The 288,358-nt window shown below is 36.6% G+C and overlaps 4 protein-coding genes, 2 long non-coding RNA genes and 3 pseudogenes across 34 annotated transcripts; 2 read left to right on the plus strand and 7 right to left on the minus strand.

Annotated features, from left to right (window-relative positions):
• The first annotated feature begins 8,744 nt into the window (after window positions 1-8,744).
• LOC138333957 (uncharacterized) lies at window positions 8,745-147,374 on the plus strand. Of its 29 annotated transcripts, none has more exons than XM_069282655.1 (38): window positions 8,745-8,886; window positions 15,456-15,874; window positions 77,619-77,773; window positions 78,454-78,712; window positions 80,203-80,384; window positions 80,784-80,928; window positions 81,777-81,902; window positions 82,713-82,838; window positions 85,578-85,745; window positions 86,547-86,672; window positions 87,132-87,299; window positions 88,456-88,488; window positions 90,724-90,738; window positions 94,536-94,607; window positions 94,729-94,794; window positions 95,308-95,469; window positions 95,955-96,034; window positions 97,165-97,261; window positions 102,702-102,787; window positions 103,427-103,490; window positions 103,849-103,983; window positions 110,213-110,278; window positions 111,772-111,839; window positions 118,736-118,863; window positions 119,639-119,816; window positions 120,323-120,358; window positions 122,885-123,005; window positions 126,380-126,421; window positions 127,917-128,059; window positions 128,439-128,522; window positions 129,103-129,144; window positions 130,394-130,419; window positions 131,538-131,566; window positions 131,809-131,926; window positions 134,864-135,389; window positions 136,969-137,052; window positions 141,095-141,289; window positions 145,686-147,374. In XM_069282655.1, the coding sequence occupies exons 2-37, from the start codon at window positions 15,515-15,517 to the stop codon at window positions 141,252-141,254; spliced, it is 4,476 nt and encodes a 1,491-aa protein (XP_069138756.1). In that variant the 5' UTR covers window positions 8,745-8,886; window positions 15,456-15,514; the 3' UTR covers window positions 141,255-141,289; window positions 145,686-147,374. The 29 variants fall into 29 exon arrangements, with proteins under 29 accessions (XP_069138756.1, XP_069138767.1, XP_069138758.1 ...); XM_069282666.1 differs by having other exon boundaries at window positions 141,095-141,147; XM_069282657.1 differs by having other exon boundaries at window positions 126,380-126,412.
• On the minus strand, window positions 66,861-72,328 carry LOC138334004 (piggyBac transposable element-derived protein 4-like; annotated as a pseudogene).
• A 3,195-nt stretch (window positions 147,375-150,569) lies between the features above and the next one.
• On the minus strand, window positions 150,570-151,993 carry LOC138333961 (uncharacterized; annotated as a pseudogene).
• Window positions 151,994-156,251: 4,258 nt separating this feature from the next.
• Window positions 156,252-160,687, plus strand: LOC138333962 (uncharacterized; annotated as a pseudogene).
• Window positions 160,688-162,165: 1,478 nt separating this feature from the next.
• Window positions 162,166-162,915, minus strand: LOC138332715 (uncharacterized). Its single transcript, XM_069280706.1, has one exon. It carries the CDS (start codon window positions 162,913-162,915, stop codon window positions 162,166-162,168), a length of 750 nt encoding a protein of 249 aa, XP_069136807.1.
• Window positions 162,916-162,960: 45 nt separating this feature from the next.
• Window positions 162,961-164,414, minus strand: LOC138332716 (uncharacterized). Its single transcript, XM_069280707.1, has 2 exons — window positions 164,334-164,414; window positions 162,961-164,013 (listed from the first exon to the last, which is right to left on the minus strand). Exons 1-2 carry the CDS (start codon window positions 164,412-164,414, stop codon window positions 162,961-162,963), a joined length of 1,134 nt encoding a protein of 377 aa, XP_069136808.1.
• Window positions 164,415-191,336: 26,922 nt separating this feature from the next.
• On the minus strand, window positions 191,337-198,165 carry LOC138333966 (uncharacterized). Its single transcript, XR_011210056.1, has 3 exons — window positions 197,988-198,165; window positions 192,879-192,980; window positions 191,337-191,472 (listed from the first exon to the last, which is right to left on the minus strand). It is a non-coding gene; the product is annotated as an uncharacterized lncRNA (long non-coding RNA).
• A 22,357-nt stretch (window positions 198,166-220,522) lies between these two features.
• Window positions 220,523-228,039, minus strand: LOC138333965 (uncharacterized). Its single transcript, XR_011210055.1, has 4 exons — window positions 227,680-228,039; window positions 221,703-221,977; window positions 221,365-221,454; window positions 220,523-221,156 (listed from the first exon to the last, which is right to left on the minus strand). It is a non-coding gene; the product is annotated as an uncharacterized lncRNA (long non-coding RNA).
• Window positions 228,040-242,834: 14,795 nt separating this feature from the next.
• LOC138333963 (protein misato homolog 1-like) lies at window positions 242,835-279,856 on the minus strand. The gene is made up of 3 exons (XM_069282690.1): window positions 279,730-279,856; window positions 244,933-245,050; window positions 242,835-243,207 (listed from the first exon to the last, which is right to left on the minus strand). The coding sequence occupies exons 2-3, from the start codon at window positions 245,005-245,007 to the stop codon at window positions 243,037-243,039; spliced, it is 246 nt and encodes an 81-aa protein (XP_069138791.1). The 5' UTR covers window positions 245,008-245,050; window positions 279,730-279,856; the 3' UTR covers window positions 242,835-243,036.
• Window positions 279,857-288,358: the final 8,502 nt, after the last annotated feature.

Raw genomic sequence — 288,358 nt, forward strand, 5'->3', positions numbered from 1 at the left:
AAACAGATATATCTAGATTTAACTGATCCCATTTTAATGAAAAGTTACATATATACAGACCACGATCGAGAGCATCGTGGGTAGCGTATAGGCCAAGGTCGTCTCCTTGCAGGCAGTGTATGGGATTCGCAAATTATTTAGTCTAGATGAAATAAATGATTATTCTAATTACTGGTTTATGTAAATAATGAATGTACTTGCAATATTTCCCCCCCCCATTTTCGACACCAAAATAAAAACTTGTATTGTAAGATAGTGACTGTGTACAGGCGGCGTAGGAAGCGGGGACAGGAGGGGCAATTGCTCCCCCCTCCCGTTTCCCAGGGGACGGAGGGGGGGGGCAAACATGTATTCCCCCCCCCCCCATTTTCGCCGACTGAAATTTTCCAAAAATGCTTATTTGAAAGAAAAAAGGGTCCTCCTGCACATTTTTCGTACTTCATTCTAGAAAATTTTCCGCTGCGCGGCGCATTTCCTAAAACGTTCAAGCACATAATGTCAAACCTTAAATAGTAAAAATTCAATACACACGAACTAGACTAAAAATGTCCATCAAGGGATTCTATGTACTATTTAAAAAAATGTCTCTTAAAAGATCAATCTGTTTATGTCTTAGCGAGACAATTTATTCATTTTTTTATGTTACACAACAATGTGCCGATGGTGTGAAGCCGGTGTATTCAGATCGAGTAGGGTTGCATAATGTGATGACGACACAATTATCATTTCTAAATGCAGGTAGCTTTAAATCGAAAAATTTCAATGTTAAGAACGCTTTATAATCATTAAAATACATCGTAAAACTCATCTCAGCCATTCTAAATCGTATTTTTTTCCCCGGTGGAGACCCTCGGACCCCGTAACACCAAATTATCGCGCCTTTGGGCGGTCGCAAACTCATCAAAACTCATTTAAGCTATTCTAAATGGTATTATTTTCCCGGGGGAGGCCCCGGCCCCCCAAACACCAAAATCTCGCGCTTTCGGGCCCTCGCAAAATCATCAAAATTCATTGTAAAACTCATCTCAGCCCTTCTAAATTACAATAATTTGGGTTACAAAATATTGAGGACCTTTGCCTCCCATTACGTTTCATCTTCCTACGCCACTGGTGTATTCTGTTTATCCTACAACTTTTTCATTATATATACAGAAGATGGTATTCAAAACGAAGCAATTTGCCTGTTATTTACACGATTTCGCTTAAAGCGAAACGCTTCTTTGATGATCAAGAAAATATGCATTCACTAAACCGAATGAGTGTGTACTCCTTTTCACTACCGTGGGAAATATGTAAGCGACGTCATTCCGGTGATTGTGACGTCACTGTTTGGCGGGACTGACTGCCGTTTCATTCACCGCTACTAAAAGTGACGTCACTGGAATGTTCGGGATCTAGTCATCAAATTCAGAAATTAAATCAAACGAAAGAAATTAAACATTTATTTACTGACATCGTAATATTTTCCTATTACAACCATTACAGAAAATTCTTATAATCCGGTATCGAGTTCTGTGCCCGACTAATGTCGATATTAGTGCTGAAAATGCATTGTTTCTTGATATTGTGCCGCTTCATTTGTTGACTTTAAATTCGTAAGATGAACTTAACCCGCGAAGGGCGTCAGAACGCTTTTTTTCAATGGGAATAAATACCGTAGTGATAAAGACCTTCCAAGTATGGCAAAAGTGAATATTTGCATCAGGGAAATAGGGACACAAAAAATCGATTTTCCCCAAAAGTAAGTAAGTTACACTACATTTATATTGCTGGAACACTTAAAAAATCGTTCTGATTTCAGAACAATTGGAATTATGAAGAAACCTCTTACAGTATTACTTACATTATATATATATCATTGGCTTCTTATGTAAAATATATGTTTTCGTTAAATATCACATACAGTGTATATAACAATAATAACAATAAAAGAGCTAACCTAGTTTTATAATTTCCGTGCCCCTGTGTTTTGGCTGAGGTGACCAAGATTTCATTTTACGGTCTCGGAATAGCAGTTCAGACTACTTGTTTTATAAGTGTTCATAGAAATTTAACTGTTGAAAACAGATAAATCTAGATTTAATATCCCATGAAAAGTTACATAAGACCACGATCGAGAGCATCGTGGGTAGCGATAGGCCAAGGACATCTCCTTGCAGGCGGTGTATGGGATTTGCAAATTATTTAGTCTAAATGAAATAAATGTTTATTCTTATTACTGGTTTATGTAAATAATGAATGTTCTTGCAATATTTCCAACGTTGGACATTTTTATGTTGCTAAAATTAATATCGATGCTGCTATCGTTTATGCGAGGAGATGAGATGAAGAGGTTTTACCGAGTCATCTCGGTTTTTCCCTGTCGACACCAACATAAAACTTGTATTGTAAGATAGTGACTGTGTATTCTGTTTATCCTGCAACTTTTTCATTATATATACAGAAGATGGTATTCAAAACGAAAGCAAATTGCCTGTTATTTACACGATTTCACTCAAAGCGAAACGCTTCAATGATGATCAAGAAAAGATACATTCACTAAACCGAATGAGTGTGTACTCCTTTTCACTACCGTGGGAAATATGTAAGCGACGTCATTCCGGTGATTGTGACGTCACTGTTTGGCGGGACTGACTGCCGTTTCATTCACTCCTACTAAAAGTGACGTCACTGGAATGTTCGTGATCAAATCATCAAATTTAGAAATTGAATCAAACGAAAGAAATTAAACATTTATTTACTGACATCGTAATATTTTCCTATTGCAACTATTACAGGAAATTCCTATTATCCGGTATCGAGTTCTGTGCCCGACTAATGTCGATATTAGTGCTGAAAATGCATTGTTTCTTGATATTGTTCCGCTTCTTTTGTTGACTTTAAATTCGTAAGATGAACTTAACCCGCGAAGGGCGTCAGAACGCTTGTTTTCAATGGGAATAAACACCGTAGTGATAAAGACCTTCCAGGTAAGGCAAAAGTGAATATTTGCATCAGGGAAATAGGGACACAAAAAATCGATTTTCCCCAAAAGTAAGTAAGTTACACTACATTTATATTGCTGGAACACTTAAAAAATCGTTCTGATTTCAGAACAATTGGAATTATGAAGAAACCTCTTACAGTATTTTAATTATTATTATTATATATAATGTAAGTTAATTATACACTTTTTTGTGTCCAAAAGATCTTCAAAATGGTAAGAGGTATGCCAATGGCTTTATTGTTATATTGTTTGGCATGAGTTGAAGGGGTGACCGCAACATTTTTAAGTAGGTCAAAAATCCAAGATGGCCGCCATGACGTCATACCTAAAAAGTTTAAAACAGCCATAACTCAAAAATCGTTTAAAATAAAGCAAATATTTTTGATGTTTTATGTAGATCGTATAAAAGACTAACTTTTAGCAATTAGGTCAAAGGTCAAACAAAAAAGTTCGCTATGTGGTCAAAGTTCACGATTTTTTTTATTTTTTTTGATTTTGCGAAATTTCTTTTTACATATCGATGCAGAATGTCATTCTGATGAATTTGGTGTCTTTTATTTTTCGGTAGCACTTCCGGTTAATGCTGTATGCCATTTTGAACAATCCTTTGATCTTTGCTAAATTCCCGCCAAAATGTTTAACATTATATATTGTCGAACTGAATGACTAACGTAGTCTGCAATTGCTATAGAAAACACCCCTCTAATGTTCTCTAACGTTTGATATGATTTTCATCTTCATAAAAAAAAAGGCCGCTATGACGTCATATCTTAAAATTTATAAATGCTTATAACTCACTAACAGTTCTTTTCACAGATTTCATCCGATAATATTTTTTGCAGATAATCTTAAGCGTAAACTTTTTTTCTCTGCATGTTATTACAAAAAATAGCAACTTCCGGTTTTCGGTAAGGGTCAAATGTTAAAGGTCCTGCTTTTAACAATAAAACTTTTCTCCTGAAGTTCTGTAAGGTCTAGGATCTTCATATTTCATATATAAGATGTCCAGGGGATTGGCTATAAAGTCAGATTACTAGGAATGACCTTGACCCATATTCAAGGTCACATGAGTCAAATATGCTCAATTTTTTAAATGACTCACAATAACCAAAAAGACAATAGTCTTCATACGTTCAAGGTCACAGGGGTCCAGAGTTTAAATATACATACCGGGGTATATATACTTAACAACATCGCAAGTTATATGACGTTTAAGGCGCATTCGATCTGGTGTTCATTTGCTCGAACGAATTTGGAAATATGAATTGGATTAAGATGAGAGTTCTCTTCGGCTGATCAAACTTCATGCAGATTTTCACTAAAACACTTTTATTCAGGGCTGAAGGTCAAGGTCATTTATTGGTTACAACTTCAAAACCCATGCATTACCTAGTTCTTAACTTACCTGGCAATGACGGTATTGTAAACTTAATATAGTGAAAAGCCCGCCAAATTGTCTATGACAATTTCTAGTTTATTTTCTTTTTATTCACCATTCGTGTTTAATGCGTTATTTCTATTGTTCTGTTCAATTATACATTTACATATACGGTAGTGTTAACAAAAATAAAACCATCTAAATGTTGATAAAAAAAATAATCATACCAGACTGGTCAATTTTACCGAGAGCTATGTGTCAGTGATGGTCATATCATACGTCAGCAGTCGGTACAATTGACCAGTCCCCGCACTGAAACCAAACATCATTCAAACCATTGTATGAATGCGTTTAGCATTCTCGATTTCTGTTCTTTTCGAATTCATGTTTTTTTCAGTTCGAATTTGTATTACTGACGTACCTTTTTTTCCTCATCATTGTGCTTCACAATAATTTATTTTCTTTTTATTCACATTCATGTTTAATATGTTATTGTTATAGTTCTTTTCAATTATACCCTTACCTGTATGGAAGTATTAAAGAAACTGAAAACAATTCAATGTTGATAAAATAAATCATACCAGTTACCGATATACTGTCAATTATACCAAGAGCTAAGTGTCAGTGTTGGTCATATCAACTCTATCCACATCGTACTTGCAGTCGGTACAATTGAGCACTGAACCAAAAGATCATTCAGATTTTGTATGAATGCGTTTAGCATTCTGGATTTATGCTTTTTCGATTTCATGTATTTAAGTTCGAATTTGAATACTGACATAACATTTACTATCTTAGTTTTCTGTTCACTCATGTGATATACTTTATAAATCGTATAACCTATTATAATTAAAATAATATTTATATCATAACAATTTCTTTGGTTAATTTTATAACCATATATAATGTGTTTGAGTTTTCTCATATTGATACTATAACCAAATATTTTAAATATGCTTAGAGCTAAATTCCACAATTTATTGAAATATTTACATTCAATAAAATAATGTGTATAATTCTCAACATCTTTGCACACTTTACACAAATTACTTTCCCGTAACCTCCATTGCTTCAATAAAACATTGCAAGGTAGGATGTAATGAAACAGTTTCCATTTGAATTCTTTATATCGGTTATCAATTATGTTTTCAAATAAGAAATTAAATAAATATATACGCATGTTCAAGTCTGATATAAGCCTGTATAACCTTTGGTTTGTTTAGTTTTATGTCCTATTAACAGCCAGGGTCATGTAAGGACGTGCCAGGTTTGTTGGTGGAGGAAAGCTGGAGTACCCGGAGAAAAACCACCGGCCAGCGGTCAGTACCTGGCAATTGCCTCACATGGGATTCGAACCCGCATCCCAGAGGTGGAGGGTTTGTGGTAATATGTCGGGACATCTTAACCACTCGGCCACCGCGGCCCCCTGTATAACCTAATTAATACAGTACAGTAAAGTCTACCCCAGTCTACCTGACCCCATGTGGTTTTGTTTCAAATAAGAATAAAAAAAAATCCTTTTTTTTATCAAAATGCGCTTATTATTTTAATTAAAAATGACTGTTATAATATAAATTTTCCCCTGAAAATGAAAATAATGTATACACATTGTTTTGTATCTTTTTATTATTTTTTTAGGAGAGGAAGAGGACCGCGTTTATTAAACTATAGGTATCATAGTTAAATTTATAGTATGTCCCTGTATGTACATGTATAGGCCTACATGAACAGTATGTGTATTCCAAACATGCTTCAAGACAATGGCAAATTTTCAAGTCAAGAGTTGAGTTGAGAGGATTAACGTACCATCACGTAATTCGTTTCCGGGTACGAGCATAGTCAAGAGTTCCATTATGCCACAGGAGTGTTCTCTGAACGCCAACATATTTATCAACAATATGTAGGTCTTGTTTTAGGAAACAATGGGAAGGCAATTATATACTGTTTCATATAAGCTGTCTTTATTTTCGTCCGTAAAGTCACCTGAGATTTACCTGTATTTCAGTATCATAGATAACATTGATGGGGTTTGAAAAAATAATTCATTCAATATATTCCTTACAATTTACATGTAATGTAGAAGGTACTACATAATTTGTATTTAGCCATATTTTCATCATTACAATTCTAGTTTGTATGTAATTCGAAGTTTCTACACGTACATGTTAATAGCATAGAACTATGGAAGAATTAATATTGCAATGCCCGGGTGGTGGTAAAACTACGGCGGCACAGAAGTGACACGAAAAATATTTTTTTAATGTAGGACTTTTTTTTAAGTGACGCCGTAGTTTTACGTGCTCACGTAAAAAAATTTTCACCCTTCATTAAAAAATAAATATATTTTTCGTGTCACTTCTGTGCCGCTGTAGGTATTGGATAAATTCATGGTAGGGATTGTATATTGGGCAGTCTGACGGATTGAGTTCCTTTGTGCTACCATCTCTTCTATTAGGTAAATATGGATAGGTTGAATAATTTATCAACGGGTAGGGATGGGACATTTCTTAGGCAATTAGATATGGGACTGAGGGGCTGGTTATATATGTACTCCGCCATCGCTTATCCTCGTTCAAATCTCAGTCATGACGGAGGTAAAGTCAATGTTACTTTTTTACTATCAAGCACGTATTTTTACCATATATATTATTATCACACAATATCTTCATTAATTCTAATTTTGAGATATATCTATATTATTGAAGTTTGTACGATTACGAGTTCCAATTGTAACCAAGAGTTGTCGTTCCTTACTCACTTCATGCATATTCCTGACTCGACTTTGACTTTCAAGCAAAATCACATGCGCGTTTTATTTTGTCTTTCTTTTATGAAACCTGGTCAGTGGATAATGAAGTCCTACTTTTAGGATATTTTTTTCGGTATCATAACCAAATTTACGCCATATATTATAGAATACAAATCCCGACGAGGATATATTTATTTACATTAATCTTGTTTTTTTTTTTTTTTATATTTTGGAAGTTTTTTCACAAAACAACCGAAATGCAGATGATCTATTCTTGATTGACACAGCTTTCCATATTGGATTATATAAGCAAATAATTAGTCGTCTACATCATAGAGTCTTCGAATTGTTAGATCATTCATTTCCAGTGCGTGGATTAACTTGAAGGTAATTATATAATCTTAGTATGTTTTAACAGAGATAAAATAAATATCTACATAACTGGTTGCACAGATTGGTCGACAAAAAATCTCCAACTTATACAGTTTTAGTTATTATATAATAATGACAAGATTCAATTAGTAAAAGAATAATAATCGAACAATTACTGTTCGTTTCTCATAGTACAGCTATAAACCACGGGACTATTATGATGTCACACGGTTTAGAGCTAGAAAATATGCATAATCGGGTGGTCAGAAAAAAAAATTGACCTCGATATCGACGGCTTACAGGTTATTCCGGTCGTGCGCGGCACGGAGAGGTTTCTACACGTGGTAATATTATATTTTATAATTTAAAGGGACAATTCACTCAGGCTAATTCTTTTACATAACCAAGAAGCAAAATGTGGCATAAATGTGTTGTTCAACAATTCTTATGAAACATATAACATAACATACTGACAAATTCCAAGTCATTGTTTAGTATTTTAATTGATACCTTGTAATTAATTGCTTAGTGATTTTTTTTAAAAGTTATTAGAAAGTAATTTTTCTGAAACATCATCTTTTCTACAAACACATATATTTTACACAAATTAAAAGCATCCCCCAACACTCACACACATACACGCCATCAAATCACAATAAATCCAAACTGTGATCATGATCGAGAAGGTAGACTTCTGACGTCCTGCATGGACATTACTTTCAGGTTTTGTCTTGTCATATCTTATATAATATGATGAGATTACTAAACAGATATATTTCGTGTATAATATAAAATGGAATCATTCATCTATTGTAAATAATTGAATAGTTTATTATAACATCACATGGTAATCCATACATCCGACTGCATTACTTCACATGGTAATCTATGTGCTGAAAGCTTTGTTAGCTTACTGTCAGTTAAACACAAAACTTAAGACATTCTCGCTCTAATATATCGCAATATAGATTTTTCCTTTTATACAGAATCTATATTCATGTAGTTTTTGTTGAAATATATGATGTTATATCATGAGTTACACAGTTAATATCAAAACAGGAATTTCAAATTTGTTTTTATTGCATTTTCCATTAAGCTGACAGACCATACTAAACCAATAACAGGCATATCGTATACATGTATTTCCATATAATTTTCATGATACGTAACAAGAATAGGGAGATTTAAATATTCCATTAAATACACGAATTTAAATGACACGAATGAATAGTGATAAAATTTCTCTTCTGTCCTGTCGGAACGTGTTGGTAGTGTTCAGACACTCTAATAGGGATATATAGACGTTTAAAACACTGACCACCGGTCAGAAGGCTATGTACATATTTAAGTGCTCGGTGTAGTTTTCACCTGTGTGAATGGCGAAGTGTCTAGAAATCAAAGGTAATTTGGTTGAATTTTCCACACCCGTTTGTTTTTTCCCTTCTCCACACAACCCAGATCCATAAGCCTAACATACCTCTTGTATTTATCTCTATATTAACACATTTTTTAGCTGTGTGCTGCACATGATGTTCACCTTCCGTTATGAACATGCGTGGCCATTACACAAAGTACACACTTATACATAACCAATATTATCATATACAAGCTTGCCTCAAATATTGATCAACAAGAATGTGAAATATCACAAATTAAGCATGTATGTAATGTTGTTTTGGGGGTTTGGCGGGGTAAATTTGACTCGTCGGAACCCGTATAAATATGACCGACACACCTATACATAGCGTATTGAGATTATACCCTAAATGTGTATTCGATTTTGAATGAACTTCTTTTCATTTTAAGAGTGTGAACTCCAATACCATTAGTGTGTATTACATGTCGTGGTTAGTTCCTACCCATAGGGTATATATGGTTTATTGTTTACTGGACTTCTGACCTATCCAGAACAGACATGATATAGGCTAGGTCTATTTACATCATCACATTAAGAAATCTATGGCTATGCATATGTACGAATATATTTCATTCCTATATATAGAGAGAAAACGAAAGGTGGTTCTCCGAAATAACAAGAAAATAATATAGAAATGTATTTGGAAAATATTAATAAAATAAGAATTTCTTCAAAGAATTGAAAACAATTACTCTAAGTGTTACTTAAATAGTTGTTTTACGAGATAGCGGAAAAACTATGTCGTTATTACGACACTGCTCGCATTAGGCCTATGGTTTACAGCGACCTAACTGTGAAAACTCTGTCGTTACCAATTTATGTAAATCTGTATAGATCGACATCTGGCAGACTTGCCATTTGTACATTAGGCAGATATACACAATCTGTATGTCCCTAGGGGTATAAGATACTTTAACAGTTTTAATAGAAATATGAAATCACCGCAGAATCGTCGTTTAAATCTGTTATTGTAAAAGTTAATTCAGTCTCAGGAAACATTAAAATTTACGATTATTTGGAAAAAAACATGAATGGATTCATTAAGAATTCAGGTCGGTTTTTTACTGGAGATATGGCCAGAATGCACTTCATGGTGGTGAATGCCGGTGTTTCGAAAAACTCAGGTAAAAATTGCTCATTTTTTGTCAAAAAAGACGTGTTATGCCGTGAACCTGTGCCCCTTGCTCGTAGGGTAACGGGGGGGGCAACCTTTTGTCTGAGAACTGCTGCAAATCGCTCTTACAGTAGTGTGTTTTCCTGTATTTTTAGGTGATAGTGTCTTGTCTAAGAAAAGTTCATTTTATTCACCTCCTCTCAGTGGTTTTTGTAGTTCATTTATTTAACGTGCGTGACTGTGGGAACTCGGGGAATTAGGTACGTGGCGTAAATTCTAGTACCTGCTTAATATACGTATTGATTAAAATTTATTCTCTTATCTGATAAACAAGGACGCAGTGACGATTAAGTACTTTATTCTTCAGTTACAAAAAGTGTTACCTTACTTGTATACCCATTTCACTACCAGTTGGTAAATGAGTCTGTTTGAAAAGCTTCTAATTTTAATTCATTCGTTGTAACATATGTCTGCTGTAAAAATAATTAATTGCTATCGTCGAAAAAAAAATTCCGTGAGCACTATTATCTCTTATTGGAATGAAACTACTGAGCTTGCGCATGCAACGCCAATCGCTCGATAAAACTAATAGTTTTATTTTTATTTTGTGTTAATTTGGCATATGCCTTATATCACGATTAAACACCTCGCCTTTTTGTGTGTTGTGTCAAATTTGATGTGGAACTGGTTCATGTTTACGTAGTGGCGTAGGAAGATGATATGTAATGGGGGGGGCGGGTTGGGGGGGGGCAAAGGTACACTCACTTAATTTTTAACACCCCGCTCCCCCCACGCCAGTCCCCCCCACACCCCACCCCGAACGATGCACCTACAGGAGAGTGATCTAATTCCTAATCCCAAACCATATATGTGTTTATGTATGTACAATTTTTCCATATATCATCAGTAAATTTTAATCCTTGTACACATTTATAGACAGATGGGGTCGCTATATGAGGATATTAACGAATTACGCAAATTGGACCAGATTAGCGTTATGGAGCGCAGAAGGCAGCGAGATTTTAGTGTTTTAGGTGTCTTGAAGGGTGACCCCCGGAAAAAATATAGTAATTTAGGAAATGGGCGGAGATGAGTTTTTACAATGTATTTTGAGTGGATTTTGCGAGCGCCCGAAAAGAGCGGGATTTTTGGTGTTATGGAGGGGTTCCGCGGGCCTCCTCTAGGAAAAAAAATATTACGATTTAGAATAGGCATTAAATGAGTCGTTGATGAATTTGCGAGCGCACAGAAAAGCGCGAGATTTTGGTGTTTGGGGGGTCCGGGTTGTCTACTCCCAAGGAAAAAAAAATACGGTTTAGAATGGGCTGAGATGAGTTTGTACGATGTATTTTAAATGATTTATTTAGCGTTCTTTAAACATTGGTAATTTTTCTATTTAAAAGCTGCATTGCATTCCTAAATTTTGATTAATTGTGTCGTCAAAACATTATGCCAACCCTACTCTGATCTGAATACACGGCTCACCTCCATACGGCACAATGGTTGTGGTAACATAATATAATGAATTAATTTATTGTCTCGCTAAGTCATAAAACAATTGATCTTTTAAGAGAAATTGTTTTTTAGGTTGTACATAATATCATGGTGAGGAGACATTTTTAGGTTTAGTTCTGGGTATTGAATTTCTGACTAGGCTTATCTAAGGTTTGGACATTATGTGCTTGAACGTTTTTAGGAAAATCCGCCGCGCAGCATGGAAAATTTTCTAGATTGAAGTAGCGGAAATAATAGTGCAGGAGAGACCTTTTCTCTGTCAAATACAACTATTTTAGTAAAATTTTCAGGCGGGCGAAAAATGGAGGGGGCGACAAAAAGGACATGTCCCCCCCCCCCACTTCCTACGCCCCTGAATTATGCTCTGTCGGCGGTGGAGCATTCTTTAACGATTTGTAGTCTCAACGGTATCAAACTTAATAATATACTTAACCAATGACAGTGGAATTTGGTCTAGAATTTTGTGTTATATGTTTCATAAGTAAAATAGAACAGAATACATTTGTGCCATATTTTTGCTTCTTGAGTTATGTAAAAGAATTAGTCCTGAGTGAATTGTCCTTTTAATGACTACTATGAATCGTAATATAAAAAGACGCCCAAAAATGTTACATATGTCAAAATCTTAGATTGGTATGGTTCTGTAATATTTTACTTACACTCATGTTTACAGGAGCTTTACATGCGCTTTTGATTGCTAAAATTTTTTTTTTTTTACATTGCTTTGTTATAAAAGGGGGCTAAGACACTTCATGTTTTTTCTTAATATTTTGAAATTACCCCGCTTTGTGACTTTATCTCCGTATCCGGAACCATTATTAGCCTCCACATTCAGTCGCGCTGCAGCAAAAAAAACGCAATTGAACGAAAACAACGGATTGTTACAGATGGCGAACGACGATAACGATGGTAATTAAGCAGACCAACTCGTTGAAAAAGGAAGAAAAGACAATATACAATAATATATACATGTAGGCTTATATGACTAATATGTAATTTTAAGAGTTCCACAGGGTGATGTCCTAAGGCCTGCACTATAATAAGCATGCACATATAATCATTAATATGTCTGAAGGCAAGGCCTTAAAGGGCGCAGCCAGATGTTTTGATATGAATCATGCACGGCATAGGAAGAGCGAAGCTCTACTTGTTTATTTTATTTTCTATTTCATGTAGAAGACATAATTTAGAAATAAAAGGACACACTTTAAACTGTAGAAGTATGTGATGTAGTAATTGTCTAGCATTAACTCATAGAAATGAACTCAAAGATTCGGATTTCTCTGTGTCCATTCAAGGCCTGGAGTGCAGCGTATGCGAATCCTATGGTTTCGCGTCATTTGTTGAAGTTATGCGACGTCATGATTCCTTGTGCTCATCTTCGCCTTGGTGGATATTTTGACTGCATTCTAAAGCTTTTAATTTTTAAAGTGTTATTATTATTATTTTAAAAAATAATAAAAAATATTTAATTACTTCTGTTATGCATTTGCATTAATTAAATATATATCTACTGGGGAGAGCAGTACCGGAGCAACGCACAACCTCCCCATATGTAGGAAAAAATGGCGACCGTAATCTGAAGCTGTCAGTGTATAGGATTGAATTTTGAAGATAATGTTTTTTCTTATATTTTCGTGTACCTATTACCTTAGAAGTGCTTCGCACTTCGTGCCCTTTGGGCATAAAGGGCTGCGCCCTTATCAAACGATTATATTTATATTTTTAATTCAAGTTCATATATGAAAAAAAGGAACACCTTTGATTCATGAATATGGTGTTACACCCTATTGATTTTAATTAACTTCTGTAATTGATATACATATAAATTCTATATATCGATGTGTTTATCAATAAATTACGGTCCCATTACTTGGTAGAAATGATACTGAAAGTTGATATGGTACATGCATTTTGATTTTAATAGTTTTGTAGCTATATATTGTGAAAAAAGGCCTCCAAATTGATCTTTCGTGTCCCGAGATTAATCCGTCAAAACTGGTTACACGGCACATTGCATACGACTTGCTAGCGAGAATATATGTGTTGTAAAAATATTACACGCATATATTGTATGAAATTAATCTTGCACAGATAACTCCAGGCCATGTCAAATCAGTAATTAGGTCATGGTTATGTTCATTGCTGAAAAAATCTACTATTGTATCAAAACGAAATTTCCGATTGCATTTGAAAGCCCCACCCAAACATCAAAAAATAAAACAAACTCAAATCACAGAAATATATTGACACAATTAGTTCTTAAATAGAGCAGGGAAATAGGTATATAAATATCCAATAGCAGGTCTGTTTTGCATTAATATACTTCTGTTTTATTTACTGACTCGCTTGTTGGCACAAAAGCCCGAACCTGTCTATAGTGACCGTTCTGTCTCCCCTTCATTGGTCGTTATAGGCAGGTTTGACTGTATATGTGTTTGATAATTGGTCTGATACAATAAGACAAAAAAAATATGTCTGTTAAGGGTTACATTGGCAAAAAAAATAGGGTTGGTTGGTCGGGAGTTATTATTTTTTTTTTAGTGTCTTTCACGCTAAAATGATGGCCGGAGCCGGAATCTGAGATCGAAATCCCGACTTTTTAATCTTTCAGGTAGCCTAGGCGAAATGCTACAGGCCTCGTTACAGGTCTAGTTTAGGTGTAATGCTAATAATTTAATATAGCTGGTCTACTCGGGTCTTCCTGATCTGATGTTATACTGTATGTAAGGCTTATTAGTATATAACTAGTCTATAAGTAGCATTATGCATGTGTATAATGCTAAAGCCAAAGTATATAGGTAGCCAATATTACAACTAGCTAGATATTAATCTAAGGTCACCTATGTAGAAAGTCTTAGCCTATGTGCATGCAATGAATACTTACAAATTAATGTGTAAGTTTTAATGTGTTGATATGAATTCCAGGTAGCTTAATATACATTTGTATAGCCTTAATATGTAATATTTTGTAGGTGCGAGCCTATGTGTACTGTGGCACTAGCCTTTATAATGCATATTAAGCTTTCCAATAGCCTATTTCAGCCCATTTGTATTATACAGAAAGAACAGTTGATTATCTGTATATCTGCTATATATTACAACATTATCTGTTAAATCTGTAATGGCCTCCCTATCAAATGACATGAATGTACCCGCTAACACACCTGAACAGTTATAATTGATTTTGTTTTGTCATTAGAGCTGCCATTGTCAGCCTCACGGCCTGAATTATTCAGTTACTACAATGTTGTTTCTCTCAATAGACGCTTGAATGACCCGACAGCTTGACATACAAAATGTCAGTTTTATGAGATTGTGAACTGGCTGGAAAAAAAATTGTCGGATTTTTTAACAGCTAATTTTTGACAGGTATGGATATGATATTTAAGGCTTCAAATCAATATTTTCTCTAATTCATTTTATGAAAGGGAAAATTTGGCACTTCAATATGTACACCGCAGACTACAAACATGGCGGACTTTACACGGTTTATGGTTCAATGTTTAATGATTCTATTATTGTTGTATTGTAAACCGGCGATATATTTTTGTAGGGCATGAGTTTATTTTTGTATGGTGTTATATTGTGTACATTTGTTAAAGGCCATTGACAGACAGTATAACTGTGGCCTCTTGTCATCCTAGATAATTCTGATACCCACTATTCATCTACTTGTCACATCAAAATTTTTGAAGATCTATTATCTAAATATGTGCATAGTAGGGTTTACTCACGAGCTACTGTACTGAATAGTTTGATTAAATTCTTGTCCAATATATTGATATCTAAGCACACTAACCTACAGATGTTCAGTGATATCACCCACGGTCGTGTACGTAGTTGTATGAAATTTCTGATTGACATTATGTTTAAATTGGTATCAAAAGAACAGATAAGTAATTTAATTGTTTTTATTAACAGAATGTGTCATGGATGAATAAGCTGCCATTGCTTTGTGTACACATCACTAGAGACCAAAAATGTACAGTGTTAGCAATCAGCGACCCATGAACCGGCCCGGCCTACACACTCCCCACCAAAACACACCCGGAGTCTCCACACTAAAATCAACAGTTGGACAAATTTCCAGCAAGGCAAGGCCAGTAAATCTTGTGAGAGAGTCCCTTCGGAGTAACATCAGTGCTATCCGAGAGTCCATCCGGAGCTCCGCAAGTTCTCAGGGACTTAAAACACCAGTAGACATATCGGCCCTCCCTGGTGGGAAAACTTCGAGTCTTAAGGATCCGTGTGAGGATGTGGTAAGGACAGAGGATTTCGATCTGCAGGATGACGTAGTGAGCTGTGCATCAAATTCCACCATCAAAGATCCATATCAAGATGTAAGACAATTTTATTTATCTTATACTGTAAATGTGCTAATTCATGGTATGCTGAAATTTTAGAGCATTTCCAGAATTGCGTACATTGATTAGTGGGCATGCATTTCCATATTCCGTGGCACACATTTATTATAATGAAATATAATGAAAGCATGCATGTAGTCAAAATTAGGGAAAGGAATGTAAACCGAACATAGTATAAGAGTATATACCTCTATGAATTGTGCATTTAAAATACATTATTTGTATCTATTGCATTCACTAATCAGGTCAATTGCAACATGCCGTATTCGCTGTAATTAATTCCCTTCCCCATCTAAGCGCCTCACCCCTTCTATTGACAGAGTGGAAGTCATAAAATTGACCCTCATCCAATGCCTTAAACAATGCTTTAAATCTAAATATTTACAGTCAGTGGTTGAATTGATAGTATAAACCCATTGATTGCAACCAAAGGCGACTCAACTTTATTTCTCGATAGATTGAGTATGTCACGCGCAATTTGGAGCTGCGCGGGATGGATTTATGATGGTCCAAATCAGAAACTTTGGTGTTTTCAGTACCGAACGTACGTTTTTCTCTCAATAAATGCATCAGGTTTTATAAAATAAACAAAATAAACCACATATACATGTATGTGTGTAAATACAATGTTGAAAAAGTTACATTGTTTACTGTTTTAACTACACGTACCGCTTTGAGCATTGCTTCCGTGCTAAATAACTCAAGTTGTACAAATGATACAGTTTTGAACATTCCGAACATTGTTTAACCGGTGGAGTCTGTGTTGTTCGCTACAACATGTAGATCTACTCTAGGGTACTATTTGTATTTTGTAACACCCATGGTTGTACCAAAGGATAAGATGCATGTAATCCAGTCTTTGTGTTGGATAAGATTTACCAAAACGACCTAGCACGACAAGCATTTTTGGTACACCTCGGGGGACAGACAAGTCCCTGCACGGTATCTACTATGCATTTGCCCTTACATACATCAATGTAGTTTGGGTTGTTCGCTAAATAGCATGAAAGGAATCTACATCACGGAAATTGTAGCTTTATTAATACTCTGTATAACTAGCTTCGCCGGTCCAACAAATATCTGATTGCTTTAAATCGTTGGATAAGATTTACCAAAACGACCTAGACACGACAAAGCATTTTTGTTGATTACCTAATCCTTAATTGTTAAGCACCATGGGCGCTAATTACGGCAAATACGGTACTTGTTTATTTTGCAAAACAATCCTTTACTACAACTAAGCTGAATGTATTCTTTCATACCCACAATGTTAGGTTTTATGTAAATCAATAACACGAAATTGCTCCATGAATATATCTACAGGTATATAAGTCTGTAACCACATAGAAAGAAAGGGCTGACCTTGGTATTTTGAAAAAAACATGTATGATACAGAATTTACATTTATATTATGGAATGAAATTTGCTAATGACATGGGTAATACATGTAACATGTTGCAGACCTGTGTAATAATTGGCTGTTCGCTAATATTGCTTTCACTTTGACATCAAAACTCCAAACGATAGCATGATCAGTGTCTTTGATATTCATTGCATGCAATTGCTTCAAAACACCATCAAAGCAAAGTGCTTTGACTCTTTCAGTCAATCAAAGTTTGCATACATGTATTTGATGTCCATACAATACAGAGGTATATAAAATGACTGTTTTTTCATTATAGAAGCAAAATCTTTTGGGATTTTATTATAACATTTTTATCAAATGCAAAAATAAGCATTGAACTGCATTCTGTTGGCAATTATGGAAATATGAATATCAACTGGACATCGGCAAATTCAACATGAAGCATGCTTCATTAAATTAAGCTGCTGTCCAGTGTGCATTAATTCCTACTCTTATAATTACTATCTGAATGAAGTTCAATTTTGAAATATTTGTAAAAAGTCTGTATAATCATTCTACAATTATAAATTGTTTCTGAAATCTGTGGCCGAGATTTGCCCAGATAGTGCATTGTTAATGTGATATTCTCTGCAAAATTTCAAAAATATTGTATATTGAGATATTTCTTGACTAGAACAATTTTTCTGAAGGTATACTGTACAAATAACCTTTATCCATAGACGGTGTAGAAATACAAGTATGAAGAAGGATGGAGCATCAACACCAAAGATTCCGTGAATTTGTGGGTATTTATTAGTTTACATGTTTCGGATGGCTAGGCCAACCGTCATCAGAACAAATTTACAACAGCATTTTCAGAGCTAAAGTGCAAATTACGGTTCACGAAATGACGTCACATTAATTGTTTCCAAATCACGTGATCTACACAATGGACGGAGCAAAACAAGTGGACTTTAGTTAGAACAACATATAAAAGTAATAAATTACATATAAATCAAAGTGGAAAAATAATCAATAAAAGTTTCGGCACAGTTTGTGATTGAAGGTACAGTTTATCAGGATGAAATATTTCTGGAAGATGGATTTGGTAGCGTTATGTAGGCTTCAGTTCGTGGGTGGACATATTGTCAATACTCATTGTCTTTCAGACACCCGTGTACTGACTTCCGTACATTGCATGCTTTGAACAATGCCGTATATATATTTAGTTGTGATAAACGATTGTCACTCAGCCATTACCTATCTGTATTCGTGCGGTGGTACTACCTATACAACGATGATTTATTCTTATTAGGACCCATCAGCAGCGAGACACTACTCTCCATTTTGGGACACCTCAACGATATCCATTTCTTGATTATGTCCACCCACGAACTGAAGCCTACATAACGCTACCAAATCCATCTTCCAGAAATATTTCATCCTGATAAACTGTACCTTCAATCACAAACTGTGCCGAAACTTTTATTGATTATTTTTCCACTTTGATTTATATGTAATTTATTACTTTTATATGTTGTTCTAACTAAAGTCCACTTGTTTTGCTCCGTCCATTGTGTAGATCACGTGATTTGGAAACAATTAATGTGACGTCATTTCGTGAACCGTAATTTGCACTTTAGCTCTGAAAATGCTGTTGTAAATTTGTTCTGATGACGGTTGGCCTGGCCATCCGAAACATGTAAACTAATAAATACCCACAAATTCACGGAATCTTTGGTGTTGATGCTCCATCCTTCTTTATTAATATGATTTGCACAACTTGAGCAAGTTCTGAAATGGCTAGGGCCCTTTCTACTTAAAACCATACTCTGGATGAACTGGACCACTAACTTTGTCGGCCACTGACTTAATTTGCAGACCTCTGATTTCATCGACCAAAGTTCAGTGATTCAAAGCGAATAAATCAGTCAGCTAGTAATTAGACTTGATTGGTTTAGAATCAGGAAGTGACAATAGCTGTGTATGCATGTTCATCACACACAATTATATTGTTGCTATCTTCATACTGGGGTAATACCAGAAGAAACACAGTCAGTTCTGGCCACCACTTGAATTGCCCTTCATTGGAGTTGATATGTTTACAAAAACTGAATAAATTGTTAAAAAGACCTTTGCAGGTTATACTCAGGTGCAACTTGTAGTCTGCAAAACACAGGCTGTTTTCGATTATATGGTTTGACTGGTTGGACCTAGTAGTTTGTTCAGATAATATCACATATTTCTTTCATACCTACGGGTGTAATACTGGCTGGTCTAGGGCAATACACTCATGCCGCCTGAGGCTGTATTGCATGGCTACCCATGCAATAAAGCCTCGTGACGTCACGGCGTCAACAAAATCTCTATTTCCTCGGTAAAATTTTAACATTTTTTTCACAAAATTGACTGGTTTTACTATAAAAGAGGCAAGCAACAGAATTTGTGTTGAAAATATCACGTTATACTTCATGTATGGAAAATTGACTTCCAGTCGTGGATTTCTTTGAATTTATTTCAAAATGGCGTGATATTATAGTCGTAAAATTGCAATAAAACGTCGATGTATGAAAGAAAAATACTCTTTCATAAGTGAATATGAAGGATAGGGATACTCTACCCTCGAGATCACAAAATGTTGCAAAACCCTCGGGTTTTACTACATTTTGTGACCCTCGGGTAGAATATCCCTATCCTTCATATTCACTTATGAAAGAGTCTTATAATATTACCACCCAGCAATCAAAGATGGACCTGGTGGTCTTATTTTGTTTTCAGACGAGCCTTGACGAAGCCCTCACAGGCTCGTATCAAAAACTGCAGGTCCATCAGGATTTATACTTGAAATAATGACTTTAACGGTCGAACCGGTTGTTCCGAATAAACGAAAATGGTCTAAGTATTACTCCGGTAAATTTATTGACTTCTGACTTTATCAGCAACTGTCTGAATTGACTACTGTCTTATTAACAAGTTGGCGAATGACTTAACTTTGTTCTGTAACACCTAAAAGTGCCCAAGAGAATAGTACTATGCTCTATTGTCATTTCATGTTGGCACTGCATGACTTACTTCTTTCACCCCTGCAGATAAATTTGAACTCTTCTGGTTCAAAGGCAGGGATTGTTTATTATGAATTTTCAGAGGTGATTGAGTTAATACACTGTACTAGAATTACTGAATTTATCATCCAAGCCGTCTAACACTATCTCTTTGACCAAATGTATCTAGTACCATTACCATTCTGACAAAGTATACAGATAATTATCATATCACATAAAATTCAGTCCCGTATAAATGTCATAAAATCAAAATGTCTGTCTCAATAACTTTGGAGGTGTGACATCCTGTAGTAGAATTCCTGTAGTGTTCTTTATGGCTTAGGAGGATAGTGTTTGGCAGGTACTAGATTCGATAGTGTCTAAATGGATCGTGTTTAGTAGGTAAATGTAGATAGTACATAATTTAAAGGGATTGTCTTAGTCCTTTCTAAACGTCGACTATGACGCAGGTCCCACTGTCAGTGGTCACTTGAAGCTGTTGACCCGAAACCATAAGCTCTGTGTCAATATCACTTGACCATTCCTGTAAGTTCCCGGTCAATATTTGGACAAACAGCTTTCTTGGAGATGATTCTACTCAGGTAGACAAAAGTACATAACACTTAATCTTAAGTTTACAAGTTCAGTGGTTCTAAAGTGTTTTTTATTAGCTTATGTCATGGCGCGGCGTCCGTCGTCCGTCCGTCCGTCCGTCCGTCCGTCCGTCCGTCCGTCAACATTTCCTTTAAATCGCTACTAGTCATAGAGTTCTGCATGGATTGTAACCAAATTTGGCCACAAACATCCTTGGGGGAGGGGGAACAGAACTTGTATAAATTTTGGCTCTGTCCCCCCCGGGGCAGGAGGGGCGGGGCCCAATAGGGGAAATAGAGGTAAATCCTATAAATCGCTACTTGTCCTAGAGTTCTGCATGGATTGTAACCAAATTTGACCACAAACATCCTTGGGGGAGGGGAAACAGAACTTGTATAAATTTTGGCTCTGGTCCCCCAGGGGCAGGAGGGGCGGGGCCCAATAGGGGTAATAGAGGTAAATCCTTTAAATCGCTACTTGTCCTAGAGTTCTGCATGGATTGTAACCAAAATTAGCCACAAACATCCTTGGGGGAAGGGGAACAGAACTTGTATAAATTTTGGCTCTGACCCCCCGGGGGCAGGAGGGGCGGGGCCCAATAGGGGAAATAGAGGTAAATCCTTTAAATCTCTACTTGTCCTAGAGCTCTACATGAATTGTAACCAAATTTGGCCACAAACATCCTTGGGGGAAGGGGAACAGAACTTGTATAAATTTTGGCTCTGATCCCCCAGGGGCAGGAGGGGCGGGGCCCAATAGGGGAAATAGAGGTAAATCCTTTAAATCGCTACTTGTCATAGAGTTCTGAATGGAATGTAACCAAATTTGGCCACAAACATCCTTTGGGGAAGGGGAACAGAACTTGTATAAATTTTGGCTCTGGTCCCCCAGGGGCAGGAGGGGCGGGGCCCAATAGGGGTAATAGAGGTAAATCCTTTAAATCGCTACTTGTCCTAGAGTTCTGCATGGATTGTAACCAAAATTAGCCACAAACATCCTTGGGGGAAGGGGAACAGAACTTGTATAAATTTTGGCTCTGATCCCCCAGGGGCAGGAGGGGCGGGGCCCAATAGGGGAAATAGAGGTAAATCCTTTAAATCGCTACTTGTCATAGAGTTATGAATGGAATGTAACCAAATTTGGCCACAGACATCCTTTGGGGAAGGGGAACAGAACTTGTATAAATTTTGGCTCTGTGCCCCCCGGGGCAGGAGGGGCGGGGCCCAATAGGGGAAATAGAGGTAAATCCTATAAATCGCTACTTGTCCTAGAGTTCTGCATGGATTGTAACCAAATTTGGCCACAAACATCCTTGGGGGAAGGGGAACAGAACTTGTATAAATTTTGGCTCTGATCCCCCAGGGGCAGGAGGGGCGGGGCCCAATAGGGGAAATAGAGGTAAATCCTTTAAATCGCTACTTGTCATAGAGTTCTGAATGGAATGTAAACAAATTTGGCCACAGATATCCTTTGGGGAAGGGGAACAGAACTTGTATAAATTTTGGCTCTGTCCCCCCCCCCGGGGCAGGAGGGGCGGGGCCCAATAGGGGAAATAGAGGTAAATCCTATAAATCGCTACTTGTCCTAGAGTTCTGCATGGATTGTAACCAAATTTGACCACAAACATCCTTGGGGGAGGGGGAACAGAACTTGTATAAATTTTGGCTCTGACCCCCCAGGGGCAGGAGGGGCGGGGCCCAATAGGGGAAATAGAGGTAAATCCTTTAAATCGCTACTAGTCATAGAGTTCGGCATGGATTGTAACCAAATTTGGCCACAAACATCCTTGGGGGAAGGGGAACAGAACTTGTATAAATTTTGACTCTGGCCCACCGAGGGCAGGACAGGTGGGGCCCAATAGGGGAAATAGAGGTAAATCCTATAAATCACTTCTTGTCCTAGAGTTTTGCTTGGATTGTGACCAAATTTGGCCATAAACATCCTTGGGGGAAGGGGAACAGAACTTGTAAAAATTTTGGCTCTGACCCCCTGGGGGTGGGTGGGGTGGGGCCCAATAGGGGATTTAGAGGTTAATATTAAAATTCCTTCAGAAAAGAAACAATGAACCTGTATTCAGTGGTTCTAAAGTGTTTTTTATTGCCACCTCAGTAATGGAAACCAAAATGTAGAGCAAGACACTGCGGGATAGTTTTAGCGGTGTTTGTAGATATTAAAACCCGTAAGTGTATTTGAGAGGAAGTCTGCTTTGTGTATATATGACTCTGTATATTTCCATAATTTATGAATATGTCCTGATTGAGTTTAATGAAGGACAGTGTAATAAAAAAAAAGCTTAGCTGGTAAGAAGTTTATCATATTTAAATGTATAAGTCCATTCCATGCTGTTTTTTCCAGTATATGTTTAAATTACACTAATGTCTCAAAAATTGTTTTACTCTGTTGAATTGGGACACAAAGTTCTCCTATTTTACTCTAGTTATTCAAAGCTTGTTGTACATACTTTTAACAAATTTTGAAACTTTGAAAAATCTTAAGATTTATGGAATACCTAAGGAAACATATGCAATGTACTAAAAATCAAAGCTTCCACAAGAATTCGATTTATTAGATAGTTCTTATTTTGATCAAAATTTTAATTGATTTTAAACTACATTCAGACATTTTCTTTATCTAATAAGTGCAGTTTTAATTCAATTAATATTTTAGTTTGTTCACTTCATATCAAATTTGACTTTTCAAAAAAAATTTCTTTGCTGTTCAACCTTTACTGGACTCTGAAATTAAATTTGATCTTTATGTTAATTGTGTCGGTTAGCACTCCAGATTTCCTTTGTGTATTTTCCAACATTTATCCTTAACGTACTTGTTACATATTGATTCTAACCTTGGTCGAGAAGTAGATATAGGTCTGTGTACATATTTTCATTAACAGGTTTCTAATTATAAGATTAAATTGATTTTTACCCCCTTAAAACTGTTATGAATCAATAGGGTTTGGTATACTGTACTCATTGACCTTGAGGAAGTACAGTTGATTTAAAACTGGCACAACATTCTATTTTGTGTTTGACAATGGCTTTGTTGACGAAAAATTATAAATATATTTACAAGTCATTGGAATGGCAAAAAACAGAGTTTTGAAAGAGTTTCCTGAAGTGTGTTGCTGTAGCTGATGAGTGGTCAAGAGGTTTTCTGATATTCTACATTACTAGAGCTGGAGTCGAACATCTTAGCCGTTTAAAAGACAGTTCAAATTGTTGCACTGTTACATGGAGCATTGTTGGATCGTCGCACTCTCACATGATAGGGTCGCCAATGTGACAGTGCAACATGGCCTATATAAGCCACCATACTCTCTACATCTTGGTTGTTTAAAAGTTTAAAACCTATGTGGAACATGAAAAATAAACACCCATATATCAAGGAAGCATGTACATGTAATCCAAAAATCACCATCCAAGAATGCAAGGCATTGAGAATTATATGAAAATGGCATTGATCTCCTTGGTAATTTTAAAGTAGCATGCATGTACAATATAAATACTGACATACAATTTATTAAGGAAGATTGATTCTGTTTGCTTCAACAGCTATTTTCCTAAAATGGTGTTGCCAGCTTCTAAATTTTAAAATTAATTTATTCCGCTAGATAATCAATAATTATTAAGTTATTAATCAAAACAAGTATATTTATAAATGCATGCTTTTTTCATCCTAAATAAGATTTAAAAAAAAAAAAAAAAAAAAAATATTAATGTTTATGTGGATAGACGTCAACAATTAGAATAAATGTAGGGGGGATTTCTTGAATATTAGAAAAAAATTAAAATTTATAATTGATAAGCTGTCGAACATGTGGTTGCATGTTCAATACTTTGATTATACAGGACTGTCAAACATTCACAAATACAATGGTATATTGGTTTTTCTATAGAAATCCAAAGTGATTGACCTTTGAAACCTAGTTCTAAAACTTCTTTTCATGTACATAAAATGTTCTAGTTTATTGGTGAGTAATTTCAATTCCATTGCATGATGCCCTTAAATTATTGAGGAAAAATCTCGAAATGGTCTTGATGATAAATGAGCAAGACATCAGTGGTCATTTAATTTATTGAGGTGCGAAACTTTTCAGTTAATAATGTCCTATAAAAATCCTAATAACTGCGGACCGTCAAAATGATCAAGACATTTTAATTCATGAATAAAAGAAAAACGATTTCAAGTTTAAATTGAATTTCCGATATAACTATATGCTTCATTTAATTAAATTTGTCAACTCAATCAATTATGTACTGTATAAGTGAAAGAAAAATTGATGTATTGCAAATTTTTGCAGACATAGAAAGGGGAGCAGAATGATTTAAATGTATGATGATAATGCTTTTGTACACACGATGAAAATGTAATCAGTTATGTATTATAGCTTGGGTATTTATAAAAGCTGGTTAGATTATCGGGACCAGAATATGGGGTGGGACTGGTTCATATAGAAAATGTGTGCGTGTATTTACCGTAGATAAAATTGAAAGCAATGAGCATGTTTAGAAATTGATAAGTATAGCAGTGGTTCTTATTTCTATGTAAACGTTGACATAATGCAAGCACACTTGTAATCTGAGATAACATGGAGACGCTGTCGACAACTGGGCTTCTGTAATAGCGTTCCATGATAGGGCAGAAACGTTATGATGGAAGCATTTTAAATGTAACCTGTCATGTGACTTTTGTTGATGTCTTCACCGATAATTAATTCTATACAACGAAATTGAATGAAATATGCAAATGAGGTGTATCAGTGTGCATACAATACTGTAGAGGTCATGTGTTGAAGTGTTAGAGGTCAGCTTTGTTCTACCTATACTGGCATTTACCCAATATTAATAGGCTTATGCCATAAACCTTTTACAGCTCTTGAGCACTAGTCGATACAAGGAATTTCGTCAAAGATTTTATTTTACGATAAGTCACCTCGAACTGGATTTCGTTTCGAGTGAGGTTATGCCACAAAATACACTTCAAGTTTAATTTCGAATTTATGGATGTGAAGGAGATAACTTTGTATTTATGGAAGTGAAAGTGAACGGTGGGAGTTATACACTGTGGAAAGATTGTGCATATTGTTTTTTACGTGGATTTCTGAATAATGATCCTTCGAGTCCATGTGAACATTCCAAGGTAAGATAGCTAGGTTACTGGTAATATACATCTGGTAGGATGTATTACACAAGTTCAGGTATAGATTTCTTACATCAGGTAGATATTAAATCAAATATTGTTTTCTTTTTTATGACTCGGACTCAAAATATTGTTCATATATTACACTTATGATTTTAATTCTGTTTGTTCAGAGTGTACAGTCTATTTAACATTTGTACTCCTTGATGCAATATTTCATATGATGTACCTTAGTATAATTAGAAGATCAATATTTCTTTCAAATAATATTATTGTATTTGTAAACCTGCTGGAAATAAAAATTATAAATTGTAAATGTGCATACTTTAGCAGTAATCCTTTTTAATTTACTTCAGTTTTTCATTTAGTTCATAATTTTCATGAACTAAAATTTGCTTGAGATAATTTTCATAGGAGAAATTTATGTACAAAAATTAGATTGTGTTACATGAATTTCCTGTTCCTGTACAAAGTCTCTATATCACTTTTTAAGTCATAATCAATTTTGTGCTGGAATTTAATTGTGCCAAACTTAAAGCACATTTACAATGTTGTTTTGGAGTACATTATGTTGTATGAGAAGTGTCCTACATACTCACCTCGTTAGAGTACTGATGAACTCATGAACTTACAAATCAATAATATAAACTCTAAGAACAACAATAACTACATTATTTACATCTGATGTATTGCTTTAAATTTACTACAAAACTTGTTTTGTAATTTGATTATTTACTCTTGCAAGAAACATGATTATTTTTATTTGAATTTTGATAAGGGATTTATTTGCCTTAAAGTTTATGCAAACATGGTGATTTAACTATTTCATTATAAGGAGAGTTTCGTAATTAAATTGCTACAGTGTTACAATACATTGGTTAAGTCTGTTTGTTTAATGGTAAATACCCGATGCGACGAATCAATTACACTAGGAAACTGGCACCATTTCCTGACAAGCACAATGTTTATTTGACAATGGATTTACTCCAAATTATGCTTGAATACTGAATACATTTTAATTACCTCTATAATTACTTCAGGTCAGCAGTTTACTGAACATGTAAAATGGTTACCTTTAGGAGTACAAAATCTATAATTTTTAGCTCACCTGGGTCCGAAGGGCATCGGTGAGTTACTTGGGGGCATCCCCACACCCGGAGGGGAACAGGACTTGTTATTTTATGCTCTGACGCCCCCCGGGGACAGGGGCGGGCCCAATAGGGGAAATTTGAAATATAAAATTTTGGCTCTGACCCCACCAAGGGACAAAGGAGGGGCGCGGGACATATTGGGGAAATTGAGGTAAAATAAAAATGGGGGAAACGGGGAACAGAACATTGTATTAATTTTGCCTCTGACCCCTCGGGGACAGGAGGGGCGGGGCCCAATAAGGGAAAATTTAGATAAATCCTATAACATCGCTACTTGTCCTAGAGTTCTGCATGGATTGTAACCAAATTTGGCCAGAAACATCATTGGGGGAAGGGAATACAGAACTTGTATAAATTTTGGCTCTGACCCCCCGCAGGGACAGGAGGGGCAGGGGCCCAATAGGGGAAATTTGAGGTAAATCCTATAAATCGCTACTTGTCCTAGAGTTCAGCATGGATTGAAACCAAATTTGGCCAGAAACATCCTTGGGGGAAGGGGAATAGAAATAGAACTTGTATAAATTTTGGCTCTGAACCCCCGGGGACAGGCAAGGGGCGGAGCCCAATAGGGGAAATACGAGGTAAATCCTATAAATAACTCACTACTTGTACCCTAGTAGGGTTCTGCATTGGATTGTAACCAAATTTGGCCAGAAACATCCTTGGGGGAATGGGAACAGAACTTGTATAAATTTTGGCTCTGACCCCCACAGGGACAGGAGGGGCGGGGCCCAATAAGGGGGAAATTTAGGTAAATCCTATAAATCGCTACTTGTCCTAGAGTTCTGCATGGATTGTAACCAAATTTTTGGCCAGAAACATCCTTGGGGGAAGGGGAACAGAACTTGTATAAATTTTGGCTCTGACCCCCCGGGGGACAGTAGGGCAGGGCCCAAATAGGGGAAATATGAGCGGTAAATCCTATAAATCGCTACTTGTCATCCTAGAGTTCTGCATAGATTGTAACCAAATTTGGCCAGAAACATCCTTGGGGGAAGGGGAATAGAACTTGTATAAATTTTGGCTCTGACCCCCCGGGGACAGGAGGGGCGGTGGCCCAATAGGGTTAGTTTAGCAGATAATATCCTAATAAATTAGCTACTTCTCGTTCTAGAGTTCTGCATACGGATTGTAACCAAATCATGGTCCAGGACCATACCTAGGGTGGAAGGGGACACAGAGACACTTGCGTTTAAATTTTTTGCGCTCTGACGCCCCCTGGGGACAGGAGGGGCGGGCCCAATAGGGGAAATAGAGTAAATCCTATAAATCGCTACTTGTTCCTAGAGTTCTGCATGGATGTAACCAAATTTGGCCAGAAACTTTCTGTAGGGGAATAGGGGAACAGAACTTATATAAAATTTTGGCTCTGACCCCCCGGGGCACAGGAGGGGCGGGCCCAATAGGGGAAATAGAGGTAAATCCTCATAAATCGCTTCTTGTAGTTCTCATGGATTGTAACCAAATGGCCAGAAACATTCTTAGCAACTTGATTGGCTCCAGTTCGCAATTATCAAGCACCAATATGTACAAGTCTTTCCTCACTGATAAGCCCATATCTGCAAATAAGCCGCAATTCACAATAAGCCTAAGTGTGTTCATAAATAAGATCATGTCTACGTATAAGTTTTTTTTCCACAAAATAGTTAATAAGCTCTTGCCTATAGATTAAAGCCCTATAGGTGAACAATAGGTCCCTTTCCAAGCAAAGTTTTCCAGTGTTCTTGATTAAATTCCCTTTTCAAAATTTAGTATAATCCTTATAAAAAAAATCACAAGTTCAACAATATAAGTCAGGTTCAAAGTATTGTAGAGGCATTAGCTTTTTAGGTCACCTGAGACGAAGTCTCATGGTGACCTATTCTAATCGCCTTTAGTCGTCCGTCGTCACCGTCTACCATCGGTACACCGGGCTCGAAGCGACAGCTCAAAAATACAGCATGACAGGGGATGTTTCAGTCATTGTTTTTAATTATACAGCACAAGTATGCAGACTGTATCCTGGTCTGGTCGTTTCAGAAAACATTCGAATTAAATTAAATGTAAAACTTGTGGAATTTTAATGCGTCTTTATTGAATAATCTGTGAAGATATATGGTGTGTACCTGCTAAAAATTTAGGTTACTCACATATTTTCGTTTATTTTGAAATTATTATATGGTTTTAAACCAAATCACTTTTCTTACATTAAAGGATATACATATATATTCATTAATACAAAATGTTGGTAACCTGGGTTTTTTCCATGATTTGTAGATATTCGTTTTATAAGGAGACATCAGTGTACGGAGTATAGCTCGCGAGGTGTACGGAGTATAGTTAAAATTCTTATTGTGGTGTATGGAGTATAGCGTAATAGTATCAATGATTTAATGTATATTTACCTCATTCAATTGATTATTTCGGTTTGTTTGCTTCATATTGACAATCCTGTTTACACATGTGTCCGCTAGCCAAGGGTATTTAGTCTGATTCTCTTCCTACAAATGAGAATCGGCTAAATACCCTAATTGGCTAGCGAAGTTGATGTGTCCGGTAAAACGACAAAATCAGTCAGTAACTATAGAATAGTAGTCAAAACTGTTAATACGGCATCCGTAATAGAAAATGAATTTAAAACAGAGTTTAAGTTCTTGGTTATCATTTAAATATAAAACTTTTTTTTTAAATTAAATTCCAATAGTTTTTGAACTATGATATGCAGAAGTGAAATGAATGAATTTGGTACATTTGTATAACGTATTTACTTACGCGATCTTGTAATTCCCCAGTACATATATGTGTTACAGTGGATGTATTTTCTGATAATGATAGTACAGTGGAAATGTTATTTTCTTATTAAAAGAGGTGTGAAGGAACCAGTCATGTGATGCTGTACTTTTTGTTCTGGCGATAGTATTGTGTTTCCTCTGCTTTACTTTTAACATTATCATGAACGTTTGTCGTTTCAACACAAGACGAACAAGCAAATTTCCTTCATTCTCTTTGCTGACAGCAGAACGACCATCGAGTTATAGGCTTAGTTTCCCTTAGCTAACTATTTTTTAGTGTATTTGTGCATAAATATAAAGTTTAAACATTATACCATGGTCTTATATGACTAGTTTTTCAAATTTATATGTTTTAATATGATTTTTGAAAGCATGAAAATAAGTTATTTTTCCTGGTTTGTCCAAAACCTGACATTCAAAACCGACAGTGTATTTTCTTTTATTGGTGTATTGATGTATAAGTTAACATAATTTTATTATCCTACTGCATCTAAATATTTAGGAGTGTATTTAAAAACCCCAGGAGACATACAGATGTACATCTGCCGATCGATCGTAAAAATGGCGAAGTTGCCAAGCTCTCTAATATCATACATCTATATATATATATGTTTCTGGTATGGGGCAATGTATACGACGGGTGGACTAATCCCCGTGTGCCTGAGGGGTGCCATGACAGGAGCGATTTGGTTATATTGCTATAAACGACTATGAAAGTTATACATGGATATTGGTATTTTTTGTATGTTTGTTTGTTGAATTATTTTAACGTCCTTTCAACAGCTATGGTCATGTAAGGATGGCCTCCCGTGTATGCAGTGCGTATATCGTGTGTGAATTGCGAGGTGCGTGTTTTGGGAGACTGCGCTATGTTCGTGTATCTATATTTATATTTTGTAAATATCAAAGAAACACAATTTAACAAAGCATGACAATTTATTGACTCGTGCCCTATCCGGGCCTCGAACTCACGATCTACGGCACCCAATCGCCTAGCCAAACATACTTGCGCCTTCTACCACTGCGCCACATCCACGGGGTGCCGTAGATCGTGAGTTCGAGGCCCGGATAGGGCAAGAGTCAATAAATTGTCATGCTTTGTTAAATTGTGTTTCTTTGATACTTTTTCATAATGAGGAAAAACGGTATAAAGCTAGTATATTAATAATCCGAAATAAAAGGCCAAAATAAATTCAAAGTAAAATCAAAATTATTTTTATGGAATATATATTCAGCCACTATAGGGCCTTCTTCAGTCCGAAATAACACTAACACAACGTGTTCGTCTACATGTTTGTTTACATCTATTGTGTGCAGGTACAAAATGTCTCGGCCCGTTTGATGTATACGGCGGGTTATTTCGACCCAACATGCTATGTGCACTTAATCAACTTGATGCTTTTTATTTATATTTTGTATGTATTCTTATACGGAAGGGAACTTAAAATTTCCCATGTGGTTATTGGAATACATGACACTGTTGTGCCTAATTATACGTCAGATAAATGTTGAATAAACCGTAGGAGCAAAACAGGTAATCTTGGAGAGCGGATTTAAGAAAATGTAACAGACAAATGGACGGAGAAATTAAAATTGCATGCAATATCCCCTGTTTCGGTGAAATCGGGGATAATTAAAAGTTAAAAACTTTGTAAATGTCTTATATTGTTTCGAAAGACTGTCTAAAGTGTTTGTATAACATCACTATTACCATTATGTCATTAATAGTTTCCATTTTAGCTCTAGAAAAGAGGGGATTTGTGGAATCACTTTGGCGTCAGCGTTCGAAATCCCAGGTTAAGGTTTTGGTGCAAGTGTTGTCATACTGCTATCCGTCACAATTGGCATTAATTTCTACAGTCATTTTGTAATTGTTGTTATGGGTATGAAAAATCATTTAAATAATCAAAATGCTGGATTTTGAGAATTTCAAGAGGCTCAATGGACCGAAATGTTATGTTATGTAATGATATTGCTATATTTTGTAATACTGGTAAATTACAAAGATCCTTATTAAATCAACAAATCAATGCTTTATTTGTGATTGTAAATCCAACTATGATTAATTTTTAGCTCACCTGGCCCGAAGCGCCGGTGAGCTTATGTCATGGCGCGGCGTCCATCGTCCGTCGTCAGTTGTCCGTCGTCCGTTGTCCGTCGTCCGTCGTCCGTCCGTCCGTCCGTCCGTCCGTCCGTCCGTCCGTCCGTCAACATTTCCTTTTAATCGCTACTAGTCATAGAGTTCTGCATGGATTGTAACCAAATTTGGCCACAAGCATCATTGGGGGAGGGGGAACAGAACTTGTATAAATTTTGGCTCTGGTCCCCCGGTGGCAGGAGGGGCGGGGCCCAATAGGAGAAATAGAGGTAAATGCTTTAAAACGCTACTTGTCATAGAGTTCTGCATGGATTGTAACCAAAATTAGCCACAAACATCCTTGGGGGAAGGGGAACAGAACTTGTATAAATTTTGGCTCTGATCCCCCAGGGGCAAGAGGGGCGGGGCCCAATAGGGGAAATAGAGATAAATCCTTTAAATCGCTACTAGTCATAGAGTTCTGAATGGAATGTAACCAAATTTGGCCACAACCATCCTTGGGGGAAGGAGAACAGAAATTGTATAAATTTTGGCTCTGGTCCCCCGGGGGCGGGGCCCAATAGGGGAAATAGAGGTAAATCCTTTAAATCGCTACTAGTCATAGAGTTCTGAATGGAATGTAACCAAATTTGGCTACAAACATCCTTGGAGGAAGGGGAACAGAACTTGTATAAATTTTGGCTCTGACCCCCTGGGGCTGGAGGGTTGGGGCCCAATAGGGGAAATAGAGGTAAATCCTTTAAATCGCTACTAGTCATAGAGTTCTGCATGGATTGTAACCAAAATTAGCCACAAACATCCTTGGGGGAAGGGGAACAGAACTTGTATAAATTTTGGCTCTGATTCCCCAGGGGCAAGAGGGGCGGGGTCCAATAGGGGAAATAGAGATAAATCCTTTAAATCGCTACTAGTCATAGAGTTCTGAATGGAATGTAACCAAATTTGGCTACAAACATCCTTGGAGGAAGGGGAACAGAACTTGTATAAATTTTGGCTCTGACCCCCTGGGGCTGGAGGGTTGGGGCCCAATAAGGGAAATAGAGGTAAATCCTTTAAATCGCTACTAGTCATAGAGTTCTACATGGATTGTAATCAAATTTGGCCACAACCATCCTTGGGGGAAGGGGAACAGAACTTGTATAAATTTTGGCTCTGGCCCCTCGGGGGCTGGAGGGATGGGGCCCAATAGGGGAAATAGAGGTAAATCCTTTAAATCGCTACTAGTCATAAAGTTCTGCATGGAATGTAACCAAATTTGGCCAGAAATATCCTTGGGAGAATAAGAACTGAGTTTGTAGGGGATTCAGAGGTTAATATTATGGGATTAAGAGGTTAATATTAAAATTCCTTCAGAAAAGAAACAATGAACCTGTATTCAGAACATTACTTGGCATTACAAACCAGGTGAGCGATACAGGCCCTCTGGGCCTCTTGTTTAAAGATAGCAAATTCTCAAAAGAACACGTTTTAAAATGTTTTAAACTTGCTATACTCTGTACACCTTCCCTGCTATACTCCGTACACATGTTATTTTGAAATGGCTATACTCCGTACACAAGACGACTAAATTACGTATTGAAAATGGCATTTATAGTACAAATTATGTTGTTATATCGGTCTAATTACAATATTATAGCAATTATCCATATTGCTAATATACAATAAAGATCATCCAGGCTGAATATTTGCAATAAAATGAAAATATTTTCAGATTTCAACATCTCGCCGAAAGTACACGCCATGTACACCATACATATTGTCAAATAATTTTATAGTGACTCCTTCAATTATAAAGTGTTTACCTTTAACGAATCTAGAATAGTTTGTGAAACACCTAAACCAGGAAATGACAAGCAATATTAATTTAATATAGCTAAAAACATTAAATTAATTATCGGTGTTTTGAGCTGTCGCTTCGAGTGTAGCTATTTCCGGTGTACCGATGATAGACGGTGGTCGTGCGACGATAAACTTTTTACATTTTCGTCTTCTTCTCCAAAACCGCTGAAGCAATTTCAATGAAATTTTGTATAAACCTTCTAAGGCATACGACCAATCAAACTTGTGAATAATATGGTCCCCACCTCCCAGGGGACCGTGGGAGGGGCCAAAAGGGATAAAATTGACTAAAATTTCAAAAACCTTCCTCTCTACTCACAGATGTGGTAGAATCAAATACTCTTGACATAGATTAATAGAATCTTACATGGGTCTGTGAAGTGGACAGGAATATCTCAACCCGAGTGAAAGATTTTGGCTGGTCAACCCGAGGCTGGTTGATGGCCAAAATCTTTCACGAGGGTTGGGATATCCCTGTCCACTTCACAGACCCATGTAAGATTCTTTTTCTCCCATACTTAGTAGAAAAAAATGATGAAATTCCACTTGGTTTCCAGCTTTTTCATCGCGCCATGATCGCAGGAACGTCGTTATGTGTCAAAATTGATGACGTCATCTACAATGCATGCCACAGTTACGCCGCATGTATTGATGATGTCACGTTATTGTCTAGCGCGCGTGAGCTGTCTTACACCCCCCTGTGTAAGATAGAGATATCTTTTCCCTAGCAACCATGGGATATCCCTGTGAAGTATGGGAGAAAGAAAGGTCTAAATGTCCTTTAAAAAAAATTGTGAATTATATGACCCTGGGGTCTCTAGTTTCCCTCTGGGGAGGGGGTTAAATTTACCAATATATATATATATTTACATAATAATAGTTTATATACGGAAAACACATTTTTGAGCATTATTCGATCATTTGTTATTGCAAATGAGTGAAATTTTGTCAGAATTATCAGTATGAGATGGCCATTGGATCCTATAAACAAATTGTCCATGACTGACCCCCAGGCGTGGGGTCAAAAATGGTCAAATAGGCTAAAATTTCAAAAATCTTCTTTTAAAATTCTGGAATTGGTAGAATCAAATACTCTTTGTAGATGGAAAGGTTTTTAAGTTGTTTTATAAAATTGTGAATTATATCACCCTGGGTCTCGCATTACCCCCTGGAGAGGGGTCAATTAAGTTTTCTTTAGTTTATATAGGAAAAACACATTTATGAACATTTTTTGCTCAATTTTATAAAGTGTTTATATGTCTTTGTTTCATTCTATATCTGTACTCAGGTGACTGTTAAGGCCCATGGGCCTCTTGTTGTGTTGTGAGTTATTGGTTTTCTTCTTTTTATACCCTCTGTAAGAAAGTTAAGTCTACTGGAATTGGGCTGTCTGTCTGTCCGGCTTTTCGTCTGTCTGTCTGTCTGTAGACACAACTTTGTCCAGAGAACTCCTAAACTTGACAGGTTTTGATAAAATTTAGTAAACAGAACTCTGATATAAAGGGGAGTTGAGTAAACTATATAGAGTTCTGTGATGTCCCCTATTAATGGAGTTATTACTAAATTTGTGCAGCGAGGGGTATTAGTCGAACGATCTGGTGACAGCTCTAGTCAATGTTGATTCTTCTGTATTTTCCATGAACAAAAAATGGGGAAAAATGGTTTGGTTTCTTTATTTCAAGCCAGGGCTCGGAATGTGAAGTAACTACATCCCCAGCCAGTCCAGTGTATGGTCAGACTTATGGTCAACCCTACGGTCAGTCCAAGGATATGTTAATGGTATGTTGGCCTATTAGTGCTACAGAGGTTATATTTAGAAAGGCAAGTTGATGGGTGCAAAGTTTTTTAAATTTAGATACACATATGTTTGAATGGTGAGACTCTATATCGGCTCTAATTGTGTGGCCAGGCTCTTAAAATTGTGTGGCCAGGCTCTTAAAATTGTGTGGCCAGTCTAAAGCTTTCTAGGCTAGCCATGTTATCAGATGTATATTCAAACAGACAATCGTAATTAATTTAATAACAATTAGACTTCAGAAGAATTGGTATTTCTGATTTGAAACAAATGATATTGCTGATTACATGTACATCCTTGGAAATATTAACCTTCAAATCTTAAATCATCACCATGAATATGCTTTACTTTTATATCTAAGCATGAAAATGAAAAAAGGTGTTTACTTATCAAATAATTTCAATGTCAAATTACTACATATTTTCTGAATATACATGTTCTCGATTTTCAAACTCTATTAAAATTTGTCTGATCTGAGTATTAGAACTCTTTAAAATGTTTGTCCCCACTCCTTATAATATATTAATCCTGCCCTCTGCTGTTTATAGATTGTTAGACCTGATGGAATAATTGGCTAGCATTGAAAAGAATGAATTGATCATTAAGATAGGTACTAGTTTATCAATTAAACATCACTGGAAAACAGAAAAATGTTAATAATACTTTTTGTTATTGGCGAATCTATGAACGAAAGGGTCAATGTAAATAAGGTAGATTTATTGACTTGACAACAAATATGTAAATAAGATAAATGACAGAGTGATGTACATACAGATACAATTATTGGTGGATCAGCAGAGTGATGTGCATATAGATACAATTATTGGTGGATCAGCAGAGTGATGTACATATAGATACAATTATTGGTGGATCAGCAGAGTGATGTACATATAGATACAATTATTGGTGGATCAGCAGAGTGATGTACATATAGATACAATTATTGGTGGATCAGCAGAGTGATGTACATATAGATACAATTATTGGTGGAATCAGCAGATGAGTGATGTACATATAGATACAATTATTGGTGGATCAGCAGAGTGATGTACATATAGATACAATTATTGGTGGATCAGCAGAGTGATGTACATATAGATACAATTATTGGTGGATCAGCAGAGTGATGTACATATAGATACAATTATTGGTGGATCAGCAGAGTGATGTACATATAGATACAATTATTGGTGGATCAGCAGAGTGATGTACATATAGATACAATTATTGGTGGATCAGCAGAGTGATGTACATATAGATACAATTATTGATGGATCAGCAGATGAGTGATGTACATATAGATACAATTATTGGTGGATCAGCAGAGTGATGTACATATAGATACAATTATTGATGGATCAGCAGATGAGTGATGTACATATAGATACAATTATTGGTGGATCAGCAGAGTGATGTACATATAGATACAATTATTGGTGGATCAGCAGAGTGATGTACATATAGATACAATTATTGGTGGATCAGCAGAGTGATGTACATATAGATACAATTATTGGTGGATCAGCAGAGTGATGTACATATAGATACAATTATTGGTGGATCAGCAGAGTGATGTACATATAGATACAATTATTGGTGGATCAGCAGAGTGATGTACATATAGATACAATTATTGGTGGATCAGCAGAGTGATGTACATATAGATACAATTATTGGTGGATCAGCAGAGTGATGTACATATAGATACAATTATTGGTGGATCAGCAGAGTGATGTACATATAGATACAATTATTGGTGGATCAGCAGATGAGTGATGTACATATAGATACAATTATTGGTGGATCAGCAGAGTGATGTACATATAGATACAATTATTGGTGGATCAGCAGTGTGATGTACATAATAGATACAATAGATACAATTATTGGTGGATCAGCAGAGTGATGTACATATAGATACAATTATTGGTGGATCAGCAGAGTGATGTACATATAGATACAATTATTGGTGGATCAGCGAGAGTGATGTACATATAGATACAATTATTGGTGGATCAGCAGAGTGATGTACATATAGATACAATTATTGGTGGATCAGCAGAGTGATGTACATATAGATACAATTATTGGTGGATCAGCAGAGTGATGTACATATAGATACAATTATTGGTGGATCAGCAGAGTGATGTACATATAGATACAATTATTGGTGGATCAGCAGAGTGATGTACATATAGATACAATTATTGGTGGATCAGCAGAGTGGATGATATAGATACAATTATGGTGGATCAGCAGAGTGATGTACATATAGATAGATACAATTATTATGTTATAGATCACAATTATTGGTGGATCAGCAGAGTGATGTACATATAGATACAATTATTGGTGGATAGCATGTACATTATAGATACAATTATTGGTAGTTGTACATATAGTGGATCAGCAGAGTGATGTACATATAGATACAATTATTGGTGGATCAGCAGAGTGATGTTACATATAGATAAATTTTTGGTGGATCAGCAGAGTGATGTACATATAGATACAATTATTGGTGGATCAGCAGAGTGATGTACATATAGATACAATTATTGGTGGATCAGCAGAGTGATGTACATATACATATAGATACAATTATTGGTGGATCAGCAGAGTGATGTTACATATAGATACAATTATTGGTGGATCAGCAGAGTGATGTACATATAGATACAATTATTGGTGGATCAGCAGAGTGATGTACATATAGATACAATTATTGGTGGATCAGCAGAAATCACCAGTTGCTTCATTAGGTCTGTGTGACAAGACTGCTATCTATGTTTTATACCCCTCATTCTGTATTGATTTTTTTCAGTTGGATTGTTTATCTGTAAACAATATAAACAACAAACAAATACTTCTGGGTTATGTGTTTGAATCCCATGTTGGCCACTGGCCAGTTGCCTGGCACGGACTGTTGTTAGATTGTTTTTTCTCTGGATACTCCAGTTTCCTCCATTATCTGGTACATGACTCTGGATGTTGGTAGGATGCTAAATTAATCTAAATTTGTCAATTTGTGAGGTTCTGAGTTCAAGTCCTATCTTTAAATTGCATTAAAATTGATAATACCCATATAGGTGAAATAGAAAGTGTACATGCTTCTAGGGGTCAAAGATGTTTAAAATTAATTTACCACAACTGGATTTTGCTGTACTCCACCTTCCATGTAGAAAATTTATAGATCAACATTACAGAATTGTTCAAAGGTTAGAAGTTCTGGGTTTGAGTCTGTGTCTAATTGTTGCAGTTTTTAGTATTAAGCAGGATTTGTTATCTCCCTTTAATTTATATTCAGCAAGTTGAGTATTCATAACACTATACCTTGGTACCATATTGGCAGGTATCTTACTGATGTAATGTTTTAACTCTCTGCTATCAGATTTTACCCTTTGTTTAATGCTAATGATAAACAACACAAATAGGACAACAATTATTATTGTGTATTGTTCGCATATTGTTGTCTTTGGTAACTTGATATTGTTGATCGTTAACCTAATGTTAAGACAATAATGAGTTCTGGTATTAATCTAACCTTGACAATTAGGTGTCATATTCCTGATGTCTATATATCATATATACATGTAGTACTGGTAAAACACATTGTACTTACTGAACCACTTAAACAGTACTATTTAAATCTAAAATTCAGGTTATATGCCATTATACACCCAAGCTTAAGGATGATTTGGAACTTAACTGTTCATTTTCAAAATTAATGAGAATCTACAATTTCCTGGCCAATTTTTAATTTTATTTTAATTATAAGAGATATATCTATCACCAGGATATAGATCTAGCATGACTTGGAATAAGACTATAACCACTATCAGACCAGTCGCTACCTCGGGGCAGGAATTTTTAACTCTGTGCGGGTAATTGCTTACATGCCTGTACAGGTTTTCCCCTATACTAGTTTATTTTAGCTCACTGATATTATTTGACAGATATCATCAATCACATACAGTGATTTTTCAATTTTAGGTTGCTTATAACTAAACAACATTCTATTCTATGTTATAAGTCAGGTTAGAAGTATGATACCGTTCCTTTTTGTCTAGTCTGGGATCAGACAATTTAGTCTGGGACCGTTCAGATCAGACAATTTATTTTTTTGATCACTTGTGTCTATTGTGGATTTAAAGTCAATGATTTGCTGTATAAGCAGTTTTATAAGCTGTTGGCTCTACCATGCATGAAATATTAATTTTCATTCATTGCTTTTTCAACTTGAGATTAACCTGCCATCCTGATTAAGGTATTTTTTTACCTGCCAGGTATATAATATTGTAGCCTTGCAAAGATTGACATGTAAATAAGTTTTCACCTGGATCATTATGTTTTGTAAATTAATCTGTCGATATGTAAAATGTAGGCTATATAAATATGTAGATTAACATAGTTTTACTACAGTACTACAGGGCTTAAAGCATGTTAATGATACATGTACCAGGGTATGTGGTAATAGGAGTGATATACTATATTAAAGATGCTTCACCGCTGACATGGGGTATTTTTTCTCTATCATATACAGGAGCAGGCGATTTACTATTTTTCTTCAGATACAAAAGTTACTTACTTTAAACCATTAACACCATTTAAAAGTTTGAGCCTCTATTATCATTTCAAGATAAAAATACCAAAAATAATTATTTCCATCCCGAAAAAATTCCGTAACACTATGTCCTATATGGAATGAAGTACTGATTGCGCATGCTCTAAAGGCAAAATGAATTATTTCGTGTTATCCTTTGTGTTTATCGATTAAACACAAATTATAGTTCAAATGATGAGTATCGTTGGCGGTGGAGCATCTTTAAGCGAAATTCAATTATGTTTTAGAAGTAGATTTCTGAAAATGATTAAAGAAGCTTTTATTCTTGGTCATTTTTTGCTTTCCTAGCATACTTTTCTTATTTCATTTTTCCTTAAGATCAAATTACCTAAGTAGTAAGTTTATGACAACAGAACAGCTTTCTTTTTTCATTCCCATTTTATAATGCATCCACAGTTATATCTACTCTTGTCGTTACCATTTAATGATGTTATACAATTTAAAGCCTCATTACATCTGTACATTTTCTGAATGCAAAAAGTCAAAATATATATGGGATATTTTACCTGGAAGAACAAAAGTACATGCATGTGCATGTATATATTAATGGTATGTGCATGTGCATACGTAATATTTATCATTGTAGATTGCTGAGCAGAATTTAAATGCAGTTGGTCAGTACACATTTTTCAGGAATACACATATAATGATAGTTCTTACACCAAACCTATCATTTATAAAGATATATACCTTTGTTTATTGTTTGAAATATCGATCAACTTGCGAAAGCAAGTCTATTTCAATTGTCGTTTAATCAATAAACGGCCAATTTCAATTCAATCAAACTTGTCTGGTTTTTTGTCCTTTGGTACAACTAGCTCGCCCTGTCTGAAGTCATGTATAAAGATATTTCTTTACAGCAGACCAGTTATTTTCTAGCACCTTGATCATAATGCTAATTGATCATGATTGAAACGTAGGCAAACAGAGGTTAGAGTTGACTTTTGAAAATTTCGAGTACTCAAACAGATATCTTAATCCATTTAATCGACACAAATAACGATCAAATGTATGTGAAATGATTAAGTAAATTTGTCACTTACTGATTCAACACTGGGCACAACCACTTCAATGTTTGAAGTATTTGCTGACGGGTATGTCTGAAATAATTTCTCAGTAGTCCATATATTTTTAATTTTATAATGTATGCTTCCTTATTTGTTTGTTGGAAGGAAATTCAACATCACATATAAAGCTACCCCCTAGTGATTTTCTACCAATGTCCATATACTTATATACTACTAAAGCTTTTTTATTATAACCATTTTCCCTTTGGAACCATTTCATTAAAGTATAACAAGCAATTGAGGACCATTTATTGTGTCGCCTGCAACGCAAGGGCGACACTTAGGTATCACTATGTCGGCGTCGGCATCGTCGGTGTAGTCGGCGTCGGTGTCCAGGTATCGGTTTCCGTGCGATAACTGAAGTATTTATAGTCCGATTTCAACCAAATTTGGTATATAGCTTTATATCAATGAGATCTCGGATAAGTTTGATAATGGTCAAAATCCGTCAATATTTGCAAGAGTTACGGGACTTTAAAATCGTCAAAACAGAAAAATCCATGGTTTTTGCTCAATAACTTAAATATTTATCGTCCAATTTCATCCAAATTTCATAAATTGTTTTATATCAATGAGATCTTGGACGAGTTTAATAATGGTCAAAATCCGTGAATATTTTCAAGAGTTACGGGACTTTAAAATCATCAAAACAGAAAAATCCATGGTTTCCGCTCGATAACTTAAATATTTATTGTCCAATTTCAACCAAATTTGGTATGTTGCTTTATATTAATAAGATCTTAGATGGGTTCGATACCGGTCAAAATCTGTCAATATTTGCAAGAGTAACGGGACCTTAAAATAGTCGAAACATGGCTTCCGCTTGAAAATATTAGTATTTATTGTCCGATTCCAACCAAATTTGGTATATTGCTTTAGATCAATGAGATCTTAGATGGGTTCGATACTTTTCAAAATCCATCAATATTTGCAAGAGTTATGGAACTTGATTTCTTCACCTTAATTATTAACAATATTTTCAACTGTAAATAACTATTTTTTGTGATGCTGTGCAGGCGACACATCCACTTCCGTGGAATTCTTGTACTTCAGTTATCTATCGAAAACCATCAGACTTGAGAAAAATGCTGTGAAAATTATTCAAATGGAGAGACAAATATGTATGATGCCTTACAAATATTAGGTACAACACATAAATTATGGACCGTAAATTCTTTTATGCCTTATATATGTTTAGACGGAAACATACCTGCAGAAACAACTTTACTATTACCATGCAATGACACTGTAAAATATGTAATGAAATTATAGACCTCTGCAGGTAGATTAGCTGCAATATTGTAGCTCAAAAGACTTTTTGACAGAAAATGGTGTCGTCTTTAGAGCTACAATTGGTGCCTATTATTGCTAATGGAGCAAAGTAATGATTCTGCAAACCATTATAAAACGTTTGTTTGCATTTTTATCGTACTTGTTTGATATTGCTTACCTACTAGGCAATAAACCTGAACCACATAAAATATCAAATTCTCATCGAGGCATAATTTTTTTTACATAATACATATGAAGGTCTTTCTGAAGGGAATGCGTAACGACAAGTCTACAAATTGTGAATTTGACGTCTTGTGAGCGTTACGATAGATATTAAGATTGGTAGTTATGTTTGTTTTGGACAAAAATAATATGTAAATGCATGTATATGCATAAAATAATTGGAAACCTACAAAAAAGTATAGAAAACTTTGCCCGCTTGATTTTCGGAGTCAGTGCTCCACTACAACACATAGAGACCAATTCGTACCCGGCCGAAAGGTATAGTAGGCCGGGTACGTATATTCGTTCTACAGGTAGATGTATCGGACTGAATGCCCTTGGCTAGCGAAGTCGGACTAACATATTAAAAGCTGTTCTTGAATCATGAGTATGAAAAATACGGCACATATGATTTGCCTTTATATTTTTTCCCTTTTTATGACGTCTTTTATCCCGTACAATATAAGCAATCTAAACTCAGCCATGTAACTGGATAACAGTTCAACAAGGACGGTCCAAATAATCACCCTGATATATGTTGGTATATTGCTTTAGATCAATGAGATCTTAGATGGGTTCGATACTTTTCAAAATCCATCAATACTTGCAAGAGTTATGGAACTTAATTTCTTCACCTAAATTATTAACAATATTTTCAACTGTAAATAATTATTTTTCGTGATGCTGTGTAGGCGACATATCCACTTCCGTGGAATTCTTGTAGAGATTTGTCAGCTTCAAGCCTTAAAAATCGAAATGAATTCTAATAAGGGCAAATTTCATTTGATATAATGTCCATTACGGTTACCTCAATCTTGTGATTTTTGCCAAAAATGGCATTGAAAAATAAAAATTTGAAAGAAAATTTTAATTCAAATGTTGATTTTGATCAACTTAAACCAATTAGGCTGAGAGCTCTAACGGTACCTGAAGTTTGTAAACATTTAGTTTGGGACCTTCGTTATTTAAATGGATAATATTTGTTAGAACTACTTGATAGTGTTTGGCCTAATCACTCGTTGCGTAATAGTGCCTGGTGGTCCATTACTGTCAGAATGTCACGGCAGTTAAACGTAAAAGAGCCCCAGTGGACGGCAACAATAATATCTAGAGAGCGCCAGTCGATTCATTTATTCCTGTTTGACAGTCCGTGCGGAGCGGCATTTAAGCCATGAGATATGTGTGAAAGGTAAAAAGTTTAAGGAAAACTTTGGTTTGAAGTATGTGATGTATAGACATAGTTACGTGTGTTGAGAGGTGTTACAAAATACTTTATCAGATTAAATAGGAAGTTTATAGAAACCCTTTAGACTTTTCTAGATATCTGTGTATTAGCTTAAATCAAGATCAGACTGGAGGTGATATAACATTATGTCAACCATTGTTCAATCTACCTGTAATTAGTGGACTAAAAGGAATATTTAAAGGACGTATACAGGTTCAGGTAAATCCCATTTATATCTTTGTATAAGTCAAGCTCGGTCATGTAATAACAGTTTGAGTTGTTTGTAAACAACTACTGATCACTTTCAGTGGGTTGCACCAGGTTTTGATGGTGGTGAAAATCCAGAGTTTCAAGGAAAAATCACTCACCAATGCATGTCAATTAATACCTTGCAACTGTCCCATTTTGATTTCAAACATGTGAAAGGCAGTGCCAGATGGCAATGGTAACAGAAAATCTGAAACAGCAAATGGAAATGAAACAACAGTTTTTTTTAAGTTGTCATATATAAAATAATTCAGCTTTATTGCATTCTTGGGAATTCACCTGAAATATACATAAGTATTGATTTGGGCAGTTGTAAAATTCCTAAAGTGTTTATTAAACTGGTGATGTGTATGGGTTAAGGGTATATACTACTATACAATGTATGCATGAGTTACTGTTCTTTGTGTATCACAAATCATACCTGTGAATTTTATGAGGTGGTTGAGAGTTAGATTTGTTACCTTTGATTTGATAATCAGTTTATGATCTTGTTTATTACCTGCGATGACGTAACAATTGTAACAGTTAAGGCTGTATGTTACCTTTGCTCTATGGTCAGGTTTATTTCAAAATAGCTTTTGTAAGTTTTCTTTAACTCGCTGTATCATTGCTTTTAGATGTAAAAAAAGCTAGGACAATTTGTTAGTAAAAAACTTTGATTCAGGTACTTCACTGAATCGAGTATAGAGAAAGAATTTTTGGTAAAAATTGATAAGTGATGTCTTTATAAAGGATTATACACAAATGTAGCCTGTGTTAGTCAGTACAGATAGCTCTGTATAGGCCTGTCTTAGATGTCATAAATCACCAGGATAAGTGGATGTTTAGCCAGATTTCAAGGAGTTCACAATATAAATCTGGAAATCTTGGAGATTGATAATATGATTGAGCCTTAAATAGTGTACCTGTAGATAAATCCATGGCTCACTTACATCATACATTACAGTGACCCTCAATAATCCAGGAAATAGTCTGGATAATTTATAATCTAGATGTAAATATCAAAGAATGAATGTATTTGATTATTCAAGGCTTAGTAGATGGCATTCGGCAATTCTGAAAATTTGGAATCAGGATGGTTTTGACCTTGGGACCCAATTTTCAGATTATTTAAATTCAAAACTCAGTGTGTATCAGTCACTCTAGCAACCCTGTATTCATATTTCTGGATTTGAACTTGTATGACTATAATGTCACATCTCTAATGTCACAGCTAGTGTCAAACCATTAAATTTGATAAAGACAGATGTCTACTGTAATCGTGTTTTAATTAAATTTCACTATACAGGCCGGGACGTGATCAGTTTTTCCATGTGATCAATCTCAGTGACTTCTGTTTGTATACAAAGGACAATTGACCACTATATCTACACTGTCAAAGATTCTAGTGATTTTACAATAGTGATTGATTACAAAGGCAGATTATTGTTGGAGTCGTTCACATGGCTTAATTGTTGTGATTTTTAAAAAGACAAACCAAATTTTGGATAAGTAAGATTTCCTGGAGAGCAAAAGCCTGACCTAAAGACTGTAACTTCACTTCCCAGAGACCAAGGGCTACTGAAAAAATGCCAGACACTTTAACCACTTTGCCATCACACACAGCCTCTCTTTCTCCCTTTCTTTATGACATCCATTGTATGAAAGCATAAAAATGATATACTTAAATGTGTAGCTGAACTGGACTGTGTTGATCTGTGGCCTAGTGTTTGGAGGTCCTAGGTTTGAGCCCTGGTCTAACTGCTACATTTTCTCTACTCCACCAATGAGCTTGTGTCAAAACAAGGAAGGGAAGAAATGTAAGTAGTTCTGGTGGGGTTATCACCGGATACCAGGAAGCTCAAGTGGTAAATTTAGCTTAGTGTTAACACTGGGCTCAGGTTTGAATTCTGTCTTGTGTATTCCTGATACTACTGCATATATTGTTCCATAAAAGTAAAATTTGTATATGAAAATATTATAATATTGTCTTCTTGGATTTTTAACAAATATGTTTTTACTCATTTATAGATTAATTTATATTTTATAAATTTAAGTGTATGTCCTCGAACAAACCGTTCAATCTGAAATGGCAACAATAGCAAGATGATTTTATTTGTGGAAGCTATCATGAGCCAATAAAAAACAGCTGTCCTTTTGAGTGTCAGGGCTATAACAATAGTTCTACTTATGTAACAGGTATTGGCAAGCAATGGGAATACCTGTGCCAACTATTTGTACTCACAAATCACATTAATGTAACATAGACACTTGTCCACAGTCGTAGTGAAATGTACTGTAGATTATAGAGAGGGGACATCAATATGTCAGTCCGCCTTAAGTATACGTAAACCGATTAGCTGTGGATTTATGTGGTTAATATTTGATTGAAAAAGTGGATGGTTTGCATTTTGATGATTTATGAAGGCTTTGGTCTACAATCTCTCTCTAAGTTTATTTATATCAGTGTTGGTTTGATACCAAAGGGCCAAGACGGTGAAGCGGTTAAGGTGACAAATTTGGTTGGCAGATTTGAATGTAGGTCAGTGGTTTTTCTCTAGGTATTCTGGTTTCTGTCTACCTCCAAAACCTTTTCACATCCTTAAATGGTTCCACATGAATACTGAATTAGCATGGGTGATATTGAGATCAGGTCTTTCTTCATCTTGTTACCAAACTTAACAATATCTAACATCAAAAGGGGAAGAATAATATAATTTAATAATATAATATAAATACAGGTAATTCACAAACAATTACCAGGTAGCCTCATTGTCTTCAAATTAAGTTATTATCAATATCATTTCAGAAAAAAATGTTGACAGTGCAAGACAATAGGCTTGCAACATTCTTGTGGATATTAAAATTATCATTGGAATTAGGTTTATAACTTGTCTTTACGATGTGTCTGATTATAGAGATGACAGTTTCAAACTAGGGGGAGATAATCCAGTAGTAGAATTTCTTTATCAAAATCCTAGCTAACCATATATATATCCAATCTACTGTAGCAAGGAAAGATAATAGTGTACAGATAAAGTTTAAGATTGTTAGGTCACCTGAGACGAAGTCTCAAGTGACCTATTCTAAACGCCTTTTGTCCGTCGTTGTGCGTCGTCCGTCGTGTGTTCGTAAACAATTTACATTTTCATCTTCTTCTCAAAAATCGCTCAAGCAATTTCAATGAAATTTTGCACAAACCTTCTAAGGCATAAGGCCAATCAAAACTGTGAATTATATGACCCCCACCCCCCAGGGGGCTGTGGGAGGGGCTAAAAGGGGTAAAATTGACTAAAATTTCAAAAATCTTCTTCTCCACTCACAGATGTGGTAGAATTAAATACTCTTCATAGATAGAAAGGTCTCAATGCCCTCTACAAAACTTGTGAATTATATGACCATGGGTCAGGTTTCCCCCTGGGGAGGGGGTTAAGTTTACTATAGTTTATATAGTGAAAACACATTTTGGAGCATTATTTGGTCATCTGTAATAGGAAATTAGTCAAATGTTGTCAGAATTATCCCTATGAGATAGCCAGTGAACCCTATTAACAAATTTTCTATGACTGACCCCCAGGGGCCTAATGGAAGGGACCAAAGGGGTCAAATAGGCTAAAACTTCAAAAATCTTCTTCTGAAATTCTGGAACTGGTTGAATCAAATACTCTTCATAGATGGAAAGGTCTTAAGGTCTTTTACAGAAATTGTGAATTATATGACCCTGGGGTCTCATGTTTCCCCCCTGGGGAGGTGGTCAAGTTTACTATAGTTTATAAAGGAAAATCACATTTATGAACATTGCTTATTTTTCATAGGAAATTAATCAAACTGGGTTAGAATTATTAGCCTGAGATAGAAACTTCAAAAAATTTTCTTCTGAATTCACAGATTTGATGGAACCAGATACTCTTCATAGATTGGAAGGTCTTAAAGGCCCTTTTCAAAAATTGTAAACTTTGTGGCCCTGTAGGGATCTCAGATTTTTCCCTGGGGAGCCCGGGTTCAAATTTACTAAAGCTTATATAGGAAAAACCAATTTATGAATGTTATTTGCTTTGTTTTCATTGGAAATTAGTCAAACTGGATTATAATTATTAGCCTGAGAAAGCATTTTAACATCATATCCATATTGGTCCTGGCCGACCCCCAGGGGCCAGAGGGGCGGGGCTAAAAGAGGTGAAATTGGCTAACTTATCAAAAATCTTTCTTCTGAATTCACAGATTTGATGGAACTAAACACTCTTCATAGATTGAAAGATCTTAAGGCCCTTTACAAAATGTGTGAATTTCATGGCCCTGGGATAAAAAAATTTCCCCTGGGGATGGAGTCACGTTTACTGTAGTTTATATAGGAAAAACACATGTATGATCATTATTTGCTTAGTTTTAATAGATAATGAGTCAAACTGGATTAGAATTATTAGCTTGAAATAGCATTTTAACACCATATCCATATTGGTCCTGGCTTACCTCCAAGGACCAGAGGAACGGGGCCAAAAGGGGTCAAAATAGCTAAAATTTGAAAATCTTCTTCTGAATTGACAGGTTTGATGGAACCAAATAATCTTCATAGATTAAAAAGTGAAATTTATAAAATCACTGACACTGACTGACTTCTAGTTTGGTTTTCTTGTTTAATGTTGGCAAAGCAAATTGGAATTTTAAGCAAAGGTTTGGTAACATAATACAATAACTATCAAAATGAAAAACAAAAAATAAAAATTCTAATACGAAGGTTCAACTTTAAAATTTATTCTAATTCATAAATACTTTTTACAGATTTGAACCAGCTTTGCATTGCTCTTTCTGTATCAGCACTCAGGTGACCGTCAAGGCCTCTTGGGCCTCTTGTTTACCCAAAGTCTTCATTATAGTATCAGTGGTTCTAATATCTTGTTTAGGAATGGCGATCCATTAGGCACACTTAAAGTTATATGTGCCATATTTTTCATACTCACGAATCAAGATGAGCTTTTGATATGTTTTTATTACCAAAAGTTACCAAGGTTTTGAGAATTACAGTATTTTCAATGCTAACGTTTTAATTTTACGAGTACATATAAGAGCTGAAAATAATTTTTGGCAGTACTGCCAAAAATCATTATATGTACATCTATAGTGAAGTGAAATGAGTACAAATGGTCGGACCATAAAGCCAAATTGTGGTCTACAATTTCATTTAGCATTTTTACAATGTTATTAGTCATTGTAAAGTGATTTCTGCATTTATGTTTCCATATAAACATACATAAGGCATAAAAACCGACAATTTTACAGTACTTAAATTCTGTGTTGCAACTAACGTTTGTCAGGCATCTGGAACCATTTGAATGATTTTCACGGCTGAATTCATCAAACCTTACGGTTTTCAATAGATTAATGAAGAAAAATTAACATGTCAAAATTTTCGGCCAGTTACGGCACATATAACTTTAAGTGATCCTTACTCTACTGATACCCTATAAAACCTCCAATACACACAAATACTAGCTAATCTGATAGCTTATACTGATATATATACACTGTATACTGATATATATACACTGTATACTGATATATATACACTGTATACTGATATATATACACTGGAACATTGCGATCCTATTACACCCCTTATTTTACATTATTCAATTTCATTCTAATATCCATAATGTCATTTTCTCAATACGCTTTTGTCCAGGTCAAGGGGATAATTGAAATAAGAAATCTATTTGATGGTTTCAAATTTCTGTCAAGTATTTTAGAATCGTCTTATCAAGAGCTAGGGCGGTTTGAGATTTACTGATTTTGAATTACTGAAATGATGGTATTAGCATTATAGAATGTGAATTATCCGTAGAGGTGATTAGGGACAGCTGATTTCTGTAATCTGATAGCTAATTAATGGCTGATGTACTCAAAATGTTGTAATTATTTATCATATAGGTGAAATGGTTTACTAATTTAAGACTTAATAGTGTTAAACAAGAAATAGTACAGATTAATGTAATGGCACTTGGTGCACTGCCTTGAAGAATTTGGGTCAATTAGATAAAGTTCCTTTAATGATTCAAGTTAATTCTGAAGGCAAGAAAAAAAACAAATTTTATAATCCATTTTTTATTTCATTTTCATGTGCAATACACTACATAATAACTAAATACTTTCATTCTTATTCACATTCAATATCACTATCACACTCATTCTCAAACATCTCACACATATCATCATCATCATCGATCATCATCATCATCACAACCGTAATCTATATCATCATCATCATCATCATCATATCAACATCATCTTCATCATCAATATCATCATCACCACCATCATCTTTATCATCATCAGCATCATTAGTATCATCATCATCTTCCTCTTCACCATCAACATTCATCATCACATCATCTTCATTATCTCATCATACTGTTATTTATCACATTTCATACTCTCATCTTATATTAATCATTCAAGAACAATCACACTATTCCATCCACACATAAAAAGAAGCATACATAATCATATATTCTCTTCTCTCATACTATCTTTCACTAATGAAGGCAGTTATTAGTAAGGTGATAATAGTAAATTAGATGTAAGTTAAGCCATATAGTATATATATATTGATAGAGGTATATTACACTTATAAGTAGAGCAGAAAGAAAAGGAAAGGAAAGTATAACAAGGGGTTAAAATAAAGATTAAGAAAGGAGGAAGGTAGGCTAGCAGAAATGTGGTATACGGCCATGTCAAAAACAATCTTAAATACTTACATAATATATATGTCTTTTAAAAATTATAACTTGCCAGGTATTTCAAAATGTTTGAATTAATATGTTGATAAGTTGAGACATTTGACAGAGAAATTATTGAGATGTGACCTTATAAAATTTCATTTTCAGCAGTATACAGAATATAAAGTACTTATGTTGTAATCCTAATGAAAAGGGGAGGTAATAAAATGTCATTTGATGTGACACAAGAGTACTCAAGATCAACAGCTACCATCTATGCACTTTAAGTGCAGGCTAGGGGGCCCTTCATTTTCAGACAGGCAAACTATTTTGAGTACTTTAAAGTTATATTTTATTGCGAGTCCATGTGATAAACATTATACTTCAGGTTAAAATATTTGTGCTATAAATTTAAAGAATATATTGATATTAAAACTTTGAAGGAAGTTTGAATCTAGTTTTCATATCACATGGTATTGTACACTCAGATCTGTAACACACATCCATCTCTGTGTGAAGTTTGGCAAACATAAATTTTATCCAAAATGAACTTGAGCCAGAGAAATTGAGGGTTTAATTCAGAAATTTTATACATGTATAAGTAATCTATGAAAGCCAGTTTTTCCATTACTGGTGCATTTATTGGCCGTTTCACCTTTGGTCATGGAACTAATGAGATCCCGTAAAAAAGATATATCAATATTTTTTCCTTTGAAAGTGTAAACTGAATACAGAATTAATTTTTGGCCTATATTGTACCTGTGAATTCAGATAAGCTCTTGTGACCTTGTCAACTTGAATCTTTTGATTAAGGATTGTATCTGTACAAGGAATAAGTTGGTATGGGCTCTATTGAATATATAATATATACATGTAGTTGTTAAATTCTATGAAATGTTACGATTCACTGTTTGGAACTTGTACATTAAGGGGTTTATATTCAGTAATAAGTTCCATAGCCTTTGAAAACATCATTCACATGACAGTATGTAAACCATGATTTAAAAAAAAAAGTGAGATATTAAATTTTACAGATTTAGGTGAATCGATGAATTTTGTAAAATTAAAACCCCTGTCAATATCAGCAACTCATAATACAGTGGTAGACGGACTCTATATAGTATCAGGGCTTACTGCATTGGAGACCTGGGTTCAATTGCTATCAGGAACTCATTAGAAATCAATTTTGCTGAAATTTCGTGCATAGTACTGTCATCTTTTCTTTGATTGTTTTTGCTCTGTGTCTTAATTATTAACAGATATTTGATATTTGAGAAGGTATTTCAGTGGTATATTTAATCAGAAAAACCAGCAACCTACAGTATACTCATACTAGGCCTTATTAAGGATGTATTCTTCTGAGGTTTCAGTCCTGTTGAAATCTCGTTTTGACAAAGATCAAAAAAGTTATGAGATTTTCAAATATATTTTATCAATATCTGTAGCAAGTTGCCAGATGCAAATTTTGTCAAAAAATTACATTTCTACGATTTTAAAAAATGTCCCATTTGGCGGCCATTTTGAAATTGTGTCTTTTTCCTCTTTGAGTAGAGCCATATATAGTTTAACCATTTTTTACTGAAATTGTTTTTACTTAAATCATCACTGCACCAGCATTTTTAGCTGTATCAAGCTAATTTTTGCTGTTAATCTTTACTAGGTTCGTGGTTATTAAAAAATTGAGCATTATTGCGTGAAGTGATACGCTTTTGTCACTTTATTTTTACATTTAATGGTAATTTGAGCACATATATATTTTTTACTCTAAAATACTGAAAAATAACACATATTCAAATGGGACAAAAAAGTAAGCAGACTGACCCCCCATTTTTCTGCCTCATTTAGAAAGAACAACCCATGCCCTATTGATATGGAAAATATTAACAAAAGTTTAATACCACAACTGTTTCTATAAAGGGTTAATTTGGCAAAAATGGCTGAAAATGGTGTATTTTGTAGCTCAAAATTAAGGTGTAGGGGTAGCATATGTTGTTATTCTGAGAAAAAATATGAGTCTTATTAATCAAAACTTGTATATTTTTAAAGAAGACTACAGGAAAATAAATTCTTCAAACTTCCATACATATCAAACATCTCATTAGGAAATTATAGCTTTAAACTCTTGTGTATATGGTCAAAATGGCAAAAATCCCAAAAAATCTAAGATTTTGTCAACTTGGTTTCTTTGAGTGACAATAGCTCTAAAACAAGCACACCAACATATGTTTTTTCTTCCATTTTCTTGTATGGTATGAACTCCTATTTCCAAAAATCTATATGAGAAAAAAAGTTTAATACAAGAAAATTTTGACTTCTCAGAGGTGTACATCCTTAACAAGCCACTAGAGATGAAGGTTTTAAGGAGATTGACAAACTTATTGACCAGTTTTGGGCTCTGCAACTGTGACAATGGATATAACTTATTGACCAGTGAGTTTTGAGCTCTGTGACTGTGATGTTGGATGTAACTTATTGACCAGTTTTGGGCTCTGTGACTATGAAGTTGGATGTAACTTATCGACCAGTTTTTGGCTCCGTGACTGTGACGTTGGATGTAACTTATTGACCAGTTTTGGGCCCTGTGACTGATGTTGGATGTGACTTATCGTCCAGTTTTGGGCTCTGTGACTGTGACGTTGGATGTAACTTATCGTCCAGTTTTGGGCTCTGTGACTGTGACGTTGGATGTAACTTATTGACCAGTTTTGGGCTCTGTGACTGTGACGTTGGATGTAACTTATTGACCAGTTTTGGGCTCTGTGACTGTGACGTTGGATGTAACTTATTGACCAGTTTTGGGCTCTGTGACTGATGTTGGATGTAACTTATTGACCAGTTTTGGGCTCTGTGACTGATGTTGGATGTAACTTATTGACCAGTTTTGGGCTCTGTGACTGATGTTGGATGTAACTTATTGACCAGTTTTGGGCTCTGTGACTGATGTTGGATGTAACTTATTGACCAGTTTTGGGCTCTGTGACTGTGACGTTGGATGTGACTTATCGTCCAGTTTTGGGCTCTGTGACTGTGACGTTGGATGTAACTTATTGACCAGTTTTGGGCTCTGTGACTGTGATGTTGGATGTATCTTATTGACCAGTTTTGGGCTCTGTGACTGTGACGTTGGATGTATCTTATCGTCCAGTTTTGGGCTCTGTGACTGTGACGTTGGATGTAACTTATTTGACTAGTTTTGGGCTCTGTGACTGTGACGTTGGATGTAACTTATTGACCAGTTTTGGGCTCTGTGACTGTGACGTTGGATGTATCTTATTGACCAGTTTTGGGCTCTGTGACTGTGACGTTAGATGTATCTTATTGACCAGTTTTGGGCTCTGTGACTGTGACGTTGGATGTATCTTATTGACCAGTTTTGGGCTCTGTGACTGTGACGTTGGATGTAACTTATTGACCAGTTTTGGGCTCTGTGACTGTGACGTTGGATGTATCTTATTGTCCAGTTTTGGGCTCTGTGACTGTGACGTTGGATGTATCTTATCGTCCAGTTTTGGGCTCTGTGACTGTGACGTTGGATGTAACTTATCGTCCAGTTTTGGGCTCTGTGACTGTGACGTTGGATGTAACTTATCGTCCAGTTTTGGGCTCTGTGACTGTGACGTTAGTTGTATCTTATTGACCAGTTTTGGGCTCTGTGACTGTAACGTTGGATGTATCTTATCGTCCAGTTTTGGGCTCTGTGACTGTGACGTTGGATGTAACTTATTGACTAGTTTTGGGCTCTGTGACTGTGACGTTAGTTGTATCTTATTGACCAGTTTTGGGCTCTGTGACTGTAACGTTGGATGTATCTTATCGTCCAGTTTTGGGCTCTGTGACTGTGACGTTGGATGTAACTTATTGACCAGTTTTGGGCTCTGTGACTGTGACGTTGGATGTATCTTATCGTCCAGTTTTGGGCTCTGTGACTGTGACGTTGGATGTAACTTATTGACCAGTTTTGGGCTCTGTGACTGTAACGTTGGATGTATCTTATCGTCCAGTTTTGGGCTCTGTGACTGTGATGTTGGATGTAACTTATTGACCAGTTTTGGGCTCTGTGACTGTAACGTTAGATGTAACTTATTGACCAGTTTTGGGCTCTGTGACTGTGATGTTGGATCAGTAACTTATTGACCAGTTTTGGGCTCTGTGACTGTGACGTTGGATGTAACTTATTGACCAGTTTGGGGCTCTGTGACTGACGTTGGATGTATACTTATTGATGTATCTTTGACCAGTTTTGGGCTCTGTGACTGTAACGTTAGATGTAACTTATTGACCAGTTTTGGGCTCTGTGACTGTAACGTTAGATGTAACTTATTGACCAGTTTTGGGCTCTGTGACTGTGATTTCGGATCAGTAACTTATTGACCAGTTTTGGGCTCTGTGACTGTGATTTTGGATCAGTAACTTATTAATCAGTTTTGGGCTCTGACTGTGATTTTGGATCAGTAACTTATTGACCAGTTTTGGGCTCTGTGTCTGTGGAATCAAAAAATGCACTGCGACATACAAAGGTTCAAATTTAGAAGGCTTTAAATTATTACCATTTGAATCACTTGGCTGCTTACAAATGACTTGATCCATTTTCTCTACCTGTAAATAAAAATTCCAAATACTTTTGTACACTCTTACGTCATATGATGAAGCATAAATACGTACTATTAAGCTGTCTTAGCATTCCAATATTGTTTACTAATCATTCAATTTAGTGGATGATTTATTACAAAAATCTTTTACATTAACATACAGTAAAAGAACAGTCTTATTCCATAGACATTACTTTAAAAGAACATTGATTTTCTATAAGTTTTTGTCAGTAATCAATAGAATTTTCTTAATTCAGAGACATAAATCTTGTTGGCTTTTCACTGTATATGTGACCTCGTGTTTCTCCGTGGGGGACTTCAGGTTATCATACACACGAAAGACATTCTCCTCAAATAGCATTCCTGTATTGTTCGCTACTGTTTAGGGTTTGTATGGGATATCAATATAGACTCTTAACGTTCTATGTATGTTTTCAAAGTACTGTAAATATAATATATGATTTACTTAATTTCTTTTGACATAGAATGCAATGACTCTATGGCCAGAAAAAATCTTTGAAGCATTGTTAGCTTTATGTTTAATTAAATTTTGTTTCATTTTTTAAATCAATATTTTCTGGTTATTTGATATTTAAACAAATTATTTTAATAAATATTTATAAAATATGATACAAATATTTTGATTTTACCTTCAGAAAAAACTAGAAAACAAAACAGAGTTAAAGATAAATTGCCAAATATAAATTTTTTTCAAATATGTCAAGCCCACCAATCATTATATATTAGGTCAAGCTTTTTGTGTATATGATATTCTCCATATATATAATTTAATAATACGTAAATATCCCTATGATACTATATTGATCACCATGTCCACAAATCATGTATTTCTACGAGAGGGTGTGTCGGCCAGGAGACATGGATCATAATGTATAATGTCGCTCTCCACCAAACCCAAGATCTGTTAAAATATTCACGTAAAATGTAATTATCTGTATTTATATCTTATTAAAATTCTTTGCATTTCATTTTAAATTGTGAAATAAATCTAAAGCAGAATGTATACAAGCTAGGTCATATTTATTTGCATGTTGAAGTCACCAACGTGTTTCATGAAGTGCCCAAATAGATTTTATCATCTAAGGTTGCCATTGATTTTTAGCCCACCATCATCAGATAGTGGGCTAGCTATTCAAATCGCTTTTCGTACGTGGTCCATCGTCCGTCCGTCTGTCCTTCTGTCCGTTAACAATTCTTGTTACCGCTATTTCTCAAAAAGGACTGAAGGGATCTTTCTCAAATTTCATATGTAGGTTCCCCTAGGGCCCTAGTTGTGCATATTGCATTTTGGTACCAATCGGTCAACAAAATGGTCGCCAGGCAGCCATCTTGGATTGTGACAGTTAAAGTTTGTTACCGCTATTTCTCAGAAAGTGCTGAAGGGATTCTTCACAAACTTCACCTGTAGGTTCCCCTAGGGCCCTAGTTGTGCATATTGCATTTTGGGACCAATCGGTCAACAAGATGGCCGACAGGCCGCCATCTTGGATTTTGACAATTGAAGTTTGTTACCGCTATTTCTCGGAAAGTGCTGAAGGAATTCTTCTCAAATTTCACATATAGGTTCCCCTAGGGCCCTAGTTGTGCATTTTGCATTTTGGGACCAATCGGTCAACAAGATGGCCGACAGGCCGCCATCTTGGATTTTGACAATTGTTACCGCTATTTCTCAAAAATCACTGAAGGGATCTGTCTCAAATTGCATGTGCAGGTTCCCCTAGGGGTCTAGTTGTGCATATCTCATTTTCGGACCGAAAGGTGAACAAGATGGCCGACACTTCGCCATCTTGGATTTTGATAGTTGAAGCTTAATTTAAAATTGTTACCATTTTTTCTCAGAAAAGTACTGAAATGATCCGTCTAAAATTTTATATATAAGTTCCCCTAGGACCTTAGTTGTGCATATTGCATATTCAGATCGGTCAAAAAGATGGCCGACAGGTAGCCATCTTGTTTTTAGCTCACCTGGCCCGAAGGGCCGGTGAGCTTATGTCATGGCGCGGCGTCCGTCGTCCGTCGTCCGTCGTCCGTCCGTCCGTCCGTCGTCCGTCCGTCCGTCTGTCCATCAACATTTCCTTTAAATCGCTACTAGTCATAGAGTTCTGCATGGATTTGTAACCAAATTTGGCCACAAACATCCTTGGGGGAGGGGGAACAGAACTTGTATAAATTTTGGCTCTGACACACCGGGGCAGGAGGGGCGGGGCCCAATAGGGGAAATATAGGTAAATCCTTTAAATCACTACTTGTCATAGAGTTCTACATGGATTGTAACCAAATTTGGCCACAAACATCCTTGGGGGAAGGGGAACAGAACTTGTATAAATTTTGGCTCTGACACACCGGGGGCAGGAGGGGCGGGGCCCAATAGGGGAAATATAGGTAAATCCTTTAAATCGCTACTTGTCATAGAGTTCTGAATGGAATGTAAAAAATTTGGCCACTAACATCCTTGGGGGAAGGGGAACAGAACTTGTATAAATTTTGGCTCTGGCCCCCCGGGGGCTGGAGGGGTGGGGCCCAATAGGGGAAATAGAGGTAAATCCTATAAATTGCTACTAGTCGTAGAGTTCTGCATGGATTGTAACCAAATTTGGCCAGAAACATCCTTGGGGAAGGGGAACAGAACGTGTATAAATTTTGGCTCTGGCCCCCCGGGGGCTGGAGGGGTGGGGCCCAATAGGGGAAATAGAGGTAAATTCTATCAATCGCTACTTAATTGTCCTAGAGTTCTGCATGGATTGTAACCAAATTTGGCCACAAACATCCTTGGGGGAAGAGGAACAGAACTTGTATAAATTTTGGCTCTGATCCCCTGGGGGGTAGGAGAGGTGGGGCCCAATAGGGGAAATAGAGGTAAATTCTTTAAATAGCTACTTCTCATAGAGTTCTGCATGGATTGTAACCAAATTTGGCCAGAAACATCCTTTGTGGAAGGGGAACAGAACTTGTATAAATTTTGGCTCTGACTCCCAGGGGGCAGGAGGGGGATGGGCCCAATAGGGGATTTAGAGGTTTATATTAAAATTCCTTCAGAAAAGAAACAATGAACCTGTATTCAGAAATTATTTGGCATTACAAACCAGGTGAGCGATACAGGCCCTCTGGGCCTCTTGTTTTGATAATTGAAGTTTGTTACTGTTATATATCTCAGAAAGTACTTAAAGGATCATTCTCAAATTCCATATGTAGTAATATGTAGTAAAAGTTTGAAAAGCAGAGAAAAGATCCCTCTTTCCTTTGTCAGACATAGATCATTCTTTGGTGGGCGCCAACGAAGATCCCTCTGGGATCTCTTGTCAATATACCACATCATCCAGAAACTATTAATTTACATTTTAAAAATTCTGAAGAATCATTCCCCGAATTTCTACCAGATGCAACAGTATTGTGTTGCTAATATATTATATATATGTTATTGATCTATCTTTACTAGCTGGTTTTAGATATCGCACTAAAATATGTAGAAGTGTTTTTGATAAAATGTGAAATCATGACTTTATCCCATCACCAGTAGTTACACAGTGAGGGTGTCAGGTCAGGGTAACCATTTGTATAAATTCATCACGAAGATGAGGAAATCTGGAGCCATTAGAAATGTCCATGCAGGGTTTGGATTATTTCCTTGCCCCATAATGTCCATGAGAAATATATGTAATACGTACTTGATTGAAAGTTCGGTCACAAGTATAAAGTTTTGTATTTGCAGACCGCTCTGTCTTTCTAAGTGGTTATTCCAGTTTGACCAATGACACCATTGTTTTTTTAGAGGAAGTGTCACCAAGCATGCTGGGCAAGAACTAATTAGATTGTAGTCATGATATACCTCTACCTTAAAGACTTACATAAAATTGAACCAGCAATGTCATCTTGGCACTGATCTGGTAGATATTTGTGTATCAATAATGTATAGAAATAGTGACAGAACACTGACTGTGGTCCGTGAGACTATAATAATAGGCAAAGTCATGTAGGGGTTAAAACCAGTAACAGTCGTTTTTTGGGCTAAATCTACAAGAAACAGGGCTTTTACTTGGGTATGTGTATATTGTACTAAATCAACTTTATACTGATATATTTAATACTAGGTCATAATTTCTTTGTCAGATGACAGTTACTGGCTGTTGGTCTGTTGTTTATTTCTTGAAACTCCAAACTTTCTTGATTATATATACCGAAATCATGGTATGGCTTTTGTTGGTTATTGTTGTTCATTAAAATAATACTAATTTTTGTTCTCCCACCCTTCTCCATGTATCCATGCAAGTACAGAGAAAATTATCCTCAGAGTTAATTGAACACAAACTGAATTGGCTCTGTTACCTAAATCCACAAAAACAAACCAATTTATATATTGTCACACTTCAGTTTGTATCCACAGAAAAAATGATTTATAATTGTCATGTACTTTTATTGGAAATCGGTCAGATTACCTGTAATGTACTAGAAATAGTATGTCTATAGCATGACTGGACTGCATGGGTCAATTGTCGGTACCCTGACCTGGTTGTTAGGATAGAAGAGCGTCCAGCAGGGTGTGTGGAACACTGGGTTTCGAACCCCCATCATGCCATGCATTTGTAAAATTTAAAATTGTTGCCACTAAAAAAAAAAAATCAATAATCGTATTATCGATAGTTTTATATTCATTGTATTATCATTGTTTTATAAACGGAAACAGCCTTCTTTGTTATTTACTACATCCTACTTGTAAACATTGTATTCAAACAGAAGCCGTCTATAGCACCACGCACAGCATGCTGAAAGTCAATAATGTTAGAAATGTTCGTGTATGCTCATAGTGGGATCTATAGGAAATGGTCGGGGATATTGGAATTTTCTCTGATCCAAACACAATGTCATTTTATTAGCTTACAACAGGTAGTGCTTGTTTATAAATCGACTAGTCTGGGGTTACTGTTGCGAGTGTTTCTGACTGTCAGGTGTAAGTTATACGGAGATCTGTAGGAGTATCGGGAAACAATGTCTTGATCTGTAACTAATGTATAAGGTGAGTGGTACATTATAGATACAATTGTAATTTAATGTGATTGGGTCGTAATCAGCAACCAGATAATTGAGTTGGTTTATATATAGTGTCTCATTGGTTCGTTGTCCAGAGGCTCCTGGTTCAAACCCACTACAGTAAAACATGGTTATAACGAACCTCTAGAGACCCACAGAATCACTTCTTTTTAACATAGTTATACACACGTTATTGTAAACTGGACATGGAATGAAAATCACTACGTTATAACAGTAATTTCTCTGTAAGCGTGTTTATTATAAACATGTTTTATTATAGTCTGCTGGATACAATTCCTTTCTTGGTGTGATAAAGGTTTTGAGGAATTTCTCAACTTAGCATCTCTTTAAGTAAGCAAATGGGAGCTTTGAATGAAATTTTGATTAGCTGAATGATGTATCATGTAGCATTTGTAATGATCTTTTACTATATCTGAAATCTGTTTAGAGATATTGAGCAAGAGGCTTCCTCCCATACAAACTAGTGGTTGAGTTTTGATGATAAATGATTTATATTTGTTCAAGAGGGTCTAATTAGAACAAAGGAAAGAGGGACATAGGAACAGTTTTGTAAAGTAGATATGGACACAATGGTTTAGTACTATACAAATCACTAGATGGTTTAAAAGGTTGAAGTGCGTTTGAAATATGTGACAAGTGTCACAGTTTATCTGACTTAAATTATCAAATTGTTAACAAATCATCAAGGACACTGAGTGGTCCATAAACAGTTCTGATAATTTGAGAAAGTGTTGAGTCATTAATTCTTATTTCTATGTAAACTTACTTAAATGTTCAGAATGCCTTAGTGATAATTGAACAGATGTTACGCTGTATTAACTTTTTTCATGCACTCAGACATTTAAACTTGTCTAATTGAACTTTGAGTGAAATTATATTGATAATTGACTATATTTTCCTGGAGATTTAACGATAAACTTGCTAACATGACATTTGACTGGCTTTCATATTCATGTATATCATATTTCCGCCATTTACATATAACTGTAATTGGCATGTATGACATTATCATTGGTAATATTTGTTTCAATAATTAATGATTATCTAAAAATGATTGGGAGAATGACTGTTCTAGAAATAGAAATGATTGGGAGAATTCAATGTAAGGATACAAAAAGCTAGATGGTTTAACCACAGTAAGGGAGGGGTCAGTGTCTGCTCAAAATGATATTTCCTCCATTTGGTATAAAAACCATCTGCTTATTAAGACCAATAAATGGTAGAGTCCCAATCTGTAATTTATAACACAACTGTGTATCAAGACCACTTGGCTACAGAGATAACTTTTCCCTTGGGTGGTCTGTATTGATACTAGGTTATAAAAGTTAGTACTAAAAATAGTACTTTCATCGGAAAAATAGACTTAGATTTTTAGGGTGGAAAAGTAGACCTTTAAGAGTGCCACTCTTACAAACTATCTAGATAATTTATGATATCACTATTAAAACAGTACATTTCATCGTGATATTTATATACCTAGACTGGTGAACAACAGCAGGAAATGGAGGCTTGACTACTCACTACCTATCAGAATATGTGGTAAGGTATATACTTTTTCCTGACTGATCGAAGTTTGACCTCCACGACCTTGATCTATTGATTCCTATGCCTCCATACATAGAACCACTTAAGGGATTTTATCTCTGATTGTTCTAAGCCTTAAAAACATCGACTGGGATCCAATAGGGTATTGTTGTTCTGGGATCATCATTAGGGGATATTATTTCTGATTTTGAACAGTATTAATTGGACATGTCTACTTTTGCTAGCAGGCACTGGCTAAAAACGATCATGATTCATGGACATCGTTATGCACGACTGAATAGAGTAATTGCTACAATTTCACACCTTTATTAAAGTTTGTGTACGCAGGTTTCTAGCTGCTGCCTCCCAGAACCCGTGCGTGGTGACCTTTAGGGGACTTCTGGTGACTGTTTTTGCTTGTTTTTAGTGTGTACTGTTTGTTATAATCGTGAAAACGGCATCAAACCAAAATCTAGATGCAAACTGCTTTCATTGATGGCATTTGTTATAACCTACTATCAAAATTGAGTAAAGTTCGAATTCTGCCAGCCGTCGAAAGGATATGTACTTACGTTGTATTATGTGCATATAATGTAGAAAGATTGCATGTAGCATGCCATTTTGTAATATAAAATGGCGATACTGCCGAAGTTTGAAAATACGTGTATCATTTCAAAAATATTGACTGTGTCAGACCAACACAAAATTAACAGCACTTTGTTACGACCAAATCAATGTCACTCTATAGGCATTTTTCGGCTCTTGAAATATCAAGGATAGAACATATTTAGAAAAAGTCTATAAAATGGAACGAAATTTCCGATCGCTGGATGCTGATGGACAAAGCACGATAATTACATGTAAAGATTATACTGGACATTTGAGTGATGGTCAGATGACCTAATAAGGACAGACTTATTTCGAAAATGTTTAGCTCCACGATTCGGATGCCTATATTTATTTCGCGATAAATATCACCATTAAATTTAGTTTCATTTAAGCATTGATATAACGTCAGGTTTTCGCGCCATTTTTTTCATTTCATTATAGTATATGAAGAAAAAGAATCTGCTACTCAGAAAGTCAGATTTAGTATGAAAACAAATAAAAATGAAGTATATAAAAAATATTACGGGCGCGGGAAATTTTCACACTTATGTCTATGTTATAAGCGTAAATTCCACGTTTACGTAGTTATTTTTCCTTATACGTATCCAAATTTACTTACAGTAGTAAAAGTGCTTCGTAATTTTGCTTACATTGTCTGAATTTAAATAACAAAATGGCCGTTTATATAAGCCAAACACATTAGCAACTATAGTTGACTTGGTAAGAGATTCTGAGAAATAATTGAACTAAAAAGTGAAACGTGTATCTCTAAAAACTCTTTCCCGCGAAATGTCCTCATTTTCTCCGTCACAAATGATAAAATAACAAAGGATATAGAAAATGTACTCGCTACGTGTAAGTTTACGTCTACTCCCTGGCACCCGTAGATTTTTACATAAATGTAGACGTAAACGTAAGCTACGACTTCAAGTAAAACGCAAAAAATGTTGTAAGTTGCGTGTACGTCTATATTTTTGTCTAAGTATACGTTTACGACCTTTAGTAAAACTCGCTCCAGACTGGTATTTGAACCCGGGAGCTCCGAACACTAGCTGAATGCTCTACCACAGAGCTACCTGGTCACTGATGATTAACACAGTCAAATACCTCTACAGCTTTAGGTCTGTTCACCTGCTGACCAAATCAAAGAGATTGCCATGAACTGCAATATATTCAACATTTTTGAAACTCTTTTGAAGTTCATTTTTGAAAATATAAAAGGAGCAACAAAGAAGATGACCTCAATTACATTATTTCTAATTAAGAAGTAGGCCATGTTTTTGTGAATTTGATGTTTTTCTTACAACTTAAAAAAAAACATTCAAATGTCTTCATCAAGGCTTTATTACATTCAATGACAAGAAATAGCTTTTTAAGCAATGATCTTTGAAACTCCCTATAGAAATTCATGAAAATTAACGTCATAATAGAGACCTTAGGCTCGTTTCAATCTGACTGTGTATACTTGGTATCAAATATTTGGTGTATTCAATTGTCATACCTGAGGATTGAATCAAAGTCCTGTCGGTAATGGATTTGTATATACTTCAGCATTATGTGCTTTTACCTATGGTTGTATGGGTGGGTGGCTTATATTTCCAGAAATCCTTGGAAGATCAACACCGATCGACAATAGATTATACATCTTAGTGGTCTCAGGTTTCACCATTAAATGTAATTGTCAATAACTGAGTGTAATAAATGACTTTGTGTCTGCTCATCTGCATGGTATATACTTGAAAGATTTACTCTAAATTTAGTTAAAAATATATCACCATTATATTTATTGTTCTTAATAGAACAATTAAGACTTGCCAAATTATATAAGCCTCATAAAAATATATATTCACAGAATTCCCACTCTGACTTTACATCAGGGCCATTAGCTGGGTGATTTCTAACCTTTTACTTCACGGTGGGTTATAGTTGAAGGCCCCTCTAGGGTAGTAGTTAAAATAGTGGTAGACTTGGTAATCAGACTTACCATTACCATCCAAACTTTAAAAGGATGCATTAAAGATCAAGGTATATTTTTTCACTCATTTTTTTTTAATTAGCTCAAAAGTCATATGTATATAACAACAAAAGGCCATTTGGGCCTGTAGATTCAAGTGACTTCAACCTGCTGCTAACTGTTTTGCACCTGTGCCTTTATATATCTTCGCTTAACTAGCAGAATGTCTCAATCTTATTTCCTTTGACATAATCAGTAGCTTTTAAAAAACCCATTATTACTTATTTGACCAAATGGCCCTTCATGCCATTGATAATATTTAGTAATATGAGTCTTAACCATACTAGCATGAGGTTAACGAGAAGAAATTGTCTATGAACTTTAAAGTAAAGATATTGGAGTTTTCTGAACAGGTTGAAATTTTGATCCCAAGTTATAGACTCCTCGAAGAATATCAACAGGTTAATAAGTTGATTTAGAACAGAAGACCCTAATAATGGAATTTAAATCACCGCCATTTACCGACAGTTACCATACCTGTGTTTCTCACCTGTACCTAGTGCTACCTGTAGTATACAACTGGACCTGGCACCTATATACACACTTTTGACAGTCCGACGTTTAGTGTTTAACTAGCCTCGGCGGTCCCTCCTACTACAACGGCAGGCCCCAACACATCCTGTAAGAGAATCAATCGAGCCTACGTATTAACCCATTCACTACTGTTTACCGGTGTGCCTTCCATACGTGTTTTATGTGCTGTAAGTTACAATGTAGCTGTTTAAAAGGTGTCCCTCATATTTGGATAAGGTTCTTTACGTCCCAGCAAGCTCTTTCATTAGAACCGGAACCCCACTGCCAGGAATAGATTGCTGCTCGTCGGAATCACAGGCATTCTTTGACACGATATTCAAAGGAATTTTGTGTACATATCATAGTTGGATTATATAAAGCAGGTGGATGGTATACGTTTCGCTCTTGAATCGACTTTAAGTTCCAAAAAGTTTGTGTTGCAGTGGAATATGTCCTTGCTGCCAAAAGACTCCAGGATTAATGGCATTTGGAATTATTGAGTGACTCTTTGTAAGTTTTCAAGAGTATCTTTGATTTCTTAAGTAAGGCATTTGCTTGCAATCTTTAGAATTTCTTAATTTTGATTGAAATTTAATTTGAAAAGAGGTATTTGAATCTTTCTCTGTGCATTATGAGGTATTGGTAAATGCAGTTAAAATTTGTCTCCGAAGACCATTATTATGTTGAAGGCAGTGCCATACTTTAGAAGTCAACAAAGATAAATACCAATGGTAAATTAATATGTCTTGACGAGAAATTCATATTCAACAAGTTTTACACTGTTGATCCATTTAGATAGTGTTTGGTAGTACAAAGATGGTCTTAACCCCTTACTGCACAAGATTTTTACAAAAAAAGCAACACCATATATGTATGCATTGTTCATAAGGTGATGTATCTAATTATCCATAAATATTTACTATATTTCAGTTGCTATTGTTACCCTATACGCTATAAATAGAACATATAGCATTTAGTGATAATCGTCATATAGATAGTGATGTCTGTTGTGTCTAGATAAGATTAAGAAACCTTGTGTATTCAGTGATAGATGATATAAAATGCAATTTGAATTTGAATTACTATACAAAATACTAAAAAAGTATAATTTCAGATTTATTTTTTTACTAGGTACTAATTAGGAAATTTCCTATAGAATAATAACAACTAAATCATTACTAAACGTGATCAGCAAACTCTTACATTTGTTTGTATTTGTCTGTTTACACATTTTCTAAGGTTTACAGAAATATCAGTTTTTCACATATGATTTGAACATTTTACATGTACTTCATATTGACTGTTTTTGTACATTTGATTCACCACTTCAAAATATAATAAAAGAACAGAAACTGTAGTTACTGAGATCCAGTTGTAATAAAATTCAAGTACACTTGTAGTTATCGCATGAAAGTTACTGTGTAGCTACCATTACCGGTATTTACTAATCACTTGATCACAGGACTCTGAGACTTTTAGGAATGAAAAAGTAAACATGTACATGTATGGAAATGGTTTATAATAAAATGGTTATGGCAGGACACAATTCTACATGAATTCATTGAAAAATGAAATTGAACACAAGAGTTTAGTCATTGTATTTGCAGCTACTGAATATCATGGTAGAATTGGAAACAGGCACCTTCACAGAGGTGAACCTGACACACAGAACATCCATACACAGTTTCCTTCCTCCTCTTTTCCCCATGTTTGGTACACCATTTACACGTGGATCGTTTCCTGTCCATCCTGACACTCTGGTGTGCAGTGATATTGCCAATCGCAGGTACACCAAGTCTTGATACAACCCGTGCTCTCTTACGTGAGGAAAATCCTCCAATGAGCTGTTGAGCCAAATCCATCCGGAAGTCCAGAAGAGAGTACCTCGCACTTGGTAGCTGTACACCTGGTGTGTTCTTGTAAATCAGAAACGCATTGATGACCGAAACTTCCAACATGAAATTGACCAAGTACTTCCAGTACTTCTTTGAAGGTCTACCAACTGGATACTTGGCACGATGCTGCATATGCCTGTCCACTCCGTGGTATGCTGTCACCGGAGGGGGTCTCACGAATTCCGCCATTGCTCCACCACGCAACCTTCTCACCACTGGATCATCACCAACAGGGTCTGATGTTGTGCTCATAAGATGGACCTGAATCAGAAATAACTATTATTTCAAATGATCAAATTCTTCACTTATGATTATAACTTGGTCGAATTTAGAGCCTAAAGAATATGATGATCTACAATAAGTTTGAAAAAATGAAACAGTGTTTGCTATAGAGTGAATAACAAAGATAAAACACTAAATGTTTATTATAATAAATGTATGGTAGCCACTTAGAATACCCTGTTGGTGGCTTGATAATCGCGCCACCAAACAAGATAAGGACATAAGATGAATGCACATTATGTTTTCAAACCAGTTGTACATACATTTTTTTACCAGTTATAGCATACATTTTTTTACCAGTTATAGCTACATAAATCATCTGCTACAACTATATGTTCTTGGATAAATAGAATTCATTATATTAGCAATTCTATATTTATTATAAATAATATCATAACCCAGTAGTCCATGTGATTATCCATCTTCTTTCACTAGGACATTCTGGAATATATGACAAAAACAGATATGTACCAATTTCTTGTCTTTCCATACAGTTGCTACCAAGTTGTCATGTTGGAGCTGCTGGGTTTCTCCTCTCCTAAGATTAGGTGCTTTCAGCTCATCAGGGAATCCAGTCGCATCTTTCTTGATGGTACCACAACTGTAAATTCCGTTCTGTTCAAGTGTACGCACTAGCTTTACAGATGTGAAGAACCTAAATAATTAAAACCAAACTTCTATTAGTTTACTATTTTGAATATGTATAATATCTATGCATAATTCAAACCTGTTGCAAAGTAGGATCATGGTTTAATTTCTATAATGACAATATAAAATGAGTAGAGTAATAAAACCCACAAAACCGAAATCCGAATCTTATATTTCAAATTCTAAAATGCCTCAATGTAAACATACTGATGGCAAGGTCCATATTTATATTGGCAATGAACATCCTTGAGTAGCAAACAATTCAAAGTCACTTACACACTAAACTTATTGAAATATTAAGCACAGGATCATGTTAGAACAATACAATTTAGTGCTGTTTTTTCTCTTTTTAATTTGTTAAATGTCTTACCGATCAAAGAATACATAATGAGATTTCCACCTCAAGGCCCGACACAAGTGCATCACTACTCTCTCTCCAAGATCTCGTCCTCTGAAAATGTCATGCTTGCCCATGTAAGGTCGGAGGTCATGGCAATATCTGTTTGGGTCACATCACATCCATACCTACAGTTGTACAATCATATACACTACATTGTATGAATTATGTTAAAAAATATAATTCATGCATCCACGTATAACTACATGATAGTCATTAGTAAAATGTGTAGAAAATAAGACTGGCAAGTATATTGGTGTATCCATTATATAGATAGTGACCTTAAACTCATAACCAGAAATCAGTTTGTTCCTTGATGACAATGAAAAATATCCCGACCGGGGCGACGTGCTTTCATTTTTGTTTAAAATGATGGGTGTCAAATTATAGTTTTCTTTGAGTATTTAATCATGTGTATTATAAACCATGAATATGGCCTCAATGTAAACATACTGATGGCAAGGTCCATATTTATATTGGCAATGAACATCCTTGAGTAGCAAACAATTCAAAGTCACTTACACACTAAACTTATTGAAATATTAAGCACAGGATCATGTTAGAACAATACAATTTAGTGCTGTTTTTTCTCTTTTTAATTTGTTAAATGTCTTACCGATCAAAGAATACATAATGAGATTTCTACCTCAAGGCCTGACACAAGTGCATCACTACTCTCTCTCCAAGATCTCGTCCTCTGAAAATGTCATGCTTGCCCATGTAAGGTCGGAGGTCATGGCAATATCTGTTTGGGTCACATCACATCCATACCTACAGTTGTACAATCATATACACTACATTGTATGAATTATGTTAAAAAATATAATTCATGCATCCACGTATAACTACATGATAGTCATTAGTAAAATGTGTAGAAAATAAGACTGGCAAGTATATTGGTGTATCCATTATATAGATAGTGACCTTGAACTCATAACCAGAAATCAGTTTGTTCCTTGATGACAATGTTATAGTTTTATGGGTGTAAAACATACCTTTGTGGGCAAACACATAGCATCATAACAATTGACACAATATTATTGCTAAATACAATAATATGATAATGGTTTTACCTTTAGTCCCCGCTTGACAGGTTTTGCTGGCATATACTGTTTCGCATAATGTCGGCCCTTGTATCGTACCATGCCTTCGTCTATTGCCTGGTGTTTTTGTGGTTTCATGCAACTTCTAAAATTACCCCGAAGATGCTCTAGCATGGGACGAACTTTGTGAAGCCTAAGAGAGCAGAAATCAAGTAATAATTATAATCCAAAATATATATTCATATCAAAATCATTGTTCTTATAAAACAAATCTTGAAAATAGTGTAAATATATGCTGAATATTGCTGTTATGTGGGAATATTTCTTTATTCTTACACATACACAGCTCATGTGTTTATGATGATTGTATAGCTTATATCATTTACAAAGGAAATGAACCTTTCTCAAAACGACGGACAGGGTGGGAGGTGGGTGGTGCAAGTTACACCAAAAAGTCATTTAATATTTGTATCAATTACAGATGTATCACATGTACTTTTATAATCACCTATCATATTGTGGTGTTCCAGGTTGCCCTTGTGTGGTGTTGTCATTGATATGAAAATATTGTGATAGCTTGCTGTACCTTCCGCATGTCATAGTATCCTTCACACCCGTGTCGTGTAACTTCCTGATTTTTATTGCCAAAATGCAACGTTATTTGACGACGTCACGAATAACGACCGCGCGACGTCATTAATCAATTTTGTGGTTGTAACGAAGGTGATACGTTTTTATTGCAAAATACAAAAATTTCCAGTACTTGGACATGAAAATGAGAAGAATAAAACTTGATCCTTATTATTTCTACTTTCTAAAGATATTTTATTCGCAATGATAAACCATCACATTACCGAACAATTGATGTTTTCCTATTACGATCGCGCAGATGCGTAGAAATGCGTATCTGTGCAGTAAGGGGTTAACAGTTGTTAAAAGTGTAATCAACTCAATGTACAATATTATGATTATAAATTTGTCTTTGTAGACAGGTTTATTTCACTACATACAAAGGTACATTAAATAGAGGCTTATCCTTTTGCATAGAAATGTCTTTACAATGAATATGGTACATGTATACATGAGCACCTTGAATATGTGGAATACATTTTATTAATGTCAATTGAAATTTTAATTATGAGGTGTATATATTTTATTTTTTGTTTTCATGTTTGTAATTATCCGTATGGAATGATAACCATTTGCCATCGGTAAGTTGTAGATTTCTGCCATGTATGCTGCTGTAATGATTCTAGATCGGGTTGATAATCTGAACAACGTAGCCCATGATGCAATTGGTAGAACATTGGGTTAGTGTTCAGATATCAAATGTTTGAATTATGTTTTGGCCGTGCATTTTCTCACTCCTCTTACAATACCCTATAGCCTACAACTTCCGTGTTTGAAAATTATCACTGGAGTGTAGAGATTTGTAACATGTCTGATCCCTGGTATCAACCAGCAGGTCTAAAGTGAAATGTGGTGTCTCTTGAGAGTTGTCTAGTATTGGTGTGTTGTGGTGGGATATCAACAGCTCCACTGATAACATTGCCACCTCTGTGTGTGTGCTGTGTGCACAGGGACAGACACACGGGATTACCAGAGTACCTTGGGTAGAAGATCAGGGAGATTGGGGAGTTCCCAGAAGTAATTTTCTGGGCTTAAGAACTTTGAAATGTACAACTTTGGAAAACAGATGTAAATATATCATCATAATTAAGGTATGAAGTCATCTTTTATATTTAATTTCCAAGAATATTTCAATTCTTAGAACTCCCAATAAGGAACTTGTCAATGTTTTGTTCTAAAACTGTTATTAGCAGTGATGCCTTTGTATGGAATCTGAGGTTAGACATCATTGATTCTTTTTGCTTAATTGACTTTTGTAATTTGAATCTCATTTAAGTCAACACATTTTGGATAAAGTCCTTCTTGGGGCCGTATATACATACTGGACATTTTGGCAGGTAAATACACTTATGTTGAAAGTTTTCACAGCTATATTTGTCAAGGTAAATTTTGATTTTGATTTTTTGACCCTTCAACATATAAGTAAATAAAAACTGAAGTGTTAATTAGGCTATAGGTGATAGGTAATGGTATATCGAAGGTACATACGCTCTTCATTAGCATTTGTGTTTTAGTTTGATTTAGTTTTACATTCTCTTGCCATGATCGTTATATTAGGATATAAGGAATGTATGGCTAAACCAGAATTTGTCTCTAGAACCATCCGAACACTTGCCATAATGCTCTACCTGGTCACTGGTGATTGACCCAATTCAGAACGCTGCAGTTATGGTTATTAACATTGGAAACAGTTTTAGACTGTGGTGATGGAGGAAAGCCAGAGTACCTGGAGAAAAACTACCAACCCTGTTCAGTAGCTTAAATCTACGCTATGTGGACTGTAAACTTTTCAGTTGAGCAGCAGGTGGAAATAGCATGGTAGTATGCTGGACATGTTAGCTTGGTTTGTTTTAGTTTTACGTCCTATTAACAGCCAGGTTCATTTAAGGACATGACAGGTTTGATGTTGGAGGAAATCCAGACTACCTGGAGAAAAACCATAACTAGTGGTCTTATAAGTACCTGGCAACTGCCCTACATGAGATTCTAATGACCAGAGATGAGGGGGCTTGTGGTAGTATGTCGGACAGGTTAACCACTTGGTCACTGTGGCCCCAATCACTTGATTAGCTACCATTACTTGTTCTTCGTAACTCCTGAGGGAGTAAAAGTCTGAGGTATAGCTAGTGCAAAGCTCTATTCAGGTGTTTCTGTGAGAAAACCTTGCTTTTAATTAGTACAACTTATCTGATCCTTATCTTGAGGTAAATGTCTTTCAACTTGTGGCAATTGTAATTTCTCCAAGGCTGTGAAGTATAATATCCATGTAAAAATATAAAAATGTATCGCTGACATGCTATACCTGTCATCCCCTTAAATCTAACATGGACTGACCCATAACAATGGTAGTTTCACATCCTAAAGTACCAAAGAGGGGGAAACAGGTTAATTAAACATTTTACATAAAAAAAGTCAATTAAAGACATTTTATAGCCATGCTACATTACATATACCGTTAAATGAAATCGCGTGTGTGAACATTTTCACCTGTTTTTATATTAATGTGATTTAAAATTTTTGTCTAGCTTTGAGTCTGTATTATATTTCGTTAATAGGCAGCAACTGACTCATTATCATTAGATATTCATTTCTTGTGAATTACATTTTAAATTGAAATATCAATTTAAGTTTTATTTATTTTTTTTTCTTTGCAGTAAAAATCTTTTGATTTCTATATGTCTACAACTTGTTATAAGGATATCAGTTTTACAGTACATATTGTCTATATCGAAGTGCTTTTCAGAATTGAAAGAAACTGGCAATACATGTAATACACTATGGATTATACATATACGTGTCTCATGTTACTCTGACTTAGACAACTATATAGAGACCAGAGAATATCCATTCTTTGTTGGAATATATTGCTTATCAACCAATACATACTGATATAGTAAAGTTGAGAAAGTGTCGTGTTCATTGGAAGTTGAGAAATCTCAAGAAGCTGGAGTGCATTTATCAAAAAATGAATTTTTAAAAAGTGTTAAAAACAATATTAGTATGGAATATCTTGACAAGATTGAGAAGCATGAAAGACAAACAAGTGAATACACTCACTGAGAAATATCAAAATGTTTGAAAAGGTTTAAAGCAGTGTTTTTGTAAGTCCTTGAGAAATACTTGAAGTTGGTGAAAGAATGGTCACTTTCAAATAAAGAACTATCAATAAAAAGGACTCAATTTTTGCATGTGTATTGAAAAGATCCAGACTTGAATATTCTACAGATATATTTGTCTATAGGAATAGAATGTTTCAAAAGTTAATGAAAATCTCCATCAATTAGAGCATACAGCTGAGAAATATTCTATCTGCAGTAATTGATTTATTGTTTTGCACTCGAGATTTTAAACTTACCTCAAAATATTTCTTAAATCATTGCCAGTGTTGTTCAATCCCTTTTCAATTTAATTGAAATGAAATTTTGTTGAAATTGAAATCATTGCTAGTCATTCCCATTACAATTTAAAGTACTGTTTAATTAAAATTGATGTCAGAATTCTTATCATATTCCCGTAGATGTTTTGAATGGTGGTATATTTTTTTGCATGAAGATTATCACCGTGAATGTTTTTATTCAGCTAGTGCCATTGATATATAATCACCAGTAAGATTACTTATAGATTCTTTATAGTCAATATTAATGAAAGATGAATAATTTAGGATGGTTTCATATAAAAATGTATTTGGACATGATCATAAAGTTTGGATTATTTTCAAATAAATCAAATTTTATTCGTGTTAATAGATTTTAAGAAAGCTGATTACTTCCTGTTAAAACTTTTTTGAACGTTATAAGGTGCTTTGGTTAGGATTCAATGAATTTTGAAATCAGATTGTAATTTGATTAATGTTGAACATGTTTAAACTTGTGGAGGTTGTTAATGTGTTTTACCATATGATAAAACAAGCACTGTTTTGTCCACTAATTAGCAATAAAAGTTGAAAAAGAAAAATCTGATAGCCTATAGGATGCATAAATTTAATTTTCGACTGAAAGGTGTTCTAACATATTGACTTATATAAGATATCAATATGCTCTAGATCATGGACACTTGTATCTTTATTATTCAAAATGAGTTATTTATTGTTATTTTGTCTGAAGTGGGGGATACTGGCACCTCTCTATCAGAAGGAATACGTCCTGTCTTGTCCAACAATATACAGAGTTGGTGATAGACATTTAGGTATACCAATTATTTTAAGTCATGAAATTCTGAAATTTTATAATGGACTGATCAAGTCTTTAATTTAGAAGAGCCTAAATGTATCTTCAGGGGTGAATGAATTAATAAGGTCATTGTAAAGTATGTGTCACAAAATAAGTGCTGAGTTCTCACCCAAGTATGCTTGAAACAAATATATACCGGTAGCTATTGTTTATTTGAATGAAAATCTTTGAATGGTTAGCTATAAACAATGTACTTTTATACTATATTTACACTTGCTAGGCTTGTTCACTATACGCAAGTACTAGCCGATTTTGTTTACCATAACTGCATGGTAACATTGAACTTTGAACTTGCGTATGAAAATGTTCTATGCAACGTAAAGGGGCTACTTTTTTTTTAAAGAAACACATGGCTTTGTTTACATTTTGACGCAACATTACGTGTATATTGTTGTTTTTCATAGATATTTGGAAAAATATGAACAATACATATATGTTTTATATTTATACATGATACAAACATTTTTTAAATTAACAATTGTAACAAGAAACGGGAAAATATCCCGACCGGGGCGACGTGCAGTGCTTTCACATTTGTTAAAAATGATGGATGTCAAATGTAAACATTACCTCTGTGTCTGTGTTCGTCCTACGATCAAGTCTTTGGGGTGGACGGGCGTGAGACCCTCTGACAGAGGTCAGTTATATACATATCCTTAATCGTGTGTATTATAAAACATGCACCGCTAGTAATCCGCGTGTTGACAGTTACGCGTCAACACAGCTACATTGTATCCATCGAACACAAGTGAAGTTATTCAATCTATCGATGGCGATGGATCTAAGCGTAGATTATATAATCACATGGCTCCCAAGGATGTAATATCGTCAAGTCACACATTGAGCTACTTGAAAATCGGTTTTTGACAACTTCGGCAAACTCCAGTGTGTAAGCGTGCGTCAGCTTCGCCTCGCTGCACAACGGTCACCGAGTTCACACATGTGGCTGAGTACAAATACTTTATGTTTTTACGCTATATATTAACTTTTAGCAAAATTGAATATATATTTAAAAATCTGATCTGATTAAATAAAATTATCTCATAAATTTACTTTTTTTGTCATGTTTATTTAACACTAAAATATTGAACTTTTTTGTTGTCGCGGATGAATAATTCTATCTTACGTGAAGCGTCATAATTCGCTGTTCAATTGAGTAAGCTCCTCCCACTTTTGACCGACTTTTATTGAATAATTACGTCACTTTCAAATGACAATTTTATTGCATAAAGTATAAATAAAAAGTCGTGTGAGTGTAAATATAGGGATTGGATTGCGCTTTTATGTTAACCATGCTTGTATGGAGCAATTCCTCTAAGAATATATTCTATGGGGCGCGTAGGGATTAGATTGCGCTTTTATGTTAACCATGCTTGTATGGAGCAATTCCTCTAAGAATATATTCAATATTGGGCGCTAACGCGCCCCATAGAATATATTCTTAGAGGAATTGCTCCATACAAGCATGGTTAACATAAAAGCGCAATCCAATCCCTATATGATTAAGCATAAGCTCTGATTCGATGTTGAAATTTTCCAAATTATGTCTTTGGATACGTCAGATCTAAGATCTTAATTATAACTAAGTAAATTGAATTATAGATATTGACAATTTTGATATTATATGACAAAACTCTGTAGTCAGTAGGGCACCTTGACCTCTAGCTACTGTTGTAGCGGAAAAGATATCACCTTCTGACTGACTTTTCCGAAGGTGATATCTTTTCCGCTACAACAGTAGCTACTTGACCTCATACCTTTGCATGTCTGTTTGGGAATCGAACCTTGGCCTCTTAATTGAAAAACAAGAATGTTATACACCTCGACCACCCAAGATTGGGTTGTAAAAAGGAGGAATGGTTCATCGTTTATCGCTCAATCATGCATCTTTTTATTCTCCAGATCATATGACATCATTTATTATTGACAATTTTAAATTCAGTTAAATTTAATTACGATTATGATCCGAAGGTTGGCCCACCTTTTGCCCTATAACGTTATTACTAGATGAAAGGTGTCAATAATATAATATATACACAATACTTTCACACTAAATAAGAATTCACAATCCTTTATCAAAATACATGTACGTCAGACATGATGTTAAAATTTGATTTAATTCAAATTTCATTTGAATTCCTTGTGTGCCATGCACAATTACACAATGCTGTGAGGTTTTTTTACGGGCGCCGTTTAATCTTTTTTATAAATAGGTGTAGTGTCATTGAATTAAGATTTAAACATGTATCTGGTACACCAATGGGCTTTTAATTTATATAAATGAAAAATCTCTATCAATAATATTTTTGTGGTGTAATGGTTTAAGTATGTGTTTGAAATGCTATAGAATTAATTTATAACATATAGAACACATTGAAAGGTGAACTTTTGGCAAACCTAAATAATTGGTTCTTAACCGTCTTACATATTACATGCACAAATAGGTTATTTTTACAGTGTCTGCAACATAAATGTATTAAATGTGATATTTACTTTACTCTTTTTAACAGTGATCCTGTGTTCAGCAGCAAAATTTACAAATGCTGCACAATTTTGCTGTTGAATTAAATAACCAATGCATGGTTAAATTTCCTTTTCCTGCATTAATTCATTCACCTCTGTAGACATATTTCAACTCTTCTTATTCAAAGTTTGGAACAGTTTATTACAAATTTTCAGGGGTGAATAAGCTAATAATTTTTAATTCACCAAGAGGTCTTAAGACTATATGTTTCCTCCACTTTATACCTTCACTTGATGAAACAGGGGCAATGTATGATGACACATTTGTCCAATCCTGTCCTGTTCCCAGGGCCATTACAGAGGCAGACATTTTATGCCCTCTCCCTTAGACTACTCCTTCTAAACTACACGAGTGATTTCAATGAAACTTAGTAGCAGTAATCCTTTTACAGATTATATGAGGGAGGGGTATACCCCTGGATGACAGCTTTGGTGAGTCCTGGTTGTTCTTGTTTAAGCTTATTGAGGTATATATGGTGGTTCTCTGTACTGCTTATACTTCAGATATCTCCACCTGAGTGTTGCCATGGCTCCAATGATAGTAAGATAAAGATGAATTTTATTACAACAATATTCAAATATTGATGTTTATGTCTTGTGTTGTTTTTTCCTCAGCAGGTAGACATAGTCCCCGTGAGGGACAAGCCCGACGTAGACATGCAGGGCTATTTCAACAGCAACCCTCTCATAGTCCCTCGCCATTCTCCGATGCGAGCGTCATGGCAGGATTCAAAGATCACAGTCTTCCCAGACAATGACAGTGGTTTCAGGTAAATGTTTGTTATTTAGAACAGGGAATGTTATTGTGTTGAGTAAGCCACCATCTGCTACAGTTCAAAGATATGTCATATGTTTTCAATGGAATATATGTTAAGGGGAAAAAATGTGGCCACTTTGTGCCGGATTCATAGTTGAGTCTAGAGATACAAGTCAAAAAGACAACTTTTTTTTTGTACTTTTGGGCTTTAACGTTTCCACAGCTGTTTTAACATCATTATATTCACCTTATATTATATTGCCCACAGTAAAGACATTTTGGTGATTATCTGTTGAATGAGTAAGTCATAGTTATTGGTTTATCACATATTTTGTCTTTGCATATTAAAGAGTTATCTGCCCTTACAGGTAGTTATTGAGTGTGACATCGCATGTTTGTTAGCTAAACATCATATTTTTCAGAACTAGGTGAGTGTCGCTCTCCATATAATGATGTCACAATGAATACCTATCCGCAAGGGAGGTTACTCTGTAAAATGCAAAGACCTGATATGACTCCATTTCTAGGTTTACTGTCTCTGTCTACAATCAGTGGTCTGTAAGCATTATCCATTGATGGGTCTTCGAATGCCTCTTCAGATAATTATAAAAGGTCTTATACTTGTAGATTTTACAGCAAAATCACTGTTTGAGGAAATGTATTATTACATGAAAATGTCTCTTTGTTGAACAGCTCTATGAAGAGATCTTTTAATTCTGGGGACGATATGGCACTCACGCCACGACTCGGTTCCGGTCCAATGGTGCGGTCACAGTCCATGAACAGACTAAACGGGTCGTTCATGTCCCAGGACTTATCCCCCCTGAATTCTAGTCACTACAACCCTAACCTAGACCGGTCCCTCCAGTGCATGAGTAACTCTCTTGAGGATAGTGAGAATCGACGATGTGTACTAATGCATAAACTCAAAGAAGCCCAGGACACACTTGAGGTAAGATACATGAAATATTAAATTATCTAAACACAAGTACAGCTAGTCTTTCATGTAAAACCTTGTCAACCATCTCTATTTAAAAAAAAATTGTACTCCAAATTTATTCATACAATACATATTTGTAGTTCCTTTCTTGCATCTTTCATACAATGAATAAATTTATTCACCTTGGTACAGAAACCATCTTTCTTTCTCAGTTACTAAATATTTGTGAATTCCAATTGAAAACAGTGTCACCAGGATCAACATATGCGGATTTAAAAATGTAATGGAAATTCCTTTCAAAATAAATGCTGTAGCATTGATTTGTGGAGATAAACTTTCACAAAATCATTTGGATTGCGAAATTAGCTAAAGTAAATTGCACGGGAAATACAGTTGGTTTGCAGTATCATGATGAAATGGGGAGGAGATTGAGTGTTATAGCTTTACATCCCGTCCCATTGTGCCCCACCCCTTTTGTCCCGTCCCATTGTGCCTCACCCCTTTTGTCCCGTCCCATTGTGCCCCACCCCTTTTGTCCCGTCCCATTGTGCCCCACCCCTTTTGTCCCGTCCCATTGTGCCTCACCCCTTTTGTCCCGTCCCATTGTGCCCCACCCCTTTTGTCCCGTCCCATTGTGCCCCACCCCTTTTGTCCCATCCCATTGTGCCCCACCCCTTTTGTCCTGTCCCATTGTGCCCCACCCCTTTTGTCCCGTCCCATTGTGCCCCACCCCTTTTGTCCCGTCCCATTGTGCCCCACCCCTTTTGTCCCATCCCATTGTGCCTCACCCCTTTTGTCCCATCCCATTGTGCCCCACCCCTTTTGTCCCGTCCCATTGTGCCCCACCCCTTTTGTCCCATCCCATTGTGCCCCACCCCTTTTGTCCCATCCCATTGTGCCCCACCCCTTTTGTCCCGTCCCATTGTGCCCCACCCCTTTTGTCCGTCCCATTGTGCCCCACCCCTTTTGTCCTGTCCCATTGTGCCCCACCCCTTTTGTCCCGTCCCATTGTGCCCCACCCCTTTTGTCCCGTCCCATTGTGCCCCACCCCTTTTGTCCCATCCCATTGTGCCCCACCCCTTTTGTCCCATCCCATTGTGCCCCACCCCTTTTGTCCCCTCCCCATTGTGCCCCACCCCCTTTTGTCCCATCCCATTGTGCCTCACCCCTTTTGTCCCGTCCCATTGTGCCCCACCCCTTTTGTCCTGTCCCATTGTGCCCCACCCCTTTTGTCCCGTCCCATTGTGCCTCACCCCTTTTGTCCCGTCCCATTGTGCCCCACCCCTTTTGTCCCGTCCCATTGTGCCCCACCCCTTTTGTCCCATCCCATTGTGCCCCACCCCTTTTGTCCCGTCCCATTGTGCCCCACCCATTTGTCCCGTCCCATTGTGCCCCACCCCTTTTGTCCCGTCCCATTGTGCCCCACCCCTTTTGTCCCGTCCCATCCTGTCCAGTTTCCATATGGTGGTGTTGCGATATTTGATGAATGATTTTTCTTTCAGCTCCAAAGTGAAAGGCTAGGAAAAATAGAGAACTCTGCCAAAGGAAACACAATCTTAGTAGAGGACCTTAAGTTTAAAGAAATGGAATATAGAAAGAAAATAAAAATGTTAGAAGAAGCTGAACAAGATAAAGATGTACTCAAAATGGAAAATATCCGACTCAGGCAAGAAATGCAAGATAGGTAAGAATGCATTTATGTTTTAATGTATTTAATAAGTCTTAGGCAACATTAAAAGCTTCTTTTTTTTTTGGAAATATTTAATTTTCATCAGCTAAGCAAAAATATTCACCTCTAATTTACTCCATAATATTCCATCTTTGCATATTACCGAAGTTATCTCCCTTGTGGGAAGGTGTGAATATTGTGACATTGTTACCATAGTGAGCAAAAAATATGTCATTACACTCATAAAACCTAACGTTACATTTGTGATATATGCAGAATAGACAACATGAGTTTTAGAAGAAATGAATTGCACCTCAATGTTATTGTGTTAAGCTTTTAACAGAATTCTTAAAATGTAAATTGTGTGTATAAAGATACAATTTATTTAGACAAGATGTGTTTTGTCCATTACAGAATAGATAAGTTAGATTTTGCCCTCCGGTCATTACAAGCCCAGCACATGGTGGCGGAGACTGATAACCAAAAGAGGATTAACCTCCTGGACCAGTCCACGAAAGCACTGACGATGTTAGAGGCAGAGAACCAGAAGCTACAACAGGTACAGACAAAATATCCTGCATACTGAGACTTTTCTTAACTAGAGTTATCTGCCCTTGTAATAATACCTGATGTACTGAGAATACCCTATGCATTGAGAATCTCTTTATCTGTAGTTATCTGCCCATGTAATAATATCCTGTGTACTGAGAATTTCTTTATCCAGAGTTATCTGCCCATGTAATAATACCCTGTGTACTGAGAATTTCTTTATCTGTAGTTATCTGCCCATGTAATAATACCCTATGCATTGAGAATCTCTTTATCCAGAATTATCTGCCCATGTAATAATACCCTGTGTACTGAGAATTTCTTTATCTGTAGTTATCTGCCCATGTAATAATACCCTATGTATTGAGAATCTCTTTATCCAGAATTATCTGCCCATGTAATAATATCCTGCATACTGAGAATTTGTTTATCCAGAGTTATCTGCCCTTATAATAATACCTTATGTTCTGAGACCTCTCTTTATCCAGAGTTATCTGGCCTTGATGTGACTGCTTTGTCCATTGTGGGTATAATGTGACAAGGTGGGGTATACTGTTCAGTATCTCTGGTGTAATGCTTCAATGAGATAGCTTTAACAAAGGACATCAGAAATGAACTGCAGCCTCCCAAAACCTACTGTAACACACAACACATTCTATATATTGGAGGCCATCCTAAACGACTAAAAGTGTTAATTGGACATTAAACCTAATTAACCAATTGTTCTATCACAACTTTATGATCTAATTGTCACAAAAATGGATTACTAGTAACAGAAGCATATACGGTACTATAGGTATGCAGTTGTCCTACTGCAACTCAAATCTTGTGAATAACAATTTTGGTTTTTCTTTGTAGGACAAAGAAACACTTTCACGAGAGGTAGGAGTTTCTAAAGAGAGCATGAGGCTAGCCAAAGAGAGGTTTGAACCAATGGAGGAGGAAAACAAAAACCTAAGGATGGAAGTCCTCAGACTCAAAGAGGTAAATAACATTTAATTACCCCTACAATTTTAGTATGGGCTAATTTAGTCTGAATGTATATTAGGACAAGTGGGCTTCATATGAGCTCAATAACTTGTGCCAAGTTCTATGCATTAATAGAACACATTTAAGACAAGTAGCAAAAGAGCAAAATTGTAAAGTGTTAATGAACTTTCACTTCCTTTTGATATTCCATGCTTAAAATCATGTAATCCTTACATATACTTAACAGTACTTAATGCATCTGACATTCCCTCAAACGCGTTCTACATTCGATTGCGTTTCTTTCGTTTAGTTTTGTTTGTCGAGCTTTTTTCGTTTGCGTTTTCGTTGGTTTGCGTTTTGATTCAATTTCGTTTGTGTTCGTTTGCGATGTGATTCGTTTGGGCTTTCATTCATTTGCGTTTGCAATTCGTTTACCGGATGTTATTCATTGATATTTGATAAGGAATATCGAAATACCGGAGTCCCGATCGACATTTATGATCGCATTCTGGCCTTCCGGTCACGTTTTTCGTTTTTCATTTGAGTTTTTCGTTTTGCGTTTAGCGCTTGATGAAATGGTTTTTTCGTTTTACGGTATTCGTTTTTCGTTTGCATTTAACAAATAAAAAACGTTTGCGTTTCGTGCTCGTTTCGAGGGAACGTTACATGCTTCAAGTACAATATCTTGTCTCTCCCACTATTGTAAACAAAGAATTAAAAAAGTGATCACAAGTATGATTCAACCCCTGAAATGTAATTGAAATTCTTTTTCTCTAATTTTCAAATGAGGAATTGTTATATGATTAAGTTATTTTCGTTAAATAGGAGAATGCTGATCTCACAAGAAAACTCGCTGAGTTAACAGGCCAGTTGTCAGAACTCCGAGCACTGACCAATTCAATGAAGGAAGAAAATGAGAAACTGGCTTCGTCCTGGAAGTCTATAGCCGATGTGAGTAAAGGATATGTGATTGAATAACATAGTTACAAACTCAAGCAGGATACACTTGAGTATGCATAAAGTTATGCTGCTTTATTTTGAATATCTACTACATCTATGAAAAGTTTTGATTCATATCTGTTACTTAAAAAATAAACTTTCTGATGATGAATCCAAAATAATGAATAGTTTAACTCATTCATCCCTAAGGACACATTTGGGCTTTGCTAAATCAAAGACTAGACCAGTCCATCATGAAATTCAGGGGTGAATGGGTTACTTTGCTCTGTAAGTCTTTTACTTAATAAACACATTTAATGTGTCATTGTGCCGTAATTATCAGAAAAGTTCTTGTGATATCCATGTCAATGTTATAGATACTTGAATTTGGAAAAATTTTCTTCCTCTTTAAAGTAATTTGCAGGAAAACATTTATCCTGGCTTCAGGATCATGAAAGTCAGGTCGACTGAATTACCATATATGGATTATGGAACAAACAAAATTACCATGCGAGTTTTTTCCCTTGTGAAAGTGTGATTTATGAATGGAATTTGCTTACTACGCATAGCAACGCGTAGTATTTTCAGGGGTCACGCTGTCTTTAATTTCCCCTGCGAACCACAATTTTGATGATATAATTTGTAAATGAAATCCATTTGCAAGGCCTTAAAGGGTGCAGCCAGATGTTTCAGTAAACCATTAATTATGCAATGTTAAAAAGTCCAATTTATGGGAATAATGGTGCCAAATTTTCTGTTTATTTTTTTTATTCATATATTCACACTCTGTCCTTGTCCCCAAAACCCCTATTTGAGAAGGAAATCCACATTTTATTTCCGTAACAGATATTCCGTTTTTAGTCAGCTGATTATATTGAAAGTGGTCTATCACTTGAACGCTTGCAATCAAAGAGCAATAGTACCGATCTTCTGCCGGATGAAGATTATGTTTATCGGATCATAAAAGTGTTTGAACCGCTTGATTATATAATGAGCTGACTTCAAAGCATCGCATTCATGCTGATGGGATTTTTTACAGTGGGTATAACAATGGTGGCCGCAAACTGAAGCTGTCAGTGTGTTGGATTGAATTCGAAAGATTGTGTTTTTTCTTATATTTTCATGTGTGTGTTACCTTAGAAGTGCTTTGCACTTCGTGCCCGAATGAAGGGCACGGCCCTTATAATACAGCTAACAAAACAATACGTGTTTAATTTAGCAATTTTAACCGTGATTAAAGATCATTTATCTATTATACTTCATGTATCTGTTCGACTACAACATATACTTAATATGCATTATATCGAAATGTCCAAATATTTAGTTATATACATAATATGCATAACAAAATCTCTCAAATCATTTAAAATTTCCTTCTAAATTTTCTTTTCTTGTATTTTTTAAGTTTCACATCACATATTTTATGTCGCACATGAAAGTTATTCAATCTCTTTCTATAAAACCAAATTCTACCATGTGACGTTCTGAATACACAAAGAGTTGCAGTAATTTATATGCTTATGTGTTACATGAAAATATGTTGTCAAAAGATAGATATATAAATCTAGAGCTCATCTTAGATTGATCTGTTTCATTACTATCGTCTTATGCACAAGTCGTACACTCCCACCAGTAGTCGAGACATCTTCATAAGCCTCTTCCTCTATGAAGAAGGTATTTTAGAGAGTAATAAATTCTGCTCATTTGAACCTTTCTTCGTATAGTCTTATATACACCAATATTATTACAACACAGAACCCTGAAGTAGACCCTACTACTTTTTTTCTGGAAAACGATATGCGTTGACTGTATTGTAAAAATGAAACAATATACCATAAAAGTAAACGAACAGCAAATCCAAAATAATTTGTGACAAATAAATTTTGTTATGTATTTTGTATATTACTTAAGCATTTGGTCATGGAGTTTGTTGACAGTTACAATGAAATGTCTGATAACGTACTGATTTGCATTAGCTGTAATATAAAACAGTAGATTTAAATCATTATTGTTAAAAAATGCTGAATTTCCCGGAATCGAAGTGCGGTGAAAATGTTTATATTTTATTAATACACACGATGAATTTCATTTAAAAATTAAATCATCAAAATTTTGGTTTGCAGGGGAAATTAAAGACAGTGACCCCTGAAAATACTACACGTTGCTATGCGTATTAAACAAATCCCATTCATAAATCACACTTTCCATTGATCAATATCTGTACAAATCACGTGCATGACTACAAGGGGAATAACTCTCACAGGGATTTTGTCTGTTCCATATATGGTAATTCAGTTGACCTGAAAGTATCTTCTTTAGACTTGATTTTTGACTTAGCCAATAATAATGATTTAATAAAGTTTTGTAAAGTCATCTTTGATTTGCCAAGTCTAAAATTAAGAGAGATTAGGACTTTTTCATGATCCTGATGAAGGATTCATAACACTTCATTAAATATATATTAAAAAACCCTACACAATCAAACCTGTCTATAAAGACCATCCAAGGGACAATGGAAAATTGGTCTCTTTAGCCAGGTGGTCTTTATACACAGGTGTAATTGTTTGGTAAATGGCCATTTGAGATCATAAGAAAGTGCATGGTCTAAATAAGGTGGTCTTTAAACTGAGGTTGGCGCTAAGGGAGCTAGGTTTCACTGTAGTAATTTTTGTGACCATCAAAAAATATTGAAGGTAAAATAATTTCATTCTGATGTGGTCTTTATATCTGCTTGTATTTCACTCCCTTTAGGAGAAGCAAACTTTGGCAAAGAAGCTGGACAATCACAAGGTAAAGGCTACAGACATGCAGGCCAAGGCCTCTAGTGCTATTGTGGAAAAAGACAGACTATTCCAGGAAAAGATGGACCTCAACAACAAATTCCAACAACTCCTCGTCAACAAAGAACAACTAGATCGGGTCAGTATCAATTCCATCGTTGTGTATTACAGAGTTATCTCCCTTGAGGGTATGTATCATAACCTTTTGAGTAAAATTCATGTTGTTTTTCCTGAAATTTTTTACGTTACAATCAATACCAACCAACAATGACAGGCAACTCTGTAATATGCAAATACAGAAAAGGTAATCATTTGTTGAACAGAAAACCTGCAAGTAGCAACACAAGGTTATAGAACGTCATTGTTGATGAATACCTTGGGAAAGTTTTGCAGACAGCAGTGTATTCTTGAAAAATGTTCTATTGATATTTGTACTTTGAAGTTAAAGTTGTTCAATGTTCGTTTTGTTTGATTGTTGGCAATTTTAACATCAAGTGAAGAATAGAGGAACTGTTATACAGTATCTCACCACTCTCTTCACATTGATCAATGTTATTTCTGTGAAGTTGAGAAATGTATTGGTCGGTGCTGTCTTTCTTATGTGACATTTCCTCCTGATGACATTTTACTAGTCTATCATAGTTATATGACAAAGCTACAGCTACTACAGGGATTTCTCACTTGAAAATGACTTATTCAGTCCAACAAGCAATTTTACTCATTCACCCCTGAAATTTCATAATGGACTGCACTAGTCTTTGATTTAGAAGAGTCTATATGTGTCTTCAGGGGTGAATGAGTTAACATAATTATTGTTATTCTTGTTTGGTGAATGCTATGCTGCCTAGATTTAGCTTTGTTTTGTATAAATTCTGTTCTTGATGAAACGAAATAACAACTGCAGAACATCAAATGAATAGATATTATTTTAATGTTTCAGGCCAACAGTGTAATGCAAGAACAAATAAACGACCTTCAGGACGAGGTCGACAAGGTCAAGAAAACAGCAAAGAAGAAAGATAATGAGAAAAATGCACTGGATGAAGCTCTCCAAGAAATGAAACAGGTAAAATATTCACAGTCTAATATCAGTGCAACATTATTACTGGTGAAACATTTAACTGTATGTGAAATGAAAATTTAAGAAATACCAACAAGGTCAAATGCTTTTTCACCTTAAATTACTACAATTTAAAAGAATTTCTGTCTTGATGATTATTATTCACATCAGGCCTCATTTTCTCAAAACAAAAAGCACAAATTTAATTCACCCCCTTAATAACTAAAGGTAAACATTCTTAGTTTAGTCCGTTTATGACTGAATTTTGTTTTTTAAAAATCTAAACCAGGAAAATAATTTTAAAAAAGTGAATTAAGGAGGTTGCTAAAATTCTGCAATGCTTTTTTATGGGGAGTTTTAAGTTTACAATTTTCTTTAATTTAAGGAATGTTCGTGAAACTGGGTTTAGGTCTGTAAAACTTATTTACAGTCCAATATTATTATCACACTAATGTTATTCTGCAGGTGAACCAGGAAATTTCATCAGATCTAGCCTCTGTTAAAGCCTACTATGAGCGGGCGCTGGAACAAATCAGTGTGCTAGAGAACAGTAAGAAACTGTCGTCACAGCAACAGGACTTCGCTAAACAGGAGAAGGACAGATTGAGAATGGAGGTCGAGAGACTCAGCAAGGTATACAAACTTATCCTGACCTTGAAATACTCTATATTTAGTGTTTTCTGTCTGTGAAATACAGAGTTATCTGCCCTTGTGGTATTGACTAGCCACTATTCCGTCATTTCTATGTGACAGTAGCATAATCATTTACCAGGTATTTGTGTGAGAAGGACATAATAATGATCAATACCTATTTCAAATGGGTAGATAACTCTAAATAAGGAAAAAAGCTGATTATGGAATAATCATGAACTTAGAAAAATTATAGGTACCAGTATTATTTTTCAGAAAAAAAAAAAAAAAAAAAATTGAAGAAAATAAGAGAAATTATAAATTGTAGTTATTATTTTTCAGAAAGAAAAAAAAAAAGAAAAACAAAAAATAATAATAATCACATTGTAAATATGTTCTTTCTGCAGAAAATGACAAAATAAAATTCAGAGATACATTTACATTTTGAAAAAAAGATAACTACACCGATTATCGATAGTTCAACCTCCAATTTCACAAACACTGTTCTCCAGCGGAGACTCACAAAATATCTTCTTAATGGCTAACCCCGAAACTCAATACAGGAAGCTCCCACTCTTTTCCGGCCTACCAACGGCTCTCAAGAGTGAAGACTATTAATCACTATCGAAACCCGTCCAATAGCAAGACATGCCAAACCCGTCCAAAAGCAAGACATGCCAAGTCCAACATTGCACAATTTCACAAATATTTCAAACTCAAAAATATAGAAAAATATTGACTGACAGCGAAAAATACACACACAGCAATGTTAACGCATTTCCATACTACAGGATAACAGCAAATTAGGGAAAGGATGGGCAACAGATATAAACCTCACCTCTCAAGGACCGGTAGAAAACTGAAAGTCTCGGCGCGGTCTGGAGATCTTGTGCCCAGAAAAGTCTCGTCGAAGTCTCTGTTAATACAATTTTTGGAAAAATTAACAACGAAGCGTACAGCTTCATTACAAAATCATTGAAAAAATAATTAAGAACATAAAAAATAGCAGCTGCAGAGTAAGAAAGATTTTTACCTGATATCTAATATAAAAATATTAATGAAATAACAATATTAAAAAAGAAAAACAAATTAATTTTATAATTACTGTACATTATTTCCTATCCAGCGAGTACTTTACTATATTTTATTTCCTATACAGCGAGTACTATCCATGGAATACTACAATAAAATGGCAAGTCTTTATTTTTGGTTGCATGTTAATTGCTTTTAATTGTCCTATTTTGCCCCTCCCCTTGGTGTCCAATTTTGCCCCTGACCCTGGTGTCCTATTTTACCCTGCCCTTGGTGTCCTATTTTGCCCCTGCCCTTGGTGTCCTATTTTGCCCTTGCCCTTGGTGTCCTATTTTGCCCCTGCCCTTGGTGTCCTATTTTCTCCCTGCCTTTGGTGTCCTATTTTGCCCCTGCCCTTGGTGTCCTATTTTACCCTTGCCCTTGGTGTCTTATTTTGCCCCTGCCCTTGATGTCCTATTTTGCCCTTGCCCTTGGTGTCCTATTTTACCCTTGCCCTTGGTGTCTTATTTTGCCCCTGACCCTGGTGTCCTATTTTACCCTGCCCTTGGTGTCCTATTTTGCCCCTGCCCTTGGTGTCCTATTTTGCCCTTGCCCTTGGTGTCCTATTTTACCCTTGCCCTTGGTGTCTTATTTTGCCCCTGACCCTGGTGTCCTATTTTACCCCTGCCCTTGTTGTCCTATTTTGCCCCTGCCCTTGGTGTCCTATTTTCTCCCTGCCCTTGATGTCCTATTTTGCCCCTGCCCTTGGTGTCCTATTTTACCCCTGCCCTTGGTGTCCTGTTTTGCCCCTGCCCTTGGTGTCCTATTTTACCCCTGCCCATGGTGTCCTATTTTGCCCCTGACCCTGGTGTCCTATTTTGCCCCTGACCCTGGTGTCCTATTTTTCCCCCGCCCTTGATGTCCTATTTTGCCCCTGACCCTGGTGTCCTATTTTGCCCCTGCCCTTGGTGTCCTATTTTGCCCCTGCCCTTGGTGTCCTATTTTCTCCCTGCCTTTGGTGTCCTATTTTGCCCCTGCCCTTGGTGTCCTATTTTACCCCTGCCCCTGGTGTCCTATTTTGCCTCTGGCCTTGGTGTCCTATTTTGCCCCTGGCCTTGGTGTCCTATTTTGCCCCTGCCCTTGGTGTCCTATATTGCTCCTCCCCTGGTGTCCTATTTTGCCCCAGCCCTTGGTGTCCTATTTTCCCCCCTCCCTCTGGTGTCCTATTTTGCCCCTGCCCTTGGTGTCCTATTTTCCCCCTGCCCCTGGTATGGTCCTTTCCTTGTAGCCCATGTCCTGGTTTGCCCTGTAACGACATTTGAACACCCCTGATTTTTTTCCTGAGAGGACAAAAGTGTTAATTTCTGTGCTCCTAAAGTTTGTCCTAATGTTTTTTCCAAGGCTCTTTGATTACTTTCTTTAAGAGTGTCCCCTTTACCTACACAATCATCCAGCTCCCTCCTTCCCGGTTACAGAATATGACAGTTATGTTTGCTCTTCACCTCTCGGTCATGGGTTTGAGGCCAATTTTAAACACAGTTCCTATGCTGCTGTGATGGTTGATATGTGTGTTTTCTCTTGAATTTTTGGCCTCTCATCTCTCCAATCCTAGCATATTTATCAATGTTAAAAACAAAATCAACCCAAACCACACTGAAAGGGAGAGATAAATAGTATATTAGTTGCTTTGGAAGGGAAGATTTTGTTAAAGAGCTGGGAAAGATTATTTGTGAAGCTCAGGTCACAAATTGGGAATTAAATTTAGCTTATAGAAAGAAAAAGAATTTATGGTCAAGCTCATTTTCTCATTGAAAATGATATGGGGATATAATTCCTTTTACATATACATGCCTTTTATTATTGTTCTCCCATATTTTCACATAAAAATTCACCTGTGAGATTGCAATCCAGTGGGGCCTCTATATTTGTATCCATAAAGTTCTCTACAAAGTCTGGATCCTTCTATTTATATTTTTAACACAATATTTTAAAATTCTTTTGTTCTAAAAAAAGTATCATAAAAATGTAGTAGATTTATCTGAACACTAGGGGGCAGGGACAGTGGAGGCACGGCGTCATAGAATTCGGAAAATAGGTGAAAATCCTGATCTTTACAGCTTTGTTTACCTGAGTTATCTCCCCTTGTCAGTAAATTTTTCCCAATGTGACCTGAACTAACTGCATGGAATGAGTCAGTGTTATGTTTTTCTTTCAGGCATTATCATCTTTAAAATGATTTTTTTTTAGATTTTTGATTTGGATATATAGCACAAACTTTTTCTATAAACAACTTTGAAGTTGGAATGAAGATATGGTATTTTTTTTTTTTTTTTTTTTTTTTTTCCAAAATTTGAATTTTAGATTAGCATTTACATTCCAAATTTTGTTTCTAATAAACAATTTTCTTTATACACAGTTGATCCATGATGTGGTAACTAATTTAGTTTATGAGGTTTTTAGTTGGAGTTGACTTTTTGTGGAATCAATTTTTTAACAATTTGCCATTTACTGTAGTAATATGCTGAATGTTGAGTATGTGTGTTGATTCTGATATGTTTACCATAGTGTGTTCAGAAACCTGATCAGTTAGTAAGTATATTGTGGTGGGAAAAATATGTAATGGTTTGTCATTAAAATATTTATATACATATGCTTGGTTTATCATTATGTATTTCCATTCTACTTTCAGTTTTACGTTTGGTCTATGTTAAACCAGATTATTAATATCAGGCTATGAACTCCAATCTGGTCAAGCGTATGAATATTTGACATCTGCCGCGTCATGGACAATGTATACAATTTATACTTACGCCTATACATAACGGTCAAATGATCTAAAACGTGGTTTTAAAGTTATGCGGTCTTTGAAATCATATAGTATTTTCATGTTGACAAAATAGCATGTATTGAAAAATATCATCGCATAGTTTTCATTTGAGATTTCAAAAGATATACGTGTAAAGTTTTGAATTTGAATGATCGTAATGGAAATATAAGTAATAAACTGTTACCAGATTGGACATACAGTTGATATAAAGCCATCCGTCAGAAAGATAATAGCACCCTAACCATTCTATTTATCTTCCTTCCAGATGGGCTTCATATCAGCTGTATGTCCAATCTGGTAACAGTTTATTGCTTAATTGTGATAATACCTTGATATTTGAATATCCCTCAGTAATAGAGGGGTTTCCAGATCCCAAAATGGTGTGGGTAAAATCACATAAAAATAATGACACATAGTTTTTGTATCTCAAAATCAACATATTAACTTATTTTGGTATAGTATATACATGTATACTCACTAAATAAATGTTAATTGACATTACATGGGTATATCCCTCCCCATGTATACTGTGAATATTCACCATTTAGTGGATGGCTTATTTTATAGATCTTTGATTCATCCTGTTTGTTGAGTATTAATGGCGATACATTATTATGTATATCATATAATTCATTTTTAGAATGACTAACATATGAATATGCCGACAAAGTTACTATGACAGTATATTTAGCTATTCTTAAGGAATATCATTTCTTGGAAAATAAATATGACATTTTGAATTGTTGAAACCTTTTGAATCGTATTTGGGCTAAAAATGTTTACCTGGGTAGTAACAATATGTCTGGATAATATTTTGTTTACTTTGTTTCCAATTATTTGTAAAGCTACCTAGACATGAATTTTTAGGTCATCTGACCCGAAGGGTCAGGATGACCTATAGTCATCATGTTTCGTCCGTCGTCGTCCGCCGTCCGCCGTGCGTTAACTTTTCACATTTTGAACTTCTTCTCAAGTTCTACCGGTGCGATTTGGCTGAAACTTGCATGAAATGATCCTGACATGGTCCCAACAAAGTGTTGTTATTTTTCGGGTCGATCCGAAATCCAACATGGCCGCCACAGCTGCCATCTTGAAAACACATTTTGAACTTCTTCTCAAGTTCTACCGGTGCGATTTGACTGAAACTTGCATGAAATGATCCTGACATTGTCCCGACAAAGTGTTGTTATTTTTCAGGTAGATCCGAAATCCAAGATGGCCGCCACAGCCGCCATCTTGAAAACACATTTTGAACTTCTTCTCAAGTTCTACCAGTGCGATTTGACTGAAACTTGCATGAAATGATCCTGACATGGTCCTGACAAAGTGTTGTTATTTTTCGGGTCGATCCGAAATCCAAGATGGCCGCCACAGCCGCCATCTTGAAAACACATTTTGAACTTCTTCTCAAGTTCTACCGGTGTGATTTGGCTGAAACTTGCATGAAATGATCCTGACATGGTCCCGACAAAGTGTTGTTATTTTTCGGGTCGATCCGAAATCCAAGATGGCCGCCACAGCCGCCATCTTGAAAACACATTTTGAACTTCTTCTCAAGTTCTACTGGTGCGATTTGACTGAAACTTGCATGAAATGATCCTGACATGGTCCCGACAAAGTGTTGTTATTTTTCGGGTCGATCCGAAATGCAAGATGGCCGCCACAGCCGCCATCTTGAAAACAAATTTTGAACTTCTTCTCAAGTTCTACTGGTGCGATTTGACTGAAACTTGCATGAAATGATCCTGACATGGTCCCGACAAAGTGTTGTTATTTTTCGGGTCGATCCATAATCCAAGATGGCCGCCACAGCCGCCATCTTGAAAACACATTTTGAACTTCTTCTCAAGTTCTACCGGTGCGATTTGACTGAAACTTGCATGAAATGACCCTGACATGGTCCCGACAAAGTGTTGTTATTTTTCGGGTCGATCTGAAATGCAAGATGGCCGCCACAGCCGCCATCATGAAAACAAATTTTGAACTTCTTCTCAAGTTCTACTGGTGCGATTTGACTGAAACTTGCATGAAATGATCCTGACATGGTCCAAACAAAGTGTTGTTATTTTTCGGGTCGATCCATAATCCAAGATGGCCGCCACAGCCGCCATCTTGAAAACACATTTTGAACTTCTTCTCAAGTTGTACCGGTGTGATTTGACTGAAACTTGCATGAAATGATCCTGACATGGTCCTGACAAAGTGTTGTTATTTTTTAGGTTGATCCGAAACCCAAGATGGCCGCCACAGCCGCCATCTTGAAAACACATTTTGAACTTCTTCTCAAGTTCTACCGTTGTGATTTGGCTGAAGCTTGCATGAAATGATCCTGATATGGTCCTAACAAAGTGTTTATATTTTTCGGGTTGATGCGAAATCCAAGATGGCCACCACAGCCGCCATCTTGAAAACACATTTTTCTCAAGTTCTACCGGTGCAATTTGGCTGAAACTTGCATGAAATGATCCTGACATGGTCCGGACAAAGTATTGTTACATCTCTGGTTGATCACAAATCGAAGATGGCTACCATGACACTATATCTAATTAATTTCCTATATGTTAAGGCCCTTGGGCTTCTTGTTTGAAATAAAATTTGTTGAAAGAAATTGAAAATGATCCTGACATGGTCCTGACAAAGTGACACCATATATAATTAGTTTTACTATTGCCAAGGTAGTCAGATGACCGTTAAGGCCCTTTGGGCCTCTTGTTAAATCCATGATTTCTAAAATTTTGGTTCAAATATTGCTGATGACCTGCTTTGTGTGAATTCAAATATCGAGAAAAGCAATATCTAATGCTTCCACAAATTATTATGAGTTGTTGAATTTAAATTTAAAATGCTGTGCTTTAATATTCAAGATTGTTAACTAATGATAGACTGGGCGGAGCCTAACTGTTTGATGTGTGAAGTGAATTGATTGATTCTTCCAATTTATATTTCAATTTGAACAAATAAAACAACATGGAACATGGAAGCAGTCTTTCTATGGTTTTGATTGTATAATGGAATCAATCTGTCCATATTTCAAGAAAAATGTAAAATTATCCTGTCTTTACCGACACCTGCATAAAGTGAAACTTGTCTTTACTTGATTACAATGACATCCCATAGAACAAAGAAAGCCCAACTTTACTGAAATCAGACTTTTTAAATTTGGACTCAAGAATACACAAACAGTCTAATAGTATAATATTTGGTGTATCCAATATCTCTGTTTTAACTCCAGGTCATTCATCCCTGAAGTCACATTTAGACTTTTCTACTTCAAGACCTGAGACAACCCATTATAAATTTTCAGGGGTGAATGGTTTGATGAACAATAATCCACTTTATACTCAATTTCAGTGTACAGTTTTTATGTGGTTCAACTGTTCATATATTTCATCTGTTTACAGATGGCTGATGGAAAATCAAAAGACATGAGGCGTGAAAGAGAAGAATTTGATGAAACTCTTCAAGCTCTGAAGGTAAAACAGAAATTTATCTCTCTAATACTGAAATCAAAATATTGAAGATGAAAACAATTGATGTATTGAAATTGTAATTCATTTATACTGAGTATTAATTCCTATTTTCTTTCTGTTTCAGAATGAATTGAGAGAACTCCGCCATGAAAATTCCCATTACCATAATAAGAACCAAGAGTTAGAAACAGTATGTATATGTTTTAAAATATTTTGGAGTTATTTCAGATCCTCTTGATGCTTTACTGCAAGGCTGATTTCCTAATGGTACTATGTTAAGCTGTATTTCATGTTTCAAACAAAATACCTACGCCCAGAAATTAGATAAACTCAGTTGTCTCCCTTTTCATATCTAGACTGAAAGATAGATTTGTTGTCTTATGCAGCTTTTTAAACAGATTATGATTTTGATTGGTTTTCATTCATTTTAAACTATTCAGATATATATCTGAAGAATTAAAGTAAAGCTCCAACGAAGGAATGAAATTTTCAGATACTACACTATCAGGTTATTGGCCTGATCATTATTACAAAACTAGAAAGTTTCTTAATAATAAGAGCAATGTAGAAATTGATTTTGATCAGTTTTCATGTTTAAATATGTGTGGATAAAAACCTGTATACTTACTGAAATTTTTAATGTATCTTTGTGATATTTTTTTTTTCACATACCAGATATTTATGAATTTGATTTCTTTTCAAGAAATTGCGAAAAGCGAACGAAGATATCCGGTCGTCCACCATGGCAACACAAGAAGAACTGGACACATGGAAGGATACATGTGACCGCTTAACTGCCTCTGTCCATAAAAAAGAGTCCGAAATACAGGCCCTAATGGACCGCTGTGAAGAGTTAGAAGCAATTGTAAGTATATATGTCTTCACCTCAAATAGTCCTTGTTGTTGTAGTTCTGTGTGTACAGTTGTTTGATGTTCATGTTTTTTGTGTTTTCAGAGTTTTAACTATTGAGAATAAAAAATTTGTATGATTTCAGGGTAGATTTATTTCAGGGAAAAAAAGTTTTTTAGTTTTGGAAACAATAACCAGTCCTGCATCGGGACAAAAAAGGAATATTTTCTAATGAGGGTACATTTTTCAGAATGGGAGAAATAATGTCGAATATTCATTACATTTGTTATTTAAAAGATTTCCAATTCCATCAAAGAACTTTGCTAATTTAGTTTTAAGAGGGATTGTTCGTTAGAATCAACCAAGTTAGCGTTATATCCCCTGTAGAGGTTTAGTTAGTGTGCTATGTGGAGTGAGATTAGCTAGATTGTAGCATTGATTGCTAATGTGTGTTTTGCTAATGGTGTGATGCGATGGCCTTGCTAATCTTTACCCCACAGGGTGCAAAGGTCAAGACAGAAAACAGAGCATTGAAGGAGGAGTGTGAGACATTATCAGAACAGCAGGAGGATGTCATAAAGTAAGGACGCTTAATCATAATAGTGAATCATGAAATGGGAATAACTCATGTAACATGTGATATGTGATAAGGTTTGTGCTGGACTAGTTTAGAGCTTAGCATAACAGGAGTAGGATGACTGGTTCGTCTGTTGTCAGTATAATGTGACCAGGTGGGGTGTGTTGCTAATTGTCTTCAATGGTCTGCTTCAGTGAGCACTATAAAAAGGGCAACAGTTCCGCTATACATGAAGACACAATATGAATTTACAGCAGTCTCCCAAAACACACACCTGCACTTCATACACACAACATACCTCCATACATGGAAAGCCATTTTAAATTACCCTGGCTATTAATAGGACGTTAGATAATCAAACATACAAAAAAACAACCTATTGGTGATGGAATGGTGCTAAAAGATGGTATCCTGCGCTGGTATCCTAGCTGTTCTATCACCACTGGAGACACTAGTACCGCAGACTCTGTTACGTTCTATCACCACTGGAAATACTAGTACCGCGGACTCTGTTACGTTCTATCACCACTGGAGATACTAGTACCGCGGACTCTGTTACGTTCTATCACCACTACTCTGTTACGTTCTATCACCACTAGAGATACTAGTACTGCGGACTCTGTTACGTTCTATCACCACTGGAGATACTAGTACCACGGACTCTGTTACGTTCTATCACCACTGGAGATACTAGTACCGCAGACTCTGTTACGTTCTATCACCACTGGAGATACTAGTACCGCCCTTTCGTTATCCTGTATTATGTGTTACATGAATTATTCCCATTGAAAATGTCATTTGTTGTCTCCCTTCTCCCCAATTCTAAAAACAGATTGATGTTTTCATTTTGTTCCTTACCGGTAATTTCCTTTATGACTTATTAAAATTTAAGCACATGAGTTTGAAACCCTGTGAAACATGAAATTTGATATTTGTTTATGTTTTTAATGAAAATAACTTTGTTTCCTATAATTAAAAGCTATAAATGGTAAAATTCATGCTGTCATAATTTAGTTTCCTGAATGATTTGCAAACAATAAAGTTTGATTTCTTAGGATTTATTTAAAAAAGAAAAAAATGGAAGGTTGCAATTCTTTTCTATTTAATCTTAATAAAATCATTTTTCCTTGCAGATTAAAAGCAGAAAACAGAAAATTGATACAAGAAACAGCAGAGAACGAACAGATGATAAAACTTTTGGAAACTCAGAAGGAAGTCCTGACAAAGAGTGTAAGAGACTACAGCTCTGCCTTGTCACCCCTCTAGCCAACAGTAGCACAATCCAAAACAATCACAGAGAGTCCATTCATTTTCTATGGGTGAATGGGTCACATTTTCTGTCATCACAGCTTTTCTCTTGCATTTTCGCTGTGTGTATTGCGTGTGGTGATGTTCTAATAAATGATGATTTTTTTCTAACTATAAATTGCCATATGAGGTGACATTTATAATAACCTTTGACCTTTAAATTTGTCCTTGAACAGTTCATCTCAATATCTTGACCTTGAAATTTTGCCAAAGGTTGAAAATTTAAATTGGATTACCCCTATAAAAAATACCAAAATTACATTTCATTTGGCTCCAAAAAGAAAATTCATTTGGACATAAATGTATTATGCATAAATGGTGTCTAAAATTGACCTTGTGTAGACCTTCATCAGAAATTTTTGCTGTTGTTCATTATTTCTTTGCACCGCATATTCTTCTACTTCTGATGAAATAAACCTCACATTATTGTTGTCACTGCAACTGTTTTGTTTTAGAAATATTTCATGTGTATAATGACATTTTTTTGGGAGGGAAGGGGGGGGGGGGGAGACTGTTTTGTTGAATAATTTTAATGAAAGTACTTATTGCCTATTCTACTACCAGCAGGAATATTTTCTGACTTAATTGGTAGATTTTTTAAAACTTTTATTGATAATTAGAAATGTAGGTTTGGACGTTTCTGGGAGAAATATCATGAAGTAAATAACTGCACAAATGCAAACCGATTATCAGAGGCCTCCAGGTGTGAAACAAATTCCCATGTGGAATTTTCTAGGATTGGTTATACAACATAAACTTTCGAGGATTGGTCTTCCTAGATTGTTACAGGCCACAGTGATAATGTGGGGGAGATGGATGTGATAGTAATCTGTTTAGGTGACATTTCCTTACAAAGTCTTTAACTGAATATTGGTCACAAATCACAAATTATGATATTGGTCAGAAGCCGAATATCAGTTACAAACCCAATATTGGTCACAATTAAACCAAATATTAGACAAAAACTAAATATCTGTTACAAATCAAATATCGTTAACAAACCAAATATCTTTCACAAACCAAATATCAGTCACAAACCAAATACTGTACATGAGTCAAAAACCAATTATCTGATACAAACTGAACATTGGTTACAAATACTAAGGATAAAAATTATACTGTTACATTTAACAGACATGTATTCAGATGTTTTTTGTTAACCTAAAAAGAAATCTATTACTTTAAGAAACATAAATTTAACATTTTGACCTGTAAATTTAAGAAGTAATCTTAAAAGGGAAAAAACCCCAAAAGAAATTAGACTTGTAAGTTTTATATTACGTTAAATTTAAAGAATATGCTTAAAAATTTAGATAGCAGGAACTGAAACTATTAATGCATGTTAATTGATAGCAAAGTTCTGTTGATGCAATTCATTAGCACATACCCCGTAGCTTATGTTAAGTAACTGTCCTGATACAGGTATTATACGGTGGAAATTATGAAGATTGTAAGCGTACATCGTTTAATGTCAACATCTGGTGATTATGACGTTATGACTCCACAACCACAGGATATTGTTGGACTATTTGTATTCTTATTCTATCATCATACTTAAATCGCTGTATTTGTTTGATAATAAGATGATATCTTAAATCGCTGTATTTGTTTGATAATAAGATGATATCTTAAATCGCTGTATTTGTTTGATAATAAGATGATATCTTAAATCGCTGTATTTGTTTGATAATAAGATGATATCTTAAATCGCTGTATTTGTTTGATAATAAGATGATATCTTAAATCGCTGTATTTGTTTGATAATAAGATGATATCTTAAATCGCTGTATTTGTTTGATAATAAGATGATATCAAACTGTTGAATACAGTGAAGTTAAAAATTCATACAGGTGGTGTGTCATCATGAACCAATGAGAATTATGTCCCAGTCCAGAAAAAAAGCCTTATCTATCTATGCTACATACAGTACAGTTTACATATTCTAAACTTATTTAGGAGTAACTATTTAGTAGATGTGTAAATACTGGTGGGCAGATATCTCCCCTTGTTAACAGGAAATTATATAGATATCTTTTCTGTTTAAAGGTATATGGCACTAGGAAAATTAATAATATATTGATTATAAATAATGCATTAGAAATTATTTATTAATGTTAATATAGATATACATTTATTGATATACTCCGACTTCAAAATTCTAGCAATATATAGGAGTGTTGCATGCAACTGTAGTTTAAGTTATATGTATATACCAATATAAAATGTGTTTTTGAAGAAAACAGCCTTATATACCCAGATTTACTTAGTGTTTATATCAACCTAACAGTTAAATTATGTACTGTGACGCCACATTTTGATATCAAATAAATATTTCATCTTATCTAAAATCTTGTTTTTTTTCTTCAATAAGTCACCAATAATTTTCTTTTTTGATCCTCATCATAAACCTATCTCTTTCTTGTCAGACAAACTCTGAATTTCTCAGTTTACATATTATCATCAATTTGTGGCCTTCGTTTTCATTTAAGATAATTATTTCCTATTACCTGTATAGTCATCGTCAGAGGATCATTCTGTGGTAATTCTGCTCTCAAGCTCTTTCATTTCAACCAATTACAAAATCATTTTGTGCTACAGAATTCTGATTTTCTTACCATATTCTCTTCATTTGGTTCAGTTTACAATCACATCTTTTGATCTTAGCAAAACCTTTTCAGATATTGTGCCATTCCGAAATTTTGGACTACATATAATTTTTGTAGTCATTTTATGTCATTTCTGCATTTTATGTTGCTTTCAACCAATTTCCACAGCTGTTATTGTTGTAGAACTATTTTTGACTTCTCACAGTACCATCACTCCTTATTTCTTCACTCAGGTCAACTTCCTGCTGTTACATTAATTCACCTGCCGTTTCGTTTATCAGCCATTTTGTTAATCTGTCAGGTAGTCATTTCCTGTTATTCTGGACTATATTCACTTCCTTGGCAACAAAAAGTTTTCACTTGTTATTTACTCTATACCTCAACTCAATCACCCCTGAAATTTCATAAAGAAATGGTCTAGTCTTTGAATCAGAAGAATCTAAATGTGTCTTCATGGGTAAAGAAGTTAATTTGAGGTGAGGAATCTTTTGATTGCGTAAGAATTTCTTATTATCTAAGTCTTGCCAAGAGGTAACCAGTTTCTTCCAGTTTTGCCACTTCCTGTTGAATAGAATTAATTACACAGAAAATTAAATATCTATAGATGTGAAGAAAAAGTTTGAAAAAATACAAAAAAAAATAAACAAAATTTCCAATTTCTACAATGTCTATGGCAGTAGCTAGGATACAGTAAAAATATGACAAGAATGCTAGCAATGTCATTTAATTAGTAGAATCCCCCTTTGCCATATCAAGGTGTCATGAATTTGAGGCTCCACACAGTGATTTTGTAGATTTAATTCTGTAGTAAGAAATTATTCTGTATTACGGTCTTGACATATTGATACCTTGAATATTTCTATTATAAAAGGATGATATATTGGGTATTTTCATTTATTTGAATAATTTTAGCAGATATTCATCTATTTAATTTTGAGATATTAAGATAAATGCAAATTTTTATTTTTGTAATTCTACAGATTTTATTTCTAAACAAATCCAGAAATTACCCCTTCTGGTGCCCATATCACTTTTCATTATTGATACAGAATGACTGATGCCTAAATGGTATTTTGAGAAGATTACATGGACTTTTAAACAGCCATTAATTCTGCTTTGATAAACCCAATATTGGTAACATTGATACCCTTGGCTCCTCTTCACAGTAGTATGAGGGGCTAGAGAGGGAGGTATATGATTATCCAGTATTATAATACTCACAATCAATTACTGAGCCATGTAACCAACTGTACTTATGTATCTGTACCATGTAATTTTGTGTATTTTGTAAAGGCTACAGATTTTTTTTTGATGAATATATATATGGACATTTAAATGCTGATTTATGACATTTTTCTGTGTAACATATGTTTAATGTATCCTGTTTTGTTCTTTATAAACAGTTACAAGTAATCTGTTACCTCAAGGTTAAAATCAACCTTTTAATTTACCTTTAAACAAATTTAATTGGGGAGAAATCATTTAGATAAATATTAAAATTACTAAAAAGGTTTGATTACTACTTTTTTTTTGACAAGTAAATTGTCATATGCAATAAATCTCAATACATTTCATATACATAGGCTAGATATTTTGGTGTGATTAAGAATTTTAAGAAAAAATAATTTAAAACCGAACAACTGAAATGTAGATCAAAAGCTATCTATGAGTATTCAAAATATGATTTGTTTTCACACGAATATTTGAAATGCGCATGAATTACACATTTTTTTCCCCAGAAATTGTAATTGAACTAAAATGAAATTCAAAATACCCAATGAATATTTTGAAATAGTGTTTGTTTTTTCCTCAGCCAAATTAAACGGCCTTCAACATTTGTTTTTGAAAACCTTTTGAAGTAAATCTTTTTGTAAATCAAGATCTATATCTGAGGTACCTTTGCAGAAAATCACATTTCATTTTCAGGTCCCTATGAGCACTTTTTAGTCTGATACACTTAAATTCTGTTCTGTGTCTCTCCCAGCTTGAGCCTCGTTGACTATTGAATATTTACTTAAGGGTTTGATCCCTCTTTCTTAAGACTTAATGAAAACAATAAATCACAGTTTCATTAGGGTAGTGACTACCTCTGGTCAGTGTGTTACTGGCAGTGGAAATCTGTTGGCAGTATACAGTATATTGGCAGTTTATAGATACATATGTTTACGGTCTTTGTTTGAATAGGTGACCAGTAGTGTAGAGATTTTGAAGTGAAATTGTCAGTTTCCTTAATCTTTCCTATATGAACCTCTGAATCAGCTTTGGAAGTTATATAGATTTCTGTAGTTTTCTTTACTAATTCACTTCAAAATAAAAAAACTTTCATCAAATTATTCAAAACCAAAAATTATTTTTGATATCAAAATTTCAAGGAAAATTAAAATACATGTACCTTGTTACGGTAAATGTTCTTAAATTTTGTCATTAATTAGATTTACCCGATAGTAAATATCCTTAAAACTTGTTCATCATTATATCTCATTCTAATGTTTCAGTTCCAAAAATTAGATGAATTAATCAAAATGTTAGAATTCATAACTTATATATGTTCATGAAGTCTAAAAGACTTTTGTATTGAACTTTTGGTTAATTTTTAACATATTTTGAGAAAATACTTGAAGAATTAGGAATGCATGCAAGTATTATCAGTAATTTGGTGGTATATTATGTTGAAAAAAATGTTTAATTTCACTTTGATTTTTTTTGTCATTAACTATATTGTTAAGTTTCATGAATGATTTGATTGTATATTTCAGTCAGAAAATAGTTTGGCCAAACTACACGATATTGATCAACTCACAGGAAAAGTGGAACAGTTAAGAAACGAAAATGAACATTTCAGGTACTATATTCTTTACATTATATATATATATATATATAATATATGCAAAATAATTTGTTGGTTGAGAAAATTCCATGATTTATGACTGTGGAACATTCAGCATCTTAATGTATTGTGTCCATTGTTGAATTTAGTATCAGCTAGAGTACAGATGTACTATGAAAAGATATACTGATTAGGTTAAGCATCAGAACTGTTTGATCTGATTTGTTATGTAATGAAAAGTGTGATAAGAAGGCAGCATCTCGAAGGACTGAAAATGTAGACTGAAAGTGTTATCAACTTGGAGGTAGGAACAACAGGGGATTTTTACTATTGTGTAACAAGGTATTTAAGTACCTGGATATCACCAAAAATATGACATATAATTTTCATTTTTTTTTAAGTTACCTATAAAGGAATTCTAGCTGTTCATAGGACCAAAATATGAATGTATATTGAGTAACTTGAAAGTTGATTATAAAGAATTTGAGCATGCTATGTACTATTCTACTTTTGAATATACAGAGTTATTACTCTCTCTTTATTTTTCTAATTGCCTTCACACATATATATAGTGTTTCCAGACTTATTAAAATAAATCCAACTAATATTGTAAAAAAAATAGTCATAAATATGATTTTCTATTTTCAATTTTAGGGATAGGGTCTTGGAACTTGAAAAAGTACGAGATAATCTAATAAGCCAAAAGGAAGGGCTACTGGTATGTTGTTGTAGAGGCTGCAGCTTTGTAGAGGAGTTTATGTTCACCTATGAAAAAGTAGTATATTACCTATCCTCTCTCAACTCTTAATTTGCTAGATGTGTACTAGAATCTCTTATTTTGCAATTTTATTACAGATAATTTAAATTCTTGAATCAATATTATATTGATGTGATTCTTAAAATTATATCAGTTTTAAGAGATTTCACTGACAACTGTTATCTTTAATTGTTCTTTGATGTAAATTGTTTCAAATTTTGTTTTTGGCAAAAAATTCCTGTTTTATGCCACATAAATGATAAAAAATGTAACTCGTGATAATTTATTTAGACAAATCACTTTCTTTGAAACAAAAAAGGCAAGTACTGAGTTGATATACAAAAAGCCTCGACTGGAAGACCTTGAGAATAAAGTAGAGGAACTACAACAGGCTAACAAGCAGTTAAGGGATATGAACGAGTCCATGAACAATCAGTTTGAAAACCTAGAACAGGTAAAGCATTGTTAGCATGATTTATACTTGTGAACTAAATGTAAATGTGGTGAATTTAGATGTTTTATCCGCTTTACACCCAGTGGGGAAACTATTTAGTAGTTTTATGTAAAACTAGCAGATTTGGTCATTAAAACAGGATTATAAACAGTATGCTGAAAGGAGCTTAAGTTGGATTTTCCTTTTACGCCCATTGAAAATTTGATTGTTTCATAAGTATCCAATTCTATTTATATCATATTTTGACCAAGGTCACATCAGATATGGTATAAGAAAATATTAGAAAACCAGGATAACTAGCAATTTTTAGCTCACCTGGCCCGAAGGGCCGGTGAGCTTATGTCATGGCACGGCGTCCGTCGTCCGTCCGTCAACATTTCCTTTAAATCGCTACTAGTCATAGAGTTCTGCATGGATTGTAACCAAATTTGGCCACAAACATCCTTGGGGGAAGGGGAACAGAACTTGTATAAATTTTGGCTCTGACCCCCCGGGGGCAGGAGGGGCGGGGCCCAATAGGGAAAATAGAGGTAAATCCTATAAATCGCTACTTGTCCTAGAGTTCTGCATGGATTGTAACCAAATTTGGCCACAAACATCCTTGGGGGAAGGGGAACAGAACTTGTATAAATTTTGGCTCTGACCCCCCGGGGGCAGGAGGGGCGGGGCCCAATAGGGGAAATAGAGGTAAATCCTATAAATCGCTACTTGTCCTAGAGTTCTGCATGGATTGTAACCAAATTTGGCCACAAACATCGTTGGGGGAAGGGGAACAGAACTTGTATAAATTTTGGCTCTGACCCCCCGGGGGCAGGAGGGGCGGGGCCCAATAGGGGAAATAGAGGTAAATCCTATAAATCGCTACTTGTCCTAGAGTTCTGCATGGATTGTAACCAAATTTGGCCACAAACATCCTTGGGGGAAGGGGAACAGAACTTGTATAAATTTTGGCTCTGACCCCCTGGGGCAGGAGGGGCGGGGCCCAATAGGGGAAATAGAGGTAAATCCTATAAATCGCTACTTGTCCTAGAGTTCTGCATGGATTGTAACCAAATTTGGCCACAAACATCCTTGGGGGAAGGGGAACAGAACTTGTATAAATTTTGGCTCTGACCCCCCTGGGGCAGGAGGGGCGGGGCCCAATAGGGGAAATAGAGGTAAATCCTATAAAACGCTACTTGTCCTAGAGTTCTGCATGGATTGTAACCAAATTTGGCCACAAACATCCTTGGGGAAGAGGGAAAGAACTTGTATAAATTTTGGCTCTGACCCCCTGAGGGGCAGAGGGGCGGGGCCCAATAGGGGAAATAGAGGTAAATCCTATAAAAACGCTACTTGTCCTAGAGTTCTGAATGGATTGTAACCAAATTTGGCCACAAACATCCTTGGGGGAAGGGGAAAGAACTTGTATAAATTTTGGCTCTGACCCCCTGGGGGCAGGAGGGGCGGGGCCCAATAGGGGAAATAGAGGTAAATCCTATAAATCGCTACTTGTCCTAGAGTTCTGCATGGATTGTAACCAAATTTGGCCAGAAACATCCTTGAGGGAAGGGGAACAGAACTTGTATAAATTTTGGTTCTGACCCCCCCAGGGGCAGGACGGGCGGGGCCCAATAGGGGAAATAGAGGTAAATCCTATAAATCGCTACTTGTCCTAGAGTTCTGCATGGATTGTAACCAAATTTGGCCACAAACATCCTTGGGGGAAGGGGAACAGAACTTGTATAAATTTTGGCTCTGACCCCCCGGGGGCAGGAGGGGCGGGGCCCAATAGGGGAAATAGAGGTAAATCCTTTAAATCGCTACTTGTCATAGAGATCTGCACGTATTGTAACTAAATTTGGCCACAAACACCCTGGGTGGAAGGGGAACAGACCTTGTATAAATTTTTTGCTCTGACACACTGGGGCAGGAGAGGTGGGCCCAATAGAGGAAATAGAGGTAAATCCTTTGAATCGCTACTAGTCATAGATTTCTGCATGGAATGTAACCAAATTTTGCCTCAAACATCCTTGGGGGAAGGGGAACAGAACTTGTATAAATTTTGGCTCTAGCCCCCGGGGGCAGGACGGGTGTGGCCCAATAGGGGAAATAAAGGTAAATCCTATAAATCGCTACTTGTCCTAGAGTTTTGCTTGGATTGTGACCAAATTTGGCCATAAACATCCTTGGGGGAAGGAGAACAGAACTTTGGCTCTGACCCCCTGGGGGCAGGAGGGGTGGGGCCCAATAGGGGACTTAGAGGTTGATATTAACATTCCTTCAGAAAAGAAACAATGAACCTGTATTCAGAACATTACTTGGCATTACAAACCAGGTGAGCGATACAGGCCCTCTGGGCCTCTTGTTAATATAAATATTTCAATTTTTGGAAATTCATAACATTAAAGAACCAATGTACATTGTTACACCAAATATCAGTCTAGTTCTACCAGTTTGTTTGTTACACAATTCAGTCTAGTTCACTGTTTGTGTTACACCAAATATCAGTCTAGTTCTACTAGTTTGTACATTGTTACACCAAATATCAGTCTAGTTCTACTAGGTTGTACATTGTAATACCAAATATCAGTCTAGTTCTACTAGTTTGTACATTGTTACACCAAATATCAGTCTAGTTCTACTAGGTTGTACATTGTTACACCAAATATCAGTCTAGTTCTACTAGGTTGTACATTGTTACACCAAATATCAGTCTAGTTCTACTAGGTTGTACATTGTTACACCAAAATATCAGTCTAGTTCTACTAGGTTGTACATTGTTATACCAAATATCAGTCTAGTTCTACTAGGTTGTACATTGTTACACCAAATATCAGTCTAGTTCTCCTAATTTGTAAATTGTTACACCAAATATCAGTCTAGTTCTACTAGGTTGTACATTGTTATACCAAATATCAGTCTAGTTCTACTAGGTTGTAGATTGTTACACCAAATATCAGTCTAGTTCTCCTAGTTTGTACATTGTTACACCAAATATCAGTCTAGTTCTACTAGGTTGTAAATTGTTAAACCAAATATCAGTCTAGTTCTACTAGGTTGTACATTGTTACACCAAATATCAGTCTAGTTCTACTAGGTTGTACATTGTTACACCAAATATCAGTCTAGTTCTACTAGTTTGTACATTGTTACACCAAATATCAGTCTAGTTCTACTAGTTTGTACATTGTTACACCAAATATCAGTCTAGTTCTACTAGGTTGTACATTGTAATACCAAATATCAGTCTAGTTCTACTAGTTTGTACATTTTGTTACACCAAATATCAGTCTAGTTCTACTAGGTATGTACAATTGTTACACCAAATATCAGTCTAGTTCTACTAGGTTGTACATTGTTACACCAAATATCAGTCTAGTTCTACTAGGTTGTACATTGTTACACCAAATATCAGTCTAGTTCTACTAGGTTGTACATTGTTATACCAAATATCAGTCTAGTTCTACTAGGTTGTACATTGTTACACCAAATATCAGTCTAGTTCTCCTATTTGTAAATTGTTACACCAAATATCAGTCTAGTTCTACTAGGTTGTACATTGTTATACCAAATATCAGTCTAGTTCTACTAGGTTGTAGATTGTTACACCAAATATCAGTCTAGTTCTCCTAGTTTGTACATTGTTACTAGATCCACCAAATATCAGTCTAGTTCTACTAGGTTGTAAATTGTTAAAATCAAATAGTTCTCAGTTGTAATTGTTCTACAAATATAGGTTGTACATTGTAATACCAAATATCAGTCTAGTTCTACTAGTTTGTACATTGTTACACCAAATATCAGTCTAGTTCTACTAGGTTGTACATTGTTACACCAAATATCAGTCTAGTTCTACTAGGTTGTACATTGTTACACCAAATATCAGTAGTTCTTACTAGGTTGTACATTGTTACACCAAATATCAGTCTAGTTCTCCTAATTTGTAAATTGTTACACCAAATATCAGTCTAGTTCTACTAGGTTGTACATTGTTATACCAAATATCAGTCTAGTTCTACTAGGTTGTGCATTGTTATACCAAATATCAGTGTAGTTCTACTAGGTTGTACATTGTTACACCAAATATCAGTCTAGTTCTCCTAATTTGTAAATTTGTTACACCAAATATCAGTCTAGTTCTACTAGGTTGTACATTGTTATACCAAATATCAGTCTAGTTCTACTAGGTTGTACATTGTTACACCAAATATCAGTCTAGTTCTACTAGGTTGTACATTGTTATACCAAATATCAGTCTAGTTCTACTAGGTTGTACATTGTTACACCAAATATCAGTCTAGTTCTACTAGGTTGTACATTGTTACACCAAATATCAGTCTAGTTCTACTAGGTTGTACATTGTTATACCAAATATCAGTCTAGTTCTACTAGGTTGTAGATTGTTACACCAAATATCAGTCTAGTTCTCCTAGTTTGTACATTATTACACCAAATATCAGTCTAGTTCTACTAGGTTGTACATTGTTAAACCAAATATCAGTCTAGTTCTACTAGGTTGTACATTGTAATACCAAATATCAGTCTAGTTCTACTAGTTTGTACATTGTTACACCAAATATCAGTCTAGTTCTACTAGGTTGTACATTGTTACACCAAATATCAGTCTAGTTCTACTAGGTTGTACATTGTTATACCAAATATCAGTCTAGTTCTACTAGGTTGTACATTGTTACACCAAATATCAGTCTAGTTCTACTAGGTTGTACATTGTTACACCAAATATCAGTCTAGTTCTACTAGGTTGTACATTGTTACACCAAATATCAGTCTAGTTCTACTAGGTTGTACATTGTTATACCAAATATCAGTCTAGTTCTACTAGGTTGTACATTGTTACACCAAATATCAGTCTAGTTCTACTAGGTTGTACATTGTTACACAAAATATCAGTCTAGTTCTACTAGGTTGTACATTGTTATACCAAATATCAGTCTAGAGTTCTACTAGGTTGTACATTGTTACACCAAATATCAGTCTAGTTCTACTAGGTTGTACATTGTTACACCAAATATCAGTCTAGTTCTACTAGGTTGTACATTGTTACACCAAATATCAGTCTAGTTCTACTAGGTTGTACATTGTTATACCAAATATCAGTCTAGTTCTACTAGGTTGTACATTGTTATACCAAATATCAGTCTAGTTCTACTAGGTTGTACATTGTTACACTAAATATCAGTCCAGTTCTTCTAGTTTGGATGTGGTTTCATATGGTGTCGAATAAATGTTAACCTTTTAAGTTATAATGTGGTGAAAATTAAATTAAGAGAAAAAACTATAGCTTTTTGACATTTGTAATTTACTTGTACAATGTCTCATGTCTTGTACTGTAGATAATTATGTTTGTCTTTCAACACAATTTGTGATGTTGATTTTACACGTTTGTCTCTTGTTTTTCTATCTGTTGATGTTTTGTGTGTTGTTTGTGTGTTTTGTTTCTTACAGACAACTGTAGCCAATAATATGGGTTGTGTAAATCATTCACCATACTCTACATCCCCTTCACAGGGGATTGAGTTACCTGCCCCTACCAGAATGGGGCCAGAGTTGTCTGCCCCTACCAGGGGTACAGTGTTATCTGCCCCTACCTTACCCTTTGGCTCCATATCTGAGGATATCATTATACCTGTAAGAAACTGCACAAAAAATGTAGTTAGGAAATATAGTTAGTGTAACATATGCCATCCCGTACTTGAGTAGCATAATTAAATTAGATCATTCATTGATTTTATAGGCATCCTGCTGTATCATTTATATCAAACTCAAATTATAGTATTATATATGGATTTTAAATGTTATTTTCATTTTAATAAATGCCTATTTTAGATGAATTATGGAATATTGTTTGTACTTTTGCTTTTGTATGGTCATTCCCCCACCCTACCACCACCACCTGTATTGATTTAGTCTGTGTTTATTTATTGTATATGTCTCTTGTTTATCATGCTTTTGTAGTAGTAAATAAGCATGTTGTGTAAGCAAAGTTGTCAAAAGTTGAAATACTAGCCACCTCCTTTACGTACTAAATATAATATGTTAAGTTTGATTTTATATTCTCTACGAATTGAAAGAAATCTATAATGAATTTAAAGTTCATGTGGTGAGAAAATTTAGGAGTTTGTCATATAATCTGCACATTAAATCTTTGTCTATTGAATTTCTAGAATTTTTCTTTTTGGATAAGATTTTTATTTTGTTAGCTCACATAGATTATACCTTATCACAGATTCCAATTACACATACTGTGTTGTCTCCCTTGTCACTCGCACCTGTGATGCACATGCACTGTGACGTGAGTAGCCAGTGAGATATGACAGCAATCTTTGTCGTATATATACCAGAAACTCTGTCATTTATATCATCATTTGATCTCTGATATATCCATATATATCTGTGAACTTAGAACTTCTCAATATGTATCCAGATTATCTCCCCTATTAAATCCTCCAACATATTGGTCAAGTACATGGTCATTGTTAAAATATCCAATTTTTGTTTCAAATATTAGCATAATGTTGTATTGAAAATTTAAATTTTGATATGATACACATTTTTGGGAACCTTGGAATATTTTTATGAAAGTGAAAAATGGATCTTCAATAGTGACCTTGGCTTATATTCCTTGTAGATTTCCAATTAGATTCATATTCTAAATATCTTATATATCCCCTCCAAACATCCCCTGAAGACACATTTAGACTCTTCTAAAACAAAGAATAGACCAGTCCATTACAAAATGTCAGGGGGTAATGAGGTAAGGCAGGTACATTGTTGATAATTTATGTTGGAAAATGACATTTGTTCAATCGCAGCTCTGAAAAAAACCCAATATTTTAAGGGTTTACAGTTCGAAAAAAATGTGGTAATTGCATTCATTGTAATTAAAGAAAAACATTTAAGTATTTTTGGTTTAAATTTAGCAATTTTCTACCCATGTGATGCTATTCTTATTGGTGATCCAGAAGGCTTTCTCTTTCTTTTTCTTAATTATAATAATTAAAGTCTTCATGATTAGTCCAATATAAAATTCTAAGATAAGGTGCCTACCCTTTCAATTTGAGCTTCTTAAGACCTCCCCCGACCCTTTCTCTATATGTTAACTTCAATAATGGTGCTGGATTATTTCTGTTATATCAATAGATTTATATACTGTATTCTACTTGCACTAAATTTCACAACTTAATTGACTTTTAAAGAGAAAAACAACAGCAATGTTAGGCCTTCATCCTGTGCCATGAGTTTCAGACTAATACTTTGGTCACATCATTGTGACCTAAGCATAAGTAAGAAATGTATTATATCCACAATTCTTTCTAGTGAAAATTGTCCATCAAATGAATTAACCTTTTTTCACGAACAATGAGATACAAAATTTGTATAACATCTTTATTATTAGCAAAATAAAGTATTGCTTTATATCTAGTTAGTCAAATCTTGAATTTCAGGAACATCCTTGCCATTTTGCGAAGAATATCTGCAGTTCTCTGAAATATTCTTTATGTGCATGTCTATACTGGTATTCCAGTTTCTCTTTTCTTCATTTCTTACAATATATGGTTGCTGCATACAAAATATTTGAAAAAGAAATTGAATTAAATAATTAGATTGTTGGCCTAGAAACACATTATGTGAACTCTTATTAAATATATTTCTCCCCTGATTTTTAATTGTCTTGACAAACAATCTTGCTTGAAATTTTTGACACATTTTGTTCATGCAAGCAAGGAGACATTGATTTTATCCTTGGATTGCAAACATTAAAACCTTTTTTTTCTGGAATTTCAGGAAAATATAGAACTGAAAGAAGCTGTTGGAGGGGATGGATCTCTTGTGCCAAAAGTGGAAATGGAAAGGTAATTTATTAACCCCTGAACACACATTTAGGCTCTTCTAAATCAGAGACGAGACCAGTCCATTATGAAAGTTTAGGGGTAAATGAGTTTAAGAGATTGAATTGCATTGGTCAGTCTGTGTCTCATTGAGTCATCTACAACCATTGTAAACTACCATATTTGTCCTCAAATAAGACACCCTCAATACCTCCACCTATTTTTTCCATTCACTGGAAACAGGATTGATGTGTGGAATAATAGAATTTCTTATTATATAACTGGGGGGGGGGGGGGTTTACTCATGAATGAATTTCAATTCCCAAGTGATCTTCTGTAATTCAAAAAGTTTAAATTCTTGAGGAATAGAATGATAGCATTTAGAACTATTGTTACATTAACGAATAACAGAAAGGAGAAACCAGCAGCTAAATTCAAAACACAATTTAATTATATATACAATATTATACAGAGATGGTTTACAATATCTAAAGTAATTGGTGGTGGTACAAGAGTAATACGATGATTTAAAGTGTAACTTATCTGTATGCGAATGTCCTGTTATAATCCTTGATCCTTCCAGGTTTCAAATTCACAATAATCACAAATCCACAAGGAAATTGAATGTCCACCGATGATTTGTAAAGTTCCAGGCAATGTGAATAAATCCACACAAAGTGTTGTAATAATCCACAGATAAAGTCACAATAGCTCTCCCATTAGAATCTTATATGGCGCTGTACAATTCTTGATATGTCTTATTACAGGTCTCATTACAGTTCTGATTAGCCTTGGACAGCTGGAGTATATATAGCTAAACCGTAATTCAAGAATATTGGAGAACCTTCTACTTCTAGAAATATCTAACTAAAAACAGTAAACAAGTAAACACACATAACTTTCTGGAAATAGATCATTCTAGATCTCTACTTAAAATCAACATGTTTACAAACATATTTGTTTATACATGATTATATTCTAGAAAGTTCTATAACCTAAATCAATGATATGACCTTCATAGGATGTATTGATAAAAAAAACTATAGGAGTTATCTCCCTTATCTCATAACTACATGTATTTAGTGTCATACATAACACACCCCTCCTTAAAGAAAAGAAAGTTTTCTTGAAAAGGAAACTTTCTTGACATATCAAGTAATATTTAAATCCTTGATAAAGCATCAGCTAGAATATTGTCTTTCCCTTTGATATGTTTGATGTCAAGATTGTATTCTTGCAAAGTCAAACTCCACCTGAGAATTCTTTGGTTTTTGTTTTTCATTTTCCCGATGAATGTCAAAGGGTTGTGGTCGGTGAAGACCAACACAGGCACAACTGTAGTGCAGAGATACACATCAAATTGGTTCAAGGCCAAAATCAACGCTAAACATTCTTTCTCAATGGTGGAATAATTTCTCTGGTGTTTGTCAAACTTTTTCGAGAAATAACAAATTGGATGGTCAATTTGTTCTGTACCTTCTTGCATCAAAACAGCACCAACACCTACATCACTGGCGTCAACAAACAGTTTTAACTGTTTATTAAAATCTGGAGCAGTCAGAACTGGTGAGTTTGATAGTATGGCTTTCAATTTCTCAAATGCAGACTTACATTCGTCTGACCAAACAAATTTGACATTTTTCTTTAACAAAGCAGTAAGTGGAGCTGCTATAACAGAGAAATTTTGACAAAATTTTCTGTAGTATCCAGCCATACCAAGAAACCTCATCAGCTCTCTCTTGCCTCCAGGAGCTGGAAAATCTATAATTGATTCTACTTTGGCCTGAACAGGTTTAACCTGCCCCTGTCCTACAACATGGCCTAAAAATTCAACAGTTGCATGACAAAATTCACATTTCAATAAGTTTACAGTCAATTTCATGGTAGTGAGTCTTTCGAAGAATTCACGAATCCCGCGTAGATGGTCTTCCCACGTGTCGTGGTAGTTGATGACGTCATCAATGTATCCGTCACAGCCTTCCAGGTCTGATATCACGCTGTTAAGAAGACGTTGAAATGTTGCAGGGGGCATTCTTCATACCAAATGGCATAACTTTGTACTGGTACAAACCTTGCGAGGTTACAAATGCCGACACTTCTTTAGCTCTTTCTGTTAATGGCACCTGCCAATATCCTTTCAACAGGTCAAACTTGCTTACGTACTTGGCTTTGCCAACTTTGTCAAAACACGAGTCAATCCTTGGAATTGGATAAGAGTCTGTTTTACTGTCAGAGTTTACTTTTCTGAAGTCAGTACAGAACCGGTATGTCTTGTCTGGCTTTGGTACCAGAACACATGGAGAGCTCCATTCACTTTTGCTTGGTTCAATAATATCATTGTCCAACATGTATTGAATTTCTTTCTTTAAGTGTTCTTCTTTCAAAGGATTGACACGGTAAGGATGTTGCTAGACAGGTGGCGCATCGCCTACATCCACGTCGTGATAGATAGCATCTGTTTTGCCTGGTGTATCCGGAAACAAATGTTTATACTCAAGTATCAAATCTTTAAGTTCATTGCGTTCTTTTTCCGATAGATGACTTAGTTTCTTGTCCAAGTTCGCGAGCACATCTGAGTTCCGTAACTTAAGACCACAGTCTAAACCTACATCTTGTACACCACCATCTAAGTCTAATTTACAAATATCAGCTGTACTTTCACTTTGTGATGGTACAGAGGCCAAAGTAGCAATAGGTTGAGAGGTCTTGCTCTCTTCTCTATCTACATATTTCTTAAGCATATTAACATGACATAATTGAGTTTTCTTGCGCCTCCCTGGAGTTTGTACAACGTAGTTAACATCATCGACCTTTTTCTCAACAATATAAGGTCCAAAATATCTAGCTTGCAAAGGCTGACCCGGTATTGGTAATAGAGCCAAAATTTTGTCACCTGGATCAAAACTTCTTGCACGGGCATCTTTATCATACCATGTTTTCATTTTGGTTTGAGTAACGGCCAAATTTTCTTTTGCCAGTTCACATGCCCTTGTCAACCTTTGCTTAAAGTTAGACACATACTCTAAGAGATTCACTTTAGAATCTTCGTCCAAAATTTTGTCTTTCAAAATTTTCAAAGGACCACGTACAGTATGTCCAAACACAAGTTCAAAGGGACTGAAGCCAAGAGATTCTTGTACAGATTCTCTAACGCCAAACAACAACATGTGTATACCTTCGTCCCAATCTCTTTTGTTTTCAAAACAATAAGATCTCATCATATTCTTCAATGTCTGATGGAAACGTTCTAAAGCACCCTGAGACTCTGGATGATAAGCACTAGACTTATACTGCTTGATCTGGAGCTGGTACATGACTTGTTGAAAAATACCAGACATGAAATTTGAACCTTGGTCCGATTGGACAGCTTTTGGAAGACCAACCAATGTAAGGAATTTAACCAAAGCCTTGACTATGTTAGGGGCTTTAATATTCCTGAGTGGAATGGCTTCAGGAAAGCGTGTGGAAGCACACATAACAGTTAAAAGATACTCATTCCCAGACTTAGTTTTGGGTAGAGGACCTACACAGTCTATAATGACTCTACTAAATGGTTCCTCAAATGCTGGAATGGGGTGCAAAGGTGCAACAGGGATTTTCTGATTAGGTTTCCCTACCACCTGACAAGTATGACAAGACCTACAAAAATCAGCCACATCCCGTTTCAACTTGGGCCAAAAGAAGTGATCTAAGATCCTGTTATAAGTCTTGGTCACACCTAAATGCCCTGCCATAGGTACATCATGAGACAAACTTAGAATATCTTGCCTATACCTCGGTGGGACAACTATTTGATTGACAACCTTCCAGTCTTCCTCGGGAGACACATCAGGGGGGCGCCACTTGCGCATCAACACACCTGACTGACGGAAGTAACAAAACCGGGACTTTCTCAGCCTCTTCCTCACTCAAAGCCCGATTACACAATAAGGAGATTTCAGGATCTTTCTCCTGTTCTACTATAAGCTCCTCTCTAGACAAAGATGATTTACTCATCATGTCAGACAAAGAAGTACCCTTGTTAGGAACAACTCTATCACTATCAAAGTCTACAGGATTGCTCAAAAGATCACACTTGCTCCCGACATCCTCTATATCATGAGCCAAGAAAGTGTCACCTAACCCTGGACTATAATGATCCTCAACTACTGCAACATCAGAAACCTTCTTACTCATTGAACAAGTTACAGCACAAGAAGGGAAAATACCAGGAAATTCCTGTTGAATAGCCTCAGCATCATCTGTTTTATCAGGGATACTGGACACTAAGGGATCTACCCTAACTTTCTCTCCAGCCAAGTCATTGCCTTAAATGAGCGACACGCCCTCTATGGGAAGTTCTGGTCTAACACCAATGGTGACAGGCCCAGTAACCAAGTCTGACTTTAAATAAACAGAATGGAGAGGCACATTAACAAAACCTAACTCTACACCTTGAAGCAAAACACTACTACCACATGAGGTCTCCTCGGACAAAGGCACTACGCCATCTAATATCAAAGAATGAGAAGCCCCAGTATCTCGCAAAATCTTCACAGGTTTCAAGTTGGTAATATCACTAGTAAATGAAACAAAACCTTCAGAAATGAAGGGAGAGTACTTCTCCAAGACACTATCAGACTCTGAGCTCTTAATCTCAACAGACACTTTAGAATCTTCCACAATATCACTAAGTTTCTGACTAGGCTTTGACATAGCTAACACACAGAAGGAACTGACTGTTTACGCCTTTGCTCCTTACGCTGGAGAGAATAACATTCAGACATAATATGTCCTACTTTCTTGCAGTAATTACAAACAGGACCAGAAGGAGACCCCACACCTGCCCTATGATCTGTTTTAGAATCAGACTTAGTCTTATCACCTAATTTAGGTTTGTCGTTAGAAGGGCCACTAAAGGTTGGGTTCCTAGGCTGACCAAATTTACTAGTACCTGTGGTACTGTTTTTGTCTTGAGAACTGTTTTTAACAAATGAGCCTTTGTGGGTGAGAGCGTAATCATCAGCCATTGTAGCTGCTTCACTAAGTGTTTCAACTTTTCTCTCATCTAAATGAGTTTTTATGTTTATGTGGACACAACGTTTAAACTCCTCTATCAACAATAATTGCCTCAATTTACCGAAATCCTCATCAATTTCTTTAGAATCACACCACCTATTAAATAATTGTTCTTTTTCTCTGGCAAATTCTACATGAGTTTGTTCATCTCTCTTTCTCGAGTTTCGAAATTTCTGGCGGTAAGCCTCAGGAACTAACTCATAAGCTTTCAAAATAGCTTTCTTGACTACTTGGTAATTTGAAATATCATCTAGAGATAAAGAAGAATAAATGTCTCTAGCTTTACCTATCAAGACACTTTGAAGAAGCATTGTAAGCTTATCTTCAGGCCATTTCATACTATCAGCTATTTTCTCAAAATGCAGAAAATACTTGTCAACTTCTTTCTCTTGAAAAGGAGGAACTAACCTAATGTTTCTACTGACATCAAAACCTCTGTTTCCTTGCAAACCCCTAAAAGTTAGATTACTTGAACTGTCTTGAGAAGCTAGCTCTAATTCTTTCATTCTAAGTTCTGTTTCAGCTTGAATTTTCTGCTTCTCTAGCTCTAACATCTGATCTCTCTCAATTTCTTTTTCTCTTAACTCTCTTTCTTTGTCTATTTCTTTTTCTCTTAACTCTCTTTCTTTGTCTATTTCTTTTTCTCTTAACTCCTTTTCTATTTCTCTTTCTCTCATTTCTTTCTCTATTTGTTTCATTTTCATTTCATGTTCAAGTTCCATTTGTCTAATTTGGATTTCTGAAGTGACTGTTTCCTCTATACTATCTAATGCACTAGAGTCAAATTTGCCATTGTCAACAAAATATCTTATAATTACATTCCTAATTTCAGCTTTCCTCAAATTAGTTTTGATAGTAAGGCCTAAATGTTTACCCAATAACAGTAAATCCTTCTTACTAACTTGCAAAAGAACTTCCAGGGATGGCGCTTTAACAAACTGTTCTACCTGCATAGTAGTCATATTTATCTAGCTGTTGGTTTCAAATGTAAACTCAAAGTTTGTACACAAATTTTGAAAATTTCTTAATTAATTTTTTCAAAGTTAGATTCCACAAATAAAATATCGATCTCGGACACGAGCCCCCAATTCTGTTACATTAACGAATGACAGAAAGGAGAAACCAGCAGCTAAATTCAAAACACAATTTAATTATATATACAATATTATACAGAGATGGTTTACAATATCTAAAGTAATTGGTGGTGGTACAAGAGTAATACGATGATTTAAAGTGTAACTTATCTGTATGCGAATGTCCTGGTATAATCCTTGATCCTTCCAGGTTTCAAATTCACAATAATCACAAATCCACAAGGAAATTGAATGTCCACCGATGATTTGTAAAGTTCCAGGCAATGTGAATAAATCCACACAAAGTGTTGTAATAATCCACAGATAAAGTCACAATAGCTCTCCCAATAGAATCTTATATGGCGCTGTACAATTCTTGATATGTCTTATTACAGGTCTCATTACAGTTCTGATTAGCCTTGGACAGCTGGAGTATATATAGCTAAACCGTAATTCAAGAATATTGGAGAACCTTCTACTTCTAGAAATATCTAACTAAAAACAGTAAACAAGTAAACACACATAACTTTCTGGAAATAGATCATTCTAGATCTCTACTTAAACTCAACATGTTTACAAACATATTTGTTTATACATGATTATATTCTAGAAAGTTCTATAACCTAAATCAATGATATGACCTTCATAGGATGTATTGATAAAAAAAAACTATAGGAGTTATCTCCCTTATCTCATAACTACATGTATTTAGTGTCATACATAACACTATGCTTGTATCTAGGGTTATATATAGAGAGAAAGGATTTAGAATTTGGCTTATATTGATAGGGTCGAGGAAGAAAAGGAAAATCTCCACAGGGAACTAGACAGGATGATTAGAGAGAACCAAGGCTTGCAGGAAAGACATGAACAGTATGTTAGTGACTATGGCCCAGACGGCCAGATTGTCCAGGAAGGTAAGACTTTTAGTTCTGTTTTGATTCTTAGAAATAAATGCTTATGAATACCTTTATTTATTACTGTGTTACTGTCAATAATGTTTCTTCATTATAGATCTATTTTATAGTATTCCAGCTTTGCTGTTCCTATACAATCAAACCTGTTTATAAAACCACTCAAGGAGGGAAATGGTCTTTATAGCCAGGTGGTGTTTATACAGAGGTTGAATACGTTGGTTTTAATGTCGATTAGTCCCACCTTCCGGTGATTATGACGTCATAAAAATCACGCCAAATGATAACGTCATAATCACCTGAAAGTAGAACTAATCTACTGTAAATTGTTCTTACCAACCTCGTTTTGGGATCTCGAAACGGACATATTGTGTTGAAATTGATCATTTGATACTGTAGAAAATTAATCTTACGAAGCGGTAAATGATCTTTATACTGGGGTAGCTGCTAAGGCAGGCTTTACTATATGCATGTGAATAATAGTCTTATTATTATTAATAGAGATTCATAGTCATCTTATGTTTGAAAGGACAAGCTAGCTATCTAAAAAGTTTTGATATTTTGACAGTTTGGTTATGTCTGAGATAGCTCAGCAGTAATAATATCAGACTTACATGTACATATCCTTATATTGAGATATATTATCGTGCTTGTTGTCAGTTCGGTAATTAATGCAATTTACTCATTCATATGTTTATAAATTGGTTGATAGAAAGTAGAGATTTTGATGAATTAATTAAATGGCATCATTTCATCATCGGCAATATATCGTTTTCAGAGAAGGATAAGGTTCGTAAGTTAGAGCGAGAGAAGGAAGGTCTGGAGAAACAGGTTGCGCTTATCAACGGGTCCCTACTTCTTGTCGAGGGTAGTAAGAAACGACTGGATGAGGTTGTGGAGGATCTTCAACATGAAATCGTCCACCTGAGGAAGGAGCTAGAGGAGGCAGAGAAACAGTAAGTATAAAGGGAGGTCACTCCATGTTATGACAAGGGAGATCACTCCGGATCATTTTATTTTTAAATAGCGAGGGAGAAAATTCTTTTTGTGGATTATCAAACTGCCAATGTTTGTTGAAGAGAATGATTCACAAGCTGGTGATGTTAAATATTTGATCTTCTGAATAGAGGGAATATATCTGTCAGCCTACTTCTGTGTATAATGATATTAAAAGTTACAAGGGGAGATTACTCATATTATCTATAAATAATATGGCATTCTAATGTATGATCCAAGGTTTACTCTTTCTTCATTATTCTTTCTTTTAAAATTAATAAATGCAAAAAAGTCCTTATTATAAAGATTAAGTAACAAGGGAGGTGACTCTATCTCCGGAATGATTTTCATGAATCGTAAGTAATCATTTGTGAAATTTTGTTTGCTAAACAAGTGGATAAAGCTATCCAAAAAAAGGAATTGTGTGCAATTTATGTAAAAGATTTATGAATAAATTTCTCAACAGAATAATAATGCTAGAAAGTGAAAAGGCTATGATACGGTGAGAGAAAGTTTTAGAACTGGTGCATGTTTTACTCCTGGAGTAGCATACAAAACATTAATGTGTTACTGGCATGGTTCAGTTTGGATGTTTTAAAACTAGCTTCCATCTAATATGGCTTGGGTATAGCACTTAACATGCAAAAACGGTTTCAGGGTCGATCAACATTTAAACTTATCTCCCCTGAAATTTCATCATGGACTGTTCCGGTCTGGAAGCATCCATGTGCTTTCAGGTGTGAATCAGTCCCTGTGTTCACTTATTAAGGATTTAAGACTGTTAGATGACAACCAGACTGGAAAATTTTAATTCAAAGTTTATTTGTCAAAAAAGGGAAAAAGTGTAACAGGGTGAGAGTAGTGTGCTGCCAGTCGGGCTCGAACCCGTAACCCCAGACTTACTGGTCCGCCACTCTACCGACTGAGCTAAAGGGAAATACCCCCTAGCGAGAAGCTAGAAGGCGACCGTATCACTATTTACATGTAACACTGTATGACCAGAAAGATGACATTTAACAGGCACAATATTTCTGAAGGCTTATCTTTAAAGGATGGGGGAAGAAACACTTTTACCTTGCAAACTTTTACAGAGACTCACTTCAGAGAGGTTTTAAAAAAAATCCCTGTAACCTGGCAAAACTTTCCTGAGACACAGTTAAGGAAAAAAATTTAAGGAAAGACAACTCTTAGAGGGATAAGGCTTAGCATGGTGAAGGATACCAGGTTGTGGTTAATGACAGCTTTGAGTAATCGGCACAAGTTTGTAACCAAAAATAACACTAGTCAGGATTTTATGTTGTTTTCAGCTGACATCATCAATTAACTGATTCACCCCTGAAAATTCATAATGGACTGTTCTTGTCCTTGATTTAAAAGAGTGTAAATGTGTCTTCAGGAGTGAATGATTAAACGGATGATGACAGTGTTCAATTAGCATCTAATATATTAATAAGGATATATTAATTATGAATTATGTTTATTTATTTATAATATTGACGTCTGTTGGAGTGGCTGTGGATATATATAGGCACGTGTTACTATTTATATGCAGTGTGTTATGGAATATGCATTTTATATTTATTATAATATGCTGTGTTGTGCATAATGTGTATTGTGTGAAATGCAAGACAGTCATGCTATTGAATTTCATTACAGTAATCCACAGTAAGTCAGAAGTGTTGATTTCCTAGTTGGCTAAATCATGCAAGCCTAGCTTATCTAAAAAAAAAAAAAATAATAAAGAATAGGATTATGATTTGTAAATTAAGACAAAAATTATTCCACTAAAGTTGAAATAGTTTAGCTGCTTAATCCATGTGGTCTATACTTCAAAGAGAGAGAGATGTTAGTATCCCACGAATCTGATTTGAAATACAACACATGTTTGATTCTACCCCATTAAGCCGTTTGGAGGTGAGATTGTACACTAAAATCATCTCTGGCAACACAAATTAGATCACCCTGGTATCAGAGGACATTTTCATAATGGTTAGATTGATCACAGAGCAAAAGACAAACACTTGGCACATCCTAAAATTACCCTGGTAGTCAATAGAATATCAAAAAAAATATTTTCTTATGAAAAAATGTTTGAATCTTACAATTTCTGCAACAATGACGGTATAACTTTCAATGTATTGGAGATTAATTAACACGTGTGCACACTATTGAGGGTTTTGATAAACCTTTTTTCTTTAGATCTTGTGTGTTTACACAAAGAATAAACAATGCATAAGTGAAATAAATAAAGAATCAGTTAATTTTTCTGTATACATTTCAAATTTGTAATTTATAAAGTAAGAAGAAAATATACACATACATTATGTATACATGTATCAAGAAATAGACGAAACAAAAAATAATAATTTAAAGTTGTTAAGAAAATGTTTTGTTTTATTTACACCTTCAAGGGAGATGCTGAGAGTCTGTCATAGCAGGTATAATGTTTGAAATACACCAATAAGTTTTTTCTATTCCACAATGATGTGAACATCTCCGTCTTCTTTTTAGTATTAATATTTTCTGTAATATTCTGAATTATCTCCCTTCAGCAATTCTAGTTGGAATAGCACTGACTGTTTGTTTAACATGTGTGTGGTAAGTGTGTGCACACTGACTTGTTTGTATGTGTTTTCCTCGTTGGTGAAATAAATTACATGTATTATTAATTCTATTGTGCTGCACACCTTTATTTGTAAGAAAATCTGGTATTTAGTTCATTATACAATGATGATATTAATATCTCAGTATTGTCTATAGAAGTTCCAGTTAAAGCAATTAATGTTTAAGATTTTGCAGGGTTTTTTTCCTCTCATTTTGGTGACATTTAATGATAGTACATGATATTATTTTTCTCAGCATGGACTGATTTATTAAATTTTCTAATGACCCTGCTGTGAAATGTTATCAATATTTGATCCTTTGTGGTCTTTTGCATTCTGAATTCTTCATATGGAGCGTATTTATCTTTAATGCATTTGTAGGAAATTTTCTTTTTTTGTCAGCATTACATGTTTTCGATTTTCAGACCAGTCGGTAGTGCTGAAATGGAACAACTCCAGAGTGAAATCGACAATTTGAGGGATGTTCTGTCTAAAACGCAGGCTGACAAACTGAAACAGGAGAGGATCATCAAAGGACTTAAAGAGGTAATGTGCTTTCTGAAATTCAGAATTATATCCCTAGTGTCATATATACTGTATCCAATCATCTTCTCATCAGAACTATCACCATCATCAGGAAAAATGTTGACCCTTCATAGTGTGCATGGTAGCTATTCCTTGAACCTGATACCAAATTTTGAGAATTTTGTCAAAATTTAATATTGAATTCATTTTCTGCAGTTAGAAATACATACAGAATTTGGATGTGTGACAGATTTTTGTTTTGTTTTGTTTTTTCAAATTCTATTATATTTTTGCCCCAAATAAAGAATGAAATCTTGCTATTAGTTCACCTGCCTATAAACTATTTTATTAAAGTCCCTCCTGAATTTTGTCAGCATTGTCTGAAAATAGAACTTAGATGCTGATTTACGGATATACACTTATATTTACATTTGCTTGTCACTTCTACTATATAAACTAACCAAGGCAAAGTGAAGGATATGGCGGTATAACTGACACCCAAAACATGACCATGGTGATGTCAACTGATCACCGTCAAAATGGCTGTTCCATCTTGTGGATTAAATCGTCGTTGGTAAATTGTTTTCCTGGTCTAGCTTAAACAATGTTAATACAGATACCCTAAAGTGAGTTGATAATGAAATATAAGCATTAAATTATCTTCCTATGGCATCTATGGTCTATATAGATGCCAGAGCTTTGCAGACAATCATCTCATAATGCGCTAGCGCACATTATGAAGATTGTCTGCAAAGCTCTGGCATCTAGACCATAGATGCCATAGGAAGATAGTTTAATGCTTAAATAACTACTAAAAAACCAATTGCTAAGTACAATGTGTAAATCTAATCCTTAAAAAAATGATTTTTTAACACATACCCCCCCACAATTTTGGAGAGGAAGTGAAAGATTAGTTGTGAAATACAAGGCACCACCGTCATCTCCCTCACATATTTAAGCTGTGATAAACTGTAATACACGAACATCCTTTCTTTAAAAACTCTTCAAATCAATATTATACGAGTTACAAATGTCAAAAAATATTAAAAGTACATTTCTACTAATATTATACAAGCTACAAATGTTTGAAAATATTGAAGCTCATTCCTACCATTTATTTTTGGAAACAAATTAAATTGTTTCTGAATAAAAGTATTATTTTCTTAATGCGAAAAAATGGTAAAAACAATGAATTATAGTGATTAGAAAAATACCATGTTGTTGGCAACAAAATCTAAACTTCGAAAAAAATATTGAAACACATTAATTGAAAATGATATAAGATTACATTAATAAATCAATTTTATTTAAAAATATTAATAATTAAATTGAAATAACATATTTTGTACTTGCATGTAGATATTTATTGTGACATTATAAGTTTGCGTGACATTACACTTTCATAAAAAGCAACTCGAGTTTTCCTCACAAAACAATTACATATATACCTCCTTACAAGGGAGATAAGTCAAAGGGAGATAACTGCAATATGCTAAAACAGAATATACATATGTAGTAACAGAGGCTATGTAGTACCAGAGGAAGGGAGAGGGACATTGGATGGGTTAAATAAACATTTTTAACAGGGGTGTCTTTTATACAATGCGATTTTAAAACATTGTAAAAACACATAAAAATGACACAGGTTTGTTTGATTCATAGATTTAAACAAAACTGTTGGTACATCTCTCACCGAGTCGATACTGCTGCTGGGCAGCTTGCTGGGGTTTTCGGTGAGCTCCCTTGTACTACACCATAATTACCTCTATTGAGTAACATGTGACATGTGGTCAATTAGAGGATTTAAGTAAAGATAACAATATAAGGGTAACAATAAAAGGATAAATCTGTTAGAAAAGCCTACAATAAAAGTGTCCATAAGACTTCCTACTACATCAAAAGAATCTTAAACTAGATTATTCCTAGTTTTGTACTGATCTACTTAATTACTTCTAAACTTTCTAAATACAACAAATTCCAGACATTTTTACTGGTGAAACATTTATGCAATTGACCATGCACTGCAATATGACACATGTTTGTGACAGGTTTAAACAACCTGCAAAAATGTCAAACATATTTATGTGCCACTGACTTTAATCTAGGCCAGGATCATCTAATATCCTCACATTGATGCATGTTGATTTTCATATTTGTGGAACTCCTAAATAATCTTGAAACATTGAATAATCTGTGCATTGTTATGTTAAATAAAACACGTGTATTCATTTATTCACTACATAATCATACACATGAAATCATGATTCCAGTTTGTACTAGTATTCATTAAAAGAAATTTGATTGCAAAATCACAAAGAAAGTGTATGATAGATCAGACTCCAGTTTCTTCAACATTCCTTAACTTAGGAATGTCCATAACCTAAGGAAAACAGTAGAGATGTTAAGGAATATTTCTTAACTTAAGATTTTTTCTGTAATTTCTCTAATGTATAGGAAATTTTAAGTTAAGAAATTCCTTTAAGTAAATTAGTATTGATGTTACTGGACCCTGTCTGACTTAAAGAGACCAGACACATTAACACTTGCTCAGAATGATGATTATATAATATATACACCTATGATTACTTACCGATATGTCAAAAGTGTATGGGGATGGAGCATGCCATATTTTTTCTTTGGAAGTATTTGGGAAATTGTCCAAACCTTGTAATAAGCTCTTGGACTTTAATTGACTTGTTTTTGAGGGCAGATTTATCTCTTTGCTTTAGATCTATTTCTCTCTGCTTTCTGAACCTTGAGTGTTTATTCCTATTAATAAGGTTCACTTTGCTTATAGAAAAAATATTTAAATAGCTTACCAAAGTTTCCTATAAGCCCACCATTAAGCTCCTTTGCTTTTCAGGCATGATTTCATCCACCCCTGAAGACACATTTAAACTCTCCTAAATCAAGTAATAGAGTAGTCCATTAGGGAATTTGAGGGATGAATAAGTTTGTATTACTTCTGAACTCCCAGAGAATCAAATGCATTATATATAGCTAAGTGTCTTTGTTCATAATTGGCAAAGCAAAGTCATGGCAGAATAAAGATCATTTCTGCTTCCCCTGCCTCCTCTTTCAATAACAAATATCATGAAACTGACCCATCAAAGTGTCTCCACACCAAATTGGACAAAATACACACAAGATATCAGTGTTCTTGCCAAATCCTAGTAATTGTCATGGACAAGTGGTTATGACTGAAAATTAACCAAAATATATGTAACGGTTCTTGATCGGGTTGATCGCAAGTGACCAGGTAGCTCAATTGGAAGAGCACTCTGGCTTGTGTTAAAGGGTCCCAGGTTCACATTCCAGACTGACCTACTTCATTTAGAATGTTTAGAAGCATTGTGCGCCATCAGTCACCTTGAGTAAATTCTTTGTTACTATAGGAACTTGATGATGAAAAGTCAAAGGGCCCCCAGGTAATACGTGTAAGTAAGGTGGCCAATTAAACACTGCCAACTTAATGTCACCCCAAATAGCTTGTCTACAGCATATTCTAGCCGTTTAGCAATGTATCAAAGGTTTTGGCAAAGATCCCTCAGCAATTGACATGTTTTTGTCATGAATCAAAAGCACATTTTCATATTCAAAAATCTTGTCAAGTCATGTCAGGAATGAATAGTTTTGAAATTTATTTTTCATTGCTTCAATTTTTGTTATAGAACATCTAAAATCAAGAACATTGCTCACTATATAGTTATAGTTGTCACTAACTACTGTGTAGCATTTATTGATACAAGTCATGTTTGTAAATATTACATAAATTAGTAGCAATCATTTTGGCTTGAAAAAAATACCTTAACCTGGTAACTTTTTTTTACTTATGATCCATTTTCACTTAATATTAGATCTTTTTATGATAGTTTGGATAGTAATATAGTTTTTTATATTCATGTCTCATATCATATTGGTGTTCTTGTTTAGGTATTTCATCACCATAATTATGTTCGTGTTGCTTTCATTCATCATCTTATCATTGTCATTCATGTAGAAAATGTGTGGTTTTACTTTAAAACTTTGATGCGTTGCTAAACAAACATGCTGACTTTGCCTATTTAAACGTTTTGGATTAGTGTAGATTTTTTTTTTCTTCTAGGGAAAGGGTTTTTGCATGCCTGTTACTAACCTATGTTTGAAGAAAGAATCAAAGTACTGAAATTACTTTAAGTATTGATTTGTTGTGTAATTAATCAAAGTACTGAAGGTACTGGTTTGTTGGTCTACAAACTGTAAATCATAAGTACAAAAATTACAAAGTGTTTAATCTTACTGAGATGTATGAGTTGCCAAATAAATATCATCTATATGTCCTTCATTGTAATATTAATCTTACTTCTTTACAAATTTGTAATGTGAATACTTGCTTATGAATTCTGAATAACAACATATTGGAACTTAAAACAAATCTAAAATGATCGTTCTTGAATTTCATATGATTGTTATTGCAAATAACCACTAACGTTGAAGTTATATAAACTTTGGCCTAATTTGATATCTGAATATACTTATGTCCCATATTAACATTATTTGTAAAGCTTGGTGTTGGACTTTTGGATCTCTTGTTTCATTCATTTAATAATCATACATACATTATACATACCTCATCTGTGTTTTCATTGATCCCATGTATGAAATATAATAAAACCCCAAAACTTCATTGCATATTCCATCATAGATTAATAAAATCGTAAAAAGAAATTATCTAAGTTAACTAAAAATTATGGGTGTTACATTAATAGTTGTTAAGGTTTAAGAATGATGGGCTCTGTGGCGGTTCATTGCAAATAATGTTGTTAGTTTGTAAGATTTCCTGATTTTGTTTTAATGCATAAATATATTCTAGCTTATTTTAGCAAATTTCATTGCAAACAGAAGCAATACAAAGTTCAAGACAATATGAACATGTTTGATTTAAATCTATAGGAATCTCTGGAAGACGTTGGTACAGATCTAAATGACATGCGCGGTGAACTCCATAAACTGATGGGAGTGATCGAGACTAAGGACCAGGCTATCGAAACACTGGAGGGACAACTAAAACACTCCAAAGTGGAAATCGAAAACAGGTGGGTAATAAATTTTACAAAGAACAGTTAGATCATTACAGATCGTATCAAAAATATTGAACAAAACAATTTGATGTTTTACATGAATATTGTTAACTTGTTGCGTTGGGAACTGATTTCAGGAGTTACAACTTTACAACAGGGTATACAACAAAACTATTCGAAAAATCGAGCTTAAATGAAAGTTTTTAAAAAGTTCATACCCATTGCTGATCTTGCTTTACTTACTTATTGATCACTAAAGATACCATCATTGATGTCGTCGACAAAAGAAAGTTTCATTGATTAGTTATATCAATTATTTACCGTGTTGCTAGAATTTAGAAAATATAGAAATAATAAATTGTATCTGTATTGCTATTGTAATTATATTCTCTAGAGAAAAAGCTATGAATCAACTTCAAAACCTAATGTCACACGTTGACGAAAAACGCAGTCTGGAAAATGGAAGTCCTTCTCCAGGGTATGTAGTTTACAGACACAAATACGCATTTACATCGTGTATCGTTTATGCAGAATATGTATGATTTAAAAAAATAACTTGCTTAATGTAACTCGCATACATGTATATTAACAGCGGACAGTTAACAGAAAACTTCTTTGTGGTTTTGAATCAATAAGGTGAACGCTCTAAGAGGCCGTTTAAAAAATAATATGGTATACATATTTTGTTAAAAAATGATGTAAAAGTTGTATATCTATAATATACTCGTTCATAAGCCGAGAAGTGAATATATACGATCATAGCGACAAGTGACTGTGTATTCATTATCAGTAGTAACACATTTCAAAACCAAAATTGTGAATGCTGAGTTTCGTTGATATGATTTCCACGCGCATAAATAATCTCGCTGTTGTTAAGCATGGCATAACTTAAAATGATTGGCTTGTCATCACAATAGTGCAAAAACTGAATTGTGTTTGCCCTTGCATGTGTATGCAATTCTTATATGAATTTTCATTTGATGCACTTGTTTTGTTTTAGTTGTAACTCTCAGTATTTGACAAATCAATAATATTCTGTTACATTTTGCCTGTTCTAGGAGGAAATCTAGATCACCTAACAGATCGTCAAAAATCCCGAGGTCAAACAAAAATCCACGTTCATTTTACTCTCTATCCCTTCCCAATGTCGTCCTCGATGTCTGCTGACAGTTGTCGTCACGATTCTTTTATTTTTAACAAACAACAACAGATTCACATTTATTATACTTAATATGTAGACATTGAGTCAATATAACACCGTAATTGTTTTGTCTACACATTTATTTTTGTTATTCTTTGAAATTCATTTTGATTAGCTAGTCCATTTTTCACTTTTTAGTAAACTTGCCTTAAAAAGACCTCGCCTAAATTTGTTACACCGACACTTTCACCTAGTAAAATTTATTTTGATATATTAACTCAAACAGATAAAAAGTGTCAGCGATTAACCCATAATATTTAAGTATATATGCTTTAGTTAGTAAAATATTAGAGTATGTAATTTGCTTCTAATACTATTCCAAAAATGACAAAGACACAAGATAGTGGCCAAATATTTTGTCAGTGTATGGTTGACATAAGGATGACCTTTACCCTTGAATACTGGTGTAGGAGTTTTCTGTCACAACACATTTCTGTCTGATCAGCAACCACACGATGATGTCCTCTGCATACTTTCGGTTACTATTTGCCAACACTGTACATGCACACTCGAATCTTTAATAACTGCAATTGCTTTTGTTTTGTTCTTGTGTGCTGCTGGTTGACGATGACGCATCTTTGCGGTTGACATCTGGTTTTATTTCAGCTAGAAAGAAATGCATGTGGCACGTCCAAGTTTGCATTGGCATGCATGTCTAATAAAATATCTGATTTAACATATCATTAAGCATGGCTTAATTGCATCGTTTAGCATACATCAAAATAAAACCACATTTCTTCCATGACGATGTATCTGTTTAATTAACAAAGTAGATTCAACATTCCTTTTATATTTTTAAAAATAAAATTTAACTTAAATTTTATTGTTATTTAATGCATGAACTTAAATCTTCACTGACTTTTCCCTAGCAGAATATCACCTTAGTTTCAATATATTTTGAGCAAACTGCTTCGCTTTTTAGCTAGAAATTTAATCAAGTTTTGGTTGAGACGCTAATAAAGATAGAACAAATATGAAAGTCATTACAAAATTGTTGTCATTGGCAGGTGAATCTGTTCTCAGATACTTTATAAAGAATAATGAATCTTTTTAATGTGTAACTTATTTTAGAAATTTCTATAATCAGCTCCATTTTAAAGTGTTATGTTTTAGACTTGCTATTTAACACTTTCTTTTTCTGTCTACAGGAAAACAGATGAAGGTAAAATTCCAGGTAGTAATTTCAATTTTCAAATCTTCAACATAACATTAATTAAGTTTCACATGGATAGAAAATAATTATTATGATCGTCGCGTAATAAATATAAAATGTAATACTGTTCATTTATGAAATTTACTTAACCTGTAGTATATTCTGTTAATGAATTCGTTTACGTTTTAATTAATTTTATACATTCATTGTAACCGGTTTATATATATATCGGTATACATAGATATTTCCTTATCAATTATATAAGTATACAATGGTCATATTGTCTTTAATAGACCAGACACTGATCGCATATGTGTAAAAATGATATTAATATCAGGTTGCCTCTTATATCCTGTGTAACGTAATTACCTTTATCCTCGTGTGAACTACTGGTTTTCTCCCCCAAAACACCATGCAATGTCCCTAAATTCTATCCACTGAATCATACCATTATCTCGGAACTCTATCCACTTAAGTTATGCTTTGTAAGTATACCACTTGTAAACGTCGGAGAAAGGTGCTATTTTGAGTTGAAGTCCGTTATAATTTATTAATCAACTTTCCTCTCATAAAAGTATACTTATCGTTTCAATTAATGATATACTGTATCTGTATTCCTCAAAATAATGCGTACATGGAGACTTCATCTTTGCTGGGTTGATTAATTCTCCTACTTGCAAACCACATTAACAGCACGTAATTTGTAAATAAATTAAATGGCACCTCTTCCTCTTGTACTTGCTAATGGACATAATTATTAGACGAATACACTTGTGAACGTATATCTGTACCTAATTTTCCTCTTTCCTAGATTTCATTTTTCAAAAATGTATATCAACTGTAAATGTTTTATTTGAAGGCTTTTTCTATCGTAAAGATTACATTCGAAGTGTTGGTATGGAAAGAAATGAGTGTAAACCTTTTGGATATAATTTTACATCTTCATTAAACATTGACATCATTGTGTTTCATGATGCTTTTTATTGGTGTTCAAATTGGGTGCGGTATCAAATCGCTGCTTTCAAATTGCTTTTGCTCTCTTTTCATTCTCAATCATACCTCACATTTTTTGCTGGAGTAGAAAACACATTTTCTCAGATTATTTATATAAACATGTATTTATTATCGTGTTTTATTAGACGGAGAACGGACGCCTCGTAGTCCTAAGGTAAATAGTGTAGAACAAAATCTCATTTCATGCCAAATAAAATTTGCCAAAATTTTGTGTTGTTTCATTTAACGTTTTATTATCATTTAATATATTCAAGCAATCAATTATTTAAGACTTCAAACTCATTATTGAAATGTTTTAGAGTGACGGCCAATAATTATTTTAAAGAAGCACTTTTCACGTTGAAACAAGTTATTAAGATATTTAATGATATACATATTCTCGAAATCCTGTTGCAGCTACGTTTTAATTCTCCAGATTCTTTTACCAAATTATTGTCCACGTCTGATAAAGATGCTAAGGACTCAGGTATATCTGTGACACCTGGGCAATATGGCACACAGTTCCTAGGAACTAGTAAGTACCAGCTAACCTATCATTGGCATCAGTTTTGGCCAGGTGTGTCTGAATGCTACCGGTTGAAAAGTGCCTGTAGTTTGAAGTGCAGCTTAATCAAAAATTATAATTATTAAAATGCATCCAGCTGCTAAAAAATAAAACTCTTCACTTGAAAAGTGGTGATGTAAAAGTTTGTAATTGTGAAAAATTTAACTTCGCTATGGAAAAAAGATGACAATGTTATATAATGCTGTCCATTTATTAAAGTTTACCAAGTTATTAATATCCAATAAATGAAGGAAAACGATACTTATTCCACATTTTCATTAGCTATAGCTTTCACTTTAAAAGACTTTCATATGTTATGATTTCCACGTATTATCAATATAAATGTAAATGCAATATTTCCTATTTCAAAATTCAAAGAATCTCATTTTTTCATGGAATCCACTTCCATGTCATGCTAAATGAGTTCATCGCTTTTGTGCATGTTTCATATTTCGAGATATAACGTGCATCATGGCTGCGTCTGCTGTGAACTTTGGCCTTTCGGCAATTTTTTTGTCCTAATGATGAATACCCTCATGCTCATCTTAATCAAAATGACGTTCTATCATGTTCATGATTAATAACAATACTGATTTATTACAGTGTAATTGACGTGGTATGTAATACGTTTGAGGTTGATATCGGTTTAGTTTTGCGTTTGATTAATTTTTGTTTTATTTTTGTAGTTTGCTACCATCATTTGTGAAGTATTCATTTGTCAATATTTCTTACATCATATACGACATGGATTTATTCTTTCAATTTTATCTGAATTCATATTTATCAGATTAGACAACGGTTTTAAATGATAACTCCATTAGAAAAACGAAATTCTCAAACCAAGGATATTAATATAAGTAAACATATTTACTCGCAAATTTGTGAAATTTATTCTATAATTATTAGCCACCCACTCAAGGCACATATTGCACTAATGATGACAGGGATATTGACAAATATGTACTGACTATCATTGTCACAGATCGCTATTCATTTGTAATAGAGTTCATTGTTTGAGACTACATTGTACTTCAATACAAAAAGGACAGAATTTAATTTAATTCCATGGCTACCTTGTTATGTAGGAAAGCGGGTGTTTTCATAAGAAAGAAATTAATCTGTATCAAAGCATATTTAAATTATTTTATTAGTTGAAGTCCCTATTACTTATCCCGAATATGAGCGTTTACGGAACAATGCTTTGTTTCTTTATTTGACTTTTCCTCCGAATATATTGAGCAGAATCAAAATTCAAGTTAATTCACTACAAAAGTTTGTTTTATATGTAAAAAGTCTGAACATCATAACCGCATATCACTTAAATTAATTCATTATTCAAATATATAATCCTAGTTTTCCGCCGCTTCGAAATATATCGTTTGAGGACACCGGTTTCGTTTTAGAGTATTTCTATTGTAAAAAATAATTGCATTGTAACGGTTTTATTTTTGCATTGTTTGTTTGGCAATGACGTAAGCAATATAAAGCATGTAATTTCTAGATATTGTTTTAATTACAAGATTACAAATAATAATTTGTAAATTATTCATATAAACTAATTTTTACTGAGTAGTTCAAGTGTGATATTTTGCCACCAGCATTTTTTCATTGGGTTGCATGTCTTAAGCCCTAACTATTGCAATGATTGCAAACACTGGTAGTAGATATAAAACAAACCTACTGTTTTGAGCAAGGCTTCATGATACAACTGATGTTGTTTTTGTCTTTTTGTGACTACTATGTTGTTCTTAATGTATCAATGCAAAGCATAACTTAAGTGGATAGAGGCTGGTTCATATCTAGAAATCTGCTTCCAGTTAATCTTACCCAACTTCTGATCTGATACAGTGGAACCTCCCAAAACCGAACCTTCTCAAAACCGATCACCTCTAGAAACCGAACATGGATGTCATGTACGGAATGCATTCCTCTTTATTAATAGTATATAAAACTTCCCAAAACCGATCCCACCCAATTCCGAATACCGGACCGATTTTGAGATCGGAATAGTCAAATGTAACTAAAATACACTTCTGAAAACCGGCCTTACCTGAGCGACACCGATAGATTGCATTGAGGTCTGATCAACCGACCGTGAAATACACACATACCTGTACCATAGTTGTTGCATGCCATGTCCTTGGGCATGTATACCGATGGGAAGGCTATAGGTACACATTAATTATACCCGAGATGGTGGTGTAATTATTTAATCATGCCTATTGTTTAGATATCTAACGAAGGTCTACCATGTGCACGCGGTTTGTTTACTGTAGGAAAACAAGCAGAGCTAGTAATAAAGAGAAAGTTTCGTATTCAAATCACAGTTTTTTTTATTTACATATGTAGTTGTCGGATAACGTAAATTATCTGTATGAAGAAGCCAAAGCCATGTATTGTTTTTGAAAATGCCTATGTCATATAATGACTGGCATCGACTGATCATCGTGTAATTAGACCATATAATTTGATTCTTGACGTAACCGGAAGCGATCGGCCGTATGTAGGTTAGTGCAGACGAGAACATCCCAAAGAACATTCACGCAACTAACTAACTAAACTACGTTTATAAGCGGTAACAAAGTCAAGTTTGCTATAATCCATTCCTTTTAAACGTATGATTCTCTCTTTTGTGATAACATTCACATTAACAATCAATATCGGTCGGTTTTAACGAACACAAGGCATACATGCGCTGCACTAATGTAAAAAACGACTTCCGATCGATTAAATCCGGATCATGATGATCGGTATTCGGTTCACTTCTCCAAACCGAACCCTCTCTAAACCGGCCAAAATTATATGCACGTTTCCACGTTCATTTCTAAATTATTTTATTTCCCTATCAATATCAGTGTTAAGATAGTTTTGTTCTGGAAATGATGTTTTTTAATATTTTTAATCTAGAGCCACAAAGGAGTTCCAGTACAGGACCAGGAGATAAGGGAGGCGACCGTCTTCAATCTCTAATATCCAAATACCGCAGCCATAGTGAAAGTCCATTTCCAGAGAGAAAAATCAAACCCTTGTCATTATCGCCAAGCAGCAAAATGGGACTTGTAACAAGGGGTCGTAGCTTTGGACCTGCTGCGCCCAAATCCTCAGATGAGGTGAGTCGCTCTCCTGATTCTACCAAGAATGTGGCCAGTTCTCCTGGCATTGGTTTTGCAACCTCCCCAACACTTCCCAGCTTCACGGTCGAACCCCCGCAAGGGCATGAACCTGTATCTCCAAGTAATTCTGTCAGTGTATCCACTGACCTTGATCAAAGTGAACACAAAGATCAAGGTCAAAGTCTCAAGAAAAAGAAAAAACGGAGGGACCGACAGAGCGAGGGTGATGTGGACGATTTGTTACCAGAAGGCGACATGCCCATTGACGAAGATGATCTCGACACCCAAGAACAAGACGACATCAACGCTCTAATAAAAAAGTAAGTGTGACAATATATCAGAACATTTGTTTCATTATGAAAGGGATGAAGCAAATAATGTCAAGTATTGAGGTATATATTATGTGTGTGTGTTTATATATATATGTATAATCACTGCACACGTCTGTCATCATATCACCCTTACTTGTAATACATTGTAACTATCAGTGACCACTTTTTTCCAACGGTGAATCCATCCCTTCCACATAGTACAAGGCTCGTAACAAATTATTTTGCCACGAACTAGTATATCTGCCGTAATTTTACATTTTTCTCCTTTTTATATCCTTGTCTAGTCCTACCTGTGTGGTTGTAGATATTATGATTGCAATAAATATTTTTAAGTTTAGTCTCCCGTTTTGTCTAGAAGAATTAGATTTGCTATTTTAATGACGTTTTTAGATATTTTATGTTGCCATATTTTAAATATCTGTTATGTATACTGCATGGTGTGGAAATTTGTATATGTATTGCTAGGGTTTGTTATTATGTAGTTGTAGTGGTTTTCATTTGAATTTCATTTAGTTTTCAATATTTCCTTTATTAAAAAGATAAATATATAGTAAATTATCTAATTAGCAAACTAAATATTTTATGATGTCATTTGATATCTTGTATCTAAATAATTTCACGAAAAAAACTTCAAACTCAAGGTAAGTGATAGGTAAAACAGTTTGCTCTTGACTTTCAATATAAACTTCACAAATATTTTTATTTAAAATGCTTATATATATAAATATATATATATATACGTATTTTTGAAAAATCTATATACTTTTTGCAAACATGGTTTTGGTCTGTTATCCAACCTGTGCCCTTTACAAACATATGCTATTCAACAGCGACGACTTTTCTGTAACAATGCATCCTCTTCATTAATTAACTAATAAACATATGCCCTTTCTGGGAAAAAGAGAACCATGCACCCAATTTTGATATTTACCTCGAAATATGACCAAACATCAGTATATATAATCAAAATATTCACCCAGTAATTTGCAATACAGCTAAATTAATGCGCCAAAATTAGTATCACGGCAAATGTCCCGAATATATACACAATATAACTTCTATTACGATTTACAATAACGAAAATCCACTATATTTGTTATCAATTAAATGATACACTGTTGCGCCGTAGATCTAACATTCTAACCACATAGTACATTGATATAATGTAATACCAAAGTATCAAAATAAGCTGCACTTTCTTCATATACGTATGTATTTACTTTCTTTATATTAATACATAAATTATTTACATCGCATATTGTCAGTAATTTTAGCTACTGTGTTACATGTAAAAATGTTATAATTTACGTCCATTATGTTCATGCTACCAACGCTTTCACTTTAGATACCATTTTTCTGATAAAATGTGTAAATTTATTTTTAAAGCAAAAGTGATGAAAACAGTTGAACATTCTGATTTAAAGTGGTGAAATTATCTTAAGATCTGTAAAGGGTGCATGGTTGTAATGTTTTAGCCGCGTGTGTTCCCATGCCCCCCGTGAGATATTTGCCCCGGCTTCCCTGTTGAGTTAACCCTCTAACTATGGTCTGTGTTCGTTCTCTACAGTTGCTATAGATCACATTTGTTATTCCTTGTGACACTACGCAGACAGCGCGGAGCTTCTGGGCAGGTTCGCCCGGGAGGTAAGATGTAGGTATCTCACAACCTCCTCCTCCTTATGTATATTATATATAACAATCAAGAACTTCTCCTTTCTCTCTCTCCTCCCAGATCTAGGCCTGAGTTACTGTGTTTCGATCTACAATATGAGAAAGCACTTTTCATATTGTTTGTAAATTCCCGCTGAAGTACTTTCGCAATTAGGTATACATAGTTCAAGATTAACAAAACCCTTGTTGAAATAACCTCTAAAAATCGGTAAATGGTAATTTAGCATTCTAATGTCCGGGCGAGGATTAGGAATTGTTGTTTTCAGTAAATATATATAAGCAAACAATTGGTTGAAATAATCTTGTTTATTTTTTTCATGGCAACCTCATCGCGATTAACAGGGGTAAACCTGCACTTATGATTGATTTTTCGAACAAATCAAGATACAATGACACAACATAGAAAACGTATTGTCTATCACATGATTTAATACTAAAACTTATCTCTGTATCATATAATGAAAAATTACAGCGAATATTATCGTAGATTATGTAGAAACACAGTAAACTGTAAAAGTGATCCCGAAATTATAATCTAAGTCATGTTAATCACTTCAGTAGACCCCGTAGTACCTGTCCAAAACTGTCACGCAAAGAATTGGAAAGACCAATAAAACAATCTTATGATATTTAACTAACGTTTCCCTTCCACAAACTGACCAATGCTTACTCCCCTTCCGTAACAGTCCCATATGTACAAATACACGATATATATTCAATTTACTCAGCAGCTTAAATAGCACAAACTTATCGGTTTTCTTCATAAGTAAATTTATTTAATATTTATTATAATTTTAATTAAATGCGCTGTAGTATATAGTAAAACTTTGCAAGGCTTATTTCTTCTATACATTGGCGTTCGGTAATATGCAGTTGTATTGTTTTTACAAATATCAGCAGTGGCTGTAGTTAAAAATATCTTTCGTTCTATTTTATAATACGAGGTTTACAAGGTATGTAACTTGTGACATGTAATTACAAAGTATTTCATAATTTCATTGTATTATCTGTATATTCCGGTCATCAGTTTTGGGAAACGTTTAGGGTACATTTAGCTAAACCTGTTGCAAGAAGTCTTCAACAATCAATGTCCAAAGGCCTGTAAGGTACAAATTTATAAATACCAGAAAGGAGGTTTCTTGATATTGTGTTTTTGAGATAATACTTTGAGAGTCTGTTTTTGTGCTGCGATTTTTCCATAAAATGCTGACAACTTTGATGTTATGGCTTAGCTAAGGAGTGTTCACTAATACGATAGTATGCATGGTGATTGCCGCTGCCCAGTTGGGATTTTAGCCTTGGTGGATTAAGATAAACATTTTTTTTAACTTTTACTTTTGAATCACAAATGAAGTTTTTTTGAACAATGAAATTAACTGAAATGAACACTTTTTTGACAAAAAATTAGCTGAAAATATTTGCATACCTTATTAAAGTTAATGGTTAAATAGGTCCGTTTTAATAATGATGAGTATAATGATCATAGTGATATCCAGATTATACGACTCAGTTTGGTTTCGGGAACTTTAGGTACCAACGTCTTTTTGATCGATTTTCTCTATTAGAGTTGATCAATTTAACATGCAGTAAGAGTCAGTTACAATGCAGATAGAATTGCCTATATTTTACCGTGAACGAAAAAAATGCCTAACGCTAATACCAAACTAATGATTTTTGTTTTCAGCTTAAATGAAGAATACTCTCTCCTTTCCCTTCTATATCCATTGTATATATATATATATACATAAAAAGAAAACACAGCTATAAAACAGTTTTTTCCTCCCTAGCGCTTTCTCGGCTCATGCCGGTCTTCAGGGGTTTGAATTCTTTTATTTGTAAAACATGACGTCATAGTACTATGACGTCATGTTTTACAAATACGTAATCTTACTATGACGTCATTGTACTATGACGTCATGTTGTACAAATAAAAGAATTCAAACCCCTGAAGACCGGCATGAGCCGAGAAAGCGCTAAGGAGGAAAAAACTGTTTTATAGTTGTGTTTTCTTTTTATGTATATGGAAACCATCACATGGACATGGTTCTTTTTTACTTATATATATATATATATATATATATGCTACAATTCACTGTTTTGCGTTAGTAGTCCTTGCTATATCTTTACTGAATAGTATAATTATAAATACGCTTGTCCCTTTTCCTTAAGCTTGCTTCTGTCTAGCATATGGGGTATGGATTTACACTGGAACAAATCTCCTCCTATCTATGTCTCTCAAAAATATTTAATTCTGATGTATAAAAATCTATATCAAAGATTTGAAAAAATGACAAAATTTCTTAAATACTTGGGATATGGATCTACATCTCAAAGTTTTTTTACAGAGTTTTTTGAAGCCTCGTGGTTTTCTGTAATCACGGATTATTGCATGTTCTAGCGTGTGATATTGTTTTATTAATTAGTATCAATTTGTAGTTATCCCCCGCCCAACGAAATTGGCGGGGGATATACAAATGGGTTCCGTCCGTCCATCCGTCCGTCTGTCTGTACGTCCGTCCGTCCGTCCGTACGAATGGTTTTCGGAGCATAACTCTAAAACCAGAAGAGATATTTCCACGAAACTTCATAGACACATTGGTCTTATGGTCTAGTAGCGCCTTTTGCTATTTTTAGGTTTTCATTTTTTGCATTTTTTCCGTAACCATGGAAACATTGCTGAAAATATCATATTTTTGTACCAGGTTCGTTTCTGGAGCATAACTCTAAAACCAGAAGAGATATTTCCACGAAACTTCATAGACACATTGGTCTTATGGTCTAGTAGTGCCTTTTGCTATTTTAAGGTTTTCACTTTTTGCACTTTTTTCTGTAACCATGGAAACATTGCTGAAAATGGCAGATTTTTGTGTAAGAATCGTTTCCGGAGCACAACTCTAAAACCAGCGAGATATTTCCATGAAACTTCATAGACACATTGGTCTTATGGTCTAGTAGTGCCTTTTGCTATTTTTAGGTTTTCATTTTTTGCACTTTTATCCGTAACCATGGAAACATTGCTGAAAAATATCATGGTAAATGGTAAATGTTACTTTGCAAAACTGCACCCATCTTTGTGTATATAGTCTAATATAAATGTCAAGGCTGTATACCTGATTCAACAATTGCAGCCCGGCTCTACTTGAATTATACTCCGTCTCTCTGTAGCTCAACTTCCTTTTTCCGTTTTTTTTTCATACACATAAGTCTCCACTATCAAACTTACTTCAGCTTTGATATCTCCATTGGCGGGGGATCTGAATGACTATGTCCTTGTTAATGTTTGGATGTGATCTAACGATTGCTTTCATCAGAACTAGAAAACATACTTTGGCAATCAGTTGCATGCATGAAATATCTAACGATGATGTTTTATATAATTTTGATTGATTGATTAGATAGTATTTATAATCAGTGCATGGAGTTTGGACGACATTGTGCTTATCTACTTATAATAAGCGTTTGATTTCTTTTTTCATTCTAAGAAATATCAAAATTTATATATGAAAGTTATTTTATATATTATATACATAGTGTAACCTGTTGCATGAGCATGGTTATAATCTATTCATAGGAAACAGATGCATGATGAATATTTTATTAACAATATAATCTGGGTGTCTTTCTACTCTATATATAATAACTGGTAAAATATGATTAGCGATGTTGTCAGTATATATGGACTTGGCAACTAAAACATTTGTCAAAACATGATGAACCGTTGTATTTTTTTCTTTGTGTACTCTTGCATGACATTTTTTGTGATCTTTCGGCTAAAAGAAAGTATATGGATATAATGATTCAAATTTTGAGGTTATTTTAGTAATGAGTACAGTCTTGTGCATTTGGTGTTCTTCAAATCTCAAATGTTTTAATGGTTATTTTACATTACATTATTGGGGGCTTATATAAGTAACTATTATCAAATTATTAACAAACAAATGGCCGAGAGATCATAAAGTCTTTTAACCTTACTTTTACTTCTCTTTCTACATTAAATAATGTTCTCTTCTCTCCATTTTCAGACGTACCACACACCCTAAATCGCTTCTGTCGGTCAACCCACCGAAATTAACAAGTAAGATCATAGCTGACCTTCTGAAGACTGGTCCTCCCGGTTCCACTGCCTCCAAGACTCCAGCCAAATCAGTTTCATTAGAGCGGGGCAAAAAACTGGGGGAATAACTTAAGGGTTGCTTTAAATTGGGGAATCATCATTTGTAAGTCTCTGCTTCTTTTTGCAAATATAACCCATTTATTATTGCTTGCATTGGATATAGCAGACTATGTTGTCTTTGTTCATTTATGTGTAAACATTTCCTCCTCCGCGTCTGTTATGCACAATCAAATCCAAGTGTTTTTTCTATGTGATTGTACTGTTATCAAAACGTTTGATCATCACATCTCCTCACTTTCATTTCATTATTCCTAATTTACATCTCGCATTCATCTCATTATTACCAAAACTTCCAACGCATCCCGTAATATTTCTTTCGGGCTTGAAGGACACGACCATAGAATGATTTATTGTATAACGTTTCGATGACTATTACGACGTGTACACTGTCGATTTCATCATCATGGTAACAGTAATTTTACTAGTATTCACAATGTACTTGTCGTCAGATCACTTTGTCAAGACAATGCATTTAGCAATACTCACATCATTAGAAACGTCCTGATGATGCATTTAGCAATACTCACATCATTAGAAACGTAATGTAAGAAATGTCCACCGGTTATGTAACAAATATCATTACGTTTAACTCACTATCGAAATTCAGATATATTTTCCAATTGTTAAATATGATACCTGTATATCCATACCCTTATAATTCTAATAAATGGGCATCGTCACTAAATAAGGATTTAATTTTCCCACTACCGCCATATTAAATTGACTAACATTCCTAATAGATTTAATAAAATAATACTAAATGTCAGTAGTGCGAGATCACGTTCCTTTTCATCCATAAATCGTCATATCATCGTTTTCTCATGATAGTGTTAATGATAGTGGCTAACTAATCTACCTCAACACTTTCATACTTCTACATATGTATTAGCTTTTGTCAAATTGCTCTTCACAACTTTTTCAATTTTTGAAAGTCTATAAAAGTTGTAGTTTCTGCTCCTGTTTAGCGTTCAGCATACAGGGAGTAGGACAACTGGTTCGTCCGTTTTATTGGAATGTGTTGCTTGGTGTCTTGAGCAGCAGGCTTCAGTGATATAGCACTTTAAAAGGAAAGAAGTTTCATTATACAAGAAGACACAACACTAACATATCGCAGTCTCCCATAACACACGCCTCGCACTTCACACACGCTACACACAGCATACATGGGAGACCGTCATTATATGACAGGCTGTTAATAGGACGTTAAGATAATTAAACAAATAACAATTCATAAAGTATATCTAATTATATCTTTCGGTATATGGCTATACTTATTTCAACAAATTCTTACAGTTATGTAAGCACTAAGGTAACACTCACGATTGAAACGCGAAAGTATGATTTATTTCTATAGACGAATTTTGAGTGTCGCGAAACATGCATACAACGCCTATAGTTGCACTGCTTTTGATTTTACCTTGTAATGGTATGCGAGTATACAAGTGTGTGAGTGTTTCCACGCACATTATGTGCCATTTTTATGTATCATCAATCTAAAAATATTTTTCATTGTCATTTTAACTTTGCATGATCATTCATTCTCACATCACCTATTCATTTGATCATTCACCTTGCACTTTTCTGTTGTCAAATGAACAAAGACCTCATCGACTGCTATATCCAAGGTTTATTTAATAATAACAGCGAAAATAGAATAACCTCATTATTCATATTCTAGACGTTTGCTTGTTCAAACTAAATCAAACATGACGTCACGGATGTATGGATGACGTCATAGGTTTAATGACTGGTGGTAACGTTGGAGGCATGTAACTAAACACAGTTCTTATATGGCATGGGCATGCATATCATTTTCAATTTATTTTCGAAGCAATTAGCACGTATTCTCCTTGACCTTCACTCACCTCCATATTTCACCTTCACCTCCAAACTGAACTTGTTGTTTGTTCACGAATGTAACATGAATGCGTCGGTTTTACGATACCAAAATGACGTTCGTGCAGTACGATTTCCGTCAATTAGTCCCGTCTAAATCTGACGTCACAGTCACCGGAAGGTGAGACTAGTGTTACTTTACACACGTCATTTTAGTATATCAGACCCCCCGTATAGTATTGTTCAATTGGAATATAAATACCTTAAGAACATATTTAAGAAGGTGAATATCTCATGATTATATGTGATACAACAAAACTATATAAATGATATGAACAACAAATTCACCAATAAAGATAATCTGTAAAACAAAATCCGAAATCTCTTCTTATATCATGCCTTACATTTCCCTCTTTAAGTCATTAATATGGTTTTATCCAAGTAATAGAGACTAGCTAGGTTATTATGAATGTTGTTACCTTTTGTATGCATAAACAGAGATATGTATGCTAGATTCTAGGTAAAACAAAAATATTCTACACGTAAGCTATGTCACCAATATATATAACAGGTAAATATAAATATCATTCATTCAGTATTCCGTCTTTGCATATTAAGTTATCTCCCTTGCGGGAAAGCATCAATTGTGACGTCATTATTTTGTGAGTAAAATTTGTTTCGTTTTCTCCCTAAAAATGACGTTACGATCACTATCGCATTACGTCATAATTAATAATTCCTCATAATGGCAGATGATTCTTTAATATGAAAAGACAATTTCTGATTTTTACTGGTTTCAAAAAACATCCCGAACCTTATTGTTGATTCCCCCAGATAGATTTGGTGTTCGGATTGTGGTTTGCTGTTTATTAACCCGTTGGTGTGGTGTTTAACTATTTTTAACTTTAAAAAAAAATCCACTTTAAATATGGCTTGGTTTTTGTGATAAGGACACTTTGTTGAATTTCTGTCAGGGAATAGTAGGTTTGGTTTAGAAACAGTATTACATTTTATCTGTTAATCACATAGAGACGATATATTCTTTGAAGTTGACTTAAAATACATGTATTATGAATATAGTTATCATCTTACTTATTCATTGCAAACTTTCATATTATTTAAATGTCATTGTATTATGTTTTATATGTTCATGTTATGCGACTTTTCCGCATACCAATAATGAACTGTGAATGTTGAGTTCTTAAATTATTCCTCGCGGCTAATTTTATGTTCCAATGCCCTTCTTCGTTCAAGCTATATTCATATTTTGAATAAGCTTCCTTATTCAATGCTTAGTCTGTTGCCTTTAATCATGCCAGATTTTATCGGTCCTACATGCCAGTTATTAAAGCACATGCCTATTGTTATCATGGTACTTGGCTGCTTGATCACTTACTTTGTCCACAATTCGTGTTGTCTTTGGCCAGTATCATTCAGTCGATTAAAAACAGCTATCTAATAATAATATGTTGTCTAATAGAAGATTTGATGCTTCTGCTGGGCAGGCAGGTTAATAGTAGATAATTTGAAACTAATAAATGTTTTGCATTGCGGAAAAAGCGAAATAATGCTATAGTTTTAAACCGGCCTGATTCATGTTGCTTATCACTAGACTTCCATTATAGGTTTCGACCAGTTTTCTCGTTCAGACACCAAAGGGAAGACTAAGCAAACGGTGAAAGATTACACTGGTATCGGTTTTTTTAAACTTAGAAATTATAGAAACTTCTAATGTTGATTAGGCACAAAAATTTTCATTTTTGGTGAATATGCACACAGTGTAGTGTGTAAGTTGTTTTAATGATTTTTTTTCGACCATCATTTAGGCACAAAAACCCTCGTTGACTATTTACATAGTGTAGTGTGTAAAAAGATATTTTTTTATGATATGTTTTTACCTTAGAATTTGCTCTTGGGTTCACTTGGTGACTATTTGCATAGTGTAGTGTGTAATCTTGTTGGAGATTTTGCTCTTGGATTTAGATTTAGTAATCACCTACAGGTAGATAAAGTGTGATTGTATTGTAGCAGATGTCGACAGGTAAATATAATGTACACCATCAGTACCCGATCTGCATGATACTACGATCCTCTTGTGATAGGTAGATAGAAAAGTGGCACCTTTTTCACTTCAAGATTCGATTTTTTCACGTTTTTTTTTTTCTCAATTTCATTCAACATTTCATTTCTACATTCAATAAGACATTCTCATTTTATCTCTGTATTACAGTGGTAAGGGTGATAGGATGACAATTTGACGGATACGACTTAAGATTTAATTTAATTTTATTTCAATTTAAGAGACAAAATATTACGTAAATTATGAATCTTCATTATGAATTTTATGTAAATTAATTTCATAGTTTTAATTGAATTTTAAAGCAAGTACAAATTTTTGTGTTTATGTTTTTCATTATGTAGAATCCGAACATGATAGTATTCTAGTTTGTAAATAATTGAACTTATATAGTACCAAAGATGACTAATTAATAATTAATTGAATTTGTAATAATGAAGTGCAATTCTTGATACTCAAGTACTTTCGACGCTCAAATCTTCTATACTTAAACTTATTTTCTCATAAGTTTTAATTTATATTTCAGATACAGCAAGATCCTTGAAATGGACGAATAAACCGAACACGTGACACTCGCCATAGTTCTCAGGAATCTGCCAAGATCAGCCCGAAGATCTGCCCGAAACAGTATTGATACGTGTCCGTTCATTTCCAGTATTGACATTGTTATACTTTCATTGCGTTATGCAGTCGTCTTGTTTTATTATCTTTTGAGCAGGTACTGATTGTTACGTCATTTGTTTGTGAGAATAACGTCATCGATTTATGAGAAATAGTGTCGTTTTCCCACGAGAACTAATTCACGTGGCAGACAGTTCACGCTTTCAGAAAAAACTCAGTTAAAATCTTTCAGTTTTAGATGTATTAAGTTTAAGTAAGCCGGTTTCATAAGTATACCATTCCACTATTGTATTGTTGTAGTATGTAATTTTCTATGTAGGAATTTAATTATCCGACCACCTGCTTGTGAACTTGGTTATCGAAAGGATATTGTCAGTGCTCATGCCTAAAGTTCTCTTACACTGAACAATTATTAAATCACAAACATGTACATTGAAACAGGATTGATATTAGTTATATACTACAGCATACGATTTTCATTTTTGTTTAATATACGTTATTTTATACGCACATGGCTAGTGTGATAAAAATTCTGTGATTATCAAATTTATCTCTACTAAGTAATTAATGATACCGTATCATATTCATACCACATTTATCTATGTTTACTATTTGTTATTTATCGTTAAGAATGTGATTGTTTAGAATTAAGATATGTTGTGCCTGTGAGTTTCACTAACATATGTCAGTCCAAGCACCTTCTGTGATACATTGTATTTAGTTTTTGGTATATCAAATTTAGGTTTTTATAATCTTTAGTTTTATTTTAATGAATGTGCTAATTCCGTCCAATATTTCAAAATTATGTTAAAATCTCAATTAATGATTTATAATCAAAATGTACTTATAAATATTTTTACTTAAACGTGCCTTCGTTATTATTCACCTTTGTATCCGTTGTGTGATGTCTTGATAACTAATTATGTTAATGAGAATTGGATTTAATTTCCGAATTTCAGTTCTTTTGTAATGGTAATTATTTTGATGTTTGGAAGTGTGGTGCTGCGTTTGGTGCCATTTCGTAATATTCCTGTGTTATTTACCGATAGTTCCAAGGTACTGATAAATATCGTTTGAAATGAGCAAAATGAGTTTAAATTTAATATCGTTGATTTTAAAGGTGAGAAATTTACATACATAAATGTCTTTGACACTTATTTCTATTTCCATGTATGATATTGTTATATCAAGGAGTCAATTCGAGAAAGAAATAGTTTAATCTAAACTCACAACTAACATCTAGAAAAGAAATATTTTAAATTTAAAATGAAAATATATTAAATATTTACACCTTCAAATGATTTTCAAGATATTTGATGCATATATCTCATAGCGTTAAAGTAGAAATTACCTACAAATTATGAAAATGATCATGTATCCATCTTGATTTTACTATAGTGTCAGCCTTGGTTTTACGATAGTCAGCTCATTTTCTTTTACAACATTTTTATTAAACCTCACCTTCATTTTACATCACCTTAAACGAATTTTACATCCATTCCATGATATATTAAATTTTACATGTAAATATAACTATATTTGTAAAAGTGTTTGCTCAGCAATAGCATATTTATGAAAATAAATAATATATCTTAATGCCTGTTTTGTTATTTATATTCCGTCATCGTCTTCACGTATCGGCAGGTGTTGTACCAATAACACTCAGCGTTTAGGAACAACCTCTCCTTTGAGCAATGCGATGCGTGTGTGAATGTCATTGTTTTGGAAGGCTGCGGTTCGAAGTAAATTCTTAATCAGTGCCAACCACCAGGAGAAACTTATTCTGTATACTGCATGATGCAACCAACGAGTATTTCAGCTATTATCAACGTCGTTTTATTCTTGTAGATTAAATTAAAACTAAAGTTTAAAAAATGAAAACATTGGATTATAATTTCTTTTTAAACCTGCTTGAATAGAATCTTATTCTTACTATCCAGTATTACTTTGTTTCAGTTAGTTGTTTAGTTTGATCGCCTACATTTTTCTATATTAACAGGTTTGCCCGTTGTATAAATAAACAATGGCGGATATCTGTTGGAGATTCCTGGAGTAAGCAAGGGATGGGCTTTTTAATGTGTAAGTTTCCGCAGGTTTGGGTTTTCAATGTGTGGGTTGTATACATTTATGAAGAGACAGCTCTACACGGCAGGTGAATAGTTATTATTTATTTCTATTTGAAAATTACTGAAATTAACACTCGCTCCATTTATACATCAATTAGACCATCCTCAACACTCCAGGAGTTACTATCACTGTCGTAATATCCACCCCCGGAATTTATCATCGCAAAAATGTTCAATCTCTCCTCTGTTTTTATTATTTGGTTACCTGGTGGAGTCAATCGCAACATCTCAGAGACATTTCCGGCGATATTCGGAAATATATTTCCGAAATCCGAAGATTGTCGGTAATTTATCCGAGATATTGCGATTGCTAGTGGAGTATCATCAGGTCCCGACACCAAAAACTATTCTCAAATTTCTTGTCCAAGAGAAAGTGTTATGGTGCCGGGCTCAGGGGTTCGATTCAGTTCTTCTGCTACAACAAGACGAAACAATAATCGAAATCTTTCATAACACACGCTCCAACTTCACACCTGCCTAGTGTATACAATGGATGTGTGTCATTACAAAATCCGAGTGTTCGATAAGACGTTGACTCAATGACGTATACGTGGATCTACGTCCTTCATTGAGTCAAACAAAATGGAATCGCCCCCTTCATGAGATAAAAATAAAAGATTAATCACGGGTCTGAAACCAACACAAAGACCAGGTTTGGGATAGTAGATCCAGTTTATTATTGTTATGTAATGATTACCGCAATTACATCATAAATGATATTACATAATACATTAAAATTATTCTTCTGAATCTCCGCATGTAAAACTGGATCTATAGACTATAAACTACGTACCGGTACAAGAATATATAACAATTAAGTAAGAAATAATTAACATTAAAACATTGGGAATGGGTAGCCAAGGGTGGGCCAAAAATTTTTTACGCTACAGCTAGCACGCCATTATGAATAAACGCCTTATCGCCACGCCTCGCTGCTATAGAGTGATCCTGTTGTCTAAGATGGACCCTGAGTCCTAAACTCCATTTACTACAACAGGATTTGATTGGTCAGTGTAGTGAATGACCACAACATTGATAGGCTCTTTACCACTGTCACTCAAGTGCCATACCCCCCTCCATCACCTGGGGGCAGGGGTGTCAATGTGGTAATAACCATCACCTCTAAGTGCAAAGGCACCTGATACCTAGGGCGCCAGGGGATAGAAGGTGGTTGGTACATTCACTACACTGATAGCTTATGTTACAAAATATACTTGGCTCCCATCCCCTATCTTAATAACATATTAAAAACATTAATACTTCCATTAATCACGGGTCTGAAACCAACACAAAGACCAGGTTTGGGATAGTAGATCCAGTTTATTAATGTTATGTAATGATTACCGCAATTACATCATAAATGATATTACATAATACATTAAAATTATTCTTCTGAATCTCCATACCCCCAAACCTGGTAGATGTAGGAAGTAAGTACTTGTATGAAGAGCATTATATTCACAAAGACTGCATTATAGACAAAACGGCATTTAAATCGTTTTTTAATCTAACGTCCATCATGTGCACTCGAGCTCTTTGTCCATCATGTGCACCCCTGGCAGAAAATTCCATAATAAACCATGTCTCTGCCATATCCAACAGGTAACCATTAATCCATTGAACACTGTACTGTAAAGTCACATGACTAGTATAGGTATAAGGTCACTCTCACATAGGAATTCCACTTGCAAAGTTAATAGTCAGGAAAAGTAACAGGGCTTGATAAATGGCAAGATCCCTACACAATTATATATATATATATATATATATAATATATATATATTAACAAGAAAACTATGCATAATGTGTTACACTAGCCAATTTCTGAGAAAAAACTGAAGCCAATTGTTGACGATATGTCACAGATGGCTGCAAATAACGCCGAAAACAGTCACTACGCCAGTCACCTTGTGCTTGGATGACTGCAGGTGGCATCCCATATTCCATTGCTAACGTTGCCCCACCCCGACGAAAGCTGTGTCCAGCATACTTGTTACAATCATACCCTGCGGCGGTAAGCACATGCTTTAAGCGAGTAAGAAAGCGTGAGTATGTAATTGCTTTGACATGTTTACCTCTATGATATGTAAACATTGGTGTTTCTGCATGGATGGATGGGCAGAGACGTGTGACAAGGAGTAGGGCTTGACTTGGACATAACGGAGAATTAGGTATGCGTGGCAACGGGATACACAACACTCTCTCTTGGTATTGAATAGTTTTTGACCATGTTACAGTCACTCTTGCACCCTCTGGAGAAAAAGTAATGTGATGTCTACTAAGATGCTTAGAGGAGTCATAGCTATTGATTGAATCAACAAGTAAATTGGACTTACGAAAGAAAGAGAAAAAAGCTGTCAAGCATACAGCCCAAAATGTAATGTCAAAATGCTGAGTGAGGTCTAGTTGATGAAAAATACTAAAAAGCATCTGTACTGTAATAGGTAATTTTGCTTTGGTGCTATCACCTAGGACACGCCTTGCCCCGCGCAGTATACTCTTGAGATAATAAGAATCTACAGGTTATTATAGTCTGCTTCAAGGTGAACAAGACGAACAATCGCCAAATAATTGCGAAGAGAAGAAAAGGCACATGTGTTGGATAAATATGCAACATATCGCGCCAAATTTTTTGTACTTATTGGGACACAAGGAATCTGAAGAGAAGCGCAGAGCCGCAAATATGCAGATAAGTATGTTCGATATGTACGTTTTGTAGATTCTGCCAAGCTGTTACCCCGAAACTCTAGCACACGATGGTCCAGGCACTGCTCCATTGCTGTAGAGCGACCTGGAGAAGAAATAAGAAAGGACCGCTGACGAGAGGTGGCCAACATACCATGATGCATGAACAAGATATGAGACATTATATGCCCATGCCTCAAAAAGGTTATTCCCCTCAGTCAGACGGGAAATTGTGTCAGCTCTAACATTATACTCTCCTGGTATATGACGACAACTGAGCCTAAAGTTATATTTTACAGATAACCAGAAAAGTTTACGAATACATTCCATGATAAAAGGGTTTCGCGATGAACCTTTATTTACGCACGCCACTGTAACAGAGTTATCAGAATACGCAAAAACACGCTGATTACACCAAAGATGTCCCCATCGCTGTGCTCCAATTAACACAGACAGAATTTCTTTTTGGTTTATATGCAAAGAACTGACATGAGGTAGGTCAATATCCCAGTTACAATAAAACCAGTCATCCCCCCAGTGACCTCCGCCACCATCATTGCACGCATCTGTATAAATGACCGCGGGAGGGGAATCGTCATCTAACAGCATAGCTACGCCATTAAAGGCACTCAAGCCTACACGCCACCAAACGCCACCAATTAACATCATATAAAATGTCGCCTCGCATATACATTTTGTGATCGCCATTTCGAAGGGTGCAAAAAGCATCAATGATTCTGCGGAGGAATACTCGCCCGCCGATCACCGCAGTTGCTGCCCAACTAAGTTTGCCCGCCAATGATTGTAACTGTCGTTTAGACACACGCTTTCGCCTTGCAAATTTGTCCAACTCTGCCCTTAAAGCAACTAATTTCTCTTGGGGAAGACGCATTTCCATATGTACTGAATCAAGTTCCACACCCAAAAATGTAAGCGTTTGGGAAGGACCAGCCATTTTTGACCAGCTAATTTGAAATCCAAGCTTACGCAAAAGATTCACAAGAAAATTCATAGCCTCTTGACAACGTTCATGCGTCTTCTCACACAGAAAGAAATCATCTATATATGCCACAATGGAAAACCCACGCCGCTCTGCCATACGCCTAACTGCCTGGGTTAAGCGATTAAATATGCCTGGTCCTAATCTGGACCCAAAAGGAATTTTTGAATCATACAAGTATTGAATACTGCCATCAAGTTTCCATTTTAATCCTGTCACTGATTGACTATGCTGACTGATATTTACTGATCGGTAAGCTGCTTTTAAATCAATTTTTGCCATAAAACACTCTTGTGTCATCAGAGCCTTAGCACTATCTAAAGTTTGAAATGACTGTTTATCAAAACCTGATACATAATCATTTACAGCTTGTCCTAATGGTCTGCTACAATCATGAATAAGACGTACACCACCATCAGATTTAGGTATGACGCCAATGGGACTAACAATACACGGCTTTTTATCCGTCTTAATGTAATTTCCATTGTCAATTTCATTTTGAATTTGCTTTGTGGCTTCAGCATATAGCGGACCATTTGGATGAGCAGATTTATGATTATGCATTTCAACTGGTAAAGGAACAGAATCAGGATCTATGATGTCAAAGCCATCACGAATACCTTTAAGGAGGTACTCCCTGTCAATATCATCAATCAATTCTTCGTCCCAGGCAGGAAGGCATAGGGCTTTTGTTGTGACTGTTTTCGGAACTACAAGTTTTTTGCCTTAGTGTGGGTCAAAGCTGTGTGCTTCTGCCCACACCCAGGTACACCACACACATGGCTAAACTTACAGTTCACTAAAGGACAACCTGCTTGAGCATTATATCTCTTACAAATTTCTGTACCATCTATATCATGAGTGACATACTTAACAGGATTGCCACCTCCTTTATGTGTCCCCCGCTGATAAGCACCAAAATCATGGTGTCGACCACCCGATTTTAAACCTTGGTTACCAGACTGACGTGGCTGTCTCTGCTTTAGATGCACTACCATCAGATGTGGAACATCTGTTCCCCAACGGAAAGAGTACTGATGCTGGAGTTTTCTGTACTCCCGATCATACAGGAAAACAGACACTTGCTCGTGACTTAAAAACAAATTGTGTATACGGGTTGTATACGATAAGTAATCAAGCATCTCAGTGTGCATGAGGATTTTATCCTCTAACAGTTTATTTAAAATTGCCATATTAGCTATTGCCCACTGTGCTTGGTTGATATTTTCTAATTTTGGACGAGCTGGTCCTGTGTTAAAAACTAGTTTTCCCCCCTCGCCCTCAGAGACAATCACATCAGTTGGAGTGCCATTATGTCCAACAAATTCACATATATCAAGAAAGTGATTATTAGACCTTGGTTTTAGAGCCTTAAAATAAATTTGGGGATCTTGCCAAGAGAAAATGTCTGCATTAAAAGCCCTGTTACCTGGTAACCGCGAGTCTGCTGCTGGTAAGTCCCTGGAACTGCCAGACTGTACTTCATGAAGAATTCCTAGAACCTCTTGTATGTATGAGTCTGCATGTACAGGCGAATCATCATCTTTTCCAGCACAGGGTTTTCCATCCGTGGATTTTTTGCTGGAAAAGTCTGTTCCACTGATTTTATGATAAGACGTACTTGCCCAATAGGCAGACCTACATCCTGCAAGTCTTTTTCTTGTAAATTAGCAAGGGCCTCCAAACTTGTATATCCCAATTCCAGTAAAATTTTCACAGTTGAGACTGATAGCTTTTTATGAGCCGCCCAAATGCGTACTCTTTTTGAATCATCAATGTCAACCTGGGATGAACTGTCATCTGAGTCTACTTCACTCATTATGGAGTTATTGGTTTAATTTTTAGAGAATCTAACCCAAAAAAATTTTACGCTACAGCTAGCACGCCATTATGAATAAACGCCTTATCGCCGCGCCTCGCTGCTATAGAGTGATCCTGTTGTCTAAGATGGACCCTGAGTCCTAAACTCCATTTACTACAACAGGATTTGATTGGTCAATGTAGTGAATGACCACAACATTGATAGGCTCTTTACCACTGTCACTCAAGTGCCATACCCCCTCCATCACCTGGGGGCAGGGGTGTCAATGTGGTAATAACCATCACCTCTAAGTGCAAAGGCACATGATTCAATCTCCCTTCCCCGGCATCCCCTAGGGAGCCAGGGGATAGAAGGTGGGTGGTACATTCACTACACTGATAGCTTATGTTACAAAATATACTTGGCTCCCATCCCCTATCTTAATAACGTATTAAAAACATTAATACTTCCCACATTGTTCATAATCATTGGGGTCATTGTTCATACCTCTGGGAACCAGGCTGAATGACAACATGGTTTTACACAAAGTCGAAATATTGAAGATATACCAAGATTTTTACGCAAGTCGAAATATCAAGAATATACCAAGATTTTTACGAAAGTCGAAATATCAAGAATATACCAAGATTTTTATGAAAGTCAAAATATCGGGGATCATACATAAAACTAGCTGTTGACATCTGTCAACGTTTGAATAACAATACAGGTATATAACGGTACTGTCACCCCAGTGAGGCGGACAATTACAGATGTCATAATTTTGCAGGGGCATAGGAAGCGGAGAACACTTAGTATGGTTGTGTAGGATGATTTTGCTCTGAAATTATCGCTCTATCGATTTTATGAAGACGTGCTAGAAAATGATTTGTTAGCCCCTAAAGCTTGGGGGAGGGGGGGGTTTAGAAATTTTTAAGCCAGGGAGTTTTTCATCCTTTACGCATATAGGAGGCTTGGGCTACGCCCTCGCTTTTATAAATCTTACTTACTGACCCCCTATGCCTTTATATGGGGTCATTAACTGACTATATAACTAATACTGTAGAGTATGATTTTTACCAATTTTTGATCTAGACCTTTAAAACGTCATCCAAAAATGGTTTTAACGGGCACTCTGGTAGGTCTAAATTATGTAAACTGTAACTAATCCTCAGATCCCTGTAGAATGGATAAGTGTATGTGGGTTAAACATATAGCAATGCTCATCGAAGATGCTCAATCATGGAATATGAATGTCCAAAGAAAATGATGTGGGAAAAATAAGAAAATACTGTTAGATTTTACCCCGCAAGTCTTCTGCGAATCCAATATTAAAATATATACATGTAGATAATGTGCTAACAATACATCAGTACATGTCGGTAAAACAAAGTAGAATAGTAACGTAGTGCGGTTCAATCAACCATGAATCATCCATGCCAGTGGAGTATGAGGCTAGAGCGATGCACAGTTAAATAGAAAGACATCTCTGAATAGCATGCTTTCACGTGTTCCGTGCGAACAGCTGTAGGATTCTTACAAGATCGAAAGAAGAAACATGGCTGTTCTCACTTATTGACAAAAGGTGCCAGCTAGCACAATTTAAAAGAATAAATTACATTCTTTAAAGTAGCATATTCAGGGTAAATATTTGCCTTTTCGAAATTTATGTAGAAATACTATGAAAAATAATCAAAGGCCATATTGTAATATATGTTATTGTGAACGCGGCTGTATATCGTTTCAGTAGCGACGCTATCTGTATAGTTGTTTAGAATGATTTTGAAAGGAAAATTATTGCTCTTTCTAGAAAACTGTTTTTGTGAAAAAATTTTTGCCGCTAAAACTACTTGGGGTAGAATTTTTGTCTCGGCGAGCTTAATATGAATTTTACTGATTTTTGATCTCGATGACTAAAACGTCTAGAAATGGTCGATGGAGGCACTCTGGTGGGTCCAAATTGATATAAACTCAACGCTTGCTCCATATTAAATCGTCAATGATTGACTGACATACGGATTCACACCGAGTTTGTTCCGAATATATTCCGAGTGTGTAGACGACCGATTCGTGCCCATCGAACTAGGAATAGTAAGAGAGAACCGTCTGATAGCTGATCAATTCACGGGAAACAGGTGGGTATATATGTAGGCCTAATATAATGTCATGAAATTTATAAGAATTATCGATTATGATATAAAAATAGGCACAGGAAAAGTGCTGATATGTCAAGACCTGTTAAATATTGTTGATATTCCCGAAACAATATGAATATATAAACAATGGCTGAACATGATCTTGCGCACCTAGGCTAAGAGTTTCATTGTCGATATGATGAATAGGAAATGGGGTTCTACGCCACCCCGTCCCTCCCTCTATATATATATAGTAAATCCCTCCCTGGCGGGATGGATTGGTAAGGGACCAGTGAGGGATGAGGGACTGACCTGTTGACCTTTCATAGGAATTTCCTGAGGGAGGATGACCTTTATTGAGATCATCTTATTTACATATGTGGAGGGACCGGTGCTATTTTTATGTGCATTGCGTCAGCCGTACTGTAATCCTCCAAACAAGTCGAGACCTGTCCGCTTTCATCATGGTTATTTTTAGTCACTGTTGGTTTTTCCGTTGCCTTTATGTAAGTAATAAGAAGTAACATTTACCTATCAGTAGAAAAGTATCGCTCCAGGTGTACAGACGTGTGTATATACACGGTGGATAAAATACAGGTGAAACATACAGATTGGGACAAACAGTGAAAAAGTGAAAACCTGTCGAGCGGAACTTTACCTGTAGAGTGTCATTATCTCGCTAACTGTCAATGTGTATACATCTATATCTACACAGGTGAACTGTAAGATGGACAGGGGTCGTATGTACACAATACAGAATGTAGATGAGTGGGCTACTTGCAATGGATTATCTACGGATACAGAATTAAGTCTCCGACGTCTCGCCCTCCTTACTGACAATAGGACTGCTCCTTCCAGTACCAATAAATCCGATGAAAACAAATGCAATATCTGTGATAAATGTTTTAAACAAAAATCCCATTTGCTCAGACATAAAAGGACATTTCATGGCGATTCTATTAAATATACATGTTCGCATTGCCGTGTGAGTTTTAACAGGAAAGATAACTTTGAAAGATATGTAAAAAACCACAAGAAAATATACCTGTGATTCAGTATATAAAGGGAAAAAGGAAAGCAGGTTCAACGTCTGAAGCTAGTGCTGCACGAAATGAGGATGGCGATATTCCAGTTTTAAAAGAAAGGAAAATAGTCAATGAAGTAATTGTATCGGAGACTAACACAAAGAATAAATGTAACTGGTGTATGGAGCATAAAGATCTGCTCCCAGGGAAAAAATTTCTGTCAACAGTGTGGTGAACAAGGGAGAGAATGTAAATGGTGTCATCGACCTCTCCCAGAACGTTTCTATGGTGACAGAACTGATGTATGTGAAAGGTGTGTGAAGCGACGTGATTCATGGAAAACTCGCAATCAGCAGGGTGCTGGTATCTCTGCACTGGATGGTACGGCACAAACAGAGACATTAGAACCAAACCCGGGAAACCTATGGGATGTGTTGCAGTTTTTTAGAGACAATCAAATAATAATCAAAGACATATTAGAAGAAAGGCTGCAAAATGTCAAAGGTATGAAATGGTTCATCACGCTTTTTAAATATAAAATTTGTAAAGTATGACCAAAACAATGAAGCCATTCATGCTTCACGTCCGTTAATCAAACATTTACAAATGTATCCCAATTAAAAGTACAACTCGCTGAGGCTTTCCAAAACCTACATAATGCATATCAAAATTTCGAGCGGGATGGGAGTGGGTGGACAATAGACAAAATTTTGAAATTAGAAGTTAATACCGTAGAGTAAACGCCACTTGAGGGTAGTAGTTATATCCCCCTGCCATCAAATATTCAAAAGAAAAAGGCCGTTCTTAACATACAAAACACAGACCTGTTTCCTCTAGTCAGTCTTAGCTTCCATTCATCATTTTCCCTTTGAAAACCACCCAAACCGCGTGTCAAATTATACCCAATACGAATCGGAGTTAAATATAGATGGTATTGAATTTCCACTTCCTTTGTCTCAAGTCTCGAAGTTTGAAACACAAAATGACATCTCCATCAATGTTTTTGGTTTAGAAGGGGGTGAAATATATCCATTATACGTGACTGATCTTCGAAGCACTAAACATGTGAATCTCCTATTGTTTTCAAAAGGGGAAAGCAGACATTACTGTCTCATTAGAAATCTCAGCCGTTTGCTCGGGGACCGAACCGCACATAAATGTAAAACTTTTTATTGTGACTATTGTCTCCATGGCTACACGACACAGCAGCTTTTAGTTGATCATGTTCCGTACTGCTCCCAACACGGCCCACAAAAGCTGAGTTTTTCTACAAAGGAAGAACAACAGTGGGTCAAATTTAATCAAATTCATAAACAGCTTAAGGTCCCTTTCGTGATTTATGCCGACTTTGAAAGTTTTGTTCGCCCCGTTAGCACATGTGAGCCTGACCCGAACACATCGTCTACGACACGATACCAAAAACACGAACCTTCAGGCTTTTCTTACATGGTGAAATGTTCCTCAGACGAACTATCTAAACCCGCACAGGTCTATCGAGGTCCTGATGTAGTCGATAACTTTTTCAAACAATTAATCCAGGAAGAAGAAACTATTTGTGATGTTTTGCAGAATGTAAAACCAATGAGCTTGACACAGTACGAAGAGTCATCCTTTCAACATGCAACTACATGTCACATTTGTCAAAAGGAATTAGGAGATGACAGAGTTCGAGATCACGATCATCTAAACGGATCATTTAGAGGCGCAAGCCACAGTAACTGTAACTTCCAGTTTCAGTTTCGACAAGGCAAAAGATCACAGGGATCAAAGTTTTACATTCCTGTGATATTTTATAACTTACGAGGTTATAACATGCATCTGTTGATGGAATCGGCGGGAAAATTTAAATCCAAACCCCTGTCTTGTATTCCCAACAATATGGAGAAGTATATGTCATTCTCTTTGGGAATCTGAGATTCATATATTCCTTACAATTTCTGACTGTTTCTCTTGATACACTGGTATCAAATCTTGCAGTAGACGGAATGGGTAAATTTTCAAACTTGTCAAAACACTTTCCCGATGAACAACATCTTGAACTTCTTCTCAGGAAAGGGGTGTATCCATACGATTACGCGACATCACCCGAAAAGTTTGATGAAAAAAACTTGCCCGGGAAACACAAGTTTTACAATAAACTAGCAGAAAGGGGTTTGTCAGACACAGACTACAAACACGCACAATCAGTATGGCAAACATTTGACATGACATGTTTTGGTGAGTATCATGACCTATACCTAAAGACGGACGTATTGCTGCTGGCAGACGTGTTTGAAAACTTCCGCGCCATTAGTCATAACTATTATCACCTGAACCCAGCACACTACTACACGGCTCCTGGATTTTCCTGGGAAGCCATGTTAAAAATGACCGGGGTAGAACTTCAGCTTTTGGATGATATTGACATGGTCTTAATGGTTGAAAAGGGTGTTTGTGGTGGTGTATCAATGATTTCAAAGAAATTTGCCCAGGCAAATAACCCCAAAGCACCGGGCTATGACCCTTCAAAACCAAACACTTACGTACCTAGACACGAACAATTTGTATGGTACAAGCATGTCTGAGGTATTACCAGAGAAAGACTTTTTGTGGTTAACACCTGAACAAATTGACCAATTGGACATTTGTAACATTGACGACAACTCAGAAACGGGATACATTTTGGAAGTTGACCTTCAATACCCGACATCCTTACACGATGAACATAATTGTTACCCATTAGCCCCCGAGAACACATGTGTAACAAAAGACATGCTCTCTCCAGATTCTCAAAACCTTAGGAAGAAATTAAACATTAAGGGAAAACCGTCCAGAAAATTAGTTCCAAATCTCTGTTCCAAGCAGCAGTATGTCCTCCATTACAGGAACTTGAAATATTACCTTTCAAAAGGTATGATTCTCACGAAAATTCACCGAGTCATTGAATTCACTCAATCGGCATGGCTGAAGCCTTACATTGATTTTAATACTGCTAAAAGACTGGTCGCTAGAAACAATTTCGAAAAAGACTTTTTCAAACTCATGAATAACTCCGTTTTCGGCAAAACAATAGAAAACATGAGAAAGAGAGTCAGTGTAGAGTTGGTAAATACACCAAAACGGCGGCGAAAGGTCTGTGCCAAGCCAAGTTTTCAGTCTTTCAAAATCTTTAACGAAGATTTCGTAGCCGTCAACATGAAGAAAACAAATATCGTTTTTAATCGACCTATTTATGCTGGATTCTGTATTCTAGAAGTCACAAAGATTTTTGTGTATCATTTTCATTATGACTTCATCAAACAAATGTATGGATCTAAAGCCGAGTTGGTCTTTACTGACACTGACTCACTGGCATATTGCATAGAAACACCTGACTGGTACAAAGACATGCATGACAACGCCAACTTGTTTGACAGAAGTAATTTTTCGAAAGATAGTCCTTTATACAGCATGAAGAATTGCAAAGTCCACGGTAAAATGAAGGACGAATGTAAAGGTCAAATCATGGATCAGTTTGTTGGATTAAAACCACAAATGTACAGCCTGACATGTGGGGGTATAGAAAAACGTACGGCCAAGGGAGTGAAGAAAAGCGTCATTGAAAAACATTTGAGACATCAAGCTTACTTACTTTGTCTGTCTAACCAAAGTAGTTGTAAACATAAAACATGTGAACCTTATACGTAGTTTTGACCATCAACTTTACAGTATTACTGTTAACAAAACCAGTTTGTCTCCTTACGATGGCAAACGTTATTTCACAGGCATTGACAGCTTGGCTTATGGTCATTTTAAAATTCCACAATGATGAACCATTTCATGCTTTCAGTTTTATTAAACATGTATCTAATAGTCATCAATTTTTGAGTCAAAGTTCCACCATATATGATACTGTCATTCCAGTTACCTACTAATGCAGAGGAATTTTGTATAGAGTAAGTCTTAAGTTTTATCACTGCTTGTAAGTAAAATAAACTATTGTAAAGTCTAAGCTTAAAACAGCTACTCTTTTTATTGTTTGTAAATATAATAAACGTTTGTATATGTTACGCCTAAAGTATCTTAGCTTGTACATACAATGAAATGTTGGCTCTTATTGTTCATTCATTTTGTACTATTTGTGTTTTGCTTGTCTATTGTAATAAAATCTTTAAAATTGTCGATGGTATCCTCCTCTATTGATAAAATAACAAAAAAACATTAGACATATTTACACATTTTATTTACAGAAACAATAGAAAATTTACACACATCCCTGATGTTTTGTACAAAAATACACCGAGAACGTCCACGAGGAATATCTAATCATCAGTTTCGCTATCATCGTCTTCAGTTTCATCCTCATCCTCCTCATCTGATCCCTCTGATTCCTCGTCATCAGTGTTGTTTGTAAAGTAGTCTTCCATTCGATGATGGAACCGTCTGAGAGTCACTCGAATGGCCTTTTCTCTGTCCATACCATCGTCTATGTAGTTTTCGAGGGATTCCATCACCTCTGTGTGTAATCTCCCATGCTTTAACTGCAACAGGTTGTATAGAAGTGTCTTATAGGAATCAAAGAACTCCTTAAGGTCATCGTCCTTAAATTTCATGTCAGCCTTAGCTTTAGCGTCAGAGCTCGACATTCCTTCATTTTCATATTTCTCCACTTTCTTTTGCCAACGCTCTTCGTTGTTCTCTCTAGCTAATTCTACAAAATGTGCAAATACATTATCTTCTTCATCGTGTGCCTCTGTCGTGGATTCATTATCTTCGGAGATAAGTCTGTCTATTTTAACTTTTTTGTGAGGTAACTCTTCTTCCTCAGTCATTCCTCTTTTTAATGAGTATCTATCGGGACACCAACTTTTTATGTGTTTCTGAAGGTCATGTAAGTTTTCAAACACAATACCACAATCTCCACAGCTGATTGTACTGCTATGTGGTTCCTCAAGTGAATGTTTCATCGTGTCTTCTTCAGATTCTTCCGAATACGTCTGTACGGTTGGAGTGTTCTTCTCAAAATGATTCGTTGAAACAGAAACCGGTCCTTTTATAGGCTCTTCCGTGAAAACATTACGACGTAGACGTAGAGATTCGGGAGTTGTGGGTTTCAGGTCCACCAATAAATACCCATAAGGTATACTTGTAGATTCTTTGAAGTGTCTGATTAAATGCTGTGGATTCTCCGGATACATTTGCCGTGCCAACGTCATAATTTGTTATCTCTCAACGGGGTTATTAAATATCACTAAGTAGTGACAATTCCTCCTTTGTGTAGGGTCTTTATTGTAATACAAGTTCTGATTAATGGCGATGACGGAAAGGTTTCTATGATGACTCCCCTCCGTAAACAACTCATTGACTCTTGGGTCCTTGGAGGCCGTTGACATTAAATCGTCAAGAATGATTATATTTCTCATGTTCGGATCGATGAACGAATTTTGATCTAAATCAAGAGGTATACCCCGAACAAATTCTACTGAAGGGTAGACAGTTGTTTTGATGACGTCATACAGAGGCTGCCATCTTTTGTAGAGCCATAAAATTCTCTGCGGAATTGGTGTTAAGTTGGTCAAACACTTTTGAAGTAAAGTCTTGACGAAATAGGTTTTACCACATGAAGTAGGGCCAGACACGTTAGCTGTGAAGGGATGTTTAAAAACAAAATCCCGTTGTTGTTGTTGTTGTTGTTGTTGTTGTTGTTGTTGGTGGTGGTGGTGGTGGTGGTGGTGGTGATGGTGGTGGTAGTGGTGGTGGTGGTGGTGGTGGTGGTGGTGTATGAGTGATATGTGGTGGTGGTGTATGAGTGATATGTGGTGGTGGTGTATGAGTGATATGTGGTGGTGGTGTATGAGTGATATGTGGTGGTGGTGGTGGTGGTGTATGAGTGATATGTGGTGGTGGTGGTGGTGGTGGTGGTGTATGAGTGATATGTGGTGGTGGTGGTGGTGTATGAGTGATATGTGGTGATATGTGGTGGTGGTGGTGGTGGTGTATGAGTGATATGTGGTGGTGGTGGTGTATGATATGTGGTATGTGGTGGTGGTGGTGTATGTGGTGGTGGTGGTGGTGGTGGTGGTGGTGGTGTGGTGGTGTATGAATGATATGTGGTGGTAGTGGTGGTGATGGTGGTGGTGTATGAGTGATATGTGGTGGTAGTGGTGGTGGTGGTGGTGGTGTATGAGTGATATGTGGTGGTGGTGGTGTATGAGTGATATGTGGTGATGGTGGTGGTGGTGGTGGTGTAGGAGTGCTATGTGGTGGTGGTGGTGGTGGTGGTGGTGGATACGCATGAGTGATTTGTGGATATGGTTGACTGCCTCCGTGGATGGTTTTCATGTGTCTGGAGAGAGCATCTCTGCGTGAGAAACTTCTTTTACACTCTGGGCACGATATGGACTGCATGGCTGACGAATAAAAACTGAAAACAGAGTCGTAATGATCTCTCTTTTATAGGCTTTGCACGTCGCTTTCTTTAATCCAACTATTAAATTTCTTAAGATAGCCGAGCCATTTCACGTAAACTTCCTTTATTCCATTTCTCTTACGTCGTTTCAAAATTTTCTCCACCTTAAACAGATCGTCTCTCCCTTTACTAACCTTTTGTAGCTCGATATTGTAGAATGTTCCTGTTATTGGATCTCCATCATAGTCTATGATTTTGTAGATAGGTATACCTTGGCGTAAGTATCGTGTTTTAATAGTGAACACTTCCTCTGTCCATTTTTGTTCGTAATCTCTTTGAAAAGTTCGTCTTGTGCTCGAAATACGCACCACATCACCTACTTTGAACTTGAAAGGCTTTGTAGTTGTCTTTCTGCTCACCCTTCTTGGCCTCTTAGAATCGACATAGAAGTGTTTCCACAGGAGTGCTTCGTTCGACTTTACGATATCATCAGGGTATTTCCCATCTAAAGCGCTGTGAGGTCGGTCATTGTAATTCCTGACAATATCCTGTAAAACGTCCAAGTAGTGGTGAGTCCGATTGTGAGTGAAATAGCGGTACATCAGCGTTTTCAATGTTCTGATTACTCTTTCGGCATAGTTTGCGTGTGTAGGGTTATGGGTGACGTAATGTTGTACTCCTTGTTTGTCTAGAAACTGTTTGACCCATCTATTTTTCCATTCGCTACCTGGGTCTGATCTCACCTCTTCTGGTTTTCTTCCTTGACTGAATATTGTTTTGAATCCGTCTATGATGGACTCGTGGTGTTTATTTTTCAATGGAGCCACCCATAAATGACGTGAAAACACGTCAATGGCAACAAATAAATATCGTATTCCATCGTTTTCTTTTGCAAGGTTGGACACGTCGGCAAGGTCTACGTCCCATAAGACATCAATACCTTGAGATATTACTTTCCTAGTCTTAAACTTGTATCGTAGCGGACGTTGTAAGCTATAGGCGTCGATGTCCTGAAGGAAGCGACGAATGGTATGAAGACCAACCTTGTACTTTCCTTCTTTTCTTAAATATCTGTAGCTTTTTCTGGCCCTGCATAGCTAATTGGGTTATTTAAGTCAAAGTAGATGCCTTTCACGTGATCCTTCCAACTCATGATTTAGAAATGAAAATAGAGTAACTGAAAGTATTTATATAGCATGACATAGTGCTTCTTATACCATGAAAGACCAAACAAAAAATAACCATGATGAAAGCGGACAGGTCTCGACTTGTTAGGAGGATTACAGTACGGCTGACGCAATGTACATAAAAATAGCACCGGTCCCTCCACATATGTAAATAAGATGATCTCAATAAAGGTCATCCTCCCTCAGGAAATTCCTATGAAAGGTCAAGAGGTCAGTCCCTCATCCCTCACTGGTCCCTCACCAATCCATCCCGCCAGGGAGGGATTTACTATAAATATAGAGGGAGGGACGGGGTGGCGTAGAACCCCCATTTCCTATTCATCATCGATAGATGTAATTTATGAGATATTTATTTAATAAAAATGAGGTTACATGTATATCACCAACCAAATGCAGAATTCCTTGCGTAAACCATAGGTGTTTAGCACGCTGGTAAGACCCACCGTACACTAATATATATAGAGAAAGTCTGTATTTATTAGTCTGTAACAGGAGAGGAGAAAATGTAGCGGCAAGAGCGAGCGGGATTCGAACCCGGGACCCTCCGAACACTACCGGCTGAGCTACCTGGTCACCGATGATCGACCTAGTGGTTGGTCCCGCTACACTCCTCCCTCCTTACTCGAAGTCTTCGCCCGCGACCACTGTAGGTTATTTAGTTGGGCGTCAACCAGACCGGGATTCGAACCAGGGACCCTCCGAACACTAACCGAATGCTCTACAGACTGAGCTACCCTGGTCACCGATGATCGACCCAGTTCAATCCCGCTACAATTCTATATAGTGGGGCAGATAAGTGCATATTTCGTGCACATTATGATAAAAGCATAAAACTTGGCACAAATGAAGTTTAGGCCAAAAGAAAAATTTTTGGCCTCTGGGCCATGGCGAATTATCCATATGACGTCACATTTTCCAATATGGCCGCCAAAAACACTTTAAAACTCCATTTCAGATCAATTGTAGGTCTTTTTTATGATTTTTTTTGCCCTCAATCCTTCTGAAACAATGTTTAAATGATTGAATGAATTACTGACTTTATTGTCTTTTAAAGATATTATTTATCGACATTTTCTGATGATGCCAATGGCGGCCATTTTCCAAGATGGCCGCCATCATTGATTAAAACCCCGTAATAGATTGATTTTTAGAGGATTAATTCATTTTTTAAACTTGTTCCTTCGTTAATGATACTAAAATGTTGAAAATGAATTAAGAAACATTTTGTTACTAAATAAAAAGAATTTATAGACATTTATACGCCGTCACTGGCGGCCATTTTTCAAGATGGCCGCCAAAAACACTTAAAAATCCCATTTCAGATTAATTGTAAACCCCATTTCAGATTTATTGTTACGTTTTTTCTGAAATTTTTCGCCCTTAAACCTTCTCCACAAATGTTTAAATGACTTAATGAATTTTTGACTTTATTATTTTTTAAATGTAGCATTAAGCGACATTTTCTGATGACGTCAACGGCGGCCATTTTCCAAGATGGCTGCCAACATCGATTAAAACCCCGTAATAGATTGATTTTTTTAGAGGATTTACTCATTTTAAATTTTTAAAATCAGAAACATTGCTTATTATTGATCTAAATTGAGGTTTTAAAAAAAATTGGCCGCCATCTTGGAAAATGGTCGCCAGTGACGTCATAAGGCTAATTCGCTATGGCCCTAAACTTCATTTGTGCCAAGTTTCATGCTTTAATCATAATGTGCACAATTTGGCCATATTTCTGCACTTATCTGCTCCACTAATAGTGGGTCTTTGACTTATCAACGTGCTAAACAACTATGCGTAAACTACATGTATGTTAACAGTGAAGATTCATGTCGCTGTTTTGCCGTCTGGCGCAGTGATAATCAACCGACGCGCAGTAATTAGGAAGACATTGGGAAACAAAACGACCGCGTTATGAAAATTAGCATTAGATCAAGTTGGGGTTCGAATCCAGGACCTAGCCAGATGCTGTTCCAATAAATTAAGCTACCTGGTCTTAACACTTATAATGCACAAATGATTCTCCAAGATTCTTCATGCTACCTTCAGTGCTTGTGTAACAAGAGGGTAGAAAATGTAGTGGCCAGACCGCGAACACTAGCCGAATGCTCTACTACTGAGCTACTTGGTCACCGATGATCGACCCAGTCCGATCCCGCTACACTCCTCCCTCCCTTTTCAAAGCCTTCGCCCTTGACTCTCGAAGACATACAAAACCCGTATACCACCACATTGGGTAATTTAATTGGGCGCTAAGTTTTGTATCAGGAGAGGACAAATTTAGCAGCCAAACAGGTATTTGAACTCGGGACCACTGAACACTAGACAAATGCTCTACCGCTGAGGTACCTGGTCACCGATGATTGACCCAGTTCAATCCTCACTTGAAACCGGTTTTCAGTCACAACAACAAATTTAGAGGAGCGGGAAAATGCACAATCAGACCGGGGTTTGAACCCGGAACCTCCAAATATTAGCCAGATTCTAAACAGTACCAATACAATGGGGACAACCTACGTCACCGGAAGTGATATCGGGCACACAAAAACAATGAAAAAACGCTCGCTTCAAGATGAAAATCGACTGAAATTATGGCATAAATGCAATACATCTTCTAAACCTATCGTGCGTCAAAGACAGTGTATTGTTAGATATTCTATGAAGCTACGAAATATCGTCAAACTAGCTCAGATAATGCAAACACCTCGACACAATATTTTTCGACAGCAGGTATATTGGTCACATTTTATTCAATAAAACGTTACAAGTTGTAAATAAATAAATTTTGCTGTCACAAAACCGTCCCGTTTACTAATATGTAATATATGAACGTTGAAAGAAAATATATCATTCATTATATCTTCTAGTGGAGAAACATAGACGGTGCTTAATTAGAAATTATGTATGAAAGTGATATCGGTCACACTTAGAACTTTGAGGGTAACGGTCACATCCAAACTTACGAAAACTGAATATTACAACATTTTACATGTAGTCGTTATTTACGCATTCATGCAACTCCACTGAAAAAGCCGCCATTACACTTTTATCGAATTTATCTGATCTTGGAAGACGACTTTTTAACCGATTATCAGCAAATGGTTTGCGACTTGCGAGCTATAAAAAAATCTTTCCCCCATTGTCATCAATCCGTCTTTTTTTTCTGTTATTTCTCTGAAAGTACTGGATGGGTTTCATATGTAGATCCAGTTATGTATAAAATATTTCGGGATCAATCAGAAATCGAGATGGGAAACAAGAAAAAAAACATTTGTTTCGATACCAATACATGTATTTGCCAGAGAGTATTAAGGATCTATTTTAAATTTCATGGTTAGAAAGTCATCTTTCTTGATTCTAATAGTTGAACTTGCTGCTATGGTTCAAATTCCACATGTGAGCATAATTATGCATATTTCATTTTGGGACCGATCCATGGACACAATGGCCAACTGGTAGTCATCTTTGGTTTTCATATAGGAATTATTACCCATATTTATGTATTTAATGGACCTTTCTGGAATTTTATAAGTACTATCTCTCTCTTTACCATTGTTGTGCATAATGCACCAATTAAAGCGCGGTAGTCGACAACTTGAAGTTCGTTGCCATGTAGACATACAATTATCAAATATCTTGTTTGATATATATATTTTGATATTCATTTATGTCATAGGGTTGTATTTATTAATGCTCATTTTTGGGACAGATAATATTACAAAATAATGAATATTTGGCTATCTTGGAAATTTTTACTACCACGGTGCCTAATAGCATTCATATACATGTAGGTATATTTACTTTTCACTGCAACCCCACTATTTATACTTACCAAGTGCATTTGACATTCAGGGTGCATGATCTGCTATCCGCTTATTTTCATGTAACGTCATAATTTTTGTGCCATCGATCACACATCAGGGTTACGTCCCCTGATCAAGGAAGATTGTTTACAACAGCTCCGAAAGTTAATGGGATTTAAAGAAAGTAACGACAGGTGAAAGACTTGAAAATTTGTGTGAGTAGTACATTTACTATGAGAATATCGAACTGAACATTTCTTTTAAAGAAAACGAAATATGTAAAGTACTTTTCTGTGAGTGATATGTAATGTTCGCTCGTTATGAGTGGTGATACACCTGGTGAGGCTCTCGAGGAGTCAGTCAAAGACAGTGATGATGAACTTGTATTCTCACAGAGTAACAGTGAAATTTTCAGTCATCTATCTGACATTATCGGAAATAACAACCGCTTGAAATTTAAAGAAAAATTGAACGAAATTTACAATGGCAATATCACTGAACTTTGTGGTATACGATCGGGCTTATATGAACTCGCACTAGAGAGAAAACGTGATACACCGAAAGGGCAATTGATACGCAGAACAAATGGTGGTAATTCACAAGCTAGTGATAAATTGCTCGATGATATATACGTGTTATTTCACTACATTGATGGTACAACAGTAAACAGTATGGATATTAACAATCTCCTTCGGATGAAAGACCGCGCTAAATCAATCTGTGGAGTCCCCTCCTCGGGAGCCTCAGATATCGAGGACCAAGTACAGGTGAGCGCACAGGTAAACAATACAGACGGCTCGTACAGACGGCTCGTGCAATGACATAGGCGTAAACAACTGTAGGTGTATGTGTAATAACAAGGAAACACTTGAATTTCTGAAGAATATTCAATTAGCGCTTGATAAAAAGATGGAGGAAATCAAAGCGGAAATGTTAAAACAAACTAATAAGTTGGAAAGAGAAATAAAACGTTACAAGCATGATATAATGGAAAAAGACACGACAATCAGTTTACTTCAAACAGAAAACGACAGAGAGAAAAATGAAAAGGCAATGTTAAGAAATGAAATACGAATGATTCGCGAACACAATAAAATGATTGAACATTCCACAGAGGTCTCTAATGAAAAACTAATGCCCACTCTTGAAAAGATAAACAAAAAACTCAATGGAATGGAGGCCAAGTTAGAAAGAAAAAACACAGTTGAATCAAAATCAAACAGGCAATGTAATGATGAAGAAGTTAACAAAAACAACCGACGTCCAGATGACGTATTAAATGTCTCCGACAGTCACGTTATACAGAATCAAATGAGTGAAGGTACTGAGGGACAGGATGAACACCATCTTATATCGATAACAAACACTACTACTTCAGGCGGGATACGTCTACAAAACAATGATACTCCGAACCCCGAAGGTTCGACATTATCGCGAAGACCAGAAAGGTTTTCTTTGTCCATGGAGAAGGATTCTTATCCGACGTCTTATGCACCAAGGACAAGTAGAGTCTACGATAAATACGATGAGACAGCGCAATCGTATTCAAAAGTTGTTTCGCAAAATCATCAGCACGATCAAGAGTATGGACAAGCTATACCAACGAAAATTACGTCTCAATATGAATTTTGCGGCGTCAAGACGGGGCCGCGAATAAAGCGTATCGTATTATCGCGTGTAAAGGGTGACGCATCACCCGAATCAGTCACCAAAACCATAAAAGAGTATGCCTTATCTCGTGGAGTTATTGTGACATTTGTTCGTGTGCTAAAGAAGTGGGAAGGTAATCGCTGGGTTCCGCCGAACTACACTCTGCGTCTGAATATTCGCGCAGACTGTTTTGATAGATCCATGGCAGAAAACTTTTGGCCTTCTGACATAAAGGCCCGAGTTTGGGAAACAGCGTCGAGTAGGCAAAGTGATGGATTTGCGTGATATGGATAACACAACTACCATGTTCTTATTGATGTTGTTAGTGATGGCCACTGCTACAAGTATCAACATAGTTGGTTGGAACGCACGCGGTGTTATGTATGGTGCTCCGTATTTGAGCGAACTCTTAAATTCCAATGACATCGTGATTATCACAGAAACATGGCTACTACCTGAACAATCCGACTTCCTTAATACCATAGATAACCGATTTAGCAGTTACAATATGACAGATAGCCGAATACCTACTGATATCGAAGAACGGACGCGAGTGACGGGTTACGGTGGCATTGGCATAATGTGGAGAAAAACTCTAGGTCTCTCAGTGATCTCCATAGACTGTACTTCCCGGATAATATGTGCTGTGATTCCATGTAACCAAACGAATATATATATAATTGGTGTGTTGATGCCGTCATCAAACTGTAGTAAAACCGATTACATCAATGCTCTCGAAACGCTAGAATGTCGCTACGACAAATACACAAATGACGGTACCGTACTCATAATAGGAGATTTCAACGCCCACGTCAGTAAAGATTTTGGGACAAAAAACCATAAAAGTGCAAACAGAAAAGGAATTTTATTACAATCATTCATACAGCAAAGACAACTGTGTTCAATAAATAGTCAAACATGGTCTTTCGGACCTGATTACACATATATGACAAAAAATGGAATTTATAGAACATTTATCGACCACGCCTTGTTTCCAAAGTACGAAATGGATATGGTTAACAGAAGTGGAGTAATCGATGAGTGTGTTCTAAATACGTCCGATCATTTGCCGATTGGCTTGACACTTACTCTTCCGCATTATAGAGCAAACGCGATCCCTTACCGATCAGACAGTTTTGTTGTTAACTGGAAACGAGTTTCCAATGACCAACTCGACACTTTTCGTCTACAAGTGCAACAAGAAGTCAAAGCGCTAGACGACGATATATCGGCTGATCTCAGTGACAATGATATGCTTCTGAAAAGGTTTTGTAAACAAGTTGATAAGGCTGCGAAGGAGTGTTTACCGCAAAAGACGCATAGACCTTATTTGAAACCATATTGGAAAGACGGTCATGTAAAATCAGCACACAAGCTTATGCGAGAACAACGTATCATATGGATCGCACATGGTCAACCGCGCGGATTCTGCTATGCATCATACGCTAAATATAAAGAAGCAAAACGAAACTTTAGGAAAGAGATGAATAAGGCAAGAGAAGCTTACTTAAACAAGCAATATGAAGATCTTATGACGGCCGCAGAACTAGACGTCGGAACATTTTTCAAGGTAGTGCGCTCAAAGAATATCCGAAAAGAATCATGTAACGAGCTGCGTGTTAATGGCGAGATAGTACGAGATCCTGATACACTCAGAGATATCTGGTACCTACACTATAAGCATTTAAGTAGTCCTATAAGCAGGGCTCACTTTGATGAAGAGTTTAAAACCCATATTGAATCAGAAGTGGCAAATCTTCATGTGCAGTCATTTGATAATGTTGATACAATCTTGGACACACCAATTACTAGTGAAGACATTTTGTTTGAACTGAAATCAATGAAAAGAGGAAAAGCGGCTGGACATGACAAGATATCTGTTGAACATCTTCAATGTTTGTCAGACATTATTGTGGAATTATTGGCAAAAATATTTAACAACATTATACGAACCGAAGTCTGCCCGGATCATTTCAAGTTAGGAATAGTTATAACGTTATATAAAGGAAACAATAAAGGCAGACTTGACGTCAACAGTTATAGGGATATAACCTTAATGTCGGTAATTCAAAAGCTTTTCGAGAAAATAATTTACAGACGTTTACTTATATTTTCGGAGATTAACAATTTTCCCTCTAAATTCCAACAAGGATTTCGCCGGGGATGTGGTAGTATTACGGCAGGATTCATTCTAAATGAAAGTATATCTAGCTGTATGGAAACGTCATCTCCGGTATGTGTAGCATTTTTAGACAATCAAAAAGCCTTTAACAGTGTTTGGATAGCAGGCCTCTTCTACAAACTATACCAGCTCGGAGTCAACTCGAAAACATGGAGACTTTTGTATAACTCCTTTCAAAATATATAAAGCTATGGTACTATATGGCGGGAAAATGTCGGAAACCTACTTCGTCAAACAAGGCGTCGGTCAAGGCCGCATCATATCTGCCTGGATGTTTCTCGTCATGATTGACAGCTTAGCGCATGAATTGGACGTATCTCGAAATGGAATAGTTGTGGAAAATATACATATTCCATGTATACTTCTTGCGGACGATACTTGTGTCATATCTGGAAGCAATACCACACTGCAACGACTCCTCGATATCGTATACAACTACTCACGGAAATGGAGGCTCAACTACAATTCTACTAAAAGTGCAGCAGTAATATTTCGTACAGAGAGAAGAAGAGTCGATTTAGGAAAATGTAAAGTATCACTTGGTGAAGAACAACTTCCTATGGAAAGATCAAAAATATACGCGGGCATTACTTTCAACGAAAACCTCAAAAGCGACCTCGCTATGCAGGAGTCGACTGCCAAGAATAGGAGGAAATTGAACAGCTTCATTTCGATAGGAATTCACAAAAATGGAATGAACCCTATCTCAAGTGTTTCAATATGGAAAAAAGTGATTTTACCATCTCTCTTATTCGGATGTGAACTGTGGAGTAATTTTTCCAACACCACGTTAAACGATATGGAAATATTTCAGCGTCAAGCCGCGCGCAGAATACAAGGATTCGACACCCGCTCTCCGAAAGCTGTAACTATATCATCATTAGGCCTTAGCGAGATAAATGCAGAAATTCAGAAGTACAAGCTCTTCTTCTGGAATAAGCTTTATACAGGGGATGACGTCTTTCTATGGAAGCAATTATTTGATGTCAGACTGAAAACATATACGACAAACAACATCAATTCCTTGGGATTTATACCGGATGTGCACAATATAATGAAAAATTACAATATCGAGATTTTCTTTGGATTTAACAACCCTGACGACGATATTCCTTCAAAGGGACAATGGAAACAGTTCATAAAACGGATAGTACAAAATCGCGAGGAGGAGAAATGGAGAGAATCTTTGGCTGCTAAAGAAAGTCTACACATTTTTGCTAGCATACATACTAAGCTGGATACACATCCACTGTGGAAGATCTCTAAATTAAGTGTGAAGGATACATGGCAGATGAGTGACCTTATACACTTATCCTTTGTCTGGGAAGTTGTTCCTGTTATTTGCAAATTATGTGGTAAAACGGTAACTGATATAGTAGTACATTTTCTGATAGAATGCCATATTCTGTTTGCTGAGAGGGATCTAATCCTGGAGATCATTGTTAATTTTCTTCATGTTAATGACTATGTTACATTTACGAACATGAGTGAAACTGATCAAACAAAATTTATCCTTGGCAGGCGATCACAAGATATCGATTTGTCAGACGAAAACTGGACAGAAATGATGAAATACATCTCAAAATTGATACCTAAAATGTATGCAAAAATTTATGAATATTTATAAAAGACAGTGACGAATCTAAGAAACAACTAGAATATGAACAATAAGTAAACCAGACATAACGTAGCAACGTTGCTCGAACTTGTAAATATTAACGTTCAAGTATTTCACATGAACTGATTCTACACTGCATTTTTTTCTATGTTCCTTGCTGTTGTAATCTCATAAAAATGAGGAAATAAAGAATATCTATCTATCTATCTATTGGACCCACATATCAAATTTACTAATTTGCAAATCCAATGGTAGACGTCACGATATTTCTTGATTTGCTTTTATAATTTGTTTGCATATGATCAGCTAAAAACCCTCAGTGATCCTGTCTATCATGTATTCACGTATTTCCGTTGCTTATAGATCAGTGTGGTTTTCCTTTTGTTTACAACGGATGCCTTTACATCTTTAAGTTTTATGTAGTTTCGTGTATATTGTCACTGCGAAGTTTTTAAATTATAATTACTTTAACACAGAAACGTACTTCAAAATAGTACAATGGTACTACATGGAGATGTTATTTGTCTTCTTAGTAAGGGTTGCCCCAGTTCCACTTTGCTTCAGCAAGCATTCCACGCAAAGGCAATGCAAGAACAAATGGGTATGTACGAATATATGTATAGACAAAAACGAAACAATATACAGTGTACGAATAACCAAAGTATTCAGCAAGAAAATAGTTACGATAATAGTTAATGATGTTTCATGTATCTCGGTTGTATTTCCTCTTGAATGATTAGATAAGGAAAACAAAGCTGCGATATTTCAGCAATATTTACGAAGCGACAAACCATTTCAATAACACAAATATCAGGAGTAACGAATATTCGTATCCGATCTTTCTCAATAATTCGTGAATACTCGAGTACTCGGATACTCGTTACAGTCCTATTTGCGAGCTATAAAAAATCTTTCCCCCATTGTCATCAATCCGTCTTTTTTTTCTGTTATTTCTCTGAAAGTACTGGAGGGGTTTCATATGTAGATCCAGTTATGTATAAAATATTTCGGGATCAATCAGAAATCGAGATGGGAAACAAGAAAAAAGCATTTGTTTCGATACCAATACATGTATTTGCCAGAGAGTATTAAGGATCTATTTTAAATTTCATGTTTAGAAAGTCATCTTTCTTGATTCTAATAGTTGAACTTGCTGCTATGGTTCAAATTCCACATTTGAGCATAATTATGCATATTTCATTTTGGGACCGATCCATGGACACAATGGCCAACTGGTAGTCATCTTTGGTTTTCATATAGGAATTATTACCCATATTTATGTATTTAATGGACCTTTCTGGAATTTTATAAGTACTATCTCTCTCTTTACCATTGTTGTGCATAATGCACCAATTAAAGCGCGGTAGTCGACAACTTGAAGTTCGTTGCCATGTAGACATACAATTATCAAATATCTTGTTTGATATATATATTTTGATATTCATTTATGTCATAGGGTTGTATTTATTAATGCTCATTTTTGGGACAGATAATATTACAAAATAATGAATATTTGGCTATCTTGGAAATTTTTACTACCACGGTGCCTAATAGCATTCATATACATGTAGGTATATTTACTTTTCACTGCAACCCCACTATTTATACTTACCAAGTGCATTTGACATTCAGGGGTGAATGATCTGCTATCCGCTTATTTTCATGTAACGTCATAATTTTTGTGCCATCGATCACATAAACTATAGTTGTTTCGTCCTTAACGATATTGCTTTTTTCCTTAGAAATGCAAATATCTTTAAATGTTATCATACAATTGTTATCAAATGAAAATGCGTCAAGTTGAAAATAAGGGGAGCATGAATGCCAACTGGATATCGGCTAATTCAACATGAAGCGCTAAGATATTGGACCCACATATCAAATTTACTAATTTGCAAATCCAATGGTAGACGTCACGATATTTCTTGGGCCTCTTGTTCTCGACTGATTTGCTTTTATAATTTGTTTGCATATGATCATTTGTGCTATTGTTGTTAAGATATATTCTATTTACCTTTTCAATCGTTATTGTGTGTTTATTTGTATAAAGCAAATTATTGAGTTGAAAATCTGTGGAGAAACTATCAGTGAACTGTCATGTAGAGCTGTACAAACGCTATCAGCTAAAAACCCTCAGTGATCCTGTCTATCATGTATTCACGTATTTCCGTTGCTTATAGATCAGTGTGGTTTTCCTTTTGTTTACAACGGATGCCTTTACATCTTTAAGTTTTATGTAGTTTCGTGTATATTGTCACTGCGAAGTTTTTAAATTATAATTACTTTAAAACAGAAACGTACTTCAAAATAGTACAATGGTACTACATGGAGATGTTATTTGTCTTCTTAGTAAGGGTTGCCCCAGTTCCACTTTGCTTCAGCAAGCATTCCACGCAAAGGCAATGCAAGAACAAATGGGTATGTACGAATATATGTATAGACCAAAACGAAACAATATACAGTGTACGAATAACCAAAGTATTCAGCAAGAAAATAGTTACGATAATAGTTAATGATGTTTCATGTATCTCGGTTGTATTTCCTCTTGAATGATTAGATAAGGAAAACAAAGTTGCGATATTTCAGCAATATTTACGAAGCGACAAACCATTTCAATAACTTTGGATTTGACCGTAACCATGTGAACGACATTCTTTTCAAAAATAACAAAACGCCAATTATACAGGTACGTCACTTTTGAAGCGGATAAAATGAACTATAGTTACTACTTGAAATATAAGATATTTAATATCAGTAAATAACAAGAAAGTTACGAAATTTACACTTGACATATTTTCAGTGAATAAATTGTGACCGATAGCCACGCTGTCGAAAGAAAAGATGGACGGATGACGAGCAATTGACGAAAGGCGATTTCAATAGCTCGCCAACCATTTGCTGATATCCACTGGAGTCGCATGCTGCTTAAATAACGACTACATGTTCAATGCTGTTATATTCAGTTTTAGTTACTTTGGATGTGACCGTTACCCCTAAAGTTCTAAGTGTGACCGATATCCCTTTTATAATGTCTAATTAAGCACCGTCTATGTTTCTCCACTAGCAGATACAACGATTGAAATATTTTCTTTCAACGTTCATATATTACATATTAGTAAACGGGACAGTTTTGTGACAGCAAAATTTGTTTATTTACAACTTATAACGTGTTAGTGAAAAAATGTGACCGATAGCCCTGCTGTCGAAAAATATTGTGTCGAGGTGTTTGCATTATCTGAGCTAGTTTGACGATTTCTAATAGTTTCACAGAGTCTCTAACAACACACTGTCTTTGACGCACGATAGGTTTAGAAGATGCATTGCTTTTATGTCATGATTTCAGCCGATTTTCATCTTGAAGCGGGCGTTTTTCATTGTTTTTGTGTGCCCGATATCCGTTCCGATGACGTAGGTTGTCCCCATTGCAATACAAGGGTTTCAAGATATCAAAACATCTTACCTGGTATGTAAAATTATCTAAAATAAGATTTACAGAGATGGAACTTTAATTAGTCTTATCATCCAGTGATTGTGTCCAACGCGACAAGATATTTTGACATGATCATGATCTTTTAGATGGCACAATTGATAAATTTTGTATTGTTAATGTAAGAACGACATTCAATATAAGGTGTGGCTACATACAGCCTGGCGATCAGTCAATCACTGAAGGTAGGACTAATCCACAGTAAAGTGCAAATTACACAGGGGCAGATGATTTGCTTATTAGTCTGTGCATGATAGGCACACGCATATTTGATACAAAAGTAATTGTCATATGAAAATGTTCCTGTCAAAACGTTAGTATTGTGACATTCATTGATATGGGCATTTCAACCACAATTTTAATAGCTCACAGGCCCAATGGGGGAACATGGTGACGTTGCAAAATAATAAGGGCATCATACGGTCTGTTCACAGAATAGAAACATATTGTTTTAGCATAACCGCCATAGATCAAGTTTTGTTACATTATTAGCAAAATTTGAAGCGTAGGTCATATGTGCAGAAATCCTCAGATGTTGGAATCAAGCATGTATATGTAAAATCCAGTTCCCCTCTGTGAATAGCTAGTTTTTGTTGATGAGTGCATCAAAGTTTTTATATGGGCACTCGAATCATGCAACTACATACCTTTTTCGTTCTCTCTCACCTGATATTTATGTGATGAAATTAATTAATGATATGTTCAAATGTGCTTCAGTCAAACTCTGTTAGGTTGTTTTGTTTTCTAGGGAGAGATTTACCCCTGAACTAATGGCAGAGATGACTGACAAGAAGCAGGTCAAGAAGAACTGGAAGGTCATAAAAGTATCACTAGAAAAAATGCCTGTCATTCTATATCAATCAAAGAAAATATTAGTTGCAAGGTAGTGGTCAAAGTAAAGGGGACAGTAAGGTAAAGGTCAAAATATAATGGATAGTAAAGTAAAGGTCAAAGTATAGGGGACAGTGAGGTAAAGGTCAATGTATAGGGGACAGTAAGGTAAAGGTCAAAGTACAGGGGACAGTAAGGTAATGGTCAAAGTATAGGGGACAGGAAGGTAGAGGTCAAAGTGTAGGAGACTGTAAGGTAAAGGTCAAAGTATAGGGGACAATAAGGTAAAAAACAAAGTGTAGGGTACTGAAAGGTAAAGGTCAAAGTGTAAGGGAAAGTAAGGTAAAGGTCAACGTGTAAGGGACAGTAAGGTAAAGGTCAAAGTGCAGGGGAGAGGAAGGTAAAGGTCAAAGTGTAGGGGACAGTAAGGTAAAGGTCAAAGTGGAGGAGACAGTAAGGTAAAGGTCAAAGTGTAGGGGAGAGTAAGGTAAATGTTAAAGTGTAGGAGACAGTAAGATAAAGGTCAAAGTGAAGGGAACATTAAGATAAAGGTCAAAGTGTATGGGACAGTAACGTAATGTCAAACTGTAGGGGAGAGTAAGGTAAATGTCAAAGTGCAGGGGACAATAAAATAAAGGTCAAAGTGTAGGAAAGCATAAGGTAAAGGTCAAAGTGTAGGGGACAGTTAGGTAAAGGTCAAAGTGAAGAAAAGTGTAAAGTAATGTCAAAGTAAGAAGAAAGTAAAGGTCAATGTTAAAGTACAGGGGACAGTAAAGTAAAGGTCAAAGTCTAGGGCACTGTAAGGTAAAGGTCAAAGTGTAGGGTACAGTAAGGTAAATGTCAAAGTTTGAGACTAGAAGGTAAAGGTGAAAGTGAAGGAGACTAGAAAGTGAAGTGACCTTGTCACAGTGTAGGGGACAGTAAGGTAAAGATCAAAGATCAAAAGTGAAGGAAAGTGTAAAATAATGTCAAAGTAAGGGGAAAGTAAAGGTCAATGTCAAAGTACATGGGACAGTAAAGTAAAGGTCAAAGTGTAGGGCACTGTAACGTAAAGGTCAAAGTGTAGGGTACAGTAAGGTAAAGGTCAAAGTGTATGAGACTAAAAGGTAAAGGTGAAAGTGGAGGAGACTATAAAGGTCAAAGTGTAGGGCACTGTAAGATAAAGAACAAAGTGTAGGGCCTTGTAAGGTAAAGGTCAAAGTGTAGGGTAAAGTAATGTTAAGGTCAAAATCAATAAAACTAATAGGTAAAGAAGAAAGTGACGGAGACTAGACAGTAAAGGTAAAAGTGTAAGAGACTAGAAGGTAAATGTCAGAGTGTAGGGGACAGTAAGGTAAAGATCAAAGTGTAGAGGGCAGTAAGGTAAAGGTCAATGTATAGGGGGACAGTAAAGTAAAGGCCAAAGTACAGGGCACTGTAAGGTAAAGGTCCAAGTGTAGGATACAGTAAAGTTAAGGTCAAAGTGTATGAGACTAGAAGAGGTAAAGGTGAAAATGAAACAGACTAGAAAGTAAAGGTCAAAGTGCTGGAGACTACAAGGTAAAGGTCGAAGTGTAGGGGACAGGTAAGTAAAGGTCAAAGTGTATGGGACTAGAAGGTAAACGTGAAAGTGAAGGAGTCTAGAAGGTCAAAGTGTAGGGTACAGTAAGATAAAGGTCAAAGTGTAGGGTACAGTAAGATAAAGGTCAAATTGTGTGAGACTAGAAAGTAAAGTCAATGTGTAGGAGACTAGAAGGTAAAGGTCAGGGTACAGTAAGATAAAGGTCAAAGTGCAGGGAACAGTAAGGTAAGGGTCAAAGTGTAAGGGAAAGTAAAGTCAAGGTCAAAGTGTAAGGGACAGTAAGGTAAAGGTCAAAGTGTAGGGAGCTGTAAGGTAAATGTCAAAGTGTAGGATACAGTAAGGTAAAGGTCAAAGTGTATGAGACTAAAAGGTAAAGGTGAAAGTGAAGGAGACTAGAAAGTAAAGGTCAAAGTGTAGGGCACTGAAAGGTAAAGGTCAAAGTATAGGGGACAGTAAGGTAAAGGTCGAAGTACAGGGCACTGTAAGGTAAAGGTCAAAGTGTATGAGACTAGAAGGTAAAGGTGAAAATTAAGCAGACTAGAAAGTAAAGGTCAAAGTGTAGGGGAGAGCAAGGTAAAGGTCAAAGTGTAGTGTACAGTAAAATCAAAGTCAAAGTGGAGGGGACAGTAAGGTAAAGGTCAAAGTGTAGGAAAGCATAAGGTAAAGGTCCAAATGTAGGAAAGCATAAGGTAAAGTTCCAAGTATGGGGACAGTTAGCTAAAGGTCGAAGTGAAGGAAAGCGTAAAGTAATGTCAAAGTAAAAGGGAAAGTAAAGGTCACTGTCATAGTACAGGGGACAGTAAGGTAAAGGTCAAAGTGTAGAGGACAGTAAGGTAAAGGTCAAAGTGTAAGTTACACAAAGGTAAAGGTCAAAGTGAATGAGACTAGAAGGTAAACGTGAAAGTGTAGGGGACTAGAAGGTAAAGGTAAAAGTGTAGGGTACAGTATGGTAAAGGTCAAAGTGTATGAGACTAGAAAGTAAAGGTGAAAATGAAAGAGACTAGAAAATAAAGGTCAAAGTATTGGAGACTGCAAGGTAAAGGTCAAAGTGTAGGGAATAGTAAGGTAATGGTCAAAGTGTAAGGGAGAGTAAGGTAAAGGTCAAAGTGTAGGGGACAGTAAGGTAAATGTCAAAGTGTAGGGGACAGTAAGTTAAAGGTCAAAGTGTAGGGGAGAGTAAGGTAAAGGTCAAAGTGTAGGGGAGAGTAAGGTAAAGTTCAAAGTGTAGGGTATAGTAAAATAAAGGTCAAAGTGGAGGGGGCTGTAAGGTCAAAGTGTAGGGGACAGTAAGGTAGAGGTCAAAGTGTAGGGGAGAGTAAGGTAAAGGTCAAAGTGTATGAGACCAGAAGGTAAAGGTGAAAATTAAGGAGACTAGAAAGTAAAGGTCAAAGTGTAGGAGACTAGAAGGTAAAGGTCAAAGTGTAGGAGATATTAAGGTAAAGGTCAGAGTGTAGAGGGCAGTAAGGTAAAGGTCAAAGTATGAAAGACAGTAAGGTAAAGGTTTAAGTGTAGGGCACTGAAAGGTAAAGGTCAAAGTGTAAGGTACAGTAATGTAAAGGTCAAAGTGTATGAGACAAGACGGTAAAAGTGAAAGTGAAGGAGACTAGAAAGTAAAGGTCAAAGTCAAGGAGACTAGAAGGTGAAGGTCAAAGTATAGGGGATAGTAAGATTTATGTCAAAGTGTAGGGACAGTAAGATTAAGGTCAAAGTGTAGGGGACAGTTAGATAAAGGTCAAAGTACAAAGTATATGGGACAGTAACGTAAAGGTCAAAGTACAATAGACAGTAAAGTAAAGGTCAAAGTGAATGAGATTAGAAGGTAAAGATGAAAATGAAGGAGACGAGAAAAGTAAAGGGCAAAGTGTATGAGACTTGAAGGTAAAGGTGACAATTAAGGAGACTAGAAAGTAAAGGTCAAAGTGTAAGAGACTAGAAGGTAAAGGTCAAAGTGTAGGAGACATTAAGGTAAAGGTCAGAGTGTAGAGGGCAGTAAGGTAAAGGTCAAAGTGTAGGGGACAGTAAGGTAAAGGTCAAAGTGTAGGGTACAGTAAAATAAAGGTCAAAGTGGAGGGGACTGTAAGGTAAAGGTCAAAGTGTAGGAGAGAATAAGGTAGAGGTCAAAGTGTAGGAAAGCATAAGGTAAAGGTCCAAATGTAGGAAAGCATAAGGTTAAGTTCCAAGTATGGGGACAGTTAGCTAAAGGTCGAAGTGAAGGAAAGCGTAAAGTAATGTCAAAGTAAAAGGGAAAGTAAAGGTCACTGTCATAGTACAGGGGACAGTAAGGTAAAGGTCAAAGTGTAGAGGACAGTAAGGTAAAGGTCAAAGTGTAAGTTACACAAAGGTAAAGGTCAAAGTGAATGAGACTAGAAGGTAAACGTGAAAGTGTAGGGGACTAGAAGGTAAAGGTAAAAGTGTAGGGTACAGTAAGGTAAAGGTCAAAGTGTATGAGACTAGAAAGTAAAGGTGAAAATGAAAGAGACTAGAAAATAAAGGTCAAAGTATTGGAGACTGCAAGGTAAAGGTCAAAGTGTAGGGAATAGTAAGGTAATGGTCAAAGTGTAAGGGAGAGTAAGGTAAAGGTCAAAGTGTAGGGGACAGTAGGTAAATGTCAAAGTGTAGGGGACAGTAAGTTAAAGGTCAAAGTGTAGGGGAGAGTAAGGTAAAGGTCAAAGTGTAGGGGAGAGTAAGGTAAAGTTCAAAGTGTATAGGGTAGTAGGTCAAAATAAGGTAGAGGTCAAAGTGGAGATAAGGTAAAGGGACCGTAAGTGTTAAGGAGACTAGAAAGTAAAGGTCAAAGTGGGGACTAGTAAGGTAAAGGTCAAAGTGTAGGAGATATTAAGCTAAAGGTCAGAGTGAGAGGGCAGTAAGGTAAAGGTCAAAGTATGAAAGACAGTAAGGTAAAGTTTAAGTGTAGGGCACTGAAAGGTAAAGGTCAAATTAAGGAGACTAGAAAGTAAAGGTCAAAGTGTATGAGACTAGAAGGTAAAGGTGAAAGTGTAGGAGACTATTAAAGTAAAGGTCAGAGTGTAGAGGCAGTAAGGTAAAGGTCAAAGTATAGGGGACAGTAAGGTAAAGGTTCAAAGTGTAGGGCACAGTAAGGTAAAGGTCAAAGTGTAGGGACAGTAATGTAAAGGTCAAAGTGTATTGGAGAGTAGACGGTAAAAGGTCAAAGTGAAGGAGACTAGAAAGTAAAGGTCAAAGTGAAAGGAGATAAAGGTGAAGGTCAAAGTAGAAGGGTAGTAAGATTTATGTCAAAGTGTAGGGACAGTAAAGTAAAGGTCAAAGTGTAGGGGACAGTTAGATAAAGGTCAAAGTATATTGGACAGTAACGTAAAGGTCAAGTACAATAGACAGTAAAGTAAAGGTCAAAGTGAATGAGATTAGAAGGTAAAGATGAAAATGAAGGAGACGAGAAAAGGTAAAGGTCAAAGTGTAGAGACTTGAAGGTAAAGGTGAAAGGTAAGGAGACTAGAAAGTAAAGGTCAAAGTGTAAAAGACTAGAAGGTAAAGGTCAAAGTGTAGGAGACATTAAGGTAAAGGTCAGAGTGTAGAGGGCAGTAAGGTAAAGGTCAAAGTGTAGGGGACAGTAAGGTAAAGGTCAAAGTGTAGGGTACAGTAAAATAAAGGTCAAAGTGGAGGGGACTGTAAGGTAAAGGTCAAAGTGTAGGAGAGAATAAGGTAGAGGTCAAAGTGTAGGAGACAGTTAGCTAAAGGTCAAACTAAAGGAAAGAGGGTAAAGTAATGTCAAAGTAAAAGGGAAAGTAAAGGTCAATGTCATAGTACAGGGGACAGTAAAGTAAAGGTCAAAGTGTAGGCTCTGTAAGGTAAAGGTCAAAGTGTAGGGTACAGTAAGGGTAAAGGTCAATGTGAATGAGACTAGAAAAGTAAAGGTCAAAGTGTTGGAGACTAGAAAGGTATAGGTCAAAGTGTAGTTGACAGTAAGGTTAAGGTCAAAGTGTAAGGTACACAAAGATAAAGGTCAACGTATATAAGACTAGAAGGTAAACGTGAAAGTGTAGGAGACTAGAAGGTAAAGGTAAAAGAGTAGGGTACAGTAATGTAAAGGTCAAAGTGTATGAGACTTGAAAGTAAAGGTGAAAATGAAAGAGACTAGAAAGTAAAGGTCAAAGTGTTGGAGACTACAAGGTAAAGGTCAAAGCGTAGGGTGCAGTAAGATAAAGGTCAAAGAATAGGGAAAAGTAAGGTAATGGTCAAAGTGTAAGGGATAGTAAGATAAAGGTCAAAGTGTAGGGAGATTAAGGTAAAAATTAAAGTGTAGGGGACAGTAAGGTAAATGTCAAAGTGTAGGGGACAGTAAGATCAAGGTCAAAGTGTAGGGGAGACTAAGGTAAAGGTCAAAGTGGAGGGGACTGTCAGGTAAAGGTCAAAGTGTAGGGAACAGTAAAGTAAAGGTCAAAGTGTAGGGAAGAGTAAGGTAAAGGTCAAAGTGAATGAGACTAGAAGGTAATCGTGAAAGTGTAGGGGACTAGAAGGTAAAGGTAAAAGTGTAGGGTACAGTAAGGTAAAGGTCAAAGTGTATGAGACTAGAAAGTAAAGTTGAAAGTGTAGGGAATAGTAAGGTAATGGTCAAAGTGTAAGGGAGAGTAAGTTAAAGGTCAAAGTGTAGGTGAGAGTAAGGTAAAGGTCAAAGTGTAGGGGAGAGTAAGGTAAAGTTCAAAGTGTAGGGTATAATAAAATAAAGATCAAAGTGGAAGGGGCTGTAAGGTCAAAGTGTAGGGGAGAGTAAGGTAGAGGTCAAAGTGTAGGGGAGAGTAAGGTAAAGGTCAAAATGAGACTACAAGGTAAAGGTGAAAATTAAGGAGACTAGAAAGTAAAGGTCAAAGTGTAGGAGACTAGAAAGTAAAGGTCAAAGTGTAGAGGGCAGTAAGGTAAAGGTCAAAATGTAGGGGACAGTAAGGTGAAAGTCAAAGTATAGGGTACAGTAAGGTAAAGGTCTAAGTGTATGAGACTAGAAAGTAAAGTTGAAAGTGTAGGGAATAGTAAGGTAATGGTCAAAGTGTAAGGGAGAGTAAGTTAAAGGTCAAAGTGTAGGTGAGAGTAAGGTAAAGGTCAAAGTGTAGGGGAGAGTAAGGTAAAGTTCAAAGTGTAGGGTATAATAAAATAAAGACCAAAGTGGAAGGGGCTGTAAGGTCAAAGTGTAGGGGAGAGTAAGGTAGAGGTCAAAGTGTAGGGGACAGTAAGGTGAAAGTCAAAGTGTAGGGTACAGTAAGGTAAAGGTCTAAGTGTAGGGTACAGTAAGGTAAAGGTCAAAGTGTATGAGACTAGAAGGTAAAGGTCAAAGTGTAGGGGACAGTCAGATTAAGGTCAAAGTGTAGGGGACAGTGAGGTAAAGGTCAAAGTGAAAAGTACACAAAGGTAAAGGTCAAAGTGTATGAGACTAGAAGGTAAACGTGAAAGTGTAGGAGACTAGAAGGTAAAGATAAAAGTGTAGGGTACAGTAAGGTAAAGGTCAAAGTGTATGAGACAAGAAAGTACAGGTGAAAATGAAAGAGACTAGAAAGTAAAGGTCAAAGTGTTGGAGACTACAAGGTAAAGGTCAAAGCGTAGGGGTGCAGTAAGATAAAGGTCAAAGAATAGGGGAGATTAAGGTAAAAATTAAAGTGTAGGGAACAGTAAGGTAAATGTCAAAGTGTAGGGGGACAGTAAGATCAAGGTCAAAGTGTAGGGGAGACTAAGGTAAAGGTGAAAGTTTAGGGGACAGTAAGGTAAAGGTTAAAGTGTAGGGTATAGTAAAATAAAGGTCAAAGTGGAGGGGACTGTCAGGTAAAGGTCAAAGTGTAGGGAAGAGTAAGGTAAAGGTCAAAGTGAATGAGACTAGAAGGTAATCGTGAAAGTGTAGGGGACTAGAAGGTAAAGGTAAAAGTGTAGGGTACAGTAAGGTAAAGGTCAAAGTGTATGAGACTAGAAAGTAAAGTTGAAAGTGTAGGGAATAGTAAGGTAATGGTCAAAGTGTAAGGGATAGTAAGATAAAGGTCAAAGTGTAGGGGAGATTAAGGTAAAAATTAAAGTGTAGGGAACAGTAAGGTAAATATCAAAGTGTAGGGGACAGTAAGATCAAGGTCAAAGTGTAGGGGAGACTAAGGTAAAGGTGAAAGTTTAGGGGACAGTAAGGTAAAGGTCAAAGTGTAGGGTATAGTAAAATAAAGGTCAAAGTGGAGGGGACTGTCAGGTAAAGGTCAAAGTGTAGGGAAGAGTAAGATAGAGGTCAAAGTGAATGAGACTAGAAGGTAATCGTGAAAGTGTATGGGACTAGAAGGTAAAGGTAAAAGTGTAGGGTACAGTAAGGTAAAGGTCAAAGTGTATGAGACTAGAAAGTAAAGTTGAAAGTGTAGGGAATAGTAAGGTAATGGTCAAAGTGTAAGGGACAGTAAGTTAAAGGTCAAAGTGTAGGGGAGAGTAAGGTAAAGTTCAAAGTGTAGGGTATAATAAAATAAAGATCAAAGTGGAAGGGGCTGTAAGGTCAAAGTGTAGGGGAGAGTAAGGTAAAGGTCAAAATGAGACTAGAAGGTAAAGGTAAAAATTAAGGAGACTAGAAAGTAAAGGTCAAAGTGTAGGAGACTAGAAAGTAAAGGTCAAAGTGTAGAGGGCAGTAAGGTAAAGGTCAAAGTGTAGGGGACAGTAAGGTGAAAGTCAAAGTGTAGGGTACAGTAAGGTAAAGGTCTAAGTGTAGGGTACAGTAAGGTAAAGGTCAAAGTGTATGAGACTAGAAGGTAAAGGTCAAAGTGTAGGGGACAGTCAGATTAAGGTCAATGTGAAAAGTAAACAAAGGTAAAGGTCAAAGTGTATGAGACTAGAAGGTAAACGTGAAAGTGTAGGAGACTAGAAGGTAAAGGTAAAAGTGTAGGATACAGTAAGGTAAAGGTCAAAGTGTATGAGACAAGAAAGTACAGGTGAAAATGAAAGAGACTAGAAAGTAAAGGTCAAAGTGTTGAGGTTTACAAGATAAAGGTCAAATTGTAGGGTACAGTAAGATAAAGGTCAAAGTGTAGGGAATAGTAAGGTAATGGTCAAAGTGTAAGGGACAGTAAGGTAAAGGTCAAAGTTTAGGGGACAGTAAGGTAAAGGTCAAAGTGTAGGGGGAGAGTAAGGTAAAGGTCAAAGTGTAGGGGACAGTAAGGTAAATGTCAAAGTGGAGGGGGCTGTAAGGTAAAGGGTCAAAGTGTAGGAAAGCATAAGGTAAAGGTCAAAGTGTAGGGGACAGTTAGCTTAAGGTCAAAGTGAAGGAAAGCGTAAAGTAATGTCAAAGTAAAAGGGAAAGTAAAGGTCAATGTCAAAGTACAGGGGACAGTAAGATAAAGGTCAAAGTGTAGGGTACAGTAAGGTAAAGGTCAAAGTGTAGGGGACAGTAAGGTAAATGTCAAAATGTAGGGGACAGCAAGATAAAGGTCAATGTGTAGGGGCGAGTAAGGTAAAGGTCAAAGTGTATGAGACTAGAAGGTAAAGGTGAAAATTAAGGAGACTAGAAAGTAAAGGTCAAAGTGTAGGAGACTAGAAGGAAAAGCTCAGAGTTTAGGAGACATTAAGGTAAAGGTCAAAGTGTAAGGTACACAAATGTAAAGGTCAAAGTGTATGTGACTAGAAGGTAAAAGTGAAAGTGTAGGAGACTAGAAGGTAAAGGTAAAAGTGTAGGGTACAGTAAGGTAAAGGTCAAAGTGTATGAGACTAGAAAGTAAAGGTGAAAATGAAAGAGACTAGAAAGTAAAGGTCAAAGTCAAGGAAACTTGAAGGTGAAGGTCAGAGTGTAGGGGGCAGTAAGGTAAAGGTCAAAGTATGGAAGACAGTAAGGTAAAGGTTTAAGTGTAGGACACTGAAAGGTAATGGTCAAAGTGTAAGGTGCACAAAGGTAAAGGTCAGAGTGTATGTGACTAGAAGGTAAACGTGAAAGTGTAGGAGACTAGAAGGTAAAGGTAAAAGTGTAGGAGAGAGTAAGGTAAAGGTCAAAGTGTATGAGACTAGAAAAGTAAAGGTGAAAATGAAAGAAAACTAGAAAGTAAAGGTCAAAGTCAAGGAAACTTGAAGGTGAAGGTCAAAGTGTATGGGATAGTTACATTAAGGTCAAAGATTAGGGTAGTAGAGGTCAAAGTGTAAGAGACTACAAGGTAAAAGTGAAAGTGAAGGAGATTAGAAAAAGTAAAGTTCAAAGTGTAGGGGAGAGTAAGGTAAGGTTCAAAGTGTAGGGCACTGAAAGGTAAAGGTCAAAGTATAGGGGACAGTAAGGTAAAGGGTCATAGTACAGGGCACTGTAAGGTAAAGTTCTAAACCGAAAAAGGTAAAGGTCAAAGTGTAGGGGACAGTAAGGTTAAGGTCAAAGTGTAGGTCACTGAAAGGTAAAGGTCAAAGTACAGATGACATTAAGGAAAAGGTCAAAGTACAGGGCACTGTAAGGTAAAGGTCAAAGTGTAGGAGACTAGAAGGTGAAAGGTCAAGTGTGTAGGTGACATTTAGGTAAAGTAAAGTCAAAGTGTAGGGCACTGAAAGGTAAAGGTCAAAGTGTAGGGTACAGTAAGGTAAAGATCAAAGTGTATGGGACTAGTAAGGTAAAGGTCAAAGTAAATGAGACAGTAAGGTGAAGGTCAAAGTGAAAGACAGTCAGATTAAGGTCAAAGTGTAGAAGGTCGTAAGGTAAAGTCAAAGTAGGGGACAAAGTCAAAGGTAAGGTCAAAGTGTAGGGGTAACAGTAGAGACAGGGGTAAAGGTCAAAGTGAAAAGTACACAAAGGTAAAGGTCAAAGTGTATGAGACTCGAAGGTAAAGTGAAATTGTAGAGAACTAGAAGGTAAAGGTCAAAGTGAAGGAACAGTAAGGTAAAGGTCAAAGTGTAAGGGACAAGAAAGGTACAGGGTAAAATGAAAGAAATAGAAAGGTAAAGGTCAAAGTGTAGGGACTAGTAAGGTAAAGGTCAAAGTGGTAGGGACAGTAAGGTAAAGGTCAAAGTGTAGGGAACAGTAAGGTAAAGGTCAAAGTGTAGGGGACAGTAAGGTAAAGGTCAAAGTGTAGGGGGACAGTAAAGGTAAAGGTCAAAGTGTAGGGGAAAGTAAGGTAAAGGTCAAAGTGTAGGGGACAGTAAGGTAAAGGTCAAAGTGTAAGGGGGTAAGGTAAAGGTAAAGGTCAAAGTGGTAGGGAAAGCATAAGGTAAAGGTCAAAGTCAGGGGACAGTTAGCTAAAGGTCAAATAAGGTAAAGCGAAAGTAAATGTCAAAGTGTAAGGGACAGTAAAGGTAAAGGTCAAAGTGTAGGGGACAGTAAGATAAAGGTCCAAAGTGTAGGGACACAGTAAGATAAAGGTCAAAGTGTTAAGGGACAGTAAGGTAAAGGGTCAAAATGTAGGGACAGTAAGGTAAAGGTCAAAGTCAAAGTGTAGGGGACAGTCAATAAGTGGAATAAAGGTCAAGTGTAGGGGACAGTAAGGTAAAGGTCAAAGTAAGGTAAAAGGTCAAAGTGTATAAGACTAGAAGGTAAAGGTCAAAATGTAAGGCCACTAGAAAGTAAAGGTCAAAGTGTAGGGGACAGTAAGGTAAAGGTCAAAGTGTAGTGTACTTTAAGGTAAAGTCAAAGTGTATAAGACTAGAAAGGTAAAGGTCAAAATTAGGCAGCATTAAAGGTAAAGGTCAAAGTGTAGGGGCAGCAAGGTAAAGGTCAAAGTATAGGGGACAGTAAGCTAAAGTCAAAGTGAAGGGCGAAAGTAAAGGTAAAGTAAAAGGTCAAAAGTAAAAGGTCCACAGTCATATAAGACAGTAAAAGGTCAAAGTGTAGGAAAGCATAAGGTAAAGTGTCAAAGTATAGGGGACAGTAGCTAAAGTCAAAGTGAAGGAGAATAAAAAGGTAAAGATGAAAATGAAGGAAAGAGTAAAGTAAAAGTCAAAGTTGTAGGGATTAAAGTGTCAAAAGTATAGGGGCATCTGAAAGGTAAAGGTCAAAGTAATAGGGGACAGTAAAGGTAAAGGTCGAAGTACAGGGCACTGTAAGGTAAAGGTCAAAGTGTATGAGAATAAGAAGGTAAAGTGAAAATCAAGGAGACTAGAAAGTAAAGGTCAAAGTGTAGGGGAGAGAGCAAGGTAAAGGTCAAAGTGTAGGGTACAGTAAAATCAAAGTCAAAGTGGAGGGGGCAGTCAGGTAAAGGTCAAAGTGTAGGAAAAGCATAAGGTAAAGGTCCAAATTGTAGGAAAGCATAAGGTAAAACTCCAAGTATAGTGGGAAAGTTAGCTACTGGTAAAAGTGAAGGATAAAGTAGTAAAGTAAATGTCAAAGTAAAAGGAAAAAGTAAAAGGTCACCGTTATAGAACAGGGGACAGTAAGGTAAAGGTCAAAGTGTAGAGGACAGTAAGGTAAAGGTCAAAGTGTAAGTACACAAAGGTAAAGGTCAAAGTGAATGAGAACTAATGGTCATGTTTCTGTTCCTTTTTTATTTTGAGGGGCTTGTAAGGTAAAGATCTGCCATTACGTAAGCCTGCTTTGTGTAAACAAACATGGCGGCCCTACAATATTTCACGCTTACTCTCTCTCATATTTCAGCATGCTGGTTAAAATACTTTTTTCAGTATGCATATGATTTTATTTTATCTCTATGCTGATATGTTTCGCGTATTTATTATATTGATGTGTAAAGGATTTATCAAGGCTTGCATCATTAGCCTAAAACTGACTTCGATTAGAATGTTCTCTGTCAACTTGCCATCCCATGATGCAATTCACCGAAGCCTTATTTTTGTAAACTTCCGGATATTATTTTCGCTAGAGATCGATTAAATGATTTTAATATGACTGTGCGATGTTTAACACTCGGTATAATGTTCTAAATTACATGTGATTTACGTGTATAAACTTGATTGCTGATTATTTCATTAAAATCACGGCAATAGGATTCCGGGAAAGTAACACGTACGTGTGCAAGTTTGAGTTCATGCTTACTCTCGCTCATATTTCAGTTCGCCGATAAAATACTTTCTTCAGTAACGTTATGCATAGGAATGGATTACATTTCTTTTTTGATATATTTTGTTAATTAAATGTATCTTGGTCTTAAGAGTTACTGTATCATAGTGTTCTTCCACTGTTTGTTAACTAGGTATCCCATGATGCAATTCACCGAAGCCTTATTTTTGTAAACTTCCGGATTAAGACCTTGTGGTGTTTGCCTCTGCAGAGATCGATAAAATGATGTTTAACAGACTGTTCGATGCTTATAACATCGATAGAATGTTCTATATAACATGTAAAACACACGAATAAACTTGATTACTGATTATTTCATTGAAATCACAGCGACAGGATTCCAAGAAATACACATGTTGACCGAGTGTAACACGTGTGCAAGTTAGCAGTCATTCATGATCAGAAGATCGTTTTCTTGCTGTCTGCGGACATTTCTTACACACACATAATATTTAAATAATATATTGAACTTTTTGTTTGATATTTGATGATTTTTGACGTTTTAGTTATTATTTTCTTGGTAACAATCCTGCAGCAAATCGATAGCGAAATCAGTCTGCCATTGTGTTGTGACTGTAAACAACCACGCTTCAGTAGGCCGATTTTCCGTGAATGAAACAATTTTACGATTGAACATGTATCTGGTACGTTACTATTTTTTATCTTTATTATATTTTCATCACATATTATATCGTTTAAACACTTTTACGGTGATTTTTTCGGTGTATAACTTTACTAAACCGACATTGTGTTGTGAACACGTTTCTGTCGGCAGATTTCCTTGAATTGAACAATTTTACGAATGAACATGCATCTGATACGTAATTATTTTCATCTTAAATATATTTTCATTGCATATTTGATCATTTAAACACTTTTACAGTGATTTGTTCGATGCATAACTTTACAAAACTGGCGAGTAAAACTTACGATTTTCACATGTGAATCACGACGTAATAATGCAAAAACATGGTCAGATTTTGGTTTTCGTCCACGGATAAGCCGCACTGGTGTATTAGCCGCACTCCCGATTTTCAGGGAAAAAAGTCGCGGCTTATACTCCGGAAAATACGGTAATGAGTTTCGACTGTATCAACAAAATCATTATATGAACAAACTTCCTCCACAAGAAGACAGTCATATCAAAAGATTCAACTATAATAGTACCTTGGAAATCTGCTCGATTTGTCGCTGAGAGAAATCCATTCTTGTTGACATTGTGTTTGAAGATATGAGGGTAAGGGGAGACAACCTTACATGGATCCTGTAGAATTGTACCGGCACTGAAAAATAGGGGATCACACTGTACCAATGTCTAATAACACAGCCAAAAATTCTGTGACTATTTTTAGATTTAGGTTTGTCAAAATATCATTTGCTGACTGCTAAGTGAAACGCGGTCTGTGACTGGTTGATCCAGCAGTTGTTGACACATGGCACGAAACGGAAAGTAAACCTACAACCATTCTGAATGCGCTCAAACCAGGAAATTGTCAGTGAAAACATGCAAAACATTGTATTCATGGTCCGACTGTTGCACATGTGATGTGGTTCGTCGGTTTTCAGATGGTCAGTCAACAATCTTGTATCAACCAATCACAGCTCACGTTTCAGCCAGCAGTCGACACATGGAGTACCTCAAATCTAACAAGAAGCCCAGAGGGCCTGTATTGCTCACCTGGTTTGTAATGCCAGGTAATGTGTTCTCAATACAAGTTCATTGTTTCTTTTCTGATTAACCGCTAAATTCCCTGTTGGGCCCTACTCTTCCTGCCCCCGGGGGATCAGAGCCAAAATTTATACAAATTCTGTTCCCTTTCTCCAGGGGATGTTTCTGGCCAAATTTGGTTACAATCCATGCAGAACTCTATGACTAGCAGCAATTTAAAGGAGTTAACTCTATTTCTCTTTTGGGCCCCACCCTTTCTGTCCCCTGGGGATCAGAGGCAAAATTTATACAAGCTCTGTTCCCCTTCCCCAGGGGATGTTTCTGGCCAAATTTGGTTTGAATCTATGCAGAACTCTATGACTAGTAGCATTGAATCTATGCAGAACTCTATGACTAGTAGCAATTTAAAGGAGTTACTTCTATTTCCCCTATTGGGCCCCGACCCTCCTGCCCCCAGGGGGTCAGAGCCAAAATTTATACAAACTCTGTTCCCCTTCCCCCAAGGATATTTTTGACCAAATTTGGTTAGAATCCATTCAGAACTCTATGACTAGTAGCAATTAAAAAGAGTTACCTCTTTTTTCCTATTGGGCCCCGCCCCTCCTGCCCCCTGGGGATCAGACCCAAAATTTATACAAACTCTGTTCCCCTTCCATAGGGGATGTTTCTGGCCAAAGTTGGTTTGAATCTATGCAGAACTCTAGGACTAGTAGTGTTTTAAAGGAAATGCTGATAGACAGACAACTGACGGACGGATGAACAGGCGACGGACGGACGGACGACGGATGCCGCGCCATGACATAAGCTCACAAGCCCTTTGAGTGGGTTGAGTGTACCAATACACAGCACAGAATTTTTCGCTGCCTTATAAATCAAAGATTAAATATTCAGTTGAGTGAGCACGAGAGTAACATGTTCATCCAATGAACTAGCTAGGTATGTACTATAGAAATTATGGGATATATCAGTTCGGGGAATAGTTAATTTTATGTTGATATTTATAGAGAGGGAATATAATACCTGTGTGAGGCTGAGAATCTTTCTCCAAGATACATCTGTAATACATCTTGCACAGTCTGACAATTGTTAAACTGTTTTGGTAATCTCTCATCTTGTCCAGCTCTGTAGGTATAAAACATTTTACTGCATGGTATCACAAATAAATCAATTCTCAGTAAGCATGCGGATATTATGGAGGCACACATGAAAATAATCGAAGAAGCAAACATTATGCCAACATGGACATAATGTCATTCAGTTTCTAGGTACCTAAGTCTCCAAACAAGGACATGATGTCATTCAGTTTCTAGGTACCTAAGTCTCCAAACAAGGACATGATGTCATTTAGTTTCTAGGTACCTAGGTCTCCAAACAAGGACATGATGTCATTTAGTTTCTAGGTACCTAGGTTTCCAAACAAGGACATGATGTCATTCAGTTTCTAGGTACCTAGGTTTCCAAACAAGGACATGATGTCATTCAGTTTCTAGGTACCTAAGTCTCCAAACAAGGACATGATGTCATTTAGTTTCTAGGTACCTAAGTCTCCAAACAAGGACATGATGTCATTTAGTTTCTAGGTACCTAGGTTTCCAAACAAGGACATGATGTCATTCAGTTTCTAGGTACCTAGGTTTCCAAACAAGGACATGATGTCATTTAGTTTCTAGGTACGTAGGTTTCCAAACAAGGACATGATGTCATTCAGTTTCTAGGTACCTAGGTTTCCAAACAAGGACATGATGTCATTCAGTTTCTAGGTACCTAGGTCTCCAAACAAGGACATGATGTCATTCAGTTTCTAGGTACCTAAGTCTCCAAACAAGGACATGATGTCATTCAGTTTCTAGGTACCTAGGCTTCCAAACAAGGACATGATGTCATTCAGTTTCTAGGTACGTAGGTTTCCAAACAAGGACATGATGTCATTCAGTTTCTAGGTACCTAGGTTTCCAAACAAGGACATGATGTCATTCAGTTTCTAGGTACCTAAGTCTCCAAACAAGGACATGATGTCATTCAGTTTCTAGGTACCTAGGCTTCCAAACAAGGACATGATGTCATTCAGTTTCTAGGTACCTAAGTCTCCAAACAAGGACATGATGTCATTCAGTTTCTAGGTACCTAGGTCTCCAAACAAGGACATGATGTCATTCAGTTTCTAGGTACCTAGGTCTCCAAACAAGGACATGATGTCATTCAGTTTCTAGGTACCTAGGTTTCCAAACAAGGACATGATGTCATTCAGTTTCTAGGTACCTAAGTCTCCAAACAAGGACATGATGTCATTTAGTTTCTAGGTACCTAGGTCTCCAAACAAGGACATGATGTCATTCAGTTTCTAGGTACCTAGGTTTCCAAACAAGGACATGATGTCATTTAGTTTCTAGGTACCTAGGTTTCCAAACAAGGATATGATGTCATTCAGTTTCTAGGTACGTTGGTTTCCAAACAAGGACATGATGTCATTCAGTTTCTAGGTACGTAGGTTTCCAAACAAGGACATGATGTCATTCAGTTTCTAGGTACCTAGGTCTCCAAACAAGGACATGATGTCATTCAGTTTCTAGGTACCTAGGTCTCCAAACAAGGACATGATGTCATTCAGTTTCTAGGTACCTAAGTCTCCAAACAAGGACATGATGTCATTCAGTTTCTAGGTACCTAAGTCTCCAAACAAGGACATGATGTCATTCAGTTTCTAGGTACCTAGGCTCCAAACAAGGACATGATGTCATTCAGTTTCTAGGTACCTAAGTCTCCAAACAAGGACATGATGTCATTCAGTTTCTAGGTACCTAGGTCTCCAAACAAGGACATGATGTCATTCAGTTTCTAGGTACCTAGGTCTCCAAACAAGGACATGATGTCATTCAGTTTCTAGGTACCTAGGTTTCCAAACAAGGACATGATGTCATTCAGTTTCTAGGTACCTAAGTCTCCAAACAAGGACATGATGTCATTTAGTTTCTAGGTACTAGGTCTCCAAACAAGGACATGATGTCATTTTAGTTTCTAGGTACCTAGGTCTCCAAACAAGGACATGATGTCATTCAGTTTCTAGGTACCTAGGTCTCCAAACAAGGACATGATGTCATTTAGTTTCTAGGTACCTAGGTTTCCAAACAAGGACATGATGTCATTCAGTTTCTAGGTACCTAGGTTTCCAAACAAGGACATGATGTCATTCAGTTTCTAGGTACCTAAGTCTCCAAACAAGGACATGATGTCATTTAGTTTCTAGGTACCTAGGTCTCCAAACAAGGACATGATGTCATTTAGTTTCTAGGTACGTAGGTCTCCAAACAAGGACATGATGTCATTTAGTTTCTAGGTACCTAGGTCTCCAAACAAGGACATGATGTCATTTAGTTTCTAGGTATCTAGGTTTCCAAACAAGGACATGATGTCATTTAGTTTCTAGGTACGTAGGTCTCCAAACAAGGACATGATGTCATTTAGTTTCTAGGTACGTAGGTCTCCAAACAAGGACATGATGTCATTTAGTTTCAAGGTACGTAGGTCTCCAAACAAGGACATGATGTCATTTAGTTTCTAGGTACCTAGGTCTCCAAACAAGGACATGATGTCATTCAGTTTCTAGGTACCTAAGTCTCCAAATGAAGAGTTGGTCAGTTTGTTCTAAATACATACTTCTGAAGGTGGGTTATATAGAAGTTGTCATTTATTCTATTTTTGATTAAAAGCTATCTGTGCCTATGATCTTTGAGAAAGTTTTTCTTCATTAAACTATGGAAAACAAAGGTTTGATGAATAGAGCAGTTACAATCATGCAAAGGCATTGACATACACATATGATGCTTAATTTACAAGCATTTGTAACAACCCAGATTAAATGTGCTGTAATACACTACTGTACGTCAATACCATGAAAAAGCTATGAAATACACATGAAAATGCCATGAAATTTCATAAATACTATGAATCTGGCCATGAAATTTTGTTATTTTTTTTTCCTGTGTACTCCTGAATTGTTTTAAATGCCATGAAAAATCAACATCATGGCCATGAATTAATTGAATATCCCATGACTATTGACAGTGGTTCTATTAATAATCAATGAAATTATCATTGAAAGAAATCCGTCTTAGTTAATGGCCATGAATTTCTGTAATGATCACTTTTTCATGTGACATTCATGGCCATTGATTTGTCAGTGATATCAATGAATTTTAGATTTTATGAAAGGTATTATTTCATGGCCATTTATTTGATAATGATGGCCATGAATTAATAGGAGAGCTAAAGTGGAAAGTATTCCATGGCCATGTTTTTTTAGGCTGATAATGAAAATAAAATAACTGATGATTCATGGCCATGAAAATTTACAATTATGAAAATTAACCGTAATTAGAAATTAGCTAATTAAGATACTAGTAATTTCATAGCCTTGCCTTAATTAAAATGAGTTTTGTTTGTCAAAAGTCAATAATTAAAGTCAAATTACTCCCTTTTTTCCTAAACTTGAGACACATGACTTCTGTTTTCTATTATTAGAGTCATGTGACTTCTATATTTTAATATAGGAAATCAAAAATGGCTGCTGTGTCTGTTGATGTATGACCAGGAACAGAATTTTCATGCTCACTAATCTGTTATATGCTCTGTAGACAAGTGCCGGAATTTAATCCTGAGTTCCTAAAGGTACAGTAAACAATTTGAGATAAAATGTGATTCCTTACAATTAATGAAATTGCATACACTGAGCGGCATTGCCAAATTCTCACAATCAACTACATGACAGTGCATGTACAAATTTATTTGCCATGTGCCTGCATGTTGAATGTTTTATATGTTTTGTTAATGCTGATTTAACTTTCAAACTGAAGATTGTTTTTTCATTGTATTTCTTTATTTTGAAATACATTAAAGCAGAGATACATTAAAGCAGAGAGTTTTTGATTACAGATTTAGGAAAACTGATCATAACATGCCGAATGTAATATATTTGTACTTTAATTCCTTTATCATAAAATTCATGGCCATGAATGATAAGTATGCATTCTATTGTCAATTTCATGAAAATCAAAACTATGTGATTGTATTGGTTCCATGGCCATGAAAATGGTTAAATCACATCAGACAAGCAATTCTCATGGGTTGAAAATTCATGGCCCATGAATTATGTTCCTTTCAAGGGGAATTTCATGGCCATGATGCAAGGATAGTTATGATTCATTGGATAATCATGGGTATGAAAATCCCCATGAAATTATTCCTAGGTTTCATGGCCATGAAATTGAATGATGACATAATTCAATTTCATGGTCAAAATTTAACATGCATTCATGGCATTTTCATGTTTATTTATTCAAATTCATGGCTATGAATAATGATCCTTTTAAGGGTTTTTTCATGGCAAAGTTTTATGGAATTTTCATGCATTATTTTCATGGGTAACTGTTCATGGCAAATTCATGCGCTGGCATGCAGTAGTGATAGTTCTTGTTTATTATTTATACATAAAAGTATGCTTTATGTAAATGAAAACAAAAAGTCACATTATAAATACTATTGCATTTTATCACTGTAAAACTTGTTTTTTTGGTTTGACTTTGGCCTTTTTCGATTATGCCGTTTGACTGGTTGGACCTAGTTATTTGTTTATGAATTAAAGACGGACCTGGTGATTTTATATTGTTTTCAGACGAGCCTTGACAAAGCCAAGTGAGTCACAGGCCTGAATCATAAACCGCAGGTCCGTCAGGATTTATAGTTGAAATAATGACCTTTACAAATGATAGAACCGGTTGTTCCGAATAAACGAAAACGGCCTTTGTGTACACATTTTACTGCACTGTAGACATAAATATTATGATTTTTGGAAGTACTGCTAAAATTCATTTTGAGCACTTATTTGACTTCGTGTGTAGAATTAAAACATGTGTTTTAGAGTATCTCAAAGTGTTGGTAACTTTTGGTGGTGAAACATATTAAAAGTTCCTCTTGATTCATGGGTATGAATAGCGTTTCTGAAAAACTACTTTTAGAATGCCCTGACATCTTCAATTAGCATATCTGATTTATCCCATTTGAAAAGACTCAGTGGAGTATTTTTTTAAAAGATATTTTATGAACAAGTAGATACATATATCATAGGATTCAAACCTTTTGGTGATTTTGTCAGCGATGCCTCGTACAACAGCTGACTGCATTGTAGGACAGACAGAATTCTTCACATGAGGGGTCAAGGACATCCAGGGGAGATCACCCCCAAGTGACAGCAGGGAATCAATAAAGAACTCATCTTCATGAATTGGGTATGGGAAACTCGAACTCACTGAAGCCATCTAAATGATAAACAAGATAAAATATTTTTGAGAGAAAGAGATTATACATATACATACATGTACAGAAATCATTGTATATTTTTTAAAATCATAAAATATCAATTACTTCATACATGCCATACCTCCCAGCGTGAGACAAAACCTCCCATATTTTAAAGCCTTTTATTGTCTCCCGGCAGGAGAGTCTAAATTCCCGATTTCTATAAACCCCTCCGTTTTATTTTCGTTGCCACATTTGTGTACATGCAAGGTTAATTTTAACACGAGAGTAACCACTCCCTGGCCCCCTGACCAACACCCAAGTGGCCCTAATTAGCAGCCTTGGGCTTTTTCCACCTTGGCTTGTGGTGTCACTTTCACTCACGTCTGTGTATTACGTAAACTGAAGTCAAGCAGCCGATGTTAAATAGGCCTATCTGTATTTGATGGATGTCACTAACTTTGCAATCGTAATGGCCGCCATTTTGGGTAATTGTAATAGATGATCCGGATTTTATAGAATTTCCGGATTTCCTAATAACCACGTTTTTAAAATGGAAAAAGTATTATTTTTTAAGAATTTCTGTATAAATTTATTTTTAGAAAAAAAAATTAATAATAAACAAGAGGCCCATGGGCCTTAACGGTCATCTGACTCATGGCATAAAACAACAAACTCACGGTATAAAGTATTGGTTAACGATTAATATAAACAATACAAGGAACTCCTTAGTGGAATATGTAATTTTCTGAAAAAGGTAAACGTCATTTGTTGAACAAACTTGGTAGAACTTCATCCAAATATGGTCGAAACCCATTCAAGGATTAATATAAGGAGGAGTCAGATTTTAAAGCCAAATTTCAGCAAAGCTCCCATTTTGGACCTCGGTCATACTATCCCCATGGGTCTTACCTCGGTCCTTTATAAAATCTGATTTTCCTTACCTAAAGTTCCCCCTTCTGAATCAATTAAAACCCCTTTAGACCAATTTTCATTGAGATCGGAGACTGAAACCTTAAAACAGGAAGTGGGCCAGCGGCCATCTTGGAATACCAAAATCAATTACGAAAATGTTTGCATGTTGTTCGGCATCAATTAAAACCCCTATAGACCAATTTTCATTGAGATCAGAGACTGAAACCTTAAAACAGGAAGTGGGCCAGCGGCCATTTGGAATACAAAATCTTTACAAAATGTTTGCATGTTGTTCGGCATCAATTAAAACCCTATAGATAAAATTTTCATTGGATCAGAGAGTGAAACCAAATATGGATAAAAAACAGGAAGGAGGGTAGAATTTTAAAGCTAAAATTAAGAAAATTTGCCCTTTTGGGGCCCCACCCCTCAGCCCCTTGGGGTCGGACCAGGCTCATTTATATAAAATATGATTTCCTTCCCCAATGATGTTTCACACCAAATATGGATAAAATTCATCCAAGGATGAAGCAGGAGGAGGATTTTAAAGCTAAAATTAAGAAAATTTCCCCATTTGGGGCCTCACCTCTCAGCCCCTAGGAGTGTCGAACCAGGCTCATTTATATAAAATATGATTGTCCATCCCCAATGATATTTCACATCAAATATGGATGAAATCCATCCAAGGATGAAGGAGGAGTAGGATTTTAAAGCTAAAATTAAGAAAATTTGCCCATTTGGGGCCCCATCCCTCAGCCCCTAGGGTTGGACCACGCTCATTTACATAAAATATGATTATGTCCTTCCCCAATGATGTTTTATACTAAATATAGATGAAATACATCAAGGATGAAGGAGGAGTAGGATTTAAAAGCTAAAATTAAGAAAATTTGCCCTTTTGGGGCCCCACCCCTCAGCCCCTAGGGATCGGACCACGCTCATTTATATAAAATATGATTGTCCGTCCCCAATGATGTTTCACACCAAATATGGATGAAATCCATCCAAGGATGAAGGAGGAGTAGGATTTAAAAGCTAAAATTAAGAAAATTTGCCCTTTTTGGGGCCCCACCCCTCAGCCCCTAGGGGTCGGACCACGCTCATTTATATAAAATATGATTGTCCGTCCCCAATGATGTTTCACACCAAATATGGATAAAATGCATCTAAGGATGAAGGAGGAGTAGGATTTTAAAGCTAAAATTAAGAAAATTTGCCTTTTTGGGACCCCACCCCTCAGCCCCTAGGGGTCGGACCAGGCTCATTTATATAAAATATGATTGTCCGTCCCAAATGATGTTTCACACCAAATATGGATGTAATCTGTCCAAGGATGAAGGAGGAGTAGGATTTAAAAGCTTAAATTAAGAAAATTTGCCCTTTTGGGGCCCATCCCTCAGCCCCTAGGGGTCGGACCAGGCTCATTTATATAAAATATGATTTTCCTTCCCCAATGATGTTTCAAACCAAATATGGATGAAATCCATCCAAGGATGAAGGATGAGTAGGATTTTAAAGCTAAAATTAAGAAAATTTGCCCTTTTGGGGCCCTGCCCCTCTGACCCTAGGGGTCGGACCTGGCTCATTTATATAAAATATGATTGTCCTTCCCTAATGATGTTTTACACCAAATATGGATGAAATCCATCCAAGGATGAAGGAGGAGTAGGATTTTTAAGCTTAAATTAAGAAAATTTGCCCTTTTGGGGCCCCACCCCTCAGCCCCTAGGGGTCGTACCCGGCTCATTTATATAAAATATAATTCGCCTTCCCCAATGATGTTTCACACCAAATATGGATGTAATCCGCTCAAGGGTTAAGGAGGAGTAGGCTTTTGTATAAATAGTCTTACGCACGACGCACGGCGGACGACGACGGACGAAACATGATGACAATAGGTCATCCTGACCTTCGGTCAGATGACCTAAAAACAGATATTTAATTTATTCATATATGTCGCGCGTATACCTCCCTCTTTTGAGACCAAAATTCCTTAAAATGGTTATCAATCTCCCTCTCCACCCCTAGAAAAAAATGGCATGTATGTTACTTATAACCAGTATAGGCCTACTAGTTAGACATAAGTAACAGAGGTGAAACTATTGTATGAAGTTTTAACTAGTAAGGGCTTTAGGGAAACCCATATGTGAAATTTGAGAATGCTCCCTTCAGTACTATTTGAGAAATAGCAGTAACAAACTTTCACTATCAAAATCCTGGTGGTCATTTTGTTGACCGATCAGTCCTAAAATACAATATGTACAACTAAGGCCCTAGGAGGCCCCACATGTGAAATTTGAGAAATATCCCTCCAGCACTTTCTGAGAAATAGCGATAACAAGAAATGTTAACAGACGGAATGACGTACAACAGACCATCATCAGATGATGGCTAAAAAAATCGGGGCAGGCAATAAAACAATGCGGGCAGGGATGAACATCTAGTAATTAATTTATTGTAGCCTTAAAGGCCCACTACCTTTCCGAAACGGCTTTTAATTTTTAAAATGGGAATATAAAACAAGATCAATAATTTTGTAGAGTCTTAAAAATTATTAACTTACCGTTAATACTACATTTATCATCACCTTCTGAACGATTTGATTAAGATAAACAAGAGGCCCATGGGCCTTTACGGTCATCTGACTCATGGCACAAAACAACAAAGTTACAGTAGAAAGTAGTGGTTAACAATTAATATAAATAATACAAGGAACTCCTTAGTTGAATATGTAAGTTTCTGAAATAGGTAAATGTCATTTGTTGAACAAACTTGGTTGCCCTTCATCCATATATGGTTGTAACCCATTCAAGGATTAATATAAGGAGTCAGATTTTAAAGCCAAATTTCAGCTAAGCTCCCAGTTTGGACCTCCGCCGTACTATCCCCATGGGTCTTAGCCTGGTCCTTTATAAAATATGATTGTCCTCACCTAAAGTCCCCCCTTCTGAATCAATTAAAACCCCTTTAGACCAATTTTCATTGAGATCTGAAATGAACCCGAACACAGGAAGTGGGCCAGCAGCCATCTTGAAATACCAAAATTTTTACGAAAATGTTTGCATGTTGTTCGCCATCAATTAAAACCCCTATAGACCAATTTTCATTAAGATCAGAGACTGAAACCTTAAAACAGATAGTGGGCCAGCGGCCATCTTGGAATACAATGATCATTATGAAAATGTTTGCACGTTGTTCGGCATCAATTAAAACCCCTATAGACCAATTTTCATTGAGATCAGAGAGTGAAACCTGAAAACAGGAAGTGGGCCAGCTAAAATTAAGAAAATTTCCCTTTTTGGGGGCCCCACCCCTCAGCCCCTAGGGGTCAGACCAGGCTCATTTATATAAAATATGATTGTCCTTGCCCAATGATGTTTCACACTAAATATAAATGAAATCCATCCAAGGATGAAGGAGGAGTAGAATTTTAAAGCTTAAAATAAGATAATTTGCCCTTTTTGGGCCCCACCCCTCGGCCCCTAGGGGTCAGACCTATCTCAAATATATAAAATATGAATGTCCTTACCTAATGATGTTTCACACTAAATATGAATGAAATCCATCAAAGGATGAAGGAGGAGTAGGAATTTAAATCTAAAATAAGAAAATTTGCCCTTTTGGGGCCCCACCCCTCAGCCCCTAGGGGTCGGACCAGGCTCATTTATATAAAATATGATTTTCCTTCCCCAATGATGTTTCAAACCAAATATGGATGAAATCCATCCAAGGATGAAGGATGAGTAGGATTTTAAAGCTAAAATTAAGAAAATTTGCCCTTTTGGGGCCCTGCCCCTCTGACCCTAGGGGTCGGACCTGGCTCATTTATATAAAATATGATTGTCCTTCCCTAATGATGTTTTACACCAAATATGGATGAAATCCATCCAAGGATGAAGGAGGAGTAGGATTTTTAAGCTTAAATTAAGAAAATTTGCCCTTTTGGGGCCCCACCCCTCAGCCCCTAGGGGTCGTACCCGGCTCATTTATATAAAATATAATTCGCCTTCCCCAAATGATGTTTCACACCAAATATGGATGTAATCCGCTCAAGGGTTAAGGAGGAGTAGGCTTTTGTATAAAATAGTCTTACGCACGACGCACGGCGGACGACGACGGACGAAACATGATGACAATAGGTCATCCTGACCTTCGGTCAGATGACCTAAAAACAGATATTTAATTTATTCATATATGTCGCGCGTATACCTCCCTCTTTTGAGACCAAAATTCCTTAAAATGGTTATCAATCTCCCTCTCCACCCCTAGAAAAAAATGGCATGTATGTTACTTATAACCAGTATAGGCCTACTAGTTAGACATAAGTAACAGAGGTGAAACTATTGTATGAAGTTTTAACTAGTAAGGGCTTTAGGGAAACCCATATGTGAAATTTGAGAATGCTCCCTTCAGTACTATTTGAGAAATAAGCAGTAACAAACTTTCACTATCAAAATCCTGGTGGTCATTTTTTGTTGACCGATCAGTCCTAAAATACAATATGTACAACTAAGGCCCTAGGAGGCCCCACATGTGAAATTTGAGAAATATCCCTCCAGCACTTTCTGAGAAATAGCGATAACAAGAAATGTTAACAGACGGAATGACGTACAACAGACCATCATCAGATGATGGCTAAAAAAATCGGGGCAGGCAATAAAACAATGCGGGCAGGGATGAACATCTAGTAATTAATTTATTGTAGCCTTAAAGGCCCACTACCTTTCCGAAACGGCTTTTAATTTTTAAAATGGGAATATAAAACAAGATCAATAATTTTGTAGAGTCTTAAAAATTATTAACTTACCGTTAATACTACATTTATCATCACCTTCTGAACGATTTGATTAAGATAAACAAGAGGCCCATGGGCCTTTACGGTCATCTGACTCATGGCACAAAACAACAAAGTTACAGTAGAAAGTAGTGGTTAACAATTAATATAAATAATACAAGGAACTCCTTAGTTGAATATGTAAGTTTCTGAAATAGGTAAATGTCATTTGTTGAACAAACTTGGTTGCCCTTCATCCATATATGGTTGTAACCCATTCAAGGATTAATATAAGGAGTCAGATTTTAAAGCCAAATTTCAGCTAAGCTCCCAGTTTGGACCTCCGCCGTACTATCCCCATGGGTCTTAGCCTGGTCCTTTATAAAATATGATTGTCCTCACCTAAAGTTCCCCCTTCTGAATCAATTAAAACCCCTTTAGACCAATTTTCATTGACAAGATCTGAAATGAACCCGAACACAGAAGTGGGCCAGCAGCCATCTTGAAATACCAAAATTTTTACGAAAATGTTTGCATGTTGTTTCGCCATCAATTAAAAAAAAACCCCTATAGACCAATTTTCATTAAGATCAGAGACTGAAACCTTAAAACAGGAAGTGGGCCAGCGGCCATCTTGGAATACAATGATCATTATGAAAATGTTTGCACGTTGTTCGGCATCAATTAAAACCCCTATAGACCAATTTTCATTGAGATCAGAGAGTGAAACCTGAAAACAGGAAGTGGGCCAGCTAAAATTATAGAAAATTTCCCTTTTTGGGGCCCCACCCCTCAGCCCCTAGGGTCAGAACCAGGCTCATTTATATAAAATTATGATTGTCCTTTGTCCCTTGCCCAAAGGATGTTATTCAACACCTAAATATACAATTAGAAGCCATCCAATGGATGAAGGAGGAGCTAAGAATTTTAAAGCGATAAATCAATAAGATAATTACGCCCTTCTTAGGGGGGCCCCCACCCCCTCGGCCCCCTATGGGTCCAGACCTATCCTCTCATACACCTAAAAACATAAGAATCAGTCCTTATCCTAATGATGTACATCAACACTAAAATATAAATAGAATAACCCTCAAGAGCTGAAGGAGCAATCGAAATGCTAAAACTAAAATACGAAAATTTGCCCTTTTGCGGGCATCCCAACCATCGCTCCAGCCCCCTAAGGGAGACGTGACCAAGCACATATAACTATAAAAATAAGATTTTTCCCTTCCGCAAAGGAATGTTTCCAAACCAATTATGGATGAAATCCATCCAAGGATGGAAGGAATGAGTAGGATTTTAAAGCTACAAATTAAGAAAATTTGCCCTATTTTTTGGGGCCCTGCCCCTCTGACCCTAGGGGTCGGGTACCTGGCTCATTTATATAAAATATGATTGTCCTTCACCCTAATGAGTTTTTACACACCAAATATAGGATGAAATCCATCCAAGGAATGAAGGAGGATAGAGTAGGATATTTTAAGCTTAAATTAAGAAAATTTGCCCTTTTCAGGGGCCCACACCCCTTCAGCACCCTAGGGGTCGTACCCGGCTCATTTATATAGAAACTATAATTCGCCTTCCCCAATGTATGTTTTCACTCCAAATATGGATGTAATCCGCTCAAGGGTTAAGGAGAGTAGGCTTTTGTATAAATAGTATCTTAACGCACAGACCACGGCGGACGGGACGGACGAAACATGATAGACAATAGGTCATACCCTGACCTTCGGTCAGATGACCTAAAAACAGATATTTAATTTATTCATATATGTCGCGCGTATCCCTCCCTCTTTTGAGACAAAAATTCCTTAAAATGAGTTATCAATCTCCCTCTCCACCCCCCTAGAAAAAAATGGCATGTATGTAACTTATAACCAGTATAGGCCTACTAGTTAGACATAAGTAACAGAGGTGAAACTATTGTATGAAGTTTTAACTAGTTAAGGGCTTTAGGGAAACCCCATATGTGAAATTTGAGAATGCTCCCTTCAGTACTATTTGAGAAATAGCAGTAACAAACTTTCACTATCAAAATCCTGGTGGTCATTTTGTTGACCGATCGATCAGTCCTAAAATACAATATGTACAACTAAGGCCCTAGGAGGCCCCACAATGTGAAATTTGAGAAATATCCCTCCAGCACTTTCTGAGAAATAGCGATAACAAAGAAATGTTAACAGACGGAATGACGTACAACAGACCATCATCAGATGATGGCTAAAAAAATCGGGGCAGGCAATAAAACAATGCGGGCAGGGATGAACATCTAGTAATTAATTTATTGTAGCCTTAAAGGCCCACTACCTTTCCGAAACGGCTTTTAATTTTTAAAATGGGAATATAAAAACAAGATCAATAATTTTGTAGAGTCTTAAAAATTATTAACCTTACCGTTAATACTACATTTATCATCACCTTCTGAACGATTTGATTAAAATAAACAAGAGGCCCATGGGCCTTTACGGTCATCTGACTCATGGCACAAAACAACAAAGTTACAGTAGACAGTAGAAAGTAGTGGTTAACAATTAATATAAATAATACAAGGAACTCCTTAGTTGAATATGTAAGTTTTCTGAAATAGTGTAAATGTCATTTGTTGAACAAACTTGGTTGCCCTTCATCCATATATGGTTGTAACCCATTCAAGGATTAATATAAGGAGTCAGATTTAAAGCCAAATTTCAGCTAAGCTCCCCAGTTTGGACCTCCGCCGTACTATCCCCATGGGTCTTAGCCTGGTCCTTTATAAAATATGATTGTCCTCACCTAAAGTTCCCCCCCTTCTGAATCAATTAAAACCCCTTTAGACCAATTTTCATTGAGATCTGAAATGAACCCGAACACAGGAAGTGGGCCAGCAGCCATCTTGAAATACCAAAATTTTTACGAAAATGTTTGCATGTTGTTCGGCAACAATTAAAACCCCTATAGACCAATTTTCATTAAGATCAGAGACCTGAAACCTTAAAACAGGAAGTGGGCCAGCGGCCCATCTTGGAATACAATGATCTTTACGAAAAAATGTTTGCACGTTGTTCGGCCATCAATTAAAACCCCCTATAGACCAATTTTCATTGAGATCAGAGAGTGAAACCTGAAAACAGGAAGTGGGCCAGCTAAAATTAAGAAAATTTCCCTTTTTGGGGCCCCCACCCCTCAGCCCCTAGGGGTCAGACCAGGCTCATTTATATAAAATATTGATTTTCCTTGCCCAATGATGTTTCACACTAAATATAAATGAAATCCATCCAAGGATGAAGGAGGAGTAGAATTTTAAAAGCTTAAAATAAGAATAATTTGCCCTTTTTTGGGCCCCACCCCTCGGCCCCTAGGGGTCAGAGCCTATCTCAAATATATAAAATATGAATGTCCTTACCTAATGATGTTTCACACTAAAAATATGAATGAAATCCATCAAAGGATGAAGGAGGAGTAGGAATTTAAATCTAAAATAAGATAATTTGCCCTTTTGGGGCCCCACCCCTCAGCCCCTAGGGGTCGGACCAGGCTCATTTATATAAAATATGATTTTCCTTCCCCAATGATGTTTCAAACCAAATATGGATGAAATCCATCCAAGGATGAAGGATGAGTAGGATTTTAAAGCTAAAATTAAGAAAATTTGCCCTTTTTGGGCCCTGCCCCTCTGACCCTAGGGGTCGGACCTGGCTCATTTATATAAAATATGATTGTCCTTCCCTAATGATGTTTTACACCAAATATGGATGAAATCCATCCAAGGATGAAGGAGGAGTAGGATTTAAAAGCTAAATTGAAGAAAATTTGCCCTTTTGAGGCCCTGCCCCTCTGACCCTAGGGGTCGAACCAAGCTCATTTTATATAAAATATGATTGTCCTTCCCTAATGAAGTTTCACACCAAATATGGATGAAATCCATCCAAGGATGAAGGAGGAGTAGGAATTTAAAGCTAAAATAAGAAAATTTGCCCTTTTGGGGCCCCACCCCTCAGCCCCTAGGGGTCGGACCAGGCTCATTTATATAAAATATGATTGTCCTTCCCCAATGATGTTTCAAACCAAATATGGATGAAATCCATCCAAGGATGAAGGCGGAGTAGGATTTTAAAGCTAAAATTAAGAAAATTTGCCCTTTTAGGGCCCCACCCCTCTGACCCTAGGGGTCGGACTAGGCTCATTTATATAAAAAATATGATTGTCCTTCCCTAATGAAGTTTCACACCAAATATGGATGAAATCCATCCAAGGATGAAGGAAGAGTAGGATTTTAAAGCTAAAATTAAGAAAATTTGCCCTTTTGAGGCCCTGCCCCTCTGACCCTAGGGGTCGGACCAAGCTCATTTATATAAAATATAATTGTCCTTCCCTAATGAAGTTTCACACCAAATATGGATGAAATCCATCCAAGGATGAAGGAGGAGTAGGATTTTAAAGCTTAAAATAAGAAAATTTGCCCTTTTGGTGCCCCACCTCTCAGCCCCTAGGGGTCGGACCAGGCTCATTTATAAAAAATATGATTGTCCTTCCCCAATGATGTTTCAAACCAAATATGGATGAAATCCATCAAAGAATGAAGGAGGTGTAGGCTTTTGTATAAATAGTCTTACGCACGACGGACAGCGGACGGCGCACGACGACGGACGAAAAGCGATGACAATAGGTCATCCTGACCTTCGGTCAGATGACCTAATAAAATGTTTATTTTCATAACGCGGGTCGTATTATGTTTTCCCGCCGTCGTCCTAAATACCGCGCGGTAGTTGATTATCACTGCGCCAGACGGCAAAACAGTGAATTGACTCTCCACTGTTTTCATATATTATAGGAAATCTTGCATATGTTTGGTGTCGTAACCTTATTTTAGGTCATCGGTAAGCATTGCATTTTCTTATGTTATTAATGTTTTTTTAAAAATCTTTATATTTTGCTCCGGAAAGGTAATGGGCCTTCATAATGCCTTAATTTTCCGATACCATTTATTTAAATTTTGTGTTTTGAACTAACCGAAGGTTAACCATATTTGATTTAATAATGACATTGACAAAGTAATAAAGGGACATTCAGGAAAAAGTAGTTCGGTCACACTGTCAGCCAATCAGAATGTGTACAGAGTTTATACTGTGACAAGATGCAAGATGAGATCTTGCGTTTCTGTGATGTGTCACGTTTATTACGATATTATTTCAATCTGTAGGAATATCAGAACATCTGTGAATAATTATTAACTATAAGATACTAGGAAACGTAATTCAGCCATTGGTAAATATATACCTGTTCTTTAATGCATCGTAATCAGCCGATATGAGCGATCCATTGAGAGAAAGCGTGGTTAGTTACAGGAAGTGTGAACCGGAAATGACGTAGTACGCAAGTTGTCATGTGTGAAATATTCCTATTTTTAGTACGAGCGAGTATAGGAGGAGTTTCGGATGTAAGTACAGTTACGTGGTATGTCAAGTTATAACTAATTTTGGTAGGTTAGGATGTGTTTATTTATTACGTATAATTTAACAATGTTGCATTTGGTGTACGCAATCTTTTTCCAACAAGAATCCAGCAATAGAATAATCTCGCGTGGTTACTATATTGGTTTTCCAGCAACAACTGCTCCAGCAAGGTTCCGTTAATCTTCGGGGGTTTGTGGGAGTTTCACTATCTTGACTTTGGGAGTCAAGTGTGAGTACATGTCTATGATGATGTTTCCTCTGTGTAACATTATCCGCTAGGGATGTAAGCAGGTGTTTCCCTCATCCCCGATGCGGTGTGTCTATGTCATTTATTTATGTATTGATGTATGTGTACGTGTTTAAATGTGGGGATATTTTCCATATATTATTTAATAGGATTTTCGTAACTAGTAAACTGTAGATTATTCTGTCCATTATTTGTGGAATGGATTGTAGTTCAACTTAACTGTTTCTGATTCTAGAGAATCGTTTTGGGGGGAAATAGTTATTATCCAGTGATAGATTTTTATATAGAGGTACATTTTATAATTCAGAAGTATTAGGGAATTAATTTTTACATTTTTTAGATGTTGGAGATTGCTGGATTTATTGGTAGGAAATATTGTAATGTAACCATAGGATAGCTACTGTGAGAGGTGTGTTTAGCAAGGAATAGATCTTCAGGATTGTATCATTGTTTATTGTAATATATTTGAAACATAATTAAATTATTTTAACTTTATTTAACTCTCTTGGTTGTATATTGATTAGGAATCACAGTCTCGGTGACAGTGTAATTATTTTGTATGAGAATCTTGAAACCCTCATTACCTATGTAACTAAAGTTTGTTATAAAAATATACATTGTACCTAATGGGGGGTCCAAGGGGTATACAAGCTCCATGGAAAACCGTTGATAGACATGGTTTTGAGGACTGAGGAATGACAGTCAATTTGGTGCTGCCAGATGCCGGAGAGACGAAGGAGATCCCCGTGGAAGAAGATGCCTTAACCAAGTAGACTTAATTGAGATTATATTATAGATCCCCCTTTTAATGAGATAGTCCTTGACCATTAGTCACCCCCGAGTCCTAAAATTATGGTTACATTTGGTATAATATTTTGTTTGAGTAAACAGCCTATCTTGGGGTTGAATATGAACAGTCATTCAAGGTTAAATTTACAAAAGGTAACCATTGAACAAACCTTGAAATGTATAGATGTATGTTCACACCAAATATTGGGATAAACCCATACCAAGGATTAATATAAGGGGATGTTAAGATTTGTACAAGCCATGAAAAATTTACCTTTTGAAAAGAATGAATGCTAATTTAAACGATTGAATGTCACAACTACCTTGGTTACCTTATCTAATACAAAAATGTCATTATGAAGATGTATGTACCATGAAAAATTTACCTTTTCAAAGCCAACCAAGGTCAATGAATTCATTTTATCACAAAAATTATGACATTGTAAAAATTTACCTTTCTACAGATGGGAATGGAAGTAATAGAATTTTAAATCGATTTTAAAATTGAAATATTTTGCCTTTTATCCAAGCCCTGTAATGGCATCCATAGGTAAATGAAACAGGTGTAAGATGAATTACATTAAAATTGAGATCCTTTTTACTGAAACCTACTTAAAATAGGAATCTGTGATCACGCTAAGTGGCCCATGTAGGACAGAAAGGTTAAATGATAAAATGTTAGAAATCGGATTTTTCCAAATTAACAATGTTGCCCTTCAAGAGGCCCTTAACTTACACATGTAAGGCCATTCCCGCCCCTATATTAAAAAACTGGTTAAATTTTCAATATTAAGGTTGAACTCAACAGCTGTGCAAAAATTCACATTCAAATCTACCAGGAAGTAGTTTTCAAGCAAAAATCTTCACCCCCATTCCTACAGGTAATTACGAAAATTCACTATATTATCGCATTTCATAAAACACAGGTAAATTTTACCAATTATCATTTAGCCTAAATCATCTAATGACTGAAAGGAGTTCACTTAAAAAAAAATCTACATTTTTCAAGTTTTGGGCCAAAATGGACCCCTTAGCCAGGGTCCCAAAAGGGGTCATCCATTATCTTCCCATTTATGAATATCAATTTAATCACGTTTTCTACACAAAAATTTCACAAAAATTGGCCTGAAATCCATCTCAAAGATACGGAGGAGAAATATGTAAGAAGTTAAATATTGATAAACATCAAAGATGAGACACAGAAAAAAAATTAAGAAAAATTTGCCAAGAGATTAAATTTGTCCCCCCATCAAATTGCCCCACCACCCCTTCCCCCTATTATACTATTTAATACCAGACTCATTTATATAATATATAATTGTTTTTCCCCCAATAATGCATTCCACCAAATATGATAAAATTCATCCATCCAAGGATGAAGGAGGAGGTAGGATTTTAAAGCTTAAAAAACCCCAGTCTTTGAAAAAATATTGCACCTTTGTATTTTGGGGGCCCCACCCCTCAGCCCCTAGGGGTAAAAATGAACCAGGCTCATTTATAAAAAATATGATGCCAAAAGTCTTCCCAGAATGATCAACGCCTTTTACACCAAATATGTATAACTTAAATGAAGGTTCCATTCCAAGGATGAAGGAGGAGTCAAGGTAGGATTTTAAAAATTTTTAAAATAAGAAAAAGTTTGATTTTGCCCAATTTTGGGAGAAGAAATTTCAGTCCCCTAGGGATTACACTACAGCTCATTAATCATACAAAATATGATTACCTTCCCAATAACTGATTTTACACTACCAAATATATGATGAAATCAATCCAAAATTTCTGTGAAAAAATGAATTTATGAGGAATAGGATTTTAAAGCTAAAATTAAGAAAATTTGCCCTTTTTGGGGGCCCCACCCCTAGCCCCTAAGGGGTCGGACCATTTGTGCTCACATTAATAAAAATTGATTCTCGTCCCAACAATATGTTTCACACCAAATATGGATGAAATCCATCCAATGATGAAGGAAAGTAGGATTTTAAATTTTAAAATTAAGAAAATTTGCCCCTTTTGGGGGCCCTATGACCCACTAAAAGCCCCTAGGGTTCGGACAACTCATTTATATAAAATATGATTTTCCTTCCCAATGATGGTTTCACACACAAATATGGATGAAATCCATCCAAGGATGAATCAGGAGATTATAGAATTTTAAAGCTAAAATTAAGAAAATTTGCCCTTTTGGGGCCCCACCATTCATCAGCCCCCCTAGGGGTCGGACCTTAAGCTCATTTATATAAAAATATGATTGTCCTTTGCCACAAATGTTTTCAACAAAAATATGGATGAAATCCATCCAAGGATGAAATAAGATGAGTAGGATTTTAAAGCTAAAAATTAAGAAAATTTGCCCTTTTGGGGCCCCACCCCTGAGCCCCCTAGGGGTCGGACCACCACTCATTTATATAAAATATGATTGTCCTTCCCTAATGATGTTTCACACCAAACCTAATGGATGAAATCCATCCAAGATGAAGGAGGAGTAGGATTTTTTATCTAAAGCTTAAAATAAGAAAAATTTGCCCTTTTTTTGGGCCCCACCCCTCAGCCCCTAGGGTCGGACCAGGCTCATTTATATAAAATATGATTGTCCTTCCCCTAGTAATGAAAGTTTCACATTAAAATATGGATTATGAAATCCATCAATTCATGTAAAATTTTCTAGGATGAATTAAATAAAAATATGAAAGAAATGAAGATTTTCATTTGTAATGATTATGCAGGAATTAATGATAAAACAAAATTAATGGAAAATTTGCCCATGAGCAATTTTGCCAAACTAGCCCCTGCCCCTCTGACGCCCCTAGGGGTCGGACCTGGCTCTCATTTATATAAAATATGATTGTCCTTCCCCAAAAGTTTCACACCAAATATGATGAAACATCCAAGGATGAAGGTGAGAGTAGGATTTTAAAGCTTAAAATTAAGAAAATTTGCCCATTTGGGGCCCCATAGTGAGCCCCTAAAGGGTCGATGAGTCACCAGGCTCATTTGATAAAAAAAATTATTGTCCATCCTTGAGTTACATAAACTTTTAAAATCAGATGAAATCCATCCATCCAGGATAATGTAAAGGAGGAGTAGGATTTTCCTTTTAAAATAATTTGAAAAATTTCTTTGAGCCCACCCTTTATATCTGACCTATGCACATTGTATATTTATATAAAAAATGTAATGTTAATCTTTAAAACAATGATTTTCAACCAAATAATCCAAATCAATAAATAATATTAGGAAGAGTATTTGATTTTAAATTTCAAAAATTGATAAAATTAAAACAACAGCCCCACAGGAAAGTTGACCAAGGAAATTTCAAGATATAAAAAAATTATAACCATAAGCATTCCTAGGGGTGACCAGTTTCACACCAAATATATTGAAATCACCCAAATGAATGAAGATTTTTTCATAATTATATGAATCCATGAATGTAATGATTGTTCTAATAGGTCTCAAATGCTCATTTATATAAAAAATGATTATCCTTTTCATGATTAATCATAAAAATTTGGATCCATCCAAGTTTTGGAAAATAGATTTAATTAAATTAAAGGAATAATTCATACTTTAAATATAAATTATTAAATTGATGGTCATTTGTTAAATCCCATTTGATTTTACAAAATGAATGTTACAAACCTAGGATGGTGTCCAGTAACTTGATCAATTAGGATTTTATCATAAAATTCACTTTTTAATTTGCCCTTTTTATGGGCCCCATGAACAGCCCCAAAAGGGGTCGAGCCAAATTCATTTTTAATTACAGTTAAATTGCCCTTTCCCTACTCTTTGTTTGTTTAAATGAAATGTTATAAAAATTGTCCATTTTTTAAAAATTATGGAGAATATTAATAGGATTTATTTTGAAACTGATAGGCCATATTTTTATAATAGTCTTATGCATGCCCATGAAAACAATGCCATGTCTTTATCTTTGGAATGCAGGAGTTTTAAACCCTGTTAAACAATATGATTTTAATTAACATGTCCCCCTGAATCTTCAATTTATGTATAAAAGATTAATATTACATCCATGCAGTTTCCACCAAATATTGGATGTTCAATCCCTATTGGGATGATAGGATGAGTACAATTTTAAGTCATTACTTTAATGAAAAATGTCCCCTGTGTAGCTTTGATTTAAAGCTCTAGACCCCATAGGAAATTATCCATCCCAGGTATTTAAATAAAATGTTTGTCCTTTAACAAACTATTTTATTCGATGAAAATCAAAAGTAAGGAGAGTAAGGTTACTTAAATCGGTAAAATTAAAAAAAAAGCGCAAGTTGGACTTAATTTCTTATTATGTAATAAACTGTGGTATCTATGGAAAAAAGTTGATTATAAAACCCATGACACTAATTTAGTAGTCAAAAATGAGAAATGATCCCATTTATGCCTTGAAAAACAAAAATTAACCCTTATGTATTAAAGTTTTGGTGGCTCCTTGATTATAAATTGAAAAAACACCCTTGGGTTGAATGTAATTTCCCCTGAAACAAATGTGCACTTTTTTGAAAAATCTGAAATCTTGGTCCTTCCCCCATTTTCATCAAATATGGTTTAAATCCATTTTGATAATTAAGGAGTTAGATTTTAAACTAAAATTTCATACAATAGCCCATTTTGGACCCATGAAGTGCCATTGCCCCAAACTTTCCCCATGGGTCATTACAGTTTGGTAAATTTTATAAAAATGATTTTTTACCTAAAGTTTCATGTTTTGAATCAATGATCAGAATGAAATTCTAAGAAAATGATTTTCATTAGGATTTTTAAATGCTAAGACATTGGAAACACAAACATTTGTAGCCAAGCTTATCATTTGGTAATTTACAAAATAATTTTTAAATTGCAATTTATTCGCAAAAACAAAAAGGGTATGGTTATGGTAAATTGCAAAAATACGGACAATTTAATTTTATTAGATGTAAGACTGAAATTACAGTGAATTTTGTAGCTACCAAGGGTCAGACTGCTATTTAATAACATGAAATTTTAACATGTAAAGAAATGTACAAATGTTAGCATCAGATGAAAACATTATAACCAATTAAATTGGATCAAAAATTTTGGGGCCCCAACCTCATCCCTAAGATAGGACCTGCGGCTCATTATTTAAAATATGATTGTCCACCCCCAATGATGTTTCAACCAAAAATGTAAAACAAACCAAGGAAAAGGAGGATTAAGATTTTAAATCATTAAATTTATAGAAAATTTGCCCAAGTTTTTGGGGAATTATCCCACCCCTCTTGCCATCCTAGGGGGTGAACAAGGTTTTCAGGACATCAATATAAAATATATGATTTATCAATAAACCAAAGTTTGTTTCAAGTACCAAATATACAAATGAAATCCATCCAAGGATGACAATGATCAGGTAAATTTAGGTAAAGCTTAAAATAAGGAAAATTCCCCATTTTTGGTAAAAACAAAATCCTCAGCCCAATAAAAAGTCATTTATATAAAATATGATTGTCAAATAATCCCAATGAAGTTTCAAATTTTTGAAATCCATCCAAAATGAATTGAAGGAATAGGAATGATTTTATGCTAAAATTAAGAAAAATTTGCAAAAATTTTGGGGCTGTACCCATCCAATCTGTCAACTGCATATCGGACCAACTCATTTATATAAAATATGATTGTCCTTCCCAATCAATGTTTCACACCAATATGGATGAAATGATCCACAAGGATGAAGGAAAGGATTTTAAATGCATTAATTTTAAATTAAGAAAAAATTTTGCCCTTTTGGGGGCCCCACCCCTCAGCCCTAGGGGTCGGAAGGCTCATTTATAAAATATGATTGTCCTTCCCTCAATATGATTTTTCACACCAAAATATAAATGAAATCCATCCAAGGATGAATTAGGAGAAGGATTTTTTAAAGCTAAAAATTAAGAAAAATAATGCCCATTTTTTCCCTAACCCATCTCAGCCCCTAGGGGTCGGACCAGGCTCATTTATATAAAATATGATTGTCCTTCCCCTAATGATGTTTCAAATTCAAATATGGATGAAATCCATCCAAGGATGAAGGAGGAGTAGGACTTTTTTAAAGAATAAAAATTAAGAAAATTTGCCCTTTTTGGCCCCACCCAACTCAGCCCCTAGGGGTCGGACCATGCTAGGAATTTATATATAAAATATGATTGTCCTTAATGATGTTTCAAACCAAATATGGATGAAATCCATCCAAGGATGAAGGAGGAGGTAGGTAGGATTTTAAAGCTTTAAAATTAAGAAAAAATTTGCCCTTTTCTGGAAGAAAACCCCTCAGCCCCTAGGGGTTGGACTAGCTCATTTATATAAAATATGATTGTCCTTTCCCAAATGATGTTTCACACCCAAATTTGGATGAAATCCATCCAAGATGAATGGAAGGAAGTCAATTTAGGATTTTAAAGCTAAAATTAAGATAAAATTTGCCCTTTTGGGGCCCCGCCCCTCAGCCCCTAAGGGGTTGGACCAGAAGGCTCATTTTATAAAAAATATTGATTGTCCTTGCCCAAAAAAATGTTTCACACCAAAATGATGAAATCCATCTCAAGGATGATGAAGGAGTACAGTAGGATTTTAAAGCTTAAAATTAAGAAAATTTATTGAGGCCCCACCTTTCAGCCCCTAGGGGTCGGACCAGGCTCATTTATATAAAATATGATTGTCCTTCCCCAATGAAATTGGTTTCACACCAAATATGGATGAAATCCATCCAAGGATGAATGAGGTAGTAGGATTTTAAATTAAATTTTAAACAAAATTTGCCCCATTGGGCCCCACCCCAAACTGGCCCCTAGGGGTCAGACCATGGACTCATTTATAAAAATTGATTGTCCTTCTATTTGTATGACCTTTCAAACACCAAATATTGATGAAATCCATATTTTTTAATGCATTACAATGAATAAAAAGTTAGGAATTTCCTAAAATTTAAAATTTATGTACTCTTTTTGACCCTATTTTGGCCCCCCGCCCCCTGGTAACACCCTAGGGGTCTGGACCAATACTCATTTATATTGAATATCATTGTTCCTTTCCCCAATGATGTTTCTCACTGAAAATATGATAAAATCCATCCAAGGATAAAGGAAAGTAGCGATATATCTTTAAGAAAATTTCTTTTGCCCATAAGCCCCATTTGTGGTGTCTCAGGAGGGCATATTTATATTAAATGTTAAATTTACCCTGTCCCCAATGTTTTTGGAAACCATGAAAATCTGTACCAATATAATCACAATTAGTAAAGGAGGACTTTATGATTTTCTCATCTATGCTTTAAAAGTATAAGAAATTTTATTTGTGACAATTAGAAGATGATCTGGAACAGTTTTAAAAAATCAGGTTTCAGGTTATTTAATTTTTGTTTGGGAACAAATTGACCTCTGGAAACCCTGGGGATCAACATGGACATTTTTTCAGGTGATACTTTGATAATTATCAATGGCAAATCCGTTATAACCCTCTGACCACATTTACAACTTAATTTCAATGAAAATGACAAAAAACAAACATAAATTGCCTATAAACTGAAGTAAACTTAACCACTGGTTTCCCCAAAGGGAAATTTTGAGAAAAAAGGGTCCACCAAATTTCACAATTTTCATAATTTATGGTAACCTTAAAACCTGTCCAAAATTTATGAAAAAGTAATAGATTTTACCATTTCCAGTATTTAATGGGGATATCGTAAGATTTTTAGAAATATTTTAGCCTATTTGCCCCTAAAATAATTAACCCCTTTGTTGGGGGTCTCATGACCTTTGGACCAAATATATTATGATAATAAAAAGCTTTTCTCAGGCTAATAATTTATTAACAAGTTTTTTTTCCACATTTTTCTATGAAAAAATGAACAGTAAATATGTCATAAAATGTGGTTTTCCCTATAATAAAGAGAAAAATTTAAGTTGTAAACTTGACCCCCTCCCCAAACGTGAACCCCAAGGGTCATAAATTATACAATTTTTATATCATCACTATTCCCTTATAAGACCTGTCCATGATATTTTGAAGAGTATGTGATTCTTACTATTTTCATTGATATAAACCAATAAGATTTTTAAATATTCAGCCATAATAATGTACCCCTTTTATACCCCGCCCCTGAGCCCCTGGGGACAGTACAAATCTAAAAACTGTTAACCAAATAAATTACAATAGCCATCTCATAATTGATAAATGACAATATTTTGACAATAATGTGCAAACATTTCATAAGATATTTTAAATGATCAACGAAATACTCTAAAAATTTCAATATGATATATAAACTATAAGAAACCGTTACCCCCTACCCGTAGAAACCTGAGAACCAAATATAATCAATTTTTGTAAATGAGTTTGGACCTTAGGACCTTTTATTTATGACAGGTATTATAATTCCATCACATCTGTGAGTGAAGAAGAATTTTTGAAATTTTAGTCAATTTTACCGTCCTTTTGGCCCCTCCCATGCTCCCTGGGGGTGAGGATCATATAAATCACAATTTTGATTGGCCTTATGCCTTAAAGGTTTGTGCAAAATTGCATTGAAATTGCTTTCAGCAGTTTTGAGAAGAAGTTGAAAATGTAAATTGTTTACGGACATACGAACACGCACGACGGACGACGATGACAACAAATAGAAAGTCACTTCTTCGTCTCAGTGACCTAAAAACAGGGAGACGACAAATAAGTATTCTTCTTCAGTTACTTACTTTACATTATTACCACCACTGGAAAGTTTGAGCTTCTAATTCTACTACAGATTAATCACAATTGGAAAGTTTGAGCTTCTAATTCTACTAAAGATAAAAAATATTAAAAACAGTTAATTGCATCCCGTAAAAAATCCATGGCACTATGTCCTATACTGTATTAATAGCCATACCGCATGCTCCAAAAGCCAAATAAATTATCTTATGTTAATTGTTGTATTAATTAGACATATACATACATAATTAAACACCAATTATTGTTAATATTAATAGTACTGTTTATGCTGTCCGCAGAGGAGCACCTTTAAAGGTTTCAAACCCAATTATTGTAGAGACAGTCATTAAAGAAATCAATATGCCTGTTAAACTGATTACAAGGTGAACGAAAATTATGTGATGTCCTTGTAGTTATAGGTCACGACAATGCAATTAGACACAGTTTTGGGAGTGATATTTCCTTTTCTTTTACATCATTTTTTCAACAGGAAAAGCAGAGTAAACATTTTTCCATTTTGATCTATACAACTTTGCATTCTATTGTAGTGTTATTATAATAAACATATTTTTTATTGTATAACTACAACAAAGATATTCCTTTAATACGAGTTTGTTCTACTGGACTTCCATAAGACAAAATTCAGAACAAAGTTGTGATCAGCCATAAAGACACTGACTACCGGTACCATTTTGAAATCACAGGGGCACATAAATATGGTTAAAATATTGTTGATCTTGAAAGTGGTATCAGCACCTTATGTCATATCCTAATATCAAGATATGATGCACTTTGACTATTATACTTAATGAATAATTTACTTGCCCATGTGGTCTAACCTAGTTAATTTAAAATAATTTTTTGTTCAAAGAGATCTTTGAAATTTTATTTTGATATACATGGAAGTAATAAACAGTTTTTAAAGCTACTAAGACATTATATTTCACTGTTGACTTCTATTTTCAACAATGAAATCTGAAGAACATGTATTTGTTGCTTGAATGGAAGTTGAAATTACTGTAACCTTCCTGCAAGTAACCTATTTGGTCATTATGTGATGTGACTAAGAAATTTTGAAATGATAAAAGCATAAAAAAACCCAAAGAAATTTAATCTGTTCATGTATTGCATATTTATTTTTACATTGATATTATATTAAAGGAACACGTGAATATATTTTCAATTTTAGGATACAAATAATGCTGCAGCCTTTGCAACCAATTTTCAAATATCAGACAATGTAAAACCTCACACATTTAGCATCAAATTGTTATGTTAAGATGTATGCATTGATAATACATTTACATAGACGGAATTTGGAAGCCATACCTTTACGAGTGCTTAAGTTAACTTGCCATCAAGACAGTCTTTCAATACTTATTAATTGTAAACATCAACAATATGGATTAATTAATATGAATTATTAATGATAAGCATCACTGTAAATTAATCCTGCATATTTGAAACAAATAGAAATCACAGACAAGGATAACTTCACAATTGTACCACGGTTTAAATAACATGTTATGCACACAGTTTTGCAGTCACAAGGTTATTGTATTTCCATGTAATATTTCTGTTAATTGTGTAAATGTTGCATTTTGAGCTGTCAAAGTTCTGCTTATATACCGGTAACACTGCTGTTAGGAATAGGATATTTTGCTTAGCTCAAGTTTACAACATCAGGTAAATTGATATGTACCTCACTCTTGTAACATGATCTTAACATGCCATTCAATTTTTGATATTTGTAATTGATATTGTGGAAATTGGCCTAAATACATACAATTCAGAAATTAACAAAAACAGATACATGGATTACATGCATAATGGTACACATTTCTTTCAATAAAATGTTCAATTCACAGTATGTAATATGTAATAATTACATACTTATTACAGAATTATAGCTGCAATATCATTAATTGGAAATTGATAACAATCACGTAGATTCTTCTCAAGCAATTTCCAATGATTTTCACTCAGGCCAAGAATAAATTATTTCCATGATAAAATTGAACTCCTTTTGCTGCTAGCTAATAAATCGTCTCGTAGAATTTTCTATTATTTATGTTAGGTTATTGTTTCAGTCTCACAATGGAAGAATTGTTGACTTGTCAAGTTTGTTGTTCCAGTTCATTAATCTTTCTTATCTGGAAGAAAAGAAATAGTTTTCAATGAGTCAAATATGCATCGTTATTAAACACATTAGTTTCCTATTGTTGCTATCACTTTGTGAAAGTCTGAGAATGTCTTGCAAATGCATCAAACAATTGCTCAGATATATTACTTTTAGCAACACTTTATTTATACATCAAAATTAACATGTAAGTTCGGGAAAAAAAGTTTTGTAATACTTACCAATAGCATTTTCCTTATGAATTTTAAAGGGGTTTTATCTATTCATGTTGTCGTAAAGTCATGTACCATTCTCCAAACCATGTATTTGTGCTGAAATAAAAGAAGATGAATTGTTAGAATGAAATGACTGGTAGTATCATTTATTATGATATCTTTAATGAATTGTTAGCATACCTTAAAACAAGTGATATGCAGTGCTAAAATATCAATTTGTAGTATACTTTAATATATCTTTTATTATTGTCTTCTATCCAAGATAAAAGTATCCTAAATGACATTGTAAAACAGATGTTTTCCTCGCATGCAAGTTAATATTAGCTTATATGGACTATATCTACCTTGAGACCTTGTCTCTGTCACTTGTTGATATGGCAAAATATGATGACATCTGGCGGCTAAAATATCTAGACATCTCTTGATCTGTGATCTTTCCGAGGATAATTTTGCTCAATGGTGAAAGGATTCGATAGTTCCATGGTCCTTTCCTTCAGTAATGCTGGGTGGCATCACAAGTAGTTGAATTATGGACCAGGTTATCTGATCATGTGAAGTTGGTTGTTTGCCACTTTCCTATATTGATCTGCCGAACAGTTCATGCATCAGGTTTCTGGATCTGTTAAAAGATGAAAAACACTGCACTGATAGGATAATAAATATTTTCAAAGGTAGCTAGCACTTTAGGTATACTGAAACACTAAGACAGAGGGTTGCCGGTTGATAGAATGCAAGAGAAACACATGTTCACTTTGATCTGAGCAAAAACTTTTAACAAACATATGCACTATTTGAACATCATAAAACAAGGTTCACACTTTATGCATATAATCACATAAAAAATGTATTATTTATATAATAGTGGTATTCAGATTAATGGAGTTCATCCAGTATCGTAAGGTTAGAAAGGTGTTTGATCAATTAATTGAGTAAGAAATCTGTAATCCAGTTTTGTGGGATTTTTACGACACCATGATAAACCAAAGTATAAAGGTAATAATGATCAGTAAAACATGCCAAAAAAAATCATAGAAAGCTCGTTAAAATCGTTCCCTTGTATGTGGTTGACACTCATATCAATTCAAATGTCTAAGCGAATTGAAGAGCGCATTTTAATAAGCACTACGTAGTACAGTACTTAATGCGTCTAACATTCCCTCGAAACGAACGCGAACGCAAAACGCAAACGAAATGTTAAACGAAAACGAACGAAAACGCAAACGAAAAAACGCAAACGAAAAACGAATAGCTTAAAACGAAAAACGCGTTTCGTTAAGCGCTAAACGCAAAACGAAAAAACGCAAACGAAAAAAACGAAAAACGTATACGAAGGCTAGTGAAAGCGTGACCGGAAGACCAGAAATGCAATCATAAATGTTCTCGATCGGGACTTTCGGTAGCCTTAGTGATCCGGAATTCTGAAAGCGATGTCTATTTCACGTTCGCAATTTTTGATTTAGTACGATTTATCAATTATGAAAAATATATCTTTGTCTTAGGAAAATATGCAATTGTTATAAATGATATTACCAATAAGTTTGTGATTACGTAAGTATTTATATCCCATGCATTAATACATTTTTTTTTAACTTATAAAGCGTGATTTTAAAAATATATAAAACATGCATGTGTATAAATAGTCTTCAATCAATGCTAGTATTTATAAGTCTGCTCTGAGATTTGTCACACATAACTAGTATGTTTTATAGGAAAATTATCAGTTTCAGAAAAGAAAACCTACTTCATATATATGAACTTCTTATATTTAGGGTAGGTATTGTGAACATGTAACCGTTTGACTACTGTAAGTATAAACCCTAGGTCTAGAGTGAACGGGTTAGTAGTTATATTCTTCATGTAGTAATATATCAAGGACCCCTGAGGAGGTCCCCGTTACCGGCCGTTATAGAGATATCAATGTGGGACACTCACCACCTGTATACATTTACCCCATCCCATTGGAGGATCCTTATATATATTTTGCGTTATAAGTTCACTTGGACAAACACATGTCAAACACTCCTAACGACCCCTTCAATCCATCCCCACTGTCCCCCCCTCGTCACGATTTACCTGCTTTCAGTTAGACCATTTGTTTTTTGACAGCGGGCATAGTTTGAAGATTTTTGTGTCAACCTTAATCACACCTGGTCAAGTGCAGTCACCCATGAAACAATGTTCTCATGGATCGCTGATCGCGATACAGCCGCAGACGCGCACCGCCCCTTCACCATGTTTATTTTAGGCTACGATGTAAAATACGCGTACGTGACCCCGTGCATGAAAACAACAATTTTAGTGTTATTCTAGTCATTTACAGAAAACCAGCTCTATGGTGGTATTAATTCTCGTGAGTTTGTACGTTTACTTCAACATACCAATAAAATACATGATCAAATCATATCAATGGTCAATACGTGTAAATAAAAGAGATACAATTGAATGTAACAATGTATCAACTGTCAGTTCGTGTTAGTAAGATGTAATATATATATAATATTAAGTCAATTATGATTTGATTATCTTATTGACTGTCGTACGTTCTTTAATTTCACATAAAATATGTAAAAAAAGGTATTCGTATTGTATGGTGTGAGATATTATTAAATGTGTTAATTTTATTATTAGAATAGTGTGTATCACTATGAAAAATAATGTGATCAAAATGCTAACAGTGATGAGTCGGATATAATTTTTTTATAATGTATGCACCAGTGAGTTATATCAAGGACGTATATGAGACTTATAAATCCTTGGTTATATATATATTTATGACCAGCAGTTACGGCGTACTGTGGCGTGAGTTCACACCTGTCTGTAATCCCTCAGTCCACTTTATCGAGGCCCCAGCGGGTGTTACAAGTGTATATTGTACCTGTCCCCCTGTAAGCAAGTGTATAGCTAGTACTATATAAAGACCTTGCAGAAAGGTATACAAAAGATCATTAACTATCAAAAAATGTGTGTAGGTTACACGTATCAAATGTAATTAATGTCTATATACAAAAGGATTTTTTTGTTAAATTTTATTTGTGTATGTTTACTACATTTGTCCAGAACACGTAAATTTTATCGGCCTACACCGTCGTTTGACTCCACTTTTAGTTTAGCCAAAAACATGCGCAGTCAACCATTCCTAATCAAATATCTAAATGTTCAGCAAATGCAGCATGATTTGTGAAGCAAACGAAAAATAATCGACATGAAAACATTACAGCACAGAGAGGACCTCACGATCGTAAGCCAGTTAGCCTTTGAAGGCTATTTTTTATATGTTTACACATCAAGGAATAAAATAATCAATTTTAATCGATCATTGATTGGTTTAAATAAAACTGATGAGGACCACAGGGGCCCGTAACTACTGTTTTTATCATAATAATATATATTTTCAGTCATTGGGTACGTTATATTCCCAATACGTTATATCCGGTCCCAATACTGGGACCCAGTGACAGAAAATACATCTTATAATATAAACAGTAGTTACGGGCCCCTGTGATTGGACCATGAATTTCAATTGATTCCCAACACTATATGTCAGCTTTCTGTTGGTCAATATTGTTCATGACATATCAGTTTATCGAGATGTACGGTAAATTAAATCCATCTTTAGAATAAACATCTTTCAACTATCATATTAGTGCCAATCATTATCACTGATCGGTTATTAAAATTATATTTGAAATTTGATAAGATAATGATAATCATACGGATTAATTGAATAAGATTGGACAGTTGTTTTTTTTGTGTGTTTTTAACGTGTTTTGTATTTTGTTAGCCAAATGACACGCCTTCTTGCTCAGGTATAATTGTAAATCAAACATTACATGGACTAATTTCATATTCACATCAGGATTTATTTACAATCTCAATATCTGGTTAAGAATATAAATTTCATCTCTGAAAAACATAAAGACGTGATGTAGTAGCCTAAAGATGTTTTAAATATGAAAGTACACCACAAATTAAATGTCATTTGAAAATTTGATGGTCTATTATTATATAAACTATAATTTTGAGTTCTGCTACAATTAGCCAGATTATTATTCTGACAAAAAAATCTCATGCACAATCATATTTATCAAATAGATGCAGTTTACATTTCTCCCAAAATAAATATGATTTAACATTTGTAAATGCTAGAACAGGACTAAAATTAACCCATGAATAAAACAATAAGATGCCAGTGGGGGGGGTTAAAATCAAAATTAATTTGTGTCTAGAAACAAGATGGGGTAAACTTAACTGGCACTAAAAACATGTCGAATGGAACATATGGTCGCATATTTACATTGTTGAATACATGTGTATTGGGAACAATGCTAAACATCTGAAACACTATTTAAATTGGAATCCCAGTTAAAACGGCCCCACTGTAAAAACGGCCCCAGTCAGAACGGCCCCACTGCAATAACGGCCCCAGTCAAAACGGCACCGTTACAAAAAATGTAATTCATCAGAAGAAAACAATAATATAGATCATAATTATATTAGCAACGTTCAATCAATAGGGTTTTGCATATCAAAACAGTAAAGAAAAGGTCAGAAAAGCTTAAAAAATTGAGATGTTTGGCAGGAAATTTAATTTCTATGGTATGAACCACTCTCCATCTCTTTTGTAATATAAATTGTATGTTTTACATATGTTGTACATAACTTGCACTTACGGACTTTATACATACAGTCATGTATGTGTGAAAAATGACCGTTCTATGCTAAATTATAAAGGCGCTGATATCCCAAAAAATTACGGTAAACTGTACGGAAAAGAACAACTCAAATGATATCAGTAAAACAATACATGTCTATGTATATAGGATGCAATTCAATTCTGCCTCAGACGTTCTGGTAGTCTCATGTAAAACTCAACCCGTTCTCTTCGAGAATTCAGTGCATCTTATAATAATAATACATTAAAAATTTTGCTCAAATTCACTAATTTTTTGACACATGTAGATTTGATTTCTAATAGTTAAACACATGTTTCGCATATTATCATTTGGACGTTTTCTATTTAATTGATGAGAAAGATAATCTATTTCTTGTATTTTCTTAGATAAAATGTGAGCTACATGTATTTCGTTTTGTAAGATAATGTTACAAGCAAAAATTACCACATATTTTACAGTGAACATTTAGAAGACAAATGTATATAATCAGCACACTGAACATGTTGAAAAATATCGCAATAATTAATTATTTGAATATATTTATTACTTTAACTGCATTCTCAATATTTTCCGTTTGTCAAAAGATCAAAAACTCGTACTAAACAAATACACGTAATTTCCGAGTTAAATGCTAGCACTTCTCTTTTCAGCAATATCTTCGTCTCAAGCATACATGAATCGATGAGAAATCAATACTAAAAGTATTTTGAAGACATTTCAAATTGATTTCTTACTTGAATATTAGATCTATCACACGCTGCTTGAGATCGTGACTGACGTAAAAAAAATCATCATTTGCAACATTACTTACTTGTATGTAGGTATAAATTATTAACCTAACCAACCCTCTTTAATAAGATAGACAACAAACACGTTCATTCATTTAAATTTTCTTTTAATTAATTTCAATGTGTTCCGTCATAAGCTTTGTCTTATATCTGCCTATAAAAGTGAGGCCGTTTCGACTGGGGCCGTTTTAACTGGGGCCGTTATTGCAGTGGGGCCGTTTTAACTGTACTCCTTTAAATTCAAGCTAAAGATAGAATAGGCTAATGGAACGCTGTAGTCGTGAACGAACATACAGTAGTCATGATTTGGGTAAAATTTAATTCTTAGCATCTAATAAAACACATTACTTCCACATAAACAAAACAACTCTATCATGAAGCATTTGCTAGCAGTTCCAGTCATTCGGAAATCTGGATTCACAGAAGAATATGTAAACAATCACAACTACTGTTCTGTAACAACTAGACACACTGGTTGGGTCCAAGTTCAGTAGTCTGTGTAGGCACGTTGATTAGTCGGGAGTTCTCAATGTCAACAAATCAGTGTTTAGATAACAAATGTCGTCAAAGCGAGCACCTGCATTAATCAATCGTTTTCCAGTCGAAACCTATCAGAACTGGGCAAATGTCAAAAAATCATCGTCATTAATTTACATAGATACTGTCATAGTGTGATAGACGCATAGCTATGAGCTGAACTGCTGAATGTTGATAAACAGCATCAGTCAACTGTCATGGCGATAACTTTGGATGGTGAAAGTGTGCGATAAAAATGGATCTCGCAAAAGTATTATTAATGAAATACAATATCCAGGCATGTAAAATATGGCACACAAAATGTTTTCTTATACATTACTTACATTTTTAGCAGTCGATGATGCAAATACATGTGGTGTTAGTGGATATCTCTTCCGGGTCGAAGGTGGAACAATCTTGCAGCGAAGACATCCGGAACTCCTCTGGGAATAGGACTAGATTCTCAACATTACACCCGAAGAGTTCAGAATGGCAGCGAAGCCCGATTAAAATCAATACGCGATGGCGAATTAGTTACTTACGTGTACGAATTATTATTATACACATTAGACTACCCAATTAACAATTTTATTCTTTAATTTATTATGTAATTTGGTTGCTCCATAATTCTTCTCCTTGCACAATAGTAATGTTGCATGTGCAGAACACAGAACTATATTTCAGGTAACGATATGACTGTAATACGATGTGTCCAAATTTGGTTACAATCCAGCTAGTGTAAGGATTTACCTCTATTTCCCCTATGTGGCCCCGCCTTTCCATTGACAATATTCCCCTTCCCCTAAGGATGTTTCTGGCCAAATACAATCCATGTAGAATCTTATTTCTACTTAGCAATTTTAGAGGATTTACTACCATAATGGGCCCCGCCCCTACATGCCCCCGGAGGGTCAGAGCCAAAATTTATACAAGTTCTGTTCCCCTTCCCCCAAGGAATGTTTGTGGCCAAATTATTCCATGCAAAACTTCTATGACAGGTAGCGATTTAAAAGATTTACCTCTATTTCCCCTATTGGGCTGCGCTCCTCTTGCCCCTCGGGGGTCAGAGCCAAAAATTATACAAACTCTGTTCCCCTTCCCAAGGATGTTTTTCTGACTGAATTTGGTTACATTCCATGCAGTAATGAAAAGTGATTTAATGGATTTATCCTCTATCGCTCACCCTATGAATGGTCCTGATCTTTTTACCTTTTAATTGTCCCTTTTCCCTATTGCTGTCGAACATTGTCCTCCTATTGCCTATACCTACATTGTAACCCTCTATGCCTATTAATAAACATTGTAACTCCCTATTGCCTAGTAATTGTCTTAGTCATTTCCTCCCTAATGGGCCTGTCAAATTCCCTAAGCCCCGTCATTTGTCCCCCTATGTACTAAGCCCTCATGTCCTCCCATTGTCCTAACATTGTCCTCCCTATTGCCGATACCTAACGTTGTCCACACCTTTGCCTGTCTAACATTGTCCTCCCTATTGCCTATACCTAACATTGTCCTCCCTATTATTGCCTATGTCAAATACATTTGTCCTCCCTATTGCCGGATGTCCTAACAATGTCCTCCCTAATGCCGTATACCTAACATTGCCTATTGCCGATAACCTAAACATTGTCCTCCCCTATTTGCCTGTTCTAACATTGTCTTCCCCGATACCTAACTGTGTCCTCCCTATTGCATATGTCTAACATTGTCCCTAATTTGCCGGATGACCTACCTTAACATGTGTCCTCCCTTTTGCTGTCTAACATTGTCTTCCCTATTGCTTATTACTAAACATTGTCCTCCCTATTGCGGATACCTATCATTGTCCTCCTCTATTGCCTGATACCTAACATTGCTAATCTCTATTTGCCGATACCTAACAGTGTCCTCCCTATTGCCATGATACCTAACATTTTCCTCCCTATACCATTTTGCCTAACATTGTCCTCAGCCTATTGCCGATACCTAACATTGTCCTCCCTATTGCCTAGATACCTAACATTGTCCTCCCTATTGCCGTACCTAACATTGTCCTCCCTATTGCCTGATACCTAAACATTGTCCTCCCTATTTGCCGATACCAAAAACATTGTCTAACTAACATTGTCTTCCCTATTGCCGATAACTAACATTGTCCTCCCTATTGCCTGATACCTAACATTGTCCTCCCTATTGCCGATACCTAACATTGTCCTCCCTATTGCTGATACCTAACATTGTCCTCCTATTGCCTATGTCTAACATTGACTTCCTCCCTATTGCCGATACCAAACATTGTCCTCCCTATTGCCTATACCTAACATTGTCCTCCTCTATTGCCTATACCTAACATTGTCCCTCCCTATTGCACGATACCTAACATTGTCCTATACCTAACTATTGTCCTCCCCTATTGCCGATACCTAACATTGTCCTCCCTATTGCCGATACCTAACATTGTCCTCCCTATTGCCGATACCTAACATTGTCCTCCCTATTGCCGATACCTAACATTGTCCTCCCTATTGCCGATACCTAACATTGTCCTCCCTATTGCTGATACCTAACATTGTCCTCCCTATTGCCTATACCTAACATTTGTCCTCCCTGCCTGTACCTAACATTGTCCTCCCTATTGCCGATACCTAACATTTGTCCTCCCTATTTTGCCGATACCTAACATTGTCCTCCCTATTGCCGATACCTAACATTGTCCTCCCTATTGCCGATACCTAACATTGTCCTCCCTATTGCCTATACCTAACATTGTCCTCCCTATTGCCGATACCTAACATTGTCCTCCCTATTGCCTGTCTAACATTGTCCTCCCTATTGCCGATACCTAACATTGTCCTCCCTATTGCCGATACCTAACATTGTCCTCCCTATTGCCGATACCTAACATTGTCCTCCCTATTGCCGATACCTAACATTGTCCTCCCTATTGCCCCTAACATTGTCCTCCTATTGCCTGATACCTAACATTGTCCTCCCTATTGCCGATACCTAACATTGTCCTCCCTTATTGCCTATACCTAACATTTGTCCTCCCTATTGCCTATACCTAACATTGTCCTCCCTATTGCCGATACCTAACATTGTCCCCTCCCTATTGCCGATACCTAACATTGTCCTCCCTATTGCCGATACCTAACATTGTCCCTCCCTATTGCCGATACCTAACATTGTCCTCCCTATTGCCGGATACCTAACATTGTCCTCCCTATTGCCCTATACCTAACATTGTCTCCCTTCCTATTGCCGATACCTAACATTGTCCTCCCTATTGCCTATGTCTAACATTGTCCTCCCTATTGCCGATACCTAACATTGTCCTCCCTATTGCCTATGTCTAACATTGTCCTCCCTATTTGCCTATGTCCTATATTGTATACCATTGTCCTCCCTATTGCCTATACCTAGCCAATACATTGTCCTCCCTATTGCCTGTCTAACATTGTCCTCCCTATTGCCTATACCTAACATTGTCCTCCCTATTATTGCCTATACCTAACATTGTCCTCCCTATTGCCTATGTCTAACATTGTCCTCCCTATTGCCTATACCTAACATTGTCCTCCCTATTGCCGATACCTAACATTGTCCTCCCTATTGCCTATACCTAACATTGTCCTCCCTATTGCCTATACCTAACATTGTCCTCCCTATTGCTACATAACTTTGGTCGATACCTAACATTGTCCTCCCTATTGCCGATACCTAACATTGTCCTCCCTATTGCCGATACCTAACATTGTCCTCCCTATTGCCTGTCTAACATTGTCCTCCCTATTGCCTATGTCTAACATTGTCCTCCCTATTGCCGATACCTAACATTGTCCTCCCTATTGCCGATACCTAACATTGTCCTCCCCCTAAACATTGTCCTCCCTATTGCCTATACCTAACATTGTCCTCCCTATTGCCGATACCTAACATTGTCCTCCCTATTGCCGATACCTAACATTGTCCTCCCTATTGCCTGTCTAACATTGTCCTCCCTATTGCCGATACCTAACATTGTCCTCCCTATTGCCTATACCTAACATTGTCCTCCCTATTGCCTATACCTAACATTGTCCTCCCTATTGCCTATGTCTAACATTGTCCTCCCTATTGCCGATACCTAACATTGTCCTCCCTATTGCCTATACCTAACATTGTCCTCCCTATTGCCTATACCTAACATTGTCCTCCCTATTGCCGATACCTAACATTGTCCTCCCTATTGCCTATGTCTAACATTGTCCTCCCTATTGCCTATGTCTAACATTGTCCTCCCTATTGCCGATACCTAACATTGTCCTCCCTATTGCCGATACCTAACATTGTCCTCCCTATTGCCTGATACCTAACATTGTCCTCCCCTATTGCCATTTGATATACTAACATTGTCCTCCCTATTGCCTATACCTAACATTGTCCTCCCTATTGCCGATACCTAACATTGTCCTCTCTATTGCCGATACCTAACATTGTCCTCCCTATTGCCTATACCTAACATTGTCCTCCCTATTGCCGATACCTAACATTGTCCTCCCTATTGCCTATACCTAACATTGTCCTCCCTATTGCCTATACCTAACATTGTCCTCCCTATTGCCGATACCTAACATTGTCCTCCCTATTGCCTATACCTAACATTGTCCTCCCTATTGCCTATACCTAACATTGTCCTCCCTATTGCCTGTCTAACATTGTCCTCCCTATTGCCGATACCTAACATTGTCCTCCCTATTGCCTATACCTAACATTGTCCTCCCTATTGCCGATACCTAACATTGTCCTCCCTATTGCCGATACCTAACATTGTCCTCCCTATTGCCTGTACCTAACATTGTCCTTCCTATTTCTATGTATTGCCTAACATTGTCCTCCCTATTGACAATACCTAACATTGTCCTCCTCCCTATTGAACGATACCTAACATTGTCCTTCCTATTGCCTATACCTAACATTGTCCTTCCCTATTGCTTATACCTAAACATTGTCCTCCCTATTCGCTTATAGTGCCTCAACATTGTCCTCCCTATTGCCGATACCTAACATTGTCCTCCTTCCTATTGCCATAGAACCTAACATTGTCCTCCCTATTGCCTATACCTAACATTGTCCTCCCTATTGCCTATACCTAACATTGTCCTCCCTATTGCCGATACCTAACATTGTCCTCCCTATTGCCGATACCTAACATTGTCCTCCCTATTGCCGATACCTAACATTGTCCTCCCTATTGCCTATACCTAACATTGTCCTCCCTATTGCCTATGTACCTAACTTTGTCCTTCCTATTGCCTATACCTAACATTGTCCTCCCTATTGCGATACCTAACATTGTCCTCCCTATTGCCTATTATGTTCTAAACTTTGTTCCTCCCATATTGCCTTTTGCCTATACCTAACATTGTCCTCCCTATTGCCTATACCTAAACAGTGTCCTCCCTATTGCCTATACCTAACATTGTCCTCCCTATTGCCGATACCTAACATTGTCCTCCCTATTGCCGATACCTAACATTGTCCTCCCTATTGCCTATACCTAACATTGTCCTCCCTATTGCCGATACCTAACAGTGTCCTCCCTATTGCCTGTCTAACATTGTCCTCCCTATTGCCGATACCTAACATTGTCCTCCCTATTGCCTATGTCTAACATTGTCCTCCCTATTGCCTATGTCTAACATTGTCCTCCCTATTGCACTGATACCTAACATTGTCCTCCCTATTGACCTGATCCCTACCTAACATTGTCCTCCCTATTGTCCTGATACCTAACATTGTCCTCCCTATTGCCCTATACCTAACATTGTCCTCCCTATTGCCGATATACCTAACCATTTTCCCCTCCCTATTGCCGATACCCTAACATGGTCCTCTCTATTGCCGATACCTAACATTGTCCTCCCTAGTGCCGATACCTAACATTGTCCTCCCTACCTATTGCCTGCCTATACCTAACATTGTCCTCCCTATTGCCTGGATACCTAACATTGTCCTTCCTATTGCTGTGATACCTAACATTGTCCTCCCTAATTGCCGATACCTAACATTGTCCTCACCTATTGCCTATACCTAAACATTGTCCTCCCTATTGCCGATACCTAACATTGTCCTCCCTATTGCCTATACCTAACATTGTCCTCCCTAATTGCCTATACCTAACATTGTCCTCCCTAGATGCCGATATACCTAACATTGTCCTCCTCCCTATTGCCGATACCTAACATTGTCCTCCCTAGTTGCCTATACCTAACATTGTCCTCCCTATTGCCGATACCTAACATTGTCCTCTCTATTGCCGATACCTAACATTGTCCTCCCTATTGCCGATACCTAACATTGTCCTCCCTATTGCCTAAGTACCTAACATTGTCCTCCCTATTGCCGATACCTAACATTGTCCTCCCTATTGCCCTATACCTAACATTGTCCTCCCTATTGCCGATACCTAACATTGTCCTCCCTATTGCCGATACCTAACATTGTCCTGCCCCTATTGCCTATACCTAACATTGTCCCTCCCTATTGCCTATACCTAACATTGTCCTCCCTATTGCCTATACCTAACATTGTTCCTCCCTATTGCCTATGTCTAACATTGTCCTCCCTATTGCCTATACCTAACATTGTCCTCCCTATTGCCGATACCTAACATTGTCCTCCCTATTGCCTGTCTAACATTGTCCTCCCTATTGCCGATACCTAACATTGTCCTCCCTATTGCCGATACCTAACATTGTCCTCCCTATTGCCTATACCTAACATTGTCCTCCCTATTCCCTATACCTAACATTGTCCTCCCTATTAACATTGTCCTCCCTATTGCCTGTCTATTTGTCCTAACATTGTCATTTGTCCTCCCTATTGCCGATACCTAACATTGTCCTCCCTATTGCCGATACCTAACATTGTCCTCCCTATTGCCGATACCTAACATTGTCCTCCCTATTGCCGATACCTAACATTGTCCTCCCTATTGCCGATACCTAACATTGTCCTCCCTATTGCCTATGTCTAACATTGTCCTCCCTATTGCTGATACCTAACATTGTCCTCCCTATTGCCGATACCTAACATTGTCCTCCCTATTGCCGATACCTAACATTGTCCTCCCTATTGCCTGTCTAACATTGTCCTCCCTATTGCCGATACCTAACATTGTCCTCCCTATTGCCGATACCTAACATTGTCCTCCCTATTGCCTATACCTAACATTGTCCTCCCTATTGCCGATACCTAACATTGTCCTCCCTATTGCCGATACCTAACATTGTCCTCCCTATTGCCGATACCTAACATTGTCCTCCCTATTGCCTATACCTAACATTGTCCTCCCTATTGCCTATACCTAACATTGTCCTCCCTATTGCCGATACCTAACATTGTCCTCCCTATTGCCGATACCTAACATTGTCCTCCCTATTGCCGATACCTAACATTGTCCTCCCTATTGCCTGTCTAACATTGTCCTCCCTATTGCCGATACCTAACATTGTCCTCCCTATTGCCGATACCTAACATTGTCCTCCCTATTGCCTATACCTAACATTGTCCTCCCTATTGCCTATACCTAACATTGTCCTCCCTATTGCCTATACCTAACATTGTCCTCCCTATTGCCTATACCTAACATTGTCCTCCCTATTGCCGATACCTAACATTGTCCTCCCTATTGCCGATACCTAACATTGTCCTCCCTATTGCCGATACCTAACATTGTCCTCCCTATTGCCGATACCTAACATTGTCCTCCCTATTGCCTATACCTAACATTGTCCTCCCTATTGTCTGGTACCTAACATTGTCCTCCCTATGTCGGTAACCTAACATTGTCCTCCCTATTGCCTATGTCTAACATTGTCCTCCCTATTGCCGATACCTAACATTGTCCTCCCTATTGCCTGATGTCTAACATTGTCCTCCCTATTGCTGATACCTAACATTGTCCTCCCTATTGCCTGTCTAACATTGTCCTCCCTATTGCCGATACCTAACATTGTCCTCCCTATTGCCTATGACCTAAACATTGTCCTCCTATTGCCGTATACCTAACATTGTCCTCCCTACTTTAGCCGATACCTAACATGTCCTCCCATTGCCTATGACCTAACATTGTCCTCTGCCTATTGCCTATACCTAACATTGTCCCTCCCTATTGCCTATACCTAACATTGTCCTCCCTATTGCCGATACCTAACATTGTCCTCCCTATTGCCGATACCTAACATTGTCCTCCCTATTGCCTATACCTAACATTGTCCTCCCTATTGCCGATACCTAACATTGTCCTCCCTATTGCCTATACCTAACATTGTCCTCCCTATTGCCATATACCTAACATTGTCCCTATCCCTATTGCCTATACCTAACATTGTCCTCGCCCTATTGCCTATACCTAACATTGTCCTCCCTATTGCCGATACCTAACATTTTCCTCCCTATTGCTGATACCTAACATTGTCCTCCCTATTGCCTATACCTAACATTGTCCTCCCTATTGCCTGTCTAACATTGTCCTCCCTATTGCCTATACCTAACATTGTCCTCCCTATTGCCGATGTCTAACATTGTCCTCCCTATTGCCTCTACCTATTGTCCTCCCTATTGCCTTATACCTAACATTGTCCTCCCTATTGCCGATACCTAACATTGTCCTCCCTATTGCCGATACCTAACATTGTCCTCCCTATTGCCTATACCTAACATTGTCCTCCCTATTGCCGATACCTAACATTGTCCTCCCTATTGCCTGTCTAACATTGTCCTCCCTATTGCCGATACCTAACATTGTCCTCCCTATTGCCGATACCTAACATTGTCCTCCCTATTGCCGATACCTAACATTGTCCTCCCTATTGCCTGTCTACCTAACATTGTCCTCCTCCCTATTGCCTATACCTAACATTGTCCTCCCTATTGCCTGATGTCTAACATTGTCCTCCCTATTGCCCTATACCTAAACATTGTCCTCCCTATTGCCTGTCTAACATTGTCCTCCCTATTGCCTGATACCTAACATTGTCCTCTCTATTGCCGATACCTAACATTGTCCTCCCTATTGCCGATACCTAACATTGTCCTCCCTATTGCCTATGTCTAACATTGTCCTCCCTATTGCCGATACCTAACATTGTCCTCCCTATTGCCGATACCTAACATTGTCCTCCCTATTGCCGATACCTAACATTGTCCTCCCTATTGCCTATACCTAACATTGTCCTCCCTATTGCCGATACCTAACATTGTCCTCCCTATTGCCGATACCTAACATTGTCCTCCCTATTGCCTATACCTAACATTGTCCTCCCTATTGCCTATACCTAACATTGTCCTCCCTATTGCCGATACCTAACATTGTCCTCCCTATTGCCGATACCTAACATTGTCCTCCCTATTGCCTATACCTAACATTGTCCTCCCTATTGCCTATGTCTAACATTGTCCTCCCTATTGCCTATACCTAACATTGTCCTCCCTATTGCCGATACCTAACATTGTCCTCCCTATTGCTGATACCTAACATTGTCCTCCCTATTGCTGATACCTAACATTGTCCTCCCTATTGCCGATACCTAACATTGTCCTCCCTATTGCCTGATACCTAACATTGTCCTCCCTATTGCCTATACCTAACATTGTCCTCCCTATTGCCTATGTCTAACAGTGTCCTACCCCTATTGCCTATACCTAACATTGTCCTCCCTATTGCTATTGTCTAACATTGTCCTCCCTATTGCCATATACCTAAACATTGTCCTCCCTATTGCCTGATACCTAACATTGTCCTCCCTATTGCTGATACCTAACATTGTCCTCCCTATTGCCGATACCTAACATTGTCCTCCCTATTGCCTATACCTAACATTGTCCTCCCTATTGCCTGATACCTAACATTGTCCTCCCTATTGCCGATACCTAACATTGTCCTCCCTATTGCCGATACCTAACATTGTCCTCCCTATTGCCGATACCTAACATTGTCCTCCCTATTGCCTATACCTAACATTGTCCTCCCATTGCCCTAACCTAACATTGTCCTCCCTATTGCCTATACCTAACATTGTCCTCCCTATTGCCGATACCTAACATTGTCCTCCCTATTGCCGATACCTAACATTGTCCTCCCTATTGCCGATACCTAACATTGTCCTCCCTATTGCCGATACCTAACATTGTCCTCCCTATTGCCTGTAAATACATTGTATCCCTAACATTGTCTAACATTGCCCCTCCTCTATTGCCTATACCATTGTCCTAACATTGTCCTCTAACCTATTGCCTATACCTAACATTGTCCTCCCTATTGCCTATACCTAACATTGTCCTCCCTATTGCCGATACCTAACATTGTCCTCCCTATTGCCTATACCTAACATTGTCCTCCCTATTGCCTATACCTAACATTGTCCTCCCTATTGCCTATACCTAACATTGTCCTCCCTATTGCCGATACCTAACATTGTCCTCCCTATTGCCGATACCTAACATTGTCCTCCCTATTGCCTATACCTAACATTGTCCTCCCTATTGCCTATACCTAACATTGTCCTCCCTATTGCTGATACCTAACATTGTCCTCCCTATTGCCTATACCTAACATTGTCCTCCCTATTGCCTATACCTAACATTGTCCTCCCTATTGCCTGTCCAACATTGTCCTCCCTATTGCCGATACCTAACATTGTCCTCCCTATTGCCGATACCTAACATTGTCCTCCCTATTGCCGATACCTAACATTGTCCTCCCCTATTGCCTATACCTAACATTGTCCTCCCTATTGCCTATACCTAACATTGTCCTCCCTATTGCCTATGTCTAACATTTTCCCTATTGCCGTCTATATTGTCCTCCCTATTGCCTATACCTAACATTGTCCTCCCTATTGCCTATACCTAACATTGTCCTCCCTATTGCCTGATACCTAACATTGTCTTCCCTATTGCCTGATACCTAACATTGTCATCCCTATTGCCGATACTAACATTGTCCTCCCTATTGCTATTGCCGATACCTAACATTGTCCTCCCTATTGCCTATGTCCTAACATTGTCCTCCCTATTGCCTATACCTAACATTGTCCTCCCTATTGCCGATACCTAACATTGTCCTCCCTATTGCCGATACCTAACATTGTCCTCCCTATTGCCGATACCTAACATTGTCCTCCCTATTGCCTATTCTAACATTGTCCTCCCTATTGCCTATACCTAACATTGTCCTCCCTATTGCCGATACCTAACATTGTCCTCCCCTATTGCCTGATACCTAACATTGTCCTCCCTATTGCCTATACCTAACATTGTCCTCCCTATTGCCTATGTACCTAACATTGTCCTCCCTATTGCCTATACCTAACATTGTCCTCCCTATTGCCTATACCTAACATTGTCCTCCCTATTGCCTATACCTAACATTGTCCTCCCTATTGCCTATACCTAACATTTTCCTCCCTATTGCCTGATACCTAACATTGTCCTCCCTATTGCCGATACCTAACATTGTCCTCCCTATTGCCGATACCTAACATTGTCCTCCTCCCTATTGCCTATACCTAACATTGTCCTCCCTATTGCCTATTCCTAACATTGTCCTCCCTATTGCCGATACCTAACATTGTCCTCCCTATTGCCGATACCTAACATTGTCCTCACCTATTGCCTATACCTAACATTGTCCTCCCTATTGCCTATACCTAACATTGTCCTCCCTATTGCCTGATACCTAACATTGTCCTCCCTATTGCCTCGATTACCTAACATTGTCCTCCCTATTGCCGATACCTAACATTGTCCTCCCTATTGCCTATGTCTAACATTGTCCTCCCTATTGCCTTTACCTAACATTGTCCTCCTATTGCTGATACCTAACATTGTCCTCCCTATTGCCTATACCTAACATTGTCCTCCCTATTGCCGATACCTAACATTGTCCTCCCTATTGCCTATACCTAACATTGTCCTCCCTATTGCCTATACCTAACATTGTCCTCCCTATTGCCGATACCTAACATTGTCCTCCCTATTGCCGATACCTAACATTGTCCTCCCTATTGCCGATACCTAACATTGTCCTCCCTATTGCCTATGTCTAACATTGTCCTCCCTATTGCCTATACCTAACATTGTCCTCCCTATTGCCTGATCTAACATTGTCCTCCCTATTGCCTATACCTAACATTGTCCTCCCTATTGCCTATACCTAACATTGTCCTCCCTATTGCCGATACCTAACATTGTCCTCCCTATTGCCTATACCTAACATTGTCCTCCCTATTGCCTAATACCTAACATTGTCCTCCCTATTGCTGATACCTAACATTGTCCTCCCTATTGCCGATACCTAACATTGTCCTCCCTATTGCCTATACCTAACATTGTCCTCCCTATTGCCGATACCTAACATTGTCCTCCCTATTGCCTATACCTAACATTGTCCTCCCTATTGCCTATACCTAACATTGTCCTCCCTATTACCGAATTATCCTAACATTGTCCTCCCTATTTTGCCTATACCTAACATTGTCCTCCCTATTGCTATACCTAACATTGTCCTCCCTATTGCCTATACCTAACATTGTCCTCCCTATTGCCTATACCTAACATTGTCCTCCCTATTGCCTATACCTAACATTGTCCTCCCTATTGCCTATACCTAACATTGTCCTCCCTATTGCCGATACCTAACATTGTCCTCCCTATTGCCTATACCTAACATTGTCCTCCCTATTGCCGATACCTAACATTGTCCTCCCTATTGCCTATACCTAACATTGTCCTCCCTATTGCCTATACCTAACATTGTCCTCCCTATTGCTGATACCTAACATTGTCCTCTCTATTGCCGATACCTAACATTGTCCTCCCTATTGCCTAGATACCTAACATTGTCCTCCCTATTGCCTATACCTAACATTGTCCTCCCTATTGCCGATACCTAACATTGTCCTCCCTATTGCCTATACCTAACATTGTCCTCCCTATTGCCTATACCTAACATTGTCCTCCCTATTGCCGATACCTAACATTGTCCTCCCTATTGCCTATACCTAACATTGTCCTCCCTATTGCCGATACCTAACATTGTCCTCCCTATTGCCTGTCTAACATTGTCCTCCCTATTGCCGAAACATACTACCTAACATTTGTCCTCCCTATTGCCGATACCTAACATTGTCCTCCCTATTGCCTTATACCTAACATTGTCCTCCCTATTGCCTATACCTAACATTGTCCTCCCTATTGCCGATACCTAACATTGTCCTCTCTATTGCTGATACCTAACATTGTCCTCCCTATTGCCTATACCTAACATTGTCCTCCCTATTGCCTATGTCTAACATTGTCCTCCCTATTGCCTATACCTAACATTGTCCTCCCTATTGCCTGATACCTAACATTGTCCTCCCTATTGCCGATACCTAACATTGTCCTCCCTATTGCCGATACCTAACATTGTCCTCCCTATTGCCTATGTCTAACATTGTCCTCCCTATTGCCTATGTCTAACATTGTCCTCCCTATTGCCGATACCTAACATTGTCCTCCCTATTGCCTATACCTAACATTGTCCTCCCTATTGCCTGATACCTAACATTGTCCTCCCTATTGCCTGATACCTAACATTGTCCTCCCTATTGCCTATACCTAACATTGTCCTCCCTATTGCCTATACCTAACATTGTCCTCCCTATTGCCGATACCTAACATTGTCCTCCCTATATTGCCTATACCTAACATTGTCCTCCCTATTGCCTTTGTTTAACATTGTCCTCCCTATTGCCTATACCTAACATTGTCCTCCCTATTGCCTATGTCTAACATTGTTCTCCCTATTGCCTATTGTTTAACATTGTCCTCCCTATTGCTGATACCTAACATTGTCCTCTCTATTGCTGATACCTAACATTGTCCTCCCTATTGCCGATACCTAACATTGTCCTCCCTATTGCCTGTCTAACATTGTCCTCCCTATTGCCGATACCTAACATTGTCCTCCCTATTGCCTATACCTAACATTGTCCTCCCTATTGCCTATACCTAACATTGTCCTCCCTATTGCTGATACCTAACATTGTCCTCCCTATTGCCTATACCTAACATTGTCCTCCCTATTGCCGATACCTAACATTGTCCTCCCTATTGCCGATACCTAACATTGTCCTCCCTATTGCCGATACCTAACATTGTCCTCCCTATTGCTGATACCTAACATTGTCCTCCCTATTGCCTGATACCTAACATTGTCCTCCCTATTGCCTGTCTAACATTGTCCTCCCTATTGCCGATACCTAACATTGTCCTCCCTATTGCCGATACCTAACATTGTCCTCCCTATTGCCTGTCTAACATTGTCCTCCCTATTGCTGATACCTAACATTGTCCTCCCTATTGCCGATACCTAACATTGTCCTCCCTATTGCCGATACCTAACATTGTCCTCCCTATTGCCTATGTCTAACATTGTCCTCCCTATTGCCTGTCTAACATTGTCCTCCCTATTGCCGATACCTAACATTGTCCTCCCTATTGCCGATACCTAACATTGTCCTCCCTATTGCCGATATACCTAACATTGTCCTCCCTATTGCCGATACCTAACAGTGTCCTCCCTATTGCCGATTCTAACATTGTCCTCCCTATTGCCTGATACCTAACATTGTCCTCCCTATTGCCGATACCTAACATTGTCCTCCCTATTGCCTATGTCTAACATTGTCCTCCCTATTGCCTATACCTAACATTGTCCTCCCTATTGCCTATACCTAACATTGTCCTCCCTATTGCCTATACCTAACATTGTCCTCCCTATTGCCTATACCTAACATTGTCCTCCCTATTGCCTATGTCTAACATTGTCCTCCCTATTGCCTATACCTAACATTGTCCTCCCTATTGCCTATGTCTAACATTGTCTTCCCTATTGCTGATACCTAACATTGTCCTCCCTATTGCCTGTCTAACATTGTCCTCCCTATTGCCTATACCTAACATTGTCCTCCCTATTGCCGATACCTAACATTGTCCTCCCTATTGCCGATACCTAACATTGTCCTCCCTATTGCCTGTCTAACATTGTCCTCCCTATTGCCGATACCTAACATTGTCCTCCCTATTGCCGATACCTAACATTGTCCTCCCTATTGCCTGTCTAACATTGCCTTCCCTATTGCCGATACCTAACATTGTCCTCCCTATTGCCTGTCTAACATTGTCCTCCCTATTGCCGATACCTAACATTGTCCTCCCTATTGCCTATACCTAACATTGTCCTCCCTATTGCCTATACCTAACATTGTCCTCCCTATTGCCTATACCTAACATTGTCCTCCCTATTGCCGATACCTAATATTGTCCTAATATTGTCCTCCCTATTGCCTATGTCTAACATTGTCCTCCCTATTGCCTATACCTAACATTGTCCTCCCTATTGCCTATGTCTAACATTGTCCTCCCTATTGCCGATACCTAACATTGTCCTCCCTATTGCCTATACCTAACATTGTCCTCCCTATTGCCTATGTCTAACATTGTCCTCCCTATTGCCTATGTCTAACATTGTCCTCCCTATTGCCTATACCTAACATTGTCCTCCCTATTGCCGATACCTAACATTGTCCTCCCTATTGCCGATACCTAACATTGTCTTCCCTATGACGCCTCACACAAAAATTTGGTGAAATAATATGAAACATTGAGAAGCCAGTGAGACATGATATATCATCTTAACAAAACTTGAGTATAAAGTTGGTAATACTTACATCATCAGAAAGGTTGTTAGGAGTGAGAGCGAATGTGAAAATGCCCTTGGAGGAATATTCATCTTTTAGGTGCTGTAAAATACTTGAACCTACGCCACCAAACCCATTAAATGTGTCCAGTAAAACCTGAAAACCCTGAAATCAACAACAATTAATTGAAAGCCCTGAAATCAACAACAAATAATTGAAAGCCCTGAAATCAACAACAATTAATTGAAAGCCCTGAAATCAACAACAAATAATTGAAAGCCCTGAAATCAACAACAATTAAATTGAAAGCCCTGAAATCAACAACAAATAATTGAAAGCCCTGAAATCAACACCAATTAATTGAAAGCACTGAAATCAACACCAATTAATTGAAAGCACTGAAATCAACACCAATTAATTGAAAGCCCTGAAATCAACACCAATTAATTGAAAGCACTGAAATCAACACCAATTAATTGAAAGCACTGAAATCAACACCAATTAGTTATAAACACAAGAATCATCTTCATGTCATTCAAGATTATAAAGACTTGTACCTTGTGAGATTTCACGAATAGAGGGCTTATAATCAATTACATATATTTCCCTGAAAGGCTTTGTCCAAATTCCATTGAATCACTGCATGTTACTGCAAATAAGACACCTCCTGCAAATATAATAAGACCTTCCCAACTACTTTGGCAAATTTCCAGATTTTGGGGAGAGGTCTGAAAATAATAGCCCAACCTGTTTTACGGGAGGACGGATTTGATTCATGGAATAACTATAGATGTCACCAAAACGATTGTTTACCAAATGGTTTTTGTTTGTTTTACCAGACAAGAATTCCTGTAAGTGGATGTGTCGCCTGCACAGCATCAAAACAAGAGGCCCAGATGGCCTGCATCACTCACCTGTTTTTGTAATGCCAAGTAATGTTCTGAATACAAGTTCATTGTTTCCTTTCTGAAGGAATATAGAGATTTACCTGTAATTTCCCTATTGGAACCCATTCTTTATAAAATTTATACAAACTTTGTTCCCCTTCCCCAAAGGATGTTTCTGGCTAAATTTGGTAACATTCCATTCGAAATCATTACTCTATGAATAGTAGCAATTTAAAGGTTTTACCTCTATTTCCACTATTGGGCCCCGCCCCTCCTGCCCCCGGGTTCAGAGCCAAAAATTATACCAACTCTGTTCCCCTTCACCCCAGGATGTTTCTGGCCAAATTTGGTTACATTCCTTGCTGAATTCTATGACTAGTAGCCATTTAAAGGATTTACCCTATTTTCCCTATTGAGCCCCGCCCCTCCTGCCATCGAAGGGTCAGAGCAAAATTTATACAAACTCTGTTCCCCTTCCCCAAGGATGTTTCTGGCTAAATTTGACAATAACTTGTTATTTATTTCACTGTGAATACAAAAAATACCTGCTATGATGTTTCAGTGCTATTTCTACTTGCATTAATTTCTGAGATATAATCAAAATACTTCCCCGCATCGAGAACAATATCAATAAAACTCCCAAACACGGTCTGGTGTGAAAGTGTGAAAGAATGCCTTCAAAGAGATGCCATGTATACCATGCTACAAGCAACTGCATGTGGGCAAGTTGAAGTTTAATTACGATTAAGTGCTCATTTGGCCAAGACAAATGTACATAAATTCTTCTGTTTATGATCAAAATTGATACTTTAACGTGTGCAGTAATACAATAAGGAGAAATGTACGTCAATAGCTTTTCTCAAAACTACACCTACCGATAGATTCACTGGTTAACTAAAACAGAGAGAGGGGTTTGGTTGTGTCTTATTTGCGGTGAAATACAGTAATGTTTAATCTCTCCCATCCATATTAACTAAAATTTGGCCTGTAACATACTCCTTACCTGTAAGTGATCACATTCCTCTATAAAGAAGTGAAGTCTATCTTCAATGTCTATTCGCGTCTCATAATTTGACATCACTTCCTGTCCGCACCCATAGATATCAAATGGTTGTAGATCACTGTAATATTAAACGGTCAAGATACTTGTTGTAAGAAAAAATCCTTGATCACACTTTGTACAATTGTAGAAGCTCATGAGCCAACTAGAGCACAGCGCCTTGACAATAATCTTATACAGTGGAACTCGGTTAATACGAACTCGAAGGGACCGAGATAAAACTTCGAGTTATCCGAGTGTTCGAATTAAGCGAGTTCTCATGTCTACTGATGATATCTTTACTTGGTATGTCTAGACTAGTTCCATGTCGTAAAATGATGTGAACAAGAGAGATGTCAAAATTGCCGATGGTAGTTGCAAAATTATAACAATAAAACCGAGATATATATTTTGAAATGCTGTTCTACAGCACATTTATGAAAAAGAAAATCAGCATTTTCAGAGAACTCGTCCAAAAATCCCATTTCGAGTTATAAGAACATTTTATGTATGATTTTTGTCATTCGGACCCAAAATTTACTTCGTATTATCCGAGTTTTCCGAATTCACTCATGCAAAGTACGTACTTCGTATTAAGCCGCGTTGTCGAATTATCCGAGTTCGTATCAACCAAGTTCCACTGTATGTCCTAGTCCCTGGTAGTCTGTCTGGTAGATCAAAAGTACACTTACCACCAATAAATATGAAATCAAAGTGGCATGTGATTCAAGAAACTGAGACTGGAACAAGAGGCCCAGAGAGCCTATATCGCTCACCTGGTTTGTAATGCCAAGTAATGTTCTGAATACAGGTTCATTGTTTCTTTTCTTAAGGAATTCTAATATTAACCTCTAAATCCCCTATTGGGCCCCACCCCTCCTGCGTCCAGGGGGTCAGAGCCAAAATTTATACAAGTTCTGTTCCCCTTCTCCCAAGGGTGTTTATGGCCAAATTTGGTCACAATCCAAGCAAAACTCCAGGACAAGTAGCGATTTATAGGATTTACCTCTATTTCCCCTATTGGGCCCCACCCGTCCTGCCCCCGGGGGGGCCAGAGCAAAAATTTATACAAGATCTGTTCCCCTTCCAAAAAGGATGTTTGTGGCCAAATTTGGTTACATTCCATAAAGAACTCTATGACTAGTAGCGATTTAAAGGATTTACCTCAATTTCCCCTATTGGGCCCCGCCCCTCCTGCCCCCGGGGGATCAAAGCCAAAATTTATACAAGTTCTGTTCCCCTTCCAAAAAGGATGTTTGTGGCCAAATTTGGTTACATTCCATTCAGAACTCTATGACTAGTAGCGATTTAAAGGATTTACCTCTATTTCCCCTATTGGGCCCCGCCCGTCCTGCCCCCAGGGGATCAGAGCCAAAATTTATACAAGTTCTGTTCCCCTTCCCCCAAGGATGTTTGTGGCCAAATTTAGTTACAATCCATGGAGAACTCTATGACTAGTAGCAATTTAAAGGATTTACCTCTATTTCCCCTATTGGGCCCTGCCCCACCTGCCCCCAGGGGATCAGAGCCAAAATTTATACAAGTTCTGTTCCCCTTCCAAAAAGGATGTTTGTGGCCAATTTTGGTTACATTCCATTCAGAACTCTATGACTAGTAGCAATTAAAAGGATTTACCTCTATTTCCCCTATTGGGCCCCGCCCGTCCTGCCCCCAGGGGATCAGAGCCAAAATTTATACAAGTTCTGTTTCCCTTCCCCCAAGGATGTTTGTGGCCAAATTTAGTTACAATCCATGCAGAACTCTATGACTAGTAGCGATTTAAAGGAAATGTTGACGGACAGACGGATGCCGACGGACGACGGAAGCCGCGCCATGACATAAGCTCACCGGCCCTTCGGGCCAGGTGAGCTAAAAATATAAACTTTAGGTCACTACAATTATGTTAATGCGAATAGTCTGGCAAAGTAAGGCTTTGTATCGCTCACCTGAAAAGTAATGTTCGGAATACAGGATCATTGTTTCTTTTCTGAAGAAATATAAAGATTTATCTCAAATTTCCCTATTGGTACAAAGTCTGTTACCCTTCCCCAAGGATCAATATTTCTGGCCAAATTTCCATGCAGAACTCTATGACTAGTAGCAATTTAAAGGCTTTACCTCTTTCTCCCCTATTGGGCCCTGCCCCTCCTGCCCCCATGGGGTCAGAGCCAAAATTTATACAAACTCTTTTCCCCTTCCCCCAAGGATGTTTTTGGCCAAATTTGGTTTAATACCATAAAGAACTCTATGACTAGTAGCGATTTAAGGATTTACCTCTATTTCTTCTATTGGGTCCCGCCCCTCCAGCCCCCGGGGGGTCAGAGTGAAAATCTATACAAACTCTTTTCCCCTTCCCCCAAGGATGTTTTTGGCTGAATTTGGTTAAATACCATAAAAAGCTCTATGACTAATAGCGATTTAAAGAAAATGGTGTTAATATATCCAGTATAATTTCTTATGAAATTGAAAAATAAATTTCCCATCAAAATCGCTCTGTATGGGAAGAAATTAATATATATTAATGGAATCCTAATATGTCTTCCCGGCCGACTATCAGTGCAGTTAAATCTTAACGCATGCGAAACATCTCCGTAGTAAACAAAACATGGCTACTGCAGTTTTGAACCAAAAGGTTTCCACCAAAACAACTGACTCCCCTAAAATGCGAAAGGAAAGGCAATGGAGTAGCGACAATACCAACATACGACTCGGTAAACATTACGACGCATGGAGAGTGTTAATACAACTTGTTATAGTGAAGAGAACAGTTCAAACGAGCATGCAGATCCACAACACTACTGTACCTACTACCCGGTAGACAGTTCTACTCCCTGCTCAGCTGATAGTGAGTTTTATTTTATTTTGATTATTAAGTAATTATAGTCCCTAGCAATATTTTTTCATGAACGAGTGGTCACATATGGTCTCATGTTTCATACCTGTTCCCCAATCATGTAAAACATAAGCCTAGGGTAAATAGCGGTTCTTTCGTGTGGCCTCTTTAGGGGTAATGCCCTGTATATTTATATAAGAGATCCCAGAGGGATCTTGGCGCCCACCAAAGATTGATCTATGTCTGACAAATGAAAGAGGGATCTTTTCTCTGCTTTTCAAACTTACAATTCTTTTTTCTGCTTTTCAAACTTTAAACTATCAAAATCCAAGATGGTGGTCGCAAAATGCAATAGGCAGAACTAGGGTCCTAGAGGAATTAACATACATATGATATTTGAGAACAATCCCTTCAATACTTTCTGAGAAATAGCGGTAACAAACTTTAACTATCAAAATCCAAGATGGCCACCGGTCGGCCCATCTTGTTGACCGATCAGTCCCAAAATGCAATATGCACAACTGGGGTCCTAGGGAACCTACATATGAAATTTGAGAAAGATCCCTTCAGTGCTTTCTGAGAAATAGCGGTAACAAACTTTAACTATCAAAATCCAAGATGGCTACCTGGCGGCCATCTTGTTGACCGATCAGTCCCAAAATGCAATATGCACAACTGGGGTCCTAGGGGAACCTACATATGAAATTTGAGAAAGATCCCTTTAGTGCTTTTTGAGAAATAGCGGTAACAAACTTTAACTATCAAAATCCAAGATGGCTACCTGGCGGCCATCTTGTTGACTGATCAGTCCCAAAATGCAATATGCACTACTAGGGTCCTAGGGGAACCTACATATGAAATTTGAGAACAATCCCTTCAATACTTTCTGAGAAATAGCCGTAACAAACTTTAACTATCAAAATCCATGATGGCTGCTTGTCGGCCATCTTGTTGACCGATCAGTCCCAAAATGTAATATGCAGAACTAGGGTCCAAGAGGAACCTACATATGAAATTTGAGAACAATCTCTTCAATGCTTTCTGAGAAATAGCGGTAACAAACTTTAACTATCAAAATCCAAGATGGCGGCTGGTCGGCCATCTTGTTGACCGATCAGTCCCAAAATGCAATATGCACAACTAGGGTCCTACGGGAACCTACATATGAAATTTGAGAAAGATCCCTTCAATACTTTATGAGAAATAGCGGTAACAAACTTTAACTATCAAAATCCAAGATGGCTGCCTGGTGGCCATCCTGTTGACCGATCAGTCCGCAAAATACAATATGCACAACTAGGGTCCTAGGGGAACCTACATATGAAATTTGAGAAAGATCCCTTCAGTGCTTTCTGAGAAATAGCGGTAACAAACTTTAACTATCAAAATCCAAGATGGCTACCTGGCGGCCATCTTGTTGACCGATCAGTCCCAAAATGCAATATGCACTACTAGGGTCCTAGGGGAACCTACATATGAAATTTGAGAAAGATCCCTTCAGTACTTTCTGAGATTTAGCCGTAACAAACTTTAACTATCAAAATCCAAGATGGCGGCTGGTCGGCCATCTTGTTGACCGATCAGTCCCAAAATGCAATATGCACAACTAGGGTCCTAGGGGAACCTACATATGAAATTTGAGAAAGATCCCTTCAGTGCTTTCTGAGAAATAGCGGTAACAAACTTTAACTATCAAAATCCAAGATGGCTACCTGGCGGCCATCTTGTTGACCGATCAGTCCCAAAATGCAATATGCACTTCTAGGGTCCTAGGGGAACCTACATATGAAATTTGAGAAAGATCCCTTCAGTGCTTTCTGAGAATTAGCCGTAACAAACTTTAACTATCAAAATCCAAGATGGCGGCTGGTCGGCCATCTTGTTGACCGATCAGTCCCAAAATGCAATATGCACAACTAGGGTTCTAGGGGAACCTACATATGAAATTTGAGAAAGATCCCTTCAGTACTTTATGAGAAATAGCGGTAACAAACTTTAACTATCAAAATCCAAGATGGCTGCCTGGCGGCCATCTTGTTGACCGATCAGTCCCAAAATACAATATGCACAACTAGGGTCCTAGGGGAACCTACATATGAAATTTGAGAAAGATCCCTTCAGTACTTTTAGAGAAATAGCGGTAACAAGAATTGTTAACGGACGGACGGACGGACGGTAAGGGACGGACGGGAAGGACGGAAGGACGGACGGACGACGGACCACGGACGAAAGGCGATTTGAATAGCCCACCATCTGATGATGGTGGGCTAAAAATGTACCGTCGTAATGCATGTACAGTTAGAATGCAACCGCTAGTGCAATACCATGCTAAGATTTGTTTCAATTAATCTATAATATTATGCTACCGGTCAATTAATACACTTACGTGTGTATATTTATAGATATTTAATTTGTTAATCATAGTTCTGTATATGTTCTCACTGGTAACCCAAAATGTATTAATCTTGCCAAAACTTGTTAGAATAACGGCAGAATACTTAATTTTTAACAAGTTTCGGCAGAATTAACATATGTGCTTTTTTATTCATTGTTAACCCTTAATATTAGGACCAGAAAAATTAAGTATTCTGCCATTAAATTAAGTATTTTTCTGTCGGCTGTCGGCGCCGTAACGGCCGACTAACAAACCATCAGAGGCTATCAGTTACAAGTACCCACCTTTGTTTACGTGCACGACTATCTAATGCTACATAGTCGGGGTCAAACTTTTCCGATGCTACAGTGAAATTAACACATTCGGCGATAGAATTAAATATTTGGTAATTATCGAGCGGGCGCGCCGAGCCGTGACGGCCGAGTACACACGGCTTGCACAGGTAAACATTAGGTTTGTGGAACGGGCCAAGCTATCCAATTGTAGACTACCCCTGTGATATTTATGTTTACGTCATGCATGCACTAAAACTACTTTATTTTTCTCCAAATATACAGTTACGTGCTTTACTCTCGTCATTCTTGCTACCTGGCGAAACATGCATTTTCAACTTTTTTCAGGAGAGTTCCGATTCGAGCGGTAAAATATGAATTACTGTTTGTACTGATGTGAATTGTGTTGATACTAAATGCTGTCCGAGGTTCTCGTTTCAGATATCGTAAGACCAGAGAAGATCGAAGACAATACTAGGCTGACGTTATGATGCAAAACTTATCAGCTGTAGAAGATTAATCTTGAAATAAATGAAATTATACGACATAAGTTCATGTATTAATTTTCACCAATTTCCAATTCGTAAAGCTTGTCTACCCACCTTGTATACATGGCTTCGATATGCGATTTAATGCGTTTCTGTAGTTCTAGATCATTGATATTCAATTAATATAGTATACCTGAGGTTCTCGTTTCAGATATCATAGTGTAGGACAAGAGAAGATCGAAGGAAATACCAAACTGACGTCATCACTTGTGTTAACTGCTGAAAAGCTGAAGAGGACAATAAAATTGTTCACGTGTTGATTTTTTTTTTTTTTACATCCCTGAAAAACTTTGATATATTTTCCCTATAAATGGCGTTTTGTAACACCAATCACAGAGTTCCTTTGATGTGGTCACAGTTAACCTTCAACCCCTCACCGATCTGTCGACACCCGAATGCCAATCCCGGTGTAGGAGGGGGAAAACCCCTATCTCCACCAAGATCCAGAATACCATCAATGCCTCTCTACAAGTGTTTACACTTTCAACGAGGCCGCCATCAGCGAAGTATCAGCGAAGTAATCCCACTTGAAACTTCCAACGATTAACAATGGATTTCATCAGACCCATATCACGCTTGCGCGTAATTGCGTAAGAAATCAATCTGATCATCAAATCCATTACAACATCTGTCAGTCTGATCTAGACTATGTTCTTAATTTGATCAGTTATTAAAATAGTGATACCTCTGCAAACTTTGCATTTTATTACTGCTTATCCATACAAAAAAGTCATCAAGTTACAGATAACATATATACAAGTATTATTTATAAGTATCATATTTTAATATTAATGAATTAAGTGTATATTTTAATCAGTGCCGCCTATGAACAATACCTTTTAGAAAACAATTAGGTGCGTAATTAAATGCTCGACATATCATTGAGTAATACAAAGATTTTATACTATACAGTTGAGGTCTGGTGATTTTTATGAACTTATTAATCAGTATCAGTTTCTAAAAATATCAAAGAATATCTGCATCCTCGACTCACTCATGTCACACAAATGCCACCGCCCCATGTATACAGACCGCACACACCCCTCTCCGTCATGAAATAACCATCCACCCAGCGTGAACCATGACAACCTTTCTGTTCCTGTCAAACTTATCAGTACTGGTCATCACGTGTGCAGCCACGCGTAAACTGTAATATGTGTGTGTTTTATTTCAGTGACTGCGAACCAAATCGAGTTACCAACAGAATTTAACAACTTTTCATTTCAAAATACAAGTCAACGTATTATGAAACATTTTATATAAAGACTAAATGGTAATATTTCAAAATAAAAAAATAAAAAGTTTCACATTTTAATATACGACTTTTCAGGACACGCACGTCCTTGTTTATCACTACTTTAAACCCAGATATATATGAAAGATTTTAACAGATTAAAAAGAATCTATAATTACACTTTTTGGTTTTTGAGTCGTACGACGATGTTTTCCGATAAGTATTAAATAAAATAAACAGTATTGTATAATATTAGCACACAGTTGTGTAGTCGAACTTATGGTACATGTGTACTTATGGTACATGTTCTTCGACTACTATCCTCTGAGTTGCAGTGACATGGATTAATTACAAATGAGAGTACCCGTAGACTGGTTAGATAAGTCTGTTAATCAAAAGCACGACAGGTGGGCTTTCCCCATGTTTTCGTGAGGTATGACCCCATTGTCTTGGTCACGCTAGAACCCCGCGGCGATCTACATGTCAAGCCACGCAACCGTATTAGTTCTCAAGTAACTTTCTGAGTACGACTTTGCCAATTTTCGTTATGGCTTCGTTGGAATGGCCACGCGTGTGATTTGCAGAGTTGCCGCTGGCGGTTAATCGCCAACCTTTGTCCATGGCCCGTAAACATGAGGTTAAAAGAGAAATTTTAGTGATAGATTGGATTAAATATCCCTCTTGCTAAATAACATTTTTGTGATATATCGATTTTCATTTTTTATATTATATATATATACACAATTAACCAGGCAATTCACGGTAAAAATATGTATAACCAGAAATATAGTTCCATAAAAGCACACGATACAATATAAGACGTAACGCAATAAGTCGGTGGATTTTATGGAGAGTACAGAAATTTGTAAAGTGAGCTTGACCAAAAGACATAACGGCCGAGTATAAAATAATATGTATCATTACTGGGTTTGCGCTGGTGTTCCATAAATGAGGTCTTCAGATTGAATGGGGTCCTTTTTATACATCCTTGATATACAAAGTTCATCTGTTCATTTTTTTTATTTCAAGTTTTATACAATCTTTGATCAATCTAAATGATTCAACCTGCAGGCCGATTATAAACAATCAGGTAAAAAGTGGTTGCAAAAGCATTTAGTGTTTCATGTACATCGACAAAACACACCAAATTAATGAGAATAATTAAAACAGATGACATGGATCGTTTAGCTGTACTTTTTTTTTGTAGATTTACAACTTTATCCTTGCGTGTTCAATCGATACAATCCATAAATATCTTCATGCGCGCTAAAATTCCTTCCACGGTAAAACAAATTGTGAGTCCATATTCGTCATATCTTCTAGGTCCAAAATCTGCTGCATAAAGTCCATGAATACATTATTGTTTTTGTCAAAACTGCATACTACTTTTAAAATAACTGCTCCGTTAAATCAGTATCGTTTAGTACAGTAGTTGAGTGATGACATGCTGTGAGAACACGTAGACGACATTACATCTTTTGTTTATCCGTACAATTAATTGAATAGAAGTCTACAAATAAAATTACAATTCAAGATAACCTGACTGGCTATAATGTTTAAAATTGTCTGAAAAATGAACATTATTCTTTATGAAAAATGCCACCGTGCCTCATGGGCTATGTCATGAATACTATTACCCAATCACATAACAAGCGTACCTTGATAGGTATTAATTGACTCCGCCCCTTGTCATCACTTCTCTCACTGAATCTTGACAGCCACCCGACTTCAGTAACAAGACCTGGGGGCCCAGTTGGGGGTCGTTTTTTTTCTGTGGGCTTAGTCGTCTATCTTCATAATTTTGAAGGGGGACTTCTAACACGACCATGAAGATTTGTCTCGTACTGTTTTAGAGCTAATATTTCGTGATGACATAGTGACCTTGATGATGCAACATATCGATTTGATGTGGTCCAAAGCTAGCTCGTGGAGTGACCGCATTTGTGTTAGGTACTTGAACACAACTAGAAGTGACTGGTTAGCTTGACAAATTTGGACGTGTATATACTAACCTAAGTAAAAGTAAGACGGTAACCCTCGCACCCATAAGCTACATCAAAGGCTGCGCCGCCGGATATCAAAGGAAAATCAGTCATCGCCCAACGTCACAGTCCGTGCACAAAGACAAAAGCTCCTGCGCCGTACTTGCCCAAAACCAGATACATATACATATACATATATGTTTCTGCCAAAACCCAGTGTGACTTATCCACCTCATATACGTCCTTGCCACAACCAATCGAAAAATTATCAACTTAGGTGAAATCAAGGAACAGAATATCAATCTAATACAAACTAATCAAGATAAAGAGACAGAAACTTCTAAATCACAGAACGAAGCCATGTATACAAGGTGGGTAGACAAGCTTTACAAATTGGAAATTGGTAAAAATTAAAACATGAACTTATGTTGTATAATTTCATTTATTTCAAGATTAATCCTCTTCAGCTGATAAATTTTGCATCATAACGTACAGCCTGGTATTTTCTTCGATCTTCTTCTCTGGTCTTACGATATCTGAAACAAGAACCTCGGACAGCATTTAATTAGTATCAACACAATTCACATCAGTACAAACAGTAATTCATATTTTACCGCTCGTGTCGGAACTCTCCTGAAAAAAAGGTTGAAAAATGTATGTTTCGCCAGGTAGCAAGAATGACGAGAGTAAAGCAAGTAACTGTATATTTGGAGAAAAATAAAGTAGTTTTTTTGCATGCATGACGTAAACATAAATATCACAGGGGTAGTCTACAATTGGGATAGCTTGGCCCGTTCCACAAACCTAATGTTTACCTGTGCAAGCCGTGTGTACTCGGCCGTCACAGATAATCTGTTAATCTTCGCGCAGAAAGTATTAATATAACCGACGAAATATTCAATTCTATCGCCGAATGTGTTAATTTCAATGTAGCATCGGAAAATTTTGACCCCGACTATGTAGCATTAGATAGCCGTGCACGTAAACAAAGGTGGGTACTTGTAACTGATAGCCTCTGATGGTTTGTTAATCGGCTGTCACGGCGCCGACAGCCGACAGAAAAATACTTAATTTAACGGCAGAATACTTAATTTTTCTGATCGAATTGGAATTCTAAGGAAAAGTCCTAATATTAAGGGTTAACACTGAATAAAAAAGCACATATGTTAATTCTGCCGAAACTTGTTAAAAATTAAGTATTCTGCCATTATTCTAACAAGCTTCGGCAAGATTAATACATTTTGGGTTACCGGTGTTCTGGTCTACACAAACATAATCATTATTGTATGTAGGATTTAGGTGAATTGGTAAAATGATATTGTCTATGTTCTGGTATACACATACATGTATGTGGGTTTTAGCTTGTTCTTAAGATATATTTTGGAGGACACATACAGTATTATTTCTCGTCATAATGAATAAATAGTGTTGCTATTTTTATTACAACTGTACCTGGTTCATGTATACATGTACATTGTATATGACAGACTTCACAGAGATGAAATGTACTGCAGCCATGTATCATTTATAATTATTCTGATTTTTGTTGGAACTAAATAATTAATTTAGTATCTTTGTCGAAACAATATTTGATTCTATCAAATGCATCAGTGAGACATTCACAACTTGTAAAATGTTTTATCTTAAACAAGAGGCCCAGAAGGCCTGTATCACTCACCTGGTTTGTAATGCCAAGTAATGTTCTGAATACAGGTTCATTGTTTCTTTTCTGATGAAATTTGAATATTTACCTCTAAATCCCCTATTGGGCCCCGCTCCTCCTGTCCCTGGGGGTCAGAACTAAAATTTATACAAGTTCTGTTCTCCCAAAGATGAGGCCAACTTTGCATGGTTACAATCAATGCAGAACTCTAGGACAAGTAGCGATTTATAGGATTTACCTCTATTTCCCTATTTGGCCCCGCCCCTCCTGCCCCCAGGAGGTCAGACCCAAAATTTATACAAGTTCTGTTCCCCTTCCCCCAAGGACGTTTGTGGCCAAATTTGGTTACAATCCATGCAGAACTCTAGGACAAGTAGTGATTTATAGGATTTACCTCTATTTCCCCTAATGGGTCCCACCCCTCCTGCCCCCAGAGGGTCAGAGCCAAAATTTATACAAGTTCTGTTCCCCTTCCTGCAAGGATGTTTGTGGCCAAATCTGGTTACAATCCATGTAGAACTCTATGACTAGTAGCGATTTAAATGAAATGTTGACGGACAGACGACGCGCCATGACAAGCTCACCTGCCTTTTGTGCCAGGTGAGCTAAACAAGAGGCCCAGAGGGCCTGTATCGCTCACCTGGTTTGTTATGCCAAGTAATGTTCTGAATACAGGTTCATTGTTTCTTTTCTGAAGGAATTTAATATTAACCTCTAAATCCTCTATTGGGCCCCACCCCTTCTGCCCCCAGGGGGTCAGAGCCAAAATTTATACAAGTTCTGTCCCCCTCCCCCAAGGATGTTTGTGGCCAAATTTGGTTACAATCCATGCAGAACTCTAGGACAAGTAGTGACTTATAGGATTTACCTCTATTTCCCCTATTGCGCCCAACCCTCCTGCCCCTGGGGAACCAGAGCCAAAATTTATACAAGTTCTGTTCCCCTACCCCCAAGGATGTTTATGGCCAAATTTGGTTACAATCCATGTAGAACTCTATGACAAGTAGCGCCGATTTAAAGGATTTACCTCTATTTCCCCTATTGGGCCCCACCCCTCCTGCCCCTGGGGGATCAGAGCAAAAATTTATACAAGTTCTGTCCCCCTTCCCCCAAGGATGTTTGTGGCCAAATTTGGTTACAATCCATGCAGAATTCTAGGACAAGTAGTGACTTATAGGATTTACCTCTATTTCCCCTATTGGGCCCCGCCCCTCCTGCCCCCGGGGGTCAGAGCCAAAATTTATACAAGTTCTGTTCCCCTTCCCCCAAGGATGTTTGTGGCCAAATTTGGTTACAATCCATGCAGATCTCTAGGACAAGTAGCGATTTATAGGATTTACCTCTATTTCCCCTATTGGGCCCCGCCCCTCCTGCCCCTGGAGGGTCAGAGCAAAAATTTATACAAGTTCTGATCCCCTTCCCCCAAGGATGTTTATGGCCAAATTTGGTTACAATCCATGCAGAACTCTATGACTAGTAGCGATTTAAAGGATTTACCTCTATTTCCCCTATTGGGCCCCGCCCCTCCTGCCCCTGGGGGATCAGAGCCAAAATTTATACAAGTTCTGTCCCCCTTCCCCCAAGGATGTTTGTGGCCAAATTTGGTTACATTCTATTCAGAACTCTATGACTAGTAGCGATTTAAAAGATTTACCTCTTTCCCCTATTGGGCCCCGCCCCTCCTGCCTCTGGGAGATTGAGCCAAAATTTATGCAAGTTATGTTCCCCTTCCTCCAAGGATGTTTGTGGCCAAAGGAGTAGATATGATAGGACCAGTATTTGGCCTTAATTTTTCAGGCCGAAAAATATTAACTCTGAACCACATCAATTTCACATCAATAAATACTCTCATACATGCCATTCATCAAAATATAACTTTTTATAACCATGTACACGATGTGCTCCACCTATGACGTCATCAAATTGATGATTTTCCTCTTCTCGCTAGATTTTGCTAGAATTTCATCATCTTTAGGTTAGAAAAGGCTTGAAATGGATTTTGCCGCCACCTTGGAGCAACTTTATATTTTGCATGGATATGCGTAAATACATGGTATACAACGTGTGAAAATCTCTTTCTGCTCCACGAAGGCGGCCACATTCATTTTTAGAGAAAACCACTAAAAAAGTATGATTTTTCGAGGATTTTTGTGAAAAATGGCGGGAAACAGCATGTTGATGACGTCATAGTGAACATAATTGGCACATGCGGGATATTTTCGGGATGTAATGTGTTAGCAAATGTATTTCACTGTTATATGGCAAAATATGCTGTTCTTTACTGGAGAATTAATTTTGCGGCCATATTCGAGTCTTAACGTACCATCTCCTTTGGTTACAATCCATGCAGAACTCTAGGACAAGTAGCGATTTATAGGATTTACCTCTATTTCCTCTATTGGGCCCCGCCCCTCTTGCCCCCAGGGGGTCAGAGACAAAATATATACCAGTTCTGTTCCCCCTCCCCCAAGGATGTTTGTGGCCAAATTTGGTTACAATCCATGCAGAACTCTATGACTAGTAGCGGTTTAAAGGAAATGTTGACGGACGGACGGACGGACGGACGACGGACGGACGGACGGACGGACGATGGACGCCGCGCCATGACATAAGCTCACCGGCCCTTGTGAGCTAAAAAACCTGTAAATGAACCTACATTCATTCATTTACATATATTTGAAATTGATCATTTCAATTTTAGTTATATACAACAGATATAAAAATTTGTTGGATCTTTTTTTTCAGGCACCATGCATGTAAGTGACATGAATACAGAAAGTTCATCCTTTGGACCTGTATACAAGTGTATGTATATATATACAGCTGTATACATATAATTAAATACATATACATATAATTAGCATCATGAAGACTCACAAATGTTGATTTGAGTGCTCTTGAAAGTAAACTTTACCAATATGGACCTAGAAGATCATGAACATTTAAACAGTTTATCAAATGTTCCTTACAACTGGAATCATTAAATAAAATTATGATGGAATAATTTTTCATTGTTTAACTTTGTATAATTTGTTTATATTAGTCCTCAAGATCCAGTGATTATAATTCTTGCATCCACATGCCTGCCCATTTGTTTGTCAGGGCTTGTGAGATAGCTTTTCAATTACTTTTAAAATATAAGGAAATATATTTTACATGTGACAATACAGATACCCAGGTCTTAGGATTTCTAAATTCTACTTTACAAGAGAGTAGACTTAACATATAAATAAAACCATAAAACTAGCAAGTTATCTGAAATATTACAAATCTTTTTGTCTGAACCAAATTTCTTAAAGGATTTGCAGCCAAAATTTTTTTTGGATAATACGTCAGAATATTGCTTTGGATGAATGAAAAATTAAGTCCCACCCAACGAATCGCCTAGCTTTTAGCGCTATCGGTTGGTTTTGGTCGTGATTTACGGGTAGTGTCGACTACGGTTCAGAGATAATGAGCTAGGCGGTCACGTGGTCTTGTGATGTCAGAGTAGTCCGCGGCTACACAAGGTAAGCCTAGTAATATACATCTATACAGCACATACACGTATACGTTAGATCTACAATTTGAGTTTTTCGAGTAAATGGTTATTCTAGCTTTATGATGTATATATTTTCAGTTTCAAAACATTTCATTTACACAATTTCAAACATTCAAACAAGCATATGCTTCTAGATTAGATATCAGTCCAATTTGATAGCGATATCAAAATGATGTTCGGATCAGTCTGGACTGAGATTTAGATAGCATATTGTGTACATTTCTGGGTAATAAAAAAACCCCAGTATAATGTAACACTATCTTTTTACGAGTAAAATCCCCAAATTTAGCATGAATATATCTAGAATCTGTGTTTTTATTTCAAACTTCTGCCATAACGATGCAAACACGGCACAGTTTTTTATTAAAAATAAAATTTGGACGGTTATCAGTTATATGATATTGGAGTAACAGTACCGATCTAATACCGAAATAATATGTATATCTATATTGTTGCCTTTGAAACTTTATCCATAACGTTTACTAAAAAGCAGAAATACATCAATGATATTTCTTATATATGTTTCTAAATTGCAGTATAAGTGTAAATTTAAATTCATTATTTCAGAATTATACTAAATCCTTAAAATAGTATATTCATTGTCGATCCTTTTGTATATCATACCGAGATTTAATAGTATAATAAATGAACATTTATCTTATAATCCAAAAAGTAAGTGTTCAAATGAAAAATGAAATTACTTGTATACAGACATTATAAATAGATACATTATGTATATCTTGTACCTTTTAAAAATATACTTAGTGATATTTGAATAAGTATATTTAGTGTGGTAATGCTGTAACCCTTCTTGTATGACTATACATGCAGATTCAAAACGGTGAAAATACATGTTTAGATTTTTTACTAATACCTTAGAAATTACGGAAGATTGCTATATACCACGATTCCGTAATTACAGTACTAGACTGGAATAATTTTTAAGATTAAATCTTTAGTTGAAATAGATCTTAGAACCATTTTTGTTTCTGAATAAGTCAACTTCCACTATTGTTTTATCTGTGTACGACATATATATATTCCTAGGTATGATCAGGGATATTTTATTTCCATTTGCTTTTATATCTTCATTCTAAAAATGGAGGTGACAATAAAAACCCTAGAGCATAGATGTACGGGGTTTCCATAATTCAAATCACAATCCAATTAACGGATGTCCTAACCTGATTGACAGTAAGACAATAGCAAATACCCGAAATAGTCTACCGAATAGCAAATTGCCCGCGGCCAGGTAATTACAGGTGAGTTCGATGAATGGCGTTTTGTGTACAGGTAAACAACATCCTGGTCCGGGTATTACATAACCATCAAACCAAAGGCATGGCTAATTATATATCTATATCAATTCAATTCATTTTATTCCGTGGACCTTATGGTCCATAAGTACAAATTACATCATGTATAATATACAATTGATATAACAAAAGAGATGGAGAGTGATTTATATAATAGATAATAAAGTTCCAGTCAAATATCTCAACTTTTTAACTTTTCAGACCTTTTCTTAAAAGCAAAATGAATGAATTTACCAGTATTTTGTAATTCTTTAACGTTGTTAACGCTTAATAATTTAACTAATTTAAAAACACTTGGTCTTCTGTAATAATATTTCTTAATATACTTTTCACTCTAAATCAACATAAAATGGACATTGTAATAGAAAGTGATATTCATCTTCAAGTTCATTTAAATCACAACATGTACACAATCTATTCTCTCGTGGGATATTTTGTTTTCTACCCTTTTCAATATTCAGATTGTGTGCCGAAATTCTTATTTTGGTTATACATTTTTTATATACAGTGTCAATAGGCTTTCTTAAAGATGCTCCACCGCCGACAAAGCATAAATGATATTCCTCAGTTGAACAATAATTGGTGTTATATCGTGTATACATATGTCTAATTAACACAAAAAATGATATAAAATAATTTATTTCGCCTTTAGTGCATGCGCAATCAGTACTTCCTTCCATATAGGATATAGTGACACAGAATTTTTTCGGGATGCAATTAATTATTTTTCATATTTTTAACTTGAAGTAAAATTAGAAGCTCAAACTTTTCAATGGTGGTAATGGTGTAAAGTAAGTAACTTTTGTAACTGAAGAAAAATACTAAATCATCTGCTCCTGTTTTTGATAGTGAAAAAATACCATTTGTCAGCGGTGGAGCATCTTTAAATAAAAATGTAAACAAAAATTATCATTTAAATGTTTATACAGTATACCTCGTGTTGTATTACTTATATTGTTGATAACCTCTTGTCTATATACCTCATTAATTCTATTTTCAATAATATTAAATGTATAACAGTCAACGTATCTATCATTCCAGAGGTATGCTAATCCAATTTTTGCTAGTTCATTTTTAATGTTAATTGACCACTCATCATTAGTTCCAATTCTAGTATCTAAACATTCCTTTAACCCCTTAACTCCCAACTACGCATTTCTACGCATTTTCATGTCGGTGTTAGAAAAATCGCAATATCTCCCTTATTTGTTGAGCTATCGGGATACTGTTTACATCCTGTAAAACTACAGATAATAGCCGACAACTTTTGTTCTGAGAAAAAAATCATTTGGCATCGTCTTTTTCCTCTTTGAATGAGTTAAAAATTCAAGCCAACTTAATTCCGAGCATTTTAAAATTGTTGACGTCGTGTGTCTGACGGCGTAACCGCCGGAGCGGAGATCCGATATTGCATCTCGAATTATGCAACAAGTAGCAAGAAATAATACTTGTATTTCACGGATTTTGTAGTTGATAATGTCAATTTTATGTGTGACTAATTATATTGAAAGAAATCCGTTCTAACATTATTTTTTCTCGTAGCATTAGTACATGTAATAAGTACCATGTGTACTACACAGTAAACTTCGACAAAATCCTAATACAAAATAAACAAAATATCCATTTACCATACATACCAAGAAAGCCGAGAAACCACCGGTCAAAATACACAAATTTGTAATTCATTACATGCCGAAATAAGTTTTCGATTGCCTCTTCAAATCAGCTAGTAGTTTCGACGGAAATCGCGGTCCGGTACAATTTCTAATATGTTGACGTCATCGGTACAAAACAAGCACCTGTGCGATGAAGATGGGCATCGATTCTGAGTTGATTTTCTCAAACGATATAAATATAAGATAAAATTCACACAAGAAACATATTCAATTTATCATTAGAATAATGAATTTTAAAACATTGTTTGATATTTGACGAAGAACAAGAATTATATGATGCTGACGACAGCGATATCTATTTATAGGAGTAGGGTATTTCCTGACCGGGACAGGCACTTTCGATTTACAACACGGCCATGTGCAGATGTACATGTATGTGGACATTTTACCTAAATAGTTACCAAAACAACATGACCAACCTTCTGATTATGATATTCAACAAACAAACTTTGAAGTGATATCAACGTTATTGATGATACAGGCCTACACAACAGTTGTTATGAACATACAATGTACATTGACAGCTGAATTATACTGTAACTGCACCAAGGATTCCAAGGCACATTTATGTTGAGTAAGTATTCTAGAGTGAAATTCATTAAAATAGCATAACATCTGTTTGTATGGGTTTGTGTGAGTAATTATTACATGAATGAAAAGGCTCTGTTATTTTACAAATAAATTCTACAGATTTAGAACATTATTTGACCAATATACAATGTACATATGTTGTGGTCACAATCTATTTCCACCCCTACATGTAGATGTACAATGTATAGTGTTACTGCACATTCAAGTTGCTAAAATGGTGTTAACATGTATATGTTTGATATGTCTTTGTCCAAATTGAAGCAAAACACAGACATTTATGTCATGTCAGATTTTGTTCTAAAATGGAGTACATGTATATAACAAATATAAATAATTAGGTAGTAGATATACAGTGCATATACAAAATTGTATATGGTTTCAGTGATATTTTATGTATAACTGGTAAGATGTATAAGTACTGTGTACATGGACCATGTATATATTTGTAGGCCTGGTGGTATTCAAATTCGCAGTTGATCAATCCCTCAGTTCAATGTTTACAAACATGTACTCCAATGATCTGTCTCTTCATTATTTACTATAGAATACCAGAAATTGATACCCAGAGGATTTATGTACAAGAAAAACATATTATATTTCATTAGTTAAATTGTGAAAAAAAAAGATAAAATAAAAATACATGTAATCTGCACCTGATGCTCAGAGTAACCAGAGTTTCTTCCAACTCTAATACCACATAATAGACATTCTATAGTATGATATATGTCACTTCACTTAGTCTGGCAATAGATCTAGAGTCATTGGAACCATAATAGTCTTGCTATCCAGATGGAAACTGGAATGGTGATTTTATTTTTAATTTAAAACATTTTAAGAGATTATGTACCTGGACTTTATATATATGGATGGAATACCTGACCAGATTAAAAACACCAATGTATCTGCAATAGCTGAATAAGATTATTCATACTGTATTTTGTTTTTCAGTCTCTAATATGTCCAAGCCTTTTGAAATGAGAGTAATGTAAAAAAAAATTCAAATCTGACATGAATATTTCATCTTCTTTTCAGGATTTTTTTCTTACCTGTAATGATCACTTATTGAATTATACTGCCAACCAGAAGTTTTGATGGAAGATTAGTGAAACTTTGAGAAATCTGCTAGATTGTATTACTACAAAGGTAAGAGCAAACAAGTTTCTTAAGTTCAATTAATCAGAAATGGATCACAGGGACCTGGCACGAATTTTTAACCAACAGTATACATATATAAATTACAGTATCATAAATATGTATACTCAGTCTGTTGGTTAAAAAATTTCGTGCCAGGTCCCTGTGTGATGAATCAAGAGTTTTTGGGGGCATTTGGAAACTTATTTTGGATAAAAAATTTTTATATATATATATAAAAAGGTGTTTTCACCATTTTTTACATTCATGATAACACCTTGGAATTTATACCAAAAGTGTATCAGTGTAACTTTCTAAGCACTGGTGTATTCAATATGAGCAAGATTTTTAGGTCATCTGACCAGAAGGGTCAGGATGACCTATAGTCGTCATGTTTCGTCCGTTGTCGTCCGCCATCCGCCGTGCGCCGTGCGCCGTGCGTTAACTTTTCACATTTTGAACTTCTTCTCAAGTTCTACCAGTGCGATTTGGCTGAAACTTGCATGAAATGATCCTGCCATGGTCCCGACAAAGTGTTGTTATTTTTCGGGTCGATCCGAAATCCAAGATGGCCGCCAAAGCCGCCATCTTGAAAACACATTTTGAACTTCTTCTCAAGTTCTACCTGTGCGATTAGGCTGAAACTTGCATGAAATGATCCTGACATGGTCCCGACAAAGTGTTGTTATTTTTCGGGTCGATCCGAAATCCAAGATGGCCGCCACAGCCGCCATCTTGAAAATACATTTTGAACTTCTTCTCAAGTTCTACCAGTGCGATTTGTCTGAAACTTGCATTAAGTGATCCTGCCATGGTCCCGACAAAGTGTTGTTACTTTTTGGGTCGATCCGAAATCCAAGATGGCCGCCACAGCCGCCATCTTGAAAATACATTTTGAACTTCTTCTCAAGTTCTACCGTTGCAATTAGGCTGAAACTTGCATGAAATGATCCTGACATAGTCCCGACAAAGTGTTGTTACTTTTTGGGTCGATCCGAAATCCAAGATGGCGGCTTCCAAGATGGCCGCCACAGCCGCCATCTTGAAAACACATTTTGAACTTCTTCTCAAGTTCTACCGGTGCGATTTGGCTGAAACTTGCATGAAATGATCCTGACATGGTCCCGACAAAGTGTTGTTATTTTTCGGGTCAATCCGAAATCCAAGATGGCCGCCAAAGCCGCCATCTTGAAAGCACATTTTGAACTTCTTCTCAAGTTCTACTGGTGCGATTTGCCTGAAACTTGCATGAAATGATCCTGACATGGTCCCGACAAAGTGTTGTTATTTTTTGGGTCGATCCGAAATCCAAGATGGCCGCCACAGCCGCCATCTTCAAAATACATTTTGAACTTCTTCTCAAGTTCTAACCGGTGCAATTGGGCTGAAACTTGCATGAAATGATCCTGACATGGTCCCGACATAGTGTTGTTATTTTTCTATCGATCTGAAATTCAAGATGGACTCTCACAGCCGCCATCTTGAAAACACATTTTGAACTTCTTCTCAAGTTCTACCAGTGCGATTTGGCTGAAACTTGCATGAAATGATCCTGACATGGTCCCGACAAAGTGTTGTTATTTTTTCAGGTCGATCCGAAATCCAAGATGGCCGCCACAGCCGCCATCTTGAAGACACATTTTGAACTTCTTCTCAAGTTCTACCAGTGCGATTTGGCTGAAACTTGCATGAAATGATCCTGACATGGTCCCGACAAAGTGTTGTTATTTTTCGGGTCGATCCGAAATCCAAGATGGCTGCCACAGCCGCCATCTTGAAAACACATTTTGAACTTCTTCTCAAGTTCTACCAGTGCGATTTGGCTGAAACTTGCATGAAATGATCCTGACATGGTCCCGACAAAGTGTTGTTATTTTTTGGGTCGATCCGAAATCCAAGATGGCCGCCACAGCCGCCATCTTGAAAAACACATTTTGAACTTCTTCTCAAGTTCTACCGGTGCGATTTGGCTGAAACTTGCATGAAATGATCCTGACATGGTCCCGACAAAGTGTTGTTATTTTTCGGGTCGATCCGAAATCCAAGATGGCCGCCACAGCCGCCATCTTGAAAACACATTTTGAACTTCTTCTCAAGTTTCTACCGGTGCGATTTGGCTGAAACTTGCATGAAATGATCCTGACATGGTCCCGACAAAGTGTTGTTATTTTTCGGGTCGATCCGAAATCCAAGATGGCCGCCACAGCCGCCATCTTGAAAATACATTTTGAACTTCTTCTCAAGTTCTACCAGTGCGATTTGGCTGAAACTTGCATGAAATGATCCTGACATGGTCCCGACAAAGTGTTGTTATTTTTCGGGTCGATCCGAAATCCAAGATGGCCGCCACAGCCGCCATCTTGAAAACACATTTTGAACTTCTTCTCAAGTTCTACCAGTGCGATTTGGCTGAAACTTGCATGAAATGATCCTGCCATGGTACCGACAAAGTGTTGTTACATCTCTGGTTGATCCCAAATCGAAGATGGCTACCATGACACTATATCTAATTAACTTCCTACATGTTTAGGCCCTTTGGCCTCTTGTTTGAAAGAAAATTTGTTGAAAGAAATTGAAAATGATCCTGACATGGTCCTGACAAAGTGACACCATATGAAGAAGAAGTTCAAAATGTGTTTTCAAGATGGCGGACCCGAAGAATAAAACACTTTGTCAGGACCATGCCAGGATAATTTCATACAAGTTTCAGCCAAATCGAAATGGTAAAACTTGAGAAGAAGTTCAAAATGTGTTTTCAAGATGGCGGCCATCTTGGATTTCAGATAGACCCAAAAAAAAACAACACTTTGTCGGGACCATGTCAGGATCATTTCATGCAAGTTTCAGACAAATCGCACCGGTAGAACTTGAGAAGAAGTTCAAAATGTGTCTTCAAGATGGCGACTGTGGCGGCCATCTTGGATTTCGGTTCGACCCGAAAAATAATAACACTTTGTCGGGATCATGTCAGGATCATTTCATGCAAGTTTCAGCCAAATCGCACTGGTAGAACTTGAGAAGAAGTTCAAAATGTGTTTTCAAGATGGCGGCTGTGGCGGCCATCTTGGATTTCGGATCGACCCGAAAAATAACAACACTTTGTCGGGACCATGTCAGGATCATTTCATGCAAGTTTCAGCCAAATCGCACTGGTAGAACTTGAGAAGAAGTTCAAAATGTGTTTTCAAGATGGCGGCTGTGGCGGCCATCTTGGATTTCGGATCGACCCGAAAAATAACAACACTTTGTCGGGACCATGTCAGGATCATTTCATGCAAGTTTCAGCCAAATCGCACCTGGTAGAACTTGAGAAGAAGTTCAAAATGTGTTTTCAAGATGGCGGCTGTGGCGGCCATCTTGGATTTCGGATCGACCCGAAAAATAACAACACTTTGTCGGGACCATGTCAGGATCATTTCATGCAAGTTTCAGCCAAATCGCACAGGTAGAACTTGAGAAGAAGTTCAAAATGTGTCTTCAAGATGGCGGCTGTGGCGGCCATCTTGGATTTCGGATCGACCCGAAAAATAACAACACTTTGTCGGGACCATGTCAGGATCATTTCATGCAAGTTTCAGACAAATCGCACTGGTAGAACTTGAGAAGAAGTTCAAAATGTGTCTTCAAGATGGTGGCTGTGGCGGCTATCTTGGATTTCGGATCGCCCCGAAAAATAACAACACTTTGTCGGGACCATGTCAGGATCATTTCATGCAAGTTTCAAACAAATCGCACTGGTAGAACTTGAGAAGAAGTTCAAAATGTGTCTTCAAGATGGCGGCTGTGGCGGCCATCTTGGATTTCGGTTCGACCCGAAAAATAATAACACTTTGTCAGGATCATGTCAGGATCATTTCATGCAAGTTTCAGCCAAATCGCACTGGTAGAACTTGAGAAGAAGTTCAAAATGTGTCTTCAAGATGGCGGCTTTGGCGGCCATCTTGGATTTCAGATAGACCCGAAAAATAACAACACTTTGTCGGGACCATGTCAGGATCATTTCATGCAAGTTTCAGACAAATCGCACTGGTAGAACTTGAGAAGAAGTTCAAAATGTGTCTTCAAGATGGTGGCTGTGGCGGCTATCTTGGATTTCGGATCGCCCCGAAAAATAACAACACTTTGTCGGGACCATGTCAGGATCATTTCATGCAAGTTTCAGCCAAATCGCACCGGTAGAACTTGAGAAGAAGTTCAAAATGTGTTTTCAAGATGGCGGCTGTGGCGGCCATCTTGGATTTCGGATCGCCCCGAAAAATAACAACACTTTGTCGGGACCATGTCAGGATCATTTCATGCAAGTTTCAGTCAAATCGCACTGGTAGATCTTGAGAAGAAGTTCAAAATGTGTTTTCAAGATGGCGGCTTTGGCGGGCATCTTGGATTTCAGATAGACCCGAAAAATAACAAAACTTTGTCGGGACCATGTCAGGATCATTTCATGCAAGTTTCAGACAAATCGCAATGGTAGAACTTGAGAAGAAGTTCAAAATGTGAAAAGTTAACGCACGGCGCACAGCGGACGGCGGGGTCAGATGACCTAAAAATACAACACTGAGTCGAAATATTAAATGCATGATTTTTCAACTTACTACATATGGAAAAATAAGCTTTTCTATCTTGATTTGCAACATGAATTTGCGTTTTCTTAAATTTACCATTGTAATTAAATAACATACCAAGATAATTGAATTCGTCGACTACATCAATGTTAACATTATTGTAAGTCCAATATTCATTTTCCCTCTGTCTACCCCCGTTTCTGAAAATCATTATTTTTGTCTTATCAACATTAAGAGTCAACTTATATCGGAGTATCTACTTGTATATCGATTAAAAATTGAAAGCGAGCGCACGGTCTGAAAAAATAGTTTGTTTTGCTTAATATCTCAATATTTTAATCTTTTATAATATCAAAAATAAATTCTTTCTACCACATGTTGAAACGTTTTACGGTATAGTAATAAATGTATCTCAATTTATTCGGTTAGCAACACAAAACACATTGTAATGATCAATCATCGGTGAGTACGTACGTCAAGCACCATATCCTTGATGCTTAATCAAGGATTTCTTAAATTGTTACGTAAAATTTCATTTTACAGTCACAAACTTTGCAATTCACAATGTATCGAAGATACAGACAACAGGAAAATATTATCTAATTAAAGCTTATTCGTTGCTGAACAACTCGACGAACAATCCGAAACTTTTATTTATGTGTGGATTTTCTTTCATAATTACACGAAGATACCTGCTATTAGAGCATAAATTAGAGTATTTGAAACATCGAATTTCACTATTTTGGTTATTTACATTCGAGCCAAAGCTTATTATTACGATTACATTCACTGTAACATAAAAAATCGTTAACTTCACTCAAAAGCACATCAGTTAAAGTAATCATAAGCCACGGAATATTATGAACACGGTTTATTCGGTTTGAGCTAGAAAATATGCATAATCGGGCGGTCAGACATTATGACCTCGATTATCGACTCGACGGCTTACAGGTTTATTTTCGCGCGCTGGCACAAGAGGTTTCTACACGTTAATAAAGCCATTTTCATATAAACTGAAATTATCAAATTTTTGACTGCACAAATCCTTTAATATTTATTGTCTACGTGTTAATAGAACATTGAACATACATGTATTTAATTTATTACTAACAGTGATTACAAACACCTACACTAAAATGTAGTATGTTCATCCGTCTTTGATGAGTTTCTATTGCACATGGAAGAAAGAAAAATATACAGCACCAAATGATTTCGGTCCTTTCACATGTGTGCTTTGATGTAATTACCTATATATGAATTCAAAGTTGCTCCAAAATCAACCAGACTATTACCAAACAAGAGGCTCATGGGCCTTAGCGGTCACCTGAGTTCGGACACAGAATGAAACAAGAGGCCCAGAGGGCCTGTATCGCTCACCTGGTTTGTAATGCCAAGTAATGCTCTGAATACAAGTTCATTGTTTCTTTTCTGAAGGAATTTGAATATTTACATCTAATTCCCCTATTGGGCCCCACCCCTCCTGCCCCCAGGGGGTCAGAGCCAAAATTTATACAAGTTCTGTCCCCCTTCCCCCAAGAATGTTTGTGGACAAATTTGGTCACAATCCATGCAGAATTTTAGGACAAGTAGCGATTGATAGGATTTACCTCTAATTCCCCTATTGGGCCCCGCCCCTTCTGCACCTTAGGGGTCAGAGCCAAAATTTATACAACTTCTGTTCCCCTTCTCCCAAGGACGTTTGTGACCAAATTTGGTTAAAATCCATGCAGAACTCTTGGACAAGTAGCGATTTATAGGATTTACATCTATTTCCCCTTATGGGCCCCTCCCCTCCTTTCCCCGAGGGGGTCAAAGCCAAAATTTATACAAGTTCTGTTCCCTTTCCCCCCAGGATGTTTGTTGCCAAATTTGGTTACAATCCATGCAGAACTCTAGGACAAGTAGCGATTTATAGCATTTATCTCTGTTTCCCCTATTGGGCCCTGCACCTCCTTCCCCCAGGGGGTCAGAGCCAAATTTAGAAAAGTTCTGTTCCCCTCCCCCCAAGGATGTTTGTGGCCAAATTTGATCACAATCATGCAGAACTCTAGGACCAGTAGCGATTTATAGGATTTACCTCTATTTTCCATATTGGGCCTTGCCCCTCCTTCCCCCGGGGGGTCAGAGCCAAAATTTATACAAGTTCTGTTCCCCTCCCCCCAAGGACGTTTGTGGCCAGATTTGGTCATAATCCATGCAGAACTCTAGGACTAGTAGCGATTTTATAGGATTTGCCTCTATTTTCCCTAATGGGCCCCGCCCTTCCTGCCTCTGGGGGGTCAGAGCCAAAATTTATACAAGTTCTGTTCCCCTTCCCCCAAGGATGTTTGTGGCCAAATTTGGTTACAATCCATGCAGAACTCTAGGACAAGTAGCGATTTATAGAATTTACCTCTATTTTCCAAATTGGGCCCCGCCCCTCCTTCCCCCGGGGGGGTCAGAGCCAAAATTTATACAAGTCCTGTTCCCCTTCTCCCAAGGATGTTTGTGGCCAAATTTCGTTACAATCCATGCAGAACTCTAGGACAAGTAGCACCATCATTTGTACAATTTTGAATCCCCACCCTATAAGGATGCTACAATTGCATTATGGATGCTATTCCATGCTTAGTTTCAAAGAAGAAGTCGTTTAAAGGGAAATAGCCAAATTGACCCCTTTTGATCCGGCCCCTCAGGCCCCCAGGAGGTCAGCCCCATCATTTGTACAATTTTGAATCCCCACCCTATAAGGATGCTACCATTGCATTATGGGTACTATCCCATGCTTTCTTTCAGAGAAGAAGTCGTTTAAATGGAAAAAGCCAAATTGACCCCTTTTGGCCCCGCACCTCAGGCTCCTGGGGGGTCAGCCTCATCATTTGTACAATTTTGAATCCCCGCCCTATAAGGATGCTACAATTGCATTATGGATGCTATTCCATGCTTAGTTTCAGAGAAGAAGTCGTTAAAAGGGAAATAGCCAAATTGACCCCTTTTGACCCCGCCCCTCAGGCCCCCAGGAGGACAGCCCCATCATTTGTACAATTTTGAATCCCCACCCTATAAGGATGCTACAATTGCATTATGGATGCTATTCCATGCTTAGTTTCAGAGAAGAAGTCGTTTATATGGAAATAGCCAAATTGACCCCTTTTGACCCCGCCCCTCATGCCCCCAGGGGGTCAGCCCCATCATTTGTACAATTTTGAATCCCCACCCTATAAGGATGCTACAATTGCATTATGGATGCTATTCCATGCTTAGTTTCAGAGAAGAAGTCGTTTATATAGAAATAGCCGAATTGACCCCTTTTGACCCCGCCCCTCAGGCCCCCAGGGGGTCAGCCCCATCATTTGTACAATTTTGAATCCCCATCCTATAAGGATGCTAAAATTGCATTATGGATGCTATTCCATGCTTAGTTTCAAAGAAGAAGTCGTTTAAAGGGAAATAGCCAAATTGACCCCTTTTGATCCGGCCCCTCAGGCCCCCAGGAGGTCAGCCCCATCATTTGTACAATTTTGAATCCCCACCCTATAAGGATGCTACCATTGCATTATGGGTACTATCCCATGCTTTCTTTCAGAGAAGAAGTCGTTTAAAATGGAAAAAGCCAAATTGACCCCTTTTGGCCCCGCACCTCAGGCTCCTGGGGGGTCAGCCTCATCATTTGTACAATTTTTGCAATCCCCGCCCTATAAGGATGCTACAATTGCAGCATTATGGATGCTATTCCATGCTTAGTTTCAGAGAAGAATCGTTAAAAGGGAAATAGCCAAATTGACCCCTTTTGACCCCCGCCCCTCAGGCCCCCAGGAGGTCAGCCCCATCATTTGTACAATTTTGAATCCCCACCCTATAAGGATGCTACAATTGCATTATGGATGCTATTCCATGCTTAGTTTCAGAGAAGAAGTCGTTTATATGGAAATAGCCAAATTGACCCCTTTTACCCCGCCCCTCATGCCCCCAGGGGGTCAGCCCCATCATTTGTACAATTTTGAATCCCCACCCTATAAGGATGCTACAATTGCATTATGGATGCTATTCCATGCTTAGTTTCAGAGAAGAAGTCGTTTATATAGAAATAGCCGAATTGACCCCTTTTGACCCCGCCCCTCAGGCCCCCAGGGGTCAGCCCCATCATTTGTACAAATTTTGAATCCCCATCCTATAAGGATGCTAAAATTGCATTATGGATGCTATTCCATGCTTAGTTTCAGAGAAGAAATCGTTTAAAGGGAAATAGCCAAATTGACCCCTTTTGACCCGCGCCCTCAGGCCCCCAGGGGGTCAGCCCCATCATTTGTACAATTTTGAATCCCCACCCTATAAAGATGCTACAATTGCATTATGGATGCTATTCCGTGCTTAGGTTCAGAGAAGAAATCGTTTATATGGAAATAGCCAAATTGACCACTTTTGGCCCCGCCCCTCAGGCCCCTGGAGGGTCAGCCCCATCATTTGTACAATTTTCAGTTAGTAGCCCATAAGGATGCTAGCAGTCAAATTTTGTTGAAATCCGACCAGCGGTTATGGAGAAGAAGTCGGACCAGGTGAGCTTAATAATGCTCAACAAGAGGCCCAAGACGGGCCCTAACGGTCATCTGACTATCTTGCAATTAGCTGTATTGTAAAATAATTTAGATATGGTGTCATGGTAGCCATCTTCAATCTGGATCAACCAGAGATATAAACAACACTTTGACAAGATCATATCAGTCGCATTTCATGTTTCAAGTTTCAGGTAAATTGCACTGGTAGAACTTGAGAAGAAGTTCAAAATGTGTTTTCAAGATGGCATCTGTGGCAGCCATCTTGGATCATCTGTGGCAGCCATCTTGGATTTTGGATCGACATAACATATAACAACACTGACTAGGTCGGGACCATGTCACCTGCATTTCATGCAGGTTTCAGCTTAATCACACTGGTAGAACTTGAGAAGAATTTCAAAATTCAAGATTTTGGAATATTTGACTCTCGTGACCTTGAAAGTAGGTCAAGGTCATTAATTTCCACAACTTTGATAGCCCTTTATCTCAGCATGCTATTGACTAAATATGAATACCCTGGACCTTTCGGCTAATTAAAAGGTGTAGTTAAAAGATTTTAGCTTAATTGACCACTGTGACCTTGAAAAAAGGTCAATGTCCATTCATTTTTAAAACTATGGTAACCTTTCATCCCAGCATGCCACAAGCAAAATATGAGTATCCTGGACTTTTGGGTTTTAGTTAACAAAAATCGTTCAAAGAATTTAGCCTATTTGACCCCTGTGACCTTGAAAGAACGTCAAGGTCATCAATTTTCACAAACTTTGGTAGCCCTTCATCCCAGCAATTGCTACAGGCAAAATAATGAGTACCTTTGAACCTTTCGGTTAGTTAGAAAAAGTCATTAAAAGATTTTAGTCTATTTGACTCCCATGAACATGACCTTGAAAGGTAGGTCAGGTCATAAATTTTCACAAATTTGGTAGCCCTTCATCCCAGCATGCTACAGGCCAAATATGAGTACCCTGGACCTTTTGGTTAGTTAGAAGAAGTCGTTCAAAGATTTTAGCCTATTTGACCCCGGTGACCTTGACAATACCGGTCAAGGTCATTATTTTTTCACAACTTTTGTAGCCCTTCATCCCAGCATGCTACAGGCCAAATATGAGTACCCTGGATCTTTTGGTTAGTTAGAAGAAGTCGTTCAAAGATTTTAGCCTATTTGACCCCGGTGACCTTGAAAGTAGGTCAAGGTCATTTATTTTCACAACTTTGGTAGCCCTTCATCCCAGCATGCTACAGGCCAAATATGAGTACCCTGGACCTTTTGGGTTAGTTAGAAGAAGTCGTTCAAAGATTTTAGCCTATTTGACCCCGTGACCTTGACAATACGTCAAGGTCATCAATTTTCACAACTTTGGTAGCCCTTCATCCCAGCATGCTACAGGCCAAATATGAGTACCCTGGACCTTTTGGTTAGTTAGAAGAAGTCGTTCAAAGATTTTAAGCAAATTTGACCCCCTGTGAAATTGAAAGTAAGTCAAGGTCATTATTTTTCACCAACTTTTGATAAGCCCTTCATCCCAGCAATGCTAACAGGCCAATATGAGTACCCTGGACCTTTTGGTTAGTTAGAAGAAGTCGTTTCAAAGATTTTAGCCTATTTGACCCCGTGTGACCTTGACAATACGGTCAAGGTCATTAATTTTCACAACTTTTAGTAGCCCTTCATGCCCCAGCATGCTACAGGCCAAATATGAGTACCCCTGGGATCTTTTGGTTAGTTAGAAGAAGTCGTTCAAAGTATATATAGTACCTATAATGACCCTATCGATTTGAAAAGTACCGGTCAAGGTCATTTATTTTTCACAACTTTGGTACCCTTCATCCCAGCATCCTACAGGCCAAATATGAGTACCACTGGGATCATTTGGGTTAGTTTAGAAGAAGTCGTTCAAGTGATACTTTAGCTCTATTTGAACCCCCGGTGACCTTGACAATTACGTCAAGGTCCATTAAGTTTCACAACTTTTGTAGCCCTTCATCCACGCAGTGCTACAGTTCAAATATGAGTAACCCTGGAACTTTTGGTTAGTTTAGAAGAAGTCGTTCAAAGATTTTAAGGCAAATTTGACCCCTGTGAAATTGAAAGTAAGTCAAGGTCATTTATTTTCACAACTTTGATAGCCCTTCCATCCCAGTTTGCTACAGGCCAAATATGTGTACCCTGGGACCATTGGTTAGGGCTAGAAGAAGTTCGTATTCAAAGATTTTAGGCCTATTTGACCCCCCGGTGACCTAGACAATACGGGTCAAGGTCATTAATTTTCACAACTTTAGTAGCCCTTCATCCCAGCATGCTACAGCCAAATATGAAAGTATTCCCTGGATCATTTTGTTAAGTTAGAAGAAGTCGTTCAAACGATTTTAGCCTATTTTGACCCCCGTGTGACCTTGACAATACGTCTAAGGTCATTAAGTTTTTCACAACTTTTGTAGCCCTTCATCACAGCAGTTGCTTACAGATTCAAATATGAGTATACCCTAGACCTTCTTTTTGTTAGTTAGAAGAAGTCGTTCAAAGATTTAAGCCAATTTGACCCCTGAGACCTTGAAAGTTAAGTACAAAGCTCATCAATTTTCACAACTTTGATAGCCCCTTCATCCCCAGAATGCTACAGGCTAAATTATGAGTACCCTGGACCTTTCGGTTAGTTAGAAAGAAGTCGTTCTCAAAAGAGATTTTAGCCTATTTGACCCCCCGGTGACCTTGGCAATATGTCAAGGTCATTAATTTTTCACAACATTTGGTAGCCTTCATCCCAGGCATGCTACAGGCACAAATATGAGTACCCTGACTTTTGGTTTAGTTTGAAGAAGTCGGTTCATAGATTTTAGCCTATTTGACCCCCGGTGGGACACGGGTCATTGTCATTAAATATTTCACAACTTTGGTAGCCCTTCATTCCCAGCATGCTACAGGCCAAATATGAGTACCCCCTGGACATTTTGGTTAGTTAGAAGAAGTCGTTCACAGATTTTAGCCTATTTGACCCCCGGTGACCTTGACAATACGGTCCAAGGTCATTCACAATTTTTCACAACTTTAGTAGCCCTTCATCCAGCATGCTACAGGCCAAATTGAGAGTACCTGGATCCTTTTGGTTAGTTAGAAGAAGTCGTGTTCAAAGATTTAAGCCAATTTGACCCCGGTGACCTTGACAATACGTCAAGGTCATTAAGTGTTCACAACTTTTTGTAGCCCCTCATCACAGCATGCTACAGTTCAAAGTATGAGTACCCCTGGACCTTTTGGTTAGCTAGAAGAAGTTGTTTCAAAGATTTTAAGCCAATTTGACTCCCCTGTGAGCCTTGACAGTCTAGGTCAAGCTCAGTCAATTTTCACAATTTGGTAGTCCTTCATCCCAGCATGCTACAGGGCCAAGTATGAGTACCCTGGACCTTTTGGTTAGTTAGAAGAAGTCGTTCAAAGATTTGTAGCCCTATTTGACCCCCGGTGACCTTGACAATATGTTCAAGGTCATTAATTTTCACAACTGTTGGTAGCTCTTCATCCCAGCATGCTACATGCCAAATATGAGTACCCTGGACCTTTTGGTTAGTTAAAAGAAGTCGTTCAAAGATTTTAGCCTATTTGACCCCTGTGACCTTGAAAGTAAGTCAAGGTCATTTATTTTCATAACTTTGATAGCCCTTCATCCCAGTATGCTACAGGCCAAATATGAGTACTTTGGGCCTTATGGTTATTGAGAAGAAGTTGTTTGAATGAAAAGTTTACGCACGGCGGACAGCGGACGGCGGACGACGACAGACGGTGCATGATGACTATAGGTCATCCTGACCCTTTGGGTCAGATGACCTAAAAATGTGTTTTCCCTATATAAACTATAGTAAACTTGACCCCCCTTCCCAGGGGGGAACGTGAGACCCCAGGGTCATATAATTCACAATTTTTGTAAAGGACCTCAAGACCTTTCAATCTATGAAGAGTATTTGATTCTACCATTTCTGGAATTTCAGAAGATTTTTGAAGTTTTAGCCTATTTGTCACCTTTTGGCCCCACCTCTCAGGCTCCTTGGGGTCAGTCGTGGAAAAATTGTTAATAGGATTCAATGGCCTTCTCATACTGATAATTCTGACAACATTTGACTTATTTCCTATTACAAATGACCAAATAATGCTCCAAAATGTCTTTTCCCTGTATAAACTATAGTAAACTTGACCCCCTCCCCAGGGGGGAACGTAAGACCCCAGGGTCATATAATTCATAATTTTTGTAAAGGACCTCAAGACCTATTAATCTATAAAGAGTATTTGATTCTACCATTTCTGGAATTTCAGAAGAAGATTTTTGAAGTTTTAGACTATTTGGCCCCTTTTGGCCCCACCCCTACAGCCCCTGGGCGTCAGTCGTGGAAAAATTGTTAATAGGATTCAATATCCATCTCATACTGATAACTCTGACAACATTTGACTTATTTCCTATTACAAATGACCAAATAATGCTCAAAAATGTCTTTTCCCTGTATAAACTATAGTAAACTTTACCCCCTCCCAAGGGGGGAACGTGTGACTCCAGGGTCATATAATTCACAATTTTTGTAAAGGACCTCAAGACGTTTCAATCTATGAAGAGTATTTGATTCTACCATTTCTGGAATTTCAGAAGAAGATTTTTGAAGTTTTAGCCTATTTGACCCCTTTTGGCCCCACCCCTCAGGCCCTGGGGGTCAGTCGTGGAAAAATTGTAAATAGGATTCAATATCCATCTCATACTGATAATTCTGACAACATTTGACTTATTTCCTATTACAAATGACCAAATAATGCTCAAAAATGTATTTTCCCTATATAAACTATAGCAAACTTGACCCCCTCCCTAGGGGGGAACGTGAGACCCCAGGGTCATGTAATTCACAATTTTTGTAAAGGACCTCAAGACCTTTCAATCTATGAAGAGTATTTGATTCTACCATTTCTGGAATTTCAGAAGAAGATTTTTGAAGTTTTAGACTATTTAGCCCCTTTTGGCCCCACCCCTCAGGCCCCTGGGGGTCAGTCGTGGAAAAATTGTTAATAGGATTCAATGGCCTTCTCATACTGATAATTCTGACAACATTTGACTTATTTCCTATTACAAATGACCAAATAATGCTCAAAAATGTCTTTTCCCTGTATAAACTATAGTAAACTTGAGGTCCCTGGAGGGCTGGGACCTTATAATTCACAATTTTGATTCAGTAGTTTTTGGAGAAGAAGTCGAAAAAAGTAAATTGTTTTATCGCCATACGAATACACGGACGACGCACGACGGACGACGCACGACGACGGACAAAAGACCATTAGAAATAGGTCACTTTTGTTACATGCTCACCCTGCGGATAATGTATGAGCTGCAGATTCAATGTCATTGCATTATCCATTATATATTAAGCACATGCATGTATTTCAAGTAAACCCCATGCAAATGCAATAAAAAGATCAATGATAAAGTACCCTTCCACTTCCATTTATTCTATAGCTATATTTCTTCTGTATTTCATCCCCCACCCAAGTTACAACTTCCCAACCTCATGATTCTTCTCTCTTTCAGTCACCACCCTCCCCCCCCCCCCCCCCCCCCCACACACACACACACACTTGATTGTCATGTTATTTTCAGGTTCATCTGTTTATTCCCAAAAACCAAAAAAGGGCATATACACTGTGTACTCTCAAAGGAGGGGACCATTTCATTGATAAATGGAATTTACTATTTTCATCCTAATTTTGAAATTTTCAATTTAATTATTAATTACATGTACATGATATTGGACTATTAAAACAGTATAGAACCCCTCGGCTACAGACAAAGTACTGTAGCACACATTTCTCTTAGTTAATTACTTTCCTTCAAACTCAATCATCTTTCTCTCCAGAGCACAAAAAAGAACATGAAACAACAGAAAAGGAAAGTAATATACATGTACCGTAAAAAACTCATGTAACTTGCACACCACTGTACTTTGCTCAGTTACTTTTTTGGGATGAAAATGCTGAAAAAAACTCTACTATCTGTAAATTTTGCGTATCAAATTTTTTTAGGGAAAACGATGTCCAGGGAGCCAAAAAATTGATGTATAAATGTAGCAATTTCAATGCAAAACATTGCCAATAAATGCTTGACAACTTGCACAATCAAGTGTTGTATGAAGAAGAAATAATATACTAAAATTGCATTGTGTTTTTTTTTCTTTTATTGGCCATAGTAACATGAAACTGTGTGTAAAATATCTTGTAGATGTCCAAAACATCGGTGGTCCCCCGCACTCCGTTCACATGTCAAAGTCTTGAGATATTACACATGAATAGTTATCAGAAATATTTGAAAAGATCATAATCTAGTTACTTAAAATTATAGCAAGTATGCGATGACTTTTGGAAGGCCAAAGAACGCATTTAGACTTGGTTTCCTTTGCCCGACAATTCACTTTGATTAGCAGCTGTATTAACAGGTGTGTAGAAGACAGAAATAACTTACTTTTTGTGTCTGTACTGTTCAATCACATGAACGGATTTAGGGTGAAAATAAGTCCTCAGGTAGTCTGACCACACAGCTACAGAGTCGTCAAGGTTGTAGAATGTTTTACCTGTCGGAGCATCAGTTGTATGTGTGGCACCTTATCTGTATGTCAGATAAAGCAAACATTGTATCGTAATCATAACAATATTCTAGGCCATCTACAAAACAGAATCAATGACGCCCACCATTGAATGGATCAGTCAACTGGAAGAGGGATCAATGTACACAAAGTTTTCTCTTCCTTTCCCTATCTATATTCAAATCAATCAATTTTAAACTTAATTCCAAAATGTCAGTAACAAACTTCAGATTAGAGACATATTTCTTATAAATTGATATTTTATACAAAAAAATGCAAACAAACTATCAAAATCCAAGTCTGTAAGCAATGAATTTTACTGATCAAGCAAATATAGCCAAAGTACACGACTAGGTTTGATGGGTAACTGGTATATAGCCAAAGTACATGACTAGGTTTGATGGGTAACTGGTATATAGTCAAAGTACATGACTAGGTTTGATGGGTAACTGGTATATAGTCAAAGTACATGACTAGGTTTGATGGGTAATTGGTATATAGCCAAAGTACACGACTAGGTTTGATGGGTAACTGGTATATAGCCAAAGTACACGACTAGGTTTGATGAGTAACTGGTATATAGCCAAAGTACACGACTAGGTTTGATGGGTAACTGGTATATAGTCAAAGTACATGACTAGGTTTGATGGGTAATTGGTATATAGTCAAAGTACATGACTAGGTTTGATGGGTAACTGGTATATAGTCAAAGGTACACGACTAGGTTTGATGGGTAACTGGTATATAGCCAAAGTACACGACTAGGGTTTGATGGGTAACTGGTATATAGTCAAAGTACATGACTAGGTTTCAAGGGTAACTGGTATATAGTCAAAGTACAAGACTAGGTTTCAAGGGTAACTGGTATATAGCCAAAGTACATGACTAGGTTTTGATGGGTAACTGGTATATAGTCAAAGTACATGACTAGGTTTCAATGGGTAACTGGTATATAGTCAAAAGTACATGACTAGGTTTGATGGGTAATTGGTATATAGCCAAAGAACACGACTAGGTTTGATGGGTAACTGGTATATAGCCAAAGTACACGACTAGGTTTGGATGAGTAACTGGTGGGAAAAGGTATATAGCCAAAGTACACGACTAGGTTTGATGGGTAACTGGTAATATAGTCAAAGTACATGACTAGGTTTGATGGGTAAATGGTGGTATACATGACTAGGTTTGATAAGCCATAGTAGTACACGACTAGGTTTGATGGGTAATTGGTCAAAATAGCCAAAGTACATGACTAGGTTTAGATGGGTAACTGGTATATAGCCAAAGTACATGACTAGGTTTGATGGGTAACTGGTATATAGTCAAAGTACATGACTAGGTTTGATGGGTAACTGGTATATAGTCAAAGTACAAGATGACTAGGTTTGATGGGTAACTGGTATATTAGCCAAAGTACACGGAACTAGGTTTGATGGGTAACTGGTATATTAGTCCAAAGTACATGACTAGGTTTGATGGGTAACTGGTATATAGCCAAAAGTACAATGACTAGGTTTCATGGGTAACTGTATATATAGCCAAAGTACACAACTAGGTTTCAAGGGGTAACTGGTATATAGCCAAAGTACATGACTAGGTTTTGATGGGTAACTTGGTATATAGCCAAAGTACACGACTAGGTTTCAATGGGTAACTGGTATATAGCCAAAGAACATGACTAGGTTTCAAGGGGGTGCCTGGTATATAGCCCCAAAGTACTTGGTATATAGCCAAATACACGACTAGGTTTCAAGGGTTAAACAGGTAATATTCAAGGGTTTAACTGGTATGGTATATAGCCAAACTTTTACACAACTAGGTAATAAATATTTTCAAGGTGGGTTTATTTTTCAAACAATATTTTTTAGAAGGGAAACTCGGTAATATACGTTCGCCAAAGTAACATGACTGCTTGGTATTTTAGGTTTCGAAGGGGTATCGACCTGTATTACGGTTTAGATCAGCAGCGGTTGATCATATGGGTAGTATAGTCACTGAGTCAAACATCTACTTAGTAGCCATTTGCACTTGGGTATTGTTTATTTATAAACGAAACGTACCTTAGTTCGCGATCGGGTTGGTGAAACCATGGTTCCTTATGGGGTAATTCTCCATTCATGAGCAAAGACTCGTTCAACCAGAGTCTTGATGACTACGACAGACATGTGCGTATCAAGCGGTCTCGATGAACGAGACATAAAGCTAGGCAAAGATGGAGTTACAATGTATACCCTCCAACTCGTACAGTTATGTATATCTTAGGTTACAAAAGATACTTGCAACGTTCTAATAGTTCATGTGGCTACCATGAATATGCATTATTATTTCTGAATGGTGTCAAGCTATTTCCCGCGTAAGATCAACAATACAGGGAGAATTACGCTAAAGGAACATTTAGGTCGAGTGACGCATGGCTTCATGCCATCACCCTGCCGCACATTTTCGCACTTCATAATTGCGATCATGTGTAGAAAGCAACACTACTTGAGATGATTGGTGCCAGACTGAAGTATATAGCCACGATCGTACACTTACTAGTGTCATGGCAAATTACGTATATTTGTTTAATTAGTAACCAAGACTATTGTTTTCATAAATACCAATGCCTGTATTACAGTAGAACTAACTGAATTTGATATTGATCGAATTAGCTGTTTCTCAGGTGTAACTGTGTCGATCTAGCCAAAGTACAAAAATACAAAATATTGGAAAATTTGATGGTATAATAAATAAATAAAAAAAAAATCGATATACAACTCGAAAGAAATACTTGTTGTTCGGTTTCAAGTGTAATTAATTTACATATTGTAGCATATAGCCAAACAGTACATAATCTAATTACGACTATTCACATATAGTCAAACCCAAAGTACACGACTAGGTTTCAATAGGGTGTAAATTGGTATATAGCCAAAGTACAGACTAGGTTTCAATGGGTAACTGGTATATAGCCAAAGTACACGACTAGGTTTTCAAGGGTAACTGGTATATAGCCAAAGTACACAACTAGGTTTGATGGGTAAACTGAGGTATATAGCCAAAGAACATGACTAGGTTTCAAGGAGGGTGCCTGGTATATAACCAAAGTACACGCCTAGGTTTCAAGGGAGTAATTGGTATATAGCCAAAGTACAAGACTAGGTTTCAAGGGTAACTGGTATATAGCCAAAGTACAAGACTAGGTTTCAAGGGTAACTGGTATATAGTCAAAGTACATGACTAGGTTTGATGGGTAACTGGTATATAGTCAAAGTACATGACTAGGTTTGATGGGTAACTGGTATATAGTCAAAGTACATGACTAGGTTTGATGGGTAATTGGTATATAGCCAAAGTACACGACTAGGTTTGATGGGTAACTGGTATATAGCCAAAGTACAACGACTAGTTTGATGGGTAACTGGTATATAGTCAAAGTACATGACTAGGTTTGATGGGTAACTGGTATATAGCCAAAGTACAATACAAGGTTTAATGGGTAACTGGTATATCCTTTCAATGGCCCGGCAGGATTCGAACTTGACTCAATTTTAATAGTAGGTTACAACATGAAAAATGCCATCTATGAAAGCAGTTTGCATCTAGATTTCGGTTTGATGCCATTTTCACGATGATAACAAACAGTACACACTACAAACAAGCTAAAACAGTCACGGAAGCCCCCTAAATGTCACCATGCACGGGTCATGGGAGGCAGAAACCTGCACGTGGGACTTTTTTTTTTTTTTTTTTTGAAATTGGTGCTATTTTCCACTTCCTTTTCCCTTTCTCTCTATTTTCTCTTACTTTGATATCTCTTCTATCGTTTAAGACCATCTGCATGTCTGTATCTTGATAATTAAGCTCATAACGACAGGTTTCCGGGCACACACTAAAATCTGGATTTCAGACCTCAATTTTCGACTTATTTGGGCATGTTCAAAGGTGATTTGTGACGTCACTAATGCAATGACCGAATCGATATTGACATGCTACATGTGCGGAATATGGAAAATCTCCCGGTTTTCGAATCAAAATCATAACAAGAGGCCCAGAGGGCCTGTATCGCTCACCTGGTTTGTAATGTCAAGTCATGTTCTGAATACAGGTTCATTGTTTCTTTTCTGAAGGAATTTGAATATTTACCTCTTATTTCCCTATTGGGCCCCGCCCCTCCTGCCCCCGGGGGGTCAGAGCCAAAATTTGTACAAGTTCTGTTCCCCTTCCCCCAAGGATATTTGTGGCCAAATTTGGTTACAATTCATGCAGAACTCTAGGACAAGTAGCGATTTATAGGATTTACCTCTATTTCCCCTATTGGGCCCCGCCCCTCCTGCCCCTGGGGGGTCAGAGCCAAAATTAATACAAGTTCTTTCTCCCTTCCCCCAAGGATGTTTGTGGCCAAATTTGGTTACAGTCCATGCAGAACTCTAGGACAGGTAGCGATTTATAGGATTTACCTCTATTTCCCCTATTGGCCCCCCCCCCCCCCCCCCCTGCCCCCAGGGGGTCAGAGCCAAAATTTATACAAGTTCTGTTCCCCTTCCCTCAAGGATGTTTGTGGCCAAATTTAGTTACAATCCATACAGAACTCTAGGACAAGTAGCGTTTTATAGGATTTACCTCTATTTCCCAGATTGGGCCCTGCCCCTCCTGGGGGCGCCAAAATTTATACAAGTTCTGTTCCCCTACCCCCAAGGATGTTTGTGGCCAAAATTGGTTACAATCCATGCAGAACTCTAGGACAAGTAGCGATTTATAGGATTTACCTCTATTTTCCCTATTTGGCCCCGCCCCTCCTGCCCCCGGGGGGTCAGAGCCAAAATTTATACAAGTAGTCTATCCCCAAATCTTTGTCCATGTATTCTGTAGTCTGTCCCCAAATCTTTGTCTATGTATTCTGTAGTCTGTCCCTAAATCTTTGTCCATGTATTCTGTAGTCTGTCCCCAAATCTTTGTCTATGTATTCTGTAGACTGTCCCCAAATCTTTGTCTATGTATTCTGTAGACTGTCCTCAAATCTTTGTCTATGTATTCTGTTGTCTGTCCCCAAATCTTTGTCTATGTATTCTGTAGTCTGTCCCCAAATCTTTGTCCATGTATTGTGTAGTCTGTCCCCAAATCTTTGTCCATGTATTCTGTAGTCTGTCCCCAAATCTTTGTCTATGTATTCTGTAGTCTGTCCCCAAATCTTTGTCTATGTATTCTGTAGACTGTCCCCAAATCTTTGTCCATGTATTCTGTAGTCTGTCCCCAAATCTTTGTCTATGTATTCTGTAGTCTGTCCCCAAATCTTTATCCATGTATTCTGTAGTCTGTCCCCAAATCTTTGTCCATGTATTCTTTAGTCTGTCCCCAAATCTTTGTCTATGTATTCTGTAGTCTGTCCCCAAATCTTTGTCCATGTATTCTGTAGTCTGTCCCCAAATCTTTGTCCTGTATTCTGTAGTCTGTCCCCAAATCTTTGTCTATGTATTCTGTAGTCTGTCCCCAAATCTTTGTCTATGTATTCTTTAGTCTGTCCCCAAATCTTTGTCTATGTATTCTGTAGTCTGTCCCCAAATCTTTGTCTATGTATTCTGTAGTCTGTCCCCAAATCTTTGTCTATGTATTCTGTAGTCTGTCCCCAAATCTTTGTCTATGTATTCTGTAGTAGACTGTCCCCAAATCTTTGTCTATGTATTCTGTAGACTGTCCCCAAATCTTTGTCTATGTATTCTGTAGACTGTCCCCAAATCTTTGTCCATGTATTCTGTAGTCTGTCCCCAAATCTTTGTCTATGTATTCTGTAGTCTGTCCCCAAATCTTTGTCCATGTATTCTGTAGTCTGTCCCCAAATCTTTGTCTATGTATTCTGTAGTCTGTCCCCAAATCTTTGTCTATGTATTCTGTAGTCTGTCCCCAAATCTTTGTCTATGTATTCTGTAGTCTGTCCCCAAATCTTTGTCTATGTATTCTGTAGTCTGTCCCCAAATCTTTGTCTATGTATTCTGTAGTCTGTCCCCAAATCTTTGTCTGTGTATTCTGTTGACTGTCCCCAAATCTTTGTCCATGTATTCTGTAGTCTGTCCCCAAATCTTTGTCCATGTATTCTGTAGACTGTCCCCAAATCTATGTATTCTGTAATCTGTCCCCAAATCTTTGTCCATGTATTCTGTAGTCTGTCCCCAAATCTTTGTCCATGTATTCTGTAGTCTGTCCCCAAATCTTTGTCTATGTATTCTGTAGTCTGTCCCCAAATCTTTGTCTATGTATTCTGTAGACTGTCCCCATATCTTTGTCTATGTATTCTGTAGACTGTCCCCAAATCTTTGTCTATGTATTCTGTAGTCTGTCCCCAAATCTTTGTCCATGTATTCTGTAGTCTGTCCCCAAATCTTTGTCTATGTATTCTGTAGACTGTCCCCAAATCTTTGTCTATGTATTCTGTAGTCTGTCCCCAAATCTTTGTCTATGTATTCTGTAGACTGTCCCCAAATCTTTGTCTATGTATTCTGTAGTCTGTCCCCAAATCTTTGTCTATGTATTCTGTAGACTGTCCCCAAATCTTTGTCTATGTATTCTGTAGACTGTCCCCAAATCTTTGTCTATGTATTCTGTAGCCTGTCCCCAAATCTTTGTCCATGTATTCTGTTGTCTGTCCCCAAATCTTTGTCCATGTATTCTGTAGTCTGTCCTCAAATCTTTGTCCATGTATTCTGTAGACTGTCCCCAAATCTTTGTCCATGTATTCTGTAGTCTGTCCCCAAATCTTTGTCTATGTATTCTGTAGTCTGTCCCCAAATCTTTGTCTATGTATTCTGTAGACTGTCCCCAAATCTTTGTCTATGTATTCTGTAGTCTGTCCCCAAATCTTTGTCTATGTATTCTGTAGACTGTCCCCAAATCTTTGTCTATGTATTCTGTAGACTGTCCCCAAATCTTTGTCTATGTATTCTGTAGTCTGTCCCCAAATCTTTGTCTATGTATTCTGTAGTCTGTCCCCAAATCTTTGTCTATGTATTCTGTAGACTGTCCCCAAATCTTTGTCTATGTATTCTGTAGTCTGTCCCCAAATCTTTGTCCATGTATTCTGTAGTCTGTCCCCAAATCTTTGTCTATGTATTCTGTAGACTGTCCCCAAATCTTTGTCTATGTATTCTGTAGTCTGTCCCCAAATCTTTGTCTATGTATTCTGTAGACTGTCCCCAAATCTTTGTCTATGTATTCTGTAGACTGTCCCCAAATCTTTGTCTATGTATTCTGTAGTCTGTCCCCAAATCTTTGTCCATGTATTCTGTAGTCTGTCCCCAAATCTTTGTCTATGTATTCTGTAGTCTGTCCCCAAATCTTTGTCTATGTATTCTGTAGACTGTCCCCAAATCTTTGTCTATGTATTCTGTAGTCTGTCCCCAAATCTTTGTCTATGTATTCTGTAGACTGTCCCCAAATCTTTGTCTATATATTCTGTAGACTGTCCTCATATCTTTGTCTATGTATTCTGTAGTCTGTCCCCAAATCTTTGTCTATGTATTCTGTAGACTGTCCCCAAATCTTTGTCTATGTATTCTGTAGACTGTCCCCAAATCTTTGTCTATGTATTCTGTAGTCTGTCCCCAAATCTTTGTCTATGTATTCTGTAGTCTGTCCCCAAATCTTTGTCCATGTATTCTGTAGTCTGTCCCCAAATCTTTGTCCATGTATTCTGTAGTCTGTCCCCAAATCTTTGTCTGTGTATTCTGTAGACTGTCCCCAAATCTTTGTCCATGTATTCTGTAGACTGTCCCCAAATCTTTGTCCATGTATTCTGTAGTCTGTCCCCAAATCTTTGTCCATGTATTCTGTAGTCTGTCCCCAAATCTTTGTCTATGTATTCTGTAGACTGTCCCCAAATCTTTGTCCATGTATTCTGTAGTCTGTCCCCAAATCTTTGTCCATGTATTCTGTAGTCTGTCCCCAAATCTTTGTCTATGTATTCTGTAGTCTGTCCCCAAATCTTTGTCATGTATTCTGTAGACTGTCCCAAATCTTTGTCTATGTATTCTGTAGACTGTCCCAAATCTTTGTCCATGTATTCTGTAGTCTGTCCCCAAATCTTTGTCCATGTATTCTGTAGTCTGTCCCCAAATCTTTGTCCATGTATTCTGTAGACTGTCCCCAAATCTTTGTCTATGTATTCTGTAGACTGTCCCCAAATCTTTGTCCATGTATTCTGTAGTCTGTCCCCAAATCTTTGTCTATGTATTCTGTAGACTGTCCCCAAATCTTTGTCTATGTATTCTGTAGTCTGTCCCCAAATCTTTGTCTATGTATTCTGTAGTCTGTCCCCAAATCTTTGTCTATGTATTCTGTAGACTGTCCCCAAATCTTTGTCTATGTATTCTGTAGACTGTCCCCAAATCTTTGTCCATGTATTCTGTAGTCTGTCCCCAAATCTTTGTCTATGTATTCTGTTGACTGTCCCAAAATCTTTGTCTATGTATTCTGTAGACTGTCCCCAAATCTTTGTCTATGTATTCTGTAGTCTGTCCCCAAATCTTTGTTGGTGTA

Source organism: Argopecten irradians, chromosome 10 (assembly GCF_041381155.1).
Source record: "Argopecten irradians isolate NY chromosome 10, Ai_NY, whole genome shotgun sequence".
Classification (NCBI taxonomy): Eukaryota; Metazoa; Mollusca; class Bivalvia; order Pectinida; family Pectinidae; genus Argopecten; species Argopecten irradians.

What these genes read in the sequence shown, in the direction of transcription:
- LOC138332716 (XM_069280707.1), bottom strand. Translation starts at nt 164,414, where the DNA reads ATGGGGGTTCTACGCCACCCCGTCCCTCCCTCTATATTTATAGTAAAT. An exon ending in GATGGATTGGTGAGGGACCA is followed by an intron (nt 164,014 to 164,333) that starts GTGAGGGATGAG and finishes TAACCCAATTAG; the next exon opens with CTATGCAGGGCCAGAAAAAG.
- LOC138332715 (XM_069280706.1), bottom strand. Translation starts at nt 162,915, where the DNA reads ATGCAGTCCATATCGTGCCCAGAGTGTAAAAGAAGTTTCTCACGCAGA.
- LOC138333963 (XM_069282690.1), bottom strand. Translation starts at nt 245,007, where the DNA reads ATGTCAAATTATGAGACGCGAATAGACATTGAAGATAGACTTCACTTC. An exon ending in AGGAATGTGATCACTTACAG is followed by an intron (nt 243,208 to 244,932) that starts GTAAGGAGTATG and finishes TGTTGATTTCAG; the next exon opens with GGTTTTCAGGTTTTACTGGA.
- LOC138333957 (XM_069282655.1), top strand. Translation starts at nt 15,515, where the DNA reads ATGTACAGTGTTAGCAATCAGCGACCCATGAACCGGCCCGGCCTACAC. An exon ending in CTCTCCAAGAAATGAAACAG is followed by an intron (nt 86,673 to 87,131) that starts GTAAAATATTCA and finishes GTTATTCTGCAG; the next exon opens with GTGAACCAGGAAATTTCATC. An exon ending in AACGAAAATGAACATTTCAG is followed by an intron (nt 102,788 to 103,426) that starts GTACTATATTCT and finishes TTTCAATTTTAG; the next exon opens with GGATAGGGTCTTGGAACTTG.